This window comes from Bubalus bubalis, chromosome 16 (genome assembly GCF_019923935.1).
Source record: "Bubalus bubalis isolate 160015118507 breed Murrah chromosome 16, NDDB_SH_1, whole genome shotgun sequence".
NCBI classification, from domain to species: Eukaryota; Metazoa; Chordata; class Mammalia; order Artiodactyla; family Bovidae; genus Bubalus; species Bubalus bubalis.
The window spans coordinates 77,742,244-78,030,601 of NC_059172.1; the positions used below are offsets into that span (position 1 = coordinate 77,742,244).

A 288,358-nucleotide genomic window follows, 5' to 3' on the forward strand; every position below is an offset into this window, starting at 1 on the left:
ATCATGTGAAATGCCAGGCTGGATGAAGCAGCTGGAATCAAGACTGCCTGGAGAAACATCAATAACCTCAGATATGCAGATGACCCCACCCTTATAGCACAAAGTGGAAGATCTTAAGAGCCTCTTGATAAAGTGAAGGAGGAGAGTTAAAAAGTTGGCTTAAAACTCAATGTTCAGAAAAGTAAGATCATGGCATCTGGTCCCATCACTTCATGACAAATATATGGGGAAACAATGGAAACAGTGAGAGACTTTACTTTTTGGGGTTCCAAAATCACTACAGATGGTGACTGCAGCCATGAATTTAAAAGACTCTTATTCCTTGGAAGAAAAGCTATGACCAACCTAGACAGCATATTAAAAAGCAGAGACATTACTTTGCCAACAAAGGTCTGTCTTTTCAATGCTATGGTTTTTCCTGTGGTCATGTATGGATGTGAGAGTTGGACTGTGAAGAAGGCTGAGCGCCCAAGAATTGATGCTTTTGAACTGTGGTGTTGGAGAAGACTCTTGAGAGTCCCTTGGACTGCAAGGAGATCCAACCAGTCCATCCTAAAGGAGATCAGTCCTGGGTGTTCATTGGAAGGACTGAAGCTGAAGCTTCAATATTTTGACCACCTGATTCAAAGAACTGACTCATTGGAAGAGACTTTTATGCTGGCAAGATTGAAGGGAAGAGGAGAAGAGGATGACAGAGGATGAGATGGTTGGACGGCATCACCAACTTGGAGATGAGTTTGAGCAAGCTCCGGGAGTTGGTGATGAACAGGGAAGCCTCACATGCTGCAGTCCATGGAGTTGCAAAGAGTCGTACACAACTGAGCAACTGAACTGAATGAACTGAACAGGACCCTAGAAGATGATGAGCAATTGCCTTTAGAGAGACTTCCAGAAGCATGGAGAAAGCAATTGTTCATGCTAAGTGAGGTTGAAATGCCAGGTGTGCTGTGATGTAATAAGGGATTTAAAGATTCAGGGAAGTAGGCATGTAGAGTGGACAGACTGTTTGTGGATGGAAAACTCACCAGATTAGGTTTTATTCTTTAAACCTATTATTTTATCATTATGATTGGGTTTTATTAGTTTTTTTTTTTTAATTCTTGAATTTTTCATTCCCATAATTTTTTCTTGTTTATTTTTCAAATATACAACTCATTTTTTATAGTTTCTCCTATATTTTCAAATTCATCATTCATTTCCTTAAACATAATAAGATGCCTGTTTTATACTTCACTTTTGGTAATTTCTAATGTCTAAACTCTTACTGAATTTTTTTTTTCTATTTCTGTTGTTTTTGCTCATGATGCCTTATTTCTTATGGTTATAAACTCCTGTAATCATTCATTTTCATTATTTATGAAAATTATTTTAAGCTTAAAAGAAGGTGGATTCTTCCAAGGAGGAGCAACAGAGGATATACCATTTATTAAGGCTATATGGAATACACTTGTGGGAGGGGCACTAAGATTGCTAAAAATCTGGGAGTAGATTTTCCTCTGTAGAGCAGGGCTGATGGTAGGAGAGACCATTGTAGAACTAGGCTCATCAACAGCAATGGGAATGATAGGGGCCAAAACAATTGAGGCCAAATGGTAACACTTAACTTTAAGAAGCTGGTTGGATATAACTGAGGTCTTCCTCGATGGCTCAGCACAATGGGAAAGAATCCACCTGCCAGCGCAGGAAACCCAAGAGATGCAGGTTCAATCCCTGGGTTGGGAAGATCTCCTGGAGTAGGAAATGAGAATCTGCTCCAATATTCCTGCCTGGAAAATTACATGGACTGAGGAGCCTGGAATGCTACAGTCCATAGGGTCACAAAGAGTGGGACACAAATAAGTGACAGCTTTTACTATATTCATGCTACATGGTATATAACCAATGATTTGGCAAATGTATTATCTTCTCTATATAGCAGAAAATAAAATCAGAAATAGTTTTATTTATGAAAAGTACAAGTATATGCATTTAACAATTTTACCTCACTTTGTCAAAATATAGTCTGAAGCCATGTGAGCTGTTATCTTGACAATGTCAGTTAGTTATGCCAAGTAAACAAGAAGTACATACCACGTTGGAAGTCTGTGTAAGACACGTTCTTGAAGGGGCAGGAGACAAGCTCTATGAAGATTCAGGAGCTCACTACATCATAGAAATTCTCTGGTCTCCAGTTGTCAGAGGTGTATCAAGGCATCCATCCAAAGTAAAGGACAAATCATTTCATCTTTCATCTCCCAATACAAAGAAGAAAGACAATCTTGGTAGCCTTTTCAAGATCTAGAAGTAGCATATTTCACAATGAGTATCTTTCTGGTCCACATACTAGAAAATAAGAAAGGCTACCACTTTAATAGGGCCCGTATGGGAAAAGGGCTTTGTAGAAGGTATGGGCTGCAGTGTAAACAGCCCTGTTTCTGAGGACATGACACATGAAAAATCTTATAATGTTTGAGATATCAGAGTGCTATTTTGTATATGGCAAGTTGCAGTGGAAAGCAACACAGGGACTTGGGGTCTATGAACAAAGGCATATCATCAGATTAGAGAATAATATGCCTTTTGAAGAGCAGCTGCTAGCATGCTACCAGGCCCTGGTAGATGGGGCATCTGACCACAGGGCACTATGGCATTCAGGACTACTCATCATGACCTTGGTTTTGTCAAACCCACCAAGTCATAAGGTTGGGCCAGAAACCCCATCACAACCTGTGAAAATGAAGCTATGAGCTGTGCTGTGCAGGGCCACCAAAGATGGACAGGTCATGGTGGAGAGTTCTGACACACACACACACAAAAACAAACCCATTTCTGACAACATGTGGTTCACTGGAGAAGGGAATGGCAAACCACTCCAGTATTCCTCCCTCGAGAACCCCATGAACAGTATGAAAAGGCAAAAAGATATGACACCTGAAGATGACCCCCTCAGGTCTGTAGGTGTCCCATATGCTAATGGGGAAAAGTGGAGAAATAGCTCCAGAAGGAATGAAGAGCCTGGGCCAAAGTGGATATGATGCTCAGATGTGGATGTGTCTGAAAGTGGTGAAAGTTAAGTCCAATGCAGTAAAGAACAATATTGCATAGGAACCTGGAACGTTAGGTCCATGAATCAAGGTAAATTGGATGTAGTCAGGCAGGAAATGGCAAGAGTAAACATCAACATTTTAAGAATCAGTCAACTAAAATGAATGAGAATGAGCAAATTTAATTCAGATGACCATTATATCTACTATTGTGGGCAAGAACCCTTAGAAGAAATGGAGTAGCCATCATAGTCAACAGAGTAGGAAATGCAGTACTTGGGTGCAATCTCAAAAACAACAGAATGATCTCAGTTTATTTTCAAGGCAAATCATTCAACATCACAGTATTCCAAGTCAGTGACCAAACCATTGATACCAAAGAAGCTGAAGCTGACAGGTTCTATGAAGACCTACACAAATTTCTGGAAGTAACACCAAAAAAAAAAAGTCTTTTTCATCATAGAGGATTGGAATGCAAAAGTAGGAAGTCCAGATACCTGGAGTACAAGTAAGTTTGGCCTTGGAGTACAAAATGAAGCAGGGCAAAGGCTAACAGAGTTTTGCCAAGAGAACACACTGGTCATAGCAAATACCCTCTTCCAACAACACAAGAGATAACTCTACACATGGACATCACCAGATGGTCATTACTGAAATCAGATTGGTTATATTCTTTTCAGTGAAAGATGGAGAAGCTCTCTACAGTCAGCAAAAACAAGACCAGGAGCTGACTGTGACTCAGATGATGAACTCCTTATTGCACAATTCAGCCTTGAATTGAAGACAGTTGGAAAAACCATTAGACCATTTAGATATGACCTAAATCAAATCCCTTGTGATTAAACATGGAGGTGACAAATAAATTCAAGGAATTAGATCTGATAGACAGAGTGCTTGAAGAAATATGGTTGGAGGTTCATAATATTAGACAAGATGCCATGACCAAAACTATCCCAAAGAAAAAGAAATGCAGGAAGGCATAGAGGTTATATAAGAAGGCATTACAAAGAGCTGAAAAAGAAGAGAAGTGAAAGGAAAAGGAGAAAGAGAAAGATATTCCCAACTGAATGCAGATTTACAGAGAATAACAAGGAGAGATAAGAAAGCCTTCTTAAGTAAACAGTGCAAAGAAAGAGAGGAAAGAATAGAATGGAAAAGACTAGAGATGTCTTCAAGAAAACTGGGGATAACAAGGGAACATTTCATGCAAAAATGGGCACAATAAAGGCAAGAAATGGTAACAACCTAACAGAAGCAGAAGAGATTAAGAAGAGGTGGCAAGAATATACTGAAGAACTAGAGAAAAGAGGTCTTAATGACCCAAATAACCATAATGGTGTTGTCCCTCACCTAGAGCCAGACATCCTGAAGTGTGAAATCAAGTGGGCCCTGGGAAGGATTACTACAAACAAGCTAGTGTAGGTGTTGGAATTCCAGCTGAGCCTTTTAAAATCCTAAAGGATGATGCTATTAAAGTGCTACACTCAATAAGTCAGCAAATTTGGAAAACTCAGCAGTGGTCACAGGACTGGAAGATACTAGTTTTCATTCCAGTTCTAAAGAAAGGAAATACCAAAGAATGTTCAAACTATCACACATTTGCACTCATTTCACATGCTAGCAAGGTAATGCTCACAATCTTTCAAACTTGGCTTCAACAGTACGTGAACCAAGAACTTCCAGATGTACAAGTTAGAATTAGGAAAGGCAGAGGAACCAGAGATCAAATTGCCAACATCCACTGGATCATAGAAAAAGCAAGGTGATTCCATAAAAACCTTTATTTCTGCTTCACGGAATATCCTAAAGCCTTTGACTATGTGGATCACAGCAAACTGTGGAAAATACTTAAAGTGATGGGACTACCAGACTATCTGACCTGCTTCCTGAGAAATCTGTATGCAGGTCAAGAAGCAGCAGTTATAACAATGGACAATGGACAATGGACTAATTCCAAATTGGGAAAGGAATATATCAAGGCTCTGTATTGTCACACTGCTTTTTAAACTTCTATGCAGAGTACATCATGCAAAATGCCAGGCTGGATGAAAGCATAAGCTGGAATCAATATTGTTAGGAGAAATTTCAACCTCAGATATGCAAATAATACCATGCTAATGGCAGAAAGGGAAGAGGAACTAAACAGCCTCTTGATGAGGGTGAGAGAGGAGAGTAAAAATGCTGGTTTAAAATTCAGCACTCAAAAAACTAAGATCATGGCATCTGGTCCCATCACTTCATGGCAAATAGATGGGGAAACAATGGAAACAGTGACAGACTTTATTTTTGGGGGGCTCCAAAATCACTGCAGATGGTGACTGCAGCCACAAAATTAAAAGACACTTGCTCCTTGGAAGAAAAGCTATGATGAACCTAGACAGCATATTAAAAAGCAGAGACATCATTTTTCCAACAAATGTCCATCTTGTCAAAGATATTATTTTTCCAGTAGTCATGTATGGATGTGAGAGTTGGACTATAAATAAAGTTGAGTATTGAAGAATTAAAAAGCTCTTAAGAGTCCCTTGGACTACATGGAGATCCAACTAGTCAACCCTAATGGTACTCAACCCTGAATATTCATTGAAAGGACTGATGCTGAATCTGAAACTCCAATACTTTGGCCACCTGATGCAAAGAGCTGATTCATTTGAAAAAAAAACCAGATTCTGGGAAAGATTGAAGGCAGGAACAGAAGGGGACAACAGAGGATGAGATGGTTTGATGGCATCCACCAACTCAGTGGACATGAGTTTGAGCAAACCCTGGGAGATGATGAAGGACAGGGAAGCCTGCCTGGCATGCTACAATCCATGAAGTCACAAAGTGTTGGACATGCCTTAGTGCTTGAACAACAACAGCAAGACTAAACATGAACAGGATCAGAGTACACAAATAAGCTATATAAACAAACACTCTAGATCCCCTGTGTATCCACCAATTTCACTAGCTCCTCTATAAACTCACACCCATGAGTTGATGAAAGAGGGCAATGCCTGTTCACAGATGGATCAATTTAGTATTTGGGTACAATACAGCACTATTGCCTAGCTGGGAAGATAGTTACATATACTATAATATAGGATAAATATATTACAGAGAGGAAATACTTGTTTTGGGCAAAGAAAAACATAGATGAGAAGCCCAAACTACTTTGTTGAGGGAAGATTACCAGGAAAAGTGATATCTGTGCTCAGAAATTAAATATAAACAGTTCAGTTCAGTCGCTCAGTTGTGTCCGACTCTTTGAGACCCCATGGACTACAACACGCCAGGCCTCCCTGTTCATTGCCAACTCCCAGAGCTTGCTCAAACTCATGTCCCTTGAGTCAGTGATGCCAACCAACCACTTCATCCTCTATCATCCCTTTCTCCTCCTGCCTTCAATCTTTCCCAGCATTAGGGTCTTTTCAAATGAGTCAGCTCTTTGCATCAGGTGGCCAAAGTATTGGAGTTTCAGCTTCAGCATCAGTCCTTCCAGTGAATATTAATGACTGATTTCCTTTAGGATGGACTGGTTGATTTCCTTGCAGTCCAAGGTACTCTCAAGAGTCTTCTACAACACCACAGTTCAAAAGCAGCAATTCTTCAATACTCAGCTTTCTTTTAGTCCAAATCTCACATCCATACATGACCACTGGAAAAACCATAGCCTTGACTAAATGGACCTTTGTTGGCAAAGTAATGTCTCTGCTTTTCAATATGCTATCTAGGTTGCTCATAACCTTTCTTCCAAGGAGCAAGCATCTTTGAATTTCATGGCTTCAATCACCATCTGCAATGACTTTGGAGCCCAAGAAAATAAAGTCTGTCACTGTTTCCACTGTTTCCCCATCTATTTCCCATGAAGTAATGGGACCAGATGCCATGATCTTCGTTTTCTGAATGTTGAGCTTTAAGCCAACATTTTCATTCTCCTCTATCACTTTCATCAAGAGGCTCTTTAGTTCTTCTTAGCTTTCTGTCATAAGAGTAGTATCATCTGCATATCTGAGGTTATTGATATTTCTCCTGGAAATCTTGATTCCAGCTTGTGCTTCATTCAGCCAAGCATTTCTCATGATGTACTCTGCATATAAGTTAAATAAGCAGGGTGACAATATACAGCCTTGGCGTACTCCTTTTTCTATTTGGAACCAGTCTGTTGTTCATGTCCAGTCTAACTGTTTCTTCCTGACCTACATACAGGTTTCTCAGGATGCAGGTCAGGTGGTCTTGTATTCCCATCTCTTTCAAAATTTTCCACAGGTTTTTGTGGTCCACACAGTCAAAGGCTTTGGCATAGTCAATAAAGCAGAAGTACATGTTTTTCTGAAACTCTCTTGCTTTTTCAAAGATCCAGCAGATGTTGGCAATTTGATCTCTGGTTCTTCTGCCTTTTCCAAATCCACCTTGAACATCTGGAAGTTCACGGTTCACATACTGTTGGAGTCTGGCTTGGAGAATATTGAGCATTACTTTACTAACGTGTGAGATGAGTGCAAGATTTGGCTAAAATATTTAAGTCTACTCTTCAGCAGGCTAGCACCAGTCCCATGCCCACTCCTTATCCTACAGCCTTCACAGATAGCTGTGTGCATAACTGGCCCAGCTCAGCAGCGGGCATGCAACATCCCCACAGCAGCCATGTAGGATGCCTACCCTGGCCTCTAGTGGGGCTGCATCCACTGCTTGAGGCACAACCTTATACAATTGGGTTAGGGCCAGCCTGCCTACCAATGTACTCAGAATAGTTGACCCCACCACAACAGAATAGCACGCATAGCCCACATATGGAGAATCCCTACAACATGTAACGTTGGTGGCCATATAAAACTGTGCTGTTGAGCATCACAGGATGTTTCTTACATAAGAACACTTCTCCAAGACTGAGTAACATAACCAGCCTAACACACTGAAATAAACCTATAGAGTTAAACAGAATGAGGAGATGGAGGGGTATGTTCCAAATGAAGGAACAACCCAGAACAGAAAAGAACTAAACAAAGTGGAGATAAGTAGTACACCATATTGTGAAAGAGATGGGCATACCAGACCACCTGACCTACCTCTTGAGAAACCTATATGCAGGTCAGGAAGCAACAGTTAGAACTGGACATGGAACAACAGACTGGTTCCAAATAGGAAAAGGAGTACGTCAAGGCTGTATATTGTCACCCTGTTTATTTAACTTCTATGCAGAGTACATCATGAGAAATGCCGGGCTGGAAGAAGCACAAGCTAGAATCAAGATTGCCAGGAATGAAATATCAATAACCTCAGATATGCAGATGACACCACCCTTATGGCAGAAAGTGAAGAAGAACTCAAAAGCCTCTTGATGAAAGTGAAAGTGGAGAGTGAAAAAGTTGGCTTAAAGCTCAACATTCAGAAAACAAAGATCATGGCATCTGGTCCCATCACTTCATGGGAAATAGATGGGGAAACAGTGGAAACAATGTCAGACTTTATTTTTGGGGGCTCCAAAATCGCTACAGATGGTGACTGCAGCCATGAATTTAAAAGACACTTACTCCTTGGAAGGAAAGTTATGACCAACCTAGATAGCATATTGAAAAGCAGAGACATTACATTGCCAATAAAGGTCTGTATAGTCAAGGCTATGGTTTTTCCTGTGATCATGTATGGATGTGAGAGTTGGACTGTGAAGAAAGCTGAGCGCTGAAGAATTGCTGCTTTTGAACTATGGTGTTGGAGAAGACTCTTGAGAGTCCCTTGGACTGCAAGGAGATCCAACCAGTCCATTCTGGAGGATATCAGCCCTGGGATTTCTTGGAAGGAATGATGCTAAAGCTGAAACTCCAGTACTTTGGCCACCTTATGCGAAGAGTTGACTCATTGGAAAAGACTCTGATGCTGGAAGGGATTGGGGGCAGGAGGAGAAGGGGACGACAGAGGATGAGATGGCTGGATGGCATCACTGACTCGATGGACGTGAGTCCGAGTGAACTCCGGGAGTTGGTGATAGACAGGGAGGCCTGGAGTGCTGCGATTCATGGGGTCACAGAGAGTCGGACAAAACTGAGCAACTAAATTGAACTGAACGGAAGTATTACACTTGATAAAGATGATTGTAATGATGCCAATCTAAAACTGAAACTCCAGTATTTTGACCACCTCATGTGAAGAGTTGACTCATTGGCAAAGACTCTGATGCTGGGATGGATTGAGGGCAGGAGGAGAAGGGGACGACAGAGGATGAGATGGCTGGATGGCATCACTTACTCGATGGACATGAGTCTGGGTGAACTCCGGGAGTTGGTGATGGACAGGGAGGCTTGGCGTGCTGCGATTCATGGGGTCACAAAGAGTCAGACGTACTGAGCAACTGAACTGAATGAAGCCAAAGATGCAATAATCATAAAGATTCTCAGTAAATTCATGTGAAGAATGAATGCACACAGTGAGAATTTCAACAAAAAGTAGAAAATATAAAGAACCAAATAGAGCTGAAAAATAAAATAAGTGAAATAAACAATAAACTAGAAAGAGTAAGTTAGATGATACCAACAGATCAGCAATCTGGAAGGCAGAGTAGTAGAAATCACCCATACTGAACAGAATAAAGAAAAAGGAATTTTAAAAATTGTTGATAGTTTAAGAGACCTCCACAGCAAAGTAGACCTCTAGTTTCACTGAACTAGAACAAATAATACTAAAATTTATATGGAAACATATAAAGACACAGAATTGCCAAAGCAATCCTGAAGAAAAAGAACAAAACTGGAGGCATAACCCTCTCAGACTTTAGACAATACTACAAGTCTAAAATAATTAAAACAGCATGATTCTGGCACAAAAATAGACACATGGATCAATGAAAGAGAACAGTGTCCAGAAATAAACCCATACACTTATGGTCAATTATTATTTGACAAACAAGGCAAGAACATATTGGGTTGGCTAAAAAGTTCATTCAGATTTTTCTGTGATATGCTACAGAATGAAACAAATGGACGTTGTTTGTGGCTGACTGAATGCAATGGGTAAAAGATAGTCTCTTTAGCAAGTGGTGCTGGGAAAGCTGGACAGCTGCATGCACACCAATGAATTTAGAGCATACCCTCACACCGTACACAAAAGTAAACTCTAAATGACTTTAAGCCTTAAAAATAAGACATGACAACATAAATCTCCTAGAAGAGAACATATGCAAAATATTCTCTGATATAAATCATAGTAATGTTTTCTAAGGTCACTTTCCCAAGGGAAAATAAATGAAAGTAAAAATAAACAAATAGACCTAATCTAACTTGTTAGCTTGTGCATAGCAAAGGAAACCACAATAAAGAGATAACTTATAATTTCAAAAATATACAAATAGCTCATACAATTTAGTAACAAAAAAGCAAAAAGCCCAGTCAGAAAATAGGAATAAGACCTAAATAGACATTTCTCCAAAGAAGATATACAGATGGCCAATAGGAACATGAAAAAATGCTCATCATTACTAACTGTTAGAGAATTGCAAATCAATACTACTATGTGGTACCACTTCACATGAGTTGGAATGCTGCTGCTGCTGCTAAGTTGCTTCAGTTGTGTCCGACTCTGTGCGACCCCATGGACTGCAGCCTACCAGGCTCCTCCATCCATGGGATTTTCCAGGCAAGAGTACTGAAGTGGGGTGCCATTGCCTTTTCCGTGAGTTGGAATGACCATCATTAAAATATCTGCCAATAACAAATGCTGTGGAGAGTGTGAAGAAAGGAATCCTTCCTATATTGTTGGTGGGAATTTAAATTGTTGCAGCCACGATGGGAAGAAAACTAAAGTGATCAGAAAGAGAAAAACAAATACCATTTGATATAATTTACATGTGGAATCTAAAATATAACACAAATGAACATACCTATAAAACAGAAAGAGATACATAGGCTTGTGATTTCCAAGGGGAGGGAGATGGAAGGAAGAACTGGGAGTTTGGCATTAGCAGATGCAAGCTATTATTTATAATATAGAATGGATGGACAACAAACTTCTCCTGAATAGCACAAGGAATATATTCAGTATCCTATGATAAAAAACAATGGAAAAGATAAGAGAAAGAACATTTATCTGTATGTAGATAATAATCACTTTGCTGTACAGAAGAAATGAACACAGCATCAACTCTACTTCAAGAAGTAAATTTTGTAAAAAGTTAGTTGCACAAGAACTTTAGGTAAGTACTGAAAGGGAAAATTTTGTAATGTGGGACATTCTACCCAGCAAGGTTATCATGTATAATTGAAGGAGCAATCAAGAACTTCTAAGACAAAACAAAAACTAAAAGAGTTCATCAATACTAAACCAACCCTAGGAGTAATGTTAAAGGGGCTTATCTAAGGGGAAACAAAGAGGTACAATAAGAAGAATTTATAGGAAAGGATAATTCCCACTAGTAAAGGCAAATATATATGGAATCTATAACTACAAGAAACCATTAAGGGATAAATATGAGTATATAAAATATGACATCAAAAGCACAAAGTGAGGTGAGGAGAGTTAAAAAATGTATGTCTTTGCACAATGTGTTTGATCTTAAATGCTATCAGTTTAAAGCAAGCAGTTATAGTTATAGGTCAACATATATGGTATACCTGTTATAATTCCATCATAACCATGAATCAAAAACCTACAACAGATACACAAAAACCTAAAGAAATGACCAGAAACATACCACTAAAGAAAATTATCAAATCACAAGGGAAGAAAATAAAAGAAAAATATGAGAACAAAGAAAAAAAAAACAAAATGAGGAAATGACAATAAGTACATATATATACACTTTCATTGTCAATGGACTATGTGCATGAAAAAAAGACATGGAATGGCTGATTGGATTTAAAAAATAGTGGAATTCATCTAAACGCTGCTTATAAGAAACTTACTTCAGAGCTAAAAACACACACAGACTGAAAGTGAGGGGTTGGAAAAAGTTATTTCATGTAAATATAAGCAATACTTATATCTGAGAAAGTGGACTTTAAAATAAAGTCTATAAAAAGAGAAAGGCATTAGATAATGATAAAGATATGCATATAAGAAGAGAATATAACATTAATTAACATATATGCATATAATATGTGTTTGTATTAGTTGCTCAGTTGTGTCTGACTCTTTGCAATCCCATGAACTGTAGCCCACCAGGTGCCTCTGTTCATGGGGTTTCCCAAGCAAGAATAATGGAGTGGGTAGCCAATCCCTTCTCCAGGGGATCTTCCTGGACCAGGGATCAAATCCAGGTCTCCTGCATTACAGGCAGATTTATAGCATGTGAGCCACCAAGTAAGTTCATGCATCTAACAAGAGTTCCTAAATGTATAAGGTAAGAACAGAAGGTATTAAAGAGAGAAATTGATAACAATACAATAAGAGTCCAACAACACAAAAGAAGACTCTACACATGGACATCACCAGATGGTCAACACCGAAATCAGATTGATCATATTCTTTGCAGCCAAAAATGTAACAGCTCTATATAGTCAGCAAAAACAAGACTGGGAGCTGACTGTGGCTCAGATCATGAACCCCTTATTGCCAAATTCAGACTTAAATTGAAGAAAGTAGGGAAAACCACTAGACCATTCAGGTATGACCTAAATCAAATCCCTTATGATTATACAGTGGAAGTGAGAAATATATTTAAGGGACTAGATCTGATAGATAGAGTGCCTGATGAACTATGGTCGGAGGTTCGTGACATTGTACAGGATACAGCGATATAGAACATCCCCATGGAAAAGAAATGCAAAAAAGCAAAATGTCTGTCTGGGGAGGCCTTACAAATAGCTGTGAAAAGAAGAGAAGTGAAAAGCAAAGGAGAAAAGGAAAGATAAAAGCATCTGAATGCAGAGTTCCAAAGAATAGCAAGGAAAGCTAAGAAAGCCTTCCTCACCAATCAATGCAAACAAATAGAGGAAAACAACAGAATGGGAAAGACTAGAGAGCTCTTGAAGAAAATTAGAGATACCAAAGGAACATTTCATGCAAAGATGGGCTCAATAAAGGACAGAAATGGTATGGACCTAACAGAAGCAGAAGATATTAAGAACAGGTGGCAAGAATACACAGAAGAACTGTACAAAAAAGATCTTCATGACCCAGATAATCACGATGGTTTGATCACTCAGCTAGAGCCAAACGTCCTGGAATGTGAAGTCAAGTGGGCCTTAGAAAGCATCACTATGAACAAAGCTAGTGGAGGTGATGGCATTCCAGTTGAGCTCTTTCAAATCCTGAAAGATGATGCTGTGAGAGTGCTGCATTCAATATGCCAGAAAATTTGGAAATCTCAGCAGTGGCCACAGGACTGGAAAAGGTCAGTTTTCATTCCAATCCCAAAGAAAGGCAATGCCAAAGAATGCTCAACGTACCACACAATTGCACTCATCTCACATACTAGTAAAGTAATGCTCAAAATTCTCCAAGCCAGGCTTCAGCAATACGTGAACCATGAACTTCCAGATGTTCAAGCTGGTTTTAGAAAAGGCAGAGGAACCAGAGATCAAATTGTCAACATCCACTGGATCATGGAAAAAGGAAGAGAGTTCCAGAAAAACATATATTTCTGCTTTATTGACTATGCCAAAGCCTTTGACTGTGTGGATCACAATAAACTGTGGAAAATTCTGAAAGAGATGGGAATACCAGACCACCTGACCTGCCTCTTGAGAAACCTATATGCAGCTCAGGAAGCAACAGTTAGACCTGGACATGGAACAACAGACTGGTTCCAAATAGGAAAAGGAGTACGTCAAGGCTATATATTGTCACCCTGCTTATTTAACTTCTATGCAGAGTACATCATGAGAAATGCTGGGCTGGAAGAAGCACAAGCTGAATCAAGATTCCTGGGAGAAATATCAATCACCTCAGATATGCAGATGACACCACCCTTATGGCAGAAAGTGAAGAGGAACTCAAAGCCTCTTGATGAAAGTGAAAGTGGAGAGTGAAAAAGTTGGCTTAAAGCTCAACATTCAGAAAACAAAGATCATGGCATCCAGTCCCATCACTTCATGGGAAATAGATGGGGAAACAGTGGAAACAGTGTCAGACTTTATTTTTGGGGGCTCCAAAATCACTACAGATGGTGACTACAGCCATGAAATTAAAAGATGCTTACTCCTTGGAAGGAAATTTATGACTAACCTAGATAGTGTATTAAAAAGCATAGACATTATTTTGCCAACAAAGGTCCATCTAGTCAAGGCTATGGTTTTTCCAGTGGTCATGTATGGATGTGAGAGTTGGACTGTGAAGAAAGCTGAGCACTGAAGAATTGAAGCTTTTGAAGTGTGGTGTTGGAGAAGACTCTTGAGAGTCCCTTGGACTGCAAGGAGATCCAAGCAGTCCATGCTTTAGGAGATCAGTCCTGGGTATTCATTGGAAGGACTGATACTAGAGCTGAAACTCCAGTACTTTGGCCACCTCATGCGAAGAATTGACTCATTGGAAAAGACTCTGATGCTGGGAGGGATTGGGGGCAGGAGGAGAAGGGGACAACAGAGGATGAGATGGCTGGATGGCATCACCTATTCAATGGACGTGAGTCTGAGTGAACTCTGGGAGTTGGTGATGGACAGGGAGGCCTGGTATGCTGCGATTCATGGGGTCATAAAGAGTTGCACAGGACTGAGCTACTGAACTGAACCAAACTGAACTGAGGAGACCCTAACACCACACTTACATCAGTGGATAGATCATCCAGACAGAAAATCAATAAGGAAGCAGTGACGTTAAATGACATATTAGATCAGTAGACTTAACAGATATCTACAAACTTTCCATCCTAAAACAGTAGAATATACATTCCTCTTGAGTGCACATGGAACATTTTCCAGAAGAGCCACATACTAAGTCACAAAACATGTCTCAATAAATTTTAGAAAACTGAAATCATACCAAGTGTCATTTTTGACCACAAATACGTGAAAATTAAAGACACCTCCAAGAAAATATCTAGAAAATATTTCAAGCACATGGAGTCTAAACAACATGCTAGTAAACAGCTAAAGAAATCAGAGGAAAGAAAATCAGAGGTCACTAAATCAGAAATCAGAGGTCACTAAAGAAATCAGAGGAAACAAAAAATATACCTTGATAAAGTAAGAAAGGAAATACCTGTTTCCAAAACCTATGGAATGCACAAAAAACAGTTCTATGAAGGACACTCACAGAAATACAAGTCTACCCCAGGAAACAAGAAAAATCCTAAATAAACAATTTGACCTTACATTAAAAGAAGTAGAAAAGGAAGAACAAACAAAGCCTAAAATTAGTAGAAGACAGAAAATAGTAAATCAGATTGAAAAGAAGTTGAGTTAAAAAACAATAGGAAGAAACCAATGAAACTAAAAGCAGTTTTTTGAAAGATAAACAAAACTGAGAAAACTTTAGCCAGACTCGTCCAGGAAAAAAAAAGAAAGGCCTAAATACGTAAAATCATAAAGGAAAGAAAAGTTACAACCAGCACCACAGCAATTCTAAAGATCATAAAAAATTACTATGACCAGTTGAGTTGTTTGTTCTTTTGTTGTTGAATCATATGAGCTGCTAATATATACTGGCAATCAAGCCCTTTTCAATCACATCATTTGCAAATATTTTCTTTTAGTCCATAGCTGGCTTTTTGTTCTCACTACTTTATTCCATGTAGTATTTCAAGTTCTAGCTATAGAATCAAATATAAAAAACCAATAATAGAAATCCGGCTTAGAAAGGGAGAAACAAAACTGTCTCTGTTTGCAAATGACATGATACTATATACAAAAAATCCTATAGCTGCTACCAAAAGTCTGTTAAAATTAATACATTAATTTAGTGAAATTACATAATACAAAACTCATATACATAAATCTGTTATGTTTCTGTATACTAATAACAATGTATCAGAGAAATGAAGAAAACAATCACAAATGTATTAAAAAAGAATAAAATACCTAGGGAAAACCTAAAAGAGGTAAAAGAGTCGTATTATGAAAACTATAAGACACTGATGAAAAAATGGAAGATTATACAAACATGGAAAAAGGTACTTAGCTCATGTTTGGAGTACTCAAAGCAATCTATATAATTCCTATCAAGATACCAAAATTATTTTTCGTGGACTAGAATGATCCTAAAATTTGTATGGAACCACAAAAGACTCAAATTAACCAAAGCAATATTGAGAGAGAACAAAGCTGGTGACATCATGCTCCCTGCTTGCAAACTATACTACAAAACTACAGAAATCAAAACAGTATTGTACTGGTACAAAATGAGACACAAAGATCAGTAGAACAGAATAGGGATCTGAGAAATAAATCGACACTTATACGGTCAATTAATTTACATCAAAGGAGGCAAGAATATACAGTGTATAAAAGACAGCCTCTTCAATAAATAGTGTTGGAAAAGCTGAACTACTAAATGCAAAATAATCAAACTGGGATACTTTCTCATACTATATCCAAAAACAAATTCAAAATGGTTAAAGACTAAATGTAAGATGCAAAACCATAGTATTCTCAGAAAAAAACATAGGCATTATGCTTTGATATTGGTCTTAGTATTATATATATATATATATTTAAATCTGTCTCCCCAGGCATGGGAAATGGAGACAAAAATAAGTGGGAATACATCAGTCTTAAAAGCTTTTGCACATCAAAGAAAACTGTCAACAAAACTGTCATGAAAAGGCCACCTAATGAATGAGAGAAAATATTTACAAATAAAGGATTAATATCACACACATATATATATAAAGAACTCATACAACTCACCATCAAAACAATCTGATTAGAAAATGGAAAGAGGACCTTAATAGACATTACTCCAAAGGAGACATACAGATGGGCATCTAACACATGAAAAGATGCTAAAAATGACCAATCATCAACGAATTGCAAGTCAAAGTCACAATGAGATATCATTTAACACCTGGCAGAATAGCTGTCATAAAAAAATAGACACTGGTGATAATGAAAAAGGATGAAGAGGAAATATTTGTGCACTGTTGGTGAGATTGTAAGTTGATGCAACTCTATGGATAACAGTATGGAGTTTCCTCAAAAAGTTAAAAGTAGAAATATCACAGGATCCAGCAATTTAACTTCTGGGTGTTTACTCAAGGAAAACGAAACACAAGTTCAAAAATATATATTTGAATGTACATGCAGCATTATTTTGGAGAAGAAAATGGCAACCCACTCCAGTGTTCTTGCCTGGAGAATCACAGGGTTGGAGGAGGCTGGTGGGCTGCCATCTATGGGGTTACACAGAGTCAGACATGACTGAAGCGACTTAGCAACAGCAGCAGCATTATTTACAATTATCAAGATATGGAAGCAACCTACATATCTATCCATAGACAACTGGATAAAGTGTATGTGTGTGTGTGTATGTATGTATATATATATATATATATATATATATACACTATGCTATGCTAAGTCACTTCAGTCGTGTCCGACTCTGTGCGACCCCATAGATGGCAGCCCACCAGGCTCCCCTGTCTCTGGGATATATATATATGGCTTCCTGGGTAGCTCAGCTGGTCAAGAATCTGCCTGCAATGCAGGAGACCCTGGTTCGATTCCTGGGTTGAGAAGTTCCCCTGGAGTAGGGATAGGCTACCCACTCCAATATTCTTGGGCTTCCCTGGTGGCTCAGATGGTAAAAAATCCACCTGCAATGTGGGATACCTGGGTTCGATCCCTGGGTTTGGAAGATCCCTTGGAGGAGGGCAATGCAACCCACTCCAGTATTCTCACCTAGAGAATATTCATAGACAGAGGAGCCTGGTGGGCTAGAGTTCATGGGGTTGCAAAGAGTCAGACACGATTGACTGACTAAGCATATATATATATATATATATATATGAAAAGAAAGTGAAAGTGAAGTCACTCAGTCGTGTCCAACTCTTTGCGACCCCATGGACACCAGGCTCCTCCGTCCATAGGATTTTCTAGGCAAGAGTACTGGAATGGGTTGCCTTTTCCTTCTCCAGGGAACTTCCCGACCCAGGGATCGAATCCAGGTCTCCCGCATTGTAGACAGACGCTTTACCGTCTGAGCCACCAGGGAAGTCTATATTTTGCCATTTGTAATAATATGGATGAATCTAGCAGATACTACGCTAAGTGAAATAAGTCAGACAGTGAAAAACAAGTACTGCATTATCTCATATGTAGAATCTTTAAAACAAACCAAACAAATGAAAAAGGCTCATAGATACAGAGTGGTGGTTGCCAGAGAGTGGGGGTGGGCAAAATAGGTGAAGGAGATAAAGGGTTACAAACCTCCAGTTATAAATAAGCCATGGGATATAATATACAGTGTCAGAAATTTAATCAGTAAGATTGCGATAACTTTATATGAGGATGCATGGTTTCTAGACTTATTGTGCTGATCATTTTTTTTATGTATGTAAATACCACACCACTATGTAGTATATCTGAAACTAAAATAATATTGTGTATCAACTGTATTTCAGTGTATTTTTTTTTAAAAAAGAGGTGATTGAAAGTTCCAGAAAACAAGCAGTATCCACAAAGAAGCAGAGGAATCAGAACAATTTTCATGAAGCACTGCAATCCATGTGGAGTGGGGATAAAGGAGTCCAGAGAAGTAAGAAGAGAACTAATCAGTCATGAAAGACTTTGTATTTCTGTGAAGCAGTACCCATCAAGTACTCTATATACTTTTTTCCAGGGCAGTATAAAGCCATTGCCAGGCTAGGTTTTCAGTAGAGACATTGATAGGTGATTGATGTTTGTCTTTGAAAAGTTTAATTCTCACTACATGTTAGATTATGGAGGAAGTTATACCAAATGTAATGATCAGATCAGATTAGATCAGTCACTCAGTCATGTCCAACTCTTTGTGACCCCATGAATCCCAGCACGCCAGGCCACCCTGTCCATCACCAACTCCCGGAGTTCACTCAGACTCACATCCATCGAGTCAGTGATGCCATCCAGCCATCTCATCCTCTGTCAATCCCATCTCCTCTTGCCGCCAATCCCTTCCAGCATCAGAGTCTTTTCCAATGAGTCAACTCTTCACATGAGGTGGCCAAAGTACTGGTGTTTCAGCTTTAGCATCATTCCTTCCAAAGAAATCCCAGGGCTGATCTCCTTCAGAATGGACTGGTTGGATCTCCTTGCAGTCCAAGGGACTCTCAAGAGTCTTCTCCAACACCACAGTTCAAAAGCATCAATTCTTCCACGCTCAGCCTTCTTCACAGTCCAACTCTCACATCCATACATGACCACAGGAAAAACCATAGCCTTGACTAGATGAACCTTTGTTGGCAAAGTAATGTCTCTGCTTTTGAATATGCTATCTAGGTTGGTCATAGCTTTCTTTCCAAGGAGTAAGCATCTTTTAATTTCATGGCTGCAGTCACCATCTGCAGTGATTTTGGAGCCCCCAAAAATAAAGTCTGACACTGTTTCCACTGTTTCCCCATCTATTTCCCATGAAGTGATGGGACCGGATGCCATGATCGTTTTCTGAATGTTGAGCTTTAAGCCAACTTTTTCACTCTCCACTTTCACTTTCATCAAGAGGCTTTTGAGTTCCTCTTCACTTTCTGCCATAAGGGTGGTGTCATCTGCATATCTGAGGTTATTGATATTTCTCCCAGCAATCTTGATTCCAGCTTGTGTTTCTTCCAGTCCAGCGTTTCTCATGATGTACTCTGCATATAAGTTAAATAAACAGGGTGACAATATACAGCCTTGACGAACTCCTTTTCCTATTTGGAAACCAATGAAGAGGCTGCTAAAAATCATCTGTGTTATAAGGATGAGTAGTTTGAAGAAAAGGAGCTTTGGGGGTGGCAAGAAGTATACAGGTTCAGAGGACCCTGAGGGATGGGATGAGGAGAGAGGTGGGAGGGGGCTTTAGGATGGGGAACACATGTGCACTCATGGCTGATTCATGTCAGTGTATGGCAAAAACCACTACAATATTGTAAAGTAATTAGCCTCCAATTAAAAAGATTAATTAAAAAAAAAAGAAAAACAATAAAATAGTAGTACTTGGAGGAGTGCTGGGATGTGACATTGAGGCAAAGGAAAACAGAAATTCTGTTCTCAGTTCTGCAGGTGTTGCCTTGCACAGGGTGACTGCTCAGGAAATGAGTGGATGCTGAAAACTAATTTGAGCCCAGCTCACCTGAGGGTTTTCCCTGGCATGGCTTGAGTCTGCTAGGAGGAAGGAGGAAGCTTTCCTAAATTACACAAAGGTGCCTCGTGGGGTTGGTGGCCCTGGGGGAATAGTCAACAATAAGTGAGGTTTCTGGTTTGGACAATTGGTAGCACCATATGCTGAGACTGGGAACGGAAGTGGCCCTGGAGAGGAAAATAATCAGTGCAGTTTTCACTTAAATTCTAATAAAAAACATGAAGTAATATTTTTTAAAAAGCAGAAATTGAGTCTTTGAAAGGGCAGATGTTTTTCTCAAGGACATATATTTACTAAATGGTGAAGCTAAGATTGAGATCCTGATACTATATCTTTCATTCCCTGTATTTTCAAAACATTCATTCCCTGTATTTTCAAAACAATAGGAAAGACAAAAATGGCATTAACATATTCCGGGGACTATTCCATTATGAAAATGGATGTGTATACATTTTGGAAATGTACCTGAATAGTGGTTAAATCATTTGTATCTTTAAACTTTTGAATATTTAGAAACTATTAATTTTAATAAATGTCTTTTCAACTAAGCTTTCTTTTTGATATTCCTCTCCTCATACTTGCTGTTCTATTACCTTTATCTCTTTTCTCTAAATCCTTCTCTCTGTCTTACAAGCTTTAACTGCAGCCTCACTTCTTCCATAAAAGTGATTCTGAGCATCCTTCTTGATATAAAGATTTCTTTCATGAGCACCCTGGCATCTTGTATATACCATTTTTAAATGAATTATCACAACTTCCCTAAAAGTTGGTTTACTTTTGATTTTGTATTCCTAGTACCTGGCAAATAGCTACTATTCAGTAAATGGTGTTTGATAAACTATTGTGTAAGCCAAGGCCCACCTCTTCCAATAAGCCTTTACTCAGTAGGTTCTCTAGTCCTATGACTCACAGGCATGACTGAACACAAAAATGAAAAGTTTTAAAAATTCCATATTTCCATGCCCCTCTTCAGACCTATTGAATCCAGGACATGGCCAAGGAATCTGGACTTTTAAAATGTTTCCTACATGACTCTGCAGTCAGCCCAGCCTTGGCATTTGGGGTCCACAGCTCTAGTCTACCAGCATCATTGGATCCAACACTTCTACCAATGTGTGATTATAGTTATATATTTTATATTCTATTTATGTAATGTATTTTTATATCTTTATTAAATAATATTAAGATTAATATCTGTATCAGAACTGTTTGATATAATACCAGACACCCAACAGGGTGATTATGACATGTTTCTTCATAGTTACAGGAGAATATTTGTCTATATTACATTTTGAATTTATTAATTTACTTGGAATCCTTTCATTTTAAAATCTCTGCATGTCACACCTTGTATACGAAGTGATATCTGTGTAAACATACACGTGAAGCAGGTATTTTTCTACTTATTGCTACAACATATATTTTTATGTGATCATATTAGTGAAAATTAAAAATACATTTTTATCTTGCCATCTGTTGTACACTTTATAAATTTGGCTAACAGAGAATCTGTCTGGGCTGAGGCCAACAGAACTGTTTTACTTCTGCCTTGTTTGTATCATTAACAACACAGCAAATGTCAACATGGCTTTATTTGCTCTTGTTCTAAAAATGCTAACCAGAATGCATGGAGATACCTTGTAAATCATCTACACTCTCTTGTGTGCCATTAAGGAAGTGTTGACATTTTTAAAAGGAAATTTTTCAGACTACAGTAATTTTAACATTGAACACCCAAATCATATTTAAGTTGACTTTATACATATTTTTAAAAAATGTGTTTGCTCCAGAACACCATTTATTTTTCAACAAGCATAATTGAACGAAATGAGAAATTTGTGTTGACTTAACCTCATAAACTTCAGTGTCTTGACATTTTGCCATTGAAGTATATATTATCATTTATAGAGCATGTTTTGTGCTTTTGTTCCCATTTCGTTTGTTAGTAATCTGGAAAACCTAGCATTTCTTGATGCAATAAATGACTGAGTCAGTAATGTAATCATAATTTTCTGATGATTCCGCAACACTTATGCAGCTAAGGTGACGTCATTCCAGCTGCTCTTACTAAGTCTTTTATACGCCCAGTACTTTCAGATCTAAGGTTTATCATTTGTTCCTCCCTCCAAAGTGTGCTGCTTCCTAGAGCTGAGATTGCTGAAATTGTTCATGTTAATTGCAACATGCCAAGATTTTCCTATTCATTTCTGAAGTGTGACATTTCCAAATAATCTCACAGCAATCCTTCTATAAAAGGAAAGCACTCTTCTGGAAAAAGTTACCTATTTTTTTTTTTTTAATAGCTGATATTTCCTGTGTGGAACGAGTCACTGAACCTGCCTCTGTTGTACTGTCAGGTCATATAATTGCTCATATCACAGCCTTGGTGTCCCTGCCTCCACTCTTTCTAATTGTACTCTATCATCCATAAAATTGCCATGATAATTTCTTTTTTAAAAAACATTATGTTTAGGTCATTCTCCCTGGTGGCTTAGATAGTAAAGAATCTGCCTGCAATGCAGCAGACTAGGGTTTGACCTCTGGGTTGGGAAGATCCCCTGGAGGAGGGAATGGCAACCCACTCCAGTTATTCTTGCCTGGAGAATCCCATGGACAGGGGAGCCTGGTGAGCTATAGTCCATGGGGTCACAAAGAGTTGGACACAACTGAGTGACTACCACTTTCACTTTCATTCTTTTGATAGCACCACTTTATGAGAAATACTTCCTTTTATCTAAACCAAATATGAATTTCTCAGTCTACGTTTCAGAGCCCTCCATCAACAGGCCACCTCAGGGTCATTCTGTTTTATTGTTTGTTGTTGCCCATGTGCTCTGTTTCCTAGCAAATCCATTTTAGTTTAAACTTCTGAACTTGTTCCCACTTTCCATACTCTGTCGTGTTCAGTGCATTCCACCTTAATCACTTCTTTGTTTTGTGCTGCCTCCATGTTCAGAAGCAGCTAAAGGAAAGTTTAATTTCTGAAAATATTTCTGAAGCTCTACATCTGGCAAGGCAGATCACAACTTAAATTTACTAGAGGGAGCTCAACATTTAAGAAGACTTTCCTAGAAATTATTCTATTTAAGAAACTAAGAGTTGTTTTAAAAATAAAAAAATTACTTTTTTCTGCTAATTAGAAGCTTTAGTTGCTGATTTTTCCTACAAATAAAGATGTACTATATAGCACAGAGAACTCTGCTCAATATTATGTGACAACCTAGTTGGGAGAACTTGAGATTGGATACATGTATGTGTATAACTGAATCACTTTTTTGGGCAGCTGAAACTAACACAATATTGATAATCAGTTATACTTCAATATAAAATAAAAAGTAAAAAAAAAAAAAGAAAAAGAATATAGAATAATAAAAGGTTAGCTTTAGGAGATTATTTAGTCTCAAACACTAATTTTAAAGAAATGAGATTCCGTCATCTTATTAGTAATTTATATTATATTAATTATAAGTTGCTTGTAATTGATTTATTCATATTTTATATCTTGCTTTCCTCTCTGCTCCTCCTGTATTTTCTTTTACAGTTAATGGCACTATCACCTATCCATGCCAAGCTAGGAACTTAGAAGTCATCAAGATCCACTCTCTGGTTCAAATCAACACTAAGATCTCTTTCACTAGACTAATCCCCCTGAGGATATTAGTAGTACCCATTTTTCATCCTGTCTCCCCTACCTAAATACAGTACATGGAATATAGGATATAGTCAATAAATACTTCAATTAATGACTAAGAATGATCCATATCTCTTCCCTATATGTAAACCAATATCAAGTCCTGTTGATTTTATCCTCTAGATAGTTATTCAATCTGTTTTCTCTCCTCAGCCCTGTTTTATTCAGGCTCTTGTCATCTTCTACCTAGGCTCTTGAGATAATCTCTATATCCAATCTTGTTCCTCACCCCCACCATCACCGTTTTTCAAAATGATTCATCTTCAATTAAAATATGTCAATGCTACTACTTGATAAATCCCTTCAATGGATTTATATCACCCACAGGGTGGTCTTTCAGCCCATCAGGATTGGGACCTTCTGAGTTTAATCTTCAGTGTTTGGCTCCCTCCTAACTTTTCAGCTTCAGCTCATGTCACTCTCTCACTGTTCTTTCTAAATAATACCGATTTGATTTTAATTCCTTGTTACACCATGAGTTATATTCATATAGGAGATCAGCTCTTAGCCTAGCCTAAAGAAAGGGCCAACAGACTCCTGGAGAGGAAGACACATTGAAAGGTCTTGAAAAATTAGTAAGAGTCAGTGGGAAAGAAGGAAAGCCTTAGATAAAAAGTGTTCCTTTTACATTCTTAGTTACAATTTTTCAATCTAGCAAATTTATTGCCTGAAGTATAAGCCAGATGCTTCATGAAATCTCATTTAGTTAGGTCACTGTAGCTGGCTGAATCAGCTTTCAGTCATTTACACATTCAATAATTATTCGTTTTGTTCCTTTTTTATGTGTTGCAAGCACTGTGTTACACACGAGAAGCATAGATGTGAGAAAATAAGGCACATAGTTTAATCTCATGGAACAGAGACGTAGTTATGACTCTGCTGCCCTTCACAGCCTAAAACCTAAAGGCTTGATTGGACTGAGAGATAAAACCAGAAATTCCAAATATAATTCTTTAGCTTCATATCTATGTGAATGTTGTGCTAATTCAATAAGGAATGGATAACGAGTCACCTCCTCACTAAATGTGGTAAGAATACTTAGAAGCTCTGCTGGATACATGTGTTCAAGGTGATGTGGTTTCAATGCCAAAAAGTTTCTTTAAGGTAAATCGAGACACAAAAACTAGTCTTGAAATTTTCTGGTTTTGCTTTCTCAAGGAGATAAAGTTTAAAGCTTTCCTGTGTAGCTAAACTCCTTCAGTATACACTTCATATTGACTAGGTGTTTTATGAATAGCAAGAAAACATGTAAACAATAAATTTGCTGCCATCCTGGAAGTATTTTATTTCAGATCTGATATGATCAGTTTACCATATTGTTTCAAATCCATATTTGCAGTATCTAAAAAGAACTTTTACTAAAATCTTTCTATATTTCAATTCCTATTCAGTACTTCCTGAATTATATTTTATTTCAATATTTTTATACTTTTAATTTATTCATGTAGGAAATATGCCAAATCTTTTAATACCTTGTGTCCATTTTCTTCATGGTGAAATCATGCACACATAACCATATTGCTTCATAAATAAAAATGTAAAAATATGAGTAATCTATATTTTATTAGGGAGAAACCAAAAGTAAACATGAGAGAGAAAGATGAAATAGAACCTGTACATGGTCTCAGGTAGGGATCAGAAACCAAATGGAGACAGAGACAAAGTTATGAGTCAAGTGTGTAACCATGGTTACTACGGTTACCAAATGTTACCTTAACCAAGAGAAAGATATCAAAAATTCAGCTACAACTCAGAGTAAATAGTATAAAAGAAATCAGTAAAAAAAAAAAAAAAAAATGCACCTGATTAGAAAGTAATAGGACTATGCCTTGGAAAATGAGAGAAAGCCCAAAATTACAGGAAAATCAGCATTCTCTCATTAGTACAGGAGAAGGCAATGGCACCCCACTCCAGTACTCTTGCCTGGAAAATCCCACGGACGGAGGGGCCTGATAGGCTGCAGTCCATGGGGTCGCTAGGAGTCAGATATGACTGAGAGACTTCACTTTCACTTTTCACTTTCATGCATTGGAGAAGGAAATGATAACCCACTCCAGTGTTCTTGCCTGGAGAATCCAAGGGACGGGGAGCCTGGTGGGCTGCTGTCTATGGGGTCACACAGAGTCGGATATGACTGAAGCGACTTAGCAGTCATTAGTACCACCCTTATTATAACCCTTTTGAGGATGTAGTTTATTAGCATATACACATTGTAATGCCTAGATTTGATAAAGGTGTTCAGTTTGCTTGCTTTTCACGTCAAAATCACTCATCAAGGCTAGGTACCTGACATTATTAACTAACAAAACTCTTAGTATTTTCTTTGAATTCAATTCTTTGAAGTAGTATTCTTCTCATTCTTTTATAATTAGTTAGGATGAAGTAAAATCTACTTGACCCAGACAAGTTTCAACATACTTAACACAGAAATAGAAAAAACAGTATAGATGAGTTTTTAAAATTCAGTTTGTTGGAAAAGCTCATATGTGTAGTTGGATTTAGCTGAGTGTTATCCAGTCCAATGAAGTCTAGTAAGGGTTATAAGGTATTCATTGATATCAATGAGCTATTATGTTTATAGATGCTTTTAATGTCTTAGAACATGGATCTGTTTCATATGTTCACGCTGGGGCTCTAGAAAGAATAACATGAGGAAGATTAAAGAAATAAAACCAGGAGAGTGGTTTGAAAAGAATCTCTTGTAGAGTGTGTACATAACCATTTCACATACTAGCAAGATAATGCTCAAAATCCTTCAAACTAGGCTTCAACAGTCATGAACCTCCACCCATAGTTCTTCAGGCACTCTATCAGATCTACTATCTTGTATCAATTTGCCACTGCCACTGTATAATCATAAGGGATTATGGTCTAGTGGTTTTCCCTACTTTCTTCCATTTAAGTCTGAATTTGGCAATAAGGAGTTCATGATCTGAGCCACAGTCAGCTCCTGGTCTTGTTGACTGTACAGAGATTCTCCATCTTTGGCTGCAAAGAATATGATCAATCTGATTTCAGCGTTGACCATCTGGTGATGTCCACGTATAGAGTCTTCTCTTGTGTTGCTGGAAGAGGGTGTTTGTTATAAGTGTGTTCTCTTGGCAAAACTCTACTAGCCTTTGCCCTGCTTCAATTTGTACTCCAAGGCCAAACTTGCCTGCTACTCCAGGTATCTCTTGACTACCTACTTTTGCATTCCAGTCCCTTATGATGAAAAGAACATCTTTTTGTGTGTGTGTGTTAGTTCTAGAATGTCTTGTAGATCATCAAGAACTGTTAAACTTCAGCTTTTTTGGTGTTAGTGCTTGGAGCATAGACTTGGATTAGTGTGATATTGAATGGTTTGCTTTGGAAACGAGTGGATCATTCTGTCTTGTTGACTATACCAAAGCCTTTTGCTCTGTGGATCACAACAAACTGTGGAAAATTCTTAAAGAGATGGGAATACCAGACCACCTTACCTACTTCCCGAGAAATCTGTATGCAGGTCAAAAAACAACAGAACCGGACAATTTGGAACAACAGACTGGTTCCAAGTTGGGAAACAAGTATGTCAAGGCTGCATATTGTCACCCTGCTTACTTAACTTATATGCAAGGTACATCATGGGAAATGTGGGGCTGGATGAAGAGCAAGCTGCAATCAAGATTTCCAGGAGAAATATCAATAACCTCAGATATGCAGATGACACCATCCTTATGGTGGAAAGCGAAGAACTAAAGACCCTCTTGATGAAAGTGAAAAAGCTGGCTTAATACTCAAGATTCAAAAAAGAAAGATCATGGCATCCAATCCCATCACTTTATGGCAAATGGATAAGCAATGGAAACAGTGACAGACCTTCTTTTCTTGGACTCCAAAATCACTGCAGATGGTGACTGCAGCCACAAAATTAAAAGACACTTGCTCCTTGAAAGAAAAGCTATGACAAGCCTAGATAGTGTACTGAAAAGCAGAAATGTCACCCGACAAAGGTCCATCTACTTGAGAGCTGGACCATAAAGAAAGCTGAGTGCCGAAGAACTGATGCTTTTGAACTGTGGTATTGAAAAAGACTCTTGAGAGTCCCTTGGACTGCAAGGAGATCAAACCAGTCTTTCCTAAAGGAAATCAGTCATAAATATTCATTGGAAGGACTGATGCTGAGGCTGAAGCTCCAATACTTTGACCACCTGATGTGAAGAACAGACTCATTGTAAAAGACCCTGATGCTGGGAAAGATTGAAGGCAAAAGGAGAAGGGGGTGGCAGAGGATGAGATGGTTAGATAGCATCACTAAATCAATGGAAATGAGTTTGAGGAAACTCTAGGCAATAGTGAAGGACAGGGAAGCCTGGTGTGCTTCCTGTGTGTCCGTGGGGTTGCATAGAGTCAGACACAACTTAATGACTGAAGAACAAAAACAAATGAGAGTTAAGTGAATCAAATATACCATCCAGTAAGGCTTTTTATAAATGAAAAGAAGAAAGTCAGTGACACAGGCTTAGCAAAGCAAAAGTTTAAATCTAAAAATAATAGCCATGGTAGCTTGAGTTTCTTATACCCAGATTAAGAGACCCTTAACTCTGCAAAGTTGAGCTAGCACAGAGTCTAAAATCTTAATGTAGATAAGAAAAAATAGAGGAAGGAAATTTAAGATAGATAGGAAAAAATAGAGGAAAATTTTAACAGACTCAGACAAAGGTCTAGGAAAGAGTGGAAAATCAATCTTATTACGTATAGGAAAGTGAACATTAAGAGACATGAGTCGGAGAGAGAAAGTAATGCATGTTGTTTCCATGTAAATAGAGTAAAAAAAATAGATTTAAATGAATTCTTGACTATTGGATACCTAACCGGTGGAGATAGAGGAATCAAAAAACACAAAGGTATTAAACTTTGTGACTGGAAGAATGATTATAGAGAGAGGGGTTAGTGGAGCCAGAAGATTAATTTAGTTCAGCAAAGTGACTTAAGAATAGGTTTATGAGAGCCTTACATTTCATATCAAAGTTTGTGTATTTTAATTTGCAAGCAATGAGGAGTGAATGAAGGATGGTGGGCACGACAATGATATGTGCAGAGCATTGTTTTGAAAATTTCACCATGCATTCTTATGCAACACAGCTTAGAGAAAAGAAGTGCCAACAAGTAGAAAGGCTAATTTTGTGTGTGTGTGTGTGTGTGTGTGTGTGTGTGTGTGTGTGTGTGTATGGTGGTGGTTTAGTCGCTAAGTCATGTCTGACTCTTGCAAGCCCATGGACTATAGCCCACCAGGCTCCTCTGTCCATGGGATTTCCCAGGCAAGAATACTGGAATCAGTTGTCATTTCCTTCTCCAGGGGGTCTTCCTGACCCAGGGATCAAACCTGCATCTCCTACACTGCAGGTGGATTCTTTACCAGTGCATGCGTGCATGCTCAGTTGCTTCGGTTCTGTCCAAGTCTTTGTGACTCTGTGGACTGTAGCCTAACAGACTCCTATGTCCATGGGGATTCTTCAGGCAAGAATACTGGAGTGGGTTGCCATACCCTCCTCCAGGAGATCTTCCTGACCCAGGAATCAAACCCACATCTCTTATGTCTCCTGCACTGGCAGGTGGGTTCTTTACCACTAGCGCCACCCAGAAAGCCCTCTTTATCAATATGTACTATAAAACTATATGCACACATGTGCTGTAATTCTATAAGTAGTATATTATAAACACTTCTAAACAATTAATCACTAATTTCCTTCTCCATTCTTTCATTTTTACTGTATCTTCTTCCGGAAAGAATTGAAAATGCTTATACTTTGTCATCTAGTTTCTGTATTATTCTGTTCTCCCCAGTTGTATGGCTTGTTTAACATTTTATCACAACTAAACAAGTTGGAAAGATAAACTTATATTGTTTTTGAAAATAATATGCTATTTGTGTTGATTTGTTTGACCATTTTCACTATATTCTTTTATTTGAGCTATGATTTTGAAGGACCATTCATTATATGCTTGAGTTTAGAAGTTGATTAAGATTTTTGGACTGTGAGTAGAAACTTGAACAGAAATAGGATCTAATTTTTAAAATAATATTTGAAAATTTCCCATGGAACTTAATGTTTATAACTACAGATTAGTAGTCACTGAAGAATTTGCTAGGGAAGTGGCAATGAAAATGAAGAGGGAATGATCCACTGGAGAGGTAGCTTTGACTATGCTTGTGGACTAAGTGGATTTTAGAAATACAGGAAAAGTAATGGTTACTTTTTAACCTGAAGGATTAGGAGAATGGTTTTAACCTTGTGAAAAAAGGAGGATTGAAAAAAAAAACAAAGTTTCAAAGAAGATTTATTTTACATTTGAATAAATGGAATTTGGTTTGGCAGAGAATTTTTTATACAGAGGCTAGCAAATTTTCTGAGGGCAAAGAGAGTTAAAAGAAGACATATGTTGAAAGAAATGCTCTTGACCATTTCAAAATCGGTAGCAGAATTATTTCCTTGTTGTTTGAACCGGCACAACAGTCATTCTGATAATGGTAGGATTTGTGTAACAGTTTTTCATGTGAAAGCTGACACTCAGATAAGCAGTTGCATGCACTATGCATCATAGCAGTTTTACTAACACATATCTGTCCAGAAAAACCAGGATATAGAAACAATAATGAAATTGTTCCATGTGTGTGATATGCTTCCATGGCTGTTTTGTGTTTTTTTTTTAAATAAATGAGGTCAATGTAAGTGCAATTAGATAAACTCACTCCAATATACTTATCTCATTGTAACACAAAATACAGATTCAGGAATATCAGCTGCTCTTACTTATTAAACATCAAATCTAGTTGTGTAATTTTTGCAGTCACACTTCAAAATAATGGAGGCAATAATAGGCAAAATTATTTCTTAATGTACACAAATATGCCAGACTATAAAAGAACCTAGATTTACTATGGCATGGTTTCCAAATTGCTTGATATATTTTTTGTACTTAATTATAACTTAAGTATTAGCATATATTCTCATTATATTCTGTGATTATCCCTTAAAATAGTTTAACTTTTAAAGCAAATTTTACTGGTATTATTATGTACTTATTTAAATAATTTGAGATACGAAAACTTTAATGTGAGAGTATATTCTTAAACAGAATTATGGCTTGGCTACTTTTAAGAGGAAAATTTGGAAATTTTCTCATGAGTTCTTTTTTTATATATGTGATTGAAATATGCTATATAACTTTTTTCCATTTTAATAAGTGAATTATCATATAGCTACAGTTAAGTATAACTGAAAAAGTATCACATTATCAATATGTATAGGTTAGAAACTTAAACTCAGTAGCAGAGCTAAAAATCCACTTTGTTAATATTTGGGAAAGCTAGATATATGTCATGAAGAATAACACCAATCCAAATTTTAGCACTACTGTGTGATTTCATAGCGCTCTATCTTGTGCTAGAGAAGTCTTCTTGTCTAACCTTGATATAATTGCACCCTGTGCATAAGCGGTAACCTCATTTGGGTCATGAATGTGAATCAATAGAGTAAAACATACCACATTTGACCTTGCATAATGGCAAAACTTTAGATATTTAATATTGTGTTGCTTATTGAATGTAATATATTCATTTGGAGATAACATAACCGTCTTCATCTTTAAAAACATAAGTGAATAATGAATTATATCAAAACAAGTGTTTGAATCATCTTGTAAATTTTAATGGCCTTAAGATTGAGTTAAATAGAGGTGATGTGAGTAAATTACACTGACATAAAGGGTAAATTTATGGTGCAGATTTAACTACATTCTGTTACAAATTGTGCCTGGGGAGTTTTATAGTTTTGTTTTCAAGGAGGTGGAATTACTAAGAATTGCATCAGGAATACCAAGCATTATGAGGTCGAGGAATCTCAAATTACTATTATGACTCTCTTCTCTGCTACCTAGCAATGATCAAATATTCAAGTAAAAACCCTATTAAATAGGAAGTAAAAACTAAGAATTGTGGTTAATAGAACTTAACATAAACCAATATTCTCTCAAAATGCTAATGCCCCCTTTGGTTTCATAGAAAATTTAAAAAATAATAGGTTTACAAAGAAGGAGAGAACTAATAATTTTCTTGAACTATAACATGACCCAACCCACATGACTTTTGTTGTGTTTAGTCCTTGGAGCTAGGTTCAGAACAGAACTGATGAACATGAACAGCTCCACTGGAAGGCAAACAGCAAAGTAATGAATCAAAAATGACTTCAAATATTAACCAAGAAGGAGAAAAGTGATGGGACCAACTGAAAAGCCATCACAAACCAGATGTGCTTAACTCACGGTTGTCCCTGCTTTGAAGACAAGCGCAGCCTTTTGTCTGTCACTGGAAAGGTTCCAGAGAAGTTAAATGAACTCATTTCAGGAAAATTGTGTATCAGATATTATATTAAGTAGGGGGATCATATACAAATTACATGTAATCCTAAAATTCTTTAATTATTTGGAGATTATATATGTTTATATTAAATTTTGCTTTTAAATGTAAATTCAACTAAAAGTCCAATTTCACCTAATTTAAATAAAGACTTCTCTAGTACACCTATTACATCTTAGAAACTTCACTTGGATTATTACTAATCTTCCCAATAATTTGTAAAATGTTATTCTGTTTTACAAATTAGAGCTTCAGAGACAATATACAATGTCTCATAGCTGCTGCTAAGCTGCTAAGTCACGTCAGTCATGTCCGACTCTGTGCGACCCCATAGACGGCAGCCCACCACGCTCCCCCATCCCTGGGATTCTCCAGGCAAGAACACTGGAGTGGGTTGCCATTTCCTTCTCCAATCATGAAAGTGAAAAGTGAAAGTGAAGTCGCTCAGTCATGTCCTACTCTTCACGAACCCATCAGGCTCCTCCATCCACGGGATTTTCCACGTGAGAGTACTGGAGTGGGGTCTCATAGCTACTAATTGACAAATGTGAGACTTGAAGCCCATCCATTTCATTACAAAGGCTGTTTTGGTTCCATTTCATCCCTTATCTCCCTTATAGTATGTATATAGAGTAATAAGACAATTTGATTTTTTCTTTCCAATTGTTTTGGCATTATAGAATTGTAATCCTGCTTAAGTCCAACATATCTAATTTTATGGTACATAGAAGAATTAATGATAACTGATTCAAATAACTTCAGAGTCTTCCTGTGACATGGAGTTCTCACGTAAACATTGTGATAAACATCAAATACATTGGATGAGAATTCACAAACTTTCCTGAGTTGAGGAGTTTTGACTGTGACTTTGTATGTGACTTAATAACCATACTGAAGCAATTTTTCTGGTGATCCATTTTCATGATCAGACTCCAAACTTCATATTGATTTCCATAGCTCCACCAGGGAAGCCCAAGAATACTGGAATGGGTAGCCTGTCCCTTCTGTAGCGGATCCTCCCAACCCAGGAACTGAACCAGGGTCGCCTGCACTGCCGGGGGCTGAACCAGGGTTGCCTGCACTGCCGGGGGATTCTTTATCAGCTGACCTACCAGGGAAGCCCAACTCTATTGTTACACCAGAGGAAATAAGTATGAATTTGGTTTCATAATTATCTGAAATGTGTATGTCTAATGAACAAAAATATATGGATCTGTGTCCAGGACAGTATTCATCTCTGAAAACCATTGTTAACTTAAAATACAAGCTTCTACTTCTGAAAAACATACCTTACTTAATCTTTAAGATAAAGGCCATTCAGGGACAGGGAGCTCCCACTCAAGGTGAAAAATCATGTTACAGGTTTTCCCAGTTTACTCTCCTTTGAAAGAATGGGAGTAAAAGCGGAAACCACTGCTTTGCTTTTCTCACAGCGATATGACAGCAGGGGTTGGAAGAGAAGCATTAGAATGTGATGGTCCTAAATGGGATTGCATTTGTCCCAGTCATAAACTCACCCAGAATGTGTATTCACAACTAATTATAACTTTTGGCTTTCTGGACTACTGCGTTCTGGTGATATCAGAGGGAAGCTCTTTCCTGGTGTGTGAAATGTAACAAATTGCTTGCCAAAGTTGTATCAGACCAGGAACTCAGATGTAAGTTGTACATTTACTTCCTTAGTTTGAAAATGTATTATAAAGTGTAAAACTAATCTTAATAATCAAATTTAATGTAAACCTAAGGCATTTACAGTTGTAGAACTATAAGTATCATATTTATTCCCTTCAGTCAATATACCAAATTTGAAATAATAAATATTATGTAACGAACCAGTATTTTTTAATAGATATCTCTAAAGGTAACATCGGAGAGGCAATGGCACCCCACTCCAGTACTCTTGCCTGGAAAATCCCATGGATGGAGGAGCCTGGTAGGCTGCAGTCCATGGGGCGCTAAGAGTTGGACATGACTGAACGACTTCACTTTCACTTTTCACTTTCATGCATTGGAGAAGGAAATGGCAACCCACTCCAATGTTCTTGCCTGGAGAATCCCAGGGACAGTGGAGCCTGGTGGGCTGCCGTCTATGGGGTCGCACAGGGTCGGACACGACTGAAGTGACTTAGCAGCAGCAGCAGCAGCAAAGGTAATATGAGCCTGCTAAATATTTTCTCATGCCTAATGATAAATATATATGAGTTGTATCCCTCTGACACTTTATCTCCCTATTAAGTATCTATGTGCCTATTTGTTTATCAATATCTATCTACCTATCTATGGAGATAATCTATAGCTATCTATCTAGATAGGTAGATAGATGGTAGATGTATAAGGAGATGTATATATGTACATATTATATAAACACATGTATATACATAAAGCATTTTGAGAGAGAAATATATATTGCTAACTGCTAAGTCACTTCAGTTATGTCTGACTCTGTGTGACCCCATAGACGGTAGCCCACCAGGCTCCCCCATCCCTGGGATCCTCCAGGCAAGAACACTGGAGTGAGTTGCCATTTCCTTCTTCAATGCATGAAAGCAAAAAGTGAAAGTGAAGTCGCTCAGTCTAGCCTTGTGATGAGAGCTCTTGGGATTTACTCTCTTTTTAAAATTTATTTTTAATTGGAGGATAATTACTTTACAATATTATGTTGATTTCTGCCATATGTCAAAATGAATCATGAAATAGTTTAAACTGTAAACTTAAATTTTGCATTGGCCAACATTACCAATTGGAAGAATTTTTGAGAATAAACAAAAAGTACAATCAAATTTAAAACTTACTCTACCTTGCATTTCAGAAAAGCATGTTTTACATATTCTATCACTGTAAATGTATTTCCCCTAATTGAGTGTCTTTCTGACACCAACATTGAACATTGATCCTCTTAGGTGCTAGGATGCTTTTGTGTACGTGTGTGTGTGTGTGTGTGTGTGTGTGTGTAAATATATATGTGTATGATTAGAGCAGCTAATTATTGCTTTAAATTTATCCTGAACTTCATATATTGCTTGCATCTTAGTGAATGTGATGAAATACATCCTTAGAAGCCAGAGTTAGTTTCAAATCTTGGTTCTTACAAACTATGCAAATGTGGTAGTCAGTTAGTCTCTGCAAGACACACAGTGTATTGCCTCAACAAAGCAGAGATAATTTTAATACCTGCTTGAAAGGTTATTGTATGGTCTAGAAATAGTGTATGTAAATTGCTTTGTTCAGTGCCTGAATGTTTTTTTGTAATTTCATATGAAGTCAGAGCAAGCAATTTAAAAATTCATATTGTATATATATATATACAATAGCAAGCAGATCTTTTCCCTGAATTCATTAATCAATTCTTTTGAGATTACTAGATAAACGTATAGTAAAAATGTTTAAAGCTTACTTAAAAATGTGTTTTCAGAAATCTATTCAACCCATAATCTCCTATACGTCATTAAAATCCATTGCTTATGAGATTATAGTGTAATTTATTTAAAAGATGTTAACAAATCTTTTGTCCAGTAGCTATGCTGAAATCCGCTAGGATTTCATGTAATGTTATTGTATGAAAGTGAAAAGGGAAAGTGTTAGTTGCTCAGTCGTGTCCAACTCTTTGCAACCCCTTGGAATACTGGATTGGATTGTCATTCTCTTCTCCAGGGAATCTTCCCAACCCAGGGATCAAACCCAGATCTACTGCACTGCAGGTAGATTCTTTACCATCTGAGCCACCAGGGAAGCCTATTGTTGTTTTATACTGTTGGAAAAAAGACCTTGTATTTCCCACAAGTAACAAGTGATTTCTGATAGACTCTGTAGTTTTTATATATTTAGTGGATTTTGGGGATAACTTTAAGCTTTGATTGTTAAAAAAAAATGCCAAACTCTAATTCTTTTTATACTTCTTTAGATAGAATATTTTGGTGATAATAATTCTCCCTCCTTTACTCTGATGACTCTATTTTTATTGGTGTTGAGTAAAATTCATATTTCTTTTCTTTCTCCTGTATTTGTCATTGTTGCCACTTATATTACTTCCTTGTCTGTTGTCATGCTTGTTTTTCATCTTGTTCTCTTTTGTTTCCATACCAGGACGGGCTTTTTATAAGATCTTTTGTGTTAAATTTATTGACACAGGATTATTTTCCTTTAATATTTAAATTAAAAAAATTATGTCACACAAATTTACTGTCATCATTCACTGTCCTTCTAGACTGAGATCACCAAAGATCAGATGTTTCCATATTCAAAATTTGCTTGTATCTCTATAATTAACCTGTGAACTTTGATTTCTTACCTGGGCTACTTGCCCACTCCACCAACACCATCCACTCAGTCTAAACTAAGGCTCAATTTGATGTTCTTATTCATTTTGCTAATTCTCCCTTAAGATTCTCCCCCTCTTTCCATACAGCCCAAAGATCATGTTTTTCAATAATTTTGGGCAAAATCAGCCCTTCTTCAAAGGTGGCAATATAAAATTTGGTCTATATTTTGCATTCCATACACTTTTATAATCCAGTGGTGATTATGTACTTCGGAGAACCACCTTGTTTTACTACTTCCTCTTCCCACCTCAATCAATTAATTTATTTCTTCTGCATGACATTTGATTTCTGTCTCCATCTAAAGCTAATCTACATGTGCTTCTAGATCATAGGTGGTTTTAAAACACATCTGCAAATGTTTTGACACTCCTCCCACAAACTTTGGAAGCTAATTCCCCTCTCCTTGAATTTGGGCAACTCTCAGTATTCACTTCCGATGATTTGGGTTGGAGAATGACTTTTTTGTTCTGACTCATTTTTATATTGCTATTTTGCTTGTTTCTTTAATTATTGTTTTTCATTTATTTTTAAATTTGTATGGTCGTGGTGATTTAGTTGCTAAGTCGTGTCCGACTCTTGCGACCCCATAGACTGTAGCGTGCCAGGCTCCTCTGTCTGTAGGATTCTCCCGGCAAGAATACTGGAGTGGGTTACCGTTTCCTTCTCTGTGTTAAATTTGTATAAAATTTAAAAATATGACACTTAATTTAGTTATTACAAAATATTGACTATATTCCCTTTGTTGTATAATACATTCCAGTAGCCTGTATTACACCAGTAGTTTATACCTCCCTCTCCCTCACTTTATATTGCCCTGCACCCTCTCCCCACTGGTAATCACTAGTTTGCTCTCTATATTACTCAGTCTTCTTCTTTTCTATTTTATTCACTCAGTTCAGCCACTCAGTAGTTTCTGACTGTTTGTGACCCTATGGTCTGCAGCACACTAGGCTTCCCTGCCCATCACCAACTCCTGGAGCTTGCTCAGACTCATGTCCATCATCAAGTCAGTGATGCCATCCAACCATCTCATCCTCTGTGGTCCCCTCCTCCTGCTCCCTTCAATCTTTCACAGCATCTGGGTCTTTTCCAATGAGTCAGTTCTTCGCATGAAGTGGCCAAAGTATTGGAGCTTCAGCATTAGTCCTTCCAAAGCATAGTCAGGACTGATTTCATTTAGGATTGACTGGCTGGATCTCTTTGCAGTCCAAGGGACTCTCAAGAATCTTTTCCAACACCACAGTTCAAAACTATCAATTCTTTGGTGCTCAACTTTCTTTATGGTCCAACTCTCACATCCTACATGACTACAGGAAAAACCATAGCTTTGACTAGATGGACCTTTGTTGGCAAATTAATGTCTCTGCCTTTTAATATACTATCTGGGTTTGTCATAGCTTTTCTTCCAAGGAGCAAGTGTCTTTTAATTTTGTGGTTGCAGTCACCATCTGCAGTGATTTTAGAGCCCAAGAAAAGAAAGTCTATCACTGTTTGCATTGTTTCCTCATCTATTTGCCTGAAATGATGGGGCCAGATGCCATGATCTTCATTTTTTAAATATTGAGTTTTAAGCCAAATTTTTCACTCTCCTCTTTCACTTTCATCAAGAGGTTCTTCAGTTCCTCTTGGCTTCCTACCATAAGGGTGGTGTCATCTGCATATCTGAGGTTATTGATGTTTCTCCCAGCAATCTTGATTCCAGCTTGTGATTCACCAGTCCAGTATTTCGCATGATGTACTCTACATATAAGTTAAATAAGCAGGGTGAAAATATACAGCCATGATATACTCTTTCCCAATTTGGAACCAGTCCATTGTTCCATGTCTGGTTCTAACTGTTGTTTCTTGACCTGCATACAGATTTCTCAGGAGGCAGGTCAGGTGGTCTGGTATTCCCATCTCTTTAAGAATTTTCCACAGTTTGTTGTAATGCACACAGTCAAAGGCTTAGAGTAATCAGTGAAGAAATAGATGTTTCCCTGGAATTCTATTGCTTTTTCTATGATCCAATGGATGTTGGCAATTTGATCTATGGTTCCTCTGCCTTTCAAAAATCCAATTTGATCATCTCGAAGTTCTCGGTTCATGTATTGTTGAAGCCTGGCTTGGAGAATTTTGAGCATTACTTTGATAGCATGCGAGATGAGTGCAATTGTGCGGTAGTTTGAACATTCTTTGGCATTGCCTTTCTTTGGGATTGTAATGAAAACTGTCCTTTTCCAGTCCTGTGACCACTGCAGAGTTTTCCAAATTTGCTGACATATGGAATGCAGCACTTTCACAGCATCATCTTTTAGGATTTGAAATAGCTCAGCTGGAATTCTATCATCTCCACTAGCTTTGTTCATAGTGATGCTTCCTAAGGCCCACTTGTCTTCACACTCCAGGGTGTCTGACTCCTGGTGAGTGATCACTGAGATAACCACCATTGTGGTTATCTGGGTCATTGAGGTCTTTTTTGTATAGTTCTTCTGTGTAGTCTTGCCACCTCTTCTTAATATCTTCTGCTTCTCATAGGTCCATACCATTTCTGCCCTTTATCGAGCCCATCTTTGCATGAAATGTTCCCTTGGTATCTCTAATTTTCTTGAAGAGATCTCTAGTCTTTCCCATTTCATTGTTTTCTCTATTTCCTTGCATTGATCACTGAGGGAGGCTTTCTTATCTCTTATTGCTATTCTTTGGAACTCTGCATTCAGATGGTTATATGTTTCTTTTTCTCCTTTGCCTTTCACTTCTCTTGTTTTCTCAGCTATTTGTATGGCCTTCTCAGACAATCATTTTGCCTTTTTTCATTTATTTTTCTTGGTGATGGTCTTTATCACTGCCTCCTGTACAATGTCACCAACCTCCATCCAAAGATCTTCAGACACTCTATCAAATGTAATCCCTTGAATATATTTGTCACTTTCACTGTATAATTGTAAGGGATTTGATTCAGGTCATACTTGAATGGTCTAGTGGTTTTCACTACTTTCTTCCATTTAAGTCTGAATTTTGCAATAAGGAGTTCCTGATCTGAGCCACAGTCAACTCCTGATCTTTTTTTGTTGACCGTATAGAGCTTCTCCATCTTTGGCTGCAAAGAATATAATCAATTTGATTTTAGTGTTGACCATCTAGTGATGTCCATGTATACAGTCGTCTGTTATTATATTGGAAGAGGGTGTTAGCTATGACCAGTATGTTCTCTGGCAAAACTCCATTAGCCTTTGCCTTGCTTCATTTTGTACTCCAAGGTCAAACTTTCCTGTTACTCCAGGTATCTCTTGTCTTCCTACTTTTGCATTCCAGTCCCTTATGATGAAAAGGACATTTTTTTTTTTCATGTTAGTTCTAAAAGGTATTGTAGGTCTTCATAGAGCCATTCAACTTCAGCTTCTTCAGCATTAGTGGTTGGGATATCGGTTGGTTTACTGTGATATTGAATGGTTTGCCTTGGAAATGAACAGAGATTTTTCTGTTAATTTTGAGATTGCACCCAAGTAAGCAAGATGCCAGAGTGGAAGGACATGCTCTCATCTTCTCCTGCAAGAACTCCAAAGTTGCAATTTGCTGCTGAAGAACCATTGACAAGAGAATGTTGGATCCCACCAAAAAAAAGATATCCCATGTCCAAGGGCAAGGGAGATGCCCCAGAAAGACTATAGGAGGGGCAGAGTCATATTTAGAATAGAATACCATACCTGCCAGAGATGCTTGGAGGACTCAAACTGAACCTTGTTCACACCAGACCCCAGAGACCACACAGAGACTGAGCCAGACCTGCTTTTGTGTGTTTGAGTGTCTCCTGTGGAGGCACGGGTCAGCAGTGGCCTGCCATGGGAGCAAGGGCTCTGACTGCAGCAGACCGGGGTCATGCAGCATGTGGTTAAGCCCTCTTGTGGAAGGTGCCATTAGCCCTACCATAGAGCTGCTGAGCAAACGACCCACAAACTGCAGAACAACTATACTAATAATTTTATTCACCAGTTTGTTGTTATTTATTAGATTCCACTTGCATGTGATATCATACATTATTTGTCTTTCTCTCTCTGACTTATTTAATTTATTTTTATTAATTTAACTAATTAATTTATTAATTTATTAATTTAATTATTAATTAAATTAATTAATTTAATTTTTGGAAGGCATGATGCCTTCCAAATCCATTCATGCTCTTGCTGTAAATAGCAAAAATTCATTTTTTAAAATGGCCAAGTAGTATTATATTGTGTTTGTACTATTTGTGTACACCAAGTCTTCTGTATTGATTCATTCATTGATAGACACTTAGGTTGGTTCCATATCTTGGAAATTGTAAATAATGCTGCTATGAACATTTAGGTGCATGTATCTTTTTGAATTATAATTTTTATGTTTTGGGGATATGTTCCCAGGAATGGAAGTGCTGAGTTGTATGGTAGTTTAATTTTTAGTTTTTTGAGAAACCTCTATATCAATTTCCATAGTGGCTGCAAAAATTTGCATTCCCAAGAACAGTATACAAGGGTTCCCATTTCTTCCCATCTTTGCCAACATTTTTTATTTGTGTTCTTTTTGATAACAGGTGTAAGGTGATATCTCATTGTAATTTTTATTTGAATTTCATGATGATTAGTGATGTTGACCATCCTTTCATGTGCTTGTTAGCCATCTGCACTTCCTCTTTGGAAAAATTTCTTCTGCCTAATTTTTAATCAGATTTCTTTTTAAATTGAGTTGTATGAGCTGTTTTTATGTATTGGGTATTTATTCCTTATCATTTCTATCATTTATAAATGTTTTCTCTCATTCATTATGTTATCTTTTCATTTTGTCAATGATTGCTTTTTCTGTGCAAAAGTTTTTAAGTTTAATTAGGTGTCATTTGTTTATTTTTGCTTTTATTTCTTTTACTTTAGGCAGGGATCTTAAAAAGTACTGCTGTGAATTATATCCAAGAGTGTTCTGCCTGTTTTTCTCTAGGAGTGTTATAGTATTCAATATTACATTTAGGTCTCATCCATTTTGAGTTATTTTTGCATATGATGTTAGAGAATATTCTGATTCCATTCTTTTACATGTAGTGTCTACTTTTCCCAGGGACTACTTATGAAGAGACTTTCTTTTCTCCATTGTGTATTCTTACCTCCTTTGCTGTAGATTAATTGACCATCAGTGTGTGGGCTTATTTCTACCCTGTTCCATTGATCTATATGTCTGTTTTAGTGCCAGTACCATACTGTTTTTATTACTGTAGTTTTGTATTATACTCTGAAATCTGGGTGTGCCATTCTTCCAGCTTCATTTTTCTTTCTCAAGATTGTTTTCAAATCAAAACTACAATTGTATCACCTCACACCAATCAGAATGGCCATTATGAAAAAATCTACAAACTAGAAATACTGGAGAGGATATGAAAAGGGAATCTTCCTATACTGTTAGTGGGAATGTAAACTGATAACATTCATTATGGAGAATAGTATTGATAAAAAACTAGGAATAAACTTACCATTGATGCAACAATCCCACTACTGAGCATATACCTTGAGAAAGCCACAATTCTAAAAGATACATGTGTTTTTGTGTTCATTGCAGCACTATTTACAATAGCCAGGACATGGAAGCAACTTAGAAGTCCACTGGCAGATGAATGAATAAAGAAGATATGATACATATATACAATGGAATGTTACTCAGGCACAAAAAGAACAAATTTGAGTCAGTTTTACTGAGGATGGTGAACCTAGATCCTATTATACAGAGTGAAGTAACTCAGACAGAGAAAAACAGATAGTATATATGAAATCTAGAAAAACTGTATTGATGAAGCTATTTTCAAGGAAAGAATTGAGACAAAAATGTATAGAACAGACTTTTGGTTACAATGGGGGAAAAAGAGAGGAATGAATGGAGAAAGTAGCATCAACATATATACATTATCATGTGTAAAATAGATAGTTAGCAAGAAGTTGCTGTATAACACAGGGAGCCCAACTTGGTACTCTGTGATTACCTAAAGGGGTGGGGTCGGGGAGGGGAGGGAAGCTCAAGAGGAAAAAAATAAATGTATAATTATGGCTGATTCATGTTGATGTACAGCAGAAACCAACACAATATTATAAGGCAATTTTTCTCCAATAGAAAAATATTTTTTAAAGAAAAATATTATTTTGGCTATTGGGGTCTTTTGTGCTTCCATACAAATTTAAAAAATTTTGTTCTAGCTCTGTGAAAAGTGCCAGTGATAATTTGATGGACATTGTGTTGAAACTGTAGATTGTCTTGGATAGGATAGTCATTTTGACAGTATTGATTCTTCCAGTCCAAAAACATGGTGTATCTCTCCATCTGTTGTGTATTATCTTCCATTTCTTTCATCAGCATCTTATAGTTTTCAGAGTACAGATCTTTTGCCTCATTAACTAGGTTTATTCCTAGTTATCTTATTTTTTTGATCTGTTGGTAAATGAGCTTGCTTCCTTAATTTCTCTTTCTGAAACTTTGTTCTTAGTATATAGAAATGCCCAAGATTTCTGTATATTAATTTTGTATCCTGCAACTTTACTGAGTTAATTTTTTAGTTTGAATAGTTTTGGTAGCATCTTTAGAATTGCCTATGTATAATATCCTGTACTCTGCAAACAGTGAATTTTACTTCTTCCTTTCCAATTTGAAAGTGAAAGTGAAAGTCGTGTCCAACTCTTCACAACTTCATGGACTATACAGTCCATGGAATTCTCCAGGCCAGAATACTGAAGTGGGTAGCCTTTCCCTTCTCCAGGGGGTCTTCCCAACCCAGGGATCAAACCCAGGTCTCCCACATTTCTGGCAGATTCTTTACCAGCTGAGCACAAAGGAAGCCCAAGAATACTGGAATGGGTAGCCTATCCCTTCTGTAGCAGATCTCCCTGACCCAGGGATCGAACTAGGGTGTCCTGCACTGCAGGAGGATTCTTTACCAACTGAGCTATCAGGGAAGGCCCCTTTCCAATTTGGATTTATTTCTTTTTTTTTCTCTAACAGCTGTGGTTATAACTTCCAAAACTATGTTGAATAAAACTGATGAGAGTGGATATCTTTGTCTTGTTGCTGGTCTTAGAAGAAATGCTTTCACCTTTTCATCATTAAGTATGATGACACAGTAGATGAAAAGGACTTAACTATTAGAGAGAGAGAGAGAGAGAGAGAAAGCATTTCATCAGAAAGTTGCAGGATACATATTCTTTTCAAGTGCACATGGAAAATTCTCCAGAATAGATCACATTCTAGGTTAGAAAGCAAAGCCCCACTGAATTTAAGAATATTGAAATCATCTCAAGCATCTTTTGCAGCCACAATTCTATGAGATTATAAATCATTTACAAGAAAAATAAAAAAACTGAAGAAACCCAGACATGTGGAGGCTAAACCATATGCTACTAAACAACCAATCTATCACTGAACAAATCAAAGAGGAAATTTTAAAAATGCCTAGAGACAAATGAAAATGAAAACATGATGATCCAAAACATTTGAAAGTGAAAGTGTTAGTTGTTCAGTCATGTCCAACTCTTTGTGACCCCATGGACTGTACCCTGCTAGGTTCATTGGTGCATGGACTTATCCTGGCAAGAATACTGAGTGAGTAGCCATTCCCTTCTCCAGGGGATCCAAAACTTTTGGGACTTAGCAAAAGCAGTTCTAAAAGAAGTTTATAGTGATACAAGATTACCTCAAGAAATAAGAAAAATCTCAAATAAGTAACCTAACTTTATACCTAAAGGAAACAGAGAAAAAAACAAGCCAAAGTGAGCAGATGGGAAGAAATAATGAAGATCAGAGTAAAAATAAAATAGAGGCTAAATAAATAATGAAAAAGATCAAGGAAACTAAAAGCTGGTTCTTTGAAAACATAAACAACTTTGACGAACTTTTAGCTAGACTCATAAAGAAAAAAGGAAGAGAGCCTGAATTAATAAAATAAGAATGACTTATAAGGCTAGGTTAAAAAAAGATACAATTCAGCTTCTGCCCATTTACCTCTCTTGAGACACATGCCTTGGAAGCTCTTAGTAGACAAATGAGAAATCTAGCTACCATAAAAATTTCTGACTACATAGAATACACAGAGACCTCTCAGAGATGGAGATATCCAAGGAGCTCCGGATATTCTAGCCTCCAACAATTTGAATCTTTCCAATGTCAAGCACCAGATGTATGAATGAACAAAAAACTTCAGATGATTCCAGCCCATATCTTTCAAGCTCCCCCATATGATTGAATAGGCAGAAATTAGGTGTCCTTACTAAGTCCTGCCAAAATGGAAGATTCATGGGCAAAGTGATATACCCTATAAATTCCAACTGTCTTATTACTATGAATCCAGTTTCTTACCTCTTGTCTCAGAAAGGTCACTCTGTTCTGTCTGATTTAACCTCCAACTTCTATAATCCTAATGTGCCTCCATGAAGAATGCCTAGGTAAATATGATACTCTATGTGCATCTCCTTTCTCACAAATTAAACTCCTGCACTTTTTTATAGTTGTGTGTGGCAGAAAGGTTAGTTCAAAATCAGTTACTCCATATGACAAGAAGTGGGGTTTTTATTAAGATAAATTTATAATACATTTATTTACCTTGATTATAATAAAATTCAAAGACAAATCCCCTGTTGGGCAGGAAAATGATTGTATTTTGGAGTCTTTTAAATTATAGGAGGTTGCAGGTGACTTCTTGGTGATTTTAATCACATAAAAACTTTTTTCATCTTGTTTCACTCCTGCAAAGTAGCAATAAATAGCATGTGAAAATTAATAGTTCTCCCTTAAAAATGAAAAACTATATTTTGAGAGTTTACTAACATATAAATGTCACCTTTACATTTTGTGAGCACGTTAGCAGTGTAAAATCCTTCCATATAAAATTTTAATATAAAAATTTTTATCTCTGTAGCCAAAAAGTATTAAGCAAGATAATTATAGGTAGACTGTCACTTTTCTACAAGGTTTAGAAACATTATGTTGAAGTTTTCCCATTTTGCATACAACTCAATTAAAGTTATTACTTAGCTTTTTTTTTTGAATGATTCTCTGGATTTAATTGCTACCAAACTAATTTGCTTCTCTAAACTCTTTTTGCTGTTATAATTGTAACCTCTTAGTGATATGCTAAACAACCAAGGTGACACATAGCTATTCCAAATTCTGTACACAATTACAACAGTTAGAAATTGAAGCTCAGGAAAAATGGACTGTTGAATGAAAATTTAGTAATTACTAAACTATGGGTAAAATCTAACCTTTTTATTCAAGGTATAAATCAAATTCTCAAATTGATAAGACCAAGTAAAGAGTTTTAAATAGTTTTTACTTTATCAGAATGAGAATGCAAACAACTTTGGAAGAATATCTATTTAGTGATTATTGTCAGCACATGGAAGCATTTTGAAAAGTAATACTAAATGCCCTAAAAATGAAACAAAAATAAAAATATAACAACCAGAGAGATAACTGATCACATAAAAAATCATATTTTTAATTAAAATATAATTCTAGACAGTGGAAAGGATGAAATCTGGAAGACTTACATAATAGTCTCCAATGCATATGTGCTCAGTTGCTTCTTTGTGACTGTATGAAACTCAGAGTGTGCTGCCCACCAGGCTCCTCTGTCCATGGGATTTTTGCAGCAAGAATACTGGAGTGGATTTCTGCGCTTTCCTCCAGGGCATCTTCCAGACCCAGGGTTCAAACACGTGTCTCCTGCATTGCAGGTGGATTCTTTACCACTGAGCCACAGGGGAAGCCCAAGGAGTCTCCTTGTTGCTCAGTCATATCTGACTTTTTGTGACCCCATATATTGCAGCACATCAGGCTTCCCTGTCCTTCACCATCTCTTGAACTTTCTCAGTCTCATGTCCATTGAGTTAGTGATGCCATCCAACCATCTCATCCTCTGTCATCCCCTTCTCCTCCTGCCTTCAGTCTTTCCCAGTATCAAAGTATTTTCCAACGGAGTCAGCTCTTCACATCAGGTGACCAAAGTGTTGGAGCTTCAGCTTCAGTATCAGTCCTTCCAATGAATATTCAGGACTGATTTCCTTTAGGATTGACTGGTTGGATCTCTTTGCAGTCCAAGGGACTCTCATGAATCTTCTCCAACACCACAGTTCAAAAGCATCAATTCTCCAGTGGTCCAACTCTTGCATCTGTAATTGACTACTTGAAAAACCATAGCTTTGACTATGTGGGCCTTTGTCAGCAAAATAATGCCTTTGCTTTTTAATACGCAATCTAGTTTTGTCATCGGAGAAGGCAATGGCAACCCACTCCAATACTCTTGCCTGGAGAATCCCAAGGATGGCAGAGCCTGGTGGGCTGCCGTCTATGGGGTTGCACAGAGTCGGACACAACTGAAGCGACTTAGCAGCAGCAGCAGCAGCTTTGTCATTACTTTTCTTCCAAGGAGCAAACATCTTTTAATTTCATGGCTGCAGTTACCATCTTCAGTGATTTTGGAGCCCAAGAAAAGACAGTCTGTCACTGTTTCCATTGTTTCCCCATCTATTTGCCATGAAGTGATGGAACTGGATGCCCTAATCTTCTTTTTTTGGATGTTGAGTTTTAAGCCAGGTTTTTCACTTTCCTCTTTCACTTTCATCAAGAGTTTGTTTAGTTCCTCTCCTGTTTCTGCTTAAATGTAAGAGGAGGACTGTCCCTGTGGTGGCAGGTTGAGGAAGCTCTGGGCTGTGAGTTGAGGCACATCTTATCTTTGTATCTAAATATCTCTCCAGTTTGAAGGGTTCATATTCTAGTCATTAAAATAAACTTCTGCTTCTAGAAGTAAGATGAATTCTGAAGATCCTTCTGCTACAAATCAACTAGATCCTAAATAAAACATTGTTTTATTATATTGCTAGATCTAGCATCGCTAGATCCAAGAATGTTAAGGAATAGCTACAAGATTAATTTCCTAAGTAAACAAATATTCAAATAAATTTAGGAGTTTAAGATGGAGTAGATCAGTGAGCAGAAACTGGAAAGCAAACTGGAAAAGTGAAGTTGCCCCCCAAAATGTGCAAATATTACTAGAGTAATAAGAGGCTAAATTCTCTGTCAATTGCAAGATGGGAAATCTGATATTTACTCATTAGTATCTTTAATATGAGCCTAAGTGAGTCCATGTCGACAATAATCCCTTGGCTCTTAGCAGAAACCAATCTAAATCCTCTCTAGAAGATGGAAAATTCTATTTAGGCTGCAGAATTTTCACAGATTAATCTCAAGCAAATTTATCTCAAAATCAGGATCAACAAATTATTGAAAAGGAAGCCTTTGTAACTGATAATTAACAAAAATAACAAATTTTAGCTATTTAAATTATCAGAAATGACAAAGTAACTAAGAAGGAATTGGTTAAATATATATATTTTTAAAAGAATAAAAATGCAAAAGTAAAGATTTTATAAAATTAAATATACTTTTTAAGTATGGTGGGAATGCAAACTAGTACAGCCACTATGGAGAACAGTGTGGAGATTCCTTAAAAAACTGGAAATAGAACTGCCTGATGATCCAGCAATCCCACTGCTGGGCATACACACTGAGGAAACCAGAATTGAAAGAGACACGTGTACCCCAATGTTCATTGCTGCACTGTTTATAATAGCCAGAACATGGAAGCAACTTAGATGTCCATCAGCAGATGAATGGATAAGAAAGCTGTGGTACATATACACAATGGAGTATTACTCAGCCATTAAAAAGAATACATTTGAATCAGGTCTAATGAGGTGGATGAAAACTGGAGCCTATTATACAGAGTGAAGTAAGCCAGAAAGAAAAACACCAATATAGTATACTAACACATATATATAGAATTTAGAAAGATGGTAACAATAACCTTGTATACGAGACAGCAAAAGAGACACTGATGTATTGAACAGTCTTTTGGACTCTGTGGGAGAGGGAGAGGGTGGGATGATTTGGGAGAATGGCATTGAAACATGTATAATATCATATATGAAATGAGTTGCCAGTCCAGGTTTGATGCACGATACTGGATGCTTGGGGCTGGTGCACTGGGACGACCCAGAGGGATGGTATGGGGAGGAAGGAGGGAGGAAGGTTCAGGATGGGGAACACATGTATACCTGTGGCAGATTCATTTTGATATATGGCAAAACCAATACAATATTGTAAAGTTAAAAAAAAAAACTTAACATTCAAAAAACTAAAAAAAAAAGCAATTAGGTAAGTTAAATAGCAAATCAGATATAGCTGAAGGAAGAATGAGTGTACTGAAATAAATCATTCAGTACAGAAAAAGACAAAAGTATGGAAATAGAAATTTTTAGAAATATGGAAGAAAGAATAAGGTGTAGTATAAGTTGATGGCTTTGAAGAAATTGCCAGAAAATCATAACAGAGAAAGTGGAAAAGAAACAATATTTGCAGAAATAATGGATGAAAGTAATATCATGAAAAGCATCAATCTATACATAAGTGGTGCAAAGAAAAAAATTTAAAACCTTCACTCTTTGTAATGAAACAGCACAAAACTGAAAAGGAACTTTTTAAAATTTATTTTTTGAATCAGAGTATAATTACAATGTTATGTTAGTTTTTGCTGTGCAACAGTGTGAATCAGCTGTATGTATATCCCCTCCTCTTGAGCCTCCCTTCCCCACCCCAGCCTTCTAGGTCATCACAGAGTACCAAGCTGAGCTCCCTGTGCTATACAGCAGCTTCCCACTAGCTAGGTGTATATGCCAAGTGCTACGCTCTCAATTAGTCCCCCTCTCTCCTTCCTTGCCCCCATGTCAACAAGTCCATTCTCTGTCTGCTTCTCTATTCCTGTCCTGCAAATAGGTTCTTCAGTACCATTGTTTTCTAGATTCCATATATATGCATTAATATACAATATTTGTTTTTCTCCTTCTGATATACTTCACTCTGTATGACAGACTCTAGGTTCATCCAAAGGGGAACTCTTAAAAGCAGCCAAGGAGGCAAGGTGGATCATCTACAAAGAATGTCAACACTGGGATCTGTTAAGATAAAAATACTTCTAAAAAAAGAAGGAAAAAAGAATGACCTCAGATAGGAGGTAGGAGATTAAAGAAATGATACTCAAGTTGGTCAACATCACATAAACATTGTGTGAAGCAATAAAAATAGTACTATCTTATTTATAAGTTAAAAAAGGAACAGAGGTGAAGAAAAATAAGATGTTAGTTGGCAAGAGACAGCGGCACTAAAGTGTTCTGGAGAAATACTGAATATCTTATTCACTTGGGAATAGTTTTTCAAAAATTAATTGTCATTTAGCAGATGTTGTAGCCACCCTGAAGAAACTGGAAATATGTTCACAAAAAAATTTGGTTCAGATGTCGGAATTAATGATGACACCCACGCACACACATCCCAAGAGCAGTTGTAAAGGTTTATCACTCATATTATGAGGCTTGCTGGAAAGAAGAGGTTAGCTGCCAAGCCTTCCGAAATTGACTTGACAGAGCCAGAAGAGGAAGCCCGCCTGGAGTTTTTATGGTGGGTAGTGGGGGGCTGGCTGAGGGTTCTTACAAGTGGCTTTGAACTTCTCACAAGTGGCCAAGGAGTGAGTACCTGGGCTTTCTTATTCGGCTTGTTCAGATGTGTGGCACAAGGAGAAGAGTGAGGATGAGGCTTAAAAGCTGTCAGTAGCTCAGCATGAAAGAAAAAATGGAGTAGGGCCCTATTACAGTTCACCCCAGTCACCATGTGACTAATGTCACATGTGTCTCCTTTAACTGATTTTAAACTTAATAAGCCATTGTAGTGCTCCATGAAGCCAGTAAGGAAGATGAAAGTTCCATTAAAAGCCTTATTCAGGAGCTCAACATTGTTTCCTCTGAGAAGTAAAATGAGTGCCTTGGTCACTATCAATGGAATCTAGAACTCTGAAGTGTATCAGGAGTTTCTTTCTTTAGTATGTGCAGAGATACGTATAACTTATAATATGATTTATATTTTGTGCATTTATGAAGCAAGAAATTCCAAAGATTCTATGAAGAATCCTTGCAACCTTGTACAAAGAACAGTGGTTTCTGCCATTGGTTTGTCCACACAGCTAGACCATCGACAATGGCACAAGAGTCTGTAAGATATGCAGATGGAGCTGACTTTTCACAAGGTCATCTGTAAACCAGATGAGTGCCTGAAGTTTGGCCAATTGTGCTGACATCCTGGTTAAAGGGTAAGAAGCAGTAACTCTCCTTTAAACTCCATATTGTTATGTATACAGTGGTTGGACTCTGCTTGCTTATTGCTTTATATCAAGGGACTCCCTAAGTATCAGGAGACCTGTGAAAGGATTGGCCTCCTCTTACAGCGTGGCATCTGGCAACCTTTAGGTTAGGGGTAGCTACCCCTTCCTGCAGGTAGACATGTGGGGGACCTAGGTTTGATTCCATCCTGTAGTAAAGCAGGCTTGGTGGTCAAGTAGAGATTTCAGGGTACTGCTTTCATAACCCAGGAAAATGGGTATGAAGGGGGTCATGGGTTACGGCCTGTGAGAGCCTCTATTTCCGAGAAAGCCCAGTATGTGGCCAGTGGTCATCACTCTAATAATACTAATATATGAGATGGAACTGAGGAGAGCAGTTTCTTATGTCAGAAGCGCATGGTCAACTTAAGACCATCATGAATGGCCAGTCTCCAGGAGGCATGAGAAAAGGTTGTTAAAACCTCTGCAATGAAGGAATTTCTAGGAAACACTACTGGGAATATCTGTCGTATTGCAGTCTGAACAAATTCTACAGCCTTTTGCTAGAGGGGGCCCCATTCAAAGTGGGTAACTTTGGAACCTAAGTAAAAAAATTTAAATAAAGAATATTCTGCCTTTAAAACCCCCAAAACCCTAAAAGATATTGGGCTAGTTTAATGGGGTTGCTGAGAGGGTCAGTAACTGTTTATTAACACTGTCAGGGTTGGAACTACTCTCAGTCTACCAAATACTTTTCAGGGATATAAATGAGATGGCATCTCACGCTGGTCAGAATGACTGCTGTCAAAAAGTCTACAAACAATAAAATGCTGGAGACGGTGCAGAGAAAAGGGAACTCTCTTACACTGTTGGTGGGAATGCAAACTAGTACAGCCACTACGGAGAACAGTGTGGAGAGTCCTTAAAAAACTGGAAATAGAACTGCCATACAACCCAGCAATCCCACTGCTGGGCATACACACCGAGGAAACCAGAATTGAAAGAGACACGTGTACCCCAATGTTCATCGCAGCACTGTTTATAATAGCTAGGACATGGAAGCAATCTAGATGCCCATTGGCAGACGAATGGATAAGAAAGCTGTGTGGTACATATACACAGTGGAATATTACTCAGCTGTTAAAAATAATGCATTTGAATCAGTCCTAATGAGGTGAATGAAATTTTAGCCAATTATACAGAGTGAAATAAGTCAGAAAGAAAAACACCAATACAGTATATTAATGCATATATATGGAATTTAGAAAGATGGTAACAATGACCCTATATGTGAGACAGCAAAATAGACAAAGATGTAAAGAACAGACTTTTGGACTCTGTGGGAGAAGGTGAGGGTGGGATGATTTGAGAGAATAGCATTGAAACATGTATACTACCATATGTGAAACAGATCACCTGCCCAGGTTCAATGCATGAGACAGGGTGCTCAGGGCTGGTGCACTGGGACAACCCTGAGGGATGGGATGGGGAGGGAGGTGGAAGGGGGGTTCAGGATGGGGGACACAGGTACACCCATGGCTAATTCATGTCAATGTATGGTAAAAAACACTACAATATTGTAAAGTAATTAGCCTCCAATTAAAATAGATTAATTAAACAAAAATAATTTAAAAAACCTGATGACACGACCCTGAACTATGTGTGGATAATGGCCATCCTTCTTTTTTGTTACTTCCTTTGTAAGAATTTCTATGTCCTTAATGTTTGTGTCAAATATCTTCAGAGGAGGATGTCATCAGTATGATTTCATATCTGTACTCCAGAAGAAAATTGGACATCATTAAAGATCTCACCTGTCCAGATCATATGTGATGGTAAGACTGTCAAATTGTTGAATAAAGATGTTGTATTAATCTACTAGGGCTGCCATAACAAAATATCACAGACTAGGTGGCTTCAGTTCAGTTCAGTTCAGTTGCTCAGTCGTGTCTGACTCTTTGCGACCCCATGAATCACAGCACGCCAGGCCTCCCTGTCCATCACTAACTCCAGAAGTTCACTCAAAATCGTGTCCATTGAACCTGTGATGCCATCCAGCCATCTCATCCTCTGTCATCCCCTTCTCCTCCTGCCCCCAATCTCTCCCAGCATCAGGGTCTTTTCCAATGAGTCAACTCTTCGCATGAGGTGGCCAAAGTATTGGAGTTTCAGCTTTAGCATCAGTCCTTCCAATGAACACCCAGGACTGATCTCCTTTAGGATGAACTGCTTGGATCTCCTTGCAGTCCAAGGGACTCTCAAGAGTCTTTTCCAACACCACAGTTCAAAACCATCAATTCTTTGGTGCTCAGCTTTCTTCACAGTCCAACTCTCACATCCATACATGACCACTGGAAAAACCATAGCCTTGACTAGATGGACCTTCGTTGGCAAAGTAATGTCTCTGCTTTCTAATATGCTATCTAGGTTGGTCACAACTTATAAAATATTTTCTTACAGGTATGGACACTAAAAATCCAAGGTCAGAGTGTTAGCAGGTTTGGTTTCTTCTGAGACCTCTCTCCTTGGCTTACAGATGACTGCCTTCTCACTGGTTGCTCTTCCATCTGTGTGTTTTCAAGGCCCTACACACCAGTCATATTGGATTAGGGCTATTCTTATGACCTCATTTTACTTTAATTACCTCTTTGAAGGCTTAATTTCTAAATACAGTCAAATTCTAAATACTAGGGATTAAGACTTTATCCCCTAAGACAACATCCATTGGATCACTGAAAAAGCAAGAGAGTTCCAGAAAAACATTTACTTCTGCTTTGTTGACTATGTCAAAGCCTTTGACTATGTGGATCACAACAAACTGTGGAAAATTCTTAAAGAGATGGGAATACCAGACCATCTGACCTGCCTCCTGAGAAATCTGCACGCAGGTCAAAAAACAACAGTTAGAACTATATATGGAACAACAGACTGGTTCCAAATAGGGAAAGGAGTATGTCAAGGCTGTTTATTGTCACCTTGCTTATTTAACTTCTATGCAGAGTACATCATGAGAAATGCTGGGCTGAAAGAAGCACAAGCTGGAATCAAGATTGCCAGGAGAAATATCAATAACCTCAGATATGCAGATGACACCACCCTTATGGCAGAAAGTGAAGAAGAACTAAAAAGCCTCTTGATGAAAGTGAAAGAGGAGAGTGGAAAAGTTGGCTTAAAACTCAACATTCAGAAAACTAAGATAATGGCATCTGGTCCCATCGCTTCATGGCAAATAGATGGGGAAACAGTGGAAACAGTGACAGACTTTATTTAGGGGGCTCCGAAATCACTGCAGATGTTGACTGCAGCCGTGAAATTAAAAGATGCTTACCTTGGGGAGTATGCTTATTTTACCAATTAAATTCTTCCAGTCCATGAACACAATATATCTTTCCATCTGTTTGTGTCACATTCAGTTTTTTTAAATCAGTTTCTTACAGTTTTCCAAGCATAGGTTTTTTTACTTCCTTAGTTAGATTTGTTCCTAGGTATTTTATTCTTTTTGGTGAGATTCTTTCTTCCTTTCTCTTTTGGATACTTTGTTTTCAATTTATGTTGTATTTAGAAATACAACATGTTTGTCTAAATTAATTTTGTATCCTATAAGGTTACCAAATTTATTGATGAATTCTAGTAGAATGTTCTATATAAGTGTTATGTCATTATATAGGATAGCTTTAATTCTTTATTTTCAATTTGGATTCCTTTAATTTATTTTTCTTGTCTGATTGTTATGACATGTATTTCCAATACTATGTTGAACAAAAGTGGAAAGAGTAGGCATCATTGTCTTATTCCTGATCTTAGAGGAAATGCTTTCAGCTTTTCATCATTGAATATGATGTTAGCTGTGGGCTTGTCATATATAGCTTTATTATGCTGAGGTATGTTTTCTCTATATCCACTTTGTTGAAAGCTTCTAATCATAAATGAATGTTGAATATTTTGGAGTTGTTTTTGTAGTTCTTGTTTGTTCCTTTCTTCTTTTGCTTTCTTTCTTTGTGATTTGATAACTATTTTTACTATTATGCATGTATATCTATTATAGGTTTTTGGGTTGTGGTTACTATGAGTTTTGTATAGGAATCACTTTTCATATATATATGTAATAATCATATATACTATATATAGTAGTTTTAATATATAATATATATACATATACAATATATATTTTAATAACTATCTTTAGTGTTATGTGTATCTATTATAGATTTTTGGTTTGCAGTTACCATAAAGTTTGTAGAGGAATGTCTTAAGATATATATAATGTACATATATATATTATATATAATAATCACATATAATCATTTATTGTATATATAACACATATATGTATGTGCTATATATAGCATATATATATACATGTAATAATCATATATATATAATTATTATAGTTTGCCGATCTTTTAAGTTCAAATATGTTTCAGTAATCCTGCATTTTACCCACCCATGTTTACTGTTTCTGACATTATAGTTTACTTCTTTTTGTTTTATGTTTTCTTAAGTACTTATTCCTTAAGTGGATGTCATCCACAATATAGATGACTTAACTCTTTTTGTCTTTCAATCTTTCTAATAGCTTTATACATCATTTTTACTAACTTTATTTTACATTTTCCTATACCAAATGCAATTTTTCCTATCAAAATTTCTACTTATGGTCTTTTCCTTTTCATATAGAGAATGCCCTTTAACATTACTTGTAGAACTGACTTGGTGGTACAGAACTCTTTTAGCTTCTGCTTATTTCTAAAACTTTTGATCTCTTCATCAAATTGGACTAAAGGTCTTGCTGGGCAGTGTATTCTTGGTTGTAGCTTTTTCCTTTCATCACTTTAAATACTGTATATTGTGCTACTCTTTTCTGGCCTGTAGGATTTCTACTGAAAAGTCAACTGATAGCTTTATGGGAGTTCCTTTATAAATGACATTGCTTTTCTCTCACAGCTTTTAATATTCTTTTCTTAGTTTTAATTTTTGCTATTTAATTATAATGTATCTGGGTGTATTCCTCGTTGGGTTGGTCCTACTTGGGATTTTGTATGATTTTTGTACCTGGATGTATTTTAATTTTCTAAATTTCAGGAAATTGTCAGCTCATATGTTTTCCAATATGACCTTTGTCCCTTTCTTTCTCTATTCTCCATCTGGGCTCCCTATAATGCAAAAGTTATTATACTTGATGTTGTCCCAAAGGTCTCTTAAACTGTTCTCATTTCTTTTTATTCCTTTATTTTTCCTGTTCAGCTTCAGTGATGTCTACTCTTACCTCCTGCTTGCTGGTCCATTCCTCTGTATTACCTCCTTTACTGTTGATTCCTTCTAGTGTGTTTTAAATGGAGAAGGAAATGGCAACCCACTCTAGTATTCTTGCCTGGAGAATCCCATGGACAAAGGAGCCTGGTGGACTGCTGTCCATGGGGTCACACAGAGTCGGACACGACTGAAGTGACTTAGCATGCATGCATGCATTGGAGAAGGAAATGGCAACTCACTCCAGTATTCTTGCCTGGAGAATCCCAGGGACAGAGGAGCCTGGTGGGCTGCGGTCTATGGGGTTGCACAGAGTCGGACATGACTGAAACAACTTAGAAGCAGCAGCAGCAGCATGTTTTAAAATTTTCAGTTATTGGATTATTCATTTCTATTTCATTCTTTACATTTTTAAATTCTGTATTGAAGACTTCTTATGCTGTTTATTGAGTTTTCTCCCAAATTCTTTGAACATCTTTACCATCATTACCTTTACCATTACCAATGAAGCCTTTATTGGATAAATTGCTTATGTCTTCATTATTTTTTCTTTCTTCACTTATTTTTCTTTGGTGGATTTTCTCTTGTTCCTTTGTTTGGAACATAGTGCTCTGTTGCTTCATTTTGCCTGATTTGCTGCTTTTACTTCAATATATTTGGTACATTGATTACCTTTCTTGACCTTGGAGAAGTAGTCCTTTGTAAAAGACATCCTGTACATCCAGCATCACACTCCTCTTTGGTCACCATAGCAGTATGCTCTAGGGACTCCCCCTATGAGAGCTGCATGTGTCCTTCTTTCATGACAGGCTTCCTACTACAAGTGGTCTGTGGGCATGGCTGGCCCCTGCCTGACTGGTTGCTGAGTCCTCCCATGTGAAGAGGATATTGACTGCTGATAGGCTGTGCTGAGTCATGAGACAGTTGGATGCAGAGTCCCGGGGTGGGGGACAATCCTGGAGCTAGTGGTCCCACTGGTAGGCAGAGCCCTGTTCTGGGGTGAGTAGTTGTGGGGCTGGGGTCCTAGATTTAGTGTTTGCCTACTGCTGGATGGGACTAATTCTTGGTATTGTTGTTGGTGAGTAAGGCTAGATCTTGGGATGGATGGCTGTGGGATTCATGTTGTCTCAGAGGTGATGTTGGCCTGCTCATGAGGTGGGGCAGAGGTACCCCTGGGGGGTGGTATCATCCTGCTTGTGGGTGGAGCTAGTCCCAAGGTCTCTGGCTCTGGGGCCCCGGTGCTCCCAGGCCTAGTGCTGTTGCACTGGTGTGTGTGTGCAAGTTCTGGGTCCTCTTGTAAACAGGGCAACGTCACGGGGTAGCTGTGGGATAAGGAGGTTTTAAGTTAGTTGATCTACTGGTAGGTGGGACTGGGTCCCTGTCTGGTTAGCTGCTTGGCATAAAGCATCCCAGCACTGGTGCTGACAGGTTGGTGGGTGGGGCCGGGTCCCATGAATAATAGACTACAGGGAGGTTTCTGAAACTGTCGCACCAGTGTCCGCATGGTAGAACAAACTCCCCAAAATGGCTGCTGCCAGTGTCTGTCCCAAGGAATAACTCCAGTTGCCTCCACTCTTAAAGTCTCTCCAAGATCAGCAGGTGGGCTTGACATAGGCTCCTTTCAAATGACTGCTTCTTCTCTGAGTCCCAGAGCATTTGAAGTTTTTTGTGCACCCTTTAAGAACAGAATCTCTAGGGGCTTCCCTGGTGGCTCACTAGTATAGAATTTGCCTGTCAATGCAGGAGACATAGGTTTGATCCCTGACCTGGGAAGATCCCATATGCTGCAGAGCAACTAAGCCACAACTACTAAAACCCACGCACTAGAGCCTGTGCTCCTCAAAAAGGAAAGCCACCGCAATGAGAAGCCCACGCGCTGCAACTACAGAAGAGCTCATGAAGCAATGGAGACCCCACACAGCCAAACATAAATACATACATACAATTATTTTACAAGAGAAAGAATGGAATCTCCATTTCCTGTAGCCGTCTGTCTCTTCCAAAAGTGAACTCCACTGACCTTCAAAAGCCAAATGTTTCGTGGGCTCATCTTCCTAGTGCTGGGCACCGCCTACCACAGAAGGGAGCCCAGTGTGGAGCTTAGACCTCTTGCTCCTTGGATAAACATACTAAACTGTAATATTTCTCCCATTTCTGAGTCACCAACCCAAGTGAGTGGGTCTTGACTATACAACATTTCTACCCCTCCTGCCTGTCTCGTTGTGGTTCCCTCTTCATATCTTCAGCTTTTCTGCTGGCTTTCTTATCTTTCTCATCAATAGTAGCTCTTTGTGTGTGTGTGTGTGTGTGTGTGTGTGTGTGTGTTGTGAGTCATAATGAATCTTTTATTTTATTTTATTTTTAAACTTTATAATATTGTATTGGTTTTGCCAAACATTGAAATGAATCTGCCACAGGTATACATGTGTTCCCCATCCTGAACCCTCCTCCCTTCTCCCTCCCCATACCATCCCTCTGGGTCGTCCCAGTGCACCAGCCCCAAGCACCCAGTATCATGCATCGAACCTGGACTGGTGACTCGTTCCATATATGATATTATACATATTTCAATGCCATTCTCCCAAATCATCCCACCCTCTCCCTCTCCCACAGAGTCCAAAAGATGGTTCTATACATCAGTGTCTCTTTTGCTGTCTTGTATACAGGGTTATTGTTACCATCTTTCTAAATTCAACATCACTCATTATCAGAGAAATGCAAATCAAAACCACTATGAGGTTCCATTTCACGCCAGTCAGAATGGCTGTGATCCAAAAGTCTACAAGCAATAAATGCTGGAGAGGGTGTGGAGAAAAGGGAACCCTCTTACACTGTTGGTGGGAATGCAAACTAGTATAGCCACTATGGAGAACAGTGTGGAGATTCCTTAAAAAACTGGAAATAGAACTGCCTTATGATCCAGCGATCCCACTGCTGGGCATACACACTTAGGAAACCAGAACTGAAAGAGACACATGTACCCCAATGTTCATCGCAGCACTGTTTATAATAGCCAGGACATGGAAGCAACCTAGATGTCCATCAGCAGATGAATGGATAAGAAAGCTTTGGTACATATACACAATGGAGTATTACTCAGCCATTAAAAAGAATACATTTGAATCAGTTCTAATGAGGTGGATGAAACTGGAGCCTATTATACAGAGTGAAGTAAGCCAGAAAGAAAAACACCAATACGGTATACTAATGCATATATATGGAATAGTAGCTCTTTAAGTCGTTGTAATTTTAGTGTGCCAGTGAGAGGAGGTGAGCTAAGTTCTTCCTACTCTATCATCTTGGTCACACACCACTCCCCGCCCCCATAAGCTAATTATAACTTCTGAGTTAAATTGATTAAGTCTGTACAGAGTCTTCACTGGACTCAGTAAACAGGGCAGAATGGCACAGGTCAAAGTGAAAGCTCACCTGCAGGACACAGATCCAGTTAATAAGCAAAGCAAAAGGAGAAACAAACCTAGCAGTTGCAGTTCTAGTCTAGACATTCAGCTCACAGCGCCAACTGTGGCCACCCAACCCTAAACCTCTACAAAAGTTTCCTTTCTTGTCTCTTTGATGCCATTTCCATGTCTGCTTAAGACACACTCTGCTCAACACAGCATGCCTCATTATTTAAGTAACAAGCATTTTTTTAAAATTTTTTTGACTCTTTAAAACTTGAGAAAAAAATAGCATTTATAGACATATCTCATTGTGTGTGTGTTTATGTATGTATGATATCATCATACTTGACATCTGAACCAGATTTTGGATAGGCCATCATTTTCCTGTAGAATAGCTACAGCAGTTGTTCTAGGGTGGGGCGTGAGAATGGGCATTTCTGATAAGCTCCCAGGTAAGGCCCTTGGTAATAATGATCCATACACTTTAGGTACCAAGATTCTAGAGTTCTTTTGTTACTTGAGTGATTAAAATACTGAACAACATTTTTAAAGATGAATATAAATCATATAATTTTTAAGATAACCACAGAAGAAAACATGTATAACAGTGAAAATCATTCAATAAAAATAAAATAGAGGAATAATGCAAGTACAATATATAAATATAAGACATCCAAATATAGAAAATCCAAATATATCAGTGATCACAGTAAGCATAAATGGAATAAATTTTACAAGCAATAGAAGTATTTTGTATATCATTTCTGAAGACCTAGAAATATAAAGCCAAAAAGTAAGCCTGGGAAAGATATGCCACGCATATTAACCAAAAAAAGGAAGAAAGCAAGGATATATATTTTAATATCAGAAGAATGCATCTATGATAAAAGTAATATTTTGCTATAGAGGGGGTCAATATACAATGATCGTAGGTTTAATTCACTAGAATTTATAACAATTCTAAACTTGTATCCACCTAATGAAATAACTTCATTATAGATGAGTACAAACAGTAAGAACTCTGATATATATTGTTGGCGGGGATATAAATTTGTACAATCACTTTGTGATTCACTTTGGTAAGCAACATGACTTTATATTTAAAGATTGACAGTCTCATAGGTCATATAATATGACTCATTATAGCCACGTGAATTGCTGCTGCTGCTGCTAAATCACTTCAGTCATGTTTGACTCTGTGTGACCCCATAGACGGCAGCCCACCAGGCTTCTCTGTCCCTGGGATTCTCCAGGCAAGAACACTGGAGTGGGTTGCCATTCCATTCTCCAATGCATGCATACTAAGTTGCTTCAGTCGTGTCCAACTCTGTGCGACCCCATGTACAGCAGCCCACCAGGCTCCTTTGTCCACGGTGCTCTCCAGGCAAGAATACTGGAGTGGGTTGCCATTTCCTTCTCCCATGTGAACTAATGAGTTTAATGATATACCCTAATGAAAAAATTTTAAATGTGCAAGAATATTCATAGTACTATTCTATGTAATAACAAAAAACTAGAGACATCTAAAATATTCATAAACAGGAAAATAGGTAAATGCAGTATATTTATACAATGGAATATTAAATAGCAGGAAAGCAAGAATGAATTCCTACCACACAATATATGGCTGCATCTTAGAAAATATTTAGTGAAAAATTCAATTCATTGAAGATTTCATGTAGCATAATTCTACTTTTATATATCTCAATGACAAGCAAAAACAGATTATTTAAGGATAGATATATATCTGAAAAACTCTTAACAATTTTAAAATCAAGAGAAAATACATTCAAAAAATCATGTAGTGAATGCCTCTGGTAGCATGAGTTATTGAAGAAGCGAGGAACACTTAGGTAGGTGCTAAATTGTTTATTATGCTATTTTTCTTAGTTTGCGTGGTGGATTAATGGACATTATTTTATTATGTTTGACATATATATGATTCTTATATTTCTTATAATCATGTATTATACTACAAAAATTTCAATTTAAAAATATATGGGTCATATCCCTTCACTAACATATGGCAAACAAGAAAACATTCTAGGTTTTGCTATTATTATAAATAAAGAAAAATCTCCAGAGAAATAAATAATTGCCAACATTTGGAAGAAAATTAGCCTTTAGTAATGGGAGGGTTAAGAGGAGCATGAGCACATAAGGAACGTGTTTGGCTTGTGAGAGGAATGATGGTTAGGAATGATGGGGGTAGAGGGGAGGTTAAAGAGCCCTGAAAGGGAAAGGGTGGGGGATCCTGAATGCAAAGTGCTTATGGTTTTCCAGCCACATCTGCCTTGTAATACTACTCCTTTAATCTGAGATGTTCAAATAACTTGGGAAAAGGCTGTATACCACATTTAGCATTGGCTCTTCACCCATTTCCCAATTCACAACTTACATTAACATTTTATGAACAATGCTCATTAACATTTGTGAGAAACCTTACCTATTATTAATAGCAAGTGAAAAATGAAAACCTATTTAGCTTTATTTAACCGAACATTGCCCACTTTGACCAAGAGGCTATTTTTCTCTCCATGTGACAACAATTCACATCTTATAGAAATGAATTTTCTTTAGAGACTGCATTGAGAAAGGCTGGCCTATGTCGTTTTATCTAAAGCCAGTAGGGCCACATGTCAGAGGGAGACCTGAGGGGAACTGAGACAATTTGGCATCACATGGGAGAGACTGTAAATAATTTAAACTTTGAAAGATAAATCAGGCTTTGACATAGTTGCCATATGCTGGTTTACAATTAAAATGCACTATATACTTACCTTTGTGATAATAGACTTATTCTAAGCTTCTGAAATAATTGTGCATATGCAAGATTGGCATGTGTGTTTGTGTGTACAGGCACGTGTGTATGTATAGCATTATTTTTTTCTGAGTGAACTGACAGTAATACATAACCAGCCATATCCTTTCTCAATCTAAATTTGGGAATTTAAATTATTAAGGAGGTTGATGACCTGGAATAAACAGTTCAACTGGTCAAGGATTTGGAGAAATGTAGCTGAAAAGAACCCCCCCCCCCCAAAAAAAAAGACTCTTACTTCCTGTGATATGTGGTAAATGAAACATTTTAAGATACTAATTTAAATCCTTTGTGTTTTGGGCACATAATATTCCATTAAAAGTCATTTGAGTCTTCCTCCAATCTACTTTGCAATCTTCAGTTTTTCTGTGCTATTTTTTGTATAAAGTAAACTTGGAGGAGCAACTGCTTCAAATCAAACAGGCTGGTTATTTTTTTAAAACAGAAATTGCCTAAAATATTTCTGTATTTCAATGCCCTGGGTCACAGTGTTCTAGAGTGAGTTCAGGCACGCTGCAGGCGACTTTCAAATTGTTTTCTTTCTGTAGATTTTAGCAGAAGCATCTGTTAGAGTTTCAGTCTTTAGTCAATTATATATAGTCTATTGGAAAAACTTAGTGCTTGAGCATTTTTTCATCTCACCCTAAGGAACTTGAGAATTGGGGCAAAATATGTGATTTACAACAGTAGAAAAAGAGAAGGATGTGAATAAATGATCCTAATTAATATTCCCTGGTAATTTAAATTTTTCCTCAAATTGCCTTAAAGACCTTCACAGATGTGCTGAGTGAAATCTCTTTCCCAAACTATATTCTTTAACTATGTACGTTGCTTGGATGGTATGCCTGTTTTGGACACAAGAAACATTACCATAATAGACAAGCAGTGAATCTTTAGTCCAGAAAGCAATATATAGCAATAATTGGAGATACTTTTATGTTTTGAATTTTGTGCAAAAAGGGGGAAAAAAAGATGGAGAAGGACTGTACCAACACTAGTGAGACAGACAACCGAACCAGACAACTGAAGAACAAACTGTATATAAGAAACTGTCCCAATGTTAATTTCAAGTTCCCTGACATCACCATGAGGCAAACTCTGCCTTACTGAAGTGGTTGTATTTGTTTATATTAAGAAGATATACTTTATCCAGTCTGGTTTATGTTTTTATATTTTTATTTCGCTCTTGGTATTCAGGTTATACCAGTCATTTGCTTGGTATCCCGGGCAGATCTCTGCCACTAGCTTCTTAGGTGTCTTTCTCACTAATATAGCAGAATATTATACCTATGGGGGAGAAGGCAATGGCACCCCACTCCAGTACTCTTGCCTGGAAAGTCCCATGGATGGAGGAGCCTGGTAGGCTGCAGTCCATGGGGTCGCTAGGAGTCGGACACGACTGAGAGACTTCACTTTCACTTTTCACTTTCATGCATTGGAGAAGGAAATGGCAACCCACTCCAGTGTTCTTGCCTGGAGAGTCCCAGGGATGGCGGAGCCTGGTGGGCTGCCGTCTATGGGGTCGCACAGAGTCGGACACGACTGAAGTGACTTAGCATAGCATAGCATACCTATAGGACTTCAGTATGTGAAGGCTGAATAACTGTTGACTGCATATACTGGGGATAGTTATGTTTTGTTATAAGACTTATTTACCAAAAAAAATCTCTCAGTCTTAGCTTCTGTCTTTCCTCAAAGTTCATTTTAGAAATTGTATTCATTTTATCAGTATAAAAATTTGTTTTCTTCCTCCTGGTCTGTGTAAGTCTCTGGCATTAATTATTCAGAAATGGCCTTTTCCTTCTTGTTCCACGTAGCACTATCTAACATGAGTTCTCTGTGAATTCCACTTGATCAGGATTCTGTATTCTGCCTTTCCTTTGGATGTTGCTTTTTTGGTGGGAAAAGTAACTTCATTATTGAAGTCTGAGCTGAAAATAGACTGCCCATAATTCAAGAAAAGTCTGGATGAAACTTCCTGGTCAAATCCCAGTGGCTATTTCTTACCATATGCACCCAGTATGACATAGGCTACTCCTTCAAATTTATTGTTTATTTTAATGTTCTGACCACATCAAGTCGGTTCACATTAATTCTACTTTTGATTTAAAGAAACAAAAACAGAGACATATTACATAAGTTCCTTGAGTCCTCACAATAAAGCCAGATTTAGTTTCTGGCTTTAATAGATTGTCTGGCTCCAAAGTCTGGCTCCGACCATAGTATTATTGAACTTGTGATTGTACTATCTAGTCCAGCTACTATGTTGTCATTTCTGTGACACTGTATTTCCTTTTCAGCAAAATATATGTCAGCATGGTAAAAGGTCATTGATCTGGGCATTTAAGATCTTAAACTTTAGAATCTCTCTTTCACTCACTCTCTTCTCACTGCCTCCCTCCTCTCATTTGCTTTTATTTTGTTAATTAATAGCAATGAGCCAATGGCACACATATTTAAAAACATAATTGCATATCTGATCTGGGCTTGAAGGATGCCTGAAATGTTGTCAGATGAAGAGAGAAGGGATGGCCTGGTTAGGTAAAGGAGTAACATATATAAACCATTGACATGTAGAAGTATCTGTTTTGTTACCATTTCAAAAAGTACCCAAATACATGAAGCTTTTAAAAGCATTTACTGGATTTTAAGTTATAAATTCTGAGTAGTACTTTGTTTAACCATTTAAACTAAGTATAGAGGAAAACACCATTGTGAGAAATGGACTTGAAACCTAGAAGATCAATTGATTTTTAGTTAATGTTTAAACAGATTCTCATATTACCATCATATAGAAACACAAAACTATTATAATATTTCAAGTTCTAGGGTTCCAATGAAATTGTATTTTAGCAGGTTTTATTAAGCAAAAGATCACAAATACTTATTTCTTGGAATTAATATTCAATTTTTTACTTGAAGCTAGAATGTGTAAGGAAATCTTTTTTAACCCTATCTTCAAGGAGCTGTTTTAAAATAACCTCAAATGATGACTGTTTAGTAATTAAAAAATATCTCCACATCTTGCCTTGGTATACTATTAGAGGTTAATCTCTGATATTATCAATAAATTCCTCTTTGTTTTTAATTAGATTCAGTAGCCTCGGAGGGTGAGCTTCCAGATGACAGAGCAGTAAAGAATCTGCCTGCGAATACTGGAGACATGGCGTCAGTCCCTGGGTTGAGAAGATCCCTTGGAGAAGGAAATGGCAACCCATTCCAATGTTCTTGCCTGGAAAATCCCGAGGACAAAGGAGCCTGGTGAGCTACAGTCCATGGGGTTGCAAAAGAATCAGACAATACTTAGTGACTAAACAACAACAACAACATCCTCTGAGAAGGGCCACATTAGTGTCCACAGTGTTTTATTGTATCTTAGAAGCTGTGCTTTTTTCTCCTGGAGCAGGGGTCCCAGTCCCCTGGGCCAGGACGGGTACTGGTCCTCAACCTATTAGGAATGGGGCCGCACAGCAGGAGGTGAGTGGTGGGCAACTGAGCAAAGCTTCATCTGCCACTCCCCATCACTTGCATTGCTGCCTGAACCATCCCTCCCCAACCCCTGTCTGTGGAAAAATTGTCTTCCATAAAACCGATCCCTGGTGCCAAAAAAGGTGCACTATGATGACCTAGAGGGGTAGAAGGGAGGCTCGGGAAGAAAGGGATGTATGTGTACATATGGCTGACTCACATTGTTGTATAGCAGAAGCCAACACAACATTATAAAACAATTATATTCTTAGAAAAAGAAAAAAGTTGGAGACCATTGCCATAGCTCACACAAAATTGGCTCCCAGAAAGAAGCCTGGTATAGATTTCAGCTCCCATCCCATTAGCTGGACATATCTGTATAGGGAAAAAGGTACACAAGCAGTCTTACCTGTGGAGCTTGTTAAAATAAAGACTACTGGGCTATACAAGACACCTATTGATTCAGAATCTCTGATGATTAGAACCTTTAATTCACTTATCCATTGATTCTTTTGGAATCAGCATCATACTTATCCATAAACGGATTTGGTAACCAATGGATTCCCTGATGGCTCAGTGATATATAATCTGCCTGCAATGTAGGAGACCTGGGTTCAATCCCTGGGCCGGGAAGATCCCCTGGAGAAAGGGAATGACAATCCACTCCAGTATTGTGGCTTGGAGAATTCCATGGACTGAATAGTCAGGGTCACAAAGAGTTGGACACAACTGAGCAACTAAAACTTTCACTTTTCACTTTGTCTATATAGAAACAAAATGGAAAAAGTCAATGCTTTCATTCAACATTCATTTGTTCATTCAATAAATCAGCCATGGAGAGCCCTCTGTGTGTCAGGAGTCATGGTAATGAACAACCCTTGATCTCAAGAAGCACCAGACTATATGTGTCAATGCATTAGAAAACAATTCAATCAGGCAAGTGTTACAGTAGAGGGAAAGAAAAAAAAATTCTTTTTTTTAATGTTTTTCATCTTTTTATTTTATTTTTATTTTTTAACTTTACAATATTGTATTGGTTTTGCCATATATCAACATGAATCCGCCACAGGTATACATGTGTTCCCCATCTTGAACCCTCCTCCCTTCCCGTACCATCCCTCTGGGTCATCCCAGTGCACCAGCTCCAAGCATCCAGTATTGTGCATCGAACCTGGACTGGCGACTTGTTTCATATATGATATTATACATGTTTCAATGCCATTCTCCCAAATCATTCACCCTCTCCCTCTCCCACAGAGTCCAAAGGACTGTTCTATACATTTGTGTCTCTTTTGCTGTCTCGTATACAGGATTATCGTTACCATCTTTCTAAATTCCATATATATGCGTTAGTATACTGTACTGGGGAGAGGCAATGGCACCCCACTCCAGTACTCTTGCCTGGAAACTCCCATGGACGGAGGAGCCTGGTAGGCTGCAGTCCATGGGGTCGCTAAGGGTCGGACGCGACTGAGCGACTTCACTTTCACTTTCCTGCATTGGAGAAGGAAATGGCAATCCACTCCAGTGTTCTTGCCTGGAGAATCCCAGGGATGGGGGAGCCTGGTGGGCTGCCATCTCTGGGGTCTCACAGAGTCGGACACGACTGAAGCGACTTAGCAGCAGCATACTGTATTGGTGTTTTTCTTTCTGGCTTACTTCACTCTGTATAATAGGCTCCAGTTTCATCCACCTCATTAGAACTGATTCAAATGTATTCTTTTTAATGGCTGAGTAATACTCCATTGTGTATATGTACCAAAGCTTTCTTATCCATTCATCTGCTGATGGACATCTAGGTTGCTTCCATGTCCTGGCTATTAGAAACAGTGCTGCGATGAACATTGGGGTACACGTGTCTCTTTCAGTTCTGGTTTCCTAAGTGTGTATGCCCAGCAGTGGGATTACTGGGTCATCAGGCAGTTCTATTTCCAGTTTTTTAAGGAATCTCCACACTGTTCTCCATAGTGGCTGTACTAGTTTGCATACCCACCAACAGTGTAAGAGGATTGCCTTTTCTCCACACCCTCTCCAGCATTTATTGCTTGTAGACTTTTGGATTACAGCCATTCTGACTGGCGTGAAATGGTACCTCATAGTGGTTTTGATTTGCATTTCTCTGATAATGAGTGAAGTTGAGCATCTTTTCATGTGTTTGTTACCCATCTGTATGTCTTCTTTGAAGAAATGTCTAGTTAGTTCTTTGGCTCATTTTTTGATTGGGTCATTTATTTTTCTGGAATTGAGCTGTAGGTGTTGCTTGTATATTTTTGAGATTAGTTGTTTGTCAGTTGCTTCATTTGCTATTATTTTCTCTCATTCTGAAGGCTGTCTTTTCACCTTGCTTATAGTTTCCTTTGTTATGCAGAAGCTTTTAAGTTTAATTAGGTCCCATTTGTTTATTTTTGCTTTTATTTCCAATATTCTGGAAGGTGGGTCATAGAGGATCCTGCTGTGATCTATGTCAGAGAGTGTTTTGACTATGTTCTCCTCTAGGAGTTTTATAGTTTCTGGTCTGACGTTTAGATCGTTAATCCATTTTGAGTTTATTTTGTGTATGGTGTTAGAAAGTGCTCTAGTTTTATTCTTTTACAAGTGGTTGACCAGTTTTCCCAGCACCACTTGTTAAAGAGACTGTCTTTAATTCATTGTATATTCTTGCCTCCTTTGTCAAAGATAAGGTGTCCATAGGTGTGTGGACTTATCTCTGGGCTTTCTATTTTGTTCCATTGATCTATATTTCTGTCTTTGTGCCAGTACCATACTGTCTTGATGACTGTGGCTTTGTAGTAGAGCCTGAAATCAGGCAGGTTGATTCCTCCAGTTCCATTCTTCTTTCTCAAGATTGCTTTGGCTATTCGAGGTTTTTTGTATTTCCATACAAATTGTGAAATTATTTGTTCTAGCTCTGTGAAAATACCGTTGGTAGCTTGATAGGGACTGAATCTATAAATTGCTTTGGGTAGTATACTCATTTTCACTATATTGATTCTTCCAATCCATGAACATGGTATATTTCTCCATCTATTAGTGTCCTCTTTGATTTCTTTCACCAGTGTTTTATAGTTTTCTATATATAGGTCTTTAGTTTCTTTAGGTAGATATATTCCTAAGTATTTTATTCTTTTCATTGCAATGGTGAATGGAATTGTTTCCTTAATTTCTCTTTCTATTTTCTCATTATTAGTGTATAGGAATGCAATGGATTTCTTTGTGTTGATTTTATATCCTGCAACTTTACTATAGTCATTGATTAGTTCTAGTAATTTTCTGGTGGAGTCTTTAGGGTTTTCTATGTAGAGGGTCATGTCATCTGCAAACAGTGAGAGTTTTAATTCTTCTTTTCTAATTTGGATTCCTTTTATTTCTTTTTCTGCTCTGATTGCTGTGGCCAAAACTTCCAAAACTATGTTGAATAGTAGTGGTGAAAGTGGGTACCATTGTCTGGTTCCTGACTTTAGGGGAAATGCTTTCAATTTTGCACCATTGAGGATAATGTTTGCTGGATACCTCAACATAATAAAAAATTCTTTGAAAAAGTCTATATTTAAGGTAATCTAAAAAAACTCATAGTAGAAAAAATATTTGAGCTGAGATTTAGAGTGTTAGTTGTACAGTCATATCAGATTCTTTGTGACCCCATGGACTGTATCCTGCCACGCTCCCCTGTCCATGGAGTTCTCCAGTCAAGAGGGTGGGATGATTTGGGAGAATGGCATTGAAACATGTATAATATCATATATGAAATGAGTCGCCAGTCCAGGTTCGATGCATGATACTGGATGCTTGGGACTGGTGCACTGGGACAACCCAGGGGGATGGTATGGGGAGGGAGGAGGGAGGAGGGTTCAGGATGGGGAACACGTGTATACCTGTGGCAGATTCATGCTGATATATGGCACAACCAATACAATATTGTAAAGTTAAAAAATTAAATTAAATAAAAATATCTCAAAAAAATTTTTTTTAAAATTAAAAAAAGAATACTGGAGAGGATTGCCATTCCCTTCTCCAGGGGATCTTCCTGACTCAGGGATCAGACCCAGATTTCCCACATTACAGGTAGATGCTTTGCCATCTGAACCTCCAGGGAAGCCCAAGATTTATAGGGTGATGAGTAAAAGTTTGCCAGACAAACAAGAGGCTGAGCCATCCAGGGAAAGCGAATAGAAGTGAGTGGTGGAAGTTTCTGATTAGTTTAGGGAATGGCAAGAAATTTAGGATTCATTTCAATCCCAAAGAAAGACAATGCCAAAGAATGCTCAAACTACCACACAATTGCATTCATTTCACATGCTAGCAAAGTAATATCCAAAGTTCTCCAAGCTAGGCTTCAATAGTACATGAACTGAGAACTGCCAGATATTCAAGCTGGATTTAGAAAAGGCAAAGGAACCAGAGACCAAATTGCCAACATACGTTGGATCATAGAAAAAGCAAGACAACTCCAGAAAAACATCTAATTCTACTTCATTGACTACACTAAAGCCTTTGGCTGTGTCGATTACAACAAACTGGAAAATTCTTAAAGAGATGGGAATACCGTGCCACATTACCTGCCTCCTGAGAAATCTGTATGCAGGACAAGAAGCAGCAGTTAGAACCAGACAAGAGGCAATGGACTGGTTCCAAATTGGGAAAGGAATACTACAAGGTTGTATATTGTCACCCTGCTTATTTAACTTATATGCAGAGTGAAAGTGAAAGTGAAGTCACTCAGTCCTGTCCGACTCTTTGCGACCCCATGGACTGTAGCCTACCAGGCTCCTCAGTCCATGGAATTTTCCAGTCAGGAGTACTGGAGTGGGTTGCCATTGCTTTCTCCAGATATGCAGAGTACACCATGAGAAATGCCAGGCTGGATGAAGCACAAGCTGGAATCAAGATTGCTGTGAGAAATATCAATAACTTCAGATATGCAGAGGACACCACCTTTATGGCAGAAAGCTAAAGAGAACTAAAGAACCTCTTGATAAAGGTGAAAGAGGAGAGTGGAAAAGCTGGCTTAAAACTCATATTTAAAAAACTAAGATCATGGCATCTGGTCCCATCACTTCAAGGCAAATAAATGGGCAGACAATGGAAACAGTGACAGATTTTATTTTCTTGGATTTGGAAATCATTACAGATGGTGACTGTAGCCATGAAATTAAAAGACGCTTGCTCCTTGGAATAAAAGCTATGACAAACTTAGACAGCATATAAAAAAGCAGAGACATTACTTTGCTGACAAAGATGTGTATAGTCAAAGCTGTGGTTTTTCTTGTAGTCATGTGTGGGTGAGAGCTGGACCATAAGGAAGGCTGAGCACTGAAGAATTGATGCTTTTGATCTGTGGTGTGGAGAAGACTCTTGAGAGTCCCTTGGACTGCAAGGAGATCCAACCAGTCAATCCTAAGGGAAATCAGTCCTGAATATTCATTGTAAGGACTGATGCTGAAGCTGAAGCTCCAATACTTTAACCACCTGATGCAAAGAGCTGACTTATAAGAAAAGACCCTGATGCTGAGAAAGACTGAAGGCAGGAGGAGAAGGGGATGACAGACGATGAGATGGCTGGATGGCATGACCAACTCAATGGACATGAGTTTGAGCAAGATCCAGGAAATGGTGAAGGACAGGGAAGCCTGGCATGCTGCAGTCCATGGGGTTGCAAAGAGTCAGACATGACTGAGTGACTGAACAACAATAAATTTAGGATAGCTAGAAATGGGATATATGGGTAAGGATGTGATAGTAGAAGTTGAATTTGGACAGATAGTTATAAAACAGAAGTTCCATGCTCTGAATTTGTCCTTTATCCTATTGAGGAGTCAAGTTTCTTAATGTATGTTTTAACTTGAGCATTTTGCTTTAAGATGTTAACTCTTCTAGCAGTATGGAAAGTGGATTCAAGAGTTAAAAACTGTTGAAAAGAAACCGAGCTCATGTTTCTTGTTTCCCTCTCACATTTTCACTTTCTTTCCTTCCCCCTTACTTCCATCTACTTTTTTCTTTCCTCCTCCTCCTCCATTCTTTCCTACTTCCATTTTCTCTTTCTCTTTTCTTTTCTCCTCACCCCCTTTTTTCTCTCTTCTTCCTACCTTTCAGTAAATATCTGGGTAGACAGCTTTTGGTAAATATGTAAATATCTATTGAGTAGACATCATGAACTAGTCCCTGTACTAGGCTTTGAGGATATGAAAATGAGTAAAACCTCCTACCCTCAGTGCTCATTGTCCAGAGGGGAAGCAGGCATTTGATCCATCTTTATGTTATGATCCATCACTAAGCATGAAAAGGATAGGACAAGTGCATTTAAGTAAGAGATGATGAAAGCTTGGAGTAAGCTTCTGATAATGGGAGAAGAGGATAAAGTTAGAACCCATGGATCATCCTAAGGGAAAACCTATTTGGTTTAATAATAATAATACTCATAACAGAAAACAATCATGTTGTACCCAGTTTACAACTGTCCTATGATATGTGTGGGATGTGGCTGTGTGTTTAGCACTCATATGCACCCTGTGGAGTAGAAAATTTAATACTCAATTTATAAATAAAAAACTGAAGTAACAAGAGGTTAAATGTTCCCCCTCCCTCCACCCACTGAGGTTTCACTGCTTAGCAAAACCAAGACTAAATCAAGCCATTAAGCACTACTTCTAGAATCGATCTCAAATGATAGAGGATGTGAGAGATAAGGAGTGGTACATGAAAACTGTCAGGTCTGTAACTTGAGGAATTTGATAGATGCAAGTTTTATTCACCGAGGGAGGGACTATGTGGAAAGAAGGAAGGAGAAAGATAGTGGATTTAATTTGGTCAATATTAATTTGGAAGTTACATACTTGTGGATATATTCAATAAGCTCCTGGAAATATGGGTCTAGATTTCAGGATAAATATGTAGACTGAGTAAGAGTAGAGGAGAACAAAACTAGATGAAATTCTAGGTGGGATTCTGGGCAACAACCTTATTATCAAAAGGCAGAAAAAGCCCTCTAGAGTTAACGGTTTTAATTTAATTTATATATGTAAATCCCATTTCTTGTTATTTGAGTATTTCTAAATTGTATCATTACTACTATTTGTAATAATTTGTTCTATATACTTAATATATAAAATGATTTATAGTGCTTACATGCACACATACATACTCAGAGCCTCATTTGGTTTCAATGATGCCCTTTGGAGGTAGACAAAACAGATAGAAGGAACTGGAATTCAGAAAAATTCTGTGATTTGCTCAGAATCACATATATGTCTGAATCTAGGCTCAAGCCATATCATTTGATTTCAGTTCTAGTACTCTTCCCTGGTGGCTAAGATGGTAAAGAATTTGCCTGTGATGCAGGAGACCCAGGTTTGATCCTGGGTGAGGAAGATCCCTTGGAGAAGGGAATGGCAACCCACTCCAATATTCTTGCCTGGAGGATTCCATGGACAGAGAAGCCTGGTGGGCTACAACCCATAGGGTCACAAAGAGTCAGACATGACTTAGTGACTAACACTTTCATTTTTCAAAAAATACAAATATTTCACCTAGATCTCAGTGAATTCATTCTATTTATTGCTTCCCACAGTGTGTAATTCATCTTGGTTACTGGGCATGTGATCATTTTTTAAAGGATAAAAACTGAAAAATTGCTTTATTTTACAATTCACAGTTACTAAACTACCACATTTAGAGCCATTACTAAATTATAACTCAGCATTTCTTTGTGGTTATATTTATAATGTCTTGTCCATCCTTCCCATTTAAAGTGGAAGAATTGAATATGAGAGTTTTGAACCAATACTAAGTATATGTCTAACTAACCAGTGATTGGAAATATATCTTTTTTTCCCTTCTGCTGTTCTCCATTTATAATACATGTCAAAGTTCTTAAAATAACACATGGTGCACTGTTAAATCTGGTCCCCCATTGTTGCTATGATTTTTATTTCTTATTGTGCTAGGGTTTGGGGACCCTTCCTTAACCCTTCCCTGTACATTCTTGACTTGGAGTCTTGGACTTTCTGTTTTCTTTGCTTTGAACTTCATTCACAAGTTATCTTTAAGACTCTTACCTCTGTTGTTTACACTTCTCCAACCTTCCCACCTTCCTGGCACTCCGTACTTCCCTTCTGTGCTTCTAATTTTCCTTCCTCAACAGAAGTTCCTACTTTTTAACTTACTACATTTCAGTACTTTAATTTTTATTATATATATATATGTCTCCATACTAAAATGAGGCTGAGATTGCCATATGTTTTGTTTATTGCTGTTCCTGCACCCTCAGTTGTCAGGAAGGCAATTACTTACTACAGGAAGTAATTCTTCCTTCCTTCCTTACTCCAGGAAGGAACTATTTACTAGGCAAGTAGTAGGCAATCATTGAGATGGTGCTGAATGGATGAATATATACATACACAGGAATCTGAGAACTGGAATGCTTTCCATTGAGTGCTTTTTTTTCATTATGCTGAAACAGTAGAACAGTCTCATCAGGGGGTCCTCAGCTAATGAGGGGTGCTAAAGATGAGAGAGATGAGGCAGTGAGAATATGGGAATCAGAGGCAGGTTACCACCATTGATCTCCATCTCCAGCCCCATAGAACCTTTACAGTTTTGGTCAAATCACTTAACAGCAGGATTCTCAATTTCCAAGTGCATAAAATGAGATATCCTTCACACAATATCACAAGCATATTGTTATGAGTAAGTAAGAGAGAGAGTTAAGAGGAAGTATTTTGTAAATCTGAAACACTATAAAGATCTTAACAATAGTATTTTGCTAATACTACTTAGCAAAAGCATGTTATTGGATACTAGAAAATATATATTATAACCAGCCCAATTGAGTGTGCCCAACTATTTTCTTGGAGAAAGCAATAGCAACCCACTCCAGTACTCTTGCCTGGAAAATCCCATGGATGGATGAGCCTGGTAGGCTGCAGTCCATGGGGTCGCTAAGAGTCAGACACGACTGAGAGACTTCACTTTCACTTTTCACTTTCATGCATTGGAGAAGGAAATGGCAACCCACTCCAGTGTTCTTGCCTGGAAAATCCCAGGGATGGTGGAGCCTGGTGGGCTGCCGTCTATGGGGTTGCACAGAGTTGGACATGACTGAAGCAACTTAGCAGCAGCAGCAGCAACTACTTTCTAAACTGTATCAAGTAGCCAGGATTAAGTGTGATTGCCATTTGATTTAAAGAATCAAGGTCTGATAAACACCCATAATTTGAATTTGGTTTGTCTTACTAATATTTTAATTGTTATAATTTTCTTTTCCCCAATATTCTTTAATTAGTTTTACAAGTCAATATAAACAAAGGTTGAACTTGGGGTTGGAAAATTAGTGTAGTATGTTCTGAATTTTGTTTTATGGTTTCAGTTCAGTTCAGTCGCTCAGTCGTGTCCTACTCTCTGCGACCCCATGGACTGCAGCACGCCAGAGTACCCTGTCCATCACCAACTCCCGGAGCTTACTCAAACTCACGTGCATGAGTTGGTGATGCCATCCAACCATCTCATCCTCTGCCATCCCCTTCTTTTCCCACCTTCAATCTTTCCCAGCATCAGGGTCTTTTCAAATGAGTCAGTTCTTCATATCAGGTAGCCAAAGTATTGTAGTATCAGCTTCAGCATCAGTCCTTCTAATGAATATTCAGGGTTGATTTCCTTTAGGATGTACTGATTGGATCTCCTTACTGTCCAAGGGACTCTCAAATTGCATACTTTATATTCTTCCAGTTAAAAATCCACTCAAAATGTGATCTCTGAATTTTTATAATTTTTAAAAGTATCAAACAAATCTCTGGAAACCTTGTTAAATTTTCTTTTCATACAGTAAAATAATTCTTAAGATATATTCCAAATATTTTTAAAAAAACTTTTCCAAAAATTTCCATTCTTAGATAGGTATTTTTAGTAAGACTGACTTCTTCATTCTGTGAAAGTCACTTAATAAAATCTTCTTTTGGTCTCTTGAAGATCCAATGTTCTTATCTTAGATTAATGGAATTGCATTAACTAAAACAACTTATAAACAGGAGAAAAGAAATCAGAAGTGGTTCAGAGGTATGGTAAGTATGTGGCCAACATTCAAACGATAATAAATAAGAGTAGTAACGTTTTCATCTCAGTGGCTGGGTAATTGATGTTCTTGGTTCAGCGGTCTCACAATAGTTACTACTCCTAAATAAGGCATAGTAAGCCTAAACAATGCTGAGTTTTGCAATAGCAAAAATATTCAGTTTAATTTTAGAATATTCATCTTTTAATTCCAGCTATCTATCTATTTCTAGATCTCACAGTAGAACTGCCAGTCAATTCCATATTTTCATGGTGTAACTACCCATATGCATTGCTTGTTAGCATTTGGATGTATAGTTTCACTATCTATTATAGCTTCAGTAGAACTAATAAATTCAATGGGTATCAGAGAAGCCCAGTGAGAAACTTTGTGGTATTTAATATCAAGATCTTGGATCTAATTAAGCATTATTATAATATTCAATATAATATAATAGCAATATAATAACCTATATTATATTTTCACTATCAAGACATATACTTAAATGGGCAATTAAAGTTGCTTTAATAATGGATTCATCATCTATTATCCACATAGTATACAATGATATTTGATAGTATAATAGCTCTCACATTTATTGAGTCACTGTAATTACAATTACAATGCATAGAGAAAAAAATGTGAGAGCCTTTTAAATATCTCAGATGGCAAATATGCAGTGTTGAGTGCTCTCCTACATCCTATGTATTGGTCACTGATAATTGTCAAAGAACTCTGTCCTGCTCACCCTGGATAGCAAAGTCAAACAAATAATCTTTGTCAAAATTTATTTACATTTGATATTCTTTTGTTAGCAATCAGGAAATTACTGTCTTTATGAGTCTTTAATCTTTAACAGTTTCTTTTTTTTTCAAACTTTAAGCTTTTTATTCTGTACTCGGGTATAGCGATTAACAATATTGTGGGTTTCAGGTGAACAGCAAAGGGACTCAGCCATACATATACATGCATCTATTCTCTCCCAAACACCCCTCCCATCTTTAATATTTTCTTTCACCTGTTATTCAATGGGCTTCTCTGTAGCTCAGCTGGTAAAGAATCTGCCTGCAATGTGGGAGACCGGGGTTTGATCCCTGGATTGGAAAGATCCCCTGGATAAGGGAAAGGATACTCACTCCAGTATTCTGGCCTGGAGAATCCCATGGATTGTATAGTCCATGGGCTTGCAAAGAGCTGGACATGCCTGAAGGACTTTCACTTTCACTTTCAATGTTTTAATAGTAGAAAGTAGAAACTCAGTCAACGTTTTAAAAACAACTGGTTAATAATGCCTAGTTTCTGATTCATTTGGTAGTAATAGTAGACATATATCTTGGCATATTTGATTGCCCTGATGAATGAACCAGCATCATAAGCTCATGATGGTATGGTTGACCTCAGTAGATTGGGTACTGTCCTATGTTATTCCCTGTTTATCACCTGTAGAGTGAAATGAGGTGGCATAACAACCACAGGAGTTTAATCTCTGGAGTCGTTCATATAGATGAGTCAAAGAAGTTGGGGTTCTCTTTCAATGTATCTGTGAGCCTCTGCCATCTCAGTAGAATACAAGGGTGTCTCAGTGGGGCATGCTGAGAGTTGTAGGTGACAGTTCCTTACTGAGCAGGACTCTCCCTCACACTGCATGACGTTTAGGTTCTCCCAGATCTTACACTCGAAATGCAAGAGTCCCTCAGTCTTTGTAAAAATCCAACAGTTCACCAACTTGCATTTCTGGTTCGTAAGCCTAATAGAAAGGAAATATTATTTCAATAGCCATGTTCTTAAACACATGTGCAAGATGCTTCTTGAGGTCCTGAGACCCAGACGAGATTGCAGCCCCAGCTAATCCCTTGACTTCCTCTGGGGAGACACTGAGCAGAGCGCCTCTTTCATCTGAGTCCAGACTACTGCCCTAAGGCACCCGTGAGATGATAAATTCTCATTAAGCCACACAAAGATGCTTCATGCTGCTGATACATCTAGTCAAAGATTTTCATTAGGCAAACTGAGGTAAAAGCAAGCACCGACTCTGAATACATGGTGATAAACCTAGATATTCTGTGAAGAAAGCAGTGAATAATCAAAAATGGACTCAAATATATTTGCAAATAAAATTCAAAATATTTCAAAGGCCTTCATAGATGAATTTTTTACATGCTTATGTAGTTGTTTATTTTAAAGTGACTCCATAGATTCATGGTGTTTTTTCTTATTAAAGAAAGGTACTTACTGCTATGGTGTGTTGGAATATATAACTAATTACAGTGAGGAGAGGAAGTGGTTTATATAAGGTTAATTCTAAGGTATAGGTGAGATATATTTTGGTAGAGAGAAGATTTGGAGGAACAATAAAATTTAATGATGGAAATAGAACTCACTGAATGCATCCCTCACCCATGGAGATTTAAAGAGCTAAACTGTTATTGTAACTATGGTGAGGAGTTGAAAGACCACAGATTATAACACAGTCACTCCTCCTTTCTCTGGGATACTAAGTTGTTTGTTGTTTTCTGTCAGACTCATGAGTTGGCTGGTTACAACAGTAAAATAATTAGTCATATTTATGGACTTCTGAGTTCATCTTTTTATCTCTGCTAATCCCCATGTAGCTCTTATCTGGCTGCCCTCCCGGGGGCAGTCTCTGGTTTAGTTCTGCCTCAGCCTTGAAGTAGAACTCAGGGCTTTGCAGCATTTCCCACCCCCCCTACCCCTTACCACCACCAACTATCCCCTCTCCCCTGCCCACCCCTCCATCACCACCTGCCCCCCACCCTGCCCATGCAAGCCTCCTTCCTGAAACACTGAGCCAGAGAGAGATTGTAATAAAGATGACCTAGAGGGATGGGGTTGGGGGAGGGGAGGGAGGGAAAAGACCCTGCCGCTGGGAAAGATTGAGGGCAGAAAGAGAAGGGGGCAATAGAGGATGAGATGGTTGGGTGGCATCACCAACTCAATGGACATGAGTTTGAGGAAACTCCGGGAGATAGTGAAGAACAAGGAAGCCTGGCCATGCTGCAGTCCTTGGGGTTTCAAAGAGTTGGACATGACTTAGTGATTGAACAATGACAACAAATGACTGATTCGCACTGTTGTACAGCAGAAACCAATACAAAATTGTAAAGCAATTTTCCATTAATCAAAAAATAATTTTTTTTTTAAAGTAAGAAAAAGATTTACATGGGACTAAGGAAAAAGTTCACATCTCACACCACAGAGCAGAACAAACAATTTAATACAATTCCCCATTTAATTTTTTTTTTATCCATGTCCCTTATTAATGACCAAACATTAGATTTTCTCTCTCTCCTTCTCCCTGCCTTTTATGTTTCTACTGTTATGTCAAACAACCCAACTGTGGCCTCAAATTTGTAAACAATGCTTTGCAAAATAAAGCCCTGTGATTATTAGGGTCCTCCCTTTTTATAGAGTGGTTCGGTGATCATCTAAACTTAATCCAGCTGGTCCTCTGGGGTCCAGGCAGTATCTCACACTCCACTCTCTCACACACACACCCTTTGAGCAGTTTATACAAGTGCTCATAACCAAAGAAGCTAATTTGTCTAAGCAATAGTTTCTTCACTTAAAATTTGAGCCAACTTTGACAAAAATCCTTTGAATACGTTCCCCCATTGGATCCTTGCAGCAGCCTTATCAGATAGACAGGGAAAGTATTGTCTTCAGTTTGTAAATCAGAAAATTAGAGATATATACGGACTTGCTCCAAGATACACCAGTTTATCAGGTGTAGGATTTGATCCCAGATACTCTAGTTTACTTCTAGTGCCATTTCACTCTATCTTACAACTGTTTTTTTAATAGATAGATGAAGGTGAACTACGTCAAAAAGATAATGTCAGAAGTAAATGTCCTGAACTCCAAGGGAAAAAAAAAAGGTGGAAAAGTCATTATTTTACACTTAAAACTGAACTGGAAAATAATGTAGTATAAATAATAGTAAATGACTGACAAGTTCACTTGATTAAACATTCTTTCCTATTATTAATTTTCATTATTTTATGAAGGAGGACAGGACTTCTGTCTCGTTTTCACCATTCATTATCAAGGCTTTAGGTTTTGTTGTTGCTGTTATTATCTCACTACTTGGAATGACAGTCACCTAGTCATGAGGGTAAATTCCTAGGCATTTAATTTCCTTATCCAGGACACACAAATGTCACTATTCAGTTTCTTTGTCACTATTTCCATACCACTTGGCCACTGAAAATGGGTCCAGAAGATAGCTTTATAAACAGCAATCTAACATATACAGACACAAAGAGGAAAAAGTGAAAAAATGGAATTTAGGTTTCTTTTATATCAATTTCCAGGAACAATAACATTTATCAGTCAGTTCTTTTTTACTTTAAACGCTATTGAGACAGTCTGGGACAGCTGTGAGCTTATGCCACAGTGGAATTAAATTTAATGCTGGTGTCACCTTTTCTACCATCTGCAGTGAGCTCCATTGCCACTAGCTGATAGATTATGGAAAAATATGATTAGGTGAAAGGAAAAAGAAAGTCATATTAATAATGAATTTTTCCAGGTATTTTTAAGCTGAGATCCATCAGAGGACATATAACACTCTGAAATGTGTTTCTATTTTGCTCTAGGGATGGATTTATAGATTCCGTGAAATTTTCAGAGTTCATAATCTAAAGAAGGGAAAAGCTGAACAATCTGAAGATTGCCCAGGGACCTGAGTCAGCTGACTCAGAGCTCCATATCTCATTAACAGATACCAATTCAACACTTTGCTTTATTCAACCACATTCCCTTTAGTTTGGCATAGTAAAAACTCATCATGAACAGTCTCATCCAGTCTTCATCACAGACATGACATTTAGTGATCAGACTTTGAATCTTTTCTGCTCAAGACCTTTTATTAATAGTTTAGTTGTTTTGTTTGTTTTTGTTTTGGCTTCTAGAGTTGCACTCAAGTATAGCTCCTAAAGCTATATTCCTTTGGAAAGCACCCAACTTCCAAACTGATACCCTCACTTGGTTTTCCACAGATATTTCAAATTTAACATATCTAAAGCAAAATTCATCATTACACGGTGTTGAATATTACTGCATCGTGATTCCTACATTTGGGATTCTCATATCTTTGCCAACATTCAGCACTATACAAAATTTTAATTTTTGCCAAGTTGATGAGTTTAAATCTTGGTTAATTAGCATTGTCCTAATTACTACTGAGTTTGAGTTATTTGTTTGCATATCTGTCTTCCAATTAGACTGTAAATACCCTGCAGGTAGGGACCATGGGTTCTTTGTTATCTCCCTAGTTTCTTAAAAATCAGTGATTTTTTATTCAATAAATAAATGAACAGAGGAATGATTTTGTAAGAATCCAGAGACTGCTGAAAAAGTGACCTCTAAGTAAACAGATGTACTATAAATATTCAATTGAAGTTTAACCAAAGTTAAATATGAATAATTGACACAATTTACTCTTAAAAAGTTATAAGGGAAGTTGCTTTTGACACCCCTTTACCAGCAGGTTGACAATACACAACCTTGATGTACTCCTTTCCTGATTTTGAACCAGTCCATTGTTCCATGTCTGGTTCTAACTGTTGCTTCTTGACCTGCACACAGGTTTCTCTGTAGGCAGAAAAGTTGGCCTGGTATTCCCATCTCTTTAAGAATTTTCCACGGTTTGTAAAAAACAATAACTGTACTAATTTTGTTTGGTGACAGATATTTACTCTTGCCTTGATCATCATTTTGTAATATATTTGATAGATCCCTATGTTATACACTTGCAGCTAATATAATTTTATACATCAATTATACTTCAATTAAGAAAAACAGTACCTTAACACAGCTGTTCAGTATCAATGTCAGTCATCCTAAACATGGCAATAAGCAATGAATGATATTGCAGAGTATACATAGTATAATTCTCTTTTAAAATGACTCATATGGAATAAAGTGAGGATTCAATTTTAACTGAAGTTTGAAGTTTTATGAAGTCCTCACAACAAAATAATAATGGTATTTTTTAATTTACCTCCTTGTATACCACATACCAGATGCAATTATAGATACTTGTAACACACTTTCATATTTAAATTCAAATTATAAATTAGCCCATAGAATATACATTATTTTCTCCATAGAGTTTAAATTACCCTCCCTAGGTCACATATACTATACAGGTAACAGCTGGGATGCAAACACAGATATGTCTAAGTTTAAAAAGCATCCTTTTCCACTGAGGAAAAAAAATGGAATTATTTGGACCTGGGTAAAGGGGTACAGGAAATCAAACCAGTCAGTCCTAAAGGGAATCAATCCTGAATACTCATTGAAAGGACTGATGCTCAAGCTGAAGCTCCAATTCTTTGGCCCCCTGATGCAAAGAGCCCGCTCATTAGAAAAGACCCTGATGCTGGAAAAGATTGAGTGAGGGCAGGAGGAGAAGGGGGTGACAGAGGATGAGACGGTTGGATGGCATCATTGACTCAATGGATATGAGTTTGAGCAAACTTCAGGAGATGGTGAAGGACAGGGAAGCCTGACCTGCTGCAGTTCATGGGGTCACAAAGAGTTGGACATGACTTAAGGACTGAACACATTTTTTAGTCGCTGAGAAATGCTGGGCTGGAGGAAGCACAAGCTGGAATCAAGATTGCCAGGAGAAATATCAATAACCTCAGATATGCAGATGACACCACCCTTATGGCAGAAAGTGAAGAAGAACTAAAGACCATCTTGATGAAAATGAAAGAGGAGATTGAAAAAGTTGGCTTAAAGCTCAACATTCAGAAAACGAAGATCAAGGCATCCGGTCCCATCACTTCATGGCAAATAGATGGGGAAACAGTGGAAACAGTGGCTGACTTTATTTTGGGGGACTCTAAATCACTGATGGTGATTGCACCCATGAAATTAAAAGACACTAACTCCTTGGAAGGAAAGTTATGACCAACCTAGATAGCATATTCAAAAGCAGAGACATTACTTTGTCCACAAAGGTCCATCTAGTCAAAGCTATGGTTTTTCTAGTAGTCACCTATGGATGTGAAAGTTGGACTATAAAGAAAGCTGAGTGCTGAAGAATTGATGCTTTTGAACTGTGGTGTTGGAGAAGACTCTTGAGAGTCCCTTGGACTGCAAGGAGATCCAACCAGTCCCTTCTAAAGGAGACCAGTCCTGGGTGTTCGTTGGAAGGATTGATGTTGAAGCTGAAACTCCAATACTTTGGCCACCTGATGCGAAGAGCTGACTCATTTGAAAAGACCCTGATGCTGGGAAAGATTGAGGCCATGAGGAGAAGAAGACGACAGAGGATGAGATGGCTGGATGGCATCACTGACTCAATGGACATGGGTTTGAGTAGACTCCAGCAGTTGGTGATGGACAGGGAGGCCTGGCGTGCTGTGGTTCATGGGGTCTCAAAGAGCCAGACACGACTGAGCGAATGAACTGAATTGAACTAACTGAAGTCATGTCTGACTCTTTGCAGCATAATGGACTGTAACCTGCCAAGTTCTTCTAATCATGGGATTTCCCAGGCAAGAATCCTGGAGTGGATTGCCATTTCCTTCTCCAGAGGATCTTCCCGACCCACCGTTTGAACTCATGTCTCCTGCTTGGCAGGCAGATTCTTTATCGCTGAGTCAACAGATCAGATCAGATCAGATCAGTCACTCAGTTGTGTCCAACTCTTTGCGACCCCATGAATGGCAGCACACCAGGCCTCCCTGTCCATCACCAACTCCCGGAGTTCACTCAGACTCACATCCATCGAGTCAGTGATGCCATCCAGCCATCTCATCCTCTGTCGTCCCCTTCTCCTCTTGCCCCCAATCCCTTCCAGCATCAGAGTCTTTTCCAATGAGTCAACTCTTCGCATGAGGTGGCCAAAGTACTGGTGTTTCAGCTTTGGCATCATTCCTTCCAAAGAAATCCCAGGGCTGATCTCCTTCAGAATGGACTGGTTGGATATCCTTGCAGTCCAAGAGACTCTCAAGAGTCTTCTCCGACACCACAGTTCAAAAGCATCAATTCTTTGGCACTCAGCCTTCTTCACAGTCCAACTCTCACATCCATACATGACCACAGGAAAAACCATAGTCTTGACTAGATGAACCTTTGTTGGCAAAGTCATGTCTCTGCTTTTGAATATGCTATCTAGGTTGGTCATAACTTTCCTTCCAAGGAGTAAGCGTCTTTTAATTTCATGGCTGCAGTCACCATCTGCAGTGATTTTGGAGCCCAGAAAAATAAAGTCTAACACTGTTTCCACTGTTTCCCCATCTATTTCCCATGAAGTGATGCGATCAGATGCCATGATCTTCGTTTTCTGAATGTTGAGCTTTAAGCTAACTTTTTCACTCTCCACTTTCACTTTCATCAAGAGGCTTTTGAGTTCCTCTTCACTTTCTGCCATAAGGGTGGTGTCATCTGCATATTGGAGGTTATTGATATTTCTCCCAGCCACCTCGATTCCAGCTTGTGCTTCTTCCAGCCAGGCGTTTCTCATGATGTACTCTGCATATAAGTTAAACAAGCAGGGTGACAATATACAGCCTTGACATACTCCTTTTCCTATTTGGAACCAGTCTGTTGTTCCATGTCCAGTTCTAACTGTTGCTTCCTGACTTGCATACAGTTTTCTCAAGAGGCAGGTCAGGTGGTCTGGTATTCCCATCTCTTTAAGAATTTTCCCCAGTTTATTGTGATCCACACAAATAGGCTTTGGCATAGTCAATGAAGCAGAAATAGATGTTTTTCTGGAACTCTCTTGCTTTTTCCATGAGCCAGTGGATGTTGGCAATTTGATCTCTGGTTCCTCTGCCTTTTCTAAAACCAACTTGAACATCAGGAAGTTCACGGTTCACGTACTGCTGAAGCCTGGCCTGGAGAATTCTGAGCATTACTCTACTAGCATGTGAGATGAGTGCAATTGTGCAGTAGTTTGAGCATTCTTTGGCACTGCCTTTCTTTGGGATTGGAATGAAAACTGACCTTTTCCAGTCCTGTGACCACTGCTCATTTTTCCAAATTTGCTGGCATATTGAGTGCAGTGTAGTATGATCATTTAAACAATATTTATTTTTCCAATCAATGAACAAGGTATATTTTTCCATCTGTTTGTGTCTTCTTTAATTTTTTTCATCATTGAAATATAATTTTCCAAGTATAGGTCTTTTGCCTCAGATAGTTTTATTCTTGGTATTTTATTCTTGATGTGATTGTTAATGGGATTATTTTAACTTCTATTTCTGAAAATTTCTTGATAGTGTATAAAAATTCAACACATTTCCATATTAGGATTGTACCGTGAAACTTTCCTGAATTCAGTGATCAATTTTAATAGTTTTTTTAGTGGTATCTTTAGGATTTTCTACATGTAGCGTCATATTAGCTGCAAACAGTGAGTTTTACATTTTCTATTCCAGTTTGGATACATTTTGTTGCTTTTTCTTGTCTCATTCTTATGGATAGGAATTGCAATGCTATGTTAAATAAAAGTAGTGAGAGTGAGCATCCTTGTCTTGTTTCTGATCTTAGGGATCTTTCAACTTTTCACGATGTTGAAAAGTTGGTGAAAAGTTTTGATGTTGGCTGTGAGTATGTGGCCTTTATCATATTGAGAATGTTCCCTCTATACTCACTTTGTGGAGAGGTTTTTCATTGTAATATGATGTTGAATTTTGTCAAAACCTTTTTCTGCATCTACCAAGATGATAATATGATTTTTTTCCTTCAGTTTGTTAATGTGGTGTGTCGTGTTGATTGACTGGATATTAAGTCATCCTTGTGTCCCTGTAATAAATCCTACTCGATTCTGGTATATGACCCTTTTAGTGTATCATTGAATTCAGTTTGGTAATATTTTGTAGGGGATTTTTTGTGCATCTATGCCCATCAGTGATATTGGCCTGTTATTTTGTGTGTGTGCATGTGGTGTTTTTCGCTAGGTGGCATGTGATGCCACCCTTGCAAATGAGTTCTAAAGCATTCCATTCTCTTTAATACTTTGGACAACCTTGCAAAGGATAAGTAGTAAATATTCTTAAAATGTTTTGTAGAATTTACCTGTGAAACTGTATGGTCTTAGACTTTTCTTTGTTGGAAGTTTTAAAATTACTGATTCATTTTGAGTAGTAGCAATGATATGTTCATATTTTCTATTTCTTTCTGATTCAGTCTTGGTAGATTGTACATTTCTAGGAATTTATCCATTTTTCCTAGGTTTTCTAGTTTGTCAATGTAGTTTTTTTGTAGTAATCTCTTACAATATTTTGTATTTCATAGTGTTGGTTCTCATTCATTTCTGATTTTATTTAATTGAGCCTTCTCTCTTTATTTCTTAAATGAGTCTTTCTAAATGTTTATCAATTTTGTTTGTCTTTTCAAAGAACTAGCTCTTAGATTTATTGATTTTTTTCTACCTTTTAAACTATTTCATTTATGTCCAATCTGATTTAATTATTTTCTACCTTCTTCTAACTTTGGGCGTTGTTTGTTCTGCTTTTTATAGTTTTTTTTTTTTTTTAAGTGTAAGATTAGATTACTTACTTGAGATTTTTTTCAAATAAGATAGGCTTTTATTGCTATAGATTTCCCTCTTAGAACTGCCTTTGCTCCAACACATTGATTTTGAAATGTTATGGTTCCACTTTTGTCTCCTGGCATTTTTGGCCCTCTGATTTTTTTTCAGTGACCCATTGGTTGTTTAGTAACATGCTGTTTAGATTCTACATTTTTTTCAGCTTTTTCCTTGAAGCTGATTTTTAGGCTCATACAGTTGTGGTGAGAGATGCATGATATGATTTCAGTCTTAAATTTATTGAGACTCTTTTGTTGCCTAATGTGTGATCTATCTTGGAGAATGTGTCCCATGCACTTACAAGAATGTGTATTCTGCTATTTCTGACTGAATGTCTGATAAATGTATTAGGTCCATCTGGAAAAAGGTATCATTTAATGCCAATGTTTCTGTGTTGATTTTCTGTCTAAATGATTTAACCATTGATGTTAGCAGGCTATTGAAGTCCTCTACTATTCTATTACTGGCAATATCTCTGTTTATGTTTGTTAATATTTTCTTATGCATTTGGTACTCCTATGTTGGAGATATATATATATATATCTATATATCTATATATCTATATCTATATCTATATATCTTTGTGAATGTTATATGTTATTCTTGGATTGATCCCTGTATCACTGTTTTGTCCTTATTTGTCTCTTAATTCAGTCTTTGCTTTAAAGTTTATTTTTTTCTGATGCAAATATTGCTACCCACAGATTCTTTTTGGTTTCATTTGCATAGAATACCATTTTTTTTATCCCCTCAGTTTCAGTCTATTGTGTCACTAGCTCTGAAGTGATTCTCTTGTAAGCAACATATATATGTGTCTTTTTAATATATACATTAAGCCATCCTCTGTATTTTGATTGGAACATTTAATTCATTTACATTTAAAGTAATCATTGATAACTTTTTACTGGATCACAGCCTTGTCTAACTCAATGAAACTAAGCCATGCAGTGTAGGGCCACCCAAGAAGGATGGGCCATGGTGGAGAGTTCTGACAAAATGTGGTCCACTGGAGAAGGGAATGACAAACCACTTCAGCATTCCTACCTTGAGAACCCCATGGACACTATGAAAAGGCAAGAAGATAGGACACTGAAAGATGAACTCCCCAGGTATGTAGGTGCTCAATATACTACCGGAGATCAGTGGAGAAATAATTCCAGAAAGAATGAAGAGATAAAGCCAAAGCAAAAACAACACCCAGTTGTGGATGTGACGGGTGATGGGAACAAAGTCTGATGCTATAAAGACCAATATTACATAGGAACCTGGAATGTTAGGTCCATGAATCAAGGAAATTGGAAGTGATTAAACAGGAGATGGCAAGAGTGAATGTTGACAGTGAACTAAAATGGACTGGAATGGGTGAATTTAACTCAGATGACCATTATATCTACTACTGTGGGCAAGAATCCCTTAGAAGAAATGGAGTAGCCATCATAGTCGACAAGAGTCCAAAAGCAGTACTTGGATGCAATCTCAGAAATGACAGAATGATCTCTGTTCATTTACAAGGCAAACCATTCAAAATCACAGTGATCCAAGTCTATGTCCCAATCAGTAATGCTGAAGAAGCTGAAGTTGAACAGTTCTATGAAGACCTACAAGACCTTTTAGAACTAACACCCAAAAAAAGATGTCCTTTTCATTATAGGGGACTGGAATGCAAAAGTAGGAAGTCAAGAAACACCTGGAGTAACAGGCAAATTTGGCCTTGGAGTACAGAATGAAGCAGGGCAAAGGCTAATAGAGTCCTGCCAAGAGAATGCACTGGTCATAAAAAACCCTCTTCCAACAACACAAGAGAAGACTCTACACATGGATGTCTCCAGATGGTCAACACCAAAATCAGATTGATTATATTCTTTGCAGCCAAAGATGGAGAAGCTTTAGACAGTCAGCAAAAGCAAGATTGGGAGTTGACTGTGGGTCAGATCATGAGCTCCTTATTGCCAACTTCTGACTTAAATTGAAGAAAGTAGGGAAAGCCACTAGACCATTCAGGTATGACCTATATCAAATCCCTAACGATTATACAGTGGAAGTGAGAAATAGATTTAAGGGACTAGATCTGATAGACAAAGTGCCCGATGAACTATGGATGGAGGTTCATGACATTGTACAGGAGATAGGGAGCAAGATCATCCCCAAGAAAAAGAAATGCAGAAAAGCAAAATGGCGATCTGAGGAGGCCTTACAAATAGCTGTGAAAAGAAGAGAAACCAAAAGCAAAGGTGAAAAGGAAAGATAAACCAATTTGAATGCAGAGTTCCAAAGAATAGCAAGGAGAGATAAGAAAGCCTTCCTCAGAGGAAAACAATAGAGTGGGGAAGACTAGAGATCTCTTCAAGAAAATTAGAGATACCAAGGGAACACTTCATGCAAAATGGGCTCAATAAAGCACAGAGATGGTATGGACCTAACAGAAGATGAAGATATTAGGAAGAGGTGGCAAGAATACACAGAAGAACTGTACAAAAAAGATCCTCACAACCCAGATAATCACGATGGTGTGATCACTCACCTAGAACCAGACATCCTGGAATGTGAAGTCTAGTGGGCCTTAGAAAGCATCACTACAAACAAAGCTAGTGGAGGTGATGGAATTCCAGTTGAGCTATTTCAAATCCTGAAAGATAATGCTGTGAAAGTACTGCACTCAATATGCCAGCAAATTTGGAAAACTGAGCAGTGGCCACAGGACTGGCAAAGGTCAGTTTTCATTCCAATCCCAAAGAAAGGCAATGCCAAAGAATGCTCAAACTACTGCACAATTGCACTCATCTCACATGCTAGTAAAGTAATGCTCAAAATTCTCCAAACCAGGCTTGAGCAGTGCATGAACCACGAACTTCCAGATGTTCAAGCTGATTTTAGAAACAGCAGAGGAACCGGAGATCAAATTGCCAACATCCACTGGCTCATGGAAAGAGCAAGAGAGTTCCAGTAAAACATCTATTTCTGCTTTATTGACTATGCCAAAGCCTTTGACTGTGTGGATCACAATAAACTGTGGAAAATTCTTTAAGACTTGGGAATACTAGACCACCTGACCTGCCTATTGAGAAATCTGAATGCAGGTCAGGAAGCAACAGTTAGAACTATACATGGAACAACAGATTGGTTCCAAATAAGAAAAGGAGTACGTCAAGGCTGTATATTGTTATCGTGCTTATTAAACTTATATGCAGAGTACATCATGAGAAACGTTGGGCTGGTTGAAACACATGCTGGAATCAAGATTGCTGGGAGAAATATAAATAACCTCAGATATGCAGTTGACATTACACTTATGGCAGAAAGTGAAGGAGAACTAAAGAGCCTTTTGATGAAAGTGAAAGAAGAGAGTGAAAACGTTGACTTAAAGCTCAACATTCAGAAAACAAAGATCATGGCATCCAGTCCCATCACTTCATGGCAAATAGATGGAGAAACAGTGGAAACAGTGGAAGACTTTATTTTTGTGGGCTCCAAAATCACTGCAGATGGTGATATCAGCCATGAAATTAAAAGATGCTTACTCCTTAGAAGGAAAGTTATGACCAACCTAGGCAGCATATTAAAAAGCAGAAACCTTACTTTGCCAACAAAGGTCCGTCTAGTCAAGGCTATGGTTTTTCCAGTAGTCATGTATGGATGTGAGAGTTGGACTGTAAAGAAAGCTGAGCACCAAAGAGTTGATGCATTTGAACTGTGGTGTTGGGGAAGACTCTTGTGAGTCCCTTGGACTGTAAGGAGATCCAGCCAGTCAATCCTAAAGGAAATCAGTCCTGAATATTCATTGGAAAGACTGATGTTGAAGCTGAAACTCCAATACGTTGGCCACCTGATGTGAAGAACTGACTCACTGGAGAAGACCCTGATGCTGGGAAAGATTGAAGGCAGGAGGTGAAGGGGATGACAGGGGACGAGATGGTTGGATGTCATCACCAACTCGATGGGCATGAATTTGAGCAAACTCTGGGAGTTGGTGATGGACAGGGAAGCCTGGCATGTTGCATTCCTGAAGTCACACAGAGTTGGACATGACTGAGTGACTGAACTGAACTGAACTTTTTACTTATTACCATTTTGTTAATTGTGTTCTGGTTATTTTTGTTGTTCTTTTTTTATCCTTTCTTCTTCTCTTGCTCTCTTCCCTTATGATTTGATGGTTTTCTCTAGCATTATGTTTACATTTCTTTATCTTTATTTTTTGTGTATCTATTTTTTGTTTTGGGGTTTCCCAGGTGGCTCAATGATAAAGAATTCACCTGCCCATTCAGGAGATGCTAAATAACACAATTTCGATCCCTAAGTCAGGAAGATCCTCTGGAGTAGGACATGAAAACCCACTCCATTATTCTTGCCTAGAAAATTCCATGCACAGAGGAACCTGGTGGGATACATTCCATGCAGTTGCAAAGAGTCAGAGATGACTGAACAACTGAGCATTCACACATTATTTATTTTTGGTTTGGGGTTACTATGAAGTTCCTATATAACAAACTATGTATGTAGTTGTCAATTTAATTTTATGGTTGCTTAAATTTAAGCATGTTCTAAAAATACTACATTTTTATTCCTAACCACCAGAATTTTATGTTTTTGATGTCATCTTTTACATCTTTTTATTTTTTGTATTCCTTAACTAATCATTGTTGATATATAAGATTTTACCAGCTTTGTCTTTTAACCTTTATAACATATTTATATAGGTTGTTGATCCACTACTTTTACTCTTATTTTTGCCTTTGCCAAGGATATATATGGGCAGTAAAAAATCCTCCTGCCAATGCAGGAGGCGTAAGTTTGATTCCTGGGTCAGTAAGATCCCCTGGAGGAGGAACTAGCAACCCACTCCAGTATTCTTGCCTGGGAAATTCCACGGACGGAGAAGACTGGAAATCTATAATCCATAGGGTTGCAAAAGGAGTTAGACATGACTCAGTGACTAAACAACAACAACAACAAAGGAAACATTTGCTTTTGTAATTTTTATATTTCTAGTGTGGTCTTTTATTCTGTTTAAAATGTGCCCTTTGACTTTTTTTGTGTGTGTGAGCTCAATTTAATGGTTGTGAAATCCTCTAGCTTTTGCTTGTCTGGAAAACTTTTTATTTCTCCTTCAATTCCTAATAACCTTGTCAGACAGAATATATTGGTTGTAAGGTGTTTTTTTTTTTTTTTTCCCATTCAATAATTTAAATATGTCATGCCATTCTCTCTGGTCTATAAAGTTTTCCTGGAATTTTTTGGAGGGATGCTAATTCTGTTGGGTCTGCAGGTGAACCTGGGATGAGGCATATAGTACTAATAGGTTAGATGAAGACATTCAGAAATGGTACCTCTTATACCGGGCCATCTAGGTAGAGGAAAAGCTACCCCCCACAACTCCTCCACATATATGTATACACAAACTGAGGCCCACCAGTTCCTCTTTTCCCAGAGAAAGTTCCAGCAGCTCCATGCTTGTCTGGAACATGCCCTAAACTTGGTCAATGGGTCTCCAGCATGTATGACCTTCATTTTTCAGACTGTTGCCTCTCTTCTGGGACTAGAAGGAAGTCAGTTTTTGCATGCATCCTTCAAGAATAGAGTCTTAGTTTCCTATAGCCCTCTGAATCACCCACAGGTAAGAGTCTCTCATTTTCAAAGCCAGTTGCTCAGAGGCTCATCTTCCCAGAGCAAGTCATCTGATCTGGGGAGCCCAATGCAGGATTTAAAGCCTTTGGTTTTTAGGGAGAACCTCCAAGGCTGTAATTTCCCTCCCGCTGATGGATTGCAGCACTGTGGGTATGGGTCCTGGCCATACCATGTCTCTGTAGCTTTTCTGTTCTAACTTTAGTTGTGGACAGTCTCTTCCATTTGTCTTCATGTTATTCTCAGAGGAAGTTTCTCTATATGTAGTTGTAATTATGGCTTATGTCCATGGGAACAGACAAGCCCCCAAACTCCACTCCACCATCTTGTCCCATCCAAGTTTCTGGTTTTGTATCAGCAGCTTCTGAAAATGAAAAACCTGAGGATCTTATAAGATTATTTTTTTCTAATATAATTTTTCATTTGAGGGTACACAGTTACCAGTATTGTGATTACAGTTGTTATTTACTTAAATTTTGTAGTTTATTGCATATTTGTTGAGTGTACTATGTTAAATATTACAGTGTAAAGCTATAAGTTTTGTTACAACAATTCTTCATAGAAAACCACACCAAACTCAGTGACCTAAGACAAATAAATCATTTATTATCCTACCCTCATTTATAAGTTGATTAGGATTTAGTTAGACCCAGGTCTTGGTTGGATTTCTTCCAAGCTATTGATTTTATTTAGATCTATTCTGTATGTCTCTTTTTCACGTTGGACTATTGGAAGATCCAGGATGTTATCTTGTGGAAATAGCAGAGGTATAACAGAGAGAATCCAACTATACAAGCAGGTTGATATTTGGGAATTTATCTGTGACAAGACTAGCAATAATGTAATTAGTGCAATAGACTTAATGGAGGAGGTAATAATGAAAATAGGCAAAATTTCAGTAGAGAAAATGAAATTGACCTTAATTGAATACATATTATCTATAGGCACTTTATTTTTTTAATTAATTTTTAATCAAAGAATGATTGCCTTACACTATTGTGTTGATTTCTATCAAACATCAACATGAATCAACCATAGGTTTACCCATGTCCGCTCCCACTTAAACATTCTCCCTCTTCCCTCGCCATTACACTACTCTAGGTTGTTACAGAGCCCCTGTTTGAATTCCCTGAATCATGCAGCAAATTTCCATTGCCTATCTATTTCACATATGGTAATGAATTTTTGAGATGCTTAAGTATGTAATTTGTTGAGATATTATTACGAGCCTGGCATGTGTAATTTGCTTTACATAATTGTTCCATTTGTGTTGAGTCATTTAGTTGTGTCTGACTCTGCAACAACATGGACTATAGCCTGCCAGCCCCCTCTGTCCATGGGATTCTCCAGGCAAGAATACTGGTGTGGGTTGCCATTTCATCTTCCAGGGAAGCTTCCCAACCCAGGGATCAAACCTGGATCTCCTGTATTGCAGGAAGATTCTTTACTATTTGAAACCAGGGATTCCCCATTTGTCTCCTTAGGTAGGTTTATTCCTAGGTATTTTATTCTTTTTGTTGCAATGCAAATGGCATTGATTCCCTAACTTCTTTTGCTGATATTTCATTGTTAGTGTATAGGAATACAATTGATTTCTGTGTATTGATTTAGTATCCTGCCACATTGCTAAATTCACTGATTATCTCTAGTAATTTTTGATGGTATCTTTAGGGTTTTCTATGTATAGTATCATGTCATCTGCAAACAATGAGAGTTTTATTTCTATTCCAATCTGGATTCCTTTTATTTCTTTTTCTTCTCTGATTGCCATGCCTAGGACTTCCAAAACTATGTTGAATAGTAGTGGTGAGAGTGGGCACTCTTGTCTTGTTCCTGATCTTAGAGCGAATGCTTTCAGTTATTCACTATTGAGAATAATGTTTGCTGTGGGTTTATCATATATGGCCTTAGTATGTTGAGGTAGGTCCCTTCCGTGCCATTTTTTGAAGAGTTTTTTTTTTTTTTTTTTAATAAGTGGGGTTTGGAAATTTGTCAAAAGCTTCTCCTGCATCTGTTGAGATTATCATATACTTTTGTATTTCAATCTGTTAATATGGTGTATCACATCAATTGATTTGTGTATATTGTAGAATCCTTGTATCCCTGGGATAAACCCGACTTGATCATGGTGTATTATCTTTTTAATGTGTTGTTGGATTCTGTTTGCTAGAAATTTGTTTAGGATTTTTGCATCTATGTTCATCAGTTATGTTGGCTTACGATTTTCTTTTTCTTGTGTTGTCTTTGTCTGGTTTTGGTATTAGAGTGATGATGGCCTCATAGAATGAGTTTGGAAGTGTTCCTTCCTCTTCAATTTTTTGGAAGCACTTTAGAAGGCTAGGGATTAGCTGTTTTTTAAATGTTTGATAGAATTCACTGTGAAGCCATCTGGTCCTGGGCTTTTGTTTTTTGGGGAGATTTTTGATTGCAGTTTCAATTTCAGTGCTTGTAATTGGCTTGTTCATAATTTCTATTTCTTCCTGATTCTGTCTTGGAAGATTGAACTTTTCTAAGAATCTGTACATTTCTCCAAGTTGTCCATTTTATTTGCATATAGTTGCTCATAGTAGTCTCTTATGATCCTTTGTATTTCTGCATTGTCTGTTGTAACCTCTCCTTCTTTATTTCTAATTTTGTCGATTTGATTCTTCTCCTTTTTTTTCTCAGTGAGTTTGACTAATGGCTTGACAATTTTTTATCTTCTCAAAGAACCAGCTTTTATTTTATTAATTTTTGCTATTGTTTCCTTCATTTCTTTTTCATTTATTTCTGCTCAGATCTTTATGATTTCTGTCCTTCTACTAACTGTTAGGGTTTTTTTCTTCTTCTTTTCCCAGTTGTTTTAGGTGTAAATTTATCTTGTCTATTCGATGTTTTTCTTGTTTCTTGAAATAGGATTGTAATGCTATAAATTTCCCCCTTAGAACTGCTTTTGCTGCATCCCATAGGTTTTGCATTGTCATGTTTTCATTGTCATTTGTTTCTAGGAATTTATTTATTCTCTTTTGATTTTCTTCAGTAATCTGTTGGTTATTTAGAAACATATCATTTAATCTCCATGTGTTTGTGTTTTTTACAGGTTTGGTTTTTTTTTTCCTCCTGTAATTGATATCTAGTCTCATAGCATAGTGGTCAGAAAAGATGTTTGATATGATTTCAATTCTTTGAAATTTACTGACGTTTGATCTGTGACCCAAGATGTGGTCTATCCTGTAGAATGTTCCATATGCATTTGAGAAGAGAGTCTATTCTGAATTTGGGTGGAAAGTTCTGAAGATATCAATTAGGTCCATTTGGTCTAATGTTTCATTTAAGGTTTATGTTTCCTTATTAATTTTCTGCTTTGATGATCTTTCCATTGGTGTTAGTGGGCTTTTAAAGTTCCCTACTATTATTGTAGTACTGAGGGCTTCCCTCGTAGCTCAGTTGGTAAAGAATCTGCCTGCAATGCAGGAGACCTGGGTTTGATCCCTGGGTTAGAAAGATCCCCTCGAGAAGGAAATGGCAACCCACTCTAGTGTTCTTGACTGGAGAATCCCATGGACAGAGGAGTCTGTCAGGCTACAGTCCATGGGATTACAAGAGTCAGACACGATTTAGTGACTAAACCACAACCACTATTATTATGTTGCTGTCAATTTCCCTTATGTCTGTTAGCATTTGCCTTATGTATTAAGAAGCTCTTATTTTGGGTGCCCTGTTATTTGTAATTGTTATATCTTCTTGGATTGGTCCCTTGATCATTATGTAGTGTCCTTCTTTATCTATTGTAATATTATTTATTTTAAAGTCTGTTTTGTCTGACATGAGAATTGACACTCCAGCTTTCTTTTGATTTCCATTTGCATGGAGTATCTTTTCCCATCCTTTTAGTTTCAGTTTGTATGTGTGTCTAGGTCTGAACCGGGTCTCTTATAGATAGCATATGTATGGGTCTTGTTTTTGTGTCCATGCAGCCAGTCTGTGTCTTTTGGTTGGAGGGATTAATCCATTTCCATTTAAAGTAATTATTGATATATATGTTCCTGTTGAGATTTTCTTAATTGGTTGGGTTTGTCTTTGTAGGTGTTTCCTTTCTCTTGTGTTTATTGCCTATATGTGTTGTGCTTAGTCACACAGTCATGTCCAGCTATTTGTGACCCAATGGACTGTAGCCTGCCAGATTCCTCTGTCCATGGGAATTCTCCAGGCAAAAATACTGGAGTGGGTTCCCATATGCTCCTCCAGGAGATCTTCCCACCCAGGGATCAAACACAGGTGTTCTTCATTGCAGGTGGATGCTTTACTGTCTGAACCACCAGTCCCTATAATAATTGTTTAAAACTGGTTTGGTGGTGGTGGTGGTGGTGCTGCTGCTAAGTTGCTTCAGTCGTGTCTGACTCTGTGTGACCCGATAGACGGCAGCCCACCAGGCTCCCCTGTCCCTGGGATTCTCCAGGCAAGAACACTGGAGTGGGTTGCCATTTCCTTCTCCAGTGCATGAAAATGAAAAGTGAAAGTGAAGTCGCTCAGTCGTGTCTGACTCCTAGCGACCCCATGGACTGCAGCCTACCAGGCTCCTCCGTCCATGGGAGTTTCCAGGCAAGAGTACTGGAGTGGGGTGCCATTGCCTTGGTGGTGCTAGATTCTCTCAACTTTTGCTTGTCTGTAAAGCTTTTGATTTCTCCATCAATTTTAAATGAGATCCTTGTTGGATAGAGTAATCTGGGCTGTATATTTTTTTTGTTTAAGTACTTTAAACATATCCTGTCATTCCCTTCTGGCCTGCAGAGTTTCCACTGAAAGATCAGCTGTTAATCATATGGGTTTTCCCTTGTATGTTACTTGTTGCTTTTCTTTTGCTGCTTTTAATATTCTTTCTTTGTGTTTAATCTCTGTTAACTTGATTAGTATGTGTCTCGATGTGTTTCTCCTTGGGTTTATCCTGTATGAAACTCTGCACTTCTTGGAGTTGATTGTTTCCTTTTCCATGCTGGGTAAGTTTTCAACTATAATCTCTTCAAAAATTCTCTCATTGACTTACTTTTTCTCTTCTTCCTCTGAGACCCCTATAACTTGAATGTTGGCATGTTTAATATTGTTCCAGAGGTCTCTGAAAGCTATCCTCAATTCTTTTCATTCTTTTTCCTTTATTTTGCTCTTCATCAATTATTTCCACCATTCTATCTTCCAGCTCACTCATCCATTCATCTTATTCAGTTAATCTATTATTGGTTCCCATAAGCACTTTATTGAACTTAATTGTATTTATTCTTAAAAATAGCCTTGAGAAGTGGGTGCTTTCATTCTCATTTTTAAAAGTGATGAAACAGAAATATTAGATATCTTGTCAAAGTCAATGTACTAGTGGTGAGACAGATTAGAAATCAGGTCTCCAGAGCCTATGCTATCTTTAAAAATAGGGGAAAAGTGAATTTCATAGTACAGGACAGGATTAGCAAAAGCTTGGAAGTGGAAAAAAGCACATGTATGGGGGAGGGGTGGACATTGGCAGCTAATCTTTTTGGAATAAAAGCCAAAGACATAGAATACAAGATTGGATAGCTGATTAAAGGGTATATAATCAGATTGGATAGCAGATTAAAGGGTATATAATTTTGTATAGACTCTTAAAAACTGTTGTACATAAAACTAATAGTTCAGAGATATGCTTTGGAAAGCTAATTCATCAGGTTATTTGGAAAATTGGAAAACGTGGAGTTGTGCAGACAACTCAGAAAGTCATCACAATAATTGAGTTAAGTAGTAATGAGGAATGGCCTAAATTGGTGGTTTGGAAACAGAAAAAATAGAATGACATGGAGAGCACCAATCAAGAAAAACAAGTAATTTATTGATATTCAGTTGGATATGGATAATAAAAGTGAAGAAATAGCCAACCATTACTCCAATATGTTGGGAAGGGATAATTAGAATGGTGATGCCATTAACAGATGTACAAAAAGCAGGATGAAGAGCTGAATATGGGAGAAAATAATGATTTCTGTTATGGACATGTTGCATTTGAAGAGAAAACAAATTGAAATAGCTGACACTGTTAGAGTTAGCTATCAGTGGGAATACATTCTTACTTTCTTTCATACTGATAGAATTGTAACTAAGCTATGAGTGTAGCAATACAGTCCCCTAAGCCCTTGGAATTATCTTACATAAATAAATTCCCCAAATATTACATGAGCAGAAATGATTTATACCTCTTTTAGACTTCTATGCATGTACCTCGATGCTCTTTAGTCTTGAGAAGATGATGATCAGAGCCACCATGTTGAAGATGGTAGAGCTAATATCAATTGCTTATCTATGTGAAATACCCTCTCTAGAATGTTTCATAAAAAGGACAGAAACTTGTATAATTCTTAAGTCACTGAATTGTTTTGATTTTTTTTGTTAGTTCACCCTTGCTATTATCTAAAATTCACACTTTGAACTCATATTCTGTCCATAAGAGAAACCCAAACTATGTGGTATTATCTTAATAGTTAAGCTTGAAATCTGTCATCCTTGGATGTTGTGGTAAAATATTTGTTAAGTCAGTTGCCTGTGATAAATTGGAAGGCAGGATGAGAGCTTACTAGGCCTAAAGCTTTAAGGGAAGTATTTGGAAAGAGTAAAAATTTCCTGTGTTGGCTGTTCCTTGATGCTTTTAACAAGGTAAAACAAGGAAGAAAATTTAACTAAGTTAATAATTAATAGATTTGTTAACAGAGGTTAAAAGAAAGCCAAACTTCTTTTGGGACCTTGCAGGTTTAGAAAAGCCTTTGTACATCAGATAGCAAGAAAAGGACTCTTATTGTTCAAATGTCTCTCATGAAGAATTTTCAAGCAAAAGGACCTAGCCCTGCTTCAAAGAGCAGATTGAAATAGGGACTTCTCAGTCAAGCCTGTATTCAGATGACCTCAGTGGAAGCGATTAAGGTAAAGCAGAGGCATGGGAGCAAGGCAACATAAGCCTGTGTGTTGTATCCAGAAAATAACATATGGGTGGAGCTGTTGGCACATGAAGTTGATAGGAAACAAGCCTGGAGATTTCTAAATCTTTGAGGAAATTGTTTTGCCAAAGAAAACATGAGCCTAGTCTGGTAAAGTTTATGACTATTCAAGCTGTAAATTTTGGGCTTCCAAATTTGCCCAAATATCCCTCAGGGGAGACATAGTGCCTAGTAGTCATAACAGATATGACATATAAGGTAATAGTTTAAAACCCTATTCCTATCAGAGAATCAAGTCAATATCTATAGAAAACAATGGGTGAAGAAGTTCTTCAAGAAAGCAGAACTGAAGTTTAATGGAAGAGCTTCCTCTAGCATCAGGGCACCGTCATACCCCTGTATAAGTTTATCATTGTTTTCACTGCCTACTCCTTCTTCCCTTACCTCTTTCCTTATTTCTCACAGAAATTTTACCCCAATAAATGTCTTGCATGCCTGGTTCCACATTGGCATCTTTTTCCTGGAGAGCTGTATAATGTACACCAACAATGGCCTAAGACATCAGATTGTATGTGAGATGGGGCTCAAGGACTAGCCCACTCACTGCCTAGCTGTCAAGAGGAACTCCATCCCACGTGGATGTGGGGCATGGAAAAGCCTGTCACTAGGTGATAGGCCAATGGCTAAAACTATTAACCAGTATTGATCTGGTAAAAAGCCCTGGTGGATGGGAATGACCTTAATGGTGAGATGATTCAGGCATTTCAAAACTGTGGCTAGAACACTTTTGCAATGCCTGAGGGATTTCTAGAGGGACAACGAGTTGACTGGTTATTAATCAGTTGTATTGATGCAGAGGTATAATGAAAATAGGGCAGTTAAAAAGATTATGTATAAGAGTCACAGGGCTCTTGGCCCTTATTTCATATAGTGGAAGAGTGGGCATAATGGAGAAGTAAGATCAGACCTTAATATAAGAGCTCCTTGTGTGCTCAGTCACTCAATTGTATCTGACTCTTTGCGACCCCATGGACTGCCAGAGAATTTTAAATGCTCAGTCCAGAGAGATCTGTTATGCTAAGGTCAGGACCTTGGTTGAGAAAACCTCAGCCACTTAAATACAGGATAGGGTTATCTGGGGGCTGCTACCCTGAGAAATTTGGGTTAGGATTCAGAGCTTGATGAGATAGCCAACCTCTCTCTAATAAGAGCTAGAATTTCCCTAATACAGGAATACACTATAGATTTCTCTTCTCTACAAGCCAACAGGTGACCTCTCAGAGAATTTTCCTCATCTTTTTTCCTGAATGCAAGGCCAATAGTTAGGATTGAATCCCAGCATAACTTAGGTGGAGATGGGCTGAGCCTAATAAAGAAGGGAAGATTGTACCCCTAACTGGTCTGCAAAAATAAGCTATCATGCTTATTACCAGGAGATAAGAATTATGTCTCGGATTAGATTTTAAGCATTCTTGATTAAGGTATCCACAGATAATATTGAATAAGCAAGAATTCACTAGCTTGGAAGCACTTTCTCAGGACACAGATTTTTAACTTCTTGACAAGGATATGGGAGACATGGCCAATTTACTTGTAGGGTGGTTCTTAGAACTTGGAGAAAGTGATGGTCCACAAGAAGAGAAATAGAAATGCCTGAGTTGTCTTGGCAAGTGGTAGAGGAAGAAATGGAAAGGCTCATGGAGTGAACATTCTGGTATGGATATATTTTGTGAAGCCAGAGGACTCACCAAGAATTACACATAAGTCCAGGGGACACAACATTCACCAAGGCTGTCAGGGAGGTGCTGAGGCACAGGCTTCATGAATAAATTCAATGGTTACTTTCCATTAAAGGCTAGGGGCAATGGTCGGAAAAGCAGTCATAAAGCTGGGTTCCTTTATGGCTATTGGGATGACAGAGCTCCAGAATTACAATAAGCATTGGCAACGCTTATTCGCCAGAGGCCAGTCAGTTCTAATTACCATCACAACTGGTAATGTCAGAGGAGCAGCCAAGGGGGCTTGACCATAGAGTTGTGAAGATGCTTAATAGAACATGATGTCCCAAGGAGCAAAATAGATGGGCAATCAACAAGGATGTACATATTTTAAATCAAAAGAAGGCAAGATTGGAGAAACAGGAAACTGAGGGCTAGGCTGCCTTCCTGAAGCTAAGTCAATTTTCATATCTAGAATTCATTGTAAAAACACATGATCGTGTTGTCAAAGGTAAGATTCTCTAATATTGTGGCAATTCTACCCTAACAGGACCTGACTCTGACCAGGTCCAAAGAGTTCAAATGTGTATCTCTGGAGATCTTTGATGGAAGCTTGAAATTGTTCATGGTGGAAGTATTTACATCCTGGAAATCAACAAACACTACAAAGGACGTTGTTCGCCCTCTCCCCACTACCCATCCCCAGAGGACTAATTGTTAATATGCTCATCAAGGAAGGCAATACATTTCAAAGCTGGGGAAACTGCTATGATCCATATTCCTATTGCCAGTGTTGAATGGGGCCAGAATAAGTAAAGTCTCTGTAGCAGGTTTAACTGAAAATGTAATCCAGCACGAGTTTAGATGTTAAGGTTTCAGTGGTAGAAAAAGACTCAGTTCAGTTCAGTTCAGTCGCTCAGTCGTGTCCAACTCTTTATGACCCCATGAACCGCAGCGTGCCAGGCCTCCCTCTCCATCACCAACTCCCGGAGTTTACCCAAACTCATGTCCATGAGTCAATGATGCCATCTAACCATCTCATCCTCTGTCATCCCCTTCTCCTCCTGCCTTCAATATTTCTCAACATCAGGGTCTTTTCAAATGAGTCAGCTCTTTGCATCAGGTGGCCAAAATATTGGAGTTTCAGCTTCAACATCAGTCCTTCCAATGAACACCCAGGACTGATTTCCTTTAGGATGGACTGGCTGGATCTCCTTGCAGTCCAAGGGACTCTCAAGAGTCTTCTCCAACACCACAGTTCAAAAGCATCAATTCTTCTGTGCTCAGCTTTCTTTATAGTCCAACTCTCACATCCATACATGACTACTGGAAAAACCATAGCCTTGACTATATGGGCCTTTGTGGACAAAGTAATGTCTCTGCTTTTTAATATGCTGTCTAGGTTGGTCATAACTTTCCTTCCAAGGAGTAAGCATCTTTTAATTAAATTTTAGTCTAAGAAAAAGACTCAAGGTAGAATTAATGGCAAGCTCTCGTTGAAGAACTATAGTGTGGGTTCTACTTCCAGAGCAGAACCATGCTACCTGCAGCAGAGAGTTATACACCTTTCCAATAGTTTCTGGAATATCACTGTGCCCTACTGAGACAGACTATTTGGCTCTAGAGTACTACATAACCCTCATTTCAGCCCTTCTGGCCATTAACAGAGTTTTGCTGAAATTAAGTCATAAGAATCAATTTGGTCCGGCATCAGTCCACCATAAGAATAAAATACAGTTGTGGCCACCCCCTCCCCAACCCCAGTCTCACAGAAAGAATCTTTGTTTCTTGTTCTGACAGTTCTAAGCTATGCAGTTTTAGTGATTCTAATGTGTGAAGGGAACACTCTTGCCAGGGAATGCAACAGCACTCTTACCTGTGAACACAACAAAGATCTCACTGAAACGTAAGATATGACTGCTTTTTGTGTTCTTTGTGTATAAGAAGTGATTGCTTCTAATAAACAGAAGGAGGGAGGGTTGCTCATACATAAAGGAGGTAAGGAATGATACATGTGGGGCCTACATGATCCGATTGGACATCTCTTCATTCTCACACACCAATTGTAACTACACATGCCAGTTATGACTCTCATGCTAGTTGTAACTGTATCACATGCAGCCTCAGAAGCATATTATCAAAGGTCCAACCACTTAAGAATAGAGGTTTGAGTCATACCATTTGACAAGACCTGTAACGATGATAGTTGAGAGAGGAATCTAGAATGGATAGTGGAGGAAGGGGAAGAAGAGAAATCACGACCTATCACTACACTGAAATCAACTGAACCAATGGGTGTTAGCTCATCCTACTAACTTCCCTCTTCTAAATTTACCCTCAGGTGGCCGTTCACAAGAAGCATAAAGGAGCTCCTAACCATGTATAGATGTGTGGATCATTACAGAGCAAGGGGTGGATTATGCAAACCAGTGAAGCTGCATTGCTAAGATCTCTAGGACAGTCTTCAGCAAAGACATTTGTCGGGTAGCAGTCTCCATCTGATACAACTTTGCATCTTCTGCAGGGTTAAAACTGAGTAATGTTCTCCTCAAGGATGGTTCTAACCAGTGTCTGAGAATGCTTGGGAGACCACAGCTAGGTCACTTCATAACCTCCTTAGGTAGTGATATATGCTTCTTTTGGTCTTCTGTTATATTAATACCTTCTAGCTTCTTGTTACTATACCCAAAGCAACACTCTAGCAAATATGGGAAAGGCACAGGTATAAAAATAACTACTGTTAGCATTTTGATGTTTTATCAGTCTTTTCATTTTGATGTAATTTTTTCTACTTTTTTTGTCTCCTTATGAATATGTACACAAATATTAAATGAAAAATTTCATCTGACATCTATGCTTTTGTGGTACACAGATTTTCACCCTGACCCTAACTGCAGATAGTGAATGTTTAGCTGTTATGTATTTTTTGTCTTTAATTTTTTTTAATTTATTGAAGAACTTGTGATTACTGCTTTTGATAAGAAGCAGCTAACTTTGAAAGCAATATAACTTATTAGAAAATAGAGAGAAAGATATGCTAAGACTATTTAAAAAAACTGGAAAATTGTACAGATTGGAAAAGAGCAAACATTGTCCTGACATTTAGTGTTGGCACCTTGAGGAGGAAAGACATGAAAGGCAATAGCCATATAATATACCTCAGTTCAGTTCAGTCACTCAGTCATGTCCAACTCTTTGTGACCTCATGGACTGCAGCACACCAGGCTTCCCTATCCATCACCAACTCCCAGAGCTTACTCAAACTCATGTCCATCGAGTCTGTGATGCCATCCAATGATCTCATCCTCTGTTGTCCCCTTCTCATCCCATGTTCAATCTTTCCCAGCATCAGGATCTGTTCCAATGAAGAGAAATCAGTTGGTCGAAGTATTTGTGTTTCAGCTTCACTTTCCAACGAATATTCAGGACTGATTTCCTTTAGGATTTACTGGTTTGATCTCCTTGCAGTCCAAGGGACTCTCAAGAGTCTTCTCCAACACCCCAGTTCAAAAGTATCAATTCTTCCACACTTTCTTTATAGTCCACCCCCATACATGACTACTGGAAAAACCATAGCTTTGACAAGATGGAACTTTGTTGGTAAAGTCAAGTCTCTGCTTTTTAATATGCTGTCTAGGTTGGTCATAGTTCTTCTAAGAGCAAGCATCTTTTAATTTCATGGCTGCACTCACTATCTGCAGTGATTTTGGAGCCCCTCAAAATAAAGTCTCTCACTGTTTCATTTGTTTTCCCACCAATTTGCTGTGAAGTGATGGGAATGGATGCCATGATCTTAGTTTTTTTAATGTTGAGTTTTAAGCCAACTTTTCCACTTTCCTCTTTGACTTTCATCAATATTCTCTTTAGTTCTTTTTCACTTGTGCCAAAAGGGTGGTGTCATCTGTTTATCTGAGATTATTGATGTTTCTCCTGGCAATTTTGATTCCAGCTTGTGCTTAATCCAGCCCAGTGTTTCTCATGATGTACTCTGCATATAAGTTAAATAAGCAGGGTGACAATATGCAGCCTTGACGTATTCCTTTCCAAATTTGGAACCAGTCTGTTGTCCCATGTCTGGTTCTAACTGTTGCTTCTTGACCTGCAAACAGATTTCTCAGGAGGCAGGTCAGGTGGTCTGGTATTTCCATCTCTTGAAGAGTTTTCCATAGTTTATTGTGATCCACACAGTCAAAGGCTTTAGTGTAGTCAATAAAGCAGAAGTAGATGTTTTTCAGGAACTCTCTTGATTTTTCAATGATCCAATGGATGTTGGCAATTTGATCTCTGGTTTCTCTCCCTTTTCTAAATCCAGCTTGAACATCTGGAAGTTCTCAGTTCACATACTGTTGAAACCTAGCTTGGACAAGTTTGAGTATTAATTTGCTAGCATGTGAGCTGAGTGCAGTCATGTGGTAGTTTGAGCATTCTTTGGCATTGCCATTCTTTGGGATTGGAATGAAAACTGACCTTTTCCAGTCCTGTGGCCACTGCTTAGTTTAGGTTTGCTGCATATTGAGTGCAGCACGTTCACAACATCATCTTTTAGGATTTGAAAGAGCTCACCTGGAATTCTATCACCTCCACTAGCTTTGTTCATAGTGATGCTTCCTAAGACCCACTTGACTTCTTATTCCAGGATGTCTGGCTGTAGGTGAGTGATCACACCATCATGGTTATCTGGGTCATGAAGATCTTTTTTGTATACTTCTTCTGTGTATTCTTGCCATCTCTTCTTAATATCTTCTGCTTGTAGGTCCATACCATTTCTGTCCTTTATTGTGCCCATAATATACCTAGGAATGCTCAACTGTATACCTCACCGTTCCTGGCCTTGGGAAACATTCTTGGTTCAAACATACCATCCAGAACACTCTTGTCTTTTAGACAGTCCAAGTTTTGAAACTGAGGGTGCCTATGGTGGTCATAATGGACAAGAAGCTAGAAGGCCTTCCTCATTCATACAAGTAATACAGAGGCATTTCCTTGACTTGTATTTTTTTGGAACCAGAGAGGAAACCAGAAAGGAGCTTCTTATCCTATTTTGAGAAAATCAGATTTAATTTGACTAAAAGAAATATTGGAACTTACCTTGCAAACTTGCATTTAAAGACCGGGATTTATACCCACTTTAATCTTTATTCCTAAACCTGTTATGCTACCTCCTAAACCAAGGTCCCTCTTTAAAGACCTCCCCCTACCTCCACTCTGTTCCCATTCCTTCATAATTTTTTACTGTTATTTCTACAGTTCTGTAAGTTACATTTCTCTTAACCACTTCACAACTCTTCATAAGTAAATTATATGGTGAGGATTTTTACTACTAAACAAAAGATACAATATATAAATTCATGTATAAATTCAATATATAAATTAACTTAGGTATATTATTATTTTAAGTCTACTAGATTTCTAGAGTTGTGTATATTGGATGGAGGTAGTGGTGGGATGGAAAGATTAAGCTCATTATTCTCACAGCATAACTCTCAGACTGATGTTCCTTTTAGCTAAAGTAAGAGAGTCATTGTTGAAAGCAGTGGCTTATTGGAGTTGTATAAAATGATCAGAGAACCAGAGGTGAACAGTGGCCTTCCTCCTGGGACAATACTTGGGCAGCACATGCAGTCCTGGTTCAGTTGGTGTGTTGGCTGAGCACAAAGATGCTCTGATCCCATGCTGGGGGAGAATAGCTCTCTGTCCTCTGGGAACACTGTACACACCATTGCTAAGACTTTACCAAACTAAGGCACACGTGAAATTCAGCCCAACTGCCCAATCAGAGTCAGCAGATAGAGATGAAAAGAACAAGGGTTGACATTAGGTGAACCTAAGCAGAATACCTGCCAGTGAAGCCTTGAACTTGCTACCTAACCATGCACTCTCAACTTCAATATATTAATTTGTAAATTAAGAGTAGTCACATTTGCATTGAGGGATTGAAAACTTGGAGAAGTAAAATACACAAAGATAATGTGCCACGTGCAATTCATAGTATATAGATAATAAATATTATTCAGAATTAAGTGGTGGCCTTCTTTAAGAATATAATAATAGTGATGATAACATTTTGAAAATTGACTATATGATAGATATTGTGGTGAGTACTTTACAAGTCACATAAATTCCATGAGCTAAGTGCTGTTATTGCATTGATCTCACAGATTAGGAATTTGAAGCACAAAAGGAGTTAAATAATATTCCTGGCATCCCAAAACTAATGACTTCAAATCCAGGTATTCTGCCTCTAGAGCTTATGCTATTAAATATCATGTTAGATAGTAATGACTCCTTTCTTCACAAAAAAAGTAGGAAGGGGTTCATTTATCAAAGGACCTTAAACCGATAGAAAGACTTTATTATTCTTGATCTTAAATTTAACATTCAATGGAAGCTCTTCCTTTGAAACCCAAAGGGGTTGAAATGCACTTTGAATTTGGAATAGTAAGAGCTATGAACACTTTCCAATTTTGGCACTTACTGTAAGTCACTTTGCATATTTGAGTTTCTTCATATATGAATGGAAGTAATCACCATTTTGTTGAGAGGAATCAGTGAGGAAATAGATGTGAAAGCACCTTATAAATGCAAATGGCTCACAAATGTTAGTTGTCATTAGTCAAAGTACATTATTTTTAAAAGCCTAAAATTGAAATAAGAATTATAATACTTTTCTCTCTGTTCTATTTGAAAAATAAAGCAAATTATTTTATTCTACTTCAATGTAACATACAACCAATTTAAAATATTTTTTAATATCTAAATTTCTAGAAAGTTTTAAATATTAAGATATTCATGTGGATGAAAACAAGAATGATACAACACAGTAATGAATTTTTTTTTATTTTTATAGGATATTCATATGGTAGAATGAAAAACAATAGGTGTCCAGTATTCTGGAGGATGCCATTATGGGCTTGCCTAGGCAATTCACAAGGATATATTTCAGGTTATGCCTCATATTCTTTTGGAGTAAGTAGAAGTGGGAAAGATGTGAAACAGAAGTTAAGCCTTTTGAAAAGAAACTTGATCATCATCACTATAAACAAGAATGTGAAAATTTTATTTATTCATTTTTTAATTGATTTTTGTCAATGAGATTAGGCATGTCCAACTCAAAGAAAGGCAATGCCAAAGAATGCTCAAACTACCGCACAATTGCAGTCATCTCACACGCTAGTAAAGTAATGATCAAAATTCTCCAACCCAGGCTTCAGCAATATGTGAACCATGAACTTCCTGATGTTCAAGCTGGTTTTAGAAAAGGCAGAGGAACCAGAGATCAAATTGCCAACATCCGCTGGATCATGGAAAAAGCAAGAGAGTTCCAGAAAAGCATCTCTTTCTGCTTTATTGACTATGCCAAAGCCTTTGACTGTGTGGATCACAATAAACTTTGGAAAATTCTGAAAGAGATGGGAATACCAGACCACCTGATCTGCCTCTTGAGAAATTTGTATGCAGGTCAGGAAGCAACAGTTAGAACTGGACATGGAACAACAGACTGGTTCCAAATAGGAAAAGGAGTTCATCAAGGCTGTATATTGTCACCCTGCTTATTTAACTTCTATGCAGAGTACATCATGAGAAATGCTGGACTGGAAGAAACACAAGCTGGAATCAAGATTGCCGGGAGAAATATCAATAACCTCAGATATGCAGATGACACCACCCTTATGGCAGAAAATGAAGAGGAACTAAAAAGCCTTTTGATGAAAGTGAAAGAGGAGAGTGAAAAAGTTGGCTTAAAGCTCAACATTCAGAAAACGAAGATCATGGCATCCAGTCCCATCACTTCATGGGAAATAGATGGGGAAACAGTGGAAACAGTGTCAGGCTTTATTTTTGGGGGCTCCAAAATCACTGCAGATGGTGACTGCAGCCATGAAATTAAAAGACGCTTACTCCTTGGAAGGAAAGTTATGACCAACCTAGACAGCATATTCAAAAGCAGAGCCATTACTTTGCCAACAAAGGTTCGTCTAGTCAAGGCTATGGTTTTTCCTGTGGTCATGTATGGATGTGAGAGTTGGACTGTGAAGAAGGCTGAGCACCGAAGAATCGATGCTTTTGAACTGTGGTATTGGAGAAGACTCTTGAGAGTCCCTTGGACTGCAAGGAGATCCAACCAGTCCATTCTGAAGGAGATCAGCCCTGGGATTTCTTTGGAAGGAATGATGCTGAAGCTGAAACTCCAGTACTTTGGCCACCTGATGCAAAGAGTTGACTCATTGGAAAAGATTCTGATGCTGGGAGGGATTGAGGGCAAGAGAAGGGGACGACAGAGGATGAGATGGCTGGATGGCATCACTAACTCGATGGACGTGAGTCTGAGTGAACTCCGGGAGTTGGTGATGGACAGGGAGGCCTGGCGTGCTGCGATTCATGGGGTCGCAAAGAGTCGGACACGACTGAGTGACTGATCTGATCTGATCCGACTGTACTAGGTGTTGAAGGAGATGCATTAAAAAAAAAATTCAGTATGGTTGAAAATGCAAGATATATAAATCTTGTGATATAAATAGCATTATAGAAGGGTATATTATTAATTGACAAAGTAGGTGATATAGCTAGCAAGTACAAAGACAGTTCATAGAAAGGAGAAATTGATGCAAACAAGACAGTCTGGGAAGTCTTACAGGAGTGAGAACAAAGAATGGAGGTTGGGAATGTCTTTGACCTTGCAGTTTTTTGACAGAAACATGTGGGACTAATGATAAGGAATATCCAGCCAAATGATTGAATAGGTGGAAGAAGTTTAACTATACAGAGCTTTGAACATAGGCTGAAGAGTTTTAAATGTATTTTGAGTGGCAGGAGTGTGGAGGAACAGAGATCCTCTGTCCACTCAGAAAGCAACCTTCAATAATAGAAGGTAAATTTTTACTGAACTCTAGACCCCAAACATATAAGTTACAAAAAGAGTTCACCTTTAAGTATCAGAAAAACAAGTGACAGTGACTTTATACATATAGGCAAGTGTTTTTGTTTGCTTGTTTTTCATGTAACAAAACAGACACAAGGAGACATAGGCAGTCAGGGTTGGTATGAAGATACAATGATGCCACCAGGAGTTGGCCGTGTCTTACTATTCCACTATCCTTGCCATGAGGCTTTTGTCCTTAGGATGGCAAGATAATAGCCATGAAACCAGAAAAAAGGGCAAATAAAATGGCTAAATACATGTGCAATGAGAATCTGTGACTTAAAAAATGCTTTTTTTCCTGGAAATTCTACCCACCCAATCATTACCACTGTTTCTGTTGTTTCCCCATCTATTTGCCATGAAGTGATGGGACTGGAAACAATGACAGACTTTATTTTCTTGGGCTCCAAAATTACTGCAGATGGTGACTGCAGGCCATGAAATTAAAAGATGCTTCTCCTTGGAAGAAAATCTATGACCAACCTAGACAGCATATTAAAAACCAGAGACATTACTTTGCCAACAAAGGTCCATCTAGTCAAATTTCTGGTTTTTCCACCCACAAAGACTGAGCCAGAACTGTGTCTGAGTGTCTCTTGTGGAGGTATGGGTCAGCAGTGGCCTGCCACAGGGGCTCCGAGTGCAATAGACCTAGATATGGCATAAGCCGTCTTGGAGGAGGTTGCTATTAACCCCACCAAAGAACCACCAGAACTTATACAGGACTGGAAAACAGACTCTTGGAGGGCACAAATAAAACCTTGTGTGCACTGGGACCCAGGAGAAAGGAGTAGTGACCCCACAAGAAACTGACCCAGACTTGCCCATGAGTGTCCAGGAGTCTCTAGAGGAGGCATGGGTATAGCGGTGGCCTGCTGAAGGGTTGGGGGCACTCAGTGCAGCAGTGTGTGCATGGGACCTTTTGAAAGAGGTCTCTGTTATCTTCATTACCTCCACTACAGTTTGGGCTCAGGTCAAGCAACAAGGAGGGAGCAAAGCCCTGCCCTTCAACAGAAAATTGGGAATTGAAAAGCAGAGACATTACTTTGCCAACAAAGGTCTGTCTAGTCAAGGCTATGGTTTTTCCTGTGGTCATGTATGGATGTGAGAGTTGGACTGTGAAGAAGGCTGAGCGCTGAAGAATTGATGCTTTTGAACTGTGGTGTTGGAGAAGACTCTTGAGAGTCCCTTGGACTGCAAGGAGATCCAACCAGTCCATTCTGAAGGAGATCAGCCCTGGGATTTCTTTGGAAGGAATGATGCTAAAGCTGAAACTCCAGTACTTTGGCCACCTGATGCGAAGAGTTGACTCATTGGAAAAGACTCTGATGCTGGGAGGGATTGGGGGCAGGAGGAGAAGGGGAAGACAGAGGATGAGATGGCTGGATGGCATCACTGACTCGATGGACGTGAATCTGAGTGAACTCCAGGAGTTGGTGATGGACAGGGAGGCCTGGTGTGCTGAAATTCATGGGGTCGCAAAGAGTCAGACAGGACTGAGCGACTGAACTGAACTGAACTGAATGTGGCCCCGCCCATCAGAACCAGTTTGCCCTCAGTCAGCCTCTCCCATCAGGAAGCTGCAATTAGCCTCTTACCTTCTCCATCAGAGGGCAGACAGAATGAAAACCACAATCACAGAAAACTAACCAAACAGATCACGTGGACCACTACTACTACTAAGTCGCTTCAGTCGTGTCCGACTCTGTGCAACCCCATGGACTGCAGCCTACCAGGCTTCTCCATCCATGGGATTCTCCAGGCAAGAACACTGGAGTGGGTTGCCATTACCTTCTCCAATGCATGAAAGTGGAAAGTGAAAGTGAAGTCGCTCAGTCGTGTCCGACTCTTAGTGACCCCATGGACTGCAGCCTACCAGGCTCCTCCATCCATGGGATTTTCCGGGCAACAGTACTGGAGTGGGGTGCCATTGCCTTCTCCCACATGGACCACAGCCTTGTCTAACTCAATGAAACTATGAGTTATGCTGTGTAGGGCTACCCAAGATGGACAGGTCATGACGTACAGTTCTGCCAAAACATGGTTCACTGGAGAAGGGAATGGCAAACCACTTCAATCTCCTTGCCTTGAGACCACATAAACTGTATGAAAAGGCAAAAAGGTATGATACTGAAAGATGAACTCCCCAGGTCGGTAGGTACCCACCATGCTACTGGAAAAGAGTGGAAAAGTAACTCCAGAAACAATGAAGAGATGGAGCCAAAGAAAAAACAACACCCAGTTGTGGACGTGACTGGTGATGGAAGTAAAGTCTGATGCTGTCAAGAACGATATTGCAAAGGAACCTGGAATGTTAGGTCCATGAATCAAGGCAAATTGGAAGTGGTCAAACAGGAGATGGCAAGAGTGAACATCAATATTTTAGGTATCAGTGAGCCAAAATGGACTGGAATGGGTGAATTTAACTCAGATGACCATTATATCTACTACTGTGGGCAAGGATCTCTTAGAAGAAATGGAGTAGCCATCATAGTCAACAAAAGAGTCCATATTGCAGCACTTGGATGCAATCTCAAAAGCAAAAGAATGATATCTGTTTGCTTCCAAGGCAAACCATTCAATGCCACAAGTCTATGCACTTATGGATATGCACGTATCCAAGTCTATGCACCAACCAGTAATGCTAAAGAAGCTGAAGTTGAATGGTACTATGAAGACTTACAAAACCTTCTAGAACTAAAACCCCCAAAAAGATGTCCTCTTCCTTATATAGGACTGGGATGCAAAAGTAGAAGTCAAGAGCTACCTAGAGTAACAGGCAAATTTGGCCTTTGAGTACAAAACAAAGCAGGATGAAGGCTAACAGAGTTTTGCAAAGAGAACGCACTGGTCATAGCAAACACCCTCTTCCAACAACACAAGAGAAGACTCTACACATGGACATCACCAGATGGTCGACACCAAAATCAGATTGACTATATTCTTTGCAGCCAAAGATGGAGAAGCACTATACAGTCAGCAAAAACAAGACTCAGAGCTGACTGTGGCTCAGATCATGAACTCCTTATTGCCAATTCAGACTTAAATTGAAGAAAGTAGGGAAAACCATTAGACCATTCAAGTATGACCTAAATAAAATCCCTTACGATTATACATTGGAAGTGACAGATAGATTCAAGGGATTAGATCTGATAGACAGAGAGCCTGAATGATTATGGACAGAAGTTCATGACACTGTACAGGAAGCAGTGATCAAGAACATTCTAAAGAAAACAAAATACAAAAAGGGAAAATGGTTGTCTGAGGAGGCCTTACAAATAGCTGAGAAAATAAGAGAAACTTAAGCCAAAGGGGTTAAGATATACTCATTTGAATGCAGAGTTCCAAAGAATAGCAAGGAGAGATAAGAAAGCCTTCCTCAGTAATCAATGCAAAGAAATAGAGGAAAATAACAGAATGGGAAAGACTAGAGATCTCTTCAAGAAAATTAGAGATACCAAGAGAATATTTCATGCAAAGATGGGCTCAGTAAAGGACAGAAATGGTATGGACTAACAGAAGCAGAAGATATTAAGAAGAGGTGGCAAGAATATACAGAAGAACTATACAAGAAAGATCTTCATGACCCAGATAATCATGATGGTGTGATACTCACCTGGAACCAGATATCCTCGAGTCCAAAGTCAAATGAGCCTTGGGAAGCATTATTATGAACAAAGCTGGTGGAGGTGATGGAATTCCAGTTGAGCTATTTCAAATCCTAAAATATAATGCTGCAAATTCACTCAATTTGCCAGCAAATGTGGAAAACTCAGCAGTGGCCCACAAGGCTGGAAAAAGTCAGTTTTCATTCCAAACCCAAAGAAAGGAAATGTCAAAGAATGTTCACACTATGGCACAATTGAATTCATCTCACAGGCTAGCAAAGTAATGCTCAAAATACTCCAAGCTAGGCTTCAACAGTACATGAACCGTGAACTTCCAGATGTTCAAGCTGGATTTAGTAAAGGCAGATAAACCAGAGATCAAATTGCCAACATCTGCTGGATCATTGAAAAAGCAGGATAGTTGCAGAAAAACAGCTACTTCTGCTTTATTGACTACACCAAAGCCTTTGAATGTGTGGATCACAACAAACTGTGGGAAATTCCTAAAGTGATGGGAATACCAGACCACTTGACTCATCTCCTGAGAAATCTGTATGCAGGTCAGGAAGCAATAGTTAGAACTGAACATGGAACAACAGACTGGTTCCAAACTGGGAAACGAGTACTTCAAGGCTGTATGTTGTCACCCTGCTTATTTAACTTCTATGAAGAATACATCATGCACAATGCTGGCCTGGATGAAGCACAAGCTGAAATCAAGATTGCCAGGAAAAATATCAATAACCTCAGATACAGATGACACCACCATATGGCAGAAAGCAAAGAAGAATTAAAGAACCTCTTGATGAAAGTGAAAGAGGAGAGTGAAAATGTTAGCTTAAAAAAACTCAACATTCAGAAAATTAAGATCATGGCATCCAGTTCCATCACTTTATGACAAATAGATGGGGAAACAGTGGAAACAGTGGCTGCCTTTATTTGGGGAGGCTCCAAAATCACCGCAGATGGTGACTGCAGCCATGAAATTCAAGGATCCTTGCTCCTTGCAAGAAAGGCTGTGACCAACCTAGATAGCATATTAAAAAGCAGAGACATTACTTTACCAACAAAGATCCCTCTAGTAAAAGCTGTGGTTTTTTTCCAGTAGTCATGTATGGATGTGAGAGCTGGACTACAAAGAAAGCTGAGCGCTGAAGAATTGATGCTGTTGAACTATGGTGTTGGACAAGAATCCCTCTTGAGACTCTCTTGAGAGTCCCTTGGACTGAGAGAAGATCCAACCAGTCCATCCTAAAGGAAAGCAATCCTGAATATTTATTGGAAGGACTGATGCTGAAGCTGAAACTCCAATACTTTGGTCACCTGATGTGAATAACCAACTCATTGGAAAAGACCCTAATGCTGGGAAAGATTGAAGGCCAGAGGAGAAGGGGATGACAGAGGATGAGATGGTTGGGTGGCATCACTAAGGCAATGGACTTGGGTTTGAGTAAGCTCTGGGTGTTGGTGATGGACAGGGAGGCCTGGCGTGCTGCAGTCCATGGGGTCACAAAGAGTCAGACGTGACTGAGCGACTGAACTGAACTGAATCATCACTACTCACAGTAATTGGCTAGAATGAGGTTACAATGCCAGTCCTAATTGTAGGTTCAGCTGGAAAGTGACAGTTTTAGCCGAACATATTGCTGTCAAAAGCAAAATTTTAGGTCGTTTGTAAGAAAGAAGAGAAGAATGGTTTTATACACATGTATATATTATATGGCTAACTTCTCATTGGATCATGGATGTTCAGATCAAAAGGCAGTGATGAAGATATTAAATATTTTCTTAATATCTCTTTTAAAGGTGTATCTGTTTTATATGGCAACTCTTAGATAAATAAGCAAAAATAAGCCTAAGTGAAATTTTTTCTAGTTCTATTAGCTGAATGCTTTTTGATATACCCTTCCTACAGATTCTGATATTACCATTAGCTATCTAACTTTTCTTTTTACTTGTCTTTTTCTGACACTTCAAAAGCTGTGTTATGGGAAACACTGGAATAGCTGCATTAAGAGATGCCTGTCAGGTACTGTTTTTAACCAATATTTTATAATTTTTGAGGTTTTAACTTTTTATTTTCTCTTTGATTTGAACAGAGTATTTTAAACCTGGTTTATGGGTATCTGTTTTAATGTGAGTTCCTATTTCTGGTTTTACTGCCTCTTGCCTAATTTGTTTTTAGTTTTCTTTTCCCATCTTTAGATATTTCCAAGTATGTTTTCTCTACTCTTAAACATAGTAAGCCTAATTATTTTATAACTACTAAATTTTGATAGCTCCACTATCTCAAGTCTTTGTGAGATGGTTTTAGATGGCTCTTATTTCTATTGGTTCTTGGTCCTTATATGCTACCCTCTGAGCAATTCTGGTAATACATATGCAGACCACAAATCTATGAGAGCTGTTTTACTTTCAATTCACTCAGAATTTGTAACCCTTTGGAAGTTATATCAAACCTTAGCTAGTTTGAAGGGGATTGGTTTTCTTGGGCTAACTTTGACTTTTGTACTCTTCCTTGAATATATGTCAAAATTCATGTTGCACCATTGAGGATAATGTTTGCAACATGAATTTTGACATATATTCAAGGAAGAGTACAAAAGTCAAAGTTAGCCCAAGAAAACCAATCCCCTTCAAACTAGCTAAGGTTTGATATAACTTCCAAAGGGTTACAAATTCTGAGTGAATTGAAAGTAAACAGCAAAAGAGACACTGATGTATAGAACAGTCTTATGGACTCTGTGGGAGAGGGAGAGGGTGGGAAGATTTGGGAGAATGGCATTGAAACATGTAAAATATCATGTATGAAATGAGTTGCCAGTCCAGGTTCGATGCACGATACTGGATGCTTGGGGTTGGTGCACTGGGACGACCCAGAGGGATGGAATGGGGAGGGAGGAGGGAGGAGGGTTCAGGATGGGGAACACATGTATACCTGTGGCAGATTCATTTTGATATTTGGCAAAACTAATACAGTTATGCAAAGTTTAAAAAAAAAAAATTCATGTTGCAAATTCCCTCATGGAAAAAGTGGCTTAGAAAACTAGGCTTCCTCTTTTCAGCTTCCGGATTTGGGCAAAATCATTCCTTCCTGTATCATTAGTGTGTTTATATTTTAAGATAGATTTTATTTCTTTTATTGTTTTTTCAGTTGCCTTCAGTAAGATGGTTGGCTCAAACTGTCTAGACCACATATCTTGTTTTCTTAGTCATGGCCAACTCTTTGCGACCCCATGGACTGCAGCCCATCAGACTCCTCTGTCCATGGAATACTGGGGTGGGTTGCCATTCCTACTCTAGAGATCTTCTGACCCAGAGAATGAACCCATGTCTCCTGTGTCTTCTTCATTACAGGCAAATTCTTTACCCCTGGGAAGCCCAGACCACCTTTACTAGAAGTTAAAATCCTACTTCTCTATTACAAATCCTTCCTTTTCTCCCTCTTTCCCTTCATTTCTCTTCTCCTCCAATTTTTCCTTTTTTCTTTTTCCCTTGCTTCTTATTTTTGAAAAATGTTGATTTCACACCTTGTTGATTTCAGTTACTTCTTGTGTTACTGTTCATCTGACATAATTTCTTTTGTTTTGCTTTTTTTTTCTTTTGTTTTTAACATCTTTGTGACTTTGTGTTTGCAGTTGTAAGTAGCATATGGATTGTTACTCTTTAACCTGGTATGGCTATATTTTTCTTTAAGAGGTTTATAATTTTCTATTTAATCCCATAATACTCTGCTGCATTTGAAGCCAGAGATAATTCTTCATTCTTAGCTATGTGTTCTTGAGCAAATTAATTAACCCTATTCACTCTCATTTTCATCATCTCTTTAGTAAAGTACTTTCTTCATAGGATTTGAGAATTGAACAAATAATATCTATAAATATTTTTAATAATTATAAGAAAGATTAACCCCTAGAGGATCCTGGTGGGCCACAGTTCAATGGGTCACAAAGAGTCAGACACAACTGGGCCCAGCACAGTAGCATTTCCAACAGTTGTTGTAATTAATATATTACAACAACTTTATCTCTGTCATATTGTATACCTTTAAAATATTTTATCTCTGTCATATTGTATATCTTTAAAATATTTTATCTCTGTCATATTGTATACCTTTAAAATATTTTATCTCTGTCATATTGTATATCTTTAAAATATTTTATCTCTGTCATATTGTATACCTTTACAGTATTTTCTGATATCTATTTGTTTTCTATCTTTTAATATACACATGAATAATGATTTATAGAAACACATTCTAAGTTAAGCCTACAGTGGCTTATATGTCAGATATACATACTTAGCAATGTACTAAAACACACAATTAATGAATATGTTTTAATTAATTAATTGCATTAGAAATTTAATAATGTGGGTCTAAATTTAAAATGCATGGGAAGAGATACAGTGATAAAATTTCTGTCCTTGTTTCCTGGCCACTTAATTTCTCTTTTCACAGGCAAGTGATTTTTTAGTTTCCTTATGTATCATTCAATATATTATTTTATGCATTTTAATTACATATATTTTATATTTTTATATTATATATATTTCAATTATATATAAATTTTTATTCTTTTCCTCCTTTTACACAAATAATCACATACCTCTTATTTAACAGTATGTTAGAGTTTGTTACATATTAACATAAAAAGTCATCCTTGAATCATTTTCTGTGAATTTTCTGAATTCTACTGTGTAGATAGATGATAATTTATTTAACTATTTGCCTATTTAAGGATATTCAGGCTGATTCCAGCCTTTTCCTTATACAAAGTATGTTTCAATAAATAACTTTGTACATCTGGCATTTCTCACATATGCAAACTAATTTTAGATAAAATCTTTACAAATGAAACTGCTTCATCATGGGAATTGCATACTTGAAATTTTTATTAAATTTGTGAAATTGCCCTTCATAAAGATCATATCAATCTACACAGTTGCTGCTGCTGCTGCTAAGTCACTTCAGTCGTGTCCGACTCTGTGCGACCCCATAGACGGCAGCCCACCAGGCTCCGCAATCCCAGGGATTCTCCAGGCAAGAACACTGGAGTGGGTTGCCATTTCCTTCTCCAATGCATGAACGTGAAAAGTGAAAGTGAAGTCGCTCACTTCTGTCCGACTCTGAGCGACCCCATGGACTGCAGCCTTCCAGGCTCCTCCGTCCATGGGATTTTCCAGGCAGAAGTACTGGAGTGGGGTGCCATTGCCTTCTCCAACACAGTTACTGGCAATGTATTTATAAGAATGCCTGTTTCTCCACTTTTTTGTTAGCAGAGTATTATCAAATATTTTAATCTCTGCCTGTCTGAGGTTAAAGATGGCATCTGAATAGTTTTATTTAAACATGATTCTTGATGTCAAAAAAGTGAAACAGTATCTTTTGATTCTATTTTTATGCAAGCCAAAATTCAATTCTGCTTGCCCCCTCTACCACTGAGATCCTTAATTAAAATAGCCCACTGTCACTTATTCACTGTATATCTGCTCTTTGAATGTATAGGACCTACAGTCTTTAGATCATTCCATTTTCTTTTATCCATCAACCCTTTCCTGTCCCTTTTCTCCTTATCTAGCTTAGATTCCTTCAAGTAATTTAATCACTTACTTGCCATATTGTGCTTCTACTGTATCTACGTCACAAACTCAAAACTTGAGATTAGACAACCGTCCATCTCCATGTGAGCACTTGGGCCCTATTGTGAAAAATCATGGCAATAGGACAACTAACGCCACATTATTAGACACAGCTGTCCAGTCCAATCGAAGCCCTCAAGGCCAGCAATAGTTTATTCAACTGCCTCATTCTTTTTTTCAGACTGACTATCTCAAACATTTTCCATTTTTGTCAGACCTAGGACACTCCTCACCAATACTTTTCATTTTACATAAAAGACACCACCTTTCATCTTGCAGATCAAGGAGAAACTTTTATTCAGAAAGTCTCTCAACTTTATATCATCAAGTCTATACAGACCTCACCCATATCCTCTTCACTTTCATTTTAACAGTAAGGAGGACTATCAATGTCTCTTATGTAAGATGTGCTTCTTTACCTTTGCTCTTAAACATTTGATTTCTTGCCTTCTCAAGACAATTGCACTACTGAGTATGTACTTTGTCAAGTCAACTTCTTCTCTATATTCATCTTTTGCATCAATATTTACACATGCATCAGTCACTGTTACTCAATAAACAAAGAAACTGCTGCTCTTAACTCCTGCCTTCCCCTCTAGAATTTTAAATCTGAAAAGGATTTTCAATGTAAGGTATGATGTTTCTATTTGCTTATTTGTTTTCTTTCCCATCCCCACCTCATTAATCTACTTCAGTTTTACCACCACCCACATCTTCATAGGAATTTCTCTTCTAAGTTTGCAACAACTTACTTGTGCTAATTGAAAGAATACTTTTTGTTTGTTTGTTTTTATCTCACTTGGCCTCAACTACATTTGAAACTTTTGATTGCTTCCTCCTTTTTGAAAATTCCCTCTAGATTTCTATGACACACATTCTTCTAGCATTCTTCCCTCCTTCTTGTGTGTTCCTTCTCAGTCCTACTTTTCCTCCCCACTTTCTCTGATCATTCTTTAAGCACATAGCTTCTCCTCAGCACTCTTCCTTAGGCCCTTCTATCTTCTCACACTTTACTCCTGAATTACAAAGGAAGGCCAGCTCAACCTGCACCACGTTGGACTCTTGACTCATCTACCCTCCTCTTCAGTGTTTCCTTTCTCACTCACTCACTCACTCAGACACTCAGTCGTGTCTGACTCTTTTGTGACCCAATGGACTGTAGCCTGCCAGGCTCCTCAGCCTGTCGGAGACTCCTGGCAAGAATACTGGAGTGGGATGCCATTTATCCTCCTCCAGGGGATCTTTCTGACCAAAGGATTGAACCCGAGTCTCTTAGGCTCCTGCATTGGCAGGCAGATTCTTTACCATTAGTGCCACCTGGGAAGCCCTCAGTGCTGTCTATCTCAATTAAAAGAAGAAGAAGAAAAATATCATCTATTACTACCTGAAAGTTCAAGCCAGAATGTTGATAAGCACCATCAAATTCTGACAAATTCTACCTTTAAAATATCTCTTAGATCTAGCTACTTATATCCACTAAGTCATGTTTGACTCTTTTGAGACACCATGGACTGTAACCTACTGGGCTCCACTTTCCATGGGATTTCCCAGGAAAGAATACTGGAGTGTGTTGCTATTTCCTTCTCCAGAGGATCTTCCTGACCCAGGGATCAAACTCATGTCTCCTGCATTGGCAGGTAGATTCTTTACTGCTGAGCCACCACGGAAGCCTTCATCAATATATTGGAGCTTTTCAAAATTCCCTTTTGTAGTCTAGTTCTGGTTTTCCCCAACTGAATTTATAACCTCAGGCCCTTGGATGTTGCCAGCAGTTTACCGTTGTTTTTGTAATGCCCTAAGGGAAAGCCTGTCCCTCCAACTATGAGCTGAGGTTGGAGTCAGTCAAAGGTCACAAACCCCACTGTCTTATCAAGGTTTAGTAGATTCTTGGATAGACAATTTCATTTCATTCCATTCTGTAGATTAATTGACAGAGTTATAAAGTGGGCTTCCCTGGTGCCTTAGCAGTAAACAACTTGCCTGCAATGCAGGGGATGTGGGAGACAGGGATTCGGTCCCTGGGTCAGGATGATCCCCTGGAGGAAGAAATGGCAACCACTCCAGTATTCTTGCCAGGAAAATCCCATGGACAGAGAAGCCTGGAAGGCTGCAATCCACAGGATTGCAAAGAGTTGGACACAACTGAGCAACTGAACACAAAGTGCTTCATTTAAGTTGTTTTGTTTGTATTTTCCTTGTTTTAGAGTTGTGGAGTATTCCACTGAGGTCTTCATTCTGACATTTAAAAGATGATTTGCCTGTATTTGTTTTTAATGCTTGTATGTCTGATTAGATTTGAAGTCTCCTTTCTCCCTTACTCCCTTCCTTGTTCCTTCCTCCCTTCCTCCCTCCCTACCTGCCTGCCAGAAATACAGTGTTTACCATATGACAGGTGCTAATTTAGGTGCTAGAAGCATAATAGTGTAAAAAAACAAACCAAAAAAAAACCTTAGCAGGTCCTTGGCCATTGTATTTTTCAATGATTTATCACCTCTGTGGAGCATAGGGTTTTGGCATACAGTAAATGCTAAATAAATAACTGATAAGGGCCACTTTGCCTCAGGTCCTGTTTTACATTTTTTCCCCCTACTGACAACAAATCACTTCAGGATGCAATGAGCTGCCATGCATGTCCCTCTAATTTCTGGTGTCAAAGAGCTGTGTTGTTATTTAGCTGCTAAGTCATGTGGATTTTGCAACCCCATGGATTGTAGCCCACTAGGTTCCTCTGTCCATGGGATTGCCCAGGCAAGAATACAGGAGTGGGCTGCTATTCCTTCTCCAGGGGATCTTTCCAACCCAGGGATCGAACCCATGTCTCCTGCTTGGCAGGCAGATTCTTACTATTGAACAAAGATGTAGGACACATAAAAACCTACTTCTACAAAGTACTTCTCAATCTATCCCCTAAATCCGACAACTAATCTATATTTGCCAAGAAAGAGAATTCTACTAGATTTATTAGTTTGATATCTCTTTGAATATTTTAAAGAGAATCTTCTGTATAGAAATGCCAGAGATTTCTGTAAAGACACTCTATTCAATAAGTGGTGCTGGGAAAACTGGACAGCTAATGTGAACAAATGAAATTAGAACACCCTTATCACTATGCAGTTAGAACTGGACATGGAACAACAGACTGGTTCCAAATAGGAAAAGGAGTACATCAAGGCTGTATATTGTCTCCCTGTTTATTTAACTTATATGCAGAGTACATCATGAGAAACGCTGGACTGGAAGAAACACAAGCTGGAATCAAGATTGCCGGGAGAAATATCAATAACCTCAGATATGCAGATGACACCACCCTTATGGCAGAAAGTGAAGAGGAACTAAAAAGCCTCTTGATGAAGGTGAAAGTGGAGAGTGAAAAAGTTGGCTTAAAGTTCAACATTCAGAAAATGAAGATCATGGCATCTGGTCCCATCACTTCATGGGAAATAGATGGGGAAACAGTGGAAGCAGTGTCAGACTTTGTTTTTCTGGGCTCCAAAATCACTGCAGATGGTGACTGCAGCCATGAAATTAAAAGATGCTTGCTCCTTGGAAGGAAAGTTATGACCAACCTAGATAGCATATTCAAAAGCATAGACATTACTTTGCCAACAAAGGTTCGTCTAGTCAAGGCTGTGGTTTTTCCTGTGGTCATGTATGGATGTGTGAGTTGGACTGTGAAGAAGGCTGAGCCCCGAAGAATCGATGCTTTTGAACTGTGGTGTTGGAGAAGACTCTTGAGAGTCCCTTGGACTGCAAGGAGATCCAACCAGTCCAATCTGAAGGAGATCAGCCCTGGGATTTCTTTGGAAGGAATGATGCTAAAGCTGAAAGTTCAGTACTTTGGCCACCTCATGTGAAGAGTTGACTCATTGGAAAAGACTCTGATGCTGGGAGGGATTGGGGGCAAGAGGAGAAGGGGACGACAGAGGATGAGATAGCTGGATGGCATCACTGACTCGATGGTCGTGAGTCTGAGTGAACTCCGGGAGTTGGTGATGGACAGGGAGGCCTGGCGTGCTGTGATTCATGGGGTCGCAAAGAGTTGGACACGACTGAGCGACTGATCTGATCTGATCTGATCACTATACACAAAAGTAAACTAAAAATGGATTAAAAACCTAAATGTAAGGCTAGATGCTATAAAACTGTTGTAGGAAAGCATAGGCAGAACACTCTTTAACATAAATTATAGCAGGATCATTTTTGACCAACTTCCTAGAATAATGAAAATAAAAATAATCAAAAGGGATCTAATTAAACTTAAAAGCTTTCTCAGAACAAAGGAAACTATAAACAAAACAAAAACACAAACCCCAGAATGGGAGAAAATATTTGCAAATGAAGCAACCCACAAGGGATTAATCCCCCCAAATATACAAACAGGTCATGCAGCCCAATATCAAAAAAAAACAAACAACCCAATGAAAAAATGGGTGGAAGACCTAAGTAAACATTTCTCCAAAGAAGACATACAAATGGTGAAAAAGCACATGAAAAGATGTTCAACATCACTAATTATTTGAGAAATGCATAAAATTACAATGAAGTATTACCACCTCACAATGGTCAGAATGGCCACTGTAAAAATGCCTACAAACAATAAATGCTAGAGAGGGTATGAAGAAAAGGGAAACTTCATACACTGCTGGTGGAAATGTAAATTGGTGCATCCAGTATGGAGACTGAGGTTTCTTAAAAAACTAAAAATAGAACTATCATATGACTCAGCAATCCCACTTATGGGCATATACCCAGAAAAAAATCATAGTTTGAACATGGGCCCCAGTGTTCACTGCAGCACTATTTATAATGTCCAGGACATAGAAGCAAGTTAAGTGTCCATTGGTAGATGAATGAATAAAGAAGATGTGGTATATACATACATACATATATATATATGTAATGAAATGTTATGCAGCCATAAAAAAGAAGATAATATCATTTGTAGAAACCAAGGAAAAGGCTACCCACTCCAGTATCCTGGCCTGGAAAATTCCATGGACTGTATAGTCCATGGGGACACAAAGAGCTGGACACAACTGAGTGACTTTCACTTTCACGATGGTTGTCATACTGAGTGAAGTAAGTCAAAGAAAAATATCATATGATATCTATTTTATTTCCTCTCTGATATTTATTATTTCCTCCCTACTTCTGACTTTGGGCTTGTTTTCCTTTTTTAATTCCTTTAGATAGTAGGTTAAGTTGTTTATTTTAGATTTTTTGTTTCTTGAAGTAGGCCTGTGTCATTATAAACTTCCCTCTTAGAAGTGCTTTTGCTTTGGGAAAGTTATGTTTTTATTTTAATTTATTTTAAAGTATTTTCTGATTTCCATTTGTTTTTTTCATTGACCAATCTTTTTTTATTTTTAAGTGTGTGTTAGCTGCTCAAGTATGTCTGACTCTTTGTGACTCCATAGAACGTCACCCTCCAGGCTTCTTTGTCCATAGAATTCTCCAGGCAAGAATACTCAAATGGGTAGCCTTTCCCTTCTCCAGGTTTTTGTTTTTGTTTTGGTAGAATGAATTTTATTCTTTGTTTGTTCACGTTTTTCCTATTTTTCTTCCCATAATTGATTTCTTGTTTTATGCCATTGTGTTCAGAAAAAGCTTAATATAATTTCTATACTCTTATTTTTTATTGAGATTTATTTTTGTGACCTACTATGTGATCTATCCTGGGGACTTTTTCATATACCCTTGTTAAGAATATTCATTCTGCTGATTTTGGATGGACTATCCTGTGGATATTCATCATATCCAAGTGGTCTAATGTGTCATTTAAGGACACTATTCCAATGTTTCCTTACTGATTTTCTGTCTGGATGGTCTTTCCAATGATGCAACCCAGATGTTAAAATTTCCTGCTATTATTGTATTGTCATACAATAATACAATATTATGTCTGCTAATATATATATATATAATATATAATATATTATATATATAATATATATATATATGCTGCTTAGTCGCTTCAGTCATGTCTGACTCTGTGCGACCCCATAGACGGCAGCCCCCCAGGCTCCCCCGTCCCTAGGATTCTCCATGCAAGAACATTGGAGTGGGTTGCCATTTCCTTCTCCATTTATATATATATATATAGGTATTTCTATCTTAGATGCTTGTCTATTCTTTTACTGATCCTTCTATCATTGTATAATGACCTTCTTTGTCTTTTGTTATAGAGTTTGTTTTAAAGTCTACTTTGTCTGATATGAGTACAACTATTCCATTTTTTTTTTTGTCATTTACATTTATATAAAAGATCTTTTTCCATCCTCTTGACTTCAATCTGTGTATGTCTTTAGCTCTGAAGTGCTTCTCTTGTAAGAAGCATATAAACCGATCTTGGTTTTTGTTCCAATCAGCCACCTATGTCTTTTGATTGGAACACTTAGTCCATTGTTATCTAAAGTAGGTATTGATAGACATGACTTGTTTTCCTTTCGTTACTTGTTTCCTTCATGTTTCTTCAGTTCTCTATTCTTTTCTTCTTCTTTTCATTACTTTCCTTGTGGCTTGATGATTTTATTTAGTGGTATGCTTATGCTTTTATTTTTCTCTAGTTTTTGTTTATAATCTGTAGATTTTTGATTTGTGGTTACCATGGGTTTCAAATACCTATAACTATACCTACTTTTTAACCAAAAGCCACTTATGTTCAAACACATTCTAAAAGATCTACATTTTTCACTCTGCTCCCCCATATTTTCTGGTTTTGATGTCATGTTTTGCATCTTCATGTTCATCCCTTAAATGTTTACTGTGGTTATAGTTGCTTTTACAATTTTTGTCTTTTAATCTTCATATCTTCATATTTGCTTATTTAAATGGTTGATCCACAGCTTTTATCATGTATTTGCTTTTACTAGTGGGGTTTTCTTTTCTTATAATTTCTTAATTCTTAGTCATTTTTTCACCTAGAGAAGACCCTTAGGGTGAGTTTAGTATTGATAGCCCCTTTGAGTTGTTGCTTATCTGAGAAGTTCTTTATCTATCCTTCAATTCTAATGATAACCTTTAGAGGATTCTAGATTTTAGATTTTTCACTTTGAGCACTTTAAATATATGTTGCCACTCCCTTCTGACTTGCAAAGTTTCTGCTGAAAAATAAGCTGATAGCCTTTGAGGGTATCTCTTGTATACTCTCTTACTGCCTTTAAAATAGTCTATTTTTCTTCACATTTTGCCATTTTACTTATATGTTTCAGTCTGATTCTGTGTTTGTCTTGTTTGGGGCTCTCTGTGCTTTCTGTATGGGTTTCTGTTGCTTCTTCAGGTATGGAAAATTTTCAGCAATAATTTCATCAGCTAAATTTCAACAATTTTCTTTTTCTCTCTTCTCCTTCTGAGATCACATATAATGTGAATATTAGTGTGCTTCATATTGTCTCAGGTCACTTAAATGTCCTCATTTTAAAAATTTCATAATTCTAAGGAATGAATTGAAAAAAGATCTTGTTGTGATATATGTCAAAAAGTGTTCTGCCTATATGTTCCTCCAACAGTTTTACAGTGTCCATCCCTATATTTAGGTCTTCAGCCATTTTGAATTTATTTTTGTGCATGGTGTTAGAGAATGTTTTAAATTCATTCTTTTTCATGTAGCTGTCTAGTTTTCCAAAGATCACTTGTTGAGGGTGCCATCTTTTCACTATGGTATATTCTTGCTTCCTCTGTCATAGATTAGGTGACCAGAGATGCATGGGTTTATCTCTGGACTTTGTATCCTGATCCACTGATCTACATTTCTGTTTTTGTCCCAGCACCATACTGTCTTAAAGACTGTAGCTTTGTAGGGTAGTCTGAGCTCAGGGAGCCTGATTCCTCCAGCTCCATTTTTCTTTATGAAGATTACTTAAGCTATTTGGGGTTTTTTGTATTTCCATACAAGTTGTAAAAATTTTTGTTCTGTTCTTTGAAAAATACCACTGATAATTTGATAGGGATTGAATTGAATCTCTAGACTGCTTTGTATATTATAGTCATTTTCACAATATTGATTCTTCCAATCCAAGAACATGGTATATCTCTTCATCTATTGGTGTCATCTTTGGTTTCTTTCATCAATATCTTGTAGTTTTCTGAGTATAGGACTTTTGCCTCCTTAGGTTTATTCCTAGATATTTTGTTTTGTTTTGTTTTTGTTTTTGATGCAATGGTAAATGAGATTGTTTCCTTGGTTTCTATTTCTGATTTTTTGTTGTTACTGTATAAGAATACAAGAGATTTCTCTGTGTTAATTTTGTATTCTGAAACTTTACCAAATTCGTTGATAAGATCTAAGTTTTCTACTAGCAACTTTAGGGTTTTCTATGTATAGTATCATGTCATCCGCAAAAAGGTGATAGTTTTACTTCTTTTCCAGTTTGGATTTCTTTCATTTCTTTTTTGTCTCTGATTGCCATGGCTAGGACTTCCAAAATTATGTTGAACAATAGTGGTGAGAGTGGGCACGTTTGTCTTGGTCCTGATCTTAGAGGAAATGCTTTCATGTTTTCACCATTGAGAATGATGTTTGCTGTGGGTTTGTCATATATGGCTTTTAGTATATTGAGGTAGATTCCTCTCAGCCCACTTCCTGGAGAGTTTCTATTATAAATGGATGTTGAATTTTGTCAAAAGCATTTTTTGCATCTATTGCAATGATCATATGTTATTTTTTGTTTCAGTTTGTTAATATGGTGTACCACATTGTTTGACTTTCATGTATTGAAAAATCCTTGCATCCCCGGGAAAAATTTTACTTGATCATGGTTTATTACCCTTTTAATGTGTCATTAGATTTGGTTTGCTAGCACTTGGTTTAAAAAATGGGTGGAAGGTCTAAATAGACATTTCTCCAAAGAAGACATACAGATAGGTAAAAATCACATGAAATGACACTCAACATCACTTATCATTAGAGAAATGCAAACCCAAACTACAATAAGGTTTCATCTCATTTCAGTCAGAATGATCACCAAAAATATACAAACAATAAATGCTGGAGTGGGTGTGCAGGAAAAGGCAATCTCCTACACTGTTGGTGGGAATGTAAACTGGTATAGCCACTATAAGAGAACAGTATGGAATTTCCTTAAAAAACAGAACTACCATGTAATCCAGCACCCCCACTCCTGAGCACATATCTGGAGATAATCATAATATGAAAAAATGCATGGACCCTGATGTTCATTGCAGCACTATTTACAATAGCCAAGACATAGATGGTGTGGGTTTCCCAGGTGGTGCTAGTGGTAAAGAACCCACCTGTGCATCAATGCAGCAGACATAAGAGACCTGGGTTCAATCCCTGGGTTGGAAAGATTCCCTTGAGGAGGGTATGACAACCCACTCCAGCATTTTTGCCTGAAAAATCCCCTGGACAGAGGAGCCTGGTGGGCTACAGTCCATAGGGACACAAAAAGTCAGACATGACTGAAGCAGCTTAGCTCATATACAGCAGTAACCTAAATGTCCATCAATAGAGGAATGGTTAAAGAAGGTGTGGTACATATACACAGTGGAATATTACTCGGCCTTGAAAAAGAAAATAATGCCATTTGCAGCAATATGGATGGACCTAGAGATTGTCATACGGAGTGAAGTAAGTCAGACACAGAATGACAAATATATGATTGCTTATATATGGCATCTAAAAAAAGAGTACAAATGAAGTTATCTACAAAACAGAAACAGAGTTACACATATAGAAAGCAAACTATGGTTACCAGGGTGTAAGTGGGGGAGAGATAAATTGGGAGACTGGGATTGACACATACACACTGCTACTGCTGCTGCTGCTAAGTCGCTTCAGTCGTGTCCAACTCTGTGCGACCCCATAGACAGCAGCCCACCAGGCTCCCCCGTCCCTGGAGTTCTCCAGGCAAGAACACTGGAGTGGGTTGCCATTTCCTTCTCCAGTGCATGAAAGTGAGAAGTGAAAGTGCAGTCGCTCAGTCGTGTCCAACTCTTAGCAACCCCATGGACTGCAGCCCACTAGGCTCCTCCATCCATGGGATTTTCCAGGCAAGAGTACTGGAGTGGGGTGCCATTGCCTTTTCCGCACATACACGCTACTATATATAAAATAGATAACTGATAAGGATGTATTGTATAGCACAGAAAACTCTACTCAATACTCTGTAATGACCTATATGGGAAAAGAATCATAAATAGAGTGGATGTATGTACATGTATAATTATTCACTTTACTGTACACCTGAAACTAAAACAACATTGTAAATCAATTATACTCCAATACATTTTATATGAAAATAAATAAATAAAAATAAAATTTCTTGTTCATTTTGCTGCTCCAATTGGGTTATATCCATTATTCTATCTTCTAGATCACATATGCATTCTTCTATATCCACTTATTGGCTGTTAATGCCTCCTAGTGTATTTTTAATTTTAGTGATTTAGTCTTCTGTTCTGAATCTTTAATTAGCATTCTTATTACTAATGATTTGAGCTCTGTGTCTGATAAATTATTTATCTCTGTTTCATTAGCTGTTTTTCCCTTGTTCTTCATTTGAAACAAATTCCTGTTCTCTCATTTTGCTTAATTTTTCTGTCTCTATGGAATAAGGTGACACAGCTGCCTCTCCTGACCTTAACGGGGTGTCCTTGTGTGGGACTGTTCCTATGCATTATGCTTGTGCCCACTGGTTTTTGTCTGGGATCTAGATTTGAAATGAGCACGGACCATGTGTTCCACCAGAGTGTGCTAGAAGTTATCACCTTGGTGGGAAGTGGAGCTGGAGATGGGGGACTAGATCTAGTGTCAGGTGTGAGCTGGAGCTTCTGCTATGCTCAGTGGCCACTATCACCTTATCAGTGGTGGGCTTGGGTCCCATGGTGCTGGAGAAGAAGCCCTGAGATTTGGGTCTGAGCTGTGTTTTTCCAAGTATCTCTTGCGCCCTTTCAGCAATGGCAGGCTGCCCCAAAGGGGAACAGGCCAAAAGCAAGTGTGGGCTGGAACATGTACTAGGACAGTCCCAGTATGCCATCCAGAGCTCCAGACAGCTCCTGATCCACCAACTCCATGAGTGCCAACAATGGTGGCCCTTACCATATTCAAATGCAATGCCAGATCTGAGCTTCTCTGTCCCTTTCAAGTGTGCACTCTCCTTGGCAATGGCAGCCTTCACTCTAGTGTGGGTTGGAGTGGAGCTAGAATGGCTAGAGAGGGTGCTCGACACAGGCTGATGCACCTTTTGGGATGTCTTGGCATGCCAATCAGAGCTCCAGCAGCTCCCAATATGCCACCTCCACAAGCACCAGCAATAGCTGTCCTCACCTTAATCAGACGCAGAATCAGGTCCATATTGGCTCCTTCTTCCCAGTGTGTACACTCTCCTTGTAGACAGCAGCTTGGAGTGTCTGGAGATTAGAGGAGCTGGAGCCAGGACTCACCATGGACTGGCGTGTATGCTGGGATGGTTGTCAGAAACCAATATCTCTAATGAAAATAGATGCTAAATTCATCAATGAAATATTAATAGGCTGAATTCAACTGTACATTAGAAGGATTATATACCACGATTAACAGGGATTTATCACAAGATGGAATAAGGTTCATGATCCACAAATTGATCAATGTGATATACTGTATGAACAAACTGAAGAATAAAAATTATATGATGATCTTCATTGACGTACAAAGGTTTTTGGTAAAATTTAATGTCCATTATGATAGAAACTCTCCACAAATGTGTATAGAAAAAACTTACCTCTACATAATAAAGACAGTGTATGACAAGCCCATAGCTAATTACATGTTCAATGATAAAATGCTGAAAGCATTTCCTTTAAGGGAACAAGACAGAGTGCCTACTTTCATCACTTTATAGTACTGGAGTGTTGGTGAAGATGTGGAGAAAATGGAACACTTGTGCCCTGTTGGTGGGAATATAAATTGGTACATATACTATGGAAATTTTTATGTAGATTCCTCAAAAAAAAAAATAGAACTACTACAAGATTCGGCAATTCTACTCCTAGGTATTTATGTCTTTATCTGAAGAAACTGAAACACAAGTTCAAAAGGATCCATGCACTCCTATGTTCATTGCAGCATATTATATTTTTATAATAGCCAATATATGGAACCAACAACACAGTGTCTATTTATAGATGAAGAGATAAGAAATATTTGGTATATATACGTGTGTGTGTGTATGTATACACACAGTGAAATATTTCTCAGCCATAAAAAATGTTATCTTGCCATTTGTGACAACACAGATGAACCTAGAACATATTATGCTTGCTGACATAAGTCAGAGAAAGACACGTACTGTATGAATTCACTTATATGTGTAATCTAAAAAACAAAACAAATAAACATATATAACTAAAAAGAAGCAGAGTCACAGATACAGAGAATAAACAGTGATTGCCAGAGGGAAGGGAGTTGGAGGAAGGAGGTAAATAGGTGAAGGAGAATAAGAGGTACAAACTTTCAATTCCAAAATTAATGTCACAGGTGTGAGATGTTCAGTGTGAGGAATATAGTCAATAATTATTTAATCTGTTTACTGGATAACAGGTACTAAATAGATGTATTATGATGATCATTTTTCAAAGGTATGGAAATATCAAATCACTATGTTGTGTTATCAAGAACTACCGTGGTGCTGTAGATTGATTATATCTCAAAAATAACCAAATAATCCGACTCATAGAAAAAGAAATCAGATTTGTATGTACCAGATGGGGTTTGGGGGAGGAGAGTTAGAATAAGGTAGTGAAAATGTATAAACTTCCAGATGTGAGATAGTCACTTGTGATGTAAGGGGCAATATGATAAATTTAACACTGCTGTAACTGTTTATTTAACTTACATGCAGAGTACATCATGAGAAACGCTGGACTGGAAGAAACACAAACTGGAATCAAGATTGCCGGGAGAAATATCAATAACCTCAGATATGCAGATGACACCACCCTTATGGCAGAAAGTGAAGAGGAACTCAAAAGCCTCTTGATGAAAGTGAAAGTGGAGAGTGAAAAAGTTGGCTTAAAGCTCAACATTCAGAAAATGAAGATCATGGCATCCGGTCCCATCACTTCATGGGAAATAGATGGGGAAAGAGTGGAAACAGTGTCAGACTTTATTTTTGTGGGCTCCAAAATCACTGCAGATGGTGACTGCAGCCATGAAATTAAAAGATGCTTACTCCTTGGAAGGAAAGTTATGACCAACCTAGATAGCATATTCAAAAGCAGAGACATTACTTTGCCAACAAAGTTTCATCTAGTCAAGGCTATGGTTTTTCCTGTGGTCATGTATGGATGTGAGAGTTGGACTGTGAAGAAGGCTGAGCGCCGAAGAATTGATGCTTTTAAACTGTGGTGTTGGAGAAGACTCTTGAGAGTCCCTTGGACTGCAAGGAGATCCAACCAGTCCAATCTGAAGGAGATCAGCCCTGGGATTTCTTTGGAAGGAATGATGCTAAAGCTGAAAGTCCAGTACTTTGGCCACCTCATGGGAAGAGTTGACTCATTGGAAAAGACTCTGGTGCTGGGAGGGATTGGGGGCAGGAGGAGAAGGGGACGACAGAGGATGAGATGGCTGGATGGCATCACTGACTCAATGGACGTGAATCTGAGTGAACTCCGGGAGTTGGTGATGGACAGGGAGGCCTGGCGTGCTGCAATTCATGGGGTCGCAAAGAGTTGGACACGACTGAGTGACTGATCTGATCTATCTGTAAGTTATATATGACAGTTGTTAAAAGGGCAAATATTTCCAAATCAAGGAAAATTTTTATATTCCTTCAACTTTATATCTGTATGAGATGATGGATATTTAAACTTGTGATAATCATTTCACCATGTGTGTAAGTCAAATCATATCACTGTATAACTTAAGCTTATACAGTGCTGTATGTCAGTTATATCCCAATAAAACTGGAAGAAAAAAATAGAGTTTTCAAAATGATACATAGGTGATGAAAGACCTTAGAAAAAGAGGTTGCATTCAAAGTGAAAGGAAAAATGAGAAACTGCAGATATTTTTAATCAATAGAAACATTCTCAAAATAATGGTTAAAATTTCAATTAAGCTATCATTTCAAGAGTTTGGCAAGAGATTGCATACATTCCTTAATGTTAATTTGTAGATCCACTATTCCAAAAGATCTAACTTAGTACAATAGTGTTAAATTTCTGAAAAATAGTAAAAACTACTAGCAATTATTAGTAGAGTCCCTAATGTATTTTCTTAGTCGGCTTTGCCTCGGCAATTTTTAAATCTCAATATGTGCTAATGTGCTATGCTAATATACTCCACAGATAAAGGAGCTCTACCCACACCTATAAGGAATTAATTAAATCAGGGTTATAAATATAACAAAATAAATGAGATCATAAGCTGGAAAATTCTAGCAGTGTTTCATTGGTTCAGGCAAGAAGAGATGATGTTCTTTAGCTGGAGAAAAGAGATATGAACTATTAAGAGAGAAAAAAAATCACAGGATGTTGGGTGTGCTTTTTATTTTCCTGGATGATGGTTACCTCTTTAAGCTGGCTTTTCTAAACTGCACTGATGGCTTTAGCTCCATCCACATCAGGAGTGATTGTTGAGCACCTATGTTGAGGTTACGTATGTTATGTCTTAAGACTTCCTGGAGATTCTGCAATTAATTAGAAAAATGAAGTTTCTGTTGGTATGAAGCTTTAGCTCTACTAGAGTGAAACAGACAATTAAAAAAAAAAAAACAAAAAACCTCTGGATAAGTTCTTATGCTGTGTACTAGAGGTTGTGCTAGAAAAATTATTTTATTAGAAATAGTCCATACGTTATTTCAGTCACATATATCAGTGTGATTCTTACCTTTCTCATTCTTTGCAGAAGGACAACTGTCTGAGACGAAGTTTGGGTGGTGGGAAGAGGGGCGGGAGAGCATAACAACACTGAGGTATGGCACTGAGAGAGACAGCTTCGGGGGGAAACAGAGGCCAGGAGACGTTAGAGGAGCATTAAGCAAAGTTGTGGCGGTTGCAGAGCTTGCGCTGTGCTGGCCTTTCCTACAGTGCTGTTGCATTTAGCCGCTGCAGGTACTGACTGGGTCACAGTTACATTACCCAGTGAACAGACTTTTTTCCGAGTTGACTAGCCGGACCTGTTGCTTCAGAGTTATATGAGCAGCCCTCATAATACCTACTTAGGAATTACAGTATTTGGCCACAATAATGACACCTGGCCTGCTCCAAACCCACCTCTTCTTCCCGGAGACTTTCCAAGAAGCCTGTGCATCAGATCAGTCTGAGATGCCTTCTTGCCTCTCTAACCCTGAATACAGATCGAGTACAATAAAAGGAGCACAACAGTCTGATGGAACAGAAATTCTTATGGAATGCTTTCTTCTTAAATTCACTCTCTCATGTGTGCTTTGGGGAATAGATTGTCAAGGCCTACTTTTGCTACCTCACATCAGGTCCAGTTGTATAAATGAAAGTGAAGAAAAAAGCCAGAATAACCTGAGAGGTATCTGATCAACTTGCTTGTATGTTGTAGATATAAAAAGTTCATTATGCCAAGAGTACACTTAACTGATGAAAAAGGAGTGATGCTTGAGCTTTTTCACTCACCTCTTTGAAGCATATAAACTATTTGACAATGTGAAGTGTTTGACATTTAACTTCAAGCTCGGCCCCTCCCTGGTGGCTCAGCTGATAAAGAGCCTGACTGCCGATGCAGGAGATGTGAGACATGGGCTTGATCCCTCACTTGGGAAGACCCCCTGGGGAAGGAAATGGTAATCTCCTCCAGTATGCTTGCCTGGAAAATTCCACAGACAGGGGAGCCTGGGGGGCTACAGTCCATGCGGTCGCAAAGAGTTGGAAATGATGGAGCACACACACACACACACAAACACACACTGGGGAACAAAGGGAATGTGTTTTTTTCCTGCAGTTTCAGTATGGACTTAGGGTTTTGGTTAAATATTTCTCAAGTTACGTCTAACTAGTTGAACTATACCTTTAGGTAAATGTATGTGCATTTTTCTAGTATATTATAATATGTGTATTATATATATTAACCTAAATAGGGTTATATCATGTATATTTTTCTACATGTTTAGTTATGAAGTCATTCATAATGCTTGTCTATCTAACTAGTTTAATATATATGTTAGCAAAAAGAACCCTAAACAAATACATTATGTACCTCAAGAAGTCAAGGATCATCAATTTCTTTTAAGCCTCCTATGGGTTTACCACTCAATATTGTTTTCTTTTTCCAATTCTGAAGGCTCATCACTCCTTTAAATTTTGTCATAATGTTAAACTGTATATGTTTGTATACCTATTATTATTTATTTATTTAAAACCTTAAAAGTAGTTAGCATCATTTTGTTTGTGTCTTTCTTCAACTTGTTTTTTTTTTTACTCAACATTATATTTTGGGGTTCAATGTCTATTCCTTTGTACCCCAACCTCACTCAGTCACCAGATGCTGACTGCCCTGGGAAGGTTGTAAGCTTGGGCAAAGGGGTTTTCTATAGCTGAAACTGACCCTAAAGGAGCCAATAGTCAGGTTTTATTTAAAATTTGACATTTTTCAGGATGGGGAACACATGTATACCTGTGGCGGATTCATTTTGATATTTGGCAAAACTAATACAATTATGTAAAGTTTAAAAATAGAATAAAATAAAAAAAATAAAATTTGACATTTTTATTACAGATTTTTTCATTACTTTTGATTTTTAAAATATTTTGTTAAAACATGACATCTTGACTGCTTCGTTTTTGGATGTCCCTTTAAATTCTGTACCTGAGGCAAGTGCCTCGTTCACCTGATTTGCCTCAATCTAATCCTGGCCCTGATGTCTGATGACTCTATTACCTGCAACTGGGCATAAACTTCTTTCAAGCAGATTCTGGGTAGGGCATTTTGGTTTCTACTCCCCAAATGTGACATTCCTAACTGTGGATTCTTTCTCATCCTGAATCACTAAGTTAGTATGACATGAAACAGAGCCTTTGGCCAACTGCCTGAGTAAGAAATAAATCTTTATTGTTTAAGACCCTTAAATCTTGGGAGTTGTATATTACCTAGATGATCTTAACCTGTACTTAGATCAAAGTAGAATGCCTCACAACAACCTAAAATATATAAAAACATAGAAAAACAATTGACATTGGTTTAATAATCAGAGTATGCACAGTGAGAAAATTGCAATTAGAGACTGAAAAGATAATGCATTTTGTGCAGTGGCAAAACATCAGTGAAATTATCCCTTTTGATTATGGGGACCAAAAATCCTCTACCTAATAAACTTACTGTTATAGAGGAGGGGAATCAGAAAACAATATTCTTTTTTTTTTTGGGTGGTGTATTGGGTTCTGTCTGTCTTTGGTAAATTGTTATGGGTAAATTGTTATAAGAAAGACATACGCTTAGAAAATTTGTCAGTTTATAAGCAGGATATTTTCTTTGTTTACATCATTGTCCTGAAATTTGATTTTGGTGTGTCTGCATATAGTTTCGGGGTCTTCCCCCAGTGGCTCAGTGGTAAAGAATCTTCCTGCAATGCAGGAGAAGCAATAGATGAGGGTTCCATCTCTGAGTCAGGAAGAGCCCCTGGAGGACAGCATAGCAACCCACTCGCGCATTCTTGCTTGGAGAATCCCATGGACAGAGGAGCCTGGTGGGTTACCATCCATTTGGTCTCAGAGTCAGACGCAACTTAGCATGCATGCAAGTGTGGTTTTGTTTTTATTTATCTTTCTTGATAAATTTTGTGCCACTGGATTGATTCTCAGCCACTATCTTTTCCAGTTTTACCTTTTTCCCATTCTATCTTTTTATCTTTTCTGAAATTGGAACTGGATATCTGTTAGGCTTTATTCTATTTTTTTAGGTTGCTTACTGCATTTTCATATAGTTTTTAATCTTTTTATATCTCTGAGATGCATTTTGAGTAATACATTTTTAAATGTATTATCCAGTTAAGTAATTTTTCTGTTAGTTATCCTACAAACAAATAAATACAACAATTATATTTTTATTTCTGGAGGATCTTTTGGTATTGTCATTCATGCCTGGTTATTTTTGATAGTGCATTATTTCTTGTTCATTTTTTTGTATTCTAGACTTTATTTCTTTAATATTAAGCATAGTCATTTTTATTCTTTATCTGAAAATTTCAATACCTAAAGTCTTAAGAGGTCTAAATTTATTTTTTGTTGTTTCTGCTGAATCAGTGAATTATTTATTCATGTATTTGATCTCACATTTCAATTGTGAGATCATAATTACAGTTCATAAGTTCCACTTGAACATGTCATAACATTCTATAAAACAGGTTTGCCATATTTTCCTTAATATGTCCACATTACTCTGTATATTTAAGAATAACTTTATAATTTCCTACCATCATGGATAATTTTGAGAGGAGAAAGCCCTTTAGTGAGTTGTTTTTTCTCAATAAAAAATTTCTGAAAACATAGTTCCAGAAATGGTGTTATTGAACCAAAATAGACACATTTTTACAGTTCACATAATGACTTTCATCGAGACTTGGGACCAATTACAATGCAGTTAGAAAAGAACGAGAATATAAATTTGACAAGATGTTCACAAAATTAGATTTTTGTGCATGTTTTTATGGTATGATTTTCTGGATCTTTTTAAAGAATTATGGTAAACTATCATGGTCCAGGGTTTATTTTCCAAGTAATTGTAGCAATATCAGTTAATTACTCTGTTATCTGATTTTATGATTCAGATATATGGGTGGTGATAGAAAATCTGTGATAAACTATGGTGGCTAAACATATATGTATTTTTGGCCTTTGCTGTAATAAAAAAAGTCTCAGTAGCTTACAGCCACATTTGTTTTTTGATCATCGTAAGTGGGGTGGTTTTTATGCAACTCAGCCTAGTTTTGCTCTGTTTGGGTACACATATATTCTCCTTCTAAGATCCAGGAAGAAGGAATTATACCTATCTAGGACATATTATTTTTGTGGCAATGATCTTCAAGAGACCAAGTGAAAATGAACAGTTTACTTTAAAGGTTCTGTTTGTGATCAATACAATATCACTTCTACTAATACTCCTTTGGTGCAGGTAAGTCATATAGCCAAGCCTGATAATGAAGTGGAAAATTATAGTCTACCTACAGATATATACTCAAGTGACATGGATGTGAACAAAGATAATATTCATATGAAGTTAAAAGATAGTTGGGAATGGTCTCTAAAACTTTCTTTGCTTGCCTTGGCACTCATTCCTATGTACACGCTCTCATATAATTTAACACATTTTGTTGATATTATTTCTGCTCTATTTATTTTCTTGTGTAGACCTCAAGTCCCTTAAGGACACAAATAGTGCTTTACTTATGCTTCATATAACCCAATGCCCAGAGCACAACACAGAATATATAGTTTCTAAAATTAGATATGTTGGACTGAATAGTTTTCATATATGCTTCCCCTGGAATAACGATCCATGTTCTTTGGTCTTAGAACTAGAAAAAGGTAATACAAGCTAATTTTTCCCAAAATTACTGGACTCCCTGATGTGTTTTTTTAAGGTAAGAAAAAATTACTACTCATATTTATTTTTAAATTCATTTCAGCACTGCAGGAGAAAGAGTAGGCTTTTCATTTGTATTAGGTAACAGAATGAGGAGCATATTAACACTGCTGTCATTCAAAAGCCCCGGGCATGTTAAATGTACTCTCTCAATTCAATAGAAGCTCTATGATCAAGTCAGGTTCTGATTGAGAAGAAGATAAATGTATAACAGGATAACTTCTCCACTCTCAGAAAGAGAAATTGAAAGGCTGCCTGCTGAAAAAAAGGACATTTTTTAAAGAAAGCTATCAAAAAATTATTATTCAATAGGGAACCCTAACTGTCAGGACCAGCTTGTCCACTGGACATAGAAGGAACAGTGCCTGGTGTCTATGATACTTACAATGGTCCATAAAAATAAAAAAGGTTTTCCTATCTTTTAAATTTGAAGAAAAATGAAAATAATAAGTACATGATAATAAATCTAGCTAGGAATACATTTGTCTTTATACCAATGTGGTCATAAAATATAATTTTAATATTTTTTACAGAGGAAGTGTCCACAAAGGCAAAGGGGCCCTTGGCCCACAGAAGTCATACTATGACCCTGTTTACAGTGAGTGAATTTTTTGAAGTAGGAGGAGAGGAGATAGATCATTGAGCTGAGTGGCACCCTCCAAAATTATAGGCTTGGCTCATGGCTGTGGGTAGAATGGTTTTTATCCATTCCAAAACTGTTTTGTTGTTTCTGGTAGAACTGACTTGGGCAAAATCATGAAGAAAATTATTTAGGGCCCTCCAGTTCCTTTCTCTCCCTCCTTGCCTCTCTCCACCCACCCCTTACCAAAAGATAGATTGAGACATATTACAAATCTTCAGATCAAGCAAAAAATCAATTTCAATCAGACAGCATCAAAGCGGAAGTAAAGTACTTGTCAGACAGGAGGCAGGGCAAAGACCTAGAGAAAAAGTGTAGAAGCAAATAATATACTTGGCTACTGGTTAAAACCTAGTTGGACGTTTTGGCTATTTGTGATGGTTTTCCTTAGTATTTTGATTTTGTAAACTTGAGGCATTTATAGGCTTAGATTTTGGTTTGCTTACATAGGCTGCCACTGCATTAGAGTTTTTTTAATCTTTGGTCTTCTTGTTTAAGTAATTTAACAGTATACATGTATGTTGTACTGTGCTTAGTCACTCAGCTGTGTCCAACTCTTTGCAAGCCCATTGACTGCAGCCCACCAGGCTCCTCTGTCCGTGGGGATTCTCCAGGGAAGAATACTGGAGTGGGTGGCCGTGACCTCCTCCAGGGTATCTTCCCAATCCATGGATTGAACCCAGGTCTCGCTCATTGCAGGCAGATTCTTTACCATCTGTGCTGCCAGGGAAGCCTGTATGCATAAATAAATGCACACATATACACTTATGTGTACTGCTACTCTTGCCGTTTAATAAATACTTACTTGATACTTCCTTATAATGTGTTGGGCCTTGTTATAGCTACTAGGACATATTAGTTAAGATGATAAATTTCAACAGTCTCTGCCATCTAGTTCAGTGGAACTCAAAATGTGGTCTCTGACTTGTGATTTTATTTTTTAATTAAAATTTAATGATATATTTTTATGGTTTAGCAATCAGATGATAGATTTATTAAAAAGAATGGCCATTAATTTGCAATGGTTTTAATTACAATGAAGACACTTTAAAAATCTATTTGTGTGCTACGTCCCCCACCCCCACTTCCAGTTTTGACCTGAGGATATGAGTGGGTAAGGAGTTGAAGAGAGAGAGGCTGGTGTGGTGGTGTGGCATAGAGGAGGAAGAATGGTGAGAAAGGGAAGGGAGAGAGGGAAGAAAGCATGGGAAGGAGGAGGAGAAGAGCAAAAAGGGGAAAAGAATAGAGAAATGTACAAAAGTGTATACAGATATAGAGGCAAGTGTTCAAGGAGTAAGTGGCATGGGGTCTCACTTTGTTACAAGTCTCTTTTTTTGAGGTAAATATACAGTGAAATGCACACCTTATATAGGTGTATGGATGTATAAATACTTTCTTTCTTGACATTTTCCTCTGGAAACATTCTAATAAACAGAAAATTTGAAAAATATATAGTGAATGGCCATACGCTCACCATACCAGTTATACCATCAATACTGTATGTGCCCTATAGCTTTTCTACTCATCTCTCCATTCCTCTAACCATCTTATATTTGGATACATTTTGAAATAATTGCCATCAGGAGACTTACTCCTAACACCTAGCACAACATTTGTCTGCAATTTTTTTTTCTTTTGAAGTGATACTTATATCCAATTAAAAGCACAAATCTTAAGATAAGCTGAATTTTGGCAATTGCATGCACCTTTAGAGCACACTTCGATTTATATGTGGAGCGTTACCATCACCCCAGAAATGTCTCTCATGACCTTTTCTCAGTCTTCAATTCCACGCGGCAACCTCTATAGAATAGTTTCCCTGCTCTAGAACTTTATATTAGTGGAATCATACACTGTGTACATTTTCACGTAAAGCTTCTTTGACTCAGCCAATGTTTTTGAAATTCATCTATAGTGTTACATACATCAATAGTTTCTTGCTTTTTAAATTGGAGAATAGTATTCCTTTGTCTGAACATACAAGGGTTTGTTTTCCATCTAATTTAGTTACAAATTTTAGTTATTATTAATAATATACCTATGGACAATACAGATCATGTCTTTTTTCTTTTTAGACACTTTTTTAAAATTATTTCTCTTGGGTAACTACTTAGGTTACAAGTCAAGGTTTAGTTGTTTTAAGAATTTAACATCCCCTTCCATGGTACTGTTTTTAGGTCCTACCCATTTGAAAAGTCCAATTCTCTACATGCTCGTCAATATTTGGTGCTATTAGTCTTTTTAACTTTAACCACTCTGTGGGTGTGTTCTGATTTCTCATTGTAGTCTTAATTTTAAGCTTCCTGATGACTAATTATTTTGAGAATTTTAAATTTCTTTTTTTTTTTTGCCATTCATATATTTCCTTTTCTGAAGAATTTCTTCAAATTTTTGCACATGTAAAAATTGTATTATTTGTGTACTTGTTATTCAGTTGTAGTAGTTCTCTACATGTTCGGGATACCTATCTTTTGTCACCTTTATCGAACATATGCATTGTAAATATATATCCTCCCAGTCTGTGGTTTGATTTTTCACTTTCTTATAACACCTTTTGATGAGAAATTTTAAATCTTGATGAAATTTAGCAATTTTCTAGGAGGTTACTGCTTTCTGTGTTGAGGCTAAGAAATCTTTGTTTACCTCCAAGTCACAAAAATAGGCTCCTGTTTTCTTCTAAGCTTTACAGTTTTAGCATTTATGTTTGGATTGGTGATCCACCTCAAATTAATCTTTGTGTACTCGAGTTAGGAGGTCAAGATTTATCTTTTCTATTGCTATCTAGTTGTGCCCACACCATTTGTTGAAAAGACTTTTCTTTCTTCACATGATGCTTTTGTCAGTAATCCAATGATTATATAGGTGCAAGTCTACTTAGGTTCTCTGTCCAATTTCACTGATTTATTTGCTAATTTTCATGCCAGCTATCACTTTGTTTTCAGTTCTACAGTAACTCAGGTAGTGTGAGTCATCCAACTGTTTAAAAATTGCTTGAAATAATCTAGATATTTTGAACTTTCAGTGAAGTTTTAAAGTTAGCTTGTTAATTTCTGCAAAAAAAATATGCCTAGGTCTTGATTGGGATTGCATTGAATAAATGATCGACTTAGTTAGAGTTGATAATGACATTATAAAATATTGAGTCTTCCAACTTATAAACAAGTTATATGTCTCCATTTACTTAGGTCCTTTTGACTTTCCCACAGCCATTTTTTGTGGTATTCAATGTAGACATGTTGCATTTATCTTGTCAAATGTGTTCCGATTGTATGTTGACATTATTATAAATATAATCATTTTATTAACTTCATTTTCAATTGTTTGATCTAATATATAAACATACAATTAACTTTTGTGCATTAACTTTTCAGCCTGTGTTCTTGCCCAAGGTAGGTATTATTTCTAATTATTTCCTTGTATGTACTTTACAAATTTTTTATGAAAACAAACAATGAAGTCATCGGTCCACAAAAAGTTGTACTAATTCTCCTTTCTAGTTTTGATGTCCTTTACTTCTTTTTGTTGCAATGATTAAAACTTTCAGAGAAATGAATGAAAGTAGTGGCTTTTGTGCATTGATTCTGACTCAAAGGAGGTCATATTAAACATTTCACAATTAGGTATGATAATATCTGTAGGATTTTCAAGTTTCTTTGATTAATTTGAGGAATTTATTTTCTATCCTTAGTTTTTTGAGCGTTTTTATCATGAATAGTTTAAAATTGTTAAACTTTGGACATTGAGATAATTATATGGTTATCTATCTACTAATATTTTTAATTAGTTTGATGATTTTTGAATGTTAAAGCAATTCTACTTTCCTGATAACAATATATTATTCTTTCATTTATTATTGAATACTATCTGATATTTTGTTAAGGATTTTTTCCATCTATACTTATGAGAGGTATTGGTCTGCAATTTTTTTTATCTGTAACATCTTTATCATGATTTAGTGTTAGTTATGTTGGCCTCATAAAATGAACGTTAATGTTCTTCCCTCCTCTATTTAAAAAAATATTTGTATTACTTATTTCTTAAATGCTGCTGCTGCTGCTTAGTCAATTCAGTTATGTCCGACTCTGTGTGACCCCATAGACAGCAGCCCACCAGGCTCCTCCATCCCTGGGATTCTCCAGGCAAGAATACTGGAGTGGGTTGCCATTTCCATCTCCATATTTCTTAAATAATAGATTTAATTTACCATAAAACAATCTGGGCCTGCAAATTTATTAGTGAGAGTGTACTTAAATTTAATTTTCTACTTTAACAGGTATAGGACTATACAGACTTAGTGTTTCAACCTTTGGTAAGTTTTATATTTAAAGGAATTTGAAACAGATGAATTTGTTGGCTAAAACTGCTAATGTTCCTTCATTTTACTTTAATTTCTAGAGAGTTTCTGCTGCTGCCTCTGAGTCACTTCAGTCATGTCCGACTCTGTGCGACCCCATAGATGGCAGCCCACCAGGATGCCCTGTCCCTGGGATTCTCCAGGCAAGAACACTGGAGTGGGTTGCCATTTCTTTCTCCAATGCATGAAAGTGAAAAGTGAAAGTGAAGTCGCTCAGTTGTGTTCGACCCTCAGCGACCCCATTGACTGCAGCCTTCCAGGCTCCTCCATCCATGGGATTTTCCAGGCAAGAGTACTGGAGTGGGGTGCCATTGCCTTCTCTGAGAGAGTTTCTAGTGATAGTCAATTTTTTATACTCAAGATTGGTAATATTTTTTTCTTATATCTCTTGACCAACCCTTCTAATCATTTGTCAATTTTATTAATTTTTTTAGAACCAATTTTTGCCTTTGTCAGTTTTCTCTTGGAGAAGGAAATGGCAACCCACTCCAGTGTTCTGGCCTGGAGAATCCCAAGGACAGGAGCCTTGTGGGCTGCTGTCTATGGGGTTCCATAGAGTCGGACACAACTGAAGCGACTTAGAAGCGGCAGCAGCAGCAGTTTTCTCCATTTTCTATAACATTGATACCTATGCTAGTCCTAGTTCCTAGTTTGCATTTAATTTGCACATGTTTTCCAGCTTTTATAGGTGATAAACCAGACATTGGAGAGAGATATATATATATATTTATTTTATAATATAAATATATTAGCTATACTTATCCCTTTGGTTAGAACTGCTTTAATTTAATAACAAGTATTGCTGTGATATATTTTCATTATTATTTACTTTGACATTATATATGACAATCTGTTATTAAATCTACCCAGTTAATGCTTACTTTGGATATTGTATTTTTCAGTTTTATAATTTCCGCTTAGTTCTTGCATATATTTTCCATTTATATACTTAGATACATCCTTTGTTCATTCCTGTGAACATATTCCCTTCATCTCTTGAACATATGCATGACAAAGTTTTTGCTTATTCCAAAAATTTTGCCTCTTTGACTTTAGTTTCTATTATTTTTTGTTCTTGACTGTGGGTCCCCTTTCCCTGTTTCTTAACACATCTAGTAATTTTTCATTGACTTCTAGATGTTGGAAATAATATATTTTAAAGATTCTAGATTCTGTACCTTCATCTGACAATTGTTGGGTTTGCTCTAGCAGAAAATATACTTGCCTGGACTGAATCTAAACTCTATTTCCCCTTTAGTGCTTGAAAGTTCTGCTTGCTTCTGTAAGCCTTTTATTTTTTTACCTTCTTCCTGGTCATTGGGAATACAAAATCAGCGATCAGCCAAAGTGTTTGGCAAAATTTTTGCTGAGATTTTAGTGCTCCCCCATCTATAGCAACCCACTTTCTATGCTCCCACATTTAAAATCTTTCTTGAAACCTGAGATATATCTTCTTCTTTTTTTTTTTTTGCTTTTTTTTGTTAAATTTTATTTTATTTTTAAACTTTACAAAATTGTATTAGTTTTGCCAAATATCAAAATTAATCCGCCACAGAGATATATCTTCTTACTTCCCAACATGTTAAGACCACATCTTTCTGCTCAAGTTCCAGATGCTCCACACCATGAAGACTGAGTAGTACTTTTAGATGCTGCTGCTGCTAAGTCACTTCAGTCTTGTCCGACTCTGTGCGACCCCATAGACGCCAGCCCACCAGGCTCCCCTGTCCCTGGGATTCTCCAGGCAAGAACACTGGAGTGGGTTGCCATTTCCTTCTCCAATGCATGAAAGTGAAAAGTGAAAGTGAAGTCGCTCTGTCGTACCCGACTCTTAGCAACCCCATGGACTGCAGCCTTCCAGGCTCCTCCGTCCATGGGATTTTCCAGGCAAGAGTACTGGAGTGGGGTGCCATTGCCTTCTCCGTTACACTTGACTAGCTGGATTCAAAGGCTGCTTATAAAACCTGTCTTCCATGTAACAAAGTGCTGCTCTAGCACAACCTGAGAACTACCCTGGCCACATTCCACCTCAAAACAAACTTACGGGACTTTATTCTAGTACTGACATTTTACAGTTACACTTTCCCTTGAAAAAACTAAATACTCAGTTGGAATTCTATCACCTCCACTACCTTTGTTCGTAGTGATGCTTCCTAAGGCTCACTTGACTTCACACTCCAAGATGTCTGGCTCTAGGTGAGAAGGAAGGACTGAGTGAACAGTTCCAAAGCCCTTGAGCTCATGGTTCCTTGTGGGTAAATCCCACGTACCTCCATCCTGACCAGAACTTGAGGAGGGACTTCTCAATTCCCCATGCCACACTTGGAACAGCATGAAGGATGCAGCAGACGCCAAATACTGAGTGACTAGTCCCAGGGTATCAATGACAGACATTATCAAACCAATCTCAAAGGTGGTTCCATTTGTTCTTAGGGAGGAGAAGTGGGACCCAGGCAAGGACAGCAGCTCGAAGGCAAAGAGCAAGTCTGCTTCTCAATAGCAGTAGTGATCAGGCTTGAAGGGGTCATCATAGGACATGTCCAGGTAGTAGGCTCCTTCTCAGTCAGCTTGGTTAGCTTCACATTCTGCTTGCATCTAGCGTCTCGTGCAGGGTACTTGTCTGGGTGGGTCCACAGCTCAAAATGCGCCAGCACCTTCTTGGTGAAGGAGTTGCTCATCACGAAGCTGGGATGACCCATGGCTCAGCCCAGGTCAGACAGCCAGCCCTTGGCTAGCAGGATGATGCGACGCCCATTCTTCAACAAGTAGCAGTCCACCTCGGTCTTAATATTCACCTTCTCCACGGCATTTTAGTTCAGCCACTTGTCATCAATCTCCATGTCAAAGTGTCCACAAAGTGTCAAAGTTACACACACAATGACATCATCTTTCATCTCTTCAAAGGGCAGGCCAAGAGTTTTGTTAGTACAGTCTATGGTGCTAACACAGATGCTGCACTCCGGACAGGCCTCATCCCTGGTGATCACCTCATAGCCCTCTGTGGACACCTGGAGTGTGTTGATAGTGTAGCTCTCCATGATGATGACGTGGCCCCAAACCCCCTCAGGGCCTGGGCACAGCCCTTGCCCACATTGCCATAGCCTGCTTCCACCACCATAATCATCATCTGCAGTGCCCTTGATGCCATCTATGAGGGGCTCCTGGCAGCCAGAGAGGTTGTCAAGTTTGTTCTTGGTGATGGAGTCATTGCCGTTGATGGCAGGCACCTTCAGGACCCTGTGTGCCAGTTGTGGACCCCTGTTGTGGTCTCTTTGGAGATGCCTTGGACAGGAACTGCGGGTACTTGGTGTGAATGAGGTTGGTGAGGTGCCACTGTCGTCCAGAACCATGCTGGGCCACCCGTCCCTGAAGTACAGTGTCTGCTCTATGCACCTCAGATACTCCTCATCTCTTTCACCCTTCCAGCTGCTGCATGGTCCTGGGTGGAGAAGATAATTGTAGCTGGACCACCGCCACCTCAACACACAGGGTGACGAGAGTCTTGATGAAGACAGAGATGAAGACAGCTGTCTCCATGGTCACAGTGTCGACAGTGGGCAAACCGGACGCACTTCAGTGGCTCGGAGGCGGAGGCCATCTCTCACATGTGCAAAGGGCCTGGTGTCTCATCCTCTGTGAGGTCTGGGACCTTGCATCCCCAGGTGGCCAGGTTAACGGCAGCAACCTTGTAAGAATGCTTGTCCAACTTGCTGGAGGTGTTTCCTCACAGAGTGATGCACCCAGGCCTCAGGCTGGGAAGAGGCGGAGGCTGGGCAGCTCTGGGCAGGGCAAGACATTTAATTCAGAACAAAGATTAAAGGAAACAAAGCCTCCTAGCTGCCAGTCAAGTACCATTTCATGAACTTAATCTCTGCTTTTCTAAACATTGGCTTCTTTATCATTCTTCTACATGTCAGTTGCTATCTGTGCTCAAAGCTACAAGCCTTTTCTCATATTTTCTGACCTTTAATTACCCTATTAGTATTTTCTATTGTTATGAACTTTATTTCCATATTTCCAGACTTTGTCCAGTCTAAACTGTCTTTCCAATCATTTGAAGAAACCAGGCATCTTAAATCTATATTAAGTAGGGCTCAGAGAGATAACAGAGAAGGCAATGGCACCCCACTCCAGTACTCTTGCCTGGAAGATCCCATGGACGGAGGAGCCTGGTAGGCTGCAGTCCATGGGGTCGCTGAGGGCCCAACACGACTGAGCAACTTCACTTTCACTTTTCACTTTCATGCATTGGAGAAGGAGATGGCAACCCACTCCAGTGTTCTTGCCTGGAGAATCCCAGGGACTGAGGAGCCTGGTGGGCTGTCATCTATGGGGTCACACAGAGTCAGACACGACTGAAGTGACTTAGCAGCAGCAGCAGCAGGGAGATAAGTATCATGGGTTATTTAGTTCAGCTGTTCTAACTCATCAAGTGTGAATGGCTTTATTTCTTATAAATTTTCTAAATAATTTTTTGAAATCCTTAGTTATACTTCATGTAATTTTTTTTTATTGTTAAGTTATAACAGGTGTAATTAACCATTTATGCTCTCTGACTATATTTATTTTTTTATTTTTATTTTTTTAATTTTATTTTATTTTTAAACTTTACATAATTGTATTAGTTTTGCCAAATATCAAAATGAATCCACCACAGGTATACATGTGTTCCCCATCCTGAACCCTCCTCCTTCCTCCCTCCCCATTCCATCCCTCTGGGTCGTCCCAGTGCACCAGCCCCAAGCATCCAGTATCGTGCATTGAACCTGGACTGGCAACTCGTTTCATACATATTTTACATGCTTCATGTAATTTTAAAAGGATTAGTCGTGGATAATCTCCTGTACTTGGTTTTCTCATTTGTTGTTATTTTTAATCAATCCTTTCTCAAAAATCATTTATTTAGTCAAATTTATAAATATTTAGTCTTCAAGGAAAAATGTCAGTAACACACATTCTATTGGTGTTTTGGCTACATTTATAGAACTAGAGTGAAAGGATGAAATTCTGATGCTTCTTTTTTGGGGTCAAATCTCTGTATTTTATTTTAATTAAACAATTATTTTATTCCCTCTATTAGTTTAAACATTTCACTATGTACCATATGGCAAATACCTTACTAGTCAGAGTATATAAAGATGCATAACACAGTCTCAGTTCTTAAGAAGAAAAATGCATGAATAGGACTATATACCATGAATAAACATATATGTTGGTTGGTTGACTCACTGTTTATATCTGTTTCCTCATCTACTTATTATAGTTCCCCTTCCACTTTAAGAGTGTTCTTGTGTGGGCGATAGAGTCACTATTATATTTAACTTAAACAATCCTAATTTCTAATGATATCTGACTATACAAACTTCTAACAATGTAAATGAAGTGGTCAAAATATCTACCTGTAGTATTTGAGTTCATCAGTTGAATTATGAATTCGTATTTTAGATTTTCTTATTTATTTATTTATGACCACTCCTCCAGCTTGTGGGATCTTAGTTCCCTGACCAGAGATCAAAACCACACCCCCTGCAGTGGAGGTGCAGAGTGTTACCTACTGACCACCAGGGAAGTTCCTAGATTTTCTTATACATACTGTACTAATTTAGATTTTATCCATTTTCACACTTTATAGTCAAATTTTATTTAAACTATCCACTGCATACTTAACATTTATGCTTTTATCTTCAGATTTTCTTCAGTCATCTAACAAAATTTTTCAAAATGTACAGATAAATTATTTGAGATATATTATTTGGGGGGAATTTATGCATGAGGCAGAAACATTTTTTTCATTTATTTGTTTTTTAATTAAAGGATAATTGCAACACATACATTTCTCCAAAGAAGACATACAGATAGCTAGCAAACACACAAAAAGATGCTCAACATCACTCATTATCAGAGAAATGCAAATCAAAACCACAATGAGGCACCATCTCATGCCAGTCAGAATTGCTGCCATCAAAAAGTCTATAAATAATAAATGCTGGAGGGGGTGTGGAGAAAAGGGAACCCTCTTACACTGTTGGTGGGAATGCAAACTAGTACAGCCACTATGGAGAACAGTGTGGAGGTTACTTAAAAAACTGGAAATATAACTGCCATATGACCCAGCAATCCCACTGCTGGACATACACACCAAGGAAACCAGAATTGAAAGAGGTATGTGTACCCCAATGTTCATCGCAGCACTGTTTACAATAGTTAGAACATGGAAGCAACCTAGATGTCCACCGGCAGACAAATGGATAAGAAAGCTGTGGTACATATACACAATGGAATATTACTCAGCTATTAAAAAGAATACATTTTAATCAGTTCTAATGAGCTGGATGAAACTGGAGCCTATTATACAGAGTGAAGTAAGTCAGAAAGAAAAATACCAACACAGTATATTAACACATATATATGGAATTTAGAAAGATGGTAATGATGACCCTATATGCAAGACAGCAAAAGAGACACAGATGTAAAGAACAGACTTTTGGACTCCATGGGAGAAGGTGAGGGTGGGATGATTTTAGAGAATAGCATTGAAACATGTATATTACCATATGTGAAACAGATCACCAGCCTAGATTCAATGCATGAGACAGGGCGCTCAGGACTGGTGCACTGGGATGACCCTGAGGGATGGGATAGGGAAGGAGGAGGGAGGGGGGTTCAGGATGGGAAACACATGTACACCCATGGCAGATTCATGTCAGTGTATGGCAAAAACCACTACAATATTGTAAGGTAATTAGCCTTCAATTAAAATAAATAATTTTTTAAAAAAAGGATAATTGCATTATAGAATTTTGTTGTTTTCTGTCAAGCATCAACATGAATCAGCCATCAGTTCACTTCAGTTCAGTTGCTCAGTCGTGTCCAACTCTTTGCGACCCCATGAATCGCAGCACACGAGGCCGCCCTGTCCATCACCAACTCCCAGAGTTCACCCAGACTCACATCCATTGAGTCAGTGATGCCATTCAGCCATCTCATCCTCTGTCATCTCCTTTTCCTCCTGCCCTCAATCCCTCCCAGCATCAGAGACTTTTCCAATGAGTCAACTCTTCGCATGAGGTGGCCAAAGTACTGGAGTTTCAGCTTCAGCATCATTCCTTCCAAAGAAATCCCAGGGCTGATCTCCTTCAGAATGGACTGGTTGGATCTCCTTGCAGTCCAAGGGATTCTCAAGAGTCTTCTCCAACACCACAGTTCAAAAGCATCAATTCTTCGGTGCTCATCTCCTCCCTCTTGAACCTCCCTCCCATCTCCCTCTCCCTCCCCCTCCCAGCCCTCTAGATTGTTACAGAGCCCCTGTTTGAGTTCCCTGAGTCATACAGCAATTCCCATTGGCTATCTATTTTACATATGGTAACATAAGCTTCCATGTTACTCTCTATATACATCTCACTCTCTCTTCCTCTCTCCCCCGTGTCCATAACTCTGTTCTCTATGTCTGCTTCTTCATTGTATATTCTTGCCTACTTTGCTGTAGATTAATTAATCATTGGGGTGTGATTTTATTTCTGGGGTTTCTATCCTGCTCTGTTAATCTATATTTCGGTTTTTGTGCTGGTAGTATACTATTTTGATTAATTTAGCTTTGTAGTACAGTCTGGGAGAGGGCAATGGCAACCCACTCCACGACTGAGCAACTTCACTTTCACTTTTCACTTTCATGCATTGGAGAAGGAAATGGCAACCCACTCCAGTGTTCTTGCCTGGAGAATCCCAAGGACGGAGGAGCCTGGTAGGCTGCCGTCAATGGGGTCGCACAGAGTTGAACACGACTGAAGCGACTTAGCAGCAGCAGCAGCAGCAGTACAGTCTGAAGTCAGGGAGTCTGATTCCTTCAGCTCCATTTTTCTTTCTTGGAATTGCTTTGGCTATTAGTAGCCTTTTGTTTTGCCATATAAATTTTAGAGACTTCTGTTCTAGTTCTGTGAAAAATGTCATTGATAATAATAAAGATTGCATTGAATCTGTAGATTACCTTAGATAGTATAGACATTTTGATAATGTTGATTCTTCCAATCTAAGAACATGGTATATCCTTCCATCTCTTTGTGTCATCTTCAATTTCTTTCATTGGTATCTTAGAGTTTTCAGAGGAAAGGGTTTTATGTTAGGTAAATTTATTCCTAGTTTTTGAAAATTTTATTCTTTTTGATGCAATAGTAAATAGAATTGTTTCCTTAATATCTCTTTCCGATCTTCACTGTTCGTGTATAATAATGCAAGCATATACAAAAAGAGATTTATTTGCATTAATTTCAATCCTGCAGCTGTACTGAACTGAATGATCAGCTCCAGTAGTTTTCTGGTGGAATCTTTAGGATTTTCTATGTATCGTATCATGTTATCTGCTAACAGTGACAGTTTACTCTTCTTTTCCATTTTACATTCATTTATTTCCTTTTTTCTCTGTTGATTGCTCAGTTCGGTCTCAGTCATATCCGACTCTTTGAGATCCCATGGACTGCAGCATGCCAGGCTTCCCAGTCCATCACCAACTTCCGGAGCTTGCTCAAACTCATGTCCACTGAGTTGGTGATGCCTTTCAATCATCTCATCCCCTGTTGCCCTCTTCTCCTCCTGCCTTCAATGTTTCCCAGCATCAGGGTCTTTTCCAGTAAGTCAGTTTTTCACAACAGGTGGCCAAAGTATTGGAGTTTCAGCTTCAGCATTAGTCCTTCCAATGAATATTCAGGACTGATTTCCTTTAGGATTGATTGGTTTGATCTCCTTGCAGTCCAAGGGACTCTAAAGAGTCTTCTCTAACACCAAAGTTCAAAAGGATCATTTCTTCAGCACTCAGCTTTCTTTATGGTCCAGCTCTCACATCCATACATGACTACTGGAAAAACCATAGCTTTGACTAGATGGACCTTTGTTGGCAAGGTACTGTTTCTGCTTTTTAATCTGCTGTTTAGGTTGGTCATAGCTTTTATTCCAAGGGAGAAAGTGTCTTTTAATTTCATGGCTGCAGTCACCATCTTCTCTTCTATTCTCAGCTATTTGTATGGCCTCCTCAGACAACCAGTTTGCCTTTTTGCCTTTCTCTTTCTTGAGAATGGTCTTGATCCCTGCCTCCTGTACACTATCATGAACCTCCTTCCATAGTTCTTCAGGCACTCTGTCTATCAGATCTAATCCCTTCAACCTATTTGTCACTTCCACTGTATAATCATAAGGGATTTAATTTAGGTCATACCTGAATGGTCTAGTGGTTTTCCCTACTTTCCTCAATTTAAGTCTGAATTCTGCAATAAGGAGTTTGTGATCTAAGCCACAGTCAGCTCCCGGTCTTGTTCTTACTGACTCTATAGAGTTTCTCCATCTTTTGCTGCAAAGAATATAATCAATCTAATTTTGGTATTGATTATCTGGTGAGGTCCATGTGTAGAGTTGTCTGTTGTGTTGTTGGAAGAGGGTGTTTGCTATGACCAGTGCATTCTCTTGGCAAAACTCTGTTAGCCTTTTCCCTGCTTCATTTTCTACTCCAAGGCCAAACTTGCCTGTTACTCCAGGTATCTCTTGACTTCCTACTTCTGCATTCTAGTCCCCTATGATGAAAATGACATCTTTTTTTTTTTTTTTTTTTGGTGTTAGTTCTAAAAGGTCTTGTAGGTTATCAGAGAACTTTTCAACTTCGGCTTCTTGGCATTAGTGGTTGGAGCATAGACTTGGATTACTGTGATATTGAATGGTTTGCTTTGGAAATGAACAGAGATCATTCTGTAATTTTTGAAATTGCACCCAAGTACTGCATTTTGGACTCTTGTTGACTATGATGGCTAATCCATTTCTTCTAAGGGATTCTGCCCACAGTAGTAGATATAATGGTTATCTGAATTAAATTCACCCCTCCAGTCAATGTTAATTCACTGATTCCTAAAATGTTGATGTTCACTCTTGTCATCTCCTGTTTGACCACTTCCAATTTATCGGTCTTTATAACATCAAACTTTGCTTCCATCACCAGTCCCATCCACAACTGGACATTTCACTTTGGCTCCTTCTCTTCATTCTTTCTGGAGTTATATATCCACTCTTCTCCAGTAGCATATTGGACACCTACAAACCTGGGGAGTTAATCTTGCAGTGTACTATTTTTTTGCCTTTTCATACTGTTCATGGAGTTCTCAAGGCAAGAATTCTGAAGTGGTTTGCAATTCCCTTCTCCAGTGGACCACATTTTGTCAGAACTCCCCACAATGACCCCTCCATCATGGGTAGCCCTACATGCCATGGCTCATAGTTTCATTGAGTTAGACAAGGCTGTGGTCCATGTGATCATTTTGGTTAGTTTTCTGTGATTGTGGTTTTCTTTCTGTTTGCCTACTGATGAATAAGGATAAGAGGCTTGTGGAAACTTCCTGATATGAGTGACAGATTGCTATGGCTAGGACTATCAAAACTATGTTGAATGAAAATGGTGACAATGGACATCCTTTCCTTATTTCTGATCATACAGGGCAAGCTTTTTTTTTTTTTTTTCTTTTTTACAGCAAACTTCATATATATATTTTTTATAACTTTTTGACCTTGTGTGTTTTTTTTCTTCTTCTTCTTTTCTTTAACATTGTATTTTTGAAATTCCAAACTCTACTCTAGATTTTTAATTTTATCTTTTTGGTATTTGTTATCAATTTTGTACCTATAGTTTTTTTTTATAATTTCTGTGACTTTTTTTTTCTTTTTCTGTTTCTCTTCTTCTTTTATATTACATTGTATATCTGAAATTCCAAACTCTACTCTAGATTTTTAACTTTTGCTTTTTGGTATTAGTCATCAATTTTGTACCTATATTCTCTTTATAATTTTCGCGACCTAAACTTCCATTTTAGAACTGTTTTTGCTTTTCCAAAGGTTTTGGACTGTTACTTATTCATTGTTATTTTTCTCTAGATATTTTTTTAAATTTCCTTTTGATTTCTTCAGTGATCCATTGGTTATTTAGTAGCATCCATTTAGTTTGTGTGTGTGTTTTTATAGTTTTATTCTAGGCAATGAGTTAAAATAAGCTATGCTTCTGAATTCTATTTATAACTCTGACCTTACAAGAATATAATTGTATTTAGCATTTATCTGCAGGCAAAAGAAAAATTTATTTATAGAACAAATTTTATAATTGCTGTTTTAAGGTAGAGAAATTGTCATTTTTTACTTGATATTTCACCCCTTTGGGAATTCAGTTGTTATGAGAAAATGAAATGAATACATATAAATTTTAAGCCATATGTCCTTATTGACAATGAAGCAATTTTTCGATAATCTCTCAAAACTGACTAACCACAAAAAGGTAAATGTTAGGTTGTGGAAGAAAATTCAAATGACTGAATATAGACAAATGGTAGATTAGAAGTATTAGTGGGGAAACAGCTAGGTGTCACTAAAGGAAGAATGTCCTTGTTCCAAAGAGGAGAGAGACAGTGACTGTTAATTTACCTGGATTAGTGGCAGTGAAGTAAAAGGTTGATGCAGATGTGATGAGGAGGGGGTGGGGAATTTTTTCCTCCAAAGCAGTTGACAAAGTTAGCAATTCAATGTCTAGCAGACTACACACTCAAATATTATATATGCTGTTACTGTTGATAATGATGATAGATATCTCTTGTGGGTCAATCAACAGGCAGACACTTATACATATTGTGGGAAAAAAAAAAAACCCTTATAGATTTTGAATATTCAGTAAACAGTGAAATGTGGGGAAAAAGAGAAAAAGGAAAGGGAGTGGAAGGGAGGGAGGACTTATTATTTATTTAATGCCTGCTCTTTCAGGGTTTGTCAGAGTTAATTACGTATGAAGGTTCACTGAATCTTCTTAGCAGAAGCTGATATTATCACTTCATACTGATAAGAAAGTTGAAGTTCTGAAGTGTTAAAAATATGCACATTTATTCAACATACATTGCACACCAAGAATGTACCATTATTGTGCTCATTTCTGAGGATATAAAGATGGAAACAATCAAATGTGATTCCTTCTTTTAAGAAAATTACTGTCTAAATGTATGACAACTGTAACTATGTGATTCATCCAATGTTACACGATTCATGTATAGAAAGGGATTTGGATGCTGGTTTTTCTAAGTGTATCACCAGTGCTCTTGGTACCACCATATCAGGAGCAAGCAAGTTGCCGCTTCTCCCTCTTACATTGTTTCTCAACATCTGGATTCAGGATATGGGTGTGTCCAACAGTACATTTCTCTGTATTTTCTGAGCTGAATTTTGTAGGTTTTGATTTGGCATCCATCAAAGTACTAAATAAAATAGAAGAATTTGTTTAGAAATCTATGATAACAAATAACTACATGAGTCAAAAATTGTATCTGAAATATATTTGAGATAATGACTTACAAATTACTTTTGTCTATCTGAATTTTCCCTTTCATTTCCCCTAAATTTAAGTTTGTTACTGGTCTGCATTCATTGATTTAAGAAAGGTATGTGTCAGGGAAAAAATAGAAAAACCTGTAAGCTTTTGTGGCTTTTCTTTCTCTAATGAACAAAGAGAGGCCAATGTTTAGTCAAAATATTTTGGGAGAAGAATGTTGTTTCCCAGCATAACCCTGTTTGTTGACTAGAATGAGACCCTCTTGGGCTAGAAGATGTTGGGGAGATATTGGAGCCTGCTGAGGGTTCATGCTCTACCTGCCTTTGTAGAAGCATTGCTGAGAGAATATCCCCCAAAAGAAAATTTTTGCAACATCCCCCCAAATTTCTATTCCCTAAATACAGCAGTGAAGTAATGGAGACTGAAGAGCCTTATGGATTAGAACAACAAAACCTATGCCAATAGGTATAAGTTCTGGCAGGTAGAGTGGCTGCCTGCTTCAGAAGGAGCCTTCTTCTTCTGAAACCAAAGGGCTCTGCTTGTTCCCAAAGTCAGATGTTGCTCTGTTTTAGTTGCATCAGATTTTACCATGCAACAATTGCATTGGTGCCAAGGTGGCGCTAATGGGAAAGAACCCGCCTGCCAATGCGGGAGATGTAACAGACATGGATGGGTTCGATCCCTGGGTTGGGGAGATGCCCTGGAGAAGGGCACAACAAACCACTCTGGTATTCTTGCCTGGAGAATACGATGGACAGAGGATCCTGGCGGGCTATGGTCCATAGGGTCGCAAAGAGTCAGATACAACTGAAGTGACTTAGCGTACATGCATACATACACCCATTCTATTCTTTAGTCTTTCTCCTCCCGACTGTACTTTCCATATCAAGCCTTCACTCTCCCCATTTACACACACACACACACACACACACACACAAATTATCTGACAGAGAGCAGGGCAGTGGTAGAGATATTCATAGGGAAGTACCCCCTTAGGTATATAGGTTTGCTTTAAATAATAAATAAGGGAAAGGTACATTTTGTAAGAAGCTTGTGTTTTCTTTTCATATCGATTTATATTAGTGGATCTCACAGGTAAAGGTTTCAAGATTTCATTATTGGTTTGAAAATTCTTCATTATGTTGAAATTTTAGGGGAACAAAATACTCTGGGTTTTGATCAATGACCCATAACTCTGGGTCATGGGGCTATATTGATTCTTTCTATTTTGTACTTAAGACTTTTCTCTGTGTTTTTATAAGCAAGCAGCTTTAAACTTTATGATCTAAAAATGTCTTAAGTAAGAAGAAACTGAATCTTCTCAGCCAACTAGCTCTTGAAACACTATCTCTGTAATATAGGAAAGAACAAGGATCTCTGCTCTTCCTGCTGTAATACCCCTCTGGAGTTCTGAACCATGTATACTCCACGTATATGTTCACTGATTGATTTCATGAGACTTTTTCTCAAGAGAATTGCTCCCATCCTGAGTTGTTCTGTATTAGTAGTTGGCATTTTCCAGAGGTTTAAAGCATATCCCTATTTGAAATCAGTTTTTCCAATATTTCTTTTTGCTTGTTCTTCTCATGTTGCCTAATTCCAACTCACTATACAAAAAATTTTTAAAGCTACTAATCTCGCCTCTTAATATGGACTGGCTCATCACATAAGGATGTTTGGTGAAAAATATTGTAACGTTCTTATGATATGTACTAAAAATTATAAATGTGCAAAATATTTCTCATTTTGTCTTTTGCAAACAACTTCACATAAGATAGCAGTGATGGCTCACATAGCCAATAATGTAATTTCATAAAGATTTTATCCTTTTCACAGAAGCAGTTTGTTAAATGACTAATGAAATTTGGCTTAAAAATCTACGCTTTAGGGCAGGGAGGAGGGAGGAGGGTTCAGGATGGGGAACACATGTATACCTGTGGCGGATTCATTTCGATGTTTGGCAAAACCAATACAATATTGTAAAGTTTAAAAATAAAATAAAAATTTAAAAAAAAGAACAAAAAATCTATGCTTTATCAGAATGTTCTAGTAAATAAATTCACAAATCAGGAAATATCTGTTGTTTGACCATATGTCTCAGTTTGCAGTTTGGAAGAAATTACCACCATAAGCCACCTCAGCGTTGAGTCCTACTAGGCCTGCCTCCCACTTTTTCTTCTTATAATTTCTAAAATCCAGTCACTGACAGGACCCTGAAGCACCATTTTTCTCTTTTACTTTCCTTATTATTCCATCTTTTTGAAACACTCTCCTCTCCTCTTCTCTTTTGCCTGTTGAATAAATTTCAAGACAGTTCTTTCCATTACTCTCTCGCAAAATTTCTTTACCGTCCTCTCCATCAAAACAACCAAATTTTTCTAATTTTCATATATGCCCAACCAAGTTTTTCTATAAATTAATCCCTGAGTCAAAAAAATATCATTTTGTATGTAAGTCCTTAGAAAAATCTTTCATTGTTGCATAGCACTCAGATTTTATTTTAAATGACAAAGTATTTTTTGGCAAGAACACACAAGTCTGAAATAACTCAAGTGATGCTAATTTGGAGTGTTTATATGTCAGGTGACTGAGAGAAAAAAGAAGAGAAAGAAACAACTCTGAATTACTAATAATTCCTGAGGAGTGATACTTTGCAAGTACAAATATTAAAAGTTTCAAAATTCTTCAATTTTCTTTTCTTTTTTTTTTTTTTTTTGCCATACAGCACAGCTCATAGGATCTTAGTTCCCTGACCAGGGATCCAATTTGAGTCCTAGGCAGTGGAAGTATGGAATCCTAACCACATGACAAACCTATAACCAATATCATACTCAATGGTGAAAACCTGAAGGCATTCCCTCTAAGATCAGGAACCAAGACAAGGATGACTGTGGTCACCACTTCTTTTCAACATAGTTTGGGAAGTCCTAGACACAGCAATCGGAGGAGAAAAACAAATGAAAGGAATCGAAATTGGAAAAGGAAGTAAAATTGTCATTGTTTAAAGATGATAAGATACTATACATAGAAAATGGACTCTGTGGGAGAGGGAGAGGGTGGGAAGATTTGGGAGAATGGCATTGAAACATGTAAAATATCATGTATGAAATGAGTTGCCACTCCAGGTTCGATGCACAAAACTGGATGCTTGGGGCTGGTGCACTGGGACGACCCAGAGGGATGGAATGGGGAGGGAGGAGGGAGGAGGGTTCAGGATGGGGAACACATGTATACCTGTGGCGGATTCATTTTGATATTTGGCAAAACTAATACAGTTATGTAAAGTTTAAAAATAAAATAAAATTAAAAAAAAAAAAAGAAAAAAAAAAAAAGAAAATCCTCAAGATACCACCAGAAAACTATTAGAGCTCATCAATGAATCTAGTAAAGTTTCAGGATACAAAGTCAACATACAGAAATATGTTGCAATTCTATACACTAATAACAAACTATCAGAAAGATAAATTAATGAAAATCCCATTTATCATCATATCAAAAAGAATAAAACATCTAGGAATGAACCAACTTGAGGAGACAAAAGACCTCTACACTGAAAACTATGAGACACTAACAAATGAAATTAAAGATGACACAAACAGATGGAAGTATATATCATGCTGTTGGGTGGGAAGAATCCCATACTTCGATAAAAAAGAAAATAAAAACCTTAAATTTATCCTTTTAAAAAATTACCTTTTAATACCACTAGAACAGCTGGTTGTGAAAGTTGCTCAGTCATGTCCGATTCTTTGCGACCCCATGGACTTGGTCCATGGAATTCTCTAGGTCAGAATACTGGAGTGGGTAGCCTTTCCCTTCTCCAGGGGATCTTCCAAACCCAGGGATCAAAGCCAGGTCTACCCACATTGCAGGCAGATTCTTTATCAGCTGAGCCATCAGGGAAGCCCAGAATACTGGAGTGGTTAACCTGTCCCTTCTCCAGCAGATCTTCCTGACCCAGGAATTGAACTGGGGTCTCCTGCATTGCAGGGAGATTTTTTACCAGCTGAGCTACCAGGGCAGCCCAATATGATGTCATCTGTAAACAGTGACAGTTTTACTTCTTCCTTTCCAAGTTGGATGTCTTTTATGTATTTTTATTCTCTGATGTAGCTAGGACTTCCAATACTATCCTGAATAAAAGTGACAAGAGTGGGAATCTTTGTTTTGCTCCTGATTTTAGAGGAAATGCTTCCAATGTTTTAGCACTGAATATCATGTTAGCTGGTATAGGTCTGGTCCCGTATGGTCCATAAAATGTTGATGTACGTTCCCTCTATATGTATTTTATTGAGACTTTTTATAATAAATGGATGTTGAAATTTGTCAAAAGCTTTTTCTGCATCTATTGCACTGATCATGATTTTTTATTCTTCAGTGTGTTAATGTAATGTGTCACATTAATTGATTTGCAGATATTGGACCATTCTTGAATTCCTGGGATAAATCCCATTTGATCATGATGTTTGATCCTTTTAATATGCTATTGAACTGGATTGCTAATATTATACTGAAGGTTTTTCATCCATGTGTGTCAGTGATTTTGTTGTTGTTCAGATGCTAAGTCATGGCTGACTCCTTGCAGCCCCATGTACTGCAGCACCCCAGGCATCCCTGTCCTTCACTATCTCCCTGAGTTTGATCAAATTCATGTCCATTGACTCAATGATACTCTTTAACTATTTCATTCTTTGTCACCCCCTTCTTCTTTTTTTATTTTATTTTATTTTTAAACTTTAAAAAATTGTATTAGTTTGGCCAAATATCAAAATGAATCCGCCACAGGTATACATGTGTTCCCCATCCTGAACCCTCCTCCCTCCTCCCTCCCCATATCATCCCTCTGGGTCATCCCAGTGCACTAGCCCCAAGCATCCAGTATCGTGCATTGAACCTGGACTGGCAACTCGTTTCATACATGATACTTTACATGTTTCAATGCCATTCTCCCAAATCATCCCACCCTCTCCCTCTCCCACAGAGTCCATAAGACTGTTCTATACATCAGTGTCTCTTTTGCTGTCTCGTATACAGGGTTATTGTTACCATCTTTCTAAATTCCATATATATGCGTTAGTATACTGTATTGGTGTTTTTCTTTCTGGCTTACTTCACTCTGTATAATAGGCTCCAGTTTCATCCACCTCATTAGAACTGATTCAAATGTATTCTTTTTAATGGCTGAGTAATACTCCATTGTGTATACGTACCACTGCTTTCTTATCCATTCATCTGCTGATGGACATCTAGGTTGCTTCCATGTCCTGGCTATTATAAACAGTGCTGCAATGAACATTGGGGTACACGTGTCTCTTTCCCTTCTGGTTTCCTCAGTGTGTATGCCCATCAGTGGGATTGCTGGATCATAAGGCAGTTCTATTTCCAGTTTTTTAAGGAATCTCCACACTGTTCTCCATAGTGGCTGTACTAGTTTGCATTCCCACCAACAGTGTAAGAGGGCTCCCTTTTCTCCACACCCTCTCCAGCATTTATTGCTTGTAGACTTTTGGATCGCAGCCATTCTGACTGGTGTGAAATGGTACCTCATAGTGGTTTTGATTTGCATTTCTCTGATAATGAGTGATGTTGAGCATCTTTTCATGTGTTTATTAGCCATCTGTATGTCTTCTTTGGTGAAATGTCTATTTAGTTCTTTGGCCCATTTTTTGATTGGGTCATTTATTTTTCTGGAGTTGAGCTGTAGGAGTTGCTTGTATATTATTGAGATTAGTTGTTTGTCAGTTGCTTCATTTGCTATTATTTTCTCCCATTCTGAAGGCTGTCTTTTCACCTTGCTAATAGTTTCCTTTGATGTGCAGAAGCTTTGAAGTTTAATTAGGTCCCATTTGTTTATTTTTGCTTTCATTTCCAATATTCTGGGAGGTGGGTCATAGAGGATCCTGCTGTGATGTATGTCAGAGAGTGTTTTGCCTATGTTCTCCTCTCAAACTCTTCCAGAAAATTGCAGAGGAAGGTAAACTTCCAAACTCATTCTATGAGGCCACCATCACCCTAATACCAAAACCTGACAAAGATCCCACAAAAAAAGAAAAGTACAGGCCAATATCACTGATGAACATAGATGCAAAAATCCTTAACAAAATTCTAGCAATCAGAATCCAACAACACATTAAAAAGATCATACACCATGACCAAGTGGGCTTTATCCCAGGGATGCAAGGATTCTTCAATATCTGCAAATCAATCAATGTAATACACCACATTAACAAATTGAAAAATAAAAACCATATGATTATCTCAATAGACGCAGAGACAGCCTTTGACAAAATTCAACATCCATTTATGATAAAAACTCTCCAGAAAGCAGGAATAGAAGGAACATACCTCAACATAATCAAAGCTATATATGACAAACCCACAGCAAACATTATCCTCAATGGTGAAAAATTGAAAGCATTTCCTCTAAAGTCAGGAACAAGACAAGGGTTTCACCACTTTCACCACTACTATTCAACATAGTTTTGGAAGTTTTGGCCACAGCAATCAGAGCAGAAAAAGAAATAAAAGGAATCCAGATTGGAAAATAAGAAGTAAAACTCTCACTGTTTGCAGATGACATGATCCTCTACATAGAAAACCCTAAAGACTCCACCAGAAAATTACTAGAACTAATCAATGACTATAGTAAAGTTGCAGGATATAAAATCAACACACAGAAATCCCTTGCATTCCTATACACTAATAATGAGAAAACAGAAAGAGAAATTAAGGAAACAATTCCATTCACCATTGCAGCGGAAAGAATAAAATATGTAGGAATATGTCCACCTAAAGAAACTAAAGACCTATATATAGAAAACTATAAAACACTGGTGAAAGAAATCAAAGAGGACACTAACAGATGGAGAAATATACCATGTTCATGGATTGGAAGAATCAATATAGTGAAAATGAGTATAATACCCAAAGCAATTTATAGATTCAATGCAATCCCTATCAAGCTACCAACAGCATTCTTCACAGAGCTAGAACAAATAATTTCACAATTTTTATGGAAATACAAAAAACCTCAAATAGCCAAAGCAATCTTGAGAAAGAAGAATGGAACTGGAGGAATCAACCTACCTGACTTCAGGCTCTACTACAAAGCCACAGTTATCAAGACAGTATGGTACTGGCACAAAGACAGGAATATAGATCAATGGAACAAAATAGAAAGCCCAGAGATAAATCTATGCACATATGGACACCTTATCTTTGATAAAGGAGGCAAGAATATACAATGGATTAAAGACAATCTCTTTAACAAGTGGTGCTGGGAAATCTGGTCAATCACTTGTAAAAGAATGCAACTAGAACACTTTCTAACACCATACATAAAAATAAACTCAAAATGGATTAAAGATCTAAACATAAGACCAGAAACTATAAAACACCCCCTTCTTCTTTTGCCTTCAATCTTTCCCAGCATCAAGGTCTTTTCCAATGAGTTGGCTCTTTGCATGAGGTGTTGACACAAAGTACTGGAGCTTCAGCTTCAGTCCCTCCAATGAATATTCAGTGTTAATTTAATCAGTGAGGCTAGCCTAAAATTTTATTTTTTGTGATATCTTTTTCTGGTTTTGGTGTTAGGGTGACAACGTGAGTGCCGAAGAATTGATGCTTCTGAACTGTGGTGTTGGAGAAGACTCTTGAGAGTCCCTTGGACTGCAAGGAGATCCAACCAGTTCATTCTAAAGGAGATCAGTCCTGGGTGTTCTTTGGAAGGACTGATGCTAAAGCTGAAACTCCAATACTTTGGCCACCTCATGTGAAGAGTTGACTCATTGGAAAAGACCCTGATGCTGGGAGGGATTGGGGGCAGGATAAGAAGGGGATGACAGAGGATGAGATGGATGGATGGCATCACCGACTCGATGGACATGAGTTTGAGTGAACTCCGGGAGTTGGTGATGGACAGGGAGGCCTGGCGTGCTGCAATTCATGGGGTTGCAAAGAGTCGGACATGACTGAGCGACTGAACTGACTGACTGACTTAGCCCCAAATATTCCTTCCTCTCGATTTTTGGAATAGCTTGAGAAGGATAGGTGGGAGACTGTATATTTTAGGAATTTCTCCATTTCTTCTAGGTTGTACATTTTATTATCACATAATTTGTAGTAATCTCTTATGAAACTTTTCATTTCTAGCTTGTCTATTTTAACAATTTCTCTTTAATTTCTGACATCATTAATTTCTGATATTCTGATATTATTATTTCTGAAATAAATTCTGTTTGAGGCCTTATCTTTTTTGTTTTTCAAGATGAGTCTGGCTAAAGGTTTATCAGTTTTACTATGTTTTAATAACTAGCTCTGAGTTTCACTGATACTTTCTATTATTGGTTAGTCTCCATTTATGTCTGCTTTGATCTTTATTATTTATTTCATGATACTAATTTTGAGGTTATTATTTTTATACTATTTTAAGTTTGCTTTATTTGAAATTATTTTTATTTCCTAAAGTAGGTTAGTATTTCTATAAACCCTGGCCTTAGAACTACTTTTGCTGTGTCCTTTATGGTTTGGTTCATTGTGTTTCCATTTTCTTTTGTCTCCTGGTAGCTTCTGATTTCCTCCTTTATTTCTTCAGTGATACATTGACATGTTTCAGTTCAGCTCAGTCACTCGGTTGTGTCAAACTTTGTGACCCCTTGGACTTCAGCATGCCAGGCTTCACTGTCCATCATCAATTCTCCCGGGGCTTGCTCAAACTCATGTCCATTGACTCCATGATGCCATCCACACATCTCATCCTCTGTTGTCCCCTTCTCTTCCTGCCTTCAATCTTTCCCAGCATCAGCATCTTTTCCAATGAGGCAGTTCTTCAATCAGGTGACCAAAGTATTAGAGTTTCAGCTTCAGCATGAATCAGTTCAGTTCAGTTGCTCAGTCGGGTCTGACTCTTTGTGACCCCAGTAGATGTTTTTCTGGAACTCTCTTGCTTTTTCAATGATCCATCGGATGTTGGCAATTTGATCTCTGGTTCCTCTGCCTTTTCTAAATCCATGTTGAATAGCTGGAAGTTCACGGTTCATGTACTGTTGTGTGCCTTTGAAGTTCAGTTCAGTCGCTCAGCCATGTTTGACTCTTTGTGAGCCATGGACTGCAGCATGCCAGGCCTCCCTGTGCATCACCAGCTCCCGGAGTTTACTCAGACTCATGTCCATTGAGTCGGTGATGCCATCCAACCATATCATCCTCTGTTGTCCCCTTCTCCTCGAGCCTTCAATCTTTCCCAGCATCAGGGTCTTTTCAAATGAGTCAGCTCTTCGCATCAGGTGGCCAAAGAGCTGACTTTAAAAGTATTTAAATGTGTGTCTTTAAATGTCTTTTAATCTGAAGTGAGAGTCTTTTGCTGCTGCTGCTAAGTCACTTCAGTCATGTCCGACTCTGTGCGACCCCATAGATGGCAGCCCATCAGGCTCCCCCGTCCCTGGGATTCTCCAGGCAAGAACACAGGAGTGGGTTGCCATTTCCTTTTCCAATGCATGAAAGTGAAAAGTGAAAGTGAAGTCGCTCAGTCATATCTGACTCTTAGCGACCCCATGGACTGCACCCTACCAGGCTCCTCCATCCATGGGATTCTCCAGGCTTCAAGAGTACTGGAGTGGGGTGCCATTGCCTTCTCCAGAGAGTCTTTTAGGCAGCATTTATATGGGTATTGTTTTTATCCATTCAACTGCTCTATGTCTTTTGATTGGAGCATTTAATCCATCTACACTTTTAGTAGTTATTGATAGGTGTGTACTTATTGGCATTTTGTTAATTGTTTGCTGTTGTTTTTATAGTTCTTTCTGTTTCTTTATTTCCTCTCTTCCCTTATGATTTGATAACCATCTTTAATGTTATGTTTTAATTTCTTTCTCTTTTTATGTGTGTATCTATTATAGATGTTTGGTTTACTGGTACCGTGAGGTTTATATGTAAACATAAACATATGTTAAATTTTTAAGCTGATAATTTCTTAAGTTTGAATGTTTCTAATAGCCTTGCATTTTCACTCCCTCCCATAGTTAACGTTTTTGACATCATATTTTACATCTTCTTTTCTGTATACAACCACTAATTATCATGGATATTGATGATTTTTCTATATCTGTCTGAATCTTCCTACTAGCTTTATGGGATTCCCAGGTGGCACTAGAGGTAAAGAACCTGCCTGCCAATGCAGGAGTTGTAAGAGACGTGGGTTCAATCCCTGAGTCAGGAAGATCCCCTGGAGGAGTGCATAACAACCCACTCCAGTATTCTTGCCTGGAGAATCCCAGGGACAGAGTAGCCTGGCAGGCTATAGTCCATAGGGTCTAAAAGAGTTGAACATGATTGAAGCAACATTGCAGGCATGCACTAGCTTTGTAAGTGGTTGCTCTATTAACTTTGCTGTATGTTTCCCTTTATTGATAAGATCTTGTCTATCATAATTTTCATATTTATAGGTATAATCTACTTTTTTCCACTCACAGAAACCTCTACAGCATTTCTTGGAAAGCCAAGTTACTGGTGCTAAATTCTAAACTTTTGCTTGTTTGTAAAACCTTTTATTGTTCCTTCAAATTTGGATCAGAGCCTTGGTGGATAGAGTATTTTTGGTTCCAGGTTTTTTCCTTTCTTACTTTGAATATATTATGCCAAACCTTCTGGTTTTCAAAGTTTGTGCTAAAGAGTCACCTGTTAGCTTTATGGGAGTTTCTTTAATGTATAATGGCTGCTTTTTTCTTTCTGCTTTTAACATTCTTTTTATCTTCAATTTTTACTCATTTAATTATAATGTATCTTGCTGTGGATCTCTTTGGATTCAACTTGTTTGGGACTCTCTTTCTCCCTGAATCTGGGTTTTTGTTTCCTTTACTAGGTTAGCTGAAGTTTTTAGCTATTAGTTCTTCATATAAGGTATCTTCCCCTTTCTCTCTCATCTCCTTTTTGGGTCCCTACAATGCAAATATTAATATACTTTGCCCTTGTCTCAGATGTCTCTTAAACTGTTCTCATTTAAAAAAATTCTTTCTTCTTTTCCTTTTTCAGCTTGCCTGATTTCCACTACTCTCTTCCAGTTCACTGATCCATTCCTTTGTATCATCTAATCTACTACTGTTTCCTTCCAGTGTATTTTAAAATTTCATTTATTGTACTCTTCAGCACTGTTTGATTCTTTATATTTTCTTTGTTAAATTCTCTCTGCGTTCATTCACTTTTCTGTGGAGCATGTTGAACATCTTTTTTTTTTAGATTTTATTTTATTTATTTTTTAATTAATTAATTTATTTATTTATTTTTACTTTACAATATTGTATTGGTTTTGCCATAGATCAACATGCATCCGCCACAGGTGTACACATGTTCCCCATCCTGAACCCCCCTCCCACCTCCCTCCCCATACCATCCTTCTGGGTCATCCCAGTGCTTTTGATCATTACTTCAAACTTTTTATTGAGTAGGTTGCTTATCTCCACTTCATCTAGTTCTTTTTCTGAGGTTCTGTCTTATTATTTCATTTGGACTATAGTCCACTAAATGTTCAATTGTCTAATTCTCTGTTTTTATTTCTAGGTAGACCAGTTACGTTTTCTGATCTTGAGAGGTAGCCTTACATAGGCGCTGTCCTATGGAACCCAGCAACACACTCTTCTCTGGTCACCAGATTTATATGCTGTAGTGACAGCATATATGTGGGCTTCATGTGCCTTTCTATTTACCATATTTATAACCCAATAAAGATTAATTTTCAAATTTACTTGTTTTAAAAGTACTGTTGATTGAAAATATCAAAATATAACCTCTTTTAGAAAAAATATTGGTAGTAATGATATTTGAGAAACATTGGCAATTAAAATTAGATCAGATCTTTAATGTTACTAAAGTAACAAAACATAACTGTATTTTTATCTATGTATATATGTATTTATATATATATATCTACTTATGTATTTATCTATCTATGTATCTGTCATCTAACTAGTATCTATCTTTTGTTCTGTAATGTCTTGTAGTTCACAAAGTGCTGTTTTGGTTATATTATCTCATTTAGTCCAATGCCAACATTATGAGATAGATATTACTGTTTTTATAAAATAGGAAGCAGATATTTGAGGCAAGGCTTAACTCACTTTGCTAGAGAGTAGGGGAGCTAGGACCCAAGCCCACATCTTTTGATATCTAACCTCAAATATTTTTAACATCAACATGATTCATCTATTTCTTTTTCTTTCTTTTTTTTTTGCATTAGGGAATAATGAATAAACAAAGAACTGCCTCTATTTTCTGTCAACTTTGATGTTTTAATATACATACACATTTATAAAATGTACATGATGACCAAGATAACGAACACAGTTATCATCCAAAAAATTGTTCTTATAACTCTTGGTAATTCCCTCCTGCCTGTTTTTTCCCACATCCCCATCCCCAGGCAACCACTAATTTGCTTTATTTGACTATAGATTATTTTACATTTTTAGAGTTTTACATAAATGGAATCATATGTATTTATTACTTATTTTATGGTTTCTTTAATTCACCATACTTGTCTTGAAATTCATCAGTGTTCTTGCTTGTGTAATTATTTTATTCCTTTTTATTGCTGAAAAATATTCTATCATGTCATCTGCAAACAGTGAGAGTTTTACTTCTTCTTTTCCAATTTGGATTGCTTTTATTTCTTTTTCTACTCTGATTGCTGTGGCCAAAACTTCCAAAACTATGTTGAATAGTAATGGTGAAAGTGGGCACCCTTGTCTTGTTCCTGACTTTAGAGGAAATGCTTTCAATTTTTCACCATTGAGGATAATGTTTGCTGTGGGTTTGTCATATATAGCTTTTATTATGTTGAGGTATGTTCCTTCTGTTCCTGCTTTCTGGAGAGTTTTTATCATAAATGGATGTTGAATTTTGTCAAAGGCTTTCTCTGCATCTACTGAGATAATCATATGGTTTTTATTTTTCAATTTGTTAATGTGGTGTATTACATACATTGATTTGCAGATATTGAAGAATCCTTGCATCCCTGGGATAAAGCCCACTTGGTCATGGTGTATGATCTTTTTAATGTGTTGTTGGATTCTGATTGCTAGAATTTTGTTAAGGATTTTTGCATCTATGTTCATCAGTGATATTGGCCTATAGTTTTCTTTTTTTATGGCATCTTTGTCAGGTTTTGGTATTAGGGTGATGGTGGCCTCATAGAATGAGTTTGGAAGTTTACCTTCCTCTGCAATTTTCTGGAAGAGTTTGAGTAGGATAGGTGTTAGCTCTTCTCTAAATTTTTGGTAGAATTCAGCTGTGAAGCTGTCTGGACCTGGGCTTTTGTTTGCTGGAAGATTTTTGATTACAGTTTCAATTTCCATGCTTGTGATGGGTCTGTTAAGATTTTCTATTTCTTCCTGGTCCAGTTTTGGAAAGTTGTACTTTTCTAAGAATTTGTCCATTTCTTCCACGTTGTCCATTTTATTGGCATATAATTGTTGATAGTAGTCTCTTATGATCCTTTGTATTTCTGTGTTGTCTGTCGTGATCTCTCCATTTTCATTTCTAATTTTATGATCCAGCAATCCCACTGCTGGGCACACACACTGAGGAAACCAGAAGGGAAAGAGACACGTGTACCCCAATATTCATCACAGCACTGTTTATAATAGCCAGGACATGGAAGCAACCTAGATGTCCATCAGCAGATGAATGGATAAGAAAGCTGTGGTACATATACACAATGGAGTATTACTCAGCCATTAAAAATAATACATTTGAATCAGTTCTAATGAGGTGGATGAAACTGGAGCCTATTATACAGAGTGAAGTAAGCCAGCAAGAAAAACACCAATACAGTATACTAACGCATATATATGGAATTTAGAAAGATGGTAATGACAACCCTGTGTACGAGACAGCAAAAGAGACACTGATGTATAGAACAGTATTTTGGACTCTGTGGGAGAGGAAGAGGGTGGGATGATTTGGGAGAATTCCATTGAAATACGTATAATATCATATATGAAATGAGTCGCCAGCCCAGGTTCAATGCACGATACTGGATGCTTGGGGCTGGTGCACTGGGACGACCCAGAGGGAGGGTATGGGGAGGGAGGAGGGAGGAGGGTTCAGGATGGGGAACACATGTATACCTGTAGCGGATTCATTTCTATATTTGGCAAAACCAGTACAATATTGTAAAGTTTAAAAATAAAATAAAATAGAGTATTCTCTTAAAAAAATATTCTATATACAACAAGGCTGTATATTATTTATTTAGCATATATGCAGAGTACATTGTGTGAAATGCCAGGCTGGATGAGTTACAAGTTGGAATCAGATTGCTGGGAGAAATATCAAGCTCAGTTATCCAGATGGTACCACTCTAATGACAGAAAGCAAAGAGGAACCAAAGAGTCCCTTGATGAGGGTGAAAGAGGAGAGTAAAGAAGCTGGCTTAAAACTCAGTATTAAAAAAACTAAGATCACGGCATCCATTCCCATCACTTCATGGCAAATAGAAGGGGAAAAAGTGGAAGCAGTGACAGGTTCTCTTGTCTTGGGCTCTAAAATCACTGCAGAGGGTGATTGCAGCTATGAAATAAGGAGATGCTTGCTTCTTGGAAGGAAATTTATGAGAAACTTAGGCAGTGTTTTAAAAAGCAGAGACATCAGTTTACCAACAAAGGTCCTAATGGTCAAAGCTATGGTCTTTTCAGTAGTCATATACAGATGTGAGAACTGGACTGTAAGGAAGGCAGAGCTCTAAAGAATTGATGCTTTCAAACTATGGTGCTGAAAAAAACTCTTGAGAGTCCCTTGGACAAACCACTCAATCCCAAATGCAATCAACCCTGAATACTCATTTGAAGGACTAATGCTGAAGCTGAAGCTCAAATACTATGGCCACCTGATGCGAACAGCCAATGCATTGGAAAAGACCCTGATGCTGGGAAAGATTGAGGAAAAATTTTGACCATTATCTCTTTTAATATCTTTATGTTTTGACTTTCTCATCAAGGATAGCACTTACATGATGTTAGACTGTAATGTTTCCCTATAACTCACTGAGTTTTTGAAAATTCTTTTTCATTCATATGCTTCATTTTTTATAATTTACTTCTATGTCTTCAAGTTCAGCAATCTTTTTCTTTGTAAAGATTAATCTGCTACTATTCCCATCCACTGCATTTTCCCATTCAGACATAGAAGTTTTCATGTCTATAAATTTGAACTTGCCATTTTTATATTTTCCATGTCACTATTTAAGTTCTTAAAAATATGTAATACAATTATAAGAACCACTTAATGTCCTTGTCTGCAAACCCTAATGTCTGCGTCAGTTCTTGTTTACTTTAATTGATTGATTTTTCTCTTATTCAGAATTCATATCTTATTTCTTTGCATTTTGCTGATTTTGAATGGATGCCTAGCATTGTGAGCTTTGCTCTGGGATGCAGTTCATTACTTAGAAACAGGTTGATTCTTTTTAGTCTTGCTTTTAAAAAATGTTAAGTAGGATAAAAACAGTGATTAATGTAGCATAATTATTCCATTATTACTGAGGCAAGACAATTCTGGTACTGTACCTAATACCCTATAAATTATGAACTAGGTATACAAATTATAGTCTGATTGGTGGGAAAAGGCACCATTTTCTTGCATAACTTCTAAGTATTTGGGGTTTTTTTCCCTCCACTGATTTGTGTAGATTTAGAACATACATGAGTTTATTAATACTCTGCTGTAGGCTCAAAAGTGCCCCACAGAGACATCTACAGTTCTCTCTCTCTCTCTCTCTTTTTTTTTTTTTTTTTGAAGAGTCCTCTTTCTATGGAGATTCTCCTCTGCAGTACTCTGTCCTGCTTACTCCAGCTAATTTGACCTCTCTGAACCATCAGGTCAAAAATCTCAAATCTGACCAGGCTCTGCCTAGGTTTTCCCTTCCCCCTATTGTAGCTTAGAAACTATCTCAAGATAGTAAGCTAAGGAATTTGTAGGACTCACCTCATTTCTTCCCCGTCTTGTCCTTAATAGTCTGGTATTTAATGAATTGGAAGTGATCAGACAGGAGATGGCAAGAGTGAACGTCGACATTTTAGGAATCAGCGAACTAAAATGGACTGGAATGGGTGAATTTAACTCAGATGACCATTATAGGCCTGGCGTGCTGTGATTCATGGGGTCGCAAAGAGTCGGACACGACTGAGTGACTGAACTGAACTGACCATTATATCTACTACTGTGGGCAAGAATCCCTTAGAAGAAATGGAGTAACATTCATAGTCAACAAGAGTCCAAAATGCAGTACTTGGATGCAATTGCAAAAATGACAGAATGACCTCTGTTCGTCTCCAAGGGAAACCATTCAATATTACAGTATTCCAAGTCTATGCCCCTAAACGGTTCTATGAAGACCTACAAGACCTTATAGAACTAACACCCAAAAAAGATGTCCTTTTCATTATAGGGGACTGGAATGCAAAAGTAGGACGTCAAGAAACACCTGGAGTAACCAGCAAATTTGGCCTTGGAGTACAGAATTAAGCAGGGCAAAAGCTAATAGAGTTCTGCCAAGAGAATGCACTGGTCATAGCAAACCGCCTCTTCCAACAAAACAAGAGAAGACTCTACACATGGACATCACCAGATGGTCAACACTGAAATCGGATTGATCATATTGTTTGTGGCCAAAGATGGAGAAGCTCTATACAGTCAGCAAAAACAAGACTGGGAGCTGACTGTGGCTCAGATCATTAACTCCTTATTGCCAAATTCGGGCTTAAATTGAAGAAAGTAGTGGAAGTGAGAAATAGATTTAAGGGACTAGATCTGACAGACAGAGTGCCTGATGAACTAGGAACAGAGGTTCGTGACATTGTACAAGAAACAGGGATCAAGACCATCCCCAAGAAAAAGAAATGCAAAAGAGCAAAATGGCTGTCTGAGGAGGTCTTACAAATAGCTGTGAAAAGAAGAGAAGCCAAAAGCAAAGGAAAAAAAGGAAAGATAAACCAATTCGAATGCAGAGTTCCAAAGAATAGCAAGGAGAGATAAGAAAGCCTTCCTCAGTGATCAGTGCAAAGAATTAGAGGAAAACAATAGAATGGAAAAGACTAGAGATGTCTTCAAGAAAATTAGAGATACCAAAGGAACATTTCATGCAAAGATGGGCTCAATAAAGGATAGAAATGGTATGGACCTAACAGAAGCAGAAGATATTAAGAAAAGGTGGCAAGAATACACAGAAGAACTGTACAAAAAAGATCTTCATGACCCAGATAATAATGATGGTGTGATCCCTCACCTAGAGACAGACATCCTGGAATGTGAAGTCAAGTGGGCCTTAGGAAGCATCCCTATGAACAAAGCTAGTGGAGGTGATGGAATTCCAGTTGAGCTATTTCAAATCCTAAAAGATGATGCTGTGAAAGTGCTGCACTCAATATGCCAGCAAATTTGGAAAACTCAGCACTGGCCACGGGACTGGAAAAGGTAGGTTTTCATTCCAGTCCCTAAGAAAGGCTATGCCAAAGAATGTTCAAACTACCACACAATTGCACTCATCTCACATGTTAGCAAAGTAATGCTCAAAATTCTCCAAGCTAGGCTTCAACAATATGTGAACCATAAACTTCCGGATGTTCAATATGGTTTTAGAAAAGGCAGAGGAACCAGAGATCAAATTGCCAACATCTGCTGGATCATGGAAAAAGCAAGAGAGTTCCAGAAAAACATCTACTTCTGCTTTACTGACTGTGCCAAAGCCTTTGACTGTGGATCACAATACACTATGGAAAATTCTTCAAGAGATGGGAATACCAGACCACCTGACTTGCCTCTTGAGAAATCTATATGCAGGTCAGGAAGCAACAGTTAGAACTGGACATGGAACAACAGACTGGTTCCAAATAGGAAAAGGAGTACATCAAAGCTATATATTGTCACTCTACTTATTTAACTTATATGCAGAGTACATCAATGGAAACACTGGGCTAGATGAAGCACAAGCTGGAATCAAGATTGCTGGGAGAAATATCAATAATCTCAAATATGCAGATGACACCAAATTTTAGGCAGAAAGTGAAGAACTAAAGAGCCTCTTGATGAAAGTGAAAGAGGAGAGTGAAAAAGTTGGCTTAAAGTTCAACATTCAGAAAACAAAGATCATGGCATCTGGTCCCATCACTTCATGGCAAATAGATGGAAAAACAGTGGAAACAGTGGCAGACTTAATTTTTTGGGCTCCAAAATCACTGCAGATGGTAATTGTAGCCATGAAATTAAAAGACGCTTAGTCCTTGGAAGGAAAGTTATGACCAACCTAGACAACATATTAAAAAGTAGAGACATTACTTTGCCAATAAAGGTCCGTCTAGTTTCAAGGCTATGGTTTTTCCAGAGGTCATGTATGGATGTGAGAGTTGAACTATAAAGAAAGCTGAGTGCTGAAGAATTGATGCTTTTGAACTGTGGTGTTGGAGAAGACTCTTGAGAGTCCCTTGGACTGCAAGGAGATCCAACGAGTCCATCCTAAAGGAGATCAGTCCTGGGTGTTCATTCGAAGGACTGATGTTGAAGCTGAAACTCCAATACTTTGGCCACCTGATGCAAAGAGGTGACTCATTTGAAAAGACCCTAATGCTGGGGAAGATTGAAGGCAGGAGGAGAAGGAGACAGCAGGGGATGGGATGGTTGGATGGCATCACCAACTCAATGGACATGAGTTTGAACAAGCTCCAGGAGTTCGTGATGGACAGGAGGCCTGGCGTGCTGTAGTCCATGGGGTCACAAAGAGTCAGACAAGACTGAGCTACTGAACTGAACTGAACTGATTTAATACTCTATGCCATTTTTCCATATATTTTGTTCAGTTTTGAGTTATTTCATATATAGAGGTAAATTCAGTTCCAAATACTTTATCTTATCCAGAAACAATTTTCTCTTACCTTTCTATTGCTTACTTTTGCCAACTCAGAATCAAGTGTGTGTATATATACACACATATAAAAGTATGTACCTTTTTTGTCTTTTGCTAATTTGTGTACTCACAACATAACTTTCTATCTGCAAACTTGATGTACGTTGGAGCAAGAACAACCATGTCCTCTCTGATGCAGCAACCCCACTGTCTAACACAATTACTAGCATACAATATTCACTCTATAAATGCTAGGTTGAATAAATTAAGGTTAAGAGCCAGCTGTACCTGGGAAAAGAGATACAAATAACAAGTTTATGTAATACACACTAGTTTCAAAATTCCTTTCATATAATAAAATTGAGATAGCTGTGAAAAAAGGGAATATGAAAAGGAAATGCAAGAAGGACTTGCAGGGGTCCAAGGAGAAGTGAGCAGTACTCTAGATCACATTCATTTGCTACTTACTATTAATATTTAAAGCAGCTTAATTCCATACTATTTTTCTCTTAATTTTGTTTTCCTCCAAAGGATTACTTAAGATATCATTAGTTTGGAAGCATTTCATATTTTAAATGCTGTATTTATTACTTTTTAAATGTTAATTTTCCATGGCTGCAAACTGAGGCCATATTTAAAGATAAAGCTTAAGAGCAAAATCACATTACCAAAATAATAGCTGTACACGTGAAGGCTTGTGGTCTATGTTTTATTTTTCTCGATTAGTATAGCAGTGTTCCCAGAAAACAAAATGAAACAAACCACAAAAATTGTTGCCTATTTGAAGTTAATTCTTCCATGAAAACTATGATGGGTCAGGACACCCTTGTGTATTTTTAAACCTGCCTATCTTGATGTATGTTTAATATTTTCTCCTGCTTTAATTCTGTAAACATTCTATCCTCGGTTAGTGCTTATTTTGATGCAATCAAATCCATGGCACACCTGTCTCTGAGGATGAGAAGAGAGTGAGTCATTTGGGAGGAGGACGGTCACATTAACTCTTGGACAACATAAAGGATAATTTATAAAATTGTGTTTTGAGGACATAACACAATGCCCCCATGGCTGAAAAGAACTCATGGATATCCTGAAAGAGGTCATCTCCTCATTCTCACTAACGGGGTTGCAGGACCATTAAATGCCAAATTAAACTCTAGAGTTAGTGCTCTAGACTTCAGTAAAATAATTGTAAGTAGTTTCAGTGAATCATTGTGAGAACTATCATTCAGAATGTTTATTGTCAGACTGCTGCTTTGTGGCTGAAAACCAGCCTGGTTGAACATGTTTGAACCTTGCTGTTCCACTTCATGTTTGAAAATACACTTTAATCTTTAGTTTAGATCTCATCTGTTTTAAGGATACAAATTCTGAGGAATAACCAAACCAATATTACTCCATTAAGTTGTGGCCTTCCATTTTCAGTGAAAACAGCACTCTTCATTTTGTCGCTGAGTTTTTTCCCTAGCTATGCACTGAAAAGGGAGAAAAGCAAAAAAAAAAAAAAAGACAAAAATCAGCCCACTGATGGACCAGGGCAAAGAGAACACTGTGGCAGGATGGTATTTCATAATGATAAGGGAAAAGCAATTTGCTCATCTAGGTGAGTGCTTTATCCTCTCGGGGAGTGTAACCTGAAGAAGGTAAATTACTTTTTCCTGGTACCACTTGGTATCCAAGAGGAGGTAATTTACCTCATAATGTCAAGACACCCTGCTGCCATGAAAGTGGTTATATCCTTAGCTGGCTACAAGGAGAGTGCTTGGCTCACAGGCAAGCTGATTAATCCCTTCATATATCACTCAATCCAAGATTGAGATGTTTCAGAGCATAAGAGCAAGTATACAAATGAATAGATGCTTTTTTTAAGGGGTGGCTAAAAGTATGTGTTTTTTACCCCTCTAGCAATTGCAATTCAACTGCACTCTTTCCTTAGAAACAAAGTTTTTTACTGTGTCTGTTTTTTCATTCTAAAATGGTGACGAGGACAAGTAAGCATTCCTCACTGGTCCATAGGAGTGTAATTGAGTCTCACACATGCTTCACAGCAGGATGCTGTGGAGATGACTTCCTCTGCTTGCTGTTCTGAGACCCCACATGTGGAAAAGGGAGGGTTGTTCAGTTGAAGACCCTGAGATATGCTTGCCTTTTTAGAAAGAGTTATGCAACTCATTATAAAGTGACTGATAACAAGAGAACATCTTATAAGCAGAACATTATTTGAACTCTTTCTTTATGACTAAGGATATAAATTATTACTGGGCTGGGGTTTATTACTTTTGCTACATTGTGTGAGACAGAGGTTTAAGCAGAATAACACTGAGTAATAATATTCATATTAAGATAACTTTAAAGAACTAATCACATTGTACAAAGTCACTCAAACTGAGTGTCTAAAGCTCAGCTTTGGCATATCTGTCTTTCATAAACTGACAAGACTAAACTGCCATTTTGTTTCAAGGTAGATATGAAACTCTAGAATTGCACACAAGAATGGAATGTTGGGAGTATTATTTCTTCATTCATTCGTTCATTTTCTAAATGTTTATTGGGAGCCTACCATGGACTATTTACTGTGATAAATGATGAGATTAGAACACAAGCAATACAAGCACAGTCTTAATGCTAACACCCGAGGGCTTCTAGTTCAGCTAGGCATATGGGCGTTAGGGAGGAAACCATGCCAATGCTTAAAACTGTGATAAATCCAACAAAGAAAAAGTAAAGAGTGCTTTAAAATTTGTATTTAGGGAATTTAATTTAGTCTGGAAGTTGGGCCTCATAAAAACCTCCCTTTTTAAACTGGGTAATAACAAGGATAAGGTCAGAGCTAGAAATTCCTGGTAGAGAGGCTTAATTGGACATAAAGCCAAAGGGGGAACAGCCTTGAAGTAGCTAGAAATTAAAGGAGAGAATGTGATAGAGAAAATAAAATATAGGAAGAATAACTGAAGATAAGATTTTTTTATTTTTTCATTTAATAAACATTTGTATAGCATTTATTCCATGCCAGCCAGGAACATCTATAAGTGCTTTGAAAGTGAAAGTCACTCAGTTGTGTCCGACTCTTTGTGACCCCATGGACTGTACAGTCCATGGAATTCTCCAGGCCAGAATACTGGAGTGGGTAGCCTTTCCCTTCTCCAGGGGATCTTCCCAACCCAAAGATTGAACCCAGGTCTCCGGCACTGTGGGTGGATTCTTTACCAGCTAAGTCACCAGGGAAGCCCTAAGTGCTTTACAAATATGTATCCATTCAACCCTTATAATAATAATTTTATGACAAATGTACAATTATTATCCCCATTGTATAGATGTGGAAACTCAGCAGTTTTACAATGAAATTAGGGAACCAATCATTGAGGAACTGAAAAACCAAGCAAAATATTAAAATTTTTGTCCTAATAGTAATAAAAATTTATAGAATGGTTTTAAGCAGAGGAATGGCTTCATCAAAATTTTCATTTTAACTAGATACCTCTGATCAATGCCTGAAGAGAAACTGAGAGGCAGAGAGTCTAGAAAGAATGGATGAGAAAATAGGTCACAGGGCTACCGCAGGACCTCTGGAGAGAGATGAAAGTGCTAAGGTGCCGGCAATGCACAGAGATGGATGGATTTGAGAAATATTCCAGAAACAGAAGGGATAGAAATTGGAGACAGATTGTGATAGTGGGAGGGAAACATCAGGGATGATTTTTCAGGTTTCTGTCATAAATAGATACAGGACCATTTATTAGGTTAGTGAACACAGGCAAAAAAAATCATGTTTGGTTAGTGCAGGTAGAGAAGAACCTTAAATTTTGTTTCAGCTATAATGCGTTTGAATTTTCTAGCATATATTTATATGGAAATGTAGAGAAAATATTTGGTCTTAAGAAAATGAAGTATATTAATTCTTATACTAAAGAAGTATATTAATTTGGAAGTTGTGTGACATTTATTTATAAATTTTTCATTTTGCTTGCTTCTTCTCTAGACTCTACTGTAGATACAAGGAAGTATAAGACAATATTTAAGAAGTACCAATGTAATGATATAGTCCATAAAAGTAGTAGGAAGTTTTAGACCACAGAAACTTTATGCAGATGATAACATTGAGAGTATTTGTGTTACTTCTATATCACCTCTGTACTGGTTAAGAAGAAAACATGTAGGAGGAAATGAGACTGGAAAGAGGCAAAGTGATGACCAAAAGATTCTTAGTCATCATTTCTCTTTTTTTAATAGCAAAAATTGTTGGCAACTTATATTCTGACTTCTAAATATTGTAACAAAATTGTAAAACCTTCATTTAATTCTTATCTTAAACTTCTGGGGAACACAATCCCTAATATAATTCACCAAACTCCCACTAAAAGCTTTCCCCTAAAACCAAAATCTTGAGAAGAGTAATGTATTATTCATCATGTACATTTGCAATATGTGTAATTGTGAGGCATGCTTTCACTGGGCCAGATTCCATACTGAAGAGCAGTTTATGTCCTTTTTTCCACCATGCCAAGGTATGAAATGGAACATCAAATAGATGGATCCACAGAAAAAGTAATTCCACCTAAATCTGCTTTGTGATAAGCTATTCTCTTGCAATTTATGGCATCTAATAGCACTGACTGAGAAAAGAGCAAAAACTTTGGAAACTACTGTTCTTTAAATCCTACAATTGACTTGCTTTAAAACCTCTCTTCAGTTTTTCCCTCCCATTTTCCTGTATCTTGCATTAATTTTGGCTCTTTCTGTATCTTCCTTCAAGCTTCCTTTTATTTTCTCCTCCTAGTCCATTAATGGCTGACATTTTATTGGCATTGAACCTGAAGAAATCTGTGTATACAAAAAGGTATGTGTGCATGTATATGTATATGTGTATTTATGACTGTATCACAATTTTATTTATTAAAAAATATAGACAAACTATCTTTCCTTTTATTTAATGAACTCTATTCTTCTAATCAGGTGCTGCTAGTGGAGAAGGCAATGGCACCCCACTCCAGTACTCTTGCCTGGAAAACCCCATGGATGGAGGAGCCTGGTAGGCTGCAGTCCATGGGGTCACGAAGAGTCGGACACAACTGAGCGACTTCACTTTCACTTTTCACTTTCATGCATTGGAGAAGGAAATGGCAACCCACTCCAGCATTCTTGCCTGGAGAATCCCAGGCATTGGGGAGCCTGCTAGGTTGCCATCTATGGGGTCGCACAGAATCGGACATGATTGAAGTGACTTAGCAGCAGTGGTAAAGAACCCACCTGCCAATGCAGAAGACAAAAGAGACACAGGTTCGATTCCTGGGTTGGGAAGATCCCCTGGAGGAGGGATGGCAATCCACTCCAGTATTCTTGCCTGAAGAATCCCCATGGACAGAGGAGCCTGAAGAGCTATAGTTTATAGGGTAGCAAAGAGTCAGACATGACTGCAGAGACTTAGCATGCAAGCATTCTTCTGATCAACATGGAATCTGAGGGCAGATTCTCAGGGTCTTAAATATGTGCTCTGTGAATTGGACAGAGGACTATGTAAGAAATCAATTATACTTTTGACTCCATCGGGTAAATTTTGGGCCTTTGTTTCCTCAGGAATTTGGCCAAGAAGATCTGCAAAGTTCCTTCTAACTCTAACATTCTATGATTCTTTTGCTAAGTAAAGTACTGGTTTATGATATAAGTAAAATAAAATCAGCTTCCATTGGTGAAAGGATGAGCCTTAGAAGAGAGGAGGCCTAACCATTCTCCTAAAAGGACAGATTTGAAAGTGAAAGTTTCAGGTAGAAAAAGAAGGACCTCTAACACTCTGTTACCCGGTGCCATCAGTTCAGTTGTGTCCAACTCTTTGCGACCCCATGAATCGCAGCACGCCAGGCCTCGCTGTCCATCACCAGCTCCCGGAGTTCACTAAGACTCACGTCCATCGAGTCAGTGACGCCATCCAGCCATCTCATCCTCTGTCATCCCCTTCTCATCCTGCCCCCAATTCCTCCCAGTATCAGAGTCTTTTCCAATGAGTCAACTCTTCGCATGAGGTGGCCAAAGTACTGAAGTTTCAGCTTTAGCATCATTCCTTCCAAAGAAATCCCAGGGCTGATCTCCTTCAGAATGGACTGGTAGGATCTCCTTGCAGTCCAAGGGACTCTCAAGAGTCTTCTCTAACACCACAGTTCAAAAGCATCAATTCTTCAGTGCTCAGCCTTTTTCACAGTCCAACTCTCACATTACATGGCAAATAGATGGGGAAAAATTGGAAACGTGACAGTTTTTGTTTTCTTGGCTCCAAAATCACTGCAGATGGTGATTACAGTCAGGAAATTAAAAGATGTTTGCTCCTTGGAAGAAATCCTATGACAAACCTAGACAGTGTATTAAAAATCAAAGACATAACTTTGCTGACAAACATCTTTCTAGTCAAAGCTATGATTTTTCCCATAGTCATGTATGGCTGTGAGAGTTGGACCATAAAGAAGTCTGAGCACTAAAGAATTAATACTTTGAAATTGTGATACTGGAGAAGACTCTTGAGAGTCCCTTGGATTGCAAGGACATCAAACCAGTCAATCTTAATGGAAATCAACCCTGAATACTCTTTGGAAAGACTGATGCTGAAGCCCCAATACCTTGGCCACCTGATGCAAAAAGCCTTCTCATTGGAAAAGATCCTGATGCTGGGAAAGATTGAGGGAAAGAGGAAAAGGGAATGACAGAGAATTAGATGCTTGGATGGTATCACTGACTGGATGGACATAAGTTTGAGCAAACTCTGAGAGATGGAGGACAGGGAAGCCTGGCTGATGCACTTCATGTAGTTGCAAAGAGTTGGATACCACTTAGCAACTGAACAGTAAGAAAACACTCTATAAAGTCATAAACTGTGGAAAATTCTGAAAGAGATGGGAATACCAGACCACCTGACCTGCCTCTTGAGAAACCTATATGCAGGTCAGGAAGCAACAGTTAGAACTGGACATGGAACAACAGACTGGTTCCAAATAGGGAAAGGAGTACGTCAAGGCTGTATATTGTCACCCTGCTTGTTTAACTTATATGCAGAGTACATCATGAGAAACGCTGGGCTGGAAGAAGCACAGGCTGGAATCAAGATTGCCAGGAGAAATATCAATGACCTCAGATATGCAGATGACACCACCCTTTGGCAGAAAGTGAAGAGGAACTTAAAAGCCTCTTGATGAAAGTGAAAGAGGAGAGTGAAAAAGTTGGCTTAAAGCTCAACATTCAGAAAACTGAGATCATGGCATCTGGTCCCATCACTTCATGGGAAATAGATGGGGAAAGTGTCGGACTTTATTTTTGGGGGCTCCAAAATCACTGCAAATGGTGATTGCATCCATGAAATTAACAGACAATTACTCCTTGGAAGGAAAGTTATGACCAACCTAGATAGCATATTGAAAAGCAGAGACATTACTTTGTCAACAAACGTCCATCTAGTCAAGGCTATGGTTTTTCCTGTTGTCATGTTTGGATGTGAGAGTTGGACTGTGAAGAAAGCTGAGTGCCAAAGAATTGGCCCCTCTGAGGCCTCTTACCTTGAGACATGGTTCCTGGCATCTGCCAGGCTGTCTCCTCAGGCTCACCATCCATCCCTGAGCTGCGAATTTAATCTGTAAGGATGTGGGCACAGAGCATGGTGGTCATTTCTAAAAGCATTGTCGGGCTTTTTTATTTATTTATTTTTTATCTGCTGCATGTGTGTCTGCTGGAGAAGGGAATGGAACCCACTCCAGTATTCTTGCCTGGAAAAATCCCATCGACAGAGGACCCTGGTGGGTCACAGTCCATCAGGTCCCAAAGAGTTGGACATGACTGAGAGACTAACACAACGCAGACATTTGTTGATCTGAGGCAACTGAGTGACACTAAATACTTAAAAGTGACAAAGACCAGAAGGAACTGGAACTTAGAATTTTTAATGGAAACACAAAAGGTTTGGCAATCAGAAAAGCACAAAGAGGGGCAGACCCATGCCCAGGTTAACAAATGGTAGACAGAATGACAATTACCTCTCGGTTGATGATTTATCTCTCTCAGGGATTTATAACTGAAAAGAGTAATCACATTAAATGGAGACCCAAAATAAGAATGCTTAACTTATTTATAGAGGTCTTTGGAAAAGACTTGAAGTTGAAGTGCTTGAAGAATCACAGAAAGCAAAAGTGCCAAACTTCTGGATATGGGAAAATACTAAGCAATTACTGGGAAGAAATGAGTGCTAGACGTTATGATCTAGATATCAAACTGGACAATTCTCAGCAGAATTTTAGGATGAATATCAGGCAAAGTCAGACTAACTAGGTTGCACTCTGGCTTTAACACTTTCCAGCTGTATGGCTTGCATCAACTTATATAACCTCTATGTGCCTCAGTTTCCTCAGCTGTAAAATTGGAGTACCTGTCTTACTTAGTTACCTAATCTTACCTGTGAAGATTAAATTCTCTTAAGGCATGTCAAAGATTGCAGCCACATACTAAATGATCTATGAGACTGGGTATTATTATTGTTATTTTTATTATTATTCATGGTACTTAGAAGTGAAGTGATATCACCAGGGGATATCTCCAATAAGAATAAATCATACTTTACAAACCCACTTTCAATCTTTTGAAAAAAGCTTTAAAATTGCTTACTGAGGGGCATTTCATAGATATATTTGGATGATAGTAAATCCCCTTGATAGGCATCCCTGATGGCTCAGTTGGTAAAGAATTCACCTGCAATGCAGAAGACCCTGGTTTGATTCCTGGGTCAGGAAGATCCCCTAGAGAAGGGATAGGCTACCCGCAACAGTATTCTTGGGCTTTGCTTGTGACTCAGCTGGTAAAGAATCTGCCTGAAATGCGGGAGACCTGGGTTCATTCCCCGGATTACGAAGATCCCTGGAGAAAGGAAAGGCTACCTACTCCAGGATTCTGGCCTGGAGAATTCTATGGACTATATAGTTCATGAGTATGTTTCAATGCTCCTCTCTCAAATCATCCCACCCTCTTTATCCATCACTGTGTCCACAAGTATGTTAAAGTGTGTGTGTCTGTTTCACACTAAGTGCCCCTTGATAAATCTTACTGCCGTCCTCAACAGACTTGTGGTGAAGAATCTGCCCAAAGTGCAGGAGACCCAGGTTTGATCCCTAGGTCAGGAAGATCCCCTGGAGAAAGGAATGGCAACCCACTCCAATATTCTTGCCTAGAGAATTCAGTGGACAGAGGAGCCTGGCAGGCCCCAGTCCATGGGGTCACAAAAAGTCAGATACTACTAAGTGACTAACACAAACAGACACACACACTTTAACAGACTTGTGGACACAGTGGTGGGTAAAGAGGGTGGGATGATTTGAGAGAGGAGCATTGAAACATACACATTACCATATGTAAGATAGACAGCCAATGGGAATTTTCCCTATGGTGCAGGGAACCCAGACCTGGTGTTCTGTGAAAGCCAAGAAGGGTGGGGAGATGTGGGAGGAAAGGAAGTTCAAGAGGGAGGAGAGTTATATATACTTACGGCTGATTCATGGTGATGTGTGAAAATCAATACAATTATAAGGTAATTATCCTCCAATTAAAAATAAAATTTAAAAAATTATAGTGATGACATCCATTTGGGAGAGATGTTTAACTAGGAGAATATTACATTAAGGGATTAAATTAGTAAGTACGTTTTCTATCTATAAAGTTGTACAGAATACATTATAAACAGTTTTATAATAAAGTTAACTTTCAGAGTTTTTAGGAACCCCAAAACACCTTTCAGCCCAAATGTTCTTACCACAACCGAAAAAAAAAAAAAAAAAAAAAAAACAGATTGAAGGTAAGACAATCCAATTGCCTAAAGGCACCCAGGTAGCCTGTAGTATAGCTAAGATTTGGACATTGTTTTGGTGCTAAGTGTGTTTCAGTCTACCGTCTGGTAAAGGAAAGTAAAGTATAGTTAAAGTATAGAGGAAAGTTAAAGTATTGTTTCTTTCTTTAGGAGACTATTTCCTTCCTATTCAGTAATACAAAATCAAGATGCTGTTAATGTCCATTGACTGATCATAGTGGAAAACGTAGTGAGGTTATCTGTTCTTATTACAAGAACTGTCTCCTTCATCTTCCCAGCTGAAATGTGACCTGGACTTCAGTGGTACTCACTAAGAGATTTTGGCAATTTTCTTGAAGCTATTAATATATATATATATATATATATATATATATATATATATATTTTTTTTTTTTTTTTTTTTTTTTTTTTAAGATTTAGGGCATGTCTGTGGATCATGTGTATTTCCCAGATTAACAAAAAGCACAAGACTGCCTGGGCTATGAGTTGCAAACTTGTGGTCAGATTTTTTAAATTTAAATGCCTGTAAGTTATACAAGTTTTCTTTGATGTAACAGAGACTCCAGCACTCCCTATCTTCCTGTCTCTTGAAGTCATTTGAGTCTTGATCTCTTACACAGAACTCCTAAGGTATTCCACAGGGGTATGTCCTCAAACACCCTCCTTCAGTTGCAGCAGTTATTAATTTAGCCTTTTTATATCAGTTTTCCTATTTTAACCCATTACCCCCAGAAAGTACCATTTCTTTTCCACAATGTGCTACTTCCTTTCTCTATGAGGTTCTGAAAACTTCATGACTTCCAACAACTGCAGAATGTAAATGCTTTTGAGGATAAAAGTGAGTTCTTGTCTCAGTGCTTATTATTTTGAGGAAGAAGGAGATGTTCTATAGATAGTAGAGAGGGGCATAAAATTGTGTGATGGCTTCAACTCAGGTCTATGACTGCACTTTTTCTTCAGTATTTATTAATTAAAATCAACCACACTTTGCCACAATACAGATTATTTCCCTTCTGAACTTCTCATTGATTCTATATGAGCCACTCATATTTTTAAAATTAGTATAATGTTGACAACCCTTATTAGGTTAAAAAAAAAACCCCTGTTTTGTTTTGTTTTTAGTATTAAGAATACATTAGAACTTCTTTGGTGGTCCAGGAGTTAAAACTCCATGTTTCCACTGCAGGTGGTGTGAGTTTGATCCCTGGTCATGGAAATAACATCCCACATGCCACTTCCCTGGTGGCTCAGATGGTTAAGCATCTGTCTACAATGCAGGAGACCTGGGTTCGATCCCAGGGTCAGGAAGATCCCCTGGAGAAGGAAATGGCAATCTACTCCAGTACTATTGCCTGAAAAATCCCATGGACAGAGGAGACTGGTAGGCTACAGTCCATGGGGTTGCAAAGAGTCAGACACAACTGAACGACTTCACTTCACTTTGCCACACAGGAGAAAAAAAAAATACATTAACCGTTTCACTACATTGGGTATTTGGGTATGTTTGTAAATGTCTATACATTAACAGCCAATGAATATCCCTGGGCCCAAGCTGCTGTTTTTCTATTCCTAAATTTAGCTCTAGATTACAGAAAATGATGAAAGAATTTTTGGTTCAACCCCCACTCCACTATACTGACATTTAAAAAGAATACTGAATGCTGATTGTGCTTCGGCATATATGTCTGCATTCTCAGTGTCTAAGATAGAGTTCCTACCCTAGAGGAGGTGACAACATTTCTGTGGTTTTACATTGATGAAATCCAATGAAGAAGATCAACAACAGCTGGAAGATGCTGGGAAAGGAAGCCTCATGAATCAGCTGAGGATTTCTGTGGATTCTGTGGGATTTGGATGCATAGGGAAGGTGCTCTAGATGATGAGAACAACATATACGGAGGTATGATGGAAGAGGAATGTAAATTGATACTAGAGGAAGTTAAGCACAGTATTAAAAACTAGCAATGAAAGAGATAGGTAGGAAAGTTAGATTCAGAAGTTTACTTTTAAATAATTTACCTGGCACTAGGCATCACTGACTCGATGGACGTGAGTTTGAGGGAAGTCCGGGAGTTGGTGATGGACAGGGAGGCCTGGCGTGCTGCAATTCATGGGGTTGCAAAGAGTCGGACACAACTGAGTGACTGAACTGAACTGAGACTGTACATCAAGAAACAGCTCATTTTCTTATTCAGTATTTTCTGACTATCTTCCATTTGCTAAACTCTATGCTAGCATTTTGGAATAAAGAGGTAAATGAGATATAGTCCGTTCCTATTTAGCAGTTTGCCATCTAATGATCTTAATTCAAGTTCTTTCCAAATGTCATATTGAGGGCCTTCCATTCCCATTCACAGCCCTACTTTGGAAAGGTGGTGGGAAAGAGCTTGGAGGAGGCTTGATGAGGGGCAGACTGCAAATGTCCACCTGGTGAGAAAAATTGTCCCCAGCCTATATCATGTTCAAGACTATACTAAGGATAATAAGAAACAAGACCATCCAACATATCTTCCATTTTGTTAGCATTTGCATATTCACTCATTTTTATTTAAAAGGGCATCTTTATTGTGTGTCAGGTATTATGCTAGATTTTGGAGATTCAGAAATGATCAAGATAGACTCATTCCATATCTTTCTTGAGTTTATAATATATAATTTCTGGAAGATGTTCTAGAGTGTTACAAGAATACTTGAGAGACACACACATACATTACATAGATTTAGGAGAATAGGGTAGAGAGACATCTGGGAGGGTTCCTGAAGGAAACTCAGCTGAGGATAAATTAGAGTTTTTCTAGACACACACACACACACACACACACACACACACAATAAGGTGAAAATTGTCCTAAACTTAGGGGACAGCATGTAAGAAGATCTGAAGAGAAGGTAAGGTAAATTTTTTATGAAAATAAGAGTTCATTACAATATGAACAATCTGGCTCTCTTGCTTTTCTCCTCAAGGTCATCTCAAGGAAGAGTTTAAAAAAAACAACAGAATGTCAGTATCAAAAAGCTTGGAATTATAGAAAGTCACTTAGCATATAGCAAGATCCTTAAAAGTTCTTTTTAGACATTTTTTCTGTTGGGGTCCCTTAAAAGCAGAAATACAGAACCTGAGGCAGGGATTGGTGTTCATGTGATCTATTCAGGGAGAATTCTTCAAGAAGAACCAATAAAAGAAACCAGGATAAAAAGAAAGAACTGAGCAAAGATACAGATGAAATCTAGCCTTGGCCTGATCTACTGAGGGAAGGCTAGGTAGAATAAACCATGCAGGGTTGCATCCCTACTTCCCAGAAAAATAGACTTATTTATTTATTTATTTTTGTACCCATAATACCCAATCATTGGCACAGTATATGGTTGGGAGCATAAAGTTTTTATTCTGTTATGTGTGTGTGTGTGTGTGTATGTGTGTATATATATATATATATATATAAATATAAAACATACATAAAATATAACATTTAATATATTATATCTTCTAGAAAATTGGAGATACCAAGGGAACATTTCATATAAAGATAGGTACCATAAAGGACAACAATGGCAAATACCTAACAAAAATAGAAGAGATTAAGAGAGGTGGCAAGAGTACACAGTAGAACTATACAAAAAAGGTCTTAATGACACAGATAACCAGGATGGTGTGGTCATGCTGAGGGTGGAGCCAAGTAGGCCTTAGGAAGCATCACTAGGAACAAAGCTTATGGAGGTGGTGGAATTCCAGCTGAGCTTATTTCAAATTCTAAAAGCTGATGCTGTGAAAGTGCTGCACTCAATATGCCAGCAAATTTGGAAAATTCAGTAATGACCACCAGACTGGAAAAGGTCAGTTTTCATTTCAATCCCAAAGAAGGGCAATGCCAAAGAATGTTCCAATTACCATACAATTTCACTCATTTCACATGCTAACAAGGTAATGCTTAAAATCCTTCAACCTAGGCTTAGTACATGAACCAAGAACTTCCAGATGTACAAGCTAGATTTAGAAAAGGCAGAGGAATTAGAGGTCAAATTGCCAACATCCATTGGATCATAGCAAAAGAATTCCAGAAAACATCTGCTTCAGTGACGACACCAAAGCCTTTGACTGTGTGGATCACAACAAACCGTGGAAAATTCTTCAAAAGATGGGGATACCAGGCCACCTTACCTGCCTCCAGAGAAATCTGTATGCAGGGCAAGAAACAATAATTAGACCCGGACATGGAACAATGGACTGGTTCCAAATTGGTAAAGGAATATGTCAGGATTATATATTGTCTCCCTGCTTATTAATTTATATGAAGAGTGCATCAGGCAAAATGCCAGACTGGATGACTCATGAGGTAGAATCAAGAGATTGCCAGGAAAAATATCAACAACTTCAGATATGCAGATGATACCACTCTAATAGTAGAAATTGAAGAGGAACTAAAGAGCCTCTAGATGAGGGTGAAAGAGGAGAGTGAAAAAGTTGGCTTAAAACTCAATATGCACTGGGATGACCCAGAGGGATGGTATGGGGAGGGAGGAGGGAAGAGGGTTCAGGATGGGGAACACATGTATACCTGTGGTGGATTCATTTCAATATTTGGCAAAACTAACACAATATTGTAAAGTTTAAAAATAAAATAAAATTAAAAAAAAACTGAAAAAAAAAAAACCCTCAACATTCAAAAAATGGAGATCTTTGTATCAAGTCCCATCACTTCATGGCAAATAGATGGGGAAAATTGGAAACAGTGGCAGATTTCATTTTCTTGGGCTCTAAAATCACTGTCAATGGTGACTGCAGACATGAAATTAGAAGATGCTTGCTCCTTGAAAGAAAGCTATGACAAACCCAGACAGCATATTAAAAAGCAGAGACATCACTTGCCAACAAAGGTCCCTATAGTCAAAGCTATGGCTTTTACAGCAGTCATGTATGGATGTGAGAGTTGGACCATAAAGAAGGCTGAGCACCAAAGAATTGATGCTTCCAAACTGTGGTGTTGGAGAGGGCTCTTGAGAATCCCTTGAACTGCAAGAAGGTCAATTCAATCAATCCTAAAGGAAGTCAACCTTGAATATTCATTGGAAAGACTGATACTGAAGCTGAAGTTCCAATACTTTGGCCACCTGATGCAAAGAATTGACCCATTGCAAAAGACTCTGATGCTGGGAAAGATTGAGGGCAGGAGGAGAAGGAGACAAAAGAGGGTGAGATGGTTGGATGGCATCACTGACTCAATGGACATGAGTTCATGCAAATCCAGGAGATAGTGAAGGACAGTGAAGCCTGGTGAGCTACTTTCCATGGATCGAAAGTATCAGGCACGACTTAGTGAATGAACAACAAGAACATAATATTATACATTATATAAAATATAATAATACCATGTAGTATATAGTTTATATATATAATTGTAACCCTTTTTAATTTCTTCATTTGTCTCCTATATTGAGTATAAAATGATGTCCAGAGTTAAATAATGCAAAAGCTGAGTAGTACAAATAGACTGCTTCTTAGAAAGTACAAAGAAGTAAACAAGGATGCTTATGTTGTGATGTTTTTGTTATCCTTGTGGAGTACAGAGTATGAGGAGTGGAACCCAGGGAGAAACAAAGACTAGAGATGCAAGTAAGAAGCTGGATGATGAGGAACATGGAAAAGTATACAGCTAGACTGAGGATGAATTGAGTAAAACACAGTTTCATAGATGGAGGTCTGAAAATGTGGGCTGCTCTGTCCCAGTCAGAAGCAGAAGACTTGACAGCTTGTGTTGGCCTCTGATTCTTCCAAAGTGAGTCATGGTTCCTGAGAGAATCATAAACTTAGTTTTGCAGTTGTGTGGAGGTTAGGGCAAGGAAGAGTATCTTTCTGTCTTGTGACTGGGGTTAGAATGACATACTCCTACAATGATTTTTTAGGGCCATAAAAATAGCAAAAGCTGCCTGGAACTGCATCCTCCACATGTCTCCCAAGTCTCCCTCATGCACTCAAATCTGATCTTTCAGAAAGAAATCACATTACTTGTACATTCTGCTATTTGAATTTCTATATATGTTTTATTTTCTAACCACACTACTTGAATATCCTCTTGATGGTTTAGAACTTCACTCAATATTAGGAAGTTCTTCTGTTTGGCCTTAGAGTTGGTTACTTTTTATGATGATTGTTAACAATAAGACATCTTTCTTTATGGTTAATACATAGAGAACCTAATTATGCTGTTTAGACACCTAACTCTTAAGAATTAATAGTGATTTAGTCTGTTTCCTGATTTATGGAGCATGTGGTCAGATATGAATATGCTTATAAACCACCTTTCAATATTGTTCTTGATCTTTTTGGATGTTATAATGGAAAAAGTTGAAATGATTCCTACTTCTGACAAAATAACAAACTAGTGGAAAGAAATGGAACAAGAGCAAGTTAAAATACTCCATATTAAACAACGAACAAGAAAATCTTACAAATGTGAGGTATGTTTCATTTCATAAAGCTGAATGATTAAAAGCATCTACACTCAATATTATAAAATATTTACCACTCATCATTCTTACAAAACATTATTATTCTAGTGCTCTGAAGTTGTTTTGGAAACAGAACAGATGTGGTAGATACATATAGACAATTGGCAAGATATGAATTTGAAGTTTGCATTGCCCATTTGGCTTTGAAATTAGTTTCCAAGACTCACACCATACATAGAGAATTACAGTTTCTTGATTTAAGTTTTTCATTTTCAGAAAGCCATGGGAATGATTCCGATCCTCTGTCAGATCTGAGAACTATATCTCAAAGTTGCTGAATGCTGTATCTAGAAGACACATAATGAGTTTGTAATCAGTCCAAGCTTTTGAACTATCTAACTATCTTTCCATTCCTCATTGTGTTCTGCATTTCCTTGTTATATACCTTCCTGGAATCTTAGGAATATGTGGGGAGGGAAGAATTTATGACTACCCCATCACTAAGCCATTTTCAAAGCCACCCAAAGACACCCTACAAATGCACTCACTCTAAGGTTATCTCTGAGCCCCATTAAATCATTCCAAATCTAATTTCTTCATTTCATGAAGGAAAAATAACTTCTACCCAGTGTATAGCTGTGAGGTTCATTGAGCAGATCCATTTCTTGGAATGACAGACAGCAGCTAGTGGTGATTCTAGAGTACTACATCTTCCCTGAAAGTGAAAGTGAAAGTTGCTCAGTCGTCTCCGACTCTTTGCGACCCCATGGACTATACAGTCCATGGAATTCTCCAGGCCAGAATACTGGAGTTGGTAGCCTTTCCCTTCTCCAGTAGATCTTCCCAACCCAGGAATCAAACCAGGGTCTCCTGCATTGCAGGTGTATTCCCTCAGATCAGATCAGATCAGTCGCTCAGTCGTGTCCGACTCTTTGCGACCCCATGAATCGCAGCATGCCAGGCCTCCCTGTCCATCACCAACTCCCGGAGTTCACTCAGACTCACGTCCATCGAGTCAGTGATGCCATCCAGCCATCTCATTCTCTGTCGTCCCCTTCTCCTCTTGCCCCCAATCCCTCCCAAAATCAGAGTCTTTTCCAATAAGTCAACTCTTTGCATGAGGTGGCCAAAGTACTGGAGTTTCAGCTTTAGCATCATTCCTTCCAAAAAAAATCCCAGGGCTGATCTCCTTCAGAATGGACTGGTTGGATTTCCTTGAAGTCCAAGGGACTCTCAAGAGTCTTCTCCAACACCCTAGGACATGGCAATAACAGATAAAAGAGCTCCTGAAGGAATACTAGAAGGGCCAGGAGAGCAATAAAAAATAAAGCACTTGAGGATAACTTATCTGCAATGAGTAAGACCTCTATTTTCACAGGAAAAATAAAAACGACTTGTTCAAGAAAACCTTCTTCCACCAGACAAAAAACTTTAAAACTCCTGTTCACAAGGAACAATAAAATTACCCAGTACGGAATTCTTCTTAAAAAAAAAATGGGAGAAAATATTTGCAACATAAATAAAAGATGACTAGCCATAATATACTGAGTTCCTATTTATTAATAGGAAAAAAGGAATGACCCTGTGGGAATGTAGAGAAAGTGTATGAACAAGTGACTCACAGAAGGAATAACAAATGGCCAAGAAATTTAACATACTAAGCTTGTTTCTGCCTGTTTTTCATGTGCTGCTTCTTATTAAAACCCTATTGCCTGCAGATGTTTATAGAACTCATCCTGTCAGTTCCTTCAGCTCTCTGTTTTAACATCTAGTCAGAAATACCTTCCACACCCACCCCATATAAAACACCATGCCCCCACATGATTATCTTCCATTCCATACTTATTTTGACTCAGAATTTATAAACACCTGATGCCTGTGTTTGCTTATTTGTATGTTGCATGTTTCCCTGGAGTAGAATATAAGCTCCATGAGAATGAGGACCCCATCTGTCTTACTTACCAGTATATACTCATTTAACAAGTTAGCCTAAAAAGATCTCTTGGGCTTCCCAAGTGGTGCAGTGGCAAAGAATCTGCCCTTCTAAGTTTTTTCTATCACCATTACAGCTACAATGTTTTATAGTCTTCCATTTAATGGTTTTCCACACCATAGTCAACATTCTATAATGAAAAGCTGAAAGTATTTCTACTAAGATCAAGAACAAGACACCTTTTTTTCAGCATAGCCATAGCAATCAGACAAGAAAGAAGAAAAGTGAAATGCATCCAAATTGGAAAGGAAGAAGTAAAGCTGTCACTGTTTCAGATGCTGCTGCTGCTGAGTCACTTCAGTCGTATCTGACTCTGTGCGACCTCTTAGACGGCAGCCCACCAGGCTCCCCCATCCCTGGGATTCTCCAAGCAAGAACACTGGAGTGGGTTGCCATTTCCTTCTCCAATGCATGAAAGTGAAAAGTGAAAGTAAAGTCACTCAGTCGTGTCCGATTCGCAGCGACCCCAGAGACTGCAGCCTACGGGGCTCCTCTGTCCATGGGATTCTCCAGGCAAGAGTACTGGAGTGGGTTGCTATTTCAGATAATATGATACTAAACATAGAAAACACTATAAAAAAACATCAAAAAAACTATTAGAAATAAGAAATTAACTCAGTAAAGTTGCAGTATGCAGTCAGTCAGTTCAGTCACTCAGTCATGTCTGACCCTTTGTGACCCCATGAATTGCAGCACGCCAGGCCTCCCTGTCCATTACCAACTCCTGAAGTTCACTCAAACTCACGTCCATCAAGTCAGTGATGCCATCCAGCCATCTCATCCTCTGTCATCCCCTTCTCCTCCTGCCCCCAATCCCTCCCAGCATCAGAGTCTTTTCCAATGAGTCAACTGTTCAATAAGGTGGCCAAAATACTGGAGTTTCAGCTTTAGCATCATTCCTTCCAAAGAACACTCAGGACTGATCTCCTTTAGAATGGACTGGTTGGATCTCCTTGCAGTCCAAGGGACTCTCAAGAGTCTTCTCCAACACCACAGTTCAAAAGCATCAATTCTTTGGCACTCAGCTTTCTTCACAGTCCAACTCTCACATCCATGCATGACCACAGGGAAAACCATAGCCTTGACTAGATGGACCTTTGTTGGCAAAGTAATGTCTCTGCTTTTGAATATGCTATCTAGGTTGGTCATAACTTTCCTTCCAAGGAGTAAGCATCTTTTAATTTCATGGCTGTAGTCACCATCTGCAGTGATTTTGGAGCCCCCAAAAATAAAGTCCAACACTTTTTCCACTGTTTCCCCATCTATTTGCCATGAAGTGATGGGACCAGATGCCATGATCTTAGTTTTCTGAATGTTGAGCTTTAAGCCAACTTTTTCACTCTCCCATTTCACTTTCATCAAGAGGCTTTTTAGTTCCTTTTCACTTTCTGCAGTATGCAAAATTAATATAAAATAAATCTATTGCACTTCTTTACATTAAAATTGGAGTATCAGAAAGAAATTAGGAAAACAATTCCATTTACTATTTCAGCATAATGAAAGAAATATCTAGGAATAAACCTAACCAGGTGGTGAAATACCTTTACACTGAAGACTATAAGATATTGATGAAAGAAATTGAAGATGATACATACAAATGGAAAGATGTTCATCAATTGGAAGAATTAATATTGTTAAAATGACCATACTACCCAAGGCAATCTGCAGATTCAATGGAATCCTTATCAAATACCAAGGGCATTTTCCACAGAACCAGAACTAATAATACAAATTTATTTTTTATGGAAACACAAATTCTCCAAATAACCAAAAAGTATCTTGAGAAGAACAAAGCTGAAGATATCACACTTCCTGATTTCAAACTATCCCATAAAGCTATAGTAATAAAAGCAGTATGGTGCTTGCATGAAAGTGGATGCAGAGATCAATGGAATAGGATTGAGAGCAGAGAATATAGCCATACTTATATGATCAGTTAATCTACAGCAAGGGAGGGAAGAATATCCAATGGGAAAAAGACAACCTCTTCAACAAATGGTGAAAATTGAACAGCTATATGAAAAAGAATTAATCTGAACAACAGTTTTACACCACACACAAAAATAAACTCAAAATGGATTCAAGACTTAAATATAACACCTAAATCCATTAAACCCCTCAGTTCAGTTCATCCCTACCAAAATAAATAAATAAATAACAAGCAACTAAGTATGCTCCTTGGCATTGATCTTAGCAATAAGTTTTGGATCTGTCCCCTCAGGAAACAAAAGCATAAACAAATAAATGGAACTACCGTGAACCATAAAACTTGCACAGGGAAGAAAATCATGAACAAAGTTAAAAGTCAACCTACCAAATGGGAGAAAATATTTTCAAACAATATATTTGCTAAGGTTTAAGATCAAAATTTCCTAAAGAAATCACACAACTTAGTATAAAAAAGAATCCATTTAGAAAAATGAGCATTCGACCTAAATAGACATTTCTCAAAGAAGACATACAGATGGCCAACAGACACATGAAAAAATACTCAACATCACTAATTATCAGGGAAATGCAAATCAAAACCACAGTGAGGTACCACTTCACACTTTTCAGAATGGCTATCATCAAAAAAGACAAAAAATAAAAAATATTGCAGAGACTATGGAGATAGGGGAACTTTTGTGCACTGTTGATGGAAACTTTAAATTGGTATGGCCACTATAAAAACCATATGGAGGCTCCTCAAAATATTTAAAATGGAATTACCATATGATCGTGCAATTCTGGCATTTATTCAAAGACAAGAAAACACCAACTCAAAAATATATATGTACTTATATGTTCACAGCCACATTATTTATAATGGTCAAGATATGGAAGCAATCTATTTGTCTATCAAAAGATAGATGAATGAATAAAAAAGAAGTAGTGTGTGTCACAATGAAATATCACTTTGTCATAAAAAGGAATGAAATCATGTCATTTGTGACAACATACCAACATAGATGGTCCTAGAGAGTATTAAGTGAAATAAGTCAGACAGAGAAAGATGAATACTGTGTGATGATTACATATGGAATCTAAAAAACAAAAACAAGCAAAACAAAACAGAAACAGACTTTAGATACAGAGAGAAAACTTGTTAAATAGATAAAGGGATTAAGAATAGAAGATTCCAAATTTAAAATATATTAGTTACAGGATGTCAAAGAAGCTAAACTTGAACAGTTCTATGAAGACCCACATAACCTTCTAGAACTAACACCAAAAAAACATTCTTTTCATCACAGAAGACTGGAATGCAAAAGTAGGCAGCTAAGAGATACCTGGAGTAACAGACAAGTTTGGCTTTGGAGTACAAAATGAAGCAGGGCAAAGGCTAACAAAGTTTTGCCAAGAGAGAGTACTAGTCATAGCAAACACACTCTACCAACAACACAAAAGGTAACTCTATACATGGACATCACCAGATGGTCAATACTGAAATCAGATTGATTGTATTTTTTGCAGCCAAAGATGGAGAAGCTCTACACAGTAAGCAAAAGTGAGAATGGGAGCTGACTGTGGCTCAGACCATGAACTTCTTATTGCTAAATTCAGGTTTAAATTGAAGAAAGTAGAGAAAACAACTAGACCATTCAGGTATAAACTAAATAAAATCCCTTAGGATTATATGGTGGAAATGAGAAATAGATTCAAGGGATTCAATCTGATAAAATGCCTAAAGAACTTTGGACAGAGGTTCATAACATTGTAAAGGGGGTGGTGATCAAAACCATCTGTAGGTAAAGAAATGCAAAAAGGCAAATGGTTCTCTGAGGAGGCCTTACAAATAGCTGACAAAAGAAGAGAAGCAAAGGGCAAAGGAGAAAAGGAAAGATATACCTATATGAAAGTGGCATTCCAAAGAATAGCAGAGAGAAATAAGAAAGCCTTCCTAAGTGATCAATGCAAAGAAATGGAGTAAAACATTAGAAAAGGAAAGACTAAAGATCTCTTCAAGAAAATTAGAGATACCAACAGAATGCTTCATGCAAAGATGGACACAATGTGTGAAAGGACACATATGGTTTGGACCTAACAGAAGCTGAAGATATTAAGAAGAGGTGGCAAGAATACAGAGAACAGCTATACAGAAAAGATCTTCATGACCCAGATAGGCACGATGGTGTGATCACTCATGTAGACCAGACATCCTGGAGTGTGAAGTCAAGCAGGCCTCAGTAAGCATCACTATGAACAAAGCTAGTGGAAATGCTGGAATTCCAGCTGAGCTATTTCAAATTGTAAAAGATGATGCAGTAAAAGTGCTTCACTCAACATGTTGGCAAATTTGGAAAACTCAGCAGTGGCCAGAGGACTGGAAAAGGCCTATTTTCACTCCAATCCCAAAGAAAGGCAATGCCAAAGAATGTTCAAACTACTGCACAATTGGACTCATCTCACACACTAGGAAAGTAATGCTCAAAATTCCCCAAGCGAGGCTTCAACAGTGCATAAATTGAGAACTTCCAGATATTCAAGCAGGATTTAGAAAAGGTAGAGGAACTAGAGATCAAATTGCCAACCTCACTTGGATCATAGAAAAAGCAAGAGAATTTCAGAAAAACATCTACTTCTGCTTCATTGACTAGGCTAAAGCCTTTGGCTGTGTGGCTCAAAACAACCTATGGAAAATTCTTAAAGTAATGGGAATACCAGACTACCTTACCCCCGGCCCCCCTGAGAAATCTGTATGCAGGTCAAGAAGCAACAGTTAGAACAGGACATGAAACAACCAACTGCTTTCAAATTGGGAAAGGAGTATGTCAAGGCTGTATATTGTCACCCTGTTTGTTTAACTTATATTCAGAGTACATCATGTGAAATGCCACACTGGATGTAGCACAAGCTGGAATCAAGATTCCCGGGAGAAATATCAATAACCTCAGATATGCAGATGATACCACCCTTATGGCAGAAAGTGAAGGGGAACTAAAGAGCCTATTGATGAAGGTGAAAGAGAAGAGTGAAAAAGCTGGCATAAAACTCAACATTCAAACAACAAAGGTCATGGCATCCAGTCCCATCACTTCATGGCAAATAGATGGGGAAACAATGGAAATGGTGACAAGCTTTCTTTTTGGGGGTTCCAAAATCACTTATGATGGTGACTGCAGCCATGAAATTAAAACATGCTTGCTCCTTGGAAGAAAAGCTAAGACCATCCTAGGCAGCATATTAAAAAGTAGAGCCATTACTTTGCCAACAAAGGTCTGTCTGTCCAAAATTATGGTTTTTCCAGTAGTCAGGCATGGATGTGAGAGTTGGACCTTCAAGAAGGCTGAGCTCTGAAGAACTGATGCTTTTGAACTGTGGTGTTGGAGAAGACTCTTGAGAGTCCCTTGGACTGCAAGATCAAACCAGTCAATCGTGAAGCAAATCAATCCTGAATCTTCATTGGAAGGACTGATGCTAAGTTGAAGCTCCAATACTTTGGCCACCTAATTCGAGGAGCCAACTTATTACAAAAGTCCCCAGTGCTGGGAAAGATAAAAGGCAGGAGGAGAAGGGGACAACAGGGGATGAGATAGTTGATGGCATCACTGACTCAATGGACATGACTTTGAGCAAGCTCCAGGGAGATGGTGAAGGACAGGGAAGACTGGCATCTTGCAATCCATGTTTCAAAGAGTCGGACATGACTGAGCAACTGAACAAGTCACAGGATAGAATATATAGCATAAGGAATAATACTGTAACTTTTTATGGTGACAGATGGTTACTGGCCTGTACTTTACAAAAGGGTGATCATTTTGTAATGTATTTGACTGTTGAATCACTATGTTGTACAATGAAACTAATGTAATATTGTTCATCAATATTTTAATTTTCATGTCATCTCAGTTGTGTCCATCTCTTTGCAAGACCATGGATTGTAGCTGCAAGGCTCCTCTGTCCCTGGGATTTCCCAGACAAGAATACTGGAGTATGTTGCTATTCCCTTCTCCAGGGGATCTTATCCATCCAGGGACTGAACCCAGGTCTCCCACATTGCAGCAGATTCTTTACCATCTTAGCCACCAGGGAAGCACTGTTCATCAATATCCTTTAGTAAAAGATAAAGAGTAAAACTCAACATTGAGAAGATAACAATGGATTTCGTATGAAATTCCACAAGATTCGATCAGACACATTATCAAAAAGCATATACAGTGGTCAAATAATCCCATTAAAAGATGTTCAAAATCATTGAAAGTGAAAAAGAAAGTGTTAGTGGCTCAGTTGTGTCCAACTCTTTGCAATCCTATAGACTGTAGTCTGCCAGGATCCTCACTCTATTGAGGCAAGAATACTGCAGTGGGTTGCCACTCCCTTCTACAGGGGATCTTCCCAACTCAGGGATCGAACCTTGGTGTCCTGCACTGCAAGCAGCTTCTTTACCCTCTGGGTCACCAGGGAAGCCCCCAAATCATTGGTTATTAGTAAAATGCAAATTAAATCAAAATCAAATATCACTATATACCTATTGAAATGGATGAAATAAATAAAAAATATTGTGTATATAAAAAGTAGGAAAAACACATAGCAACTAGAATACTCATATATTCCAGGAGGAATGTAAAATGCTACAGCCACTCTGAAAACTGGAAATTTCTTGTAAGTTTATCATACTTTATTAAGTGACCTATCCAACTGACTCCTAGAGAAATGAAAACTTACATTCACACAAAAGTCTAAGCACAAATGCTTATGGTAGCATCATCAAAAGCTAGAAATAACCCAACTGTCCTTCCATAGGTGAACTGAGAAGTAAATTGTGGTTTTGACCATACAGTGGATGCTCAGCAATAGAAAGCAAGGAGCTCCTGATCCATACAACAGCATGGATGACCTTAAAAGCAGGTAAGTTAAGGAACCCAGTCTCAGATGTGACATGTTGTAAGATGTGATGCATATGACATTCTGAAAAAGATAAAACAATTATGACAGAGAACAGAAAGTAGTTTTCTAGCAGTATGGTAAGGGGTGAAGTTGACTGCAAGGGGGCAATATGAGATTTTTGTGATGAGGTAATTGTTTTGTTTCCTGTGGTACATCTATGACTCAGAATATTTCATAAAACCTACAGAAATGTATACTTGTACTGTATCTAAATTAAAGAAAGTGAAAGTGAAATTTGCTCAGTCGTGTCCGACTCTTTGCAACCCCATGGACTATACAGTCCATGGAATTCCCCAGGCCAGAATACTGACTTGGGTAGCATTTCCCTTCTCCAGGGGATCTTCCCAACCCAGGGATCAAACCCAGGTCTCCTGCATTGCAGGCAGAGTCTTAACCAGCTGAGCCACAAGGGAAGCCCAAGAATACTGGAATGGGTAAATTAAAGATTGTTAATTTAGATTGTTATCTAAATCTTTTAAATTTAAAAACTATATACATAGTACTATCCTTCCTGAAGTGTGAACTTAGAAACTTTATAATAATCTATTGATTATATACCATGTTTTGTAGTTTTAAACTCCTTTATGTTTCATAAAATCCTATAAATTGTATATCTCCATTTGTCATTATTTAAAAAAGACTAGGCAAATGTTATATATTAACACTTATGTATGGAATCTAGAGAGATGGTACCAATGATCCTATTTGCAGCAAAGGAGACACAGACATGAAGGACAGACTTTTGGATACAGTGGGGGAAGGAGAGAGTGGGATGATTTGACAGAATAGTATGGAAACATATACATTACCATATGTAAAACAGATAGTTAGTGGGAATTTGCTGTGTGACCCAGGGAACCCAAAGCCAATACTCTGTGACAACCTAGAGGGGTGGGATGGAGGTGGAGGTGGGAGGGAGGTTCAAGAGGGAGGGACATATATATACCTATGGCTGATTCATGCTGAAGTGTGACAGAAACCACCCCACTATTGTAAAGTAATTATCCTCCAATTGAAAACAAAATTTATAAAAGACTAGAAAGCACACATTGACATAAGGATAAATGTTTAATAGCTATATACAGACAAGAATAAAAAATAATGAGGTAAATTATATTACTAATGGACAATTCTCTGGGATATATATGTGAAATAGAAATTGCAAAAAAATGACTATTTATGAAGAAAGTATATATTTATATGTAAGATATGCTTTGCTGATAGCACGGTTGGTAAAGAATCTGCCTGTAATGCAGGAGACCCCAGTTCGATTCCTGGGTTGGGAAGATCCCTGGAGAAGGATAGGATACCCACTCCAGTATTCTTGGGCTTCCCTTGTGGTTCAGCAGGTAAAGAATCCACCTGAAATGCAGGAGACCTGGGTTTGATCCAGGTTGGGAAGAACCCCTAGAGAAGGGAAAGGTTACCCACTCATTCTCTAACCTGGAGAATTCTATGGGCTACATAGTCCCTGGGGTCGCAAAGATTCGGACACAACTGAGCGACTTTCACTTTTTCACTTCTTTAAAAAATTCCAAGAACAATGCACACTAAATCATTTACGACAGTTCCCAAAAGGGAGGAAAAGATTTGAGCAGGCTTGGGTATAACTAAGTGCAGTTCAGTCACTCAGTTGTGTCTGACTCTCTGCACCCTCATGGACTGCAGCATGCCAGGCTTCCTGGTCCATCATCAACTCCCAGAGGTTGTTCAAACTCACATCCATCCAGTCGGTGATGTCAACCAACCATCTCATCCTCGATCATCCCCTTCTCCTCCTGCTCTCAATCTTCCTCAGCATCAGGGTCTTTTCAAATGAGTCAGTTATTTGAATCAGGTGGCCAAAGTATTGGAGCTTCAGTTTCAGCATGAGTCCTTCCAATGAACACCCAGGACTGATCTCCTTTAGGATAGACTGGTTGATCTCCTTGCAGTCCAAGGGACTCTCAAGAGTCCCTTGAGAACACCACAGTTCAAAAGCATCAATTCTTCAGTGCTCAGCTTTCTTTATAGTCCAACTCTCACATCCATACATGACTACTGGAAAAACCATAGCTTGACTAGATGGACCTTTGTTGGCAAAGTACTTTCTTTGCTTTTTAATATACTGTCTAGGTTGGTTGTACCTTTTCTTCAAAGGAGCAAGTGTCTTTTAGTTTCATGGCTGCAGTCACCATCTGCAGTGATTTTGGAGACCAAGAATATAAAGTTTGTCACTGTTTCCATTGTTTCCCAACAATTTGCCATGAAGTGATGGGACTGGATGCCATGATCTTTGTTTTCTGAATGTTGAATTTTTAGCCAATTTTTTCACTCTCCTCTTCCACTTTCATCAAGAGGATCTTTAGTTCTTCTTTGCTTTCTGCAATAACAGTGGTGTCATCTACATATCTGAGGTAATAGATATTTCTCCCGGCAATCTTGATTCCAGCTTTTGCTTCATCCAGCCCTGCATTTCACGCGATGCACTCTGCATATAAGTTAAATAAACAGGGTGACAATACACAGCCTCGATATACTCCTTTTGTAATTTGGAACCAGTCCATTGCTCCATGTCTGGTTCTAGCTGTTGCTTCTTTACTTGCATGCAGATTTCTCAGGAATCTGTCAAACCCATCTCTTTTAATAATTTTCCACAGTTTGTTGTGATCCACACAGTCAAAGGCTTTGGTGTAGTCAATAAAGCAGGTATAGATGTTTTTCTGGAACTCTCTTGCTTTTTCCATGATCCAGTGGAGGATGGCAATTTGATCATCTTGGTTACTCCACCTTTTCTAAATCCATCTTGAACATCTGGAAGTTCTCAGGTTGTGTACTGTTGAAGCATCACTTGGAAAATTTTGAGCATTACTTTGGTATAGTGTGAGATGAGTGCAATTGTGCAGTAGTTTGAACTTTCTTTGGCATTGCCTTTCTTTGATATTGAAATGAAAACTGATCTTTTCCAGTCCTGAGGCCACTGCTGAGTTTTCCAAATTTGCTAACATACTGAGTGTAGCACTTCACAGCATCATCTTTTAGAATTTGAAATAGCTAACCATCACCTCCACTATCTTTGTTTGTAGTGATGTTTCCTAAGGCCTTCTTGACTTTGCACTCCAGGATGTCTGGCTCTAGGTTAGTGACCACACCACTGTGGTCATGAAGATCTTTTCTGTATAGTTCTTCTCTGTATTCTTGCCAGCTCTTCTTAAAATCTTCTGCTTCTGTTAGGTCCATAATGTTTGTGTCCTTTATTTTGCCCATCTTTGCATGAAATATTCCCTTGGTATCTCTAATTTTCTTGAAGAGACCTCTAGTCTCCCTTTCTAATGTTCACCTCTATTTCTTTGCATTGATCACTGAGAAAAACTTTATTATCTCTCCTTGCTATTTTTTGGATCTTTGCATTCAGATGGGTATGTCTTACCTTTTCTCTTTTGCTTTTTGCTTCTCTTCTTTTCTCAGCTATTTGTAAGGCCTCCTCAGAGAACCATTTTGTCTTTTTGCTTAGGTTTTCTTGGGGATGGTCTTGATCACTTTCTCCTTTACAATGTCATGAACCTCTGTCCATAGTTCTCAGACACTCTATCAGATCTACTAATTCCTCGAATCTGTTTGTCAGTAGTAAGGGATTTGATTTAAGTCACATCTGAAAAGTGTAGTAATTTTCTCTACTTTCTTAATTTAAGTCTGAATTTTGCAATAAGGAGTTCATGATCTAAGCCACAATCAGCTCCCAGTTTTGTTTTTGCTGCCTGTATAAAGCTTCATCATCTTCGGCTGCAAAGAATATAATTAATCTGATTTCCATATAGATCATGTGGTGATGTCCATCTGTAAAGTTGTCTCTTGTGTTGTTCTAAGTGGTGTTTGCTATGACCAGTGAGATCTCTTGGCAAAACTCTGTTAGCTTTTTCCCTGCTGTATTTTGTACTGCAAGGCCAAACTTGCCTGTACAGTTCAATTCAGCTGCTCAGTTATGTCTGACCCCTTGCAACCCCATGGACTGTAGCATGCCAGATTCTGTGCCCATCACCAACTCCTGGAGCTTGCTCACACTCATATCCATTGAGTTGTTGATGCCATCCAACCATCTCATCCTCTGTCATCCCATTCTCCTGCCTTCAATCTTGCCCAGCATCAAGGTCTTCTCCAATGAGTCAGTTCTTCACAACGGGTGGCCAAAGTATTGCAGTTTCAGCTTCAGCATCAGTTCTTCCAATGAATATTCAGGACTGATTTCCTTTCAGATTGACTGGTTGGATCTCCTTGCAGTCCAAGGGACTCTCAAGAATGTTCTCCAATGCCACAGTTCAAAAGCATCAATTCTTTGGTGCTCAGCTTTCTTTATAGTCCAACTCTCACATCCACACATGACTACTGGAAAAACCATAGCTTTGACTAGACAGACCACATGTTGGCAAAGTACTATCTCTGCTTTTTAATATGCTATCTAGATTGGTCATAGCTTTTATACCAAAGAGCTGGCATCTTTTAATTTCATGGCTTCAGTCACCATCTTCAGTGATTTTGAAGCCCCCCAAAATAAATCTCTCACTTTTTCCATTGTTTCCCCATCTATTTGCCATGAAGTGATGGGACCGGATACCATGACCTTAGTTTCTGAATGTTGAGTTTTAAGCCAGCTTTTTCTCTCTCCTCTTTCACTTTCATCAAGAGGCTTTTTATTTCCTCTTCACTTTCTGCCATAAGGGTGGTGTTATCTGCATATCTGAGGTTATTGATATTTCTCCCAGCAATCTTGATTTCAGCTTGTGCTTCATCCAGCCTGGCATTTTGCATGATGTACTCTGCATGTAATTTTAAACAAGCAGAGTGATAATATACAGCCTTGACAGACTCCTTTCCCAATTTGGAACCAATCTGTTGTTCCATGTCCAGTTCTAACTGTTGCTTCCTGACCTGCATACAGATTTCTCAGAAGGCAGGTAGGGTGATCTGCTATTCCCATCTCTTTAAGAATTTTCCAGAGTTTGTTGTGATCCACACAGTCAAAAGCTTTGGTGTAGTCAATAAAGCAGAAGTAGATGTTTTTCTGGAACTCTCGCTTTTTCGACGATTGAGATGATTTTCAATGATTGGATGTTGGGAATTTGATCTCTGGTTCCTCTGCCTTTCTAAATCCAGCTTGAACATCTGGAAGTTCATGGTTCACATACTGTTGAAGCCTGACTTGGAGAATTCTGAACATTACTTTGCTAGTCTATGAGATGAGTGCCTTTGTGCAGTAGTTTGAATTTTCTTTGGCATTGCCTTTCTTTGGGATTTGAATGGAAATTGACCTTTTCTAGTCCGGTGGCCTCTGCTGAGTTTTCCAAATATGCCAACATATTGAGTGCAGCACTTTCACAGCATCATCTTTTAGGATTTGAAATAGCTAAACTGGAATTCCATCACCTCCACTAGTTTTGTTCATAGTGATTCTTCCTAAGGCCCACTTGACTTCACATTCCAGGATATCTGGCTTTAGGTGAGTGATCACACCATCCTGGTTATTTGGGTCATGAAGATATTTTTTGTATATTTCTTCTGTGGAGTAACTTTCTTGTTACTCCAGTTATCTCTTGACTTCCTACTTTTGCATGCCAATCTCCTATGATGAAAAGAAAATCTTTTTTTTCTGTTAGTTCTAGACGGTCTTATAGATTATCATAGAACGGTTCAACTTCAGCTTCTTTGGTGTTAGTGTTTGGGCCTAGACTTGCATTACTGTAGTGTTGAATGGTTTGCCTTGGAAATGAGCAGAGATCATTCTGTCATTTTTGAGACTGCACCCAAGTACTTCAGTTTGGACTGGCTTGTTGACTATGAGGGACACTCTTTTTCTTCCAAGGATTCTTGCCCACAATAGTAGATATAATGGTCATCTGAATTAAGCTCATCCATTCTGTTCCATTTTAGTTCACTGATTCCTAAAATGTTGGCAATCATTCTTGCCATCTCCTGTTTGACCACTTCCAATTTACCTTGATTCATGGACCCAAAATTACAGCAGCACATATACTAAAAATAATTACAGATTCCTATGCAAAGCTCCATCTAGTCAAGGCTATGGTTTTTCCTGTGGTCATGTATGGATGTGAGAGTTGGACTGTGAAGAAGGCTGAGCACCAAAGAATTTATGCTTTTAAACTGTGATGTTGGAGAAGAATCTTGAGAGTCCCTTGGACTGCAAGGAGATCCAACCAGTCCATTCTGAAGGAGATCAGCCCTGGGTGTTCTTTGGAAGGAATGATGCTAAAGCTGAAACTCCAGTATTTTGGCCACCTCATGTGAAGAGTTGACTCATTGGAAAAGACTCTGATGCTGGGAGGAATTGGGGGCAGGAGGAGAAGGGGACGACAGAGAATGAGATGGCTGGATGGCATCACTGAATCGATGGACGTGAGTCTGAGTGAACTCCGGGAGTTGGTGATGGACAGGGAGGCCTGGCGTGCTGCAATTCATGGGGTCGCAAAGAGTTGGACACGACTGAGCGACTGAACTGAACTGAACTGATGCAATCTTTACAGCATCTGACTTTACTTCCATCACCAGTCACATCCACAGCTGGGCATTGTTTTTGCTTGGCTCCATCTCTTCATTCTTTCTGGAGTTATTTCTCCACTCTTCTCCAGTAGCATGTTGGACACCTACTAACCTGGGGAGTTCATCTTTCAGTGTCTTATCTTTTTGCCTTTTCATACCGTTCTTGAGGTTCTCAAGGCAAGAATTCTGGTTTGCCGTTTCCTTCTCCTGTGTACATTTTGTCAGAACGCTCCACCATGACCCGTTTGTCTTATAGGTGGCCCTACACTGCATGGCTCATAGTTTCATTGAGTTAGACAAGGCTGTGATCCATGTGATCAGTTTGTTTAGTTTACTGTGATCGTGGTTTTCAGTCTGTCTGTCCTCTGATGGATAAGGATAAGAGGCTTATGGAAGCTTTCTAATGGGAGAAACTGACTGTGGAGGAATCTGGGTCTTGTTCTGATGGATGGGCCATGCTCAATAAATCTTTAATCCAATTTTCTGTTGAAAAGGGACTGTGCTCCCTCCCTATTGTTTGCCCTGAGGACAAACTATGGTAGGGCTAATAAAGGTAATGTTGATTTCCTGTACTTGAAATTATTTATTTCATACATTTCCTATTTTTAACACAATAAGAATATATGTATTGCAGTATTTATTTGAGACATAAAAGAGAAGTTGAATAAAAGGAATTAATAGAAAATCTTAAGCTAATGAAGACTGCTTTCTACAATTTTTATTACACCTTCAGGATGTGGGACAAAAAAAAAAAAAAAAATGGGGCTGCCAGTACTGCTGCAGCAAAGAAAGATTACAAGATATTAGCCTCTCACTAATAACGAAGGGAAATTGCCTCCTCTCACTTTGATGTCTGAAGCCTTTGGGCCCTTCAGGGGGCCTTGCCAGGCCACTGTGTTCTCCTCTTGCCTCTGAACTGCCCTGACCTTTGGTTGCTTGAGCATCTCTGTGAGTCAGATTTTAATGATGGAGGAATTTATTTCTTTCCAGAGAGTAGATTCTTCAAGATAATTCTAGTTGTTTGAAGATAGATTTCTGGGAATAGTCTTTCAAAACAAAATCTCTTTTTAAAGACTTTTGGTTAGAAAAGTATCTAGGGAGAAAAGTCAGAATAAATGTATATTTATTACATATCCAGCAAAGTCTCGGAGTATGTAATTTTAGAAGACATATTTTTCATGAGTTGACCAGCTGGTGAACTCTCATAATAGGGTAATCAACTTCACTCTTTTACCCGAGACTTAGGAATATCCCAGGATACAGGACTTTTGGTGAAAAATAAGAAAGTTCCCAGTAAATTGGGAAAAGTTGGCTATCACACAGGGAAGGACTAAGATTAAGTGATTCAAAAATTAATTCTGTAAGTACTTTCAATAAAATCTTGCACATGCTGTGTAATGTATAGACACTAGGGATTATAACATACAACAAAATATACACATATATAGTTCCAGTTGAGCTATTTCAAATCCTAAAAGATGATGCTGTGAAAGTGCTGCACTCAATATGCCAGCAAATTTGGAAAACTCAGCAGTGGCCACAGGACTGGAAAAGGTCAGTTTTCATTCCAATCCCAAAGAAAGGCAATGCCAAAGAATGCTCAAACTACTGCATAATTGCACTTATCTCACACGCTAGCAAAATAATGCTCAAAATTCTCCAAGTCAGGCTTCAAGAGTATGTGAACCATGAACTTCCAGATGTTCAAGCTGGATTTAGAAAAGGCAGAGGAACCAGAGATCAAATTGATGACATCCATTGGATCATTGAAAAAGTAAAAGAGTTCCAGAAAAACATATACTTCTGCTTTATTGACTACACCAAAGCCTTTGACTGTGTGGACCACAAAAAACTTTGGAAAATTCTTAAAGAGAAGGGAATACCAGACCACCAGACCCCCCTCTTGAGAAATCTGTATGCAGGTCAGGAAGCAACAGTCAGAATTGGACATGGAACAACAGATTGGTTCCAAATTGGGAAAGGAGTATGTCAAGGCTGTATATTGTCACCCTGTTTATTTAACTTATATGCAGGTTACATCATGAGAAACACTGGGCTGAATGAAGCACAACCTGGAATCAAGACTGCTGGGAGAAATATCAATTGCTGGGAGAAATATCAATAACCTCAGATAGGCAGATGATACCACCCTTTTGGCAAAGAGTGAAGAACAAAAGAGCCTCTTGATGAAAGTGAAAGAAGAGAATGAAAAATTTGGCTTAAAACTCAACATTCAGAAAACTAAGATCATTGCTTCTGGTTCCATCACTTCATGGCAAATAGGTAAGGAAACAGTGACAGACTTAATTTTTTTTTTTTAGCTCCAAAATCACTGCAGATGGTGACTAGAGCCATGAAATGAAAAGACGCTTGCTCCTTGGAAGAAAAGTTATGACCAACCTAGATAGCATATTCAAACGCAGAGACATTACTTTGCCAACAAAGGTCCGTCTAGTCAAGGCTATGGTTTTTCCAGTGGTCATGTATGGATGTGAGAGTTGGACTATAAAGAAAGCTGAGTGCCAAAGAATTTATGCTTTTGAAATATGGTGTTGAAGAAGACTGTTGAGAGCCCCTTGGACTATAAGGAGATCCAAGCAGTCAATCCAAAAGGAAATCAGTCTTGAATATTCATTGAAAGGACTGATGCTGAAGCTGAAACTCCAATACTTTAGCCACCTGAAGAGAAGAACTTACTCATTAGAAAAGACCCTGATGCTGGGAAAAATCGAAGGTGGGAGGAGAAGCGGACAACTGCAGATGAGATGGTTGGATGACAGCACTGACTCAATGGACATGAATTGAGTAAACTCGGGGAGTTGGTGATGGAGAGGGATGCCTGGTGTGCTGTAATCCAAGGGTCGCAAATAGTCGGACAAGACTGAGCGACTGAACTGAGCTAATACAGTTCCTGCCTTTGTAGCATTTAAAGTCTTTACTTGAAGGAATAAAAGAGTATTACCAATAATGCCACACTGATTTTTCCATTATTTTACATGATTTAAATGCTGTTGTCACTCAATGAAAGATTTTTGTGGAAGAGAAAAATTGAGCAGATTCTGAGATTTTTCACAAGCTCAGTTTCTTGAATATAGTGGATCCTCAAAAGATGTTTGTTAAAATAAACTAACATGTATCTTGGAGCAAACTTTTCATTCATTGATGGAAAATAAAGAGTAGCAGAAAGTCAAGCCTTGTGGATTGGAGTTTGGCTTCTGTTTTGGGAAGACAATTAAAATGTTACTGTAGTTACATGTTCATTCTCTGAAGTCCTGTCCAGTGACTCTCCAACTCAGGAAACAGAATTTTATTTGTTCTTTTACTTAGAGATATAACATTCTTGGTAACTGATTCAAAATATTTTACATTTTGCTATATAGCTATTAAGTAGATTGAATATTCATGCACAATAAGCATGGCTATCTCTTTCTAAAATGAAAGCAGCTGTGTAACAACCAGAAAGGTTTCAGGAGAATGGAGAATGATAAGTTGGAGCCCTTAGTGGATAGTTTTCATCAGATTGTGGTGGTCTGATGATTCACTCTTTGTCCTGTGTGCTAAAACTGCCAAGTGGACAGCATGCTTATGTCACTGGTCAGGATAAGCATTGTGATGTAATGTTTGAAGCACAATGCTGAGACTTGGGCAAAGCCTAAGTGCCAACTAAGCTTTGATATCAACTGGCTATGTGACTTGAAAGAAGTCACCTAACTTTTCTGGCCATAGTTTATTTATTTATTTTTTTTTTTTAATTTTATTATTATTATTTATTTATTTATTTTACTTTATAATATTGTATTGGTTTTGTCATACATCAACATGCATCCACCACTGGTGTACACGTGTTCCCCATCCTGAACCCCCCTCCCACTTCCCTCCCTATACCATCCCTCTGGGTCATCCCAGTGCACCAGCCCCAAGCTTCCTGTATCCTGCATTGAACCTGGACTGGCGATTTGTTTCTTATATAATATTATACATGTTTTAATGCCATTCTCCCAAATCATTCCACCCTCTCCCTCTCCCACAGAGTCCAAAAGACTGTTCTATACACCTGTGTCTCTTTTGCTGTCTCGCATACAGGGTTGTCGTTACCATCTTTCTAAATTCCATATATATGCATTAGTATACTGTATTGGTGTTTTTCTTTCTGGCTTACTTCACTCTGTGTAATAGGCTCCAGTTTCATCCACCTCATTAGAACTGATTCAAATGTATTCTTTTTAATGGCTGAGTAATACTCCATTGTGTATATGTACCACAGCTTTCTTATCCATTCATCTGCCGATGGACATCTAGGTTGCTTCCATGTCCTAGCTATTATAAACAGTGCTGTGATGAACATTGGGGTACACATGTCTCTTTCAATTCTGGTTTCCTTGGTGTGTATGTCCAGCAGTGGGATTGCTGGGTCATATGTAAGTTCTATTTCCAGTTTTTTAAGGAATCTCCACACTGTTCTCCATAGTGGCTGTACTAGTTTGCATTCCCATCAACAGTGTAAGAGGGTTCCCTTTTCTCCACATCCTCTCCAGCATTTATTGCTTGTAGACTTTTGGATAACAGCCATTCCATTCTGACTGGCATGAAATGGTACCTTATTGTGGTTTTGATTTGCATTTCTCTGATAATGAGTGATGTTGAGCATCTTTTCATGTGTTTGTTACCCATCTGTATGTCTTCTTTGGAGAAATGTCTATTTAGTTCTTTGGCCCATTTTTTGATTGGGTCATTTATTTTTCTGGAGTTGAGCTGTAGGAGTTGCTTGTATATTCTCGAGATTAGTTGTTTGTCAGTTGCTTCATTTGCTATTATTTTCTCCCATTCTGAAGGCTGTCTTTTCACCTTGCTTGTAGTTTCTTTTGGAGAAGGAAATGGCAACCCACTCCAGTGTTCTTGCCTGGAGAATCCCAGGGACAGGGGAGCCTGGTGGGCTGCCGTCTGTGGGGTCGCACAGAGTAGGACACGACTGAAGCGACTTAGCAGCAGCAGCATAGTTTCTTTTGTTGTGCAGAAGCTTTTAATTTTAATTAGATCCCATTTGTTTATTTTTTTTATTTTTATTTTTTTTTTAGATGAAGCAGGGTCTGCAGCTTTATTTTCTTTTTTTTTTTTAATTTTATTTTTAAACTTTACATAACTGTATTAGTTTTGCCAAATATCAAAATGAATCCGCCACAGGTATACATGTGTTCCCCATCCTGAACCCTCCTCCCTCCTCCCTCCCCATTCCATCCCTCTGGATCATCCCAGTGCACCAGCCCCAAGCATCCAGTATCGTGCATCGAACCTGGACTGGCAACTCGTTTCATACATGATATTTTACATGTTTCAATGCCATTCTCCCAAATCTTCCCACCCTCTCCCTCTCCCACAGAGTCCATAAGACTGTTCTATACATTATTTTTGCTTTTATTTCCAATATTCTGGGAGGTAGGTCATAGAGGATCCTGCTGTGATGTATGTGGGAGAGTGTTTTGCTTATGTTCTCCTCTAAGAGTTTTATAGTTTCTGGTCTTTGTTTAGATCTTTAATCCATTTTGAGTTTATTTTTGTGTATGGTGTTAGAAAGTGTTCTAGTTTCATTCTTTTACAAGTGGTCAACCAGTTTTCCCAGCACCACTTGTTAAAGAGATTGTCTTTTCTCCATTGTATATCCATTGATCTATATTTCTGTCTTTGTGCCAGTACCATACTGTCTTGATGACTGTGGCTTTGTAGTAGAGCCTGAAGTCAGTTAGGTTGATTCCTCCAGTTCCATTCTTCTTTCTCAAGATTGCCTTGGCTATTCGAGGTTTTTTGTATTTCCATACAAATTGTGAAATTATTTGTTCTAGCTCTGTGAAAATACCATTGGTAGCTTGATAGGGATTGTGTTGAATCTATAGAGTGCTTTGGGGAATATACTCATTTTCACTATATTGATTCTTATGATCCATGAACTTAGTATATTTCTCCATCTGTTAGTGTCCTCTTTGATTTCTTTCACCAGTGTTTTATAGTTTTCTATATATAGGTCTTCAGTTTCTTTAGGTAGATATATTCCTAAGTATTTTATTCTTTCCGTTGCAATGGTGAATGGAATTGTTTCCTTAATTTTTCTTTCTATTTTCTCATTATTAGTGTATAGGAATGCAAGGGATTTCTGTGTGTTGATTTTATATCCTGCAACTTTACTATATTCATTGATTAGCTCTAGTAATTTTCTGGTGGAGTCTTTAGGGTTTTCTATGTAGAGGATCATGTCATCTGCAAACAGTGAGAGCTTTACTTCTTCTTTTCCAATTTGGATTCCTTTTATTTCTTTTTCTACTCTGATTGCTGTGGCCAAAGCTTCCAAAATTATGTTGAATAGTAGTGGTGAAAGTAGGCACCCTTGTCTTGTTCCTGACTTTAAGGGAAATGCTTTCAATTTTTCACCATTGAGGATAATGTTTGCTGTGGGTTTGTCATATATAGCTTTTATTATGTTGAGGTATGTTCCTTCTATTCCTGCTTTCTGGAGAGTTTTTATCATAAATGGATGTTGAATTTTGTCAAAGGCTTTCTCTGCAACTACTGAAATAATCATTTGTTTTTTATCTTTCAATTTGTTAATGTGGTGTATTACATTGATTGATTTGTGGATATTGAAGAATCCTTGCATCCCTGGGATAAAGCCCACTTGGTCATGGTGTATGATCTTTTTAATGTGTTGTTGGATTCTGATTGCTAGAATTTGGTTAAGGATTTTTACATCTATGTTCATCAGTGATATTGGCCTGTAGTTTTCTTTTTTTGTGGGATCTTTGTCAGGTTTTGGTATTAGGGTGATGGTGGCCTCATAGAATGAGTTTGGAAGTTTACCTTCCTCTGCAATTTTCTTGAAGAGTTTGAATAGGGTGCGTGTCAGCTCTTCTCTAAATTTTTGGTAGAATTCAGCTGTGAAGCCGTCTGGACCTGGGCTGTTATTTGCTGGAAGATTTCTGATTACAGTTTCAATTTCTGTGCTTGTGATGGGTCTGTTAAGATTTTCTATTTCTTCCTGGTTCAGTTTTGGAAAGTTGTACTTTTCTAAGAATTTGTCCATTTCTTCCACATTGTCCATTTTATTGGCATATAATTGCTGATAGTAGTCTCTTATGATCCTTTGTATTTATGTGTTGTCTGATGTGATCTCTCCATTTTGCATAGAAACGAATGAAAATGAAAACATAACAACCCAAAACCTATGGGACACTGTAAAAGCAGTGCTAAGGGGAAAGTGCATAGCAATACAGGCATACGTCAGGAAACAAGAAAAAAATCAAATAAATAACCTAACTCTACACCTAAAACAAGTAGAAAAGGAAGAAATGAAGAACCCCAGGGTTAGTAGAAGGAAAGAAATCTTAAAAATTAGGGCAGAAATAAATGCAAAAGAAACAAAGGAGACCATAGCAAAAATCAACAAAGCCAAAAGCTGGTTATTTGAAAGGATAAATAAAATTGACAAACCATTAGCCAGACTCATCAAGTTTCTTTATTTCTAAGATGCAAGGTTGAACAAAACCATTTATAAGGACACTTCTGGCAAAAATAATCTAGATTTTCACTCTTTTTTATGCAGGACAAATGCTTACCATCACTTCATCATTAAAATACCATATGTTCTCAAATTTAATATACTTTATGACATGCCACAGCATATATTTTATGACATGCCACAGCATAATTTATGCTAATATACTTTACTATAGGGCTTCCCTGGTGGTTCAGTGAAAAAGAATCCTTCTTCCAGTGCAGGAGACACAGGTTCAATACCTGGGTTGGAAAGATCCACTGGAGAAGGAAATAGCAACCCACTCCAGTATTCTTGCCTGGAAAACCCATAGCGAGAGGAGCCTGGTGGACTATAGCCCATGAGGTCACAAAAGAGACACAACTTAGCAACTAAACAACGCTTTATGATAGTGAATTCTTAATGGCGTGTTTGGAAATATTTTAATCTTATCAGTCATATGCCTCCCCTTAGACTATAGGCAGTGAAGCAGGAAAAGTGGAATGAAGATGAGAATGTTGATCCCAAAAGACAATTGTTAGGAAGCTACATAAACTGATATCAGAGTAGTACATTGGTGGGAATGAAGGACAAAGAACTATCTCAAATATTTGCCGTTGGTTAAAGTTCTGTTCTACAGGGCATAGAGCCCCTCGTTTTTCTGTTATTATGTGTGTGATCCTACTGCACCACACTCCATGGAGGAAATGAGAGGTACATTGCACCTGCACCAGCATGGGGCATGGTGGTTGGACGTTGCCTTAGAACCTATTAAGAGCTGGTCACTGTAACTGCATCTGGACCAAAGGACAGGACAGGAGAGGACTAGAGGGATCAAAGTGATACTTAACAGGTTGCTGATTCATCTTTTTTTCTGGGAGCTAGATGAGATGTTCATTTTAATCTTTAGAGGGAAGCTCTTCCCAGCATTATGAGATGGAATGAAGCAATCAAATCTATCCATTGGACTCATATATGAAAATTCACCACCATGGAATCAGAGAGATCTGAATTTGATCTATATTTCATTAGTTACTAGCTTTTGGACCATGGACAAGTCACTTAGATCTATAAAAATGTTATGGAAATGTAGAGGAGAAACCTTTGGACTTGTGTAACTAGCTCCTTCCTCTGACAAACTAAAATGTAAACTGTAAATTCCCAATTCCATAAAAGATGGGGGGGGGGATTGATTTGTGCCAGTATTCGGTATACATAAGAAATAAATTTAAAGTCATGTAGACTGCTGAGCTAATCTACGTGGTGTAAGAGTTTCCCTGGTTTGTCTAGTAGATGAGCCAAGGGCATAAGCCTAAATCTGTCCTGATTGATGTGTCCTTTGTGAGCAGTAAGGGGTTCAACCACAAGGTCATGATGAATTATCCTAAAGAAGATAGTATATTGACTCTAGAGAGTTGTCAGCATGATGTTGCAAAAAGTAGAGACTTTTTGCTGCCTTTTCACAGAAGCTCCATAACATTTTCTTGTCTTTTCCCTGTGTCCTTTGCTCGGAGGTGGCGCTGGTGGTACAGAACCTGCCTGACAATGCAGGACACGTAAGAAACACAGGTTCAGTCCCTGTGTCAGAAAGATCCCCTGGAGGAGAAAATGGCAACCAATTCCAGTATTCTCGTCTGAAAAATCCCAAGGACCGAGGACCCTGGCAGTCTATAGTTCATACGGTTGCAAAGAGTCAGACACGACTGAAGCGACTTAGCACATTGCTCAGAGGAGCTAGCCAGCCCGGTGTCATTTACTCTCGGGTAGGAATAGGTTCACTACCAATCTGATGCTTATCTCCTCCCACCAGTGTTGTGTGTTTACACTGTGATGAACCAAATGATGTATTACTTGATTACTGATCCAAAGCCAGGGAAGCATGTGGTTTGGAAAAAGCCACGTCTTGGGCTTCTCTCGTGGCTCAGCTGGTAAAGAATCCTCCTGCAATGTGGGAGACCTGGGTTCGATCCCTGGGTTGGGAAGATCCCCTGGAGAAGGGAAAGGCTATCCATTCCAGTATTCTGGACTAGAGAATTCCATGGACTGTATAGTCCATGGGGTCACAAAGAGTCAGACACAACTGAGTGACTTTCACTTCACTTGGCAAAAAGAAAGCAGGAACTGAGATGAAAGCAAATGGCATGCCCTATCCTTAAATCTTTCACTTAACACTTGTAATGTATTTGTAGTATATATGTTTCAAAGTAGGAAGCATCAGCTTATGTAATAATGCTTGTCAATCAGAAATCATATATTAATCCTAAACTTCTGTCACTGGTGAGGATTCAGATGTTTCTGGCAACTGATAGGGTGGTCCGACAGGTGTCAGTTTATATAAGGAGTTTGCTGGGAGAGAATTGCTGCTTAACTAAACCTCTCTTGGAGGTCAGTGAAAATAAGTCTCCAGTATTTTATAAACTGGAGTAGAAACTGCCATACAGCATTGCAACTGGAGGATTCCAGTGAGAGAAGCAGTGTGCAGTAGCAAGCAGCAGGAGCATGGAGGTTTCAGAAGTGCCCAGTACCTATCCTACTAACATCCTCAGGTTGTTCAGATGGGATTAAATTCAGTTGCATATAGTGGAGCACCAGCAACCACATGGACTGTAGTCTCCAAGGCTCCTCCATCCATGGCATTTCCCAGGCAAGAATACTGGAGTGGTTGTCATTTCCTTCTCCAGGGGATCTTCCCAACCCAGGGATTGAACTTGAATCTCCCACATTGCAGGCAAACTCTACCATCAGAGCCACCAGGGAATCATGGGGTTGCAAAAAGTCTGACAAGACTGGGTTATTTCACTTTCACTTTCTTTCACTTTAAAATAATAGTTGTTTAAGTAAGTTCTCTGGTGGCTCAGATGGTAAAGAATCTTCCTGCAACATGGGAGACCCTGGTTCAATCCCTGGGTTGGGAAGATCCCCTGGAGAAAGGAATGGCTACCCACTCCAGTATTCTTGCCTGAAGAATCCCATGGACTGATGGGCTACAGCCCATGGAGTTGCAAAGAGTCAAAGAAAACTGAGTGACTTACACTTTAACTTTCAAGTGAGATATAAGTTATTTTTCTATTATGTAGAGAAAGCAACAAGATAGGCAGCCCAAGGCTGATAGAGTATCTCAGTGATTGTCAGGTTCCCATGTTCCTTCTGTCAATTTGCTTTACTAGTCCTTTGCTTTCACAATGACCTCATGGTCCAAAATGTCTTTTGGAGGTCCAGTCATCATATTTTCATTCTAGACAAGAAACTGGGACAGGTGATAAAGAACAAATCCCAGACGTTTATCCTTCTTTTCAGAATCCTTCTGAAAGTCTTACTTCCAAAATTCTGCTGATAACCAAATGCTATCACACAACCCTGTAAAACTGGTTGGCAAGTGTCACCTATTAGGTAGGGTCAGTACAGATTGTTAAATAGAAATAATTTTGCTAATGCAGAGGTTGACAAGGTGACAGATATTGTCTAAGAAAATTAAATTGCTCCAGAATTCGTACAGAATTTAGAGGGGTCTTTGGAATGGGGGAGAAGCTTTTATAAAATTGAGAATGCCATTTAGAAATAGCATGTGTTGTGCTCAAAGCCAGTTAAAAATGTAAACATACCAGGCTTTTCTGTCTTCTTTAGTCACTTGATTGGAATTAGCAAATGTTTGCTTTAACATTAACAAAATCTCTCTCCCCACTCATTATTATCAATAACTGTATATTTGTCTTATGCAATATTTGAAAAAATTAAAGTATTCTAAATTTTAAATAACTGACATAAAATTTAGCAAGTGGCGGTTGCTACACAACAGTTTCAATCTCTTTTCAAGGCAATTTCTAGATCCCGTAATTCACATTTTGTTCAAATATTTAACAGCTTATGGAACAACAGGGATTTTTTTTTTTTTTGTACCACATCTTTCATATTTGTGAAATAAACCTGTGAAAATACCTTTTGAAAGGCTATCTACATTCATTGTATGACTAAAATATCATCTGTTCCTTTTAAACTCTACTGTTCATTCAGTAAATATTTATTAAGGGTCTTAAATGAGTGATCACTAGACTGTGCATTTGAAATTTATATCATTTTGTGTGATTACTGGGAATCCTAAAATCTGGGTCACCATGCTACTGGACTCATGACTTTGTGATTAAATGCTATGAAAAATAAATTCTTCCTGCAATGTCAAATCCAACTCTATACATAATTTACTTTCTGATTTAATGTGCAAAATGTACTTACTAAAATGGTAATAATTTAGAAGGGACCATTTTGTAAAATTAAACTCTCTTTATTTAACTTCTCAAAATCCCAATTTCCTTATCTATAAAATGCCTTGTCCAAAATACCACAACTAAAATGAGCAGAACAGGGGTTTGAATCCCAGTTTATCTGATTCCAAAGTCTATGTTGTCAACTACTATCAAAACAGTGTGCTTAAAGTGTATGTTATTAAGCAGATTTTTGTATTAAAGGAAAGGAGGTATTGATGTGTATTCAAGATCAGGAATAAATCATTCTGACTGTTTACTGTTCTGGAGCAGAGAGAGTGTTAGAACAACATTCTAAGGATTAGAGGCAGGAGAATCACTAGTGTGGATGAATCACTCAAACTGAATTCTTTTGACACATACACACATAGGTAGCAATTATTGTAATCTAATCTTTTCCTCATCTCTTGGTGAAGAATGAATTTTCAAAGCAACCAGACAACTATGCATGACTAACAAACAGCATGGAAACTCACACACTCCTTGTATCAGATTTAGGATGATGCAGCACACTACTTATGATGTTTAAATTGTGATCATATCCTTAATCCATTATTTTATCTAATTGCATCGATAAGCTTACTTATCTCTCAGTTCAGTACAGTTCAGTTCAGTCGCTCAGTCACGTCCGACTCTTTGAGATCTCATGAATCGCAGCACTCCAGGCCTCCCTGTCCATCACCAACTCCAGGAGTTCACTGAGACTCATGTCCATCGAGTCAGTGATGCCATCCAGCCATCTCATCCTCTGTCGTCCCCTTCTCCTCCTGCCCCCAATTCCTCCCAGCATCAGAGTCTTTTCCAATGAGTCAACTCTTCGCATGAGGTGGCCAAAGTACTGGAGTTTCAGCTTTAGCATCATTCCTTCCAAAGAAAGGGCAGATCTCCTCCAGAATGGACTGGTTGGATCTCCTTGCAGTCCAAGGGACTCTCAAGAGTCTTCTCCAATACCACAGTTCAAAAGCATCAATTCTTCGGTGCTCAGCTTTCTTCACAGTCCAACTCTCACTTCCATACATGACCACTGGAAAAACCATAGCCTTGACTAGACGAACCTTTGTTGGCAAAGTAATGTCTCTGCTTTTGAATGTGCTATCTAGATTGGTCATAACTTTCCTTCCAAGGAGTAAGTGTCTTTTAATTTCATGGCTGCAATCACCATCTGCAGTGATTTTGGAGCACCCAAAAATAAAGTCTGACACTGTTTCCACTGTTTCCCCATCGATTTCCCATGAAGTGACGGAACCAGATGAAATGATCTTCGTTTTCTGAATGTTGAGCTTTAAGCCAACTTTTTCACTCTCCTCTTTCACTTTCATCAAGAGGCTTTTTAGTTCCTCTTCACTTTCCGCCATAAGGGTGGTGTCATCTGCATATCTGAGGTTATTGATATTTCTCCTGGCAATCTTGATTCCAGCTTGTGTTTCTTCCAATCCAGCGTTTCTCATGATGTACTCTGCATATAAGTTAAATAAGCAGGGTGACAATATACAGCCTTAACGAACTCCTTTTCCTATTTGGAACCAGTCTGTTGTTCCATGTCCAGTTCTAACTGTTGCTTCCTGACCTGCATATAGGTTTCTCAAGAGGCAGATCAGGTGGCCTAGTATTCCCATCTCTTGAAGAATTTTCCACAGTTTATTGTGATCCACACAGTCAACGGATTTGGCATAGTCAAAAAAGCAGAAATAGATGCTTTTCTGAAACTCTCTTGCTTTTTCCATGATCCAGCAGATGTTGGCAATTTGATCTCTGGTTCCTCTGCCTTTTCTAAAACCAGCTTGAACATCTGGAAGTTCACGGTTCATGTATTGCTGAAGCCTGGCTTGGAGAATTTTGAGCATTACTTTACTAGAGTGTGAGATGAGAACAATTGTGCAGTAATTTGAGCATTCTTTGGCATTGCCTTTCTTTGGGATTGGAATGAAAACTGACCTTTTCCAGTCCTGTGGCTACTGCTGAGTTTTCCAAATTTGCTGGCATATTGAGTGCAGCACTTTCACAGCATTGTCTTTCAGGATTTGAAATAGCTCAACTGAAATTCCATCACCTCCACTAGCTTTGTTCGTAGTAATGCTTTCTAAGGCCCACTTGACTTCACATTCCAGGATGTCTGGCTCTAGGTGAGTGATCACACCATCGTGATTATCTGGGTCATGAAGATCTTTTTTGTACAGTTCTTCTGTGTATTCCTGCCACCTCTTCTTTTTTTTTTTTTTGCGTTTTATTTATTTTTTTTAATTTTTTTTAAATTTTATTTTATTTTTAAACTTTACATAACTGTATTAGTTTTGCCAAATATCAAAATGAATCCGCCACAGGTATACATGTGTTCCCCATCCTGAACCCTCCTCCCTCCTCCCTCCCCATTCCATCCCTCTGGGTCGTCCCAGTGCACCAGCCCCAAGCATCCAGTATCGTGCATCGAACCTGGACTGGCAACTCGTTTCATACATGATATTTTACATGTTTCAATGCCATTCTCCCAAATCTTCCCACCCTCTCCCTCTCCCACAGAGTCCATAAGACTGTTCTATACATCAGTGTCTCTTTTGCTGTCTCGTACACAGGGTTATTGTTACCATCTTTCTAAATTCCATATATATGCGTTAGTATACTGTATTGGTGTTTTTCTTTCTGGCTTACTTCACTCTGTATAATAGGCTCCAGTTTCATCCACCTCATTAGAACTGCTTCAAATGTATTCTTTTTAATGGCTGAATAATACTCCATTGTGTATATGTACCACTGCTTTCTTATCCATTCATCTGCTGATGGACATCTAGGTTGCTTCCTTGTCCTGGGTATTATAAACAGTGCTGCGATGAACATTGGGGTGCTCGTGTCTCTTTCCCTTCTGGTTTCCTCAGTGTGTATGCCCAGCAGTGGGATTGCTGGATCATAAGGCAGGTCTATTTCCAGTTTTTTAAGGAATCTCCACACTGTTCTCCATAGTGGTTGTACTAGTTTGCATTCCCACCAACAGTGTAAGAGGGTTCCCTTTTCTCCACACCCTCTCCAGCATTTATTGCTTGTAGACTTTTGGATCGCAGCCATTCTGACTGGTGTGAAATGGTACCTCATAGTGGTTTTGATTTGCATTTCTCTGATAATGAGTGATGTTGAGCATCTTTTCATGTGTTTGTTAGCTATCTGTATGTCTTCTTTGGAGAAATGTCTATTTAGTTCTTTGGCCCATTTTTTGATTGGGTCATTTATTTTTCTGGAGTTGAGCTGTAGGAGTTGCTTGTATATTCTCGAGATTAGTTGTTTGTCAGTTGCTTCATTTGCTATTATCTTCTCCCATTCTGAAGGCTGTCTTTTCACCTTGCTAATAGTTTCCTTTGATGTGCAGAAGCTTTTAAGGTTAATTAGGTCCCATTTGTTTATTTTTGCTTTTATTTCCAATATTCTGGGAGGTGGGTCATAGAGGATCCTGCTGTGATGTATGTCAGAGAGTGTTTTGCCTATGTTCTCCTCTAGGAGTTTTATAGTTTCTGGTCTTACGTTTAGATCTTTAATCCATTTTGAGTTTATTTTTGTGTATGGTGTTAGAAAGTGTTCTAGTTTCATTCTTTTACAAGTGGTTGACCAGAGTTCCCAGCACCACTTGTTAAAGGGATTGTCTTTAATCCATTGTATATTCTTGCCTCCTTTGTCAAAGATAAGGTGTCCATATGTGCGTGGATTTATCTCTGGGCTTTCTATTTTGTTCCATTGATCTATATTTCTGTCTTTGTGCCAGTACCATGCTGTCTTAATAATTGTGGCTTTGTAGTAGAGCCTGAAGTCAGGTAGGTTGATTCCTCCAGTTCCATTCTTCTTTCTCAAGATCACTTTGGCTATTCGAGGTTTTTTGTTTTTCCATACAAATTGTGAAATTATTTGTTCTAGCTCTGTGAAGAATGCTGTTGGTAGCTTGATAGGGATTGCATTGAATCTATAGATTGCTTTGGGTAGTATACTCATTTTCACTATATTGATTCTTCCAATCCATGAACATGGTATATTTCTCCATCTGTTAGTGTCCTCTTTGATTTCTTTCACCAGTGTTTTATAGTTTTCTATATATAGGTCTTTAGATTCTTTAGGTAGATATATTCCTAAGTATTTTATTCTTTCCGTTGCAATGGTGAATGGAATTGTTTCCTTAATTTCTCTTTCTGTTTTCTCATTATTAGTGTATAGGAATGCAAGGGATTTCTGTGTGTTGATTTTATATCCTGCAACTTTACTATAGTCATTGATTAGTTCTAGTAATTTTCTGGTGGAGTCTTTAGGGTTTTCTATGTAGAAGATCATGTCATCTGCAAACAGTGAGAGCTTTACTTCTTCTTTTCCAATTTGGATTCCTTTTATTTCTTTTTCTGTTCTGATTGCTGTGGCCAAAACTTCCAGAACTATGTTGAATAGTAGTGGTGAAAGTGGGCACCCTTGTCTTGTTCCTGACTTTAGAGGAAATGCTTTCAATTTTTCACCATTGAGGATAATGTTTGCTGTGGGTTTGTCATATATAGCTTTGATTATGTTGAGGTATGTTCCTTCTATTCCTGCTTTCTGGAGAGTTTTTATCATAAAAGGATGTTGAATTTTGTCAAAGGCTTTCTTTGCATCTATTGAGATAATCATATGGTTTTTATTTTTCAATTTGTTAATGTGGTGTATTACATTGATTGATTTGCGGATATTGAAGAATCCTTGCATCCCTGGGATAAAGCCCACTTGGTCATGGTGTATGATCTTTTTAATGTGTTGTTGGATTCTGATTGCTAGAATTTGGTTAAGGATTTTTACATCTATGTTCATCAGTGATATTGGCCTGTAGTTTTCTTTTTTTGTGGGATCTTTGTCAGGTTTTGGTATTAGGGTGATGGTGGCCTCATAGAATGAGTTTGGAAGTTTACCTTCCTCTGCAATTTTCTGGAAGAGTTTGAGCAGGATAGGTGTTAGCTCTTCTCTAAATTTTTGGTAGAATTCAGCTGTGAAGCCGTCTGGACCTGGGCTTTTGTTTGCTGGAAGATTTTTGATTACAGTTTCAATTTCCGTGCTTGTGATGGGTCTGTTAAGATTTTCTATTTCTTCCTGGTCGAGTTTTGAAAAGTTGTACTCTTCTAAGAATTTGTCCCTTTCTTCCTCGTTGTCCATTTTATTGGCATATAATTGCAGATAGTAGTCTCTTATGATCCTTTGTATTTGCATGTTGTCTGTTGTGATCTCTCCATTTTCATTTCTAATTTTATTGATTTGATTTTTCTCCCTTTGTTTCTTGATGAGTCTGGCTAATGGTTTGTCAATTTTATTTATCCTTTCAAAGAACCAGCTTTTGGTTTTGTTGATTTTTGCTATGGTCTCTTTTGTTTCTTTTGCATTTATTTCTGCTCTAATTTTTAAGATTTCTTTTCTTCTACTAACCCTGGGGTTCTTCATTTCTTCCTTTTCTAGTTGCTTTAGGTGTAGAGTTAGGTTATTTATTTGACTTTTTTCTTGTTTCTTGAGGTGTGCCTGTATTGCTATGAACTTTCCCCTTAGGACTGCTTTTACCGTCTCCCACAGATTTTGGGTTGTTGTGTTTTCATTTTCATTCATTTCTATGCAAATTTTGATTTCTTTTTTGATTTCTTCTGTGATTTGTTGGTTATTCAGCAGCGTGTTGTTCAGCCTCCATATGTTGGAATTTTTAATAGTTTTTCTCCTGTAATTGAGATCTAATCTTACTGCATTGTGGTCAGAAAAGATGCTTGGAATGATTTCTATTTTTTTGAATTTACCAAGGCTAGCTTTATGGCCCAGGATGTGATCTATCCTGGAGAAGGTTCCATGTGCGCTTGAGAAGAAGGTGAAATTCATTGTTTTGGGATGAAATGTCCTATAGATATCAATTAGGTCTAACTGGTCTATTGTATCATATAAAGTTTGTGTCTCCTTGTTAATTTTCTGTTTAGTTGATCTATCCATAGGTGTGAGTGGGGTATTAAAGTCTCCCACTATTATTGTGTTATTGTTAATTTCTCCTTTCATACTTGTTAGCATTTGTCTTACATACTGCGGTTCTCCCGTGTTGGGTGCATACATATTTATAATTGTTATATCTTCTTCTTGGATTGATCCTTTGATCATTATGTAGTGACCTTCTTTGTCTCTTTTCACCGCCTTTGTTTTAAAGTCTATTTTATCTGATATGAGTATTGCTACTCCTGCTTTCTTTTGGTCCCTATTTGCATGGAAAATCTTTTTCCAGCCCTTCACTTTCAGTCTGTATGTGTCCCCTGTTTTGAGGTGGGTCTCTTGTAGACAACATATGTAGGGGTCTTGTTTTTGTATCCATTCAGCCAGTCTTTGTCTTTTGGTTGGGGCATTCAACCCATTTACGTTTAAGGTAATTACTGATAAGTATGACCCCGTTGCCATTTGCTTTATTGTTTGGGGTTCGAATTTATACACAATTTTTGTGTTTCCTGTCTAGAGAATATCCTTTAGTATTTGTTGGAGAGCTGGTTTGGTGGTGCAGAATTCTCTCAGCTTTTGCTTGTCTGAAAAGCTTTTGATTTCTCCTTCATACTTGAATGAGATCCTTGCTGGGTACAATAATCTGGGCTGTAGGTTATTTTCTTTCATCATTTTAAGTATGTCTTGCCATTCCCTCCTGGCTTGAAGAGTTTCTATTGAAAGATCAGCTGTTATCCTTATGGGTATTCCCTTGTGTGTTATTTGTTGTTTTTCCCTTGCTGCTTTTAATATTTGTTCTTTGTGTTTGATCTTTGTTAATTTGATTACTATGTGTCTTGGGGTGTTTTGCCTTGGGTTTATCCTGTTTGGGACTCTCTGGGTTTCTTGGACTTGGGTGATTATTTCCTTCCCCATTTTAGGGAAGTTTTCAACTATTATGTCCTCAAGTATTTTCTCATGGTCTTTCTTTTTGTCTTCTTCTTCTGGGACCCCTATGATTCGAATGTTGTAGCATTTAATATTGTCCTGGAGGTCTCTGAGATTGTCCTCATTTCTTTTAATTCGTTTTTCTTTTATCCTCTCTGATTCATTTATTTCTACCATTCTATCTTCTAATTCACTAATCCTATCTTCTGCCTCTGTTATTCTACTATTTGTTGCCTCCAGAGTGTTTTTAATTTCACTTATTGCATTATGCATTATATATTGACTCTTTTTTATTTCTTCTAAGTCCTTGTTAAACCTTTCTTGCATCTTCTCAATCCTTGCCTCCAGGCTATTTATCTGTGATTCTATTTTAATTTCAACATTTTGGATCAATTTCACTATCATTATTCGGAATTCTTTATCAGGTAGGTTCCCTATCTCTTCCTCTTTGGTTTGGTTTGGTGGGCATTTATCCTGTTCCTTTATCTGCTGGTTATTCCTCTGTCTCTTCATCTTGTTTAAATTGCTGAGTTTGGGTTGTCCTTTCTGTATTCTGGCAGTTTGTGGAGTTCTCTTTATTGTGGCGTTTCCTCGCTGTGTGTGGGTTTGTACAGGTGGCTTGTCAAGGTTTCCTGGTTAGGGAAGCTTGCGTCGATGTTCTGGTGGATGGAGCTGTATTTCTTCTCTCTGGAGTGTAATGAAATCTCCAGTAATGAGTTATGAGATGTCTATGGTTTTGGGGTGACTTTGGGCAGCCTGTATCTTGAAGCTCAGGGCTGTGTTCCTTTGTTGCTGGAGAATTTGCTTGTTATGTCTTTCCCTGGAACTTGTTGGCCCTTGTGTGGTGCTTGGTTTCAGTGTCGGTATGGAGGCGTTTGATGAGCTCCTGTCAATTAATGTTCCTTGGAGTCAGGAGTTCCCTGGAGTCAGGGTTTGGACTTAAGCCTCCTACTTCCAGTTATCGGTCTTAATTTTACAGTAGTTTCAAAACTTCTCCTTCTATACAGCACCACTGATAAAACATCTACGTTAAAGATGAAAAGTTTCTCTACTGTGAGGGTCACTCATAGAGGTTCACAGCGTTACATGGAGAAGAGAAGAGGGAGGAGGGAGTTAGAGGTGACCCAAATGAGATGAGGTGGAATCAATAGTGGAGAGAGTGGGCTAGCCAGTAGTCACTTCCTTATGTGCACTCCACAACTGGACCGCTCAGAGATGTTCACGGAGTTATACAGAGAAGAGAAGAAGGAGGCAGGAGACAGAGGTGGCCAGAAGGATAAAAGGGGGAAATGAAAAGGAGGGAGACAGATCCAGCCAGTAATCAGTTCCTTAAGTGTTCTCCACCATCTGGAACACACAGAAATTCAGAGTTGGGTAGAGTAGAGAGGGGTTAGGGAGGAGATACAGGTGACCTGGTGGAGAAAATGGAGAGTCCAAAGGGAGAGAGAGCAGTCAAGCCAGTAATCTCGTACACTAGTGAAAAATGGGTCCTGAAGATTGGGTTCTTAAAGGTACAAAATTGGTAACAAATACATAAAAGCAAAAATTAGAAATCTAGAGTAGAGTTTGGAATTTCAAAAATGCGATGTTAATGAAAAGAAGAAGGAAAAGAAAGAGAGAAAAAACAAACAAAGAAAAACAAACAAGGTCGTGAAAATTATAAACTACAGGTACAAAATTGATAACTAATACCAAAAAGCAAAAATTAAAAATCTAGAGTAGAGTTTGGAATTTCAAAAATACAATGTTAAAAAAAAAAAAGAAGAAGAAAAATAAAGAGAGAAAACAAACAAACCAACAAAAACAATGTCGCAAAAATTATAAAGAAAATACAGGTACAAAATTGATATCAAATACCAAAAAGCATAAATTAAAAATCTTGAGTAGAGTTTGGAATTGCAGATATACGATGTTATATAAAAGAAGAAGAGAAAGAAACAGAGGGAAAAAAAAGTCACAGAAGTTATGAAAAAAACTATAGGTACAAAATTGATAACATATACCAAAAGGCTAAAATTAAAAATCTAGAGTAGAGTTTGGAATTTCAAAAATACAATGTTAAAGAAAAGAAGAAAAAGAAAAAAGAAAAAAAAGAAAAAAAAAAAAACACGGTCAAAAAATTATAAAATATATATATGAAGTTTGCTGAAGAAGAAAAAAAAAATAGGGTCTTTTTTTTTTTCTCGCAAAGTAATAGTTATAAAAGTGAAAATTAAAGGACAATAGAGGACTTAAAAAATTTTTTTTAATTAAAAAAAGAAAGAAAGATTGATTGTAAAAATAGTAAAAATATATCTAGGTCTTTCTCTGGTTTTGTTGTGAGTATTGTGGGTTCAGTTCATTTTTGGCAGTTCCTTAGTCCGACTTATATTTCTCAAGATCTATAGGCCCCTTCCTATGTAATCCGTAGTAACCACAGGGTTTTAATCTATAGCCTGTAGCTTCCAAGGCGTTTCCCTCTGTTATAGCTTCTTCTGTTTGCTGGTCTCTTCAGTGTCTGGTTCCCGCCCTGACACAAAGGGGATGGTTGAGGACACTATATTTTTTAATTTTTTTTTTTAATTTAGGCTCACTTGTTCAGCCGCGCTGTGGGGAGGGAGGGAGGGATGCTGCAAACAGATAACACTGGCGTGCGCTTGCAGTGCCTCAGCCACACTGGGTCTGCCCCCGCTCACGGCGCGTGTAGCCTCCCTGCCCACACTGCTTGGGCTCTAGGTTGTTCCGCTGGGAACAATCAGAGGCCGGCCCTGGGCTGAGCTCCCAGGTCCAAGCCGCTCAGGTTCAGGCACTCGGGTAGTCCTCAGAGGCGCAGACTCGGTTGGGCCTGCGTTTTGTGCTCTTCCCAGATCCGAGCAGCTCAGGTGATGAGGTGTTTGGCGGGCGCCAATGCTGCGACTTATCGCCTCCCCGCCACTCGGTTATCTGGGTGTAAAACCGGCGCACCTTCTCAGGCAGCTGTTGACCGTCCAGACCCCCAAGAAGTTTTAGTTAGCAAAGAAGCCTGCTTACAGTTTTATAGATAGCGTCTCTCTGGGGCTGCAATTGCCCCCTTCCGGCTCTGGCTGCCTGTCACCGGAGGGGGAAGGTCTGCAGCTGGCTATCTCTGTTCAGTCCTTTGTTCTGTGCGCGGGCCTGGCGGTGTCTTAGGTTAGGGCTGGCTTTTCGCGTGGTAGATATCCCACAGTCTGGTTTGCTAGCCCAAATTATTTCACTCAGATAGCGCTCAGGACATTCGGCCCGATTCTTACTCTAAGGGACACAGCCCGCGCCGCACTTCCCTGCCCAGCCCCCGCTTGCTAATGCTGTGTGCAGGCATCTGCGCTGCTTCTCCGCTGGGGGAGTTACTGTAGGGCTCACAATCCGCGATTTTTAATTGTTTATTTTTCTTTTTTCCCCTCCCTTTTATGTTGCCCTCTGTGCTTCCAAAGCTCAGCACAGATTCGGCAGTGAGAGGGTTTCCTGGTGTTTGGAAACTTCTCTCTTTTTAAGACTCCCTTCCCGGGACGGAACTCCGTCCCTCCCTCTTTTGTCTCTTTTTTTGTCTTTTATATTTTTTCCTACCTCCTTTCGAAGAGTTGGGCTGCTTTTCTGGGTGCCTGATGTCCTCTGCCGGCATTCAGAAGTTGTTTTGTGGAATTTACTCAACGTTTAAATGCTCTTTTGATGAATTTGTGGGGGAGAAAGTGTTCTCCCCATCCTACTCCTCCGCCATCTTGGCTCCTCCTCCCCACCTCTTCTTAATATCTTCTGCTTCTGTTAAGCCCATACCATTTCCGCCCTTTATCGAGCCCATCTTTGCATGAAATGTTCCCTTGGTATCTCTAATTTTTCTGAAGAGACCTCTAGTCTTTCCCATTCTGTTGTTTTCCTCTATTTCTTTGCATTGGTCGCTGAGGAAGGCTTTCTTATCTCTCCTTGCTGTTCTTCGAAACTCTGCATTCAGATGCTTATATCTTTCCTTTTCTCCTTTGCTTTTCACCTCTCTTCTCCTAACAGCTATTTGTAAGGCCTCCTCAGACAGCCATTTTGCTTTTTTGCATTTCTTTTCCATGGGGATGGTCTTGATCCCTGTCTTCTGTACAATGTCATGAACCTCCATCCATAGTTCATCAGGCACTCTATCTATCAGATCTAGTCCTTTAAATCTATGTATCACTTCCACTGTATAATCATAAAGGATTTTATTTAGGTCATACCTGAATGGTCTAGTGGTTTTCCCTCTGTTCTTCAATTTCAGTCTGAATTTGCCAATAAGGAGTTCATGGTCTGAGCCACAGTCAGCTCCTGGTCTTGTTTTTGCTGACTGTATAGAGCTTCCCCATCTTTGGCTGCAAAGAATATAATCAATCTGATTTTGGTGTTGACCATCTGGTGATGTCCATGTGTAGCGTCTTCTCTTGTGTTGTTGGAAGAGGGTGTTTGCTATGAGCAGTGCGTTCCTTTGGCAAAACTCTATTAGTCTTTGCCCTGCTTCATTCCATATTCCAAGGCCAAATTTGCCTGTTACTCCAGGTGTTTCTTGACATCCTACTTTTGCATTCCAGTCCCCTATAATGAAAAGGATACCTTTTTGGGGTGTTAGTTCTCAGTTATAGGCACTGAAATCAGGCAGGTTGTATGTGAGCAGCCAAAAATAAGATATTCTTAGCAGTTATCCATTTAGCAGTTTTCAGATGAATGATTAGGCTTATGAGACCACCAGTATATATTTTCAACTTTATGAGGAAAAAATAACTGAGCCCTAAATCTTATCTCTGCAGTTATAACCACTTGGAAACATAGTTTACTACATATTGCCCATGAAGTTAAAACCATAATCCATCAAGCTGTTTCATCTGTCTTGAAAGACCACTTTCTTTCCTTAAACCCTTTGCCATACCCAAATGTCAGACTTACCCTTCACTCATTTAATAAACATTTTTTTTAATTAATGATGAGATACTAATTTATGCTAGGCATTGTGTTAAATACTGGAAAAATAAAGTCAATTAAAGGAAAAAATATAGCTTTTATCCTTAAGTAGTACCATCTACAAAGGGGCACTTGGTCTAGAATCCCTGGAGATTCATTCATAAATACTTGGATAGGTATTTGTGTGTCAGTGGAAACTGTGAGAAAATTGTGTGTGACTCTACATTTTTCTAGAAAATATTCCAAAGTATTTATTAGAATTTCAAATATAGAAGTGTGACTCTCCAAAAAGGTCAAAGAAATGTTGGTCTTTGAGAAGGGGATGCACACACATAAAGTACAGTTTTGAAGGACTCCCCTTGGTCCAGTGGTTAAGACTCCACACTTCCACTGTAGGTGTGTGGTTTCAATCATTAGTCAGGAAACTAAGATCCCTCATGCCACACGAGTGCAGCCAAAATTTTTTAAAAAATCGATAAAGGTATGCATTTGTTCTATGGATGCAGAGAAAGGTCATATCAATGAAATTGTGAGCAGTGAAGGAATAAATTATAATTGAGCTGAATTTTTAAGACTGAATAACTACATGAGAGGACAGAATACAATTCTAGGAAAAACTGTGCTGGTAGGCACAATGGCATTACACAACACGATGCTTCTCGGTCCCTGAAAATAATCTGGTGTGTCCAGATTGGAGGCTGGGGGAGAAGATAAAAAGGCAGAGTATGAAGAAGGAGGCTTGAGTATTGAGCCCAGAGAGATGGGCAGGAGCAAAGACATCCAAAGTTAGAAATTCTTCTATTATTTCACACAGCATTCAGGATAAATATTGGGTAAAGACGGTTGGATTTTAAGTTGAGAAGTCTTCCTCTTAAGACCTGCTTACTCTGTAGCAAGAAAATGGATGAGGATGAGTTGGATACAAAAAGAGACATACTGCCTGGATAATTAGTCCTGAACTGAAGCTGTTAGTGAGAGTATAACCAGGACAGACCCAAGAAATATACTGATGACGTAGAATCCGTAGGTCTTGCTAACTCTCTGAAAGGAGGAAGGAGTGAGATAAGGTTCAGTTCAGTTAAGGTTAGGATATGCCAATATCTCAAAGAAATGCAGGGCCACTCATGGGGCAGGGAAGGAGAAGCATGTTTGAGAGAAATCAAATATAGTTTTGAATATATTGAGGTCAGGTGTCAATGCGATAACCGCATGGTCACATACAGTCAATGCATAGTTGTACAGATTTAGCATTCAAGCAACAGTTAGAATGGCGGATATGTTACTAAATTGAAAGACATAAGCATATGGTGGAAGTGTGAAGAATGCTGTCACTAGAGGGTGTGCATGGCCCCATAAGAGAGAAGCTCATAGGAACCATGGTAGGAAGCATTATATAGGTTAGAAAAGGAGGGTATTGAGAATAGAGAAATAGAGAGGGAAGGAAAACCAGAAGGCCAATGAAGGGAAGAACAGAGAGGCTGCTGCTGCTGCTGCTGCTGCTAAGTCACTTCAGTCGTGTCCGACTCTGGGCGACCTCATAGACGGCGGCCCACCAGGCTCCCCTGTCCCTGGGATTCTCCAGGCAAGAGTACTGGAGTGGGTTGCCATTTCCTTCTCCAATGCATGAAAGTGAAAAGTGAAAGTGAAGCCCTCAGTCGTGTCTGACTCTTCCCGATCCCATGGACTGCAGCCTACCAGGCTCCTCTGCCCATGGGATTTTCCAGGCAAGAGTACTGGAGTGGGTTGCCATTGCCTTCTCCGAAGAGAAAGGCTACAAGTATCAAATGCTTCAGAATGGCAAAGTTAAGATTAAGGCTGATAAGAATTAATACAACACTGGACTGGCATCCTGACTGGTGTGTACCAAGGTTTCATACCTGTTTAGTGAGTAGGAAACACATCTCTAATATATTCTCCCAGAATCTATTCCAGATTTTCCTCCCTGGAATGTATCACTTTCAATCTTAAAATTCCCACAACATGTCTACTTTACTTTTTCTAGTATATAATGTGTATTTTGTTTCCTCCACTAGGATGTAAAGTCCAAGATGAGAAAGTGAAAGTGAAAATCACTCAGTCGTGCCCGACTCTTTGTGACCCCATGGACTATTCAATACATGGAATTCTCCAGGCCAGAAAACTGGAGTGGGTAGCCTTTCCTTTCCCCAGGGGATCTTCCCAACCCATGGATGGAGCCCAGGTCTCCCGCATTGCATGCAGATTCTTTACCAGCTGAGCCACAAGGGAAGCTCAAGAATACTGGAGTGGGTAGCCTATCCCTTCGCCAGTGGATCTTCCTGACCCAGGAATTGAACCGGGGTCTCTTGCATTGCAAGTGGATTCTTTACCAACTGAGCGATCAGGGAAGGCCCCAAGATGAGAGAAGCCATTTATTATTCATCATTGTATCAAAGATAGGATCCTATATAGTTCTGAGCATAAAATTGATTCTTAAAAATATTTGTATATTTGAGTTAAATTATAGCTTTTATGAATATATACCATCTCTTCTATTTTACTAAATGCTGATGGAATAGCCTTTGCTTGAGGCATTTTGCTTCCACAAATTTTTGACACTTTGCTTCCACAATCAAATTTTTGGCACTCTGCTTCCACAATCAAATTTCCCATGACTTGTTTGCTATTTAAATTTTTGTTTTGCAACATGGCACATCTCCGTTAGAATTACTAAAATTTTTAAAAGATCTTAACATGAAATTCACTCTAAATTTAGAGAACTTGCAGACATTTCCATTTTGCTTTAGAAGAAGGTGCAGATATTTGGAAATCTAAAAAATTGCACTATAGAAGTTCACAATTCCAAAAAGTTTGTGTATCACAATTTTAGATGTTCCTGTCTGCTAGAAGAAGGACATTTGTAATTTACATGTGGATCTTGAGATCATCTCATTTGTAGGGAATTTGAATTCCTCTTAGTCCTCTTTATAAAATAAGCCCAGTTTGGGTAATTCCTGCTTTCACATAAAAAATACATTTAAAGTCTACCAGCAACTACTTAGATGTTAATGTTTGACAGAAACTTTGAAGTACGGACCACAGATAAATAACAAAACAAATGCAAGTCTCAAAAGGCAGAATTTATGGTTTCTCTTCACTTAGAGATTTTATACAAGACCAATTTTTAAATTTTGTTTTATTTATATTGAGTATAAGATTCTTATAGAACATTTGATAGAGGAAAAGATTTTAACCATGTTCAATTGTTATTATACTGCAAGCCTTTAATGTGTACCTAGATACCCAGGAGGCAGTATATTCATGAAGTCTGAGCTTAAATCCTGACTCCAGCTGTAATGGTCCTCTGAGTCAGGGTTTTTTTTTAGCAGAGACCAGGAAAAGCATCAGAACCCAGGAATTTACATCTAGCTCAGCTATCTGACCCAGGGCAAATTGCTTAACTTCTCTAAGTTTTCGGTTGCTGTAAAATGGGAAAAACTGTGACACTACTTATCAGATAAGATTTTTGTGAAGATTAAATGAGTCACAAGGGGCTTCCCTCATAACTCAGCTAGTAAAGAATCCGCTTGCAATGCAGGAGACCCTGGTTTGATTCCTGTGTTGGGAAGATTCTTGCCTGGAGAATCTCCATGGACAAAGGAGCCTGGCAGGCTACAGTTCATGTGTTTGCAAAGAGCTGGACAAGACTGAGCGACTAAGCACAAATGAAACAATTATATAAAGCAAATTACACATTCCAGGCTCATAAAAATACCTCAATAATTAAGCATCTCAAAAATTCATTTTTTTTTTCCTCCTGTAAGATGGGTATGTCAATAGTAGCTGCCTCATGAGGTAACTGCAAGGAATAAATAAGTTTCTCTGTGTTAGGTGTTTTTCTACTCTCCAAAGAGTAAATTTTCTCATTCCTCTGTATAATAGTCATTAGCTAATTCCACAAGTATCTATTAAGAGGGTAATGTGTGCTTCTTAATAATATGAATAATTATATATATATCAATATCTCATAAATGGAATAAGTAAGGCAGCAAGAACTAGTAGAAAAAATCTCTGGTTCTAGAGACAGAAAGCAAAGATTATCTTCTTACCTTCACTATCCTTTATTTTTTTTTTTTTTTAATGAATTTGGTTAAGTCATTTTACTTTTATGGTAGCCAACTTCTTTATCTCCTAAACTGAGGTACTAACAACTGTCCTATCTGATGTCAGGTATTGATAGGGCCAAAATAATGCATGTAAAGGTTCTGTGTCAAATGCCACATGTTATTATTCATAACGATTTGCTACTGCTCCCCAGGATAAAGGAACAGAAGAAAGGAAAGTCCTTAGTGCACTAAAAATTCACTTCTACGGAGGATCAGATGAGAAATGCCCTGGCAAGAGATTCTTATTCATATTTCTCCCTTTTAGCTTTTACAGCTATTATTTCCAATGTCCTAAAAGTCAAAATCATCTAAACTCCAGAGAGAGTAATTCCACAGAAATTAAAGTTTAGACTTGTCTATGGAAGTTCCTTTGTTGCAAACAACAGTTTCTACAATAGTTTGTATACTCCTGGTGAGGACAAATAAGTTACCATCCCTTGTAAAACTAAAACTTAGATGCCCAGCCCAAATCTAAATATTGTAGAAGCTGATTTAATGCCATCATACCTACAAGGATTTGCTTCCTTTATTACTACATGGGATTCCCCCGTGTAATAGTGAAGGGGGGAAGAGAATCCACCTGCAGTGCTATAGATGCAAAGGACATGGGTTCGATCCCTGGGTCTGGAAGATCCCCTGGAGGAGGAAATGGCAACCCACTCCAGTGTTCTTGCCTGGAGAATCGCATGGACAGAGGAGCCTGGTGGGCTACAGTCCACGGGGTTGCAGAGTTGGACACAACTAAGCAGGCATGCACTGTCATGCTCTGTCCATGTGTGCTTGCCTGCCTTGCAGGTCATTCTCCAGACTAGCAATGTGTGTCTTCCTGCACCTTTATTGGCAACCTGCTTTCTTTAATCTCTTCCAAACAGTATTTGAAAGCTTAGGAAGTGTTAGAACGATTTTCAATTTACAACAGACATTATTGGCTACTGTAGTCACATTCTGTCCCACTTCTATGTTTACAATCCAGAAACCTCAGACCTTAAGTCCAAGAAACTGTATAAGGCAATCAACAGTAGATGCGCGGTGTCAAGGAATCCTGGCTCTTAAACAGACATGGTATCAATGGCGAAGTGAAGATTTTCTTCCCAACGCTTTTTAAACTTTCTCCCGTGGGGAGAAGCAACTTTGTTTTCTGATACCAAACCTTTTTCATAGTGTTTGCTCTAGACAGAATTGGCAGTTATGTCTTTTTATTTAAAAACACCCATGTACAAATTTGAGAGCTAAAAGATAATAATCTCAGAAGTATTTCCCCAAATCTAGAAGTTTCAGACAAGTATTTATTATTAGTGAAATAATCTTTCTCTGAACTAGAGCTATTATCCCCAGGAATAACAATGACGACACTAAACGGAAGAACGTCAAAGCCCACACATTTCTGAAAGCCAAGTGTCATAATGCTGCATCTGAGTTTATGTATTGATCAAACAGGCAGGCCCTTCAGTATGATTTGGACAGAAACCTCATCTTTCTCAACACTTAGATTGCCTGAAGTCACTATGCTGGGAAGCTGGTGGGGAAACATGAACCACTATTAGACAAATGGGCAAGTGGATCAATACTTTGATAAAAGAGATTCTAAAATGGGTGTTTTAATGAAGAAGAAAACAAGAGAAAAAATGATTCATAGCAGGATGAAATTCACTGTATTATCTCAGAATTTATATGGCAGTATTAGGAATGTGTGAGATGAGTGCAATTGTGCGGTAGTTTGAGCATTCTTTGGCATTGCCTTTCTTTGGGATTGGAATGAAAACTGACCTTTTCCAGTCCTGTGGCCACCGCTGAGTTTTCCAAATTTGCTGGCATATTGAGTGCAGCACTTTCACAGCATCATCTTTCAGGATTTGGAATAGCTCAACTGGAATTCTATCACCTCCACTATCTTTGTTCATAGTGATGCTTTCTAAGGCCCACTTGACTTCAGATTCCAGGATGTCTGGCTCTAGGTCAGTGATCACACCATCGTGATTATCTGGGTGATGAAGATCTTTTTTGTACAGTTCTTCTGTGTATTCTTGCCATCTCTTCTTAATATCTTCTGCTTCTGTTAGGTCCATACCATTTCTGTCCTTTATCGAGCCCATCTTTGCATGAAATGTTCCATTGGTATCTCTGATTTTCTTGAAGAGGTCTCTAGTCTTTCCCATTCTGTTGTTTTCTGCCGGGAGCGAGCTCCACCTGTGGCAAAGGTCATGAGGAAGGAGGCTCGGCATACGCAAAGGCAGGATCGAGCCTCAGGAGTCCCCCTGGAAATTCTTGAGCATCTACCCCCAAAACCAGAGTCTGCCTACTTTCTGCTTTGTGCTTCCACCTACACCTCTGACTTTACGGGGGGGCTGTCCCCCACTACCTCTCTCTGAAAAAAGAGTTAGCTTACAGCTCCAGTTAATAATTCCTGGTGTGACAGTGTTTCAACCTACAAACTCCTTTGGAAATCCTCTAGCCTGCCTGAATAGGTTTTTCCGGCCACATGTGATTGTTCAGAGCCTCCCAACTGTGAGAGGCAGGAGATGTTCTAAATCTACAGATCCCTTTGAGTAGGGTTATATCTAAACACAGATTCCTTTGAGTAGTTAAAAGATTGATTAGAAATTGTATTGGTGAAGGGTTTTTCACTTATTGGGCCAATGTTTGCTGCTAAGTCTCCATATCCCTTACCTACTGTGTCCTTGGCAGTGTATTTACTGATATAATGGGTGTATAGAAATGTAAGTAGTAGCCTCAATGTTTGTAATCTTGGACCCTTGAGTTAATTCTTTTTCTTGTTGTAGCCCACCACACCTTTGCCCTATAGGAATACAACTTTAATGCTTTTGGAGGGTGGCACCTGACTAATCACCTTTAGAGAAAAATAAGTTTCTTAAAATGTTAACAGGCCTCCTGGCCAGAAGATGATGTAATTCACCTGAACTTTTGCATATGGTAAGTTTGAAAGCCTGGCTTCGATTAGGATCAGGAACTGCTGTCCTTGCATGACTCTACCCCTTCCCCTATTATCCTCTATGTATAACTTAAGGTATAAAAACTACTTTGGAAAATAAAATGCGGGCCTTATTCACCAAAACTTGGTCTCCCCATGTCGTTCTTTCTCTCACCTTCTGGCTGAATTATTCAGCCTCTTTTCTCCACTGAATTTCCTCACTGAGCTATCTTTATTTAACCACTCTTTATATCCTTAATTGACGTTTAATTAAGCAATTGTTTCCTGATCCTCGCCGATGCCATCTCCCCGTCGAAACCCCTGACTCCACTGGGGCTGGACCCCGGCAGTTTTCCTCTATTCTGAAAGAGATGGGAATACCAGACCACCTGATCTGCCTCTTGAGAAATTTGTATGCAGGTCAGGAAGCAACAGTTAGAACTGGACATTGAACAACAGACTGGTTCCAAATAGGAAAAAGAGTATGTCAAGGCTGTATATTGTCACCCTGTTTATTTAACTTATATGCAGAGTACATCATGAGAAACGCTGGACTGGAAGAAACACAAGCTGGAATCAAGATTGCCGGGAGAAATATCAATAACCTCAGATATGCAGATGACACCACCCTTATGGCAGAAAGTGAAGAGGAACTAAAAAGCCTCTTGAGGAAAGTGAAAGGGGAGAGTGAAAAAGTTGGCTTAAAGCTCAACATTCAGAAAACAAAGATCATGGCATCTGGTCCCATCACTTCATGGGAAATAGATGGGGAAACAGTGTCAGACTTTATTTTTGGGGGCTCCAAAATCACTACAGATGGTGATTGCAGCCATGAAATTAAAAGACGCTTACTCCTTGGAAGGAAAGTTATGACCACCCTAGATAGCATATTCAAAAGCAGAGACATTACTTTGCCAACAAAGGTTCGTCTAGTCAAGGCTATGGTTTTTCCTGTGGCCATGTATGGATGTGAAAGTTGGACTGTGAAGAAGGCTGAGCGCCGAAGAATTGATGCTTTTGAACTGTGGTGTTGGAGAAGACTCTTGAGAGTCCCTTGGACTGCAAGGAGATCCAACCAGTCCATTCTGAAGGAGATCAGCCCTGGGATTCCTTTGGAAGGAATGATGCTAAAGCTGAAACTCCAGTACTTTGGCCACCTCATGGGGAGAGTTGACTCATTGGAAAAGACTCTGATGCTGGGATGGATTGGGGGCAAGAGGAGAAGGGGACGACAGAGGATGAGATGGCTGAATGGCATCACTGACTCAATGGACGTGAGTCTCAGTGAACTCCGGGAGTTGGTGATGGATTGGGAGGCCTGGCGTTCTGTGATTCATGGGGTCGAAGAGTCGGACAGGACTAAGTGACTGATCTGATCTCATCTGATTTGGAATGTGAGATGGGAAGAGGAAGAAAAGAACACCACACTTCCTTCTTTTATGAATTCAATAAATATTTGAGTAAAAACACATGTTAAGCTCCAAGAATATGTAGTTTCCACCCACAGAAAGAAGCGTGGTATAAACAGGTGATTTAAGCATCCTGTAAGGCGTGCTACAGTAGGAGTCAGAGAAGGCAATGGCACCCCACACAGGTACTCCTGCCTGGAAAATCCCATGGACGGAGAAGCCTAGTAGGCTGCAGTCCATGGGGTCGCGAAGAGTGAGACATGGCTGAGCGACTTCACTTTCACTTTTCACTTTCATGCATTGGAGAAGGAAATGGTAACCCACTCCAGTGTTCTTGCCTGGAGAATCCCAGGGACAGGGGAGCCTGGTGGGCTGCCGTCTATGGGGTCGCACAGTCAGACAAGACTGAAGTGACTTAGCAGCAGCAGCACAGTAGGAGTAGACAGAGATATATAGGAGCACCGGAGGAGGGACCCTGAAACACAGTATTTCCCTGGATGACGTGATTTTGAACTATGGCATTTTTGCTACCCAGGCAAAGGGAGGAATATTAGAGGCAGAGGAAACAGTATATTCTTCTCTCACCTCAAGGCTGCCTTTCAGAAGACCTGCAATGAGTGCAGTACAATCACAACAGAGTATTGGGAGGAGACATGACCAGAAATCAGGCTAATAAGCACAAACTCAATCCCTGAAGGACTCTGCCAGCTTTGTTAGGAATTGCACTTTATCCTAAGGGCAATGGGGAAAATGCATTGTCCATAATCCTATGAGAGAAGGCAGCAGAGTGTTTAGGATTGTGAACTCTATGTCTTAGTTTCTTTATCTGTGAAATGGGCTGATAGGAATAAAACCTCACGTATAGGATTATTTAAAGAGCAAGCAACTTGTACCACAAGAACCACTGAGAACAGTGCCTGGAATATCATAATCACTCAGTAAGTATTAGCTATCTGAATTATGCTGTGTTTTAATTTAGGGAATGTCATAATTAGAATTGTGTTGCAAAATGAATATTCTCACCTCAGAAAGAGGAACAATTTTACAGTTTGCTAAAAAATGTGAGATTACATTAAATTGTTACTGTGAAGAACAGTTGAATATGTGAGTTGGTTGTGAGTAAGCAATGAGATGAGGTTCAGGGTAAACACTTTCTTGATGTCAAAGAATAGTTTTCAAATTATAACATAGAAAAGAGCCTTATATGATCATTTAGTTTCAATATTCTCATTTAATATGCAAGTAAATGACTGAGAACACACACACACACACACACACAATAACAACAAAACTGAGGTTTAGAGAGATTAAATGACTCAAAGTCTCATAGCTAACTAGAGGCAGGTCTGATAGTAAATGTTAAGCCTGTTAGATCTTAACCCGTCATGTTTTTAGTTCTCCTTCTGTGTTCTTAAAGGACCATGAAATGAGTGGTCATCAGGTTCTGAACTTTGTTTCTTAAGTCTCTCTGGGTGGTGAGTCTCATTCAAGCTAGAACACTGTGCCCTGCCTTTAAATGACTTCCCCAGGCACAGTCTTCATGCTATTGAAATATTTTCGTGAATTTTCTTTTCCATCTTGCATCTCAAAAGATGAAGAGCCCTCCATTGAGGATAGTCCATCTATTTTGTAATTTCTGACCAAATCTTTTAAGTGAAATGAAAAACACACTACCCTCTTGAGTGCAAGTGGTTGTTTGGGATGGAGACAACCTGGGGAATGTTTGTTTCACAGACAGCACCCCATCATATAGCCATTTAAGAGCTGCTTCAAAAGCAGCATTTTTCACTGTAGAAAATGGAGTATAATTTTGATCCTGCTTTCAATCAAGGAAATCAGAGCAAGGAAAGCTTTTAGGGTCTCTGGTTCCATCCCCACTGATTGACTGTTTACCAGACTTAATAAATGGCCTTGTGTGTCTGTTGAGTGGTGGAATCATGGGACTTGGTGCCAACATTGTTTGCCCCATGGCTTTGAGCAAATAAGTTGATTTCTTTTTTGATAAATTTAGGAAATGAGAAAGAATAAGTGAGTGTTTTATAAACATAGCTCTCTAGAGTGACATGACATAAAACATTCAAGATACTTAGAGGATGAAACCCCAAATAGTACTTGTTATATCACTTTTAAAATATATTTTAAAAAACTGATTGATTGAAAAAAAGTGATTGTTTTATATTGCTTGAGGTTACTAACATGCAAATATATAACACAATATTATGTTGGGCTTGCCACTATAAGAAAATCATGTTGGTGAAGGGCATTAATAAAAATCTTACATGCTACAACAATGAATATCAACTTAATCCCCTTTTCTAGAATCAAGAAACCTGATAAGATGGAATGATACAAAAGGACAGTAGACATTTACCTTATAACCTTAGGCTACTTGGTTTATACTTACCTCCTCTGTGGGGAAAGCTGCAAATAGGGCCTGCTGCCCCTGGAAAGGGGGCCTCCATGTTACCCAATGTTTACTAGAGAACTCTCATTTTCAGCATTCACCACAGATTTAAAAAATAACATTTTGAACCAGGCCAAGGGTTTAATGTGTGTTTTTTGTTTTTGTTTTTCATAAGGAGGGAGTTCAGATTAACAGAGCTTATTTCACATGTGTGTAGAAGTAAAAGGGAGGATAAGGAGAAGGGAACATTTTCAACAGAGTAGAAGCTCTTAACAAAAATGGTACTGGGAATTTGAGGAGTACAAAAATATTATTCAACTAATATTTTCATCATTTGTTATCATTATCAAGTACTTCCTGTTTATAAACACATGTGCCATCAGAAGGTTTTCTTAATGACTTGCTGGGTATATAGTACAGTGAAGACTAGTAGTAGAATCCTGATGGTGACAAATATTACTGGATGACATCTATAGCCTAGAATACAGTATACACTATGAAAGTCAGTAATTGCATTACACATTTGGTCATTTTGACATGGAATTGTTCCTTCATTTAAGAAAGATTGTGGGAAGATTTTAGAGTTAGAAGGGATAATCACTGCCTTTGACAAACTTTAATTTTGGTAAACAATCCTCTCCCACATTTTCTCCACTACAAATTAAATTGCATAAATTATCAGTGTGACTGAAAAGCCCAAAACTAATCATTTTCATCTTACTGCACTGAGTTAGGTTCTACTCATCATTATAATCACCAATAAGCCTTGCGAATTTTGACGAGTCACTTAGCTTCTCACTTTCCTCATCTTTGATGTGGGTTGTATATAGATAATAGAAGGTTTTGGAGAACTTTTAGAAGGTTTTAAGCCTAGGAATGACAAGATTTGGCTTTCTTTTAAAAAGACTCATTCTCTACTATATTTGGAGGCTGTTACAGAAATTCAGGTAAAAGATGATGAGAGCGCAGACTAACATGATGAGAAGTGATCAGATCCTGGATATATTTTGAAGGTAGAATCTGCTAGGTTTCCTTTCAGATTGTCTGTGGGACATATCTAAAAAAAGAGCCAAAGATATTTTGAAAGTTTATGACTTCAGCAACTAAAATTATGGGCAATAGCAGCTTCACTTGTAGGTGAAACAGAATTGGGGTGTATGAGCTTGTGTGTGTGGTTGGGGGACAGTGTTGATTTGGGGTTCAGCTTTGACATATTAAATTTGACATGTCAACTCATTTTTTTCTTATTTTTGCAAAGTAGCCTTAACCAAATCACTTTAAGTCTGTTAAACAGGCAAAGAAGTATAGTGAAGAGAATACGGATATCAGACTCCCACAAATCTGACCTCCAGGGCCAACTTTTCCACTTATTTCTTGTTGCAGCTTGGGGAAGACACTGTAATCTACTGAGTTTCAACTTCAAGATCTATAAATGAACATAATGATATCTACAATGATATATAGTTTCTTGAGGATAAAATAAAATACCATAAGTGAAACAATTGTATGCAAAAAGTACATAATTAATTAATATTGTCTATTATAATTGCTATTATTATTATTTTGAAAACTAAATATTGTTTCAAACAGAACTAGTGAGTCACCACTTTCTAGATGTTACTGTGAACTCTGCTCTCAATCTCCCCCCTGGATTTTAGATCCCATATTAATATTTTCTGTGCCTGACTACCCCCCTGATTTAATTATTACACTATGCTATTCCTTCTCTTGCCATCCATTGAGTTATTTCTACCCTGGTCTATTATCCCTTTTTTATACCAGTGGAGATGAGCTTCTAATGCAGATTTTCATTTTTTTGACTTGCAGCCACTTAATCAAACACATTATTATTGAATTGTACCTGATAGAAGTCTAGAAGAATATGGTGGGGCCATATTTCAAATGTTATTCTTTAAGAAAATATGATAGTAAAAGTGAGGCTATCATACCTAGAGAATGAACTGTGAAGATAGAACCAGCCGACCTGATCTGAAGTATTCAGTTTAGTTGCTTAGTTGTGTCCAATTCTTTGTGACCCATGGATGGCAGCACGCCAGGCCTCCCTGTCCATCACCAACTCCCAGAGTTTATTCAAGCTTATGTCCATCGAGTCAGTGATGCCATCCAACCATCTCATCCTCTGTCATCCCCTTCTCCTTCTGCTTTCCGTCTTTCCCAGCATCAGGGTCTTATCCAATGAGTCAGTTCTTCACATCAGGCCAAAGTATTGGCCAAAGTATTTCAGCTTCAGCTTCAGTCCTTCCAATGAATAATCAAGACTGATTTCCTTCAGGATGGACTGGTTTGATCTCCTTGCAGTCCAAGGGATTCTCAAGAGTCTTCTCCAACACCACAGTTCAAAAGCATCAATTCTTCAGCACTCAGTTTTATTTATAGTCCAACTCTCACATCCATACATGACTACTGGAAAAACCATTGATTTGACTAGATGTACCTTTGTCGGCAAAGTAACGTCTCTGTTTCTAGTATTCTATTTAGGTTAGTCATAGCTTTTCTTCCAAGGAGCAGGCGTCTTTTAATTTCATGGCTGCAGCCATCATATACAGTGAGTTAGGAGCCCAAGAAAATAATGTCTGTTACTGTTTCTATGGTTTCCCCAATTTTTGCCATGAAATGATGGGACCGGATGCCATGATCTTTGTTTTTTGACTCTTGAGTTTTAAGAAAGCATTTTCAACACTTCTCTTTCACTTTCATCTATAAGTTTGTTTGTTCCTCTTGGCTTTCTGCCATAAGAGTGGTGTCATCTGCATATATCGGAGGTTATTGACATTTCTGCCGGCAGTCTTGATTCCAGCTTGTGCTTCTTCCAGCCCATCATTTCTCATGATGTACTCAACATATAAGTTAAATAAGCAGGGTGACAATATACGGCCTTGACGTACTCCTTTTCCTATTTGAAACCAGTCTGTTGTTCCCTGTTCAGTTCTAACTGTTGCTTCCTGGCCTGCATACATATTTCTCAGGAGGCAGGTATGGTGCTCTGGTATTCCCATTCCTTTAGGAATTTTCCACAGTTTGTTGTGATCCACACAGTCAAAGGTTTTGGCATAGTCTATAAAGCAGAAGTAGATGTTTTTCTGGAACTCTCTTACTTTTTGTATGTTGGCATATGGATGTTGTCAACTTGATTTCTCCTTCCTCTGCCTTTTCTAAATCCAGTTTGGACATCTGGAAGTTCTCAGTTCACCTACTGTTGAAGCCTGGCTTGGAGAATTTTGAGCATTACTTTGCTAGCATGTGAAATGAGTGCAATTGTGCAGTAGTTTGAATATTCTTTGGCATTGCCTTTCTTTGGGATTTGAATGAAAACTGACCTTCTCCAGTCCTGTGGCCACTGCCAAGTTTTCCAAATTTGGTGACATATTGAGTGTAGCACTTTCACAGTATCATGTTTTAGGATTTGCAATAGCTCAACAGGGATTCCATCACCTCCTAGCTTTGTTAGTTGTGATGCTTCCTAAGGCCCACTTGACTTCGCACTCCAGGCTGTCAGGCTCTAGGTGAGTGATCACACCATCGTGGTTATCTGGGTCATTAAGATCTTTTTTTGTATAGTTCTTCTGTATATTCTTGCCCTTAATATCTTCTACTTCTCTTAGATCCATACCATTTCTGTCTTTTATTGTGCCCATTTTTGCATGAAATGTTCCTTTGGTATCTCTAATTTTCTTGAAGAGATCTCTAGTTTTTCCCATTCAATTGTTATCTTCTATTTCTTTGCATTGATGAGTGAGGAAAGCTTCTTTATCTCTTCTCGCTGTTCTTTGGATCTCTGCATTTAGATGGGTATATCTTTCCTTTTCTCCTTTGTCTTTCTCTTCTCTTCTCTTTTCAGCTATTTGTAAACCCTCTTCAAACAACCATTTTGCCTTTTGCATTGATTTTTCTTGGGGATGGTCTTAGTCACTGCCTGCTGTACAATGTCATGAACCTCCATCCATAGTTCTTCAGTCACTGTCTATCAGATTTAATCCCTTGAATCTATTTTTCACTCCCACTGTATAATTGTAAGGGATTTGATTTAGGTCATACCTGAATGGTCTAGTGGTTTTTCCCACTTTCTTCAATTTAAATCTGAATTTTGCAATAAGGACTTTATTATTTGAGTCACAGTCAGCTCCCCATCTTGTTTTTGCTGACTGTAAAGTTTCTCCATCTTCGGTTGCAAAGAATATAATCAATCTGATTTTGGTATTGACCACCTGGTGATGTCCATGTGTAGAGTTGCCTCTTGTGTTGGAAGAGCACATTTGCTGAAAGATTAGATAACAATATTAAAACAAACAAACAAACAAACAAACAAAACCACCTGGAACAGCAAGAGTAAACTTTGGGAGGTCCACATAAGTGTATTTCTCTCATCATTTAGAACTAAGTACTCACCTATTTGAGGATCTGGCACTTTGCAAAAGTTTCAGTTCTAATTTCTTACTTCTCTTAAGACCAAATCAAGTCTGTAGCCAAAATCTCCATGTAAAGTTCCCATCCCCTTACTTCTGGGGCTTCCATCAGCATCAGACTTGTAGGATTCTTTTTTTCTTTTTGGTACCTATGGATTTTCCATTTTCTATTTGGAGAATTCAAATGAATTCAAATGAGTTGGTACTGCCATTTGCTTGGAACATCAAAATAAAATAATTCCTCCTCAAATAAACATTAACATGAATTTGCTAGTCACTTGTGTTTTCCTCCTTCATTGTGTAAAGATTTTTATTACCATAAGACAAGGAAGCTGTGTATTCAACTTTTTATGCTACATGTTGAGACCATGATAAAACATCCATGAGACATGTATAAGAAGTTTTTGCCTACCAAAATAAACAAATAAACAAAGGAATTGACTGGGAAACAATCAATACAATTTTATTTTTAAAAAAGTAAAAAAAAATAGTAATATTTTCCTTTGAGGTTCAGATTTCTTTATCCAAATTTTTACAGTGAAAAGTATAAAAAAGCATTAAATATATTTAAATCGCAAAGAGATGACAATAAATTTAGTTTTTGTATTGATATACTTGTTAATTTTGGGGGGCTCAAATATTACTGGCAAGTCTTAGAATGTAGAGTGATTTAAAAAACTCAAAGGTCAGTGCAGTGATAAAATCATAGAAGAAATCAGAAAATATCTCAAGACAAATGAAAATAAAAAATAATTTTCTAAAAGCTATGGGAAGCAGGAGAATGAGTTCTGAGAGGGAAATTCAAGGTGATAAAGGCCTTTGGTAAGAAACAGGAAAAATAGTGAATAAACAACCTCATTTAGTTCACCTAAATGAACTATTAAAGAAAGAATAAACAAAACCCAAAGTTAGCAAAAGAAATGAAATAAAAAAGATCAAAGAGGAAAGGGTGAAATAGAGATTTAAAAAAATAATAGAAACAATCAATGAAAACAAGATCTGTTTTTTTGAAATGGTAAACAAAACTAAGAAGCTTTTTGCCAAGGTCAAAAGAAGAAAAGAGAGAGGACTCAAATAGATAAAATAAGAAATGAATAGGGATAAATAATAACTGACACCACAGAGATACAAAAAAAAAACCACAGGAGAATACTATGAACAGTTATCTACTAACAGAGTGGACAACTTGTAGGAAATGAATGCGTTTCTAGATATATATAGCTTTCCAAGACTGAATCAAGAAGAAACTGATGTGCTAAACAAACCAATTACTAAAAGTGAAATTGAATCTGTAATGAAAAAGTTCCGAGCAAACAGAAGTCCAGGACCAGATTGCTTCATGGGGGAATCCCATGAAGCATAAAGAAGAATTAATACCTATGCTTCTCAAACTATTACAAAAGACTGAAAAGGAGGGAACACTCTCAAATTCATTCTACAAGACCTTCATTACCCTGACACCAACCAAAGATACTACAATAAAGAAATTATAGGCCAATTGCTTTGATTAATATAGATTAAAAAATCCTTAACAAAATATAAGCAGACTAATTCCAAAAGTATGCAAAAGGATCATACATCATAATTAAGTTGGATTTATTAAAGAATCATAAGAATGGTTCAATGTAAGCAAATCAATTGGTGTGATATATCACATTAATAAAAAGAAAATTAAAAATTACATGATAATCTCAATAGATACAGAAAAAGCTTTTGAAAAACTTTAACATTCATGATAAAAACTGTCATCAAAATTAGTATAAAGGAAACAGATCTCAAAGGGATAAAGACCATTTTTGACAAACCTACAGCCAACATAATACTCAATGGTGCAAGGCTGAAAGCTTTCCCACTAAATTTAGGAACAAGGCAAGAGCACATATTCTAACCAATTCTATTTAACACAGTATTGGAAGTATTGGATTAGCCACAGCAAACAGAAAAGAATAAGAATCAAAAGGAATCCAAATTTGAAGGGAAAATGTAAAACTATCACCAGATGACATAATATGCTCTATATAGAGAACCCTACACTCTCCATTGGAGAAGGCAATGGCCACCCACTCCAGTACTCTTACATGGAAAATCCCATGGACAGAGGAGCTCGGTGGGCTGCAGTCCATGGGGTCGCAAAGAGTCGGACATGACTGAGCGACTTCACTTTCACTTTTTACTTTCATGTGTTGGAGAAGGAAATGGCAACCCACTCCAGTCTTCTTGCCTAGAGAATCCCAGGGATGGTGGAGCCTGGTGGGCTGCCGTCTATGGGGTCGCACAGAGTCAAACACGACTGAAGTGACTTAGCAGCACACTCTCCACTGAAAAACTGTTAGCACTAATAAATGAATTCATGTTTGCAGGATACAAAATTAATATACATAAATATGTTGCCTTTCTAAATACCAATAATAGAATATCAGAAAGAAAAAGTGTTTTAAAAATCTTGCTTAAAATTGCATCAAAATCACCTAAAATATACATAACCAACAAGTTGGAAGAACTGCACTCTGAAAATTACAAAACACTGATGAAGGAAATTGAAGCTGATTCAAAGAAATGGAAAGGTATCCCATGCTCCTAAATTGGAAGACTTAATATTATCCCAGTGGCCATATTACCCAAAGCAATCTACAAATTTAACGCAATCCTTATCAAAATACCCATGACATTTTATCACAGATATGGACTTATCCTAATACTTATAAGGAACCACAAAAGACCCTAGAAATTGCCAAAGCAATCCTCAGTAAAGAGAGGAAAACTGAAGGAATGACTCTCCTAGGCTTCAGATTATACTACAAAGTTACAGTAATCAAGAGCACAGTACTGGCACAAAAGCAGACACATAGATCAATTAAACAGAATAGAGAGCCCATAAACAAACCCACAGACCCACAGTCAAGTAATCTACAACACAGGAGGCAAGAACAGACAACAGAATAACGACAGTCTATTCAAAAAGTGGTGCTAGTAAAGCTGGACAGCCACATATAAAAATAATGAGATTAGAACATTCCCTCATACCACATATAAAACTAAACTCAAAATGGTTTAAGACCTAAATTTAAGACCTGAAACCCTAAATCACCTAGAAGAGAACTTAGGTGGAACACTCTTTGACATAAACTGAGTAATATGTTCTTGGATCAGTTTCCTAAGGATAAGGAAATAAAAGCAACCATAAGCAAATGGGACCTAATTAAGCTTAAAAAATTTGTGCAGGAGATTATTGACAAAACAAAAGACAGCCTACAAAATGGAAGAAAATATTTGCAAATAGTGTGATAGATAAAGAGTTAATATGCAAAATATTCAAACAGCTCATACAATTCAATAAGAAAAATACAGCCCAATCAAAAAGTAGACAGAAGACCTAAACAGACATTTCTCCAAAGAAGACATACAGATGGATAACAGACACATGAAAAGATGTTTAATGTTACTAATTATAAGAGAAATGAAAATCAAAGCCACAATAAGGTATTATCTCACACTTTTTAGAATAATTATCATCAAAAAGTCTACAAGTAACAAAAACTGGAGAGAATGCAGAGAAAAGCACTGTTGCATACTGTTGGTGGAAATGTAAACAGATGCAGTCTGTATTGAAAAGAGTATTGAGGTTCTTAAAAAAAAAAAAAAACTACCTTGTGATCCACCAATTACACTTCTGGGAATATATCTGGAAAAAATAAAGGCACTAATTCAAAAATAGGCATGCACCCTAATGTTCACTGCATCACTGTTTACAATATCCAAGAAATATAAGCAAATAAAGTGACTATTGCAGATGTGTGGCTTAAGAAAATGTGGTATGTAATATTCCTCAATCATGAAAAATGAAATTCTGTCATTTTCAGCAAAGTGGATGGACCTAGAGAATATTATGTTTAGTGAAACATCAGGCAGAGAAAGACAAATACTGTATGATGTCACTTATACATAGACTGAACTGAACTGAACTGATACATAGAATCTAAGAAAGAACACAATTGAATGCATATGCAAACAGAAACACAGATATAGAAAACAAACATGGTTACCAAAGGGGAGAGGGAGAAGAAAAGAGGGACAGATTGGGGGTATAGAATTAACAGAAACAAGCCACTACATATAAAATAAATAAGCAACAAGGATATACTGTATAACACAATGAATTATAGCCATTTTCTTGTAATAACCTATAATCTGTGAAAATATTGAATTGCTATGCTGTACACCTAAAACTAATATAATGTTGTAAGTCAATTATACTTCAATAAAAAATTGATAAGGGAAAAATAAAAAGGCAATATAAGTATTCAGATAGTCATGCTTACCTATTTTAGACCATTTTCCCTTAAAGGAAAGCTAATCAGTGTTGTCCATTTCTCTCAAGACCACTTACTGAAGAGACTGTCTTTTCTCCGTTGCATATTCTTGCCTTCTTTCTCATATACTAATAGATGTGTGGGTTTATTTTTGGTTTCTCTTTCCTGTTCTATTGATCCATGTGTCTCTTACTGTGCCAGTGTCACATTATTTTGGTTACTATAAATTTGTAATATAGTTTACAATTTAGGAGTTGTTGATACATTTGTCCTTTCTCAAGGTTGCTTTGGACACTGACTCTTTTCTGTTTCCACAAATTTTTATATTTGTTCTAGTTTTGTGGAAAATGCTCTTGGTGTTTTGATAAGAATTGTTTCTGAATTTGTAGACTGCCCTAAATAGTACGGTCATTTTAACAATGCTAATTTTTCCAGTTCATGAACATGGTATATCTTTCCATTTGTTTATGCCTTCTTCAGTATATTTGATCAATGTCTTATTGTTTTCAGAGTAAAGGTCTTTCATTTCCTGATTAGATTTATTTCTATATATTTTGTTCTTTCTGATGTAATTACATAGGGGATAGTTCAGTTCAGTTGCTCAGTCATGTCCCCTCAGTCATGTGACCCCATGAACTGCAGCAAGGCTTCCCTGTCCATCACCAACTCCCAGAGCTTACTCAAAGTCACATCCATCAAGTCAGTGATGACAAACTATCTCATCCATTGTCATTCCCTCCTCCCACCTTCAATCTTTCCCAGCATCAGATCTTTTCCAATGAGTCAGTTCTTTGCATCAGGTGGCCAAAGTATTGGAGCTTCAGCTTCAGCATCAGTCCTTCAATGAATATTAGGGACTGATTTCCTTTAGGATTGACTGGTTGGATCTTGCCATCCAAGGGACTCTCAAGAGTCTCCAACACTACAGATCAAAAGCTTCAGTTCTTCGGTGCTCAGCTTTCTTTATGGTCCAACTCTCATATCCATACATAACTGTTGGAAAAGCCATAGCTTTGACTAGATGGACCTTTGTTGGAAAAGTAATGTCTCTGCTTTTTAATGTGTTGTCTAGATTGGTCATAGTTTCTCATCCAAGGAGCAAGCGTCTTTTAATTTCATGGCTGCAGTCACCATCTGCAATGATTTTGGAGTCCAAGAAAATAAAGTCTGTCACTGTTTCCATTGTTTTCCCATGTATTTGCCATGAAGTGATGGGACCATATGCCAAGATCTTAATTTTTTGGATGTTGAGTTTTAAGCCAGCTTTTCACCCTTCTCTTTCACTTTCATCAAGAGGCTCTTTAGATCCTTTGCGTCCTGCCATAAGGGTGGTGTCATCTGCATATCTAATGTTATTGATATTTCTCCTGGCAGTCTTGATTCCAGCTTGTGCTTCTTCCAGCCCAGCGTTTCTCATGATGTACTCTGCATATAGGTTAAATAAGGGGGGTGACTGGAAGGAAAGTTATGACCAACCTAGATAGCATATTCAAAAGCAGAGACATTACTTTGCCAATAAAGATTCCTCTAGTCAAGGCTATGGTTTTTCCTGTGGTCATGTATGGATGTGAGAGTTGGACTGTGAAGAAGGCTGAGGGCCGAAGAATTGATGCTTTTGAACTGTGATGTTGGAGAAGACTCTTGAGAGTCCCTTGTACTGCAAGGAGATCCAGCCAGTCCATTCTGAAGGAGATCAGCCCTGGGATTTCTTTGGAAGGAATGATGCTAAAGCTGAAACTCCAGTACTTTGGCCACCTCATGCGAAGAGTTGACTCATTGGAAAAGACTCTGATGCTGGGAGGGATTGGGGGCAAGAGAAGAAGGGGACAACAGAGGATGAGATGGCTGGATGGCATCACTGACTCGATGGATGTGAGTCTGAGTGAACTCCGGGAGTTGGTGATGGACAGGGAGGCCTGGTGTGCTGTGATTCATAGGGTCGCAAAGAGTCCGACACGACTGAGCGACTGATCTGATCTGAAGCGGGGTGACAATATACAGCCTTGATGTACTCCTTTTCCTATTTGGAACCAGTCTGTTGTTCCATGTCTGGTTCTAACTGTTGCTTCCTGACATGCATACAGGTTTCTCAGGAGGTAGGTATGGTGATCTGGTATTCCCATCTCTTTCAGAATTTTCCACAGTTTGTTGTGATCCACAGAGTCAAAGGCTTTGGCATAGTCAATAAAGCAGAAGTAGATGTTTTTTCTGGAACTCTCTTGCTTTTTCTATGATCCAGTGGATGTTGGCAATTTGACCTATGATTCCTCTGCCTTTTGTAAATCCATTTTGAACATCTGGAAATTCTTGGTTCACCTACTGCTGAAGCCTGGCTTGGAGAATTTTGAGCATTACTTTGTTAGCATGTGAGATGAGTGCAATCATGCAGTAGTTTGAACATTCTTTGGCATTGCCTTTCTTTGAGTTTGGAATGAAAACTGACGTTATCCAGTAGGATAGTTTTCATAATTTCTTTTTTGTATGGATTGTTATTGGTGTAAAAAAATATAACAGATTTTTGTATATTAATTTTGTGTTCTGAAATTTTACTGAATTCATTCATTATTTCTATTGGGTTTTGGTATAGGCTATTGGGTCTTCTTTATATAAATAGTACTATGCCATATGAAACAGTGATAATTTCACTTTTACTCTTTGGATTCATCTGATGTATATTTGTTGATATATGATTTCTACCCAGCTGCCAATATTATGTTGAATAAACATGGTGAGAGTGGGCCTTTCTGTCTTGTTCTTGAACTTAGAGAAGATGTTTTCTGCTTTTACTATTAAGTATAATTTTGGAAATGGTTTTTCATATATGGCCTTTTTATATTGCTCCCTCTATACCCACTTTTTTGAGATTTTTATCAGAAATGATTGTTAAGTATTGTTAAAAAGGTTTACTTCAGCTGCTGGAATGATCATTTTATTTTTGTTTTTCAGTGTGTTACTGTAAAGTATCATTGGCTGATTTGTAGATACTGAACCATTCTGTCATCCTTATGACAAATCTCACCCCACCAAAATGGATGATCATTTAATGCACTCCTGAATTTGCCTGGTTAATATTTTGCTTTGGTCTATTGTATCTATGTTCATTTGGGCTTCCCAGGTGGCTCAAAGATAAGGCATCCACCAGTCAATGCAGGAGACGTGGGTTTGATCTCTGGGTTGGGAAGATGCCCTTGAGAAGCAAATGGCAAGCCACTACAGGATTCTTGCCTGGGAAATCACATGGACAGAGGAGCCTGGTGGGCTACAGTCCATGGGGTCACAAGAGTGTCAGGTACAACTTAATAACTAAACAGCAACAATCTATGTTCATTAATGATATTGGTCTGTAATTTTCTCTTTTTTTGTAGTGTCTTTGGGTTTTCGTATTCAATATGATGCTGGCCCTGAACAATGAGTTCAGAGGCTATTTTTCTTTTTCAGTTTTTAGAATACTTTGAGAAGAATATGTGTTATCTCTTCTTTAAGTATTTGGTATTATTAATCTGTGAAGCCAGGTAGTTCTGGGCTTTTGCTTGTTGGTAGGTTTTGATTGCTGGTTCAACATTATTGATAATCTGTCTTTTGGGTGTCTTCATCCCATCCTGATTCATTTTTGGGAGACTTTATTTTTCTATATTATTTGTTTCTTACACTTGTCCATTTTATTCTTGTATAATTTTTCATAGTAAGTTTTATGATTGTATTTATGTGGTGTCAATTTTAACTTCTTTTTTATTTCCAACTTTATTAGTGTGCTCTCTCCTTTTTGTTGATGAGTCTATATAAAGGTTTATCAAGTTTATCTTTACAAAGAATCAGCTCTTAATTTCATTGATATTAGCTATTTTTAAATTTTTTTCTTTATTTCTGCTCTGTATTTAGTTTTCCTTCTACTGACTTAGAGTTTTGTTTTTCTTTTATTTTCTCTTTAGATATAAGGTTGTGTTATTTATTTGCAGTATTTCTTGTTTCCTAAAGTAGGCTAGTATCACTATAAAATTTCCACCAAGAACTGCTTTTGTTTTGCTGCATTGAATTTGGATCATTGTGTCTCCATTTTCATTTTTCATGTATTTTTTAATATCCTCTTTGATTTCTTCGGTGGCCCATTGAATGTTCAGTAGTATGCTATTTAGTTTTTAAGTATTTGTGTTTTTTATATACTTTTTCTTGTGGTTCATATCTAGTGTCATAGCACTGTAATCAGAAAAGAGGTTTAATATGATTTCAACCTTAAATCTACTGGGACTTATTTTGTGGCCAACTATATGGTTTATCCTGGAGTATGTTCTATGCACCCTTGTAAAGAATTTCTATTTAACTGCTTTTGGATTATGGATATATCTATTAAATCTTTCTGTTCTAACATGTTATTTAAGGCCAGTGTTTCCTTATTAAATTTTAGTTTGGATAGTCTGTTCATTGATGTAAGTGGAGTATTAGATTTCTTTGTATTATTGTGTTACTACCAATTTCCCTGTTTTGTTTGTGAATATATGTTATATGTCTTTAGGTGCTCATATGTTGGCTGTATATATGTATTTATAATTGTTATATCCTTTGGCTTGAACCTTTCTCATTATATAATGCTTTGCTTTGTCTCTTATTACAGGCTTTGTTTTTCTTTCTTTTTTAACAAACATTTTATTGGGGGCTGACTGACATACAAAGAAGGGTATAGATATTTAATGTGTATAACAGGAAGAGTATAAAGAAATCATCACCACAATCTATGCCATAAATATATCCATAACTTCTAAAAATTTCCCCCATCCTATTGTTATTACTATTATTTTGTGCATGTATCTGACAATCACAACCACGTTCCTCTTGCCTTCTGACTGGCAGCTCCAGGTTATTATTTCTTATTATGTTATTGCATGTTTCTCTGTCCTTTTGGAGCAGGTCCAAAGTGCATGAACAGTGGAGTTAATGAAGCTATGACTCAGCTCTTGGCCAGCCCCCTGGTTCTCTGTGGAACTCTTTCATTTGCTTGACTAGGAGACAAAGTGACATCCTTGTGAAAATCCCCACTGAGTTGCAATCTCATTGCCTTCAGTGGCACCTAACACAGTTGAGCTTTTATAGGCTCTTTCAGATCACTAGCTTTGAGTATGTAGGCTGCTGAAGTGGCCCTGCTTGCTATCATGCCAGAGGCTGCACAGGGTTCAGGGTATGACAGCAAGCCACAGGAAAGGGAAGGCCATTTGTTGACTAACTTGTTGGACCACCAAGTGCTTGTTAACAAATAATAAACAAAGGCAGCAACACAGCAACAGAAGCAGCTCAGGGGAGAGACAAAATCTCTGCTCCTTGTTGGAATGTGCTCCAATGATGACGTTTAAGCCAGGTCATGAAGATTTTTTTTGCAGCCTTTGACACAGGACACAGGTGCTTCATGACATGAAAAAGTGAAGGATGCTTTTCTTCTATCAATCTGGATCAAGGAGAAGTAAACTCATTCACTGGAGAATCTGAGTATTGGGGATAAGGATAACTCAGCTGGAGTAGGCCTGGTGTTAAAGGTTCTTTGCAGTGCTGTTTGGAGTATTTGTTTCAGGGACAAATAGGAACTGATTCATAAAGTGTATTTGTTTTTGTTTTCTTTTTCTTATTTATTTATTTATTTTTGAACTCCCCTTCCACCTCCTTCCCCATACCATCCCTCTGGGTCATCCCAGTGCACCAGCCCCAAGCATCCTGTATTGAACCTGGACCAGCGATTCTTTTCTTATATGATATTATATATGTTTCCATGACATTCCCCCAAATCATCCCACTCTCCCTCTCTCAGAGTCCAGAAGACTGTTCTATACATCTGTGTCTCTTTTGCTGTCTCACATACAAGGTTATCTTTACCATCTTTCTAAATTTCATATATATGCATTAGTATACTGTATTGGTGTTTTTCTTTCTGGCTTACTTCACTCTGTATAATAGGCTCCAGTTTCATCCACCTCATTAGAACTGATTCAAATGTATTCTTTTTAATGGCTGAGTAATATTCCACTGTGTATATGTACCACAGCTTTCTTATCCATTCATCTGCTGATAGACGCCTAGGTTGCTTCCATGTTCTGGCTATTATAAACAGTGCTGAAATGAACATTGGGGTACACATGTCTCTTGCAATTCTAATTTCCTCAGTGTGTATGCCCAGCAGTGGGATTGCTGGGTCAGAAGGCAATTCTATTTCCAGTTTTTTAAGGAATCTCCACACTGTTTTCATAGTGGCTGTACTAGTTTGCATTCCCACCAACAGTGTAAGAGGGTTCCCTTTTCTCCACACCCTCTCCATCATTTATTGCTTGTAGACTTTTGGATCACAGCCATTCTGACTGGCGTGAAATGGTACCTCATTGTGGTTTTGATTTGCATTTCTCTGATAATGAGTGATGTTGAGCATCTTTTCATGTGTTTGTTAGCCATCTGTATGCCTTCTTTGGAAAAATGTCTGTTTAGTTCTTTGGCCCATTTTTTGATTGGGTCATTTATTTTTCTGGAATTTAGCTGTAGGAATTGCTTGTATATTTTTGAGATTAGTTGTTTGTCAGTTGCTTCATTTGCTATTATTTTCTCCCATTTCAAAGGCTGTCTTTTCACCTTGCTTATAGTTTCCTTTGTTGTACAGAAGCTTTTAATTTTAATTAGGTCACATTTGTTTATTTCTGCTTTTATTTCCAATATTCTGGGAGGTGGGTCATAGAGGATCCTGCTGTGATTTATGTTGGAGCATTTATGCAATACACCACATTAACAAATTGAAAAATAAAAGCCATATGATTATCTCAATAGATGCAGAGAAAGCCTTTGACAAAATTCAACATCATTTATGATAAAAACTCTCCAGAAAGCAGGAATAGAAGGAACATACTTCAACATAATAAAAGCTATATACGACAAACCCACAGCAAACGTTATCCTCAATGGTGAAAAATTGAAAGCATTTCTCCTAAAGTCAGGAACAAGACAGTGGTGCCCACTTTCACCACTACTGTTCAACATAGTTTTGGAAGTTTTGGCCACAGCAATCAGAGAAGAAAAAGAAATAAAAGGAATCCAAATTGGAAAAGAAGAAGTAAAACTCTCACTGTTTGCAGATGACATGATCCTCTACATAGAAAACCCTAAAGACTCCACCAGAAAATTACTAGAGCTAACCAATGAATATGGTAAAGTTGCAGGATATAAAATCAACACACAAAAATCCCTTGCATTCCTATACACTAATAATGAGAAAATTGAAAGAGAAATTAAGGAAACAATTCCATTCCCCATTGCAACGAAAAGAATAAAATACTTAGGAATATATAAACTAAAGACCTATATATAGAAAACTATAAAACACTGGTGAAAGAAATCAAAGAGGACACTAATAGATGGAGAAATATACCATGTTCATGGACGGGAAGAATCAATATAATGAAAATGAGTATACTCCCCAAAGCAATCTATAGATTCAATGCAATCCCTATCAAGCTACCAACGGTATTTTTCACAGAGCTAGAACAAATAATTTCACAACTTTTATGGAAATACAAAAAACCTTGAATAGCCAAAGCAATCTTGAGAAAGAATAATGGAACTGGAGGAATCAACCTGCCTGACTTCAGGCTCTACTACAAAGCCAGTCATCAAGACAGTATGGTACTGGCATAAAGACAGAAATATATATCAATGGAACAATGATTTTATATCCTGCAACTTTACCATATTCATTGGTTAGCTCTAGTAATTTTCTGGTAGAGTCTTTAGGGTTTTCTATGTAGAGGATCATGTCATCTGCAAAATATATATCAATGGAACAAAATAGAAAGCCCAGAGATAAATCCACACACATATGGACACCTTATCTTTGACAAAAGAGGCAAGAATATACAATGGAGAAAAGACAATCTCTTTAACAAGTGGTGCTGGGAAAACTGGTCAACCACTTGTAAAAGAATGAAACTAGAACACTTTCTAACACCATACACAAAAATAAACTCAAAATGGATTAAAGATCTAAACGTAAGACCAGAAACTATAAAACTCTTAGAGGAAAACATAGGCAAAACACTCTCCGACATACATCACAGCAGGATCCTCTATGACCCACCTCCAAGAATATTGAAAATAAAAGCAAAAATAAATAAATGGCACCAAAAGCATTAATTCTTCAGCACTCAGCTTTCTTTTTAGTCCAACTCTCACATCCATACGTGACTACTGGAAAAACCATAGCTTTGACTAGATGGACCTTTGTTGGCAAAGTAATGTCTCTGCTTTCTAACATGCTGTCTAGCATGGTCATAACTTTCTATTGGGGTATAGCCAATTAACAATACTGTAATAGCTTCAGGTGAACAGTGAAGGGACTCAGCCACACATGTATCCATTCTCCTCCAAATTCCCCTCCAGGCTGCCACATAACACTGAGTAGAGTTCCATATGCTATATAGTAGGTCCCAATTTGCTATCTATTTTAAATTTAGTAGTGTGTCCATCCCAAACTCCCTAACTATCCCTTCCCCCCAGCAACCATAAATTTGTTCTCTAAGCCTGTAAGTCTCTTTCTGTTTTGTAAATTAAGTTCATTTGCATCATTTCTTTTTACATTTCACATATAAGGGGTGTCATATGATATTTCTCCTTCTCTGTCTGACTTACTCAGACTCAGTATGACAATCTCTAGGTCCATCCATGTTACTGCAAATGGCATTATTTCATTCTTTTTAACAGTTGAATAATATTCCAATGAACAAATGGGCAGAAGACCTAAATAGACATTTCTATAAAGAAGACATAGAGATGGCAAATAGGCACATGAAAAGACATTAAACATCACTAATTATTAGAGAAATGCAAATTGAAACTACAATGAGATAGCACCTCACACCAGCTGAATCTCTGTCATCAAAAAATCCATAAATAGTAAATGCTTGAGAGGGTGTGGAGAGAAGGGAACCCTCTTACACTGTTGGTAGGAACAGAAATTGGTATAACCATAATGAAGAACAGTATGGGGATTCCTTAAAAAAAAAAACAACAACAAAAAAAAAAACAAAACTAAACTAAAAATAGACCTACCATTTGACCCTGTAATCCCACTCCTAGGCATATATCCAGAGGAAAACATGATCTGAAAGGATACATGCACCCCGATGTTTATTGCATCATTTTTACAATAACCAAGACATGAAAGCAACCTAGATTTCGATAGACAGAGGAATGGATAAAGAAGACATGATACTTAAATACAGACTTTATTTTAATGTATATTTAGTCTGATAACAAGGTTGGCTACCCTGACTTTCCTTTCATTTTCACTTGGATCTTTTTACATCCTCTAACTTTAGCAGGTGTGTATCTTTATATTTAAAGTGTTAATATGTTTGATGTTGTTCAAGAGGTCTCTTGTACTCATTTAAAAAAAATATTCTTTTTTTCTGTTCACCTTGTGTGATTTCCAGTTCACTCATCCATTCCTCATCTAATGTACTATTGATTCCTTTAGTGTATTTTAAATTTCAGTTATTGTATTCTTCAGTGCTGTTTGGTTCATTTTTATAGTTTCTTCTTGTTAAATTTGTCACTATGTTCATTCTTTCTTCTCCTCAGTTCTTTCAGCATGTTTATGATCTTACCTTGAACCCTTTATTGGGTAGATTGCTTATCTCCACTTCACTTAACTCTTCTTCTGGGAATTTGTCTTATTCTTTCACCTAGAAGACATTCTTTTGCTTCATTTTGTCTAATTCAGTGGTTTTATTTCTATGAAATTAGTAGGTTGGTTACACTGCCTGATCTTGCAAAAGTGGTCTTGTGTAGGAAATGTCTTACACTCTCCTCTGCTAACTAGAGCTAAATGCTCTAAGAGTATCTTCTACAGACCCTCCTGTTATAGTAGGGCTGACTGCTGTAGGCAGACTAGTGGGCATGGCTGATTCATCACCTGTTTGTTTGCTAGATCCTATGTAGCATGGAGGCTGCCAGCTAACACTGAGTGGGGCTGTGTCCTGGTATCTGGCTGCATGACCCAGGGAGTCCTAGTCCTGGAGTCAGCCCACTGGTGTGCAAGATTGGGTTACAGGATAGTTGACTGCAGGCCAGGGGTCCCAGAGTTGGTGTTACCTACTAGTGTATAGGGCCAGGGCCTGGGTTTGTACTGGCCTGCTGGTGGGTATGACTGGTAACTGACAGAGCTGGCTGAGGGCCCTAAGATGACTTGTAGCTAGGGTCTCCTGCTGGTGGGTGGGACACATTTTCATGGGGTAACAAGGCTAGTGCCCCCCCACTGTTAACTGATACCAGATTCCAGGGCTTTCACAAGCTCTCTGGTGGGTGGGACTAGGCACCAGATGGAACCCAGGACTTGGGTTCTCTCACTCTGAGACCTACAAGTGTGAGCCAGCTGGTGTGGGAGACTGGGTCCTGGACCACTCTTGGCTCACTGGTTGGTAGGGTCAAATCAAAGGGTGGCTGGCTGTGGGGCTGTGGTAGTCCCAGGACTGGTTTCCACCAATTAGTGGGTAGAGCTATAGCCCAGGGTCTCTGGTTTTGGGGCTCTGTGGGTTTTGGAGCTGGTGTTGGTTTGCTGGTCCAGGTCTCGGGTCCTCTGTTGTATGGTATTGTGTCTTGGAAGACTGGGGTGATCAGGGGAGTCTATTCAGCCTGTATTCTGACTCATGGGGCTATATTAATGTTATCTGCTTGTCCTCAGGCTTCCAAGGACTGTTGCCTACTGGCTGGCCCTGCTGCTGCTAAGTCACTTCAGTCATTTCCGACTCTGTGCGACCCCATAGACGGCAGCCCACCAGGCTCCCCCATCCCTGGGATTCTCCAGGCAAGAACACTGGAGTGGGTTGCCATTTCCTTCTCCAATGCATGAAAGTGAAAAGTGAAAGTGAAGTCGCTCAGTCGTGTCCGACTCTTAGCGACCCCATGAACTGTAGCCCACCAGGCTCCGCCATCCATGGGATTTTCCAGGCAAGAGTACTGGAGTGGGGTGCCATTGCCTTCTCCTGGCTGACCCTGACCGAAGCACTAATAAGCTAGAGGGAGAACTCTGAAATGGTGCTTCCTGCATTGTAGAATGAGCTCCCTGAAATTGCTGCTGCCTGTGCCTATGTTCTGAGTATGAGTCTTGGTTTCCTTATACCTCTATAGAATGTTCTCCAAAATTAGCAAGTGAGCCTGATCCAGGCACTTTTCAAATTATTTCTTCTGCCCTCAGGCTTAAAGCATGAGTGGTATTTCATAAGTTTCTGCCTTTTATGTGCATTCAAGTAATTACTGGGATAGAAAACACACCTGTATGATCATGAAAAATAAAGTGAATTATGAGAAAAAATACAGATACAACTGAGGAACATACTGATGAAGTCACTCATTTGAAATATTAATTTATCGTCATCCTATATTTGACTATGATTTTTGGAATAGTCTTAATGGGCTGAAAGTGAAAGTTGCTCAGTTGTATCTGACTTTTTGCTACCCACAGACTAGAATTCTCCAGGAAAGAAAACTGGAGTGGACAGCTTTTCCCTTCTCCAGGGTAGCTTTCCAACCCAGGGATTGAACCCAGGTCTCCTGCATTGCAGACTGATTCTTTACCAGTTGAGCCACCAGGGAAGCCCAAGACTATGGCAAGTTGGTGGAGTAGAAGGACATGTGCTCATTTTCTCCTGTGAAAACTCCAAAATTGCAACTCAATGAATTACAACATTCATCTCCTGTTGAACAACCATCAACAAGAGAATGTTGGATCCCACACATAAAAAAATATACCCTACATTCAAGGGCAAAGGAGAAGACCCAGCAAGATGGTAGGAGGGGTGAAATTGAGTTTAGAATCAAACCCCATACCTTCTAGAGACTCGGAGGGCTCAAACAAAACCTTGTGCACACCAGGACCCAGAGACCCCACAGACACTGTGCCAGACCTGTGTTTGAGTCTTGTGCAGAGGTATGGGTCAGCAGTGGCCTGCTGCAGGGGCAGGGGCTCTGGGTGCAGCTCCCTGGGTCACATAGCCTGTGGCATAAGCCCTCTTGGAGGAGGTCATCATTAACCCACCATACAGCTGCCAAGCAAACGACCCACAAACTGCAGAACAATCATACCAATGAAAACTTTGCACTGTTAAAAAAGTTCTAAGACCCACAACAGATTTCCCAAACTGGGGATCTGGCAAAGGGACTGAGAACCCCAAGAGAATTTGACTTTAGAAGCCAGGGGGATTTGATTACAGAACTTCCATAGGACTGGGGAAACAGACTCTTGGAGGGCACAAACAAAACCTTGGGTGCACAAGAACCCAGGAGAAAGGAGCAGTGACCTCACAAGAGACTGAGCCAGACTTGCCTGTGACTGTCCAGGAGTCCCTGGGGGAGTCGTGGGTCAGTGGTGGCCTGCTCAAGGCTCAGGACACTGAGTGCAACAGTGCCTGCATGGGACCTTCTGAAGGAGGTCACCATTATCTTCATTACCTCCACCATAGTTTGGTCTCAGGTTAAACAACAGGGAGGGAACACAGCCACACCCACCAACAGAAAATTGGACTAAAGATTTATTGAGCACAACCCTGCCCATAAGAACAAGACCCAGTTTACCCAGCTTCCCCCAGAGTCAGTCTCTCTCATAAGGAAGCTTCCATAAGCCTCTTATCCTTATCTGTCAGAGGACACAAGATGAACACCACAATCACAGAAAGCTAATCAAAATGATCACATGGACCACTGAGTTAACCTCGTCTAACTCAATGAAACTATGAGCCATGCCGTGCAGGGCCACCCAAGATGGAAGGGTCATGGTGGAGAGTTCTGACAAAATGTGGTCTACTGGAGAAGGGAATGACAAACCACTTCAGAATTCTTGCCTTGAGAACCCCATGAACAGTATGAAAAGGCAAAAAGATAGGACACTGAAAGACGAACTCCCCAGATCGGTAGGTACCCAATATGCTACTGAAGAAGAGTGGATAAATAACTCCAGAAAGAATGAAGAGACAGAGCCAAAGCGAAAACAATGCCCAGTGGTGGATGTGACTGGTAATGGAAGTAAAGTCTGATGGTGTAAAGAGCAATATTGCATAGGAACCTGGAATGTTAGGTCCATGAATCAAGACAAATTAGAAGTGGTCAAGCAGGAGATGGCAAGAGTGAACATTGACATTTTAGGAATCAGCAAACTAAAATGGACTGGAATGGGTGAATTTTGGTCAGATGACCATTATACCTACTTCTTTCTTTTTACTTTCTTCTGTCAAGCAGTTAATGTTGAAATATATTGTTTCAATTTAATTAAAAATTAAAGCTCTTTCCAAGCTATGCTTCAGGGCTTGTATTTTAATTCTAATTTATGCCTATTCTTAGTATGTAGACCTTTGGGAATTCCAAAGGACAGTTTAGGGTGTTTATCAGGGCCCACATCGCTTCTGGCTCTAAGCTCTATCTTCCCACAGCCCTATAAGACCACTGAGAGCTCTGTTCAGCTTCTTAGTCTCTTATCATCTGAAGACAATAAATGCACTCAGTAAGAAAAATGACAGTGGATGTCAAGATAACTTCTCTGTTCTTGATCAGTGAATTCCTTGCTGCCTGGGTAGGTCTTAGATAACTTTGAACAGATTTTTGTTTTACTTTATTCTGTATTTCTAATTGTCTTTGTTAGAAGTCTTGATTTACCACAAGCTGATATGCAATCACCAGAAGCATCCAGTAAAATACTTCAGATTGTTATTTTCTCTAAGATATCAAAGATTTTATTTCACTATGTCTTCCCTTCCATTGTGATGCTACCGATAAGTCAATTCTCAATCTATTATCATTTTTTTAAAGTATATTCTTGCATGCTTTTTGAATATATCTTTAGGTTTGATGTTCATTACTTTCATTACAAGTGCCTAAATGCAGACTTATTTTTATCCTATTAGGAAAATATTAAGTTCCTTGAATTTGTGAATTTATGTCTTTTATTAGATTTGGAAAATTCTCAGCAACTCTTATTGCCTCTACCCTATTCTTTTTCTGGGGATCTGGACAATACATATTAGCCTTTCTAATTCAATCCCCTCTATATGTTAATCTCTCAGATTTTCCATCTGTTAGCCTCTTTTGCTACAGTGCGGATTGATTTTTCTGCTATATTTTCCATTTTATGAACTTTTAAATTTTTTTCTGTTTCAGTGATCTATTAATTATGTTAAATATGAGGTTTTTTTTTTTTTTTTCCAGATTTCTACCTGATTGTTGTTTGGTTGCCAAGTCATATCCAACTCTGCAACCCCATAAACTGTAGCAAGCCAGTCTCCTCTGTCCTCCACAATCTCCTGGAGTTGGCTCAAAGTTATGTCCATTGAGTCAGTGATGCCAACCAGCCATCTCATGCTCAGTCACCCCCTTTTCCTCCTGCCCTCAATCTTTTCCAGCATCAGGGTCTTATCCAATGAGTCAGCTCTTTGCAGCAAGTGGCCAAAGTACTGGAGCTTCTGCTTCAGGATCAGTCCTTCTAGAATATTCAGAGTGATTTCTTTCAGGATTGATTGAATTGATCTCCTTGCAGTCCAAGGGACTCTCAAGAGTCTTCTGCAGCACCACAGTTTGAAAGCTTAAGTTCTTTGGTGCTCAGCCTTCTATATGGTCTAACTCTCACATCCATACATGACTACTGGAAAAATCATAGCTTTGACTAGATGAACCTTTGTTGGCAAAGTATTGTCTCTGCTTTTTACATGTTGTCTAGGCTTGTCATAGCTTTTCTTCCAAGGAGCAAGCATCTTTTAATTTCATGGCTGCAGTCACCATCTGCAGTGATTTTGAAGCCCAAGAAAAATAAAGTCTGTCACTTTCCACTTTCCCCCCTTCTATATACCATGAAGTGAAGGACCAGATGCCATGATCTCAGCTTTTTTAATGTTGTTTCAAGCCAGCTTTTTTATTCTCCTCTTTCACCCACATCAAGAGGCTCTTTAGTTTCTCTTTCCTTTCTGCCATTATAGTGGTATCATCTGCATGTATGAGGTTATTGATAGTTCTCCCAGCAATCTTGATTCCAGCTTGTGCTACATCCACCGTGGCATTTCACCAGATGTACTCTGCATATAAGTTAAATAAGCAGGGTGACAATATATAGCCCTGTCTTCCTTTCCCAATTTGAAGCAGTCCATGTTTCCATATCCAGTTCTAACTCTTGGCTTTTTGACCTGCATACAGGTTTCTCCAGAAACATGTAAGGTGGTCTGATGTTCCCATCTCTTTAAGAATTTTTCCCAGTTTGTTGTGATCCACACGGTCAGAGGCTTTAGTGTATTCCATGAAGCAGAAGTAGATATTTTTCTGGAATTCACTTCTGTTCTCCATGATCCAAATAATACTGGCAATTTAGTTTCTTGTTCCACTGCCTTTTCTAAACCCAAATTGTACATCTGGAATTTCTCAGTTTATGTACAGTTGAAGCCTAACTTGAAGAATTTTGAGCATAATGTTACTGACATATGAAATGAGTGAAACAGTACAGTAATTTTAACATTCTTTGGCTCTGTGTTTCTTTGGGATTAGAATAAAAAAGACTGACCCTTTCCAGTCTTGTGGCCACTGCTGAGTTTTCCAAATTTGCTGATATATTGAGTGCAGCACTTTAACAGCATTAACTTTTAGGATTTGAAATAGCTCAGCTGGAATTCCTTCATCTCTACTATATTTGTTCATATGAATGTTTCCTCAGGCCCACTTGACCTCACACCCCAGGATGTCTGAGTCTAGGTGAGTGACCATACCATCATGGTTATCTGGGTCATTAAGACTTTTTTTTTTTTTGTATAGTTCTTTGTCTTCTTGCCACTTCCTCTTAATCTCTTCAGCTTCTGTTATAATCCTACCTTTTATATCCTTTATTGTGCCCATCGTTGCATGAAATATTCCCTTGATATCTCCAATTTTCTTGAGGGGATCTCCGGTCTTTCCCGTTCTATTGTGTTCCTCTATTTCTTTGCACTGTTCGTTTAAAAAAGCCTTCTTATCTCTCATTGCTCATCTCTGGAACTCTGCATTCCGTTGGGTATGTCTTTCCCTTTCTCCTTTGCCTTTCACTTCTCTTCCTTCCTCACCTATTTGGAAAGCCTTCTCAAACAACCACTTTGCCTTGTTGCATTCCTTTTTCTTGGGGAAGGTTTTGGTCACGGTCTTCTGTACAATGTTATAAATTTCCATCCATAGTTCTTCAGGCACTCTATCAGATCTAATCCCTTGAATCTATTAATCGCCTCTACTGTATAATCATAAGGGGTTTGATTTAGGTCATATCTCAATGGCCTAGTGGTTTTCCCTACTTTCTTCAAAATTTAAGCCTGAATTTTTCAATAAAGAGTTCATGATCTGGCACAATGGCATTGAAACATGTATATTATCATATGAAACAGATCGCCAGTCCAGGTTTGATGCATGAGACAGGGTGCTTGGGGCTGGTGCACTGGGATGACCCTGAGGGATGGGATGGGGAAGGAGGTGAGAGGGGCATTCAGGATGGGGAACACATGTACACCCATGGCTAATTCATGTCAGTGTATGGCAAAACCACTACAATGCTGTAAAGTAATTAGCCTCCAATTAAAATAAATAAGTTTATATTAAAACAAACAAACAAACAAAAGAGTGTATGACCTAAGTCGCTGGGGCTCCAGGTCTTGTTTTTGCTGACTGTATGGAGTTTCTGCATTTTCAGCTGCAAATAATATAATCAATCTGATTTTGGTATTGTTCATCTCATGATGTCCATGTGTAGTTATCTCTTGGGTTGATGGGAAAAGGTCTTTCCTATGACCAGCATGTTATTTTGACAAAACTCTGTTAAACTTTGCTCTGCTTCATTTTGTACTCCAAGGGCAAACTTGCCTGTTATTCTGGGTAACTCTTGACTTCCTACTTTTCAATTCCAATCCTCTATGATGAAAAGGATCTTTTTCAGTGTTAGTTGTAGAGGGTCTTGTAGGTTTTTATAAAACTGATCAACCTCAGCTTCTTTGGCATAAGTGGTTGCATATATTTGGATTACTGTGATATTGAATGGTTTGCCCTGGAAACAAACTGAGATCATTATGTCATTTTTGAGATTGCTCCCAAGTACTACATTTTGGACTCTTTTGTTGACTATGAGGGCTACTCCATTTCATCTAAGGGATTCTAGCCTACCGTAGTACATATTATGGTCATCTGAATTAATTTCTCCTTTTTCTGTCAATTTTAGTTCACTGATTCCTAAGAAGTTGATATCCAATCTTGCCATCTTCTGCTTGACCACATCCAATTTACCTTGACCCATGGACCTAATATTCCATATTCCTATGCATAAGTGTTCTTTACAGTATCAGACTTTATTTTCACCACCAGACATATCCACAATTGAGCTTCATTTTCACTTTGGCCCAGCAGCTCTATTTCTTTCTGGAGATGTTAGTAATTGCCTTCCATTCTGCTCCCGTGGCATATCAGACACCTTCCAGCCTGGGGTGCTCATTTTTTCTTCTAAGTCATTCTAGTTTCCTGTTCCCTGCATTGACACTTAAGTAAGCAAAACTTGTCTATATTCTCTGCTAATCTGTTTCAACTGTTTGTTATAATGGTTGGTTTGCACTCAAGATTGCTTGTTTTATTTAGAGTCTAGTAGTTTATTTTTATCAAATTTTTCTGCGAACTGTGCATTTTCAATGTATCTTTTTGGGAATTCTTTGATATGTAGGATAAAGACAGTTTACTTCAATGCCGTTTTGCTTTACTTCTCTGGCAGATAGAGGCACCACTTCTGTAGAATCATTTTAAGTAAAATCACCACTGAAGTATTTTACTTTACCCAGGCATGGCAATTTGAGGTACAAATACCTGAGAGAGTCAGTTTATGTCACACTTCACAAGGATCTTCCCCCCTTTACTCAGTGTCATGGTTGAAACAGGTAGTTATCCTTAACAAGAGAGGGATCAGGAGGAGAGGAGTTTATTTTGTGCTCAAGAAGAATGATGAATTAAGTTGAATTCTGTAGTTTCAGTTGAACTCAGACCAAAAGTTTGTTTCTATGTTTCTTTATCTATCTGGATTCCTGACTTCATGTGAATTTAACCTCAGTGTTGCATACATTTTTCCAGTTTATTTGATGACTCTATATTCTATCTAGAACTTAAAAAAAAACCTGAAGTGTAGTTGCCATGCAATATAAGTTATAGGTGTATAAAACAGTGATTCACAATTTTTAAAGGTTATACTCCTATAGTTATTATAAAATACTGGCTTTATTCCTTGTGTTGTACAATAAATCATTGCAACTTATTTTATACTTAATAGTTTGTACCTCTTAATCCTTCCCCCCTATATTATCTCCCTCCCTTTCCCTTTCCTCACTAGTAACCACTGGAAAGTTTGGTTTGGTTACCAAGTCTATCATAACTGAAAATGGAAAGTTTCTCCAATCTAGTAGCACTGGTGGCCATATAATCTGTTTTGTTTTCGAATTCATCATATTACATTAAAGCTGAAAATCCTTTAATAACTTCAGTTTCCCTTAGGATGAAGTTGAAAAGTTTTTTTTTTTTTTTTTTTTTGGCTTACAAAGGCCCGCATGATGTTTCTTAATGCTCCATTGTCATATCATGTCACGTTATCCCTTGACATTCTGTTCTTTAGTCAAATTGCCTTCTTTACAGTTCCTTACATATCTTGTTCAAATGGCTGGTGATTTTGATTGTCATTTTATCTCTGAATTTAAGAATTCCTGTTTTTCTTTTGCTAGATGCTGGTTATGTGATCATGGTAAAGTAAAGATGGGCTACTAAATGTGATGCACCTCAGCTTGACTCCTAGGAGTTTGTGATCCCTACCTCTCCAAACACTCTGTGCTGCCCTTCCCACTCTGTGTCCCTGCAGAGCTGTAACCTGTGAGCAATATTGCTGCTCCTCATTGCTCAGCTCAAGTCAGGAAGGGCAAGGAGCCAGCTGGTCCACCTAATTAGAACATAGCGGCCAAGGTAATAATCCTAACTATTTTTCTAGGGTGTCTGTCAGCTCATTGCATCTCTTGGTGCTAATGTGAGGAAGAAAGCAGATTTTGGAACAACCTCAATATCATTCTTTTCTACTATATGCTTTGAACTATATCCTCTGAGTGAATGTGATTACATTTAATTAACTAATTAATTAATTTCTACATTTCACCAATATTATTTGTGATGATTAATTTTGTATGTTAACCTGGCTGCATCCAGCTATTTAGTTGATTATTATTCTAGAAGAAGGAACTCCAATACTGAAGCTGAAACTCCAATACTTTGGCCACCTGATATGAAGAACTGAAAGTGAAAATGAAGTCACTCAGTCGTGTCTGAATCTTTGCGACCCCATGGACTGTAGCCCGCCAGGCTCCTCTGTCCATGGGATTCTCCAGGCAAGAATACTGGAGTGGGTTGCCATTTCCTTCTCCAGGGGATCTTCCCAATCCAGGGATCGAACCCGGGTGTCCTGCATTGCAGGCAGACGCTTTATCCTCTGAGCCACCTCACTGGAAAAGACCCTGATGCTGGGAAAGATTGAAGGCGGGAAGAGAAGGGGACGACAGAGGATGAGACGGTTGGATGGTATCACTGACTCGATGGACATGAGTTTGAGTAGGCTTTGGGAATTGGTGATGAGCAGGGAAGCCTGGCATGCTACAGTCCTCGGGATCACAAAGAATCGGACATGACTGAGCAACTGAACTGATTCTAGAAGTTTCTATGAAGATATGAGATTATGAGTGAGTGGGCCTCATCTAATCATTTGAAAGACTTGATGGAAAAAGACTGTGTTCACCAAAGGAAAGAGAGTTCTGCCAGCAGACTGCTTTTGAATTAAACTGCAGCTTTAACTTCGTGACTCTCTAGTCAACTGGCCTAATATACAAATTTTGATCTTAGCCTCCACAGTCACATGAGGCAATTCCTATACTGTAATAAATCTCTCTCTCTTTCTGTATACAGACACACACACACACACACACACACACACATTTGCATATATATTAAGTTGCTTCAGTCTTGTCCAACTTTTTGTGACCCTGTGGACTGTAGACTGCCAGGCTCCTCTGTCCAAGGTATTCCCCAGGTAAGATTACTGGAGCGAGCTGCCATGGCCTCCTCCATGGGATCTTCCTCACCCAGGGACTGAACCTACTTTTCTTGCATCTCCTGCATAGGCAAGTTGGTTCTTTACCACTAGCACCACCTGGGAAGCCATATTTTTCCAGAAAAACATCTACTTCTGCTTTATTGACTATAACAAAGCTTTGGACTGTGTGGATCACAACAAACTGTGGAAAATTCTTCAAGAGTTGAGAATATCAGACCACCTGACCTGCCTCCTGAGAAATCTGTATGCAGGTCAAAAAGCAACAGTTAGAATCGGACAGGGAAAAACAGACTGGTTCCAAATTCGGAAAGGAGTACATCAAGCTGTATATTGTCATCCTGCTTATTTAACTTATATGCAGAGTACATCATGAGAAACGCTGGGCTGGATGGATCACAAGCTGGAATCAAGATTGCTGGGAGAAATATCAATAACCACAGATACCAGATGTCACCACCCTTACGGCCAAGAAGAACTAAAGAGCCTCTTGATGAAAGTGAGAGAGGAGAGTGAAAAAGATGGCTTAAAGCTCAACATTCAAGAAACAAAGATCATGGCATCCGGTCCCAATACTTCATGGTAAATAGATGGGGAAACAGTAGATACAGTGGCTTACTTTATTTTTTCTGGGCTCCAAAATCACTGCAAATGGTGTCTGCAGCCATGAAATTAAACGACACTTACTCCTTGGAAGGAAAGTTATGACCAACCTAGACAGCATATTAACAAGCAGAGACATTACTTTGTCCACAAAGGTTCATCTAATCAAGGCTATGGTTTTTCCAGTGGTCATGTAGAGATGTGAGAGTTGTACTATAAAGAAAGCTGAGTGTTGAAGAATTGATGCTTTTGAACTGTGGTGTTGGAGAAGACTCTTGAGAGTCCCTTGGACTGCAAGAAGATCCAACCAGTCCATCCTAAAGGAGACCAGTCCTGGATGTTCATTGGAAGGACTGATGCTGAAGCTGAAACTCCAGTACTTTGGCCACCTCATGTGAAGAGTTGACTCATTGGAAAAGACCCTGATGCTGGGAGGGATTGGGGGCAGGAGGAGAAGGGGATGAAAGAGGATGAGATGGCTGAATGGCATCACCGACTTGATGGACATGAGTTTGGGTAAACTCCGGGAGTTGGTGATGGACAGGGAGGCCTGGTATCCTGTGATTCTTGGGGTCACAAAGAGTCAGACACGACTGAGCAACTGAACTGAACTGATAGCCCCTAGTAATCACTTTATGTTAATTCATTCTCTTTCTATGTGTTTGACTTTTTTAGATACCATACATGAACAAGATCATAAAGAATTTGAATTTTGTTTCTGGCTTATTTCACTTACTGGAATGTTCTCAAAGTTCATTCATGTTGTCACAAATGGCAGGATTTCCTTTTCATAATGGTTGAATAAAATATATTGGTGTGTGTATGTGTGTGTAACACAATCACATTTTAATCAGAGTATATAATCACATCTTCTTTTTCTTCAGCTGTTGACAGACACAGTGTTTCTGTTTCTGTTCACAATCTTGGGTACACTTAATAGCCATGAATGTGAGAGTAAGTATATTTTTTGAAGATACTGATTTCTTTTCTTTCAGAGGTATACCCAGAAATGGCATTGCTTGATCACATGGTAGTTTGATCTTTAATTAAAAAAAATAACTTTATTTATTTTGGTTGCATTGGGGCCTTTATTGCTGCACATGGCTTTCTCCAGTTGCAGTGAGCAGGCTCAGTAGTTATGGCTCCTGGTTCCTAGAGCGTGGGCTCAGCTGCTGTGATGCACAGGCTTGGTTGCTCTGCTGTACATATAATCTTCCTAGACCAGGGATCGAACCTGTGTGTCTGGCATTGGCAGGTAGTTTCTTATTCACTGTACCTCCAGGGAAGACCAATCTTTAATTTTTGATGAATCTCCATATTCTTTTCCGTAGTGGCTGCACCACCTTACATTCCCACCAACAGTGTGGGATTCCAGGTGGTGCTAGTGGTAAAGAACCTGCCTGCCAATGCAGGAGACTTAAGAGACATGGATTCAATTCCTGGGTCAGGAAGATACCCTGGAGGAGGGCACGGCAACCTACTCCAGTGTTCTTGCCTGGAGAATCCCATAATAAGAGGGGCCTGGTGGGCTGCAGTTCATAGGGTCACAGAGTTGGACATAACTGAAGTGACTTACCTCCCAGTACCAACAATGTACTTTTCTCCACTCCTTGCCAACACTTTTTAATCTCCTGTATTTTTGAGACTAGTGATCCTAACAGATAAAGGGTATATTTTATTGTGGTTTTAATTTGCATTTCCCTGATGATTAGTGCTCTTGAGCACCTTTTGATGTAACTGTGGCCATTTGCCTTTCTTCTTTGGAAAAATATCTATTCACATCTTTTGCCCATTTTAAATTAGATTTTTTTGGTTCCTTAGTCATATGAGCTCCTTATATATTTTAGATATTATCCCTTCTTATATGTATGGTTTGCAAATATTTTCTCCCATCCTGTAGATTGCATGTTCATTTTGTTAATTGTTTCTTTTGCTATACAGAGCCTTTAATTTTGATGTAATCCTACTTGCTTATTTTTGCTTTTGTTGTCTTTGCCTTTATGCTTGAGCTTTTGTTGTCATAGTCAAATAATTATTGCCAAGATCAATAAAAACATCTTCAGCCCTACTTTCTAAATAATTAAATCTATGTTTCACAGGAATGCATTCCATGTTATTAATCCTTTTATCTTTTTTAATGATTTTTATTACATCTAGATTCACAGTTTTTCAAGTTTTTTCAGTTTGATATACTGATTCTACTCTGTTTGGTAGTATCTTGTGAAAGCTAGACTGGAAGAATAAGAAAATTTTGCTTAATACACTCTGAATGTAATGTATCTGTGGCAATATTCACTTGTCTTTTCAGACTAGCCCCAGATCAGATTGTTACTTTCAATGATTTATTACAGAAAACATTCCACAGTACTCAGACAGCTCTGTTTTCTTCTTACACTGATTAAATACAAAATGACTGTCAGATTTTCTAGCCTAAACTTGGAATGTGATAGACAAGAACACAGTGGACTTTATTCAAATTGCTATAATGGCAATAGCATGATTTTCTTCCAAAGGAAAGAGTGATTGTTTTTCCATTGTTATAGTGGAGCTATCAGAGAGTAAGTTAGCACAACAGTCTCTTGTTGGATTGCACATAAATGGTAAGAAAGACATTTGGACTATGTGCAGGTAGATTATAAAATTAAAAAAAAATGCTTCTGCTCTATTTTTTATAAGAGGAATGCCTACAAGGGAGGATGTCTTTTGCAAATAAAATGATAATTAAAAGGAAACATTTTCTTGAAATTGAGAAAAACAGTAAAATAAATTAATTCAACAAATATTTAAAGTGTTTTCCAAGTGCTAGGCATGATGCTAAGCACCTAAAAATAAGAAAATCCAGTCTTTGTTCTTAAAAGACTCATGGACCATAAGAGGAGACATGATACCTAATTTCACTTCACTTGATATGTGATTTTGATATTGCATTCAGATTTGTAAATGAAAAATGAGGAAACACAGCCGAAAGAGTGATTACATTTACTTAATGAGGCAGGGGTCCAGGAAGATGGTCTGGATGATGTTATTAGGCTGAACTGGAGTTCATCAAATTTTATGGTGAGGGATAGGTAGCGGTTGAACAAGCATTTCAGGAAAAAAAGATAGTTATGTGCAGAGGCTCAGGGTTGTGAGATAGCATGGAATGCTTAGTTGTTCAGAAGCAGGTTGGGGTTGGAGTATAAAGCCCCAAGGGAACTAGGTTCAGTTCAGTCGCTCAGTCATGTCCAGCTCTTTGCGAACCCATGAATTGCAGCATGCCAGGCCTCCCTGTCCATCACCAACTCCCAGAGTTCACTCAAACTCACGTCCATCAAGTCGGTGATGCCATCCAGCCATCTCATCCTCTGTCGTCCCCTTCTCCTCCTGCCCCCAATCCCTCCCAGCATCAGAGTCTTTTCCAATGAGTCAACTCTTCTCATGAGGTGGCCAAAGTACTGGAGTTTCAGCTTTAGCATCATTCCTTCCAAAGAACACCCAGGACTGATCTCCATTAGAATGGACTGGTTGGATCTCCTTGCAGTCCAAGGGACTCTCAAGAGTCTTCTCCAACACCACAGTTCAAAAGCATGAATTCTTCGGTGCTCAGCCTTCTTCACAGTCCAACTCTCACATCCATACATGACCACAGGAAAAATCATAGCCTTAACTAGACGGACCTTTGTTGGCAAAGTAATGTCTCTGCTTTTGAATATGCTATCTAGGTTGGTCATAACTTTCCTTCCAAGGAGTAAGCATCTTTTAATTTCATGGCTAGAGAGTCTGAAAATTCATTGGTGATGTAAGAAAGAGAGGTCAGGTCATGATGAGTCTTATGTCTCAAGATAGAAGCTTAGATTTTACTTTTAGGGCTACGATTCCCAACTTGGATGCACATTAATCACCTGGGGGAGTTTTTTTTTTTTTTTTTTTTTTTTTTTTTTTGAGTCTATATCCCATTTCCAAAGACTTTTATTTAATTTTCATGAGATAGGGCAGGGGCACCAGTATTTTTGAAACCTTCCCAGTGGTTTTATTTGTTTTATTTTGGTTTGCTTTCATTTTAATGAGCAGCCAGGGTTGAGAACCACTACTTTAGAAATAGGCTAATCAATAAAGGGTAGGAAAATCTACACACACACACACACACACACACACACACATATCTTCAGCAGTTCATTCTGGCCATGGGGTCAAGGACAAAATTTGTATTCATGAGTCATGTCTGAAAATAAAAGGAACAACTCTATCATTAGCTGCTGATCCATGCCTGTTGACTTCACACCCAATTCAATGTGCTAGCAATTTCATTATGGGCAGACCCTTACCCTCTATGAGTCTCAGTTTCCACATCTGTAGAACCAGAACTCCAGTAATATCAGCTAAAAGCCTTATTATACAATTATATATGTGAGAGCTATTGTTTGCTGTGAATCTCCATGGGTAGAACCAGTCTGCAAGTTGAAAGGGACAATGTGCAACATCATTGCACCCAGACTATCATGAGAGTTTCAGCTTCATTTCACAAGTTCTACTGCTCCTAAGAGAGATCAATACAGAGAGATCATGTCTCTTCTTCCACAAGATCACGTTATTTCTGGAGGTAACTCCTGCAAATGCTACAGCCACTTTGCTAATAACAAGGTAACACTTATTGTGTGTAGTTGAAGACTAGGGAGGATAAAGTGATCAACCCTGGAATCCACACTACTTCTAGGTTTATTGTTATGTGAGATAGAACATTTCCTTTTTGCTTTACCAATTCAATGAAACTTCTTGCAACAAAAAAAATGCATACACTATGGATAAAAAAAATCAGAGTACTCATGGAGCAAATACTCAACTTGTTGAAAGCAGATTTAATTTTATCTTGAGCTTGAACAGTCTGAACTAAATGAAAACAGGTCCAAGAAGTCTGCCTTAAATGTGATTTAAACTTACTAAGAGTGGAAAATTGATTCCAGTTAGATGGGAGAAGTTCCAGAACTATAATGGGGCATTAAGGACATGTAGGGGAAACTGTTAAATCCATTTAATCCTAGGTCCCTGGAGGCAATATGGCTTCACCTCACTGTGTATCCTTGGAACACCAGCTTCCAGGGAAATCATATGACATAGTGCAAAAACACAAGCTCTAGAGGAGCACTGATACAATTTAACTTTATTGCTTTCTAAATGTGTGACCTCTTAAGAGTTATTTAACCTCTCATTTTCCTTAAATGTAGCATAAAGAAAACATTACCTACCTCTAAGAGTCTACTGTAACTACTGAATGAGGTATTATAAAGCACGTAGTCTATTAAATGATAATAAGAGTAATGATGGTGCATGCTAAGTTGTTTCAGTTATGTCTGACTCTTTGCAACCCTATGGACTCTGGCCCACCAGGCTCTTCTGCCCATGGGATTCTCCAGGTAAGAATATTGGAGTGGCTTGCCATGCCCTCCTCCAGGGTATCTTCCCTACCCAGGGATCAAACTCGCATCTCCTGTGGCTCCTGCATTGCAGGTAGATTCTTTACTTCTGATCCACCAGGGAAGCCCAACAATGGTAATGATAATGATAAGAAAACAATAGCATCAGCATGGGTGGGCTTTATTAAGTATTTTAAATTGGAGAGAGATATTGGAGATTAGGATGGCAGAGCAGAAAGATGTGCACTCACCTTCTCCTGCCAGAGCATCACATCACAACTAACTATTGAACACCATTGGCAGGAAGGCACTGGAACCCACCAAAAAAAGGTACCCCACATTCAAAGACAAAGAAGAAGCCACAGTGAAATGGTCCTCCATGGATTTGCTGATGTCCACCCACAACAGGGAGGGCAACCTGTTTTACTGAATCCCTGGTTTAAATGTTCATCTAAAAATACCCTCATGCACACTGAAAAATGATGTTTAATCTGGGCACCTTTTGCCCCAGTCAAATTAATACACAAAACAACCCATCACAACCATCACTGGGGGTGACTGGCAGGGCAGTACTGGACATATATAGTCATGCCATCAACATATACCAAGGGGGCCTCCTTGGCGGCTTGGTAGGAAAGAATCCACCTGCCAACATGGAAGACATGGGTTTAATCCTTGGTCCAGAAATATCTCAAATGCTGCAAAGCAACTAAGCCTGTGCCCCATGACTATTGACCTGTGCTCTAAAGCCTAGGAAGCAAAACTACTGAGCCCATGAACATCAGCTACTGAAGTCTGTGCACCCTAGAGCCTGTGCTGCATACCAAAAGGAGCCACACAGTGAGAAGCGCACACACCACAACTGGAGAGGAGCCCCCATTGCCACGACTAGAGAAGAGCCCAAGCAGCAAGGAAGACCCAGGAGGGCCAAAAAAAAAAAAATAAATTAATTAAATTATTTGAAAAATAATTTTAAAAGGGGGCAACAAAATGGGATGGTTGGATGGCATCACCGACTCAATGGACATGAGTTTGAGCAAACTCTAGGAGACGGTGAAGGACAGGGAAGGCTGGAATGCTGCAGGTCATGGGGTCACAAGGCATCAGACATGACTGAGTGACTGAACAATTTTTAAAAATACATACCAAAAATCTAACCCATAACACAGATATGACTGGAGCCACACCACGTTTACATTATAGGATAGGAGAAATATATTATTAGTCCTCTGGCTAGGTTTCCAAGGCACAAGCGCATGTTCTTAAAATCATGGCCCCTGCCATGAGTTCCCCCAGGAGAAGCAATGCTTGGCTCCCTCACTATCTGTGTAAAGGCTGAAGCTTTACCCCAAATACTTTTTCAGCCCTGGAGAAAATGCTTAGGAAATCGGCAACTAATCATCCTAATGCTTCAGATGATGTTATTGTATTCAATTACTTCCTTACAGAGACATTCCCAAGGAATCCCCTGAACGTTCACCATTTGAACTTACCTATTGGAGAAAGGTTAAGAGGTCCTTTGCTGCTGCCAAGTCGCCTGAGTCGTGTCCGACTCTGTGCAACCCCATGGACTGCAGCCTACCAGGCTTCTCCGCCCATGGGATTCTCCAGGCAAGAACACTGGAGTGGGTTGCCATTTCCTTCTCCAAAGAGGTCCTTTAATACTAATTAAATAACTGGTAAACTCCAAGTAGACAACAACAGTGGACGAAAATGTATCACATGTAAGGAAGATATCCTCTAGAGGAAAAAAAAAAAAAAAAAGAATAATAAACCAGTGCAAAGACTTGGGAAACTGAGGAGCTCTGTGTAATAAATCACCTTATTCATTGGCGTGGCTTCGCTTCCTCTGGAGAGACCCCATTAGCAGTCTAAGTGGACCTGGGGGTGGTCAATTGCAAGACACCCCTTCCTCGTATCTCAGTCACATCACCATGGCTTGAAATGCAGTCTCGTCAGTCAGAATTTCTACCCACACCTAACCCACAACAATGATTGGGCATGTAACAAGGTCAGACAATTAGATTCTTACCTGGACTTCTCTGGGAGAGACAATAAGAAAGTATATGCCTTGCCTTGGTGATTGTAGTTATAGGAAGGAGTCATGTTGGAGCCTCCAGCACTCATCTTCCTGGACTGAAAAGAGTAAAGGAAAACATGTCAAGTAAGAGAAGAAAAGAATGAGGTCAAGAGAAAAAAGAAGTAAAGCTAATAAACTACATCAGAGAAAGTTCTATTGATAGCTATTGGTCACCTGGATCCAACTGAGCCTTAATCCCAGATCTGTCTCTAGACAACCCAGTTAAATGGATCAATAATTTCCCCTGTCTCTTAAGCCATTTTGATTATTGTCTCCCCTACTTATAACTGAAAGACTACTAGCTAATCAAGGACTTTTCTGCTACTGTTCAAAGATGAACTTATCAGGACAATAAAGATCCTACACCCAGGAAGTTTTTGGATGAAATGTTCCATTGAAATAGCAACAAATCACCTTTTATAGAAAAATGAAATCAAATAAAATTGGAGAGACAGGAGTCTTGCTTGTCTGTGGTGACTTCCAGTAGGTTTAGTTGTTTCAGACAAAAAGGCAAAATGGTTGTCTGAGACCTTACAAATAGATGAGGAAAAAAAGAGAAGCAAAAGGCAAAGGAACAAAGGAAAGATATATCCATTTGAATGCAGAGTTCCAAAGAACAGCAAGGAGAGATAAGAAAGCCTTCTTCAGCGATCAAGGCAAAGAAATAGAGGAAACCAATAGAATGGGAAAGAACTAGAGATCTCATGAAAATTAGAGATACCAAGGGAACATTTCATGCAAAGATAAATACAATAAAGGACAGAAACAGTATGGACCTAACAGAAGAAGAAGATATTAAGAAGAGGTGGCAAGAATACATAGAAGAACTATATAAAAAATATCTTCATGACCCATATAACCACGATGGTGTGATCACTCACCTAGAGTCAGACATCTTGGTATGCAAAGTCACGTGAGCCTTAGGAAGCATCACTACAAGCAAAGCTAATGGAGCTGATGGAATTCCAGTTGAGCTATTTCAAATCCTAAAAGATGAAGCTGTGAAAGTGCTGTACTCAGTATGTCAGTAAACTTGGAAAACTCAGCAGTGGTCACAGGACTGGAAAAGGTCAGTTTTCATTCCAATCCCAAAGAAAGGCAATGCCAAAGAATGTTCAAACTACTGCACAAGTGCACTCATCTCATGCTAGTAAAGTAATGCTCAAAATTCTCCAATCTAAACTTCAACAGTATGTGAACTGAGAAATTCTAGCTGTTCAAGCTGGATTTAGAAAAGGCAAAGGAACTGGAGATCAAATTGTCCACATCTGTTGGATCATAGAAAAAGCAAGAGAGTTTCAGAAAAACATTTACTTCTGCTTTATTGACTACATCAAAGCCTTCAACTGTATAGATCAAAACAAACTGTGGAAAATTTTTCAAGAGATAGGAATACCAGACCACCTTACCTGATTCCTGAGAAATATGGATGCAGGTAAAGAAAAGCAACAGTTAGAACCAGACATTGAACACCAGACTGGTCCCAAATTGAGAAAGGGGTAAGTCAAGGCTGTATATTGTAACCCTGCTTATTTAACTTATGTGCAGAATACATTATATGAAATACTGGACTGGATGAAACACAAACTGGAATCAAGATTGCTGAGAGAAATATCAATAACCTCAGATATGCAGATGACACCACCCTAATGGCAGAAAGCAAAGAAGAACTAAAGAGCCTCTTGATGAAAGTGAAAAAGGAAGTGAAAAAGCTAGCTTAAAACTCAACATTCAAAAAACAAAGATCATGGCATCTGGTCCCATCACTTCATGGCAAATAGATAAGTGACAGACTATTTTCTTGGGCTCCAACATCACTGCAGATGGTGAGTGCGGCCATGAAATTAAAAGACGCTTGCTCCTTGGGAGAAAAGCGATGACCAACCTAGACAGTGTATTAAAAAACAAAGACATTACTTTGGCAACAAAGGTCCATCTAGTAAAAGTTATAGTTTTTCCAGTAGACATGTATGGATGTGAGAGTTGGACCATAAAGAAAGCTGAATGCTGAAGAATTGATCCTTTTGAACTGTGATGTTGGAAAAGACTCTTGAGAGTCCCTTGGACTGCAAGGAGATCCAACCAGTCCATCCTAAAAGAAATCGGTGTTGAATATTCATTGGAAGGACTGATGTTGAAGTTGAAACTCCAATACTTTGTCCACCTGATGCGAATAACTGACTCATTGGGAAAGACCCTTTTGTTGGGAAAGATTGAAGGCAGGAAAGGGGGTGACCAAGGATGAGATGGTTGGATGGCATCACGGACTTGATGGGCATGATTTTGTGCAAGCTCCAGGATTTGGTGATGGACAGGGAGGCCTGGCATGCTGCAGTCCATGGGGTCACAAAGAGTCAGAGAAGGCTGAATGACTGAACTGAACTGAAACCTGGTGTCTGGAGCTCTGTCTAAACAGATTCAGTCCGGAAGACAAGATATGATGGGAAGCATGAGCTTTCTTTTTCTTTTTCTTTTTTTTTTTTCTATTTGAGTATCGTCATCCTTCTTTTATTTATTTTTTTAATTTATTTTTATTTTTTTTTTGCTTTTATTTATTTACTTTTTTAAATTTTATTTTATTTTTAAACTTTACAAAATTGTATTAGTTTTGCCAAATATCGAAATGAATCCACCACAGGTATACAATATTTTTCTTTCAAAATTGTAAATAGTTTAAATATAGGAGCATCTCTTTATTAAGTGTAGAGTTTCTACAGGGAGCTTCAGAAATCCACTAGTTTTATAAAAAATAGAAATTTCAGTAAGTAACATAACTTAACACAAGAAAAAATTGGCACAAAATTTAAATGCATGAATTATTACCTTTTTTGACTTGATTTTTAGCCTCTTACCTTAGACTAACAGCCTGAATTTCAAGAATTAAGGTGTTAACTTGTAGTAATTAATGTCTTGCATGCTTATAAGTTCAGACTTAGAGAATCTGGATAGAAAAATGAGAATTTTCTGGGAAAACAGAAAATAATTTTCATTAGGATAAAATGGCAAAACTGTACAATTTGGAAGGGTGTTAGGGAAGATAATAGAAATAAATAAAATATGAATACTCTTTGGAGTAAGAAAAGATGATTATAAACAGTACTATTACTTAGGAATTAGGCTAGATGATAAATCTTTCAAGAAGAGATGCAATTGAGCTTCAGATCAAAACAAAGTTTCAAGAGCAGAAAAATTTGAAATGGAGGTTTTGATGGACTGTTAAAAGGAAAAGGTGAAAGTGGCAGATTTAAGGAATGAGTTTCTTCCTTTCAGCATTGGTCCCTGCCTTCTTTTTCATTGTCATCAGAAATTTAATCTGGTCAAAATCCTTACAAAGTCTAACTTCTGGGTCTGGCTCCTCAGCCAACTCTATAAAAATGTTCAAATTATGTTAGTGTTGTCCTCGGAGCCCTGCCTCTGCTTAGCTATGTGCATGGCAGTGCATAAACTCTCTCCAGCTTCAGCTGAATGTATTTAACTCTTCTCTGTAGCATAAAGGATCACTTTGTGTAAAACCAAATAATGATTCTGGTATTTTGTCTTTCAAATAGAAATCAAATATAAAAATTAAGGATTAATAAATATGCATATTTGTCAAAATATATTGATTATATTACAAGTTTATTTTTAATATTATAATTTAAAAAATATTTTCTTTGTTGTAATAAAGTTCAGACATTATTTAGTAGAACAATTGCGTATTTTAGATCATCACATTTTCAACTGACTATGGGAAAGATGCTATGATTAAAATGTGTGTCTATTGAAAGATTATCAAAAGAAGCCTCTCTGACATAGCTGGTACATTGTTAAAAACTGTAAGTATTTCATGGGCTCCTAAATAATATAAATCAGACATTCTTGTAATCACTAAAATTATACATCTAGTTCAACTCAATCATTTTACTAAATAAGGAAAAAGACCTAAAGAATAAATAAATTACTCAAACATGATCATACAGATCCTGAGTGAATCAGTGGGGCCCACATCTTCTAGTGCTTAAAAACCATTCCAAAATAAAGCCTACACAAACTATATAGATATGCTTGATTATTTTCTAGAATCGAGCTGGCCATTTAGCTTAAAAGTTACTTTTATTTCATTAAATTCATCTTTACTAATAGAGTGTTTTATCTAAATTCAGATCTGGTGATTATGAAGTGAAACAATAGAATCAAACCTTAGATGAGTTCCTGAAATGTTATCAATAGCTCTTAATCTTTGATTGCACTCAGCTAAGTTTAATACATACAAAGTCAAAGTTACCTTTTCTAGAATTTTACCATCAGAGAAATATTATTTTTGTGAGGTATTAGACTATTCTCCAAAAATGGAAATGTTTTGGGGAGGTATGAAATGGAATCTCAGTTAGTTATTTACAGCTTAGCATGATTCTTTTTAATGATTCATCTGCCCACTCCCACCTCAACATCAAGTATAAGCTAAACTTATCTTTTTCTTTTGGGAAAAGAGTTCTGAAAGAGTGATGTGGCCAGTAGGAATGGGTGATTGTAGATTATTGAAAATTATTGAGCTATGGCAGATTTGGGTTGGTAGCAAAGGTAGTCAATCACAGAATAGATGGAGGAATTTGGGGAACGTGAACATGAGGAAAGAACATCAGGAAGAGGAGGGGCACAGCTCTATAGAAATGTCCTTAATCACCTCAGTCTAATACACTGCTATTGTTGTTTAGTCACTAAATCATGTCCAACTCTTTGTAACCCCATGAAGTACAGTATGCCAGTCTTCCTGTCCTTCACTATCTCCCAGAGTTGGCTCAAACTCATATCCATTGATTTGGAGAGGCCATCCAACCATCTCATTCTCTGTCACCCTCTTCTCCTCCTGCCCTCAGTCTTTCCCAGCATCAGGGTCTTTTCCAATGAATCAGCTCTTTGCACCAGGTGGCCAAAGTATTGGAGCTTCAGTATCAGTCTTTCCATGAATATTCAGGGTTGATTTCCTTTCAATAGACTGGTTGGATCTCCTCACAGTCCAAGGGACTCTCAAGAGTCTTCTCCAGCACCACAATTCAAAAGCATCAATTCCTTAGCACTCAACCTTATTTATGGTCAAACTCTCACATCAATACATGACTACTGGAAAAGTCATAGCTTTAAATTTACAGATCTTTGTTGGCAAAGTAATGTCTCTGCTTTTTAATATACTGTCTAGGTTGATTATAGCTTTTCTCCCAAGGAGCAAGCATCTTTTAATTTCCTACATGCAGTCACCATCTGCAGTGATTTTGGAGCCCAAGAAAATAATCTATCACTGTGTCCATTTATTCCCCATCTATTTGTTATGAAGTGATGGGACCAGATGCCATAATCTTAGTTTTTTGAAAGCAAAGTTGTCAGCTTTTTCACATTATTAAGTATTTATATTATTAGATATTTATACCCAATATTCCTTCTAAGCCACACTAGTGAATAGTTATCCAACACTAAAACATTCCAGTGTTATACTAATGTCCCTAGGTTTAGTATCAGCTGTGGCAAAGCCCTTGAGGGCTGAATAGAAAAACATCTTCAAGAGGTCAGGCCAGGTCTTGGGAAGAGGCTCCTTCAGGGAATTGAGTGAGGGGTCAAGGCAGCTTATCTCATCCCACCTGCCTCTGGCAGGTTAAGAAGAAACTGGTATGACAGATGGTGTTGTAATCCTTTCCCCTCTGAAACCCAATCTCACAACAAGAATCAGTGTCTTGAGGTTCACGTGAGTGTATCTTCATCTCTGCTCAATGAAGAACAGAAAGAGAGATATAAGGCACAATTCTCTCTCCCCACAATGTGCTTCTTTCAGACTGTCCACAATCCCTTCAGTTTCCTCTAAATGCAACAAGCTCTAATCTTCCTCAGGACCTTGAACCCACTGGTTCCCCTGGTAAATTACTCCTTCTCCAAACCTTTGCATGACTTTCTTTTTTGAAATGGAAAGATAATTTTCCCTGACTACCCTATTATAGAAAATGTTTTTTCTCATTTTCTTCCTCTGCCCTCTTTTAATTATTGAAATGCCTTAAAGGAAGTAAATCCAGGCTCTAATCGTTTACTTGCCTCCTCTCACCAGAATGTAAGCTGCCTGTGTGCAGACTATGTCTTGTTTACTATTGTCTCTATCTTAGCTACCACAGGATTGAATTTCCTAAAGCGAGAACACTGTACTAGTTTTAGTACAAGTTAAGTGATTTAGTTCTCAGCTCTGGAAAGGGCGGGGGTGCCACTATGCTATGGAATGGAAAGTGGAGAGAGAGGTTTGCCGACTTACCTTGACAGAAGGTCAGCTGGGAAGCCCCTCTGGCGTGAGGTGGAGGGAGCAGCAGAGAGGGCTGCAGCAGGGACTTCTCTTGTGGTCTAGTGGCTAAGACTCCTTACTCTCAACCCAGGGGGTCTGACTTAGATCCCTGGTCAGGGAACTAGATCACATATGCTGCTTTGAAGATCCCACACACCACACTAAGATCCAGTGCAGCTAAATAAAAATAATTTTAAAAGGACGGGGGGCTGCAGCAGGAGAAACCAGCATTTCTCTCCACGACCCACCCCCGACCCCCCCAGGAAAGAGCATGATCTCTTCTCCAATAGTAGCACAAGCCCTTTGGTGAGGCTCCAGAATTTTGCATTGTATGAAGGCAAAGACTTTTGTCTGAAAAACTGAAGGAAAGGTGGTTTGCTCAGATGTTCAGATCAGATCAGTTGCTCAGTCGTGTCTGACTCTTTGCGACCCCATGAATCACAGCACACCAGGCCTCCCTGTCCATTACCAATTCCCGGAGTTCACTCAGACCCACGTCCATCGATTCAGTGATGCCATCCAGCCATCTAATCCTCTGTTGTCCCCTTCTCCTCCTGCCCCCAATCCCTCCCAGCATCAGAGTCTTTTCCAATGAGTCAACTCTTTGCATGAGGTGGCCAAAGTACTGGAGTTTCAGCTTCAGCATCATTCCTTCCAAAGAAATCCCAGGGTTGATCTCCTTCAGAATGGACTGGTTGGATCTCCTTGCAGTCCAAGGGACTCTCAAGAGTCTTCTCCAACACCACAGTTCAAAAGCATCAATTCTTTGGCGCTCAGCCTTCTTCACAGTCCAACTCTCACATCCATACATGGCCACAGGAAAAACCATAGCCTTGACTAGATGAATCTTTGTTGGCAAAGTAATGTCTCTGCTTTTGAATATGCTATCTAGGTTGGTCATAACTTTCCTTCCAAGGAGTAAGCGTCTTTTAATTTCATGGCTGCAGTCACCATCTGTAGCAATTTTGGAGCCCAGAAAAATAAAGTCTGACACTGTTTCCACTGTTTCCCCATCTATTTCCCATGCTCAGATGTTACCTATTGATTATTTCATCCATAAAAAGAAAAAAAAAAAAAAAAAGGCAGCCTTGTATAGCCTGTGTGAAACCTGAAGTTGAAGAATTGCTATCTCAAGACTGAAATATCCTTGAAGGAAAGAATTCTGCCTATTTATCTGTAGCTTAAAGCCCTAGACAAAAAGAAAAAAGTGATCCATCATTTAAAAAATACTGTTCCTAAATACTTTTGCTAATACAAAATTAAATAGTAACTGCTCCCTCCAGCATGAGATTGCTGCCAAGAATACTTCCAATAGCTGGAGTAATAACCTGAGGGAGAATGTGTTGGTTAAATCTAGTTAAAACTGATATGAGTATTCCTAAGGTGATATAGTTCTAGCTTCCTATTTTTGTTTTCCTTCTATTCCCCTGACATTGGAAATGAATAATCCTGGGGAACAAAGGTGGGGGCAGGGCAGAAAACAGTTTACCAGGGGCTTCTTGTATAACAAACCCAAATCTACATGCCTTTCTTCCAGTATGTTGTAAGAATTACATGAAATAGTCTGCTGCTGCTGCTGCTGCTGCTAAATCGCTTCAGTCGTGTCCGACTCTGTGCGACCCCATAGACAGCAGCCCACTAGGCTCCTCTGTCCCAGGGATTCTCTAGGCAAGAATGCTGGAGTGGGCTGCCATTTCCTTCTCCAATGCATGAAAGTGAAAAGTGAAAGTGAAGTTGTTCAGTCATGTCCGACTCTTAGCGACCGCATGGACTGCAGCCTACCAGGCTCCTCTGTCCATGGGATTTTCCAGGCAAGAGTACTGGAGTGGTGCCATTGCCTTCTCCAAATGAAATAGTCTACAATGCTGTTATTTTTACTGTTAGGTCAAGGACTTCATTGAGATACAGAGTGTTTCTGTAACTCACGTATAATCACAAAACTAATAAGTGGTAAGGCTGAAATTTGAAATGAAATCAAGTTATTGGACTTAGAAACAAGTTCTAGTTCCATTACAAGACACTTAAAGTAAAATACTCTGAGAAACTGATGAAATCCAGTAGCATCTATTAGAAATGAAATCTACTACTCATGCTAGTAGCACCCCAGGGCCTCCTTTCAAAATGGCTTCCCTTCTAAAAAGGAAGGGCCTCCTTTCAAAATGGCTTCCCTTCTAAAAAGGAAGGGCCTCCTTTCAAAATGGCTTCCCTTCTAAAAAGGAAGGGCCTCCTTTCAAAATGGCTTCCCTTCTAAAAAGGAAGGGCCTCCTTTCAAAATGGCTTCCCTTCTAAGAAGGAAGGGAAGGTTTAAAAGAGTGATACTTGGACTGAGAAGGGTGTTCCAATAGCAGACTCTCAGGTAGAGTAGAAAGACACAGTTCACATCCCAGTGAGAGAAAGCCAGAGAATAAACAAACAAAAACCAAACAAAACATTGGAACTTGAATTATTTCCTTTAAAGTATTTAAATAATTAAATGGGGGCAGAGAAAGAAAATAAAGAGAAAATATTTTCTAAATAGGTCCAGTATGGAAAATAATACCTGTACTGTAAGAGTTTGGGGGAGGAGAATCCTTTTGTGCTTATCAAGTAGCAGTCACATGGTTTTCACATGAACCAGCCCTCAAGTTTCATCATTTCTCTTCAAGAACTCTTATTTTGCTTCTTATTTCCCTTGTTCATCCTGTATTTCCAATACACTGTGGGTTTTGCAGCACTCAAGAAATGTTAGTCCGGTTTCTTGAAATGCTATTAAATAGCACAGGTTTGCTTTTTTTCTGCCAATACAAACCTTGACTAAAGCTCCAAGTTTGTTTTGACCATGTGACTGCCAGTATTAAGCATGCCAGATGCCCAATCTTTGTTGTTTCCTCTTTAAGGATCAGAATGACAAACCAACAATTAATCCAGGTTGCCAAAGCCCAGGTCAAGGTGTTTTATCTGAAACTCAATTGGGTCACAAAATAATGTTATAAGTCAAACTGAGCTTCTAAAAAGATCAGGACACAAAGATAGATCTATACTCTTTTAAATTCAGCTATGAAAAGCATCTCTTGGGAGTCACCCCAGAGCATTACTATAAACTTAACAATGTATCACATCCTATTGTAAATGACAGATCCTACAATATAAATATTTCCACTTCCACATTTGTTATCCTCTCATTTCCACAAGGGCCCGCTGAGACAAATGTTGCCATACTCTTTAAATAAGTAAATTAACTGAGGAAAACCAAACTCAAGTCAAAACTAGATTCCAAAACTAGGACTAATATGACTTTACATTCCCAGGAGCAGGGGAGAACAGTGGTAGAGAAGAGAGATGTTGCAATTAGAGCTGTGTTTGAATATTCCTCTATTAATTATTAAACAGTGGGCAAATTCCTTAACTACTTTATGCTTTGGTTAAAATAGGAGTAATAGTTGTACCTATTTTAAAGGATTATGTGAGGATTAAAAATATGATATATGGAGTTTCCATTATTATTACTAGTCTGTATCCAGGTTCATCATTCTTTCCAGTTTCCTTCAGCTTCAACTAAATGGTCATGTCACAGGAAGGAATTTCTGTCCAGTCACTGACAAGGGAATATCTCACCGGTTCCCAGAGTGCCTGGTGCAGACATCTTTATTATTACCACAAAAACATTGACAAGAAACAGCACTATTTTTCTCCAAAATTATATATGAAAATGGTGTTTGGGTTCTGTCTTTAAGCTTAGATGGGCGTGAACACAACCTCCAGTACTGCAACCTGTAAAACCAAGGTTTTCAATTTTTACTACCTGCAAAGAAATGTATGTGCCTTAAGCATGCAAGGCTGCCTGTATGGTTCCTTTATGGGTCTTCCTCCTCATTGTCCAGTCACTTAAGTTGTGTATGACTCTTTGCAACCCCATGAACTGCAGCACACCAGGCTTTCCAGGTCTTCACTATCTCCTGGAGCTTGCTCAAACTCATGTCCAATGAGGTGGTGATACCATCCAGTCATCTCAGCCTCTGCTGCCCACTTCTCCTGCCTTCAATCTTCCCCAGCATCAGGGTTTTTCCCAGTGAGTCCGCTCTTCTCATCAGGTGGCCAAAGTATTGGAGCTTTAGCATCAGTCCTTCCAATGAATATTCAGGGTTGATTTCCTTTAGGATTGACTGGTTTAATCTTATTGTTATCCGAGGGACTCTTAAGAGTGTTCTCCAGAACCACAATGCAAAAGCATCCATTATGATTCCTACTAAAGAATAAATCCCCCTGTTTCCAAAGGAGTAAACCCTCAGTCACAGGTCCCTGTGTGCACAGAAAACAAAATTAGTTTTTTAATAAGAGTTGCCATGAAACATGATAAGCCATGGTCATGGGGATTGGGGACAGCAGGGACTAGATCTAAAGCAGTGTCCAGAGCAAGTGGTGGGACTGGGAGAGCAGGGACTTGTGGAAGTTCCCCAAGGCAGCCCTGAAAAATGAAGAGAGAGACATTGTGGGTCACCTGCACCAAGACCAGGGGTGGAGGGTTGGGAGGTTGAGATATTCGGGTG

General features: G+C 38.3%; 1 pseudogene; it reads right to left on the reverse strand.

Moving 5' to 3' along the window:
• Window positions 1-145,789: 145,789 nt before the first annotated feature.
• Window positions 145,790-147,198, reverse strand: LOC102412384 (annotated as a pseudogene).
• Between the last annotated feature and the right edge of the window lie 141,160 nt (window positions 147,199-288,358).